This window comes from Eschrichtius robustus, chromosome 4 (genome assembly GCF_028021215.1).
Source record: "Eschrichtius robustus isolate mEscRob2 chromosome 4, mEscRob2.pri, whole genome shotgun sequence".
Classification (NCBI taxonomy): domain Eukaryota; kingdom Metazoa; phylum Chordata; class Mammalia; order Artiodactyla; family Eschrichtiidae; genus Eschrichtius; species Eschrichtius robustus.
Window position 1 is genome coordinate 120,679,944 of NC_090827.1, and position 288,358 is coordinate 120,968,301.

The following is a 288,358-nucleotide window of genomic DNA, read 5'->3' on the forward strand; positions in this document are numbered from 1 at the left end:
GTTTAAAATAAACATGTTTTAAAAACCAAAGTAAGAGTATTGTTACATCAGAAGAGTTATATCAGTGTGGATGCAATTTAAGGAATAGTGGCCAAAAGCATGAACTTTAGGGCCAGAAGACCCTGGTTTTATGCCCCAATGACGCCACTTACTTTTTTTTTTTTTTTTTTTGGTCGCATGGTTTTAGTTCCCTGACCAGGGATTGAACCTGGGCCCTCAGCAGTGAGAGTGCAGAGTCCTAACCACTGGACTGCCAGGGAATTCCCATGATGCTACTTACTTGAATGTGATCTCCAGAAAATGACAATCTCTCTTTTCTTTGGTTACGTTATATGTAGAGAAGGGCATTATGAGTACCTATCTCAGATTGTTGCTGAAATTGTTAAATGAGATAATATAGGTAAAGAAATTTGCACAGTCCCTGGCATTCAATAAGTACTCAATAAATGGTAGGTGTTTGCTCTTTGGATAGGCCTGGCACAGAATAAATATCTGAAACCCCAAATTCAGAGGGTGATCAGCCTTAATCTCTATTGTTCTGGGTGTTATTGTCTCTCCAACTAGACAGTAAGCTTCCTTATGTCATGGACTCGTATTACCGCCTTCTCACTTGTAATATTGCTTGTGTCGTTGTTTTTGATTTCAAAAGTAATATGTCTCATTGAAAAATAGTCCAGAAATACTAGTTTCCCCCTCACATTCGTACCTTCTATACAGTTGCCCTCAGTATCTGCAGGGTATTGGTTCCAGGACCCCGGTGGATACCAAAATCCATGGATGCTCAAATCCCTTATATTAAATGGCAATGATTTTACATATAACTTATGCACACCCTCCTATATACTTTAAATCATCTTTAGATTACTTATAATATCTAATACAATGTAAATGCTATCTAAATAATTGCTGGCACTGCAAATTAAAGTTGTGCTTTTTGGAATTTCCTGGAATTTTTTTCTGAATATTTTCGATCATGGTTGAATCGGAGGCTACAGAACCTGCAGATACAGAGGGCTGACTGTATCTCATTACAAGAGGTAATACATAGTTTGATTCTGGATTTTTTGGGGGGAAGTTTTTTTTTTTTTTTAAACCTGTCTTCCTCCTTTTTTAAAAATGTTTTATTTTTGGCTGCGTTGGGTCTTAGTTGCTGTGTGTGGGCTTTCTTCTAGTTGCGGCCAGAGGGGGCTGCTCTTCGTTGCAGTGTGCGGGCTTCTCATTGCGGTGGCTTTTCTTGTTGCGGAGCATGGGCTTTAGGCGTGCAGGCTTCAGTTGTTGTGGCTCACGGGCTCTAGAGCACAGGCTCAGTAGTTGTGGCGCATGGGCTTAGCTGCTCCACAGCATGTGGGATCTTCCTGGCAGGGCTTGAACCCGTGTCCCCTCCACTGGCAGGCGGATTCTTAACCACTGCACCACAAGGGAAGCCCTGGGAAGTTATGGGGTTTTTTTTGTTTTTTTGTTTTTTATTTTTGGCTGCATTGGGTCTTCGTTGCTGTGCGTGGGCTTTCTCTAGTTGCGGCGAGTGGGGGCTACTATTCGTTGTGGTGCGTGGGCTTCTCATTGCGGTGGTTTCTCTTGTTGCGAAGCTCAGGCTTTAGGTGCGCAGGCTTCAATAGTTGTGGCACGTGGGCTCAGTAGTTGTGGCTTGCGGGCTCTAGAGCACAGGCTCAGTAGTTGTGGCGCACGGTCTTAGTTGCTCTGCGGCATGTGGGATCTTCCTGGTTCAGGGATCGAACCCGTGTCCCCTGCATTGGCAGGAGATTTCTTAACCACTGCGCCACCAGGGAAGTACCCGGAAGTTATGTTTGATTCATAAAAATTGTGTGTGTGTGAATGTATTTCTCATCAGCTCATATTTTTCACTTAACACAGAGTTTTCTAAGAGCTTATGGAACTATTTTATTCTTTTTTTTTTCCATTGCCTATATAGTATCTCATAACATGGGATTACTTCACTATTAGTTTGTTCTTTAAGGCTTGTTCATTCATTTATTTCACTCACTGAATAATTACATGCCAGGCACTGGACCCTGGGAAAATTATAAATAGTACTGCTCTAAACATCCTTAGGTAACTTTTTTTAAAAAGCAATCTTTCCCATTGCTGAGACATATGTTTAAAAGATGTACATGGTGATTCTTAGACAAACAATGCGGTCACAAAGTGGGAACTCAGGGCTTCCCTGGTGGCGCAGTGGTTGAGAATCTGCCTGCCAATGCAGGGGACACGGGTTCGAGCCCTGGTCTGGGAAGATCCCACATGCCGCGGAGCGACTAGGCCCGTGAGCCACAGCTACTGAGCCTGCGCGTCTGGAGCCTGTGCTCCGCAACAAGAGAAGCCGCGATAGTGAGAGGCCCGCGCACCGTGATGAAGAGTGGCCCCCACTTGCTGCAACTAGAGAAAGCCCTCGCACAGAAACGAAGACCCAACACAGCCATAAATAAATAAATAAATAAATAAATAATTTTTTTTAAAAAAGTGGGAACTCAATAAACATTTGTTGCTTGAGTCAATGACTTAGGTACGTCTGGAGTAGGAGTTATTATAAGAGCAGATAAGTACTACAGATATGTATGTTCTCCTAACTTAACCAGTATGTTGTATCATACCAAAGAAATATCTGTAAAACTTGCTTTACAGTACATACTGGTTTAGAAAAAAAAATTGACAGTAACACAACTGTCAGCCCTATCTCTCCTTTAGAACATTCAGCATTATTATTTTCGGAAGGTGATTAATCAGGGACTTAGTAAACTTTGATATGTTGTATGAACAAAAAGTTCAGTTGAAAAAAAAATCACCTCTTTCTGTGAGACGGACAAGTCAATCAATGTTTTTCAAAACATGGAAATTAAGATGAATAATTTGCTTTCTCATATGTTGATAATGAGTAGAATGGAAAAACTTCATGGAACTCAATCACAATTATAATATTCTACATTTACTGGGGTATATTTAAGTGGTATAATAAAATCACGTAATTATTTATTTCACAATATTTAAACTGAGACATAATAGTAGCTGCAAATTTAAAACCACCCATTAAACAGCCTCTCATACAGACAGTAACCTTTGAATGATAGAGCTGCAGGATTTACATCTGCAACAAGACACATGGGATGGGAGGCCTTCTTTTGAGCTTTTTGACTTCACCCATGTACATAGACCCCAAAGCCCACAATATCATTTTCTGAGATCTGTAGAAAATCTTACTTAAACATATCTCCATAATGCCTGAACATCTGGGTCATAAAGTAGGGAGTAGGTGGGATAGTCACTCAAACTTTCCTGTCGCTACACATTTGAATCTAGTCCTTCTGTGTTACCAGTGGACAGGACACCCAAGCCTCTGATTACATCTGTGATGGTCTATAAAAACTGTTGGTTTGAATTTCTATTTACTTTACATCCTAGCAAACCAATCCATTTGCTAGTGCCTTCTGGGCAAAATGCCTGGGTTTTGTAAAAAACGAACTCCTATTGAAAAGGAAACATAAACCCAAGTAAAATAAATTTCAATTGTTGGTGTTGTGGGTTGTTACCTTTCCGTACCTTGATATGTACATTTTCCACAACAATGATGTTGAACCTCTGGTTAACTCAGGAGCATTTTCATTTCAGGGAAACTCCTGTAGTGACATCATACAGTTGTCTGTTTTGGGACTGTCCTGCAAGTTTTTTTGTGTGTGTTTTTTTGTTTGTTTTTCTGTTACCATCCTGTTGAATTATCATAAACAGATGATTGTTTACCGCCATGATTTCTGCACTGGGCACCCAGACATGTCTCTTGATTATTTTTGTTGACTATATGTAATCACCCATAAGCCAGTGCAAATCCTAAGCATAACTACCCTGTCCGAAAGTAGAAATTAACATAAAACATATCTGTCAGTTAAATTCAATAAGGATTTGACCAAATTCCCTCTGATTCATCCTAGTTAGAATCCGAGGCAGCCATCGTTTACTTTGAAAACTGCCCAGCAGGTGTATGAATAGCAACTCCAAAAAGCGTAGAGCCTTGACCATTTAAAGAAGGCAACACCCCTTCTAAAAACATAACTGCTGAGCTCATCAAAGAAATCTCACACGGCCGTCTTGTGCTCTCGAATAGCTGCGGAAAAGCGCAGTGTTCCGCTGAGCAAAGAACTACTCTCTCACTGTTTATTTAGGTTACTGTTTTCTATCCTTAATGAGAAGCAAATCAATTAACAGGACATATGACATGGTGGTTAGTCACCTAAGGGAAAGTATTATTAGCCTCATTAACTTGGAGAACCCTTCCAGCTCTCACCTAGAGACTAACCCTGCCAGGCAATCCTTTGAGGTCTGGAAACCCACTCTTTGACCCAGGCCCAGGCAATACGCAGTGAATAACCGCTGGTGCCCCAAGCCCACTCACACCGACGTCAGGAAGCCGTTCCCGAGAAAGGCGACGTGCGGGGGTGGGGGGATCTCTTCCCGGCCCCACCCTTGAAAGTTGCAGGGAGTGGCACCCAAAGAACTTTCCCAGATTGTTCTCTGTCACCGCTCAGGGAGGTCCGCTCCAGCCTTTCCCCGCTGAGCCAATCTGCCCCGCCTGCCAAGCCCCTCCTTCCCTGCACCTTTAACGGCTAGGAGCAGAGAGCCGCGGCTGGGGTTCACTTCTCAAGAAGTCGCACCGGTTTTTCGAGCTCCGCTCTGCGCCTGGAGAGCCACAGCAGCGGGAGCGGGCGCCGCCGGGTGAGTCACTGTTTGGAAATGGAGTGGGCGGGCAAGGGTGTGAGAGAATGAATGATGTCAGGAGCGCGCAGGGCGGCGGGCGGGGAGAGCGGGCCGCCGGGCCGCGGTAAACACCGAGCGCCGCGCCGCGGGCTGAGCGGGCAGACCCCGCCTCCGCGCGCAGGGAGCCGTCCTCGGCCGCCCGAGCCCGGCCGGTGCTGCAGCGCCGCCGACAGCGGCCTCGGAGGCGGCAGCCGCGGGAGCGACCCGGGAGGTGCTTCCCTGGCAGGGCCGAGGCAGGAGAGGGCGAGACCCCGAGCAAACTTTACAGCGGCTTCGGCCGGGGGCGGCTGCGGCAGCGGGGTCCGTCCCCTAGCAGATCCCGGGCCCGGGAGCTGGTGCGTCCGGCCGGGAAGGTCTGGAGCCCCAGGTGAGAGCGGCTAAGGAGCGCCGGAGGGGCCGGGGAGGAGGATGGGCTGGAAAGCCGTGCGGCGGGCGCAGCGCGGGGAGGGCAGGGGGGACTGCGAACGCGGACGTGGCTCTAATTCGGCTCCCACGCGCCCCCCCCCCGCCCAAGGCATCCTTCCCTGATTTTGCCTGATAGAGAGGATGGACGTGTGGCTTCGTCTCCACGCTCTGAGCATTCATCTCATTCATTTGCAACCATTGCGGGTCACTGGGTCCTGACGTTGAAAGGACACAGATTGAGCCATAGATTGTCCTGAGCCACTCTGGAGGTCAGGACTGAAGTTCAAAGGAGGTGGAGGAGGGACTGTCTTTGAGCTTTTTTGAGAGGCACTTACTGATGATGTGTGAACGGTAAGAACCCAGCTCTGGGCTGCCCACACTGAAACGTTTCCACGTTTGGCATTCCAAAGCTACTGTCCTTAAGGAAAGGGAGGCTTGGTGTTTCAGCGCAAATAGGTGCGAGTGGACCCGTCTACTTCTCTGAGGTGTGGGTAGTTAATAGCCCGCGGCTACTTCTTGAAACAACTCAAACGTTATGTCCTGTAATTTTTATACATCAGTCTTTGCCCTTCTTCTATTTCATCTTGCACGCTCTAATACGGCCTTAAGATCGTTTCGACAAGTATGTTAAATTTTTGAAGAGATTCAATTGTTTAGTGTCTCTAGGTGGGTGTGGATTTTGAACTTAACTTTCCAAATCCTTGGTTTCACTCCTAGTCACGTCTGTTAATGGTGGGTTCTCAGTCGCATTAAACACTCTGAACTAGTAAAATGGAACTTGTAACTGCTTCAGAGGATAATAATGAGAATTAAACCTCAGAAGACCTGTCATAATGTCTGGCACAAAGCAGACCTCAACAGATTTTAACTGTTTATATGTAAATAGTGTGTTCCAGCTGGCTTAGATAATCACCAATTAATTTCCACAGGATTTCCTATTTACAAACCTGGTGGGTTGAGGTTTAGAGTGTGAAATCCTTTGGCAAGTTCCTCAGAGTGTGAAGTAAGTTAAACGCTTCTCTGTGGATACCTGAGAGAGTTCGGGTTCCCACCCCATACCAGGGGAACTGCCATTCGCTAAACAGAGTCAGAGCAGTGGCTGAAAGTGACACATGGAATTCGGAGGAAGAAAGGCTGTATGGATAACTCTCTAACTTTACCCTTAACTTGTTTTTTTCGCCTTTTAAAAAAATATGCAGTACAAAATTATAGCCCTTTCCTTGGTTTGCTGCTGGCCTTACTTCACAGTAGTCTTCTGGTTGAAGTGTTTTTTAACGAGTTAATGTTTAATTTGGTTTCTCTAGTTTCATTTTTCAGCAAAGCTGGTTGACTTCTGAACATGGAGGGAAACACTTGGACACCTTTGGGTTGCTGCCTACTGTCTTTTCACAGAATCTTATAAAAATCCCTAGGAGATAGTTGGAGGGATAGGGAGCATTTGCTCAGGTGTTACTGAAAACATTTGTTCTTACCTTATATCTGCAACAACTTTTAGGGTCAAAGGTTACAGGGAATGTTTTTTTCCACAGTGTGATGCAGAGATCTTGGGCATCAGAATCCAGAAGACCTAAGGCTATCCGGGTGGTAACTTACTGGCTGTGTTTCTCTGAGCAATTTACTTAAACTCTCTGGAATTCTTGTGGGACTTCAAACAAAATATAGGGAAAAACATAGAAATAATCTTACATCTATTAAAATAGACAATGGAATACAAATGAGAACTTTTTAAAAAGTGATAGGTTGAAGTGAGATGTTGTTTGTTTTCTTAGGAAGAATTACTGAGAATTCTAGACAGTTTCAGATAAGAGTAGCCTGTCCACCTTTATCTAATTCCCTTATGAGGGATTTGAAGCCTCCATCGTGAACTACTACTATCAGATATTTATTCCGTTGGTGAATGTTTAGTGAGCAGCTACTATATTCCAGCCACTATGCTAGGTACTAGCAACGCTAACATGAAGGAGGCACCGTAACTGGCTTACAGTCTGGTAGAAAGAGCCCCTAGGCTTTGATTATGGAGAGGAAAAAAGAGTCAAAAAGAAGGAGAGAGGAAGGGACTTGGGAGGAAACCAGAAGTGATTAGGCTATGATAGGCTGCCTCCCACTGATAATTTGAGATCTACTGGCTTTCTAGTGAACTGGTTTCTCATAAGTTTTGAGGCTGAACCATGCAAGTATGCCTTGCTTTACCTAGTAACAATATTATATAGACAAATTTAGTCCTTAAGTCAAGTATTTTAAAAATAAATTTATTTTATTTTATTTTAATTTTTGGCTGTGTTGGGTCTTCATTGCTGCGTGCGGGCTTTCTCTAGTTGTGGCGAGCGGGGGCTACTCTTCGTTGCGGTACAGGGGCTTCCCACTGCGGTAGCTTCTCTTGTTGTGGAGCACCGGCTCTAGGCGTGCGGGCTTTGGTGGTTGTGGCTCACAGGCTTAGCTACTCCGCGGCATGTGGGATCTTCCCAGACAAGGGCTTGAACCTGTGTCCCCTGCATTGGCAGGCGGATTCTTAACCACTGTGCCACCAGGGAAGTCCTTTTTTTTTTTTTTTTTTAATGTGGCCATTTTTTAAAAGTCTTTATTGAATTTTGTTACAATATTGCTTCTGTTTTATGTTTTGGTTTTTTTGGCCGAGAGGCATGTGGGATCTTAGCTCCCCGACAGGTATCGAACCTGCATCCCCTGCATTGGAAGGCGAAGCCTTAACCACTGGACTGCCTGGGAAGTCCCAAGTCAAATAATTTTAAACATATCAGAGCAAACTTGTTTAAATGAAATCTGAAGGGTAAAATCAGTTCAACCAAGATTTATTTACTGTGAGCAAAGACAGCACTGTCGTAGATTTTTAAGAGAATAATCACCGTGTGTGAATAGTATAATATTTCAATTTCTTACTTGTAGAGGTTTAAAAGTACAAGGTAAACAAATCAGCCGCCACCCAGAAAATTACTTAGTGTTATATCCTCAAATGCTTTCTCACCGCTATGAACATACAACATCGAGAGCTAACATGTATAGCACTTACTGTGGGCCGGGCAATATGCCAGTTACTTTGTACAGAGAATCTCATGTTATCCTCACTCTAACCCTATGAGGTAGGTACGATTATGGAGGAAAAAAACTGCTTTAGGGAAATTAAGGAACTTTCCTGAAGTTACACAGCTATAAAATTATTCTCTACAAAACCGGGTTTGTTCTCTACATACTGTTTTCTAACTTTTTATTTTTCACCCAAATATGGATGCCTCTATATCACTAAAATATGCTTAAACAGCGTCTTTTATAGTTTTCTATTGAATGGCTGCATCTCAACTTAACCAATCCCCTACCGTTGGACAGTTAGTTTCCAGTTTTCACTATTTTAAGCAACTCTGCAGTAAATATCCTTCTAACTGTATCTGTGTGCAATCCATGATTATTTTAGTCATTTTAAAAAGTGAATTATGATCTTTAATTTATCTGCCTTTTTTTTTTTCACCATATTCAGAATTAGAAACTTTCTCCTTTCTCTTTAGAATTTGTTATAATTTCTGTGTTCCTTTAGTGTTTCTCATAAGATTTCAGCAATAGGATCAACATTCTCTATGGAGGGACACAATAGGTCAGTAGCTCATTACGCAAGGGATTTATGATGAAAACGGAACACAGAGCCTTTCTTAACAACTATTTGTGTTTGTATTATTGTTATTAGACATAAAGCTGAACTTCTTTTATGGGGAAATATAGCAGAATGGAGCAGTGCTGACCTTGCCAGGCAGAAAAGAAATTTTTAAAAAAAATTTTATTGAAGTATAGTTGATTTACAGTGTTGTGTTAATTTCTGCTATACAGCAAAGTGACTCAGTTATACATATATATTCTTTTTCGTATTGTTTTCCATTATGGTTTATCACAGGATATTGAATATAGTTCCCTGTGCTGTACAGTAGGACTTTGTTGTCTATCCATCCTGTATATAATAGTTCGCATCTGCTAATCCCAAACTCCCAGTCCTTCCCTCCCCCTTGGCAACCACAAGTCTGTTCTCTATGTCTGTGAGTCTGTTTCTGTTTCATAGGTATGTTCACTTGTGTTGTATTTTAGATTCCACATATAAGTGTCTCTCTTTCTGACTTACTTTGCTTAGTATCATAATCTCTAGGTTCATCCATGTTGCTGCAAATGGCATTATTTCATTCTTTTTTTATGGCTGAGTAAGTCTATTGAAAATATGTACCACATCTTCTTTATCCATTCCTCTGCTGATGGACATTTAGGTTGTTTCCATGTCTTGGCTATTGTAAATAGTGCTGCTATGAACATAGTGGGTGCATGAATCTCAGAAAAGAAATTCTACTTCTACAATTTGCCTCCTTGGTACCCAGTAGGATAGACAGTTTGCATTTTGCAGATATTACATATACAGCAGATGTATCATCAGGTTTAGAATAAGCTCATCACTTTTAAATAGATCACCTTTTAAAAAAATCTTAGAAATTTGTTGTTTGATTTCTTGAAAAGTGTATCATTGCTAAGACATTTTCCGTTTGATTTAATGAATGAAAGTGCAAGAAATATCCATTAGCTAGTTTTCATTATAGGTATAAAGCATTTCTTCATTTAAACATTTCTCAAGTTTTATTATAATATCATACCCTCTTTGCTACCCTGAGTCAAACTTTTATTTTTATTATTATTATTTTTTTGGCTGCGTCGGATCTTAGTCACGGCACGCAGGCTACTCTCTAGTTGCGGTGCGCGAGCTCAGTAGTTGCGGCACATGGGTTTAGTTGCCCCGAGGCATGTGGGATCTTAGTTCCCCGACAAGGGATCGAACCCACATCCCCTGCATTGGAAGGCGGATTCTTAACCACCGGACCACCAGGGAAGTCCCAAGTCAAACTTTTAATTTTGCTTTGGGTTTATATTTCCATATCCAATGCTAGTTACTTTATCCTCATGGCTTTGATAAAGGATGTTGGAATATGAGTAGTGTTCAATTCAGCCTCTTCATACAGAAACCCAGATAAGTTCAATTTGTTAATTCCTAACAATGACTTTTAATTCAAAGCAGAATTTAAAAAACAGCTAATAAAATTGCAGTATAAATAGGTTAATCAGTTATTTGCTGATTGGTTTTCCCTACTGTCAAACCCTAATTTGATGATTTGCTTACAGTTTAAAATTCAGCCTTACAATTTTGTGTCTTTAGATTGATAGTGTCACTTAAAACTTTCAAACAAACTTGTTCACGTTCTTAGATCTTTTTTTTAAAAGCAGCATTAACTGGATTGAGTGTTTGTCTTATATTTACATCTTTTCTCCCAGTAAACCCCTTGTACTATTTAAAAAAGAATAAAACCACATACTAAAATTGTTAAAGAGGAGGGAATAAAAGGAGATGAAAGATAATTTTGAAGCCACAGTTGTCAGAAAAGACAGCTAGCTACTAAAAGTCAGATGAAGTGAAAGGCTCTGGAAGGGACCTTCAGTTAAGTGTCATTTCTCCACCTGGTAGTGTCTGTGCTGAGCTTCATTTAGGGTGATACATTTGACTGTGGAAAGAGAAATACCCAAGTGTTATTAGGGCTGGCCTCAGGCAAAATTGAGAAATTGAGCTGAAATACTCACCTTAGGGCATCCTTAACTCTGAGTTTACCGGGCAGGACTTGCCTACACCAAGAAAGTGCTCGATGAGTACCTGTATAAGGGCAAATTGCTATCCAGTTAAAAATGTGGACCTGGAGGCATCATATTTATGGAAAACTAGGGGATGAGTATCCACCTCTGGAATTTATTTTATTTTTGGCCACACCACGCAGTATGCGGGACCTTAGTTCCCTGACCAGGGATCGAACCCGCCCCCTGCAGTGGAAGCTCGGAGTCTTAACTGCTGGACCAGGGAAGTCCCCTACCTCGGGAATTTAATGACCTCTTTTCAATTAAGATGATTAGCAATGCAAAATACATGGTAAGAGTTAAACTTCTGAAAAGCCTTTTCCACAAATGGGAGGGACTCAAGGGAGGAGTAGCCCTGGAGGTGGGGAAACAACTGTAGAAAGATGCAAGTGTACCAAAGGCAGATTCTGTGTCCCTTGGAAGGTAGTACCTAATCCCAAGGCTTGCTGGGAATTGGCTCCTGCTGTTGAAACTGGGGTCACATGTGATCCTGGAGGGTCTGGCCTGCCAGGGGTGAAAATGCATGTTCCGGGCCTCTCTGACCTGCTCTGTTGATGGGAATCACCCTGGGAAGCACCTGTTAACATGCACCCCACCCAGATGGGTTAAGGATACTTTGCCTTACCTGGGAGTACTTTAAGTAGGTAGTCTGATGTAACTAGAGAAAATGTGAAGGAATGAGTTTTCATTTAGGGAACAGGAAAAAGGGTTAAAGAATAAGTGGTTTTGGATTAGGGATCACTTAGCTAATTGGGATGCCAAGGAGGGATACCTCTAGATAGCAGCCCACTTCCAGTGAGAAGTGAAGACCTTTCAGGAAAAGACTGGCAGCTGTAGTTGAAAATGAAGCTAAGCCTTTAAAACAGAGAGCCGCCAAACGCTCGAGTTGGTTCTCCAAGCTTCACCAAACACAGAAGCTGGAGATAGTGCAGTAAAATAGTGATGGTTAGATAATGGTAGATACTCAGATAGGTTCTAGAGAAGACTAAATCAAATTCTCTATCTTCAGACAGCCCTGCAAAATAGAAATTGTGTTATCTCCACTGTGGAAGTAGGGAAACAATTTAGAAAGGTTAATATACTGAAGGCTGCAGAGCTGGTGGGAAAAGGAGCAGGGTTTTGAAGCCAGGGGCAGCTGATTCTCTTGCCCACGCACTGCCCAGTATCCCCCTAGGCTTTCTGTAATCTCTCCGCTAGCTTTGGAGATACAGCAGGTTTGAGGGGGGGGATGTATTTTGATATGGGATTGTATGTCTACCACCCATCTCCTGGAATGCTTCTCTGGTCTGTGCTGCCTGTACTTCAGGCCATGAAGTAATGCCAGAGAGATGGAGGCCCATAGGCTTACTCAGGCCACACTTAGACTTAAGTCCCAGCAACATCCCTCACCACTAGGTGACCTGAGCAACTTCCTCTGATGAACCTCCATTTCCTGGCTGTGAAATGGGAATAAGATAGTATTTACTTCCTAAGGTGACTATGAATTATATTACTTTAAATGTGTAAAACACTGAGGATAATGCTTATTTGGTGGCTCAGCTATTACTTTTTGCATATAGACTATACTTCTAACCTTTAAAACAAAGGGTTCATTCCTATTGTCCCCCAAATCAAATTGTTTCTCATTATTTCTCATGAAGGTAGTGTATTTTTCTTGTAACCTAATAGCCATTTGTTATATCTTGCCTGCATTGGTAGGATCTGGGTCCTATCCCTCTCTCCTCCTCCCTTCAGGGTTAAAATAAAATTATTAAAATTGGTTGTCCACTGCCATTGAATTCAAGAACTTTCGTAAGAAGTATATAACATCAGCTGTGAATGCTGAAAAGCTTTCAGAGCTGCCATCACAATATGCCAGCCGTCTCAGCAGATGCTGGTAGCGCTGGTGAGCATAACCGCCGCTGTCCCTCACAGAGCTCAGCCGTCCGCGGAGTATTGTACCATGAGCGCCACTGTCCCAGAAAATGCCGGGGCCATTAAGAATCACAGACCCTACTGTCCTCCCCGGACAGTATGCTCTACATCTTTCTTTAGGAGGCCCTGAGACAGTCTATCTAACACAGCCTCTACTGTTTTCTGAGATTTGCATTTGATCTGCAAGTTATTTAACCATCCAGTTATTACTGCCCCAGTAGTTGCTACCAAACTTTAGTAGCAACAAAGGGCATTGTTTCTGTTAAATTAACATTTATGTGTGTATATATATGATATCATATCCTCTGTGATGGGTTAGCTAGTGCTGAGAGGGTACACTCCCTTGGTGTATAGTTTGGTTGGCAAGTTATAAGCAGCAAGCAGGAACATTTACAATTTTATTTTCCAAATACTTAAAGCATTCACTATATGCCAGGGTTTGTTCTGAGCACTTAGAACTCTTACTCATCTCTTCCTCCTTAAACACCCTGAGACAGATATTATGATCCCCATTTTAAGAATCCTCTTTTGAGACACAGAGAAGTTAAGTCACTTGCCTAAGGTCACACAGCTAGTATGAGGCAGGCAGAATTGGGTTTTGAAAGCAGACAGATTGGGTGTGAAGTCTAACCACCGCACTGTCGTTTGTAGAATCTAGCATGTATCTCACACTTTGGGCCTCATTTTATCCTTGCACATGCAGTTTTAGCAAAGGGAACATCACACCCATCCGTACATGCCATCACCTCCTTATGATTTACCATGTGGAGGACTACAGCTAGGTCATATATTTCAGTGTTGCTATTGAAATGTATTGATGATACAGTATTGCCAAACATTTCTCTCAAAAAGCTTGTGAGTGCTCAATCAGGCCTGGTGTTGCGTCTGGGAAAGGAGCAGTGCATTCTTTCTCCCAGTCCCCTGATCAGCACACTCAGCTGCAACCTATTCCTGATGCTTTTTTTTTTTTTAAAAACATATTTTTTAAGTTCTCAATTTTAAAAAATATTTATTTATTTATTTATGGCTGCGTTGGGTCTTCATTGCTGTGCACAGGCTTTCTCTAGTTGCGGCGAGCGGAGGCTACTCCTTGTTGCAGTGCGCGGGCTTCTCATTGTGGTGGCTTCTCTTGCTGCAGAGCACAGGCTCTAAAGTGCGCGGACTTCAGTAGTTGTGGCACATGGGCTCAGTAGTTGTGGCTCACAGGCGCTACAGCACAGGCTGAGTAGTTGTGGCACACGGGCTTAGTTGCTTCACGGCATGTGGGATCTTCCCAGACCAGGGATCGAACCCGTGTCCCTTGCCTTGGCAGGCAGATTCTTAACCACTGCGCCACCAGGGAAGTCCTCCTGCTGCTTTAATGTTACTTATTCTTTTAAGTTTTAGGGCTTTCACCTAATTGTAAATTAAAATATTTAAAAGTCCTTATTGGAGGAGAATAGCTTGCACATGTGAGGTTTCTTTGAATGTTTTCTAGTTACTCTTGGAGATGGTGGTAGGCAGAGTAATGGTGCCCCAAAGATGTTTACATCCTAATCCCCAGAAACTATGAACCTGTTATGTTACTTGGCAAGGAGGGATTAAGGTTGCTAATCAGCTGACTTAAGATACGGAGACTATCCTGGGTTATCTGGGTAGACCCAATGTAATCACAAGGATCCTTATAAGTGGAAAAGTGAAAGAGAAGAGTCAGAATCAGAGAGTTGGCACCATTAGAAAAACTCAAACGGCCATTGCCGGCTTAAGATGGAAGGGGGCCACGAGCCAAGGAGTGCCCGCGATCTCTAAGAAGCTGGGAAAGGCTGGGAAATGGATTCTCCCCTGGGCCTCCAGAAAGGAGCACAGCCCTGCTGACATTTCAGTGTTAACCCACTGAGTCCCCTTTTGGACTTCTGATTTCTAGAACTGTAAGAGAAGAAATTTGTGTCGTTTTAATCCATTAACTTTATAGTCACTTATACAGCCGCAACAGGAAACTAATACAGAGAATTACTAGGACAATCAGCGCTTTGATTTGTTACTTTATGCCAGCCCTGTGAAAGAGCTGCTTCATCTCGTATTTTATTGTATGCACATGTCAAGTGTAGCAAGTGTTAACATTTGGGCGGGGCTGTTTTATTTTGCATATAAACTGAACCACTTTGGGGCAGAGGGAGTTAACTTTTGATAATTCTATACATTTGTATACAGATGTATACTGTCTATTTTAAATGACAGTATCAAGGTTTTAGCAAAAAAAGAAAAGTCTTGTTGATTCCAGAGCAAGTGGAGCCAGCCGGGCCTTTCATCAGAGTTGCCTAACAGAAATGTGGCTTTGTACCCCATGTGGCAGTCCTTATAGCCTTGCATTTGTTTGGGGTAAGATGATGGTCCACATGCGGTGGTGCTGATGGTTGTAGGCATATTATCCCTTGAGTTTTGACTCCAGATTCTCTTTATTTTATTTTTATTTTTTATTTATTTTTTATTGTGGTATAGTTGATTTACAATATTATATTAGTTTCAGGTGTATGACATAGTAGTGATTCAAAATTTTTATAGATTATACTCCATTTATAGTTATTATAAGATATTGGCTGTGTTCCCTGTGCTGTACAACATATCCTTGTAGCTTATTTATTTTATATATAATAGTTTGTACCTCTTAATCCCCTACAACTATCTTGCCCCTTCCCCCTTCCTCTCTCCCCACTGGTAACCACTAGTTTGTTCTCTATATCTGTGAGTCTGTTTCTTTTTTGTTATATTTGCTAGTTTGTTATATCTTTTAGATTCCACATATAAGTAATAACATACAGTATTAGTCTTTCTCTGTCCAACTTATTTCACTAAGCATAATATATCCTCCAGGTCCATCCATGTTGTTGCAAATGGCAAAATTTCATTCTTTTTTATGGCTGAGTAGTATTCCATTGTATGTGTATATATCTCACATCTTCTTTATCCACTTGTTTATTGATGGGCACTTAGGTTGCTTCCATATTTTGGCCACTGTAAATAATGCTGCTATGAACATTGGGGTGCCTGTATCTTTTCGAATTAGTGTTTTCATTTTCAGGTATATACCCAGGAGTGGGATTGCTGGATCATATGGTAGTTCTACTTTTAGGTTTTTGAGGAACCTCCATACTGTTTTCCACAGTGGCTGCACCAGTTTACATTCCCACCAACAGTGTCCAAGGGTTCCCTTTTCTCCACATCCTCACCAACATTTGTGTTCTTTTTGATGATAGTCATTCTGACAGATGTGAGGTCAGATTCCCTTTACATTTTAAAAATCTTTTTCTTGCTGTGCTTGCCTAGCAATGTTATTATGAATTCTTTGAGAGCAAGAGCACTTCTATACAGTGGCTTTTCAAATTGTAATGAATTAAACAAATAAAATGCGGTGTCATTCATTGGGTCATCTGTAGTAAGTACCTAGAGGGTTATAGACCCCAGAGTAGACGGTATCTTGAAATCAGCGTGTCAATCATGGAAATTAAAAATAGCAAGAATTATCATAATGGACAGGGCTAGTTTTTGGTTTTTGTTTTCTTAAGGAATCCTCCAGTAACAATCTTAAATTGTCATTTGGAGACAGCTTGCATCAGTTAAGGACCCCTTTGTGCAATGTAGAAATAGCGCCAGTGTATGAACTAAAGTCTTGGGAATTTTCCTGCTTAAGAAATGAAATAAGGGATAATATAAGATTTTTGGTAATTTTAAAGAAATATGGGTGGAACATTAGCTGGATGGTGTAATATATACATATAGCAGTTTCTAGAGGGAAGAGACTATCTTGTGTAGAAGTAGAAAAAAATTGGAGACTCTTAAAACCACAGAGATAGGATATTTGGAGTCATTTTGTTAAGGACATATTTTATTTAAGAACATATTTTATTTAACCAATGTATCAAAGTGTTATCATATTTACTATTATGATTATAATCAATGTAAAAATTCTTGACATTTTAACTTTTTTTCTAAATCTTCAAAATCTGGTGTGTATTCTGCACTTAACTGCACATGTCAGCTTGGATTGGCCACACTTCAAGTGCTCAGTAGCCACATGGGGCTAGTGGCTGCTTTGACAGGCAGTGCAGCTCTGACCAGCCTTATCCTTAAGGAACAATATCCTGCATGAATCTGAGGCTATCCTCAGAACTATCCCTGTATTTTACTTTATAAACTGAATAAAATAATAATATATATACAATAATATAAAAGATTGTATTTTATAAATTATTATATTATAATAATAATTATAATTTATTGTATTTTATAAACTGAATTATATCATGGGGTCACCAGAGAAAACTCGTTCTGGTGCCTTTTGCTAGAATGAGTGGACCGGCTGAATGATACAGTGAAACGTGTCTCTAAGGTTATCTGTAATATAAATTTGTGAATTTCAATGCCAGGAGGTGTGCCTGGGCCTATAAATGAAATATTTAGATTATTAGGTTCATGCTTATAGGAAAGATGGCTGCTCATATGCCTTTGTGAGCTGTGATAAGTGGGATGTGTGTGGCATCTACCCTGGTCTCAGTCCCAGAGCCTCACCACACTTACTTCCTCTCATGTGTCACCTCACTGTCTACCTGTTCATCCATCACCACCTTCACCCTATGCTTGCCCTGTTTATATGCATGATGCTGCTTACTAATTTGTGTTCTTGTTCAGTTGCTTATTGTGACAATTTGAGAAGCAAGGCCACTGTAAAACCTAGATCAGAGAAATCATTACTTGATATCAAATATCAGTCTGCCAGGAATAGATAAGATTAGGCTGTAAGAAAGCACAGGTGCAGTATGAGAGGGAGAGGGGTAGGGGAGAGAGGGGCAGAAGTGGGGGGAGGGAGGGAGGAAGGAAGGAAGGAAGGAAGGGAGAAAAGGAGGACAGGAGAAAGGGAGAAAGAGAGAAAGGAGAGAGTACCATTCTGTGCAGGAAAATCACCTAAATGCAGAGGAAGGAAATCATGGTGGAGGATTTTGTAGCAAAACATTCCCCCAGCCACTGGACAAGCTGCTGTTCTCACCAAGGTCTCAAGGTAGGTTGCTCTGGATTTCATAAATATATTGACTTTATCAAATACCTGTACTACACAGGTGGCTGAGACTAGTCCTAAGCCCTCCTCAGCTCCTTCTGAAATTGATAAATGCATTCAACACAGTTTTTGAGCACTTGCTATGTGCTAGACTTTATTCTTGACTCTAGGGATTCAGTGACCAATAGATAATCAAGGTTTCTACCCTTAATGGAGATTGTATGAGTTTATGTGTTGAGAGAGGAAAAAGTGCTGAAAAGGGAGGTTGAGCAGATGATAAGTGAGTAAAACTAATAAACAAGATCAGTTCAGACTTGGACCAGTTCTTTAAAGGAAACATGTAGAGATGACTGGGGAAGCCTGCCCTAGCACAGTCAGGAAAGTTTGTCAGAGGTTGGACTTGCACTGAGGGGTGAAGGGTGAGAAGGAGCCAGTAGAGGGAACAGGGAAAGTGCTTGGTTACACAAGGGAAGGAAGGGAGACCAGTCTGGCCGCAGTGTCTGCGCAGGAAGGAATAGTGAGAAGAAGAGGTGGCGAGGCAGGCAGGAGACCCGGTGAGGAGGAGCTGGTACTTGCAAACTTTGTAAGGCCTATGGATTTTATTCCAAATGCAATGAGAAGGCATTGTGAAGTGATCTAAGAAGGAGAGACACATGGTCCGATTTACATTTGTAACAGATCTCACTGTCTGCTGGGCAGAGCGGAGTAGAAGAGGTCCAGTGTAGAAGCAAGGAGACCAGTTATGAAGCTATTGGCAGCATTCTACATGAGAAGTGATGCGGGCTGGAGCAGGGTGGCAGTATTAGAGATGGAGAGCAGTGGATGGATTTGAGAGGTTTGGAGATAGAATCGACAAGACTTAATGGATAGGCCTGGATGGGTGACATGACAGAGTAGGAGAAATCAGGCAGGACTCCTTCTGGTGGGTGACGGTGTTGTAGGGAATAGAGTTCTGATTTGGCCGTTCGTTAGTATGAGTTGTCTGTTAGTCGTCCTAACGGAGATAGTTGTCAAACGGCCAGTAGTGATTCTGAGAACTGCATTCAGGGACAAGATCAGGGCCAGTGGGTGTCAGCATAGAAGTGGTATATAAAGAGATGGGAAATCTAGAATCACCTGCGGAGATTTCGTAGGCAGAGAAGAGAGGCAGCAGAGATCAGGCCCCGAGGAATAACGGAGTTAATAAATAGATCAAGTAGGAGACCAGGGAGTAACCAGTGAGGTAGGAGGCGCACGAAAAGAGCAGTGTTCCAGATGCCAGCTAAATCGAGTGTTTAAAGCAGGATGGAGTAATCAGTTCTGTTGTAAGTTCTTGAGGAGTTGAGTAAGATGAGAACACAGTGCTCTTTGGGTTTTACAATGTGGAGGATTCCTTTACATGGTGATCTTGTTGAACCTTTTAGAGGAGTGATTTAAAGCACAAATGACCTCCAGCATCTCCTGCAGGGAGCTTTCCTCACTCTCTTCCTTCTCCAGTTCACCCCCATAGGCTAGGTGTCCCCTCTTTGTTCCAGAATAGTTAGGCTTTCCCTTGTCACTGGACTACCATACTGTAATATGATTTTTCTGCTGAAACTATGTTTCTTCCAGCCTAAGCTCCTCCGGAGCAAAATTTATACTTTTTTGTTGTTGTTGTTATTTCCTAGCATGATGTAGGCACTCAACACATGTTTTCTTTTTTCTTTTAATATATATATATTTTTTAATAAATTTATTTTACTTATTTTTGGCTGCATTGGGTCTTTGTTGCTGCGCACGGGCTTTCTCTAGCTGTGGCGAGCAGGGGCTACTCTTCGTTGTGGTGCGCGGGCTTCTGATTGCGGTGGCTTCTCTTGTTGCGGAGCACGGGCTCTAGGAGAGCAGGCTTCAGTAGTTGTGGCACGCAGCCTCCGTAGTTGTGGCTCACGGGCTCTAGAGCACAGGCTCAGTAGTTGTGGCGCACGGGCTTAGTTGCTCCGCAGCATGTGGGATCTTCCAGGGCCAGGGCTTGAACCCGTGTCCCCTGCCTTAGCAGGTGGATTCTTAACCACTGTACCACCAGGGAAGTCCCTGAACACATGTTTTCTAAATTAATGGGTATTCTTTTTTTTTTTAATCGTGTCTTTTATTTTTAAATTTTATTTATTTATTTTTTTATACAGCAGGTTCTTATTAGTTATCTATTTTATACATATTAGTGTATGCATGTCAATCCCAATCTCCCAATTCATCCCCCCCCCGCCCCCCCCCCCCCCCCCCCCCCCGTGGATATTCTTGAATACTGCTTTTCTGCTTGCATTATTTACCCCTGTGTTGTGTCAGGCAGAAGCCAATGAAGAGCCCAGGTTTCCTGATTCTCAAACTGCTGCCCTCTGCCTTCTGTAGCCACTGTCAGGCCTGGGCTGAGGATATATTTTGCCCAGGATTGCCCTCCCCTCCCTTCCCCCCCCCCACCCCCCCCCACCACACACACACCTCACCAGTTGCCAGGGATTGGTTTGGGAGGCTTGCAAAGCTCTAATGCCCTCTTAGACGTTTTCCCTGTACCTTGTTCCCTGTGCCTTCTTGGGAACTACATGTGAAAACCTGTGGAAATCACTTCTTGTCTATTTCAGCAACCTTATCTCTTCCCCACCTCAGAGGTCTTTGGGTGAAGTCATCTGCGCTTGCTCCATAGGATTCACCGTTTTGGAAACTTTTATTTGCCTCGTTGGATACTTAAGTATCTTAAAGCCCTAGTAGCGACTGCGTAAAGCCACCCCCAAAGGGTTCTCTTTAGCAAGTTTCCTTGTTTCTTTTTGGTAGTTATTTTCCCAGCAAGGCTGTGAGGAAGTGGTTTTTTCTTCTCTGCTCCTTCTATCACTTTGTTTTCCACTTCTTTATCCTCCTGTTGCAACACCCCAATTACACTAGTTGCTGTGGAGATACTAAGTGTATTGCTAATAATGGAGGACTGTTCTTTTAGGTGGAAGAATAAAAGCAAGGAAGGGTATAACTCTTGTTTTTGTGCAAATGTCTCCTAGTAACAGCAATAACTAAGTGGTACTAGAGGCTATGGTGCAGAAATATCTACACGGGGTTGGTTTATGTTTTTTTTAGAAAGGATTGGCTCTCTTAATTAAAGAAAATATTAATTTAAGCTTCTGATCCTATTAGAGATTAACTCCTTATGTTAATACTTTACTATTCATTCTTTAATTCATATCCTTTGTTTTGTAGGGTGTTGCTTCATATGGACAAAATCTTTTGTGGACTTTAGCTTTTACAAATTCATTTCTTAAAAAAACCTTTTTTGTTTCTTTAAAAACTTTACTGAAGGAGACACATTTTAAAACTGTTCATCTGATTTGTGTTTCATGAAATCTTACAATTTTCCATGAACTCTATTATAATTAAGGTGATTATGTGTCCTGATTTGCCCAGGACAGTCCCAGTGTATACATATTGCCCTGGTTTAATTATTACTAAGTCTCTCTTTCACTTGAAACTGGCCTGGTTAGGGTGTTAAGTTATATGGTCACCCTAATTAAAGACCACATTCAATAGAAAACTGAGGGAAGGAAGTACCTTATATATTTTTTTGTTTTAGTCCATATAACTTAGATAGATATAGATATATATGGATATATATGTGGATTATATACATACATGCATACATACACTCACACATAAGTATATCTATGTTTTTTTCTTTTACTTTTTCCAACTAAACTTATAATTGAGAATTTACCAAATATCTTGATACTGTGGAAAGATATATATTTGTTGCTGTTCTAAGCAAATCAAAAGACTTGCTCATCTTCCTGATTTCCTCACGTAATATTTTCACGAAGATAATTTTGACTGTGATAACGCCTGACCTGACTCCTCCTAGGTGGGCAGGATCTATTTTCAGGGGGCGATATCATCCTAACGGCAGCTGTTCTGATTCTTTTTTTTTTTTTATAAATTTATTTATTTATTTTTAAATTTTTGGTGTACTGGGTCTTTGATGTTCCGCGCGGGCTTTCTGTAGTTGCAGCAAGCGGGCTCTTCATTGCGGTGCGCAGGCTTCTCACTGCCGTGGCTTGCTTCTCTTGTGGAGCACGGGCTCTAGGCGTGCGGGCTTCAGTAGTTGTGGCTCACGGGCTCTAGAGCACAGGCTCAGTAGTTGTGCCGCACGGGCTTAGTTGCTCCGCGGCATGTGGGATCTTCCCCGACCAGGGCTCGAACCCGTGTCCCCTGAATTGGCAGGTGGATTCTTAACCACTGCGCCACCAGAGAAGGCCCAGCTGTTCTGATTTGAAATGACTGCCTGTATGTCAAGTTTTGTTTCCGTCTGCCCAATACACGTGTCACCTCTTGTTCACATTAGAATTTCTCCTTCTGCATGTGGAATGGGTGTATGTCCTAGACTGTTCCATTGCCTTGTCTCTCTGTTAGTGGTTCCATTATTGATACACCCGGAAGCAGAACAACAGCTGTGGAGTAAGAAATGAAAGGTCTTTTAAAATTTTGGACACCTTGAAAAATAAAAAGTGCTATTTTGATATTCATTCTTGCATTTAAAAAAATGCACATTCCTTGCCTAATTGTTTTCTCTTAATATCAGGTTTATTATTGTAAAAACTCTGAAAATCATACTAAAGTTTTTGTAATTGATCAAAGATCCTTGGGAAAATTTCTGGCAGGTTATGCTCTGGGGCCAAGGGGACCTTGAAGTGGTTTTAAAAGAAAGTAAGAGTGAATTAGGAGCATTGGAGACCATCTCTTGCAGTTAATATCTGGAAAAGGGTCCTGACACGTCCTTCAGTATGTCAGGAGAATAAAAGTTGGTCAAGGGGAAAGGCTTGGCAAGAACCAGCAAGCACCTGTTTTGTGCCAGGCAGGGTGAACTCCTATAAACAAACAGACGTGGTCCATCACCTCATGAAGCCTATCACCCAGTGTGGGAGACACCCAGGCAAAACAAGGAAACAAGTATATAATTAAAAATTGTGAAAGTGTATCAGCAGTGCTGAGAGAGAATAAGAGGAGAGACTTACTTTAGACAGTGGTTAGGAAAGGACCCCTTTGAGGAAGGAGCATTAAAGTTCTGTCTGGGTTCCTCTCTCAGTGTTTCTCCACCTTTTGCTTTCATTATTGCCTTTTTCGACAGGTTTTTTCTAACCACTCCCTTCCCCCTGAGTAATTTTAATGCCCTTTGGAGGACCACAAACTATTTTTCCACTCTTAGAGCACTAATTTTCACCACTGAGAATGCACACTCAATCAGTTACTGTCTGCGGGCCTCATTTTGGGGGCAGTCAGAAATAAACTTTTATTAGGTTTAACATAGCGTCCTTGGATCCTCAACTGGATTTTAAGTTCCTTGAGGCAGGGAACCATCATCTAGTAATAATAGATGCCACTTAACATGACTTAAAAAAAAAAAATCTTCCATGAGGTTGAGAAAGGTGGAATAAAAATGTTGGAAGTAGAGCATGAAAAAAAATCCTTAAATGGTCTAGTTAGTCTAATTTTTTATTTAGATGAAGAAACTAAGATTACTAGGAAGTTATTAATCAGTCTATCTAAGCCAATTTAGTGCCATTTCCAGGACACTGTTGGTAAGGAGCAGATTCAGGAAGGTAGTGATTGTCAGGAGGAGGAGTTCAGGTTTTATTGTAGAGCCTGAAGATTTGCATGTGCACAAAGTTGAAATCTTATAAAGACTAATTTGGCAGGCTCTTCTAATACTTTTCTGGAACATGATGATGATCGTGACAAGGGTGCTGTTGCTAATAGGGACAAAAAGGAAAAATTTGATTAATCATTGCTTCCGTGTTTCAGAGACAGCACGACACTGGTCTACGAAGAAAACTTAACAGGAATTGAGGAGAAAAGTGAACTAAAAATATAGAATACTAATACCCTTTTTCAGAGAAAGGAATTAAGGGGGTGATATAACTGTTCTTTATCATTGAGATTCTTTTTTTTTTTTAGGGTGAGATTATACATGTCTAAAGGACATGGGTTTATCAAAGATAATTCATGTTATATATATTAGGTTGGGAGGAAGGCAGAGAATATATTTGAAATTAGGAGAAGGAAGCTATATTCTGGATCTTTTTCTGTGTGTCTGTTTCTCTGTGTTAGTGTGTATGTGAGAGAAATTTAGCTCAAGCTAGTTCTACTTATCTGGCAAACAGTCTTGGAAACTGGAGTAAAGTGTACCTGTCTTAATGAACTGTCTTATAATTTCCAGTTGTGCCTCAGTGAATTTTGGAGGTTGGCTCAGTCTGTCAAACAGACATACATTTTGCAGTGATTTCTTCCTTTTACTGTTCCTCCATTGACCACTAGTCACATATAGATGTTAATTTTTTTTAAAGGTTCTTTATTCAGTGGTGTAATCTAAGCCTACTTCCCCCCGACCCCTTTTAATCTTTTTTTGTTTTGTTCTCCTTCTTGACAAGTCAATTGCCTTTAGTAGGTGAGCAAGGAGCAGGAAAATTATGAGACAACAGCCAGAAGGATATAATTTACAAAAGTTCTTTCTAAATGGTTTAGTAGAGAAGACAGAATACTAAAGGTAATATATGGTGTTAGACCCTAAGTTTCATTTCTGTTCTTTTTGCCCCATTTGCCAACCACTTGAGCCCCTGCCCTACTCTACCATCATCATTAAAGAAAATGAGGCTGAATTCTTCTGTTTTAAACGATGTACTTGAACCTAGATTCTAAAGTGCTATTTGTAAAGATAATCTTAAGATTGGGTACATACTCACTTTTTCATACAAGTAATGAATTAGGTATTTTTGAATTCTAAGACTCCTTTGATCCCTTTCAACATGAATCTTAAAAAGAAGGAAATATTGACAAAATGCTTTTTTTGAATCACTTGTCCTCAAACATGTTTTTATTCATTTAAATGAATAAATTTGATTATATTCTAATGAGAATTTGGATTTGACTCTTTAAATACAACCAGTTTAACAAGTATAGTTGTCTTATGAGCCAGCTTTATTATTAAGTGTTTGTTTGTAAACCACAAGTGTTACTAATAGTTTCTAAATATTGTGTCTGAAAAGGGAAGTAGTGGAAGTAGTGTGGTGTCAGCCATGAGTTGCCATGGACACAGTTGTCATCACCTGTGAGTTGCCAGGGACACGGTTGTCAGTGAGAAGCAGAATGAGCAGAGGGTGTGACTGCAACGGGAAATTGGAGGTGGAGCTCTGAGGTCTAGCGTCCTTAGGGTCTACCTCCATCCTAAGGCTGCCTACACAGGAAAAGGTTCAAAGATCCCACACCCTTTGAGGTAGGACTGAAGAGTAAAATTACCACTCAGGGGGTGCTACTTTACAAAAGGTGCTCAGGGTGACCACCTAGGTCACCTGCACATGGTTCCATGTGTAATTCTGAACCGTAATTCACAGAAGACTTAAGAAGGCTGTTTGAAGTTGAAATGTTTTAATTTAAAATCACAGTATAAAAACTTAAATGGAATTTTGCAAATAGCTGAAAAAATATCTTTTGGGACCTGGCTGTTATTTCTGTGGTCAGATTTCTGTCTTATTGCCGGATGTGTCTTACGTTAGCTGCATCTTCCTAGCTGATAGCAAGGCTCTTGGTAGCAAGGTTCCTTCCTTGAGGCAAGCAGTTTGGGAACTCTTCACTTAGGGAGCTCTATTAAAGTGCATCTTTGGCTAGGAGAATGTTCTTAAGGGATGTGGTAAAAATGTCATTTTGGAAGGAGAGTGAGTCTTCTCTTAGGTGTAGTTTCATCAGGGTACTAGTTTGCAAATGGCACATTACATATTTGTGCTGAGCCCCCTCCTTATATGTATGTGCTTATGCTGTGCCCTGAATGAAGCCTTTAATTTCAGCAGGATAAGGTGTGCCCTGCCATGTGGTACACAAAACATCATCTTCATGTCTGTTGGAATGAATATGTACATAGAGTATGAAAACCAGTGGCGGCAGAGTTACGAAATGGAGAGCTGCCCGGACCACAAATGTTGCTTCATCAACATTAAGCAGTATTTAGAAAGTTCTCTGTATTTAAAAGACTTAAGTGCTTTTGAATTACAAGGCAGTTTTAGATTAGTGGTTGGTGTTTGAAGCAAATTGTCATCGTCCTTAAAGGACATAACTGGAGGCTATTTTGCCATTAATTTTCAAGTGTTGCTTTACAGGTTAAATCACAGTATCTGGAGTATTTCTTGTTTTTATTTTTGAAAAAATTATTGCTCTCTTAAAAATATCTTTAAAATGAATGAGTTTATAGCTAATTCTGAGAAGTACTTTTTTGGAAATTAATAAGCTTTATTTTTTGGAGCAGTTTTAGGTTTACAGAAAAATTGAGCAGAAAGTACTGAGTTCTCATATATGTCCCCTCCTCCCCCAGTTTCCCCTATCATTAACATCTTGCATTGATGGGGTACATTTATTACAATTGATGAGCCAGTGTTGATACACTATTATTTTTTTTGAATTTTATTTTCTTTATTTTTTTTTGTACAGCGTGATACACTATTATTAACTAAAGTCCATAGTTCACATTAGGGTTCACTCTTGTTGTACATTCTATAGGGTTTTTTTTTTTAAATTGGGGTATAGTTGCTTTATAATGTTGTGTTAGTTTCTGCTGTACAACAAAGTGAATCAGCTATATCTATACATATATCCCCTCCTTCCTAGACCTCCCCCCCGCCAAGTCGCACCCATTTAGGTCACCAAAGAGCACTGAGCTAAGCATAGCCATCATTTACAGTATCATATAGAATAGTTTCACCACCCTGGGCTTCCCTGGTGGCGCAGTGGTTGAGAATCTGCCTGCCAATGCAGGGGACACGGGTTCGAGCCCTGCTCTGGGAAGATCCCACATGCCGCAGAGCAGCTGGGCCCGTGAGCCACAATTACTGATCCTGCGCATCTGGAGCCTGTGCTCCGCAACAAGAGAGGCCGCGATAGTGAGAGGCCCGCGCACCGCGATGAAGAGTGGCCCCCGCTTGCCGCAACTAGAGAAAGCCCTCGCACAGAAACGAAGACCCAGCACAGCCATATATAAATAAATAAATAAAAATAAATAATTAAAAAAAAAAAAAAGAATAGTTTCACCACCCTAAAAATCCCCTGGCAACCACTGATCTTTTTATTGTCTCTGTAGTTTTGCCTTTTCCAGAATGCCATATAGTTGGAATCATATAGTATGTAGCCTTTTCAGATGGGCTCTTTTACTTAGCAATTTGCACTTAAAGTTCTTCCATGTCTTTTTGTAGCTTGAGATAGCTCATTACTTTTTGTCACTGAATAATATTCCATTGTATGATGTATCACAGTTTATCCATTCTCCCATTGAAGGACATCTTGTTTGCTTCCAATTTTTGGCAATTCTGAATAACCTTGCTATAAATATTTGTATGTGTGCAGGTTTTTGTGTGGACATAAGTTTTTAACTCCTTTGGGTAAATACCAAGGAGCACGATTGCTAAACTGTACGGTAAAAGTGTATTTAGTTTTGTAAGAAACCATCAGACTGTCTTCCAAAGTGGTTGTACCGTTTTGCATTTCGACCATCAGTTAATCAGTGTTCTTGTTGCTCTACATACTCACCATCATTTGGTTTTGTCAGTGTTCCAGATTTTGGGCATTCTGGTAGGTGTAGTGGTATCTCATTGCTGTTTTAATTTGCATTTCCTGTGTGACATGTGATGTGAAGCATCTTTTCATATGCTTATTTGCCATCTCTGTATCTTCTTTGATGAGGTGTGTTCAAGTCTTTGACCCATTTATTTATTGGGTTGTTTGTTTTCTTACTGTTGAGTTTTAAGAGTTTTCGGTATATTTTGGAGAACAGTCCTTTATCATATGTTCTTTTGCAAACATTTTCTCCCAGTCTGTTGCTTGTCTTCTCATTCTCTTGACATTGCCTTTCACAGAGCACAAGGTTTTAATTTTAGTAAAGTCCAGCTTATCAGTTATTTCTTTCAAGGATTGTGATTTTTGCTGTTGTATCAGAAAAGTAATCTCCATATCCAAGGTCAATTGGTTTTCTCCTGTGTTATCTTCTAAGAGTTAGTTTTGTGCTTTACATTTAGGCCTGTGATCCATTTTGAGTTAACTTTTATGAAGGGTGTAAGATCTGTGTCTAGATTCATTTTTTTGCATATGAGTGACCAGCTGTTCCAGTACCATTTATTGAAAAGACTATCTTTGCTCCAAGGTATTGTCTTTGCTCCTTTGTCAAAGATCAGTTGACTTTATTTATGTGGGTCTATTTCTGGGCTCTCTATTCTATTTCATTGACTTCTTTGTCTGTTCTTTCACCAATATGAGACTATCTTGATTACTCTAGCTTTAAATTGTCTTGAAGTCAGGTAGTGTTATTCTCCTTCAAAATTGAGTTGGTTATTCTCCTTCAAAATTGAGTTGGCTGCTCTGTCTCTCCATATAAACTTTATTCATTATTTATTTATTTATTGGCTGAGTTGGGTCTTTGTTGCTGGGTGCGGGCTTTTTCTCTAGCTGTGGTGAGTGGGGGCTACTCTTTGCGGTGCGTGGGTTTCTCATTGCAGTGGCTTCTCTTGTTGCAGAATATGGGCTCTAGGTGCACGGGCTCCAGTAGTTGCAGCACTTGGGCTTAGTAGTTGTGGCTCGCGGGCTCCAGAGCGCAGGCTCAGTAGTTGTGGCGCAAGGGCTTAGTTGCTCTGTGGCATGTGGGATCTTCCCGGACCAGGGATTGAACCCATGTCCCCTGCATTGGCAGGTGGATTCTTAACCACTGTGCCACCAAGGAAGCCCTCCATATAAACTTTAGAATCAGTTTGTCAATATCTGCAAAATAACTTGCTGGGATTTTGATTGGGATTGCATTGAATCTGTGCTTCAATTTGGGAAGAACTGACATCTTAACAACATTGACTCTTCCTATTCATGAACATGGAATAGCTCTCCATTTATTTAGTTTTTCTTTGATATCTTTAATCAGTTTTGTAGTTTTCCTCATGTAGAGCTTATACATATTTTGTTTGACTTATACCTGAGTATTTCAATTTGGGGGGGAGAGCTGCTAATGTAAATAGTATTGTGTTTTAAATTTCAAATTCCAGTTGTTCATTGCTGGTATATAGGAAAGTGGTTGACTTTTGTATGTTAACCTTGTATCCTGCAACCTTGCTATCATTGCTTATTAGTTCTAGGAGTTTTGTTGGTTATTTCTTTCAGATTTTCTACATAGATGATCATGTTGTCTGTGAAACAAAGATAGTTTTATTTCTTCCTTCCCAATCTCTATATTTTTTATTTCCTTTTCTTATCTAATGGTATGAGCTTGGATTTCCAGTTTGATGTTAAAAAGCAGTGGTGAGAGGACACATCCTTACCTTGTTCCTGATCTTAGTGGTGAAGCCTCAAGCTTTCAGCATTTAGTACAATATGATATTAGCTGTAGGCTTTTTGTAGATGTTCTTTATCAAGTTGAGAAAGTTCCTCTCTCTCCCTAGTTGACTGAGAGTTTTTATCCTGAATGTGTGCTGGATTTTGTCAAATGCTTTTTCTACATCTATTGGTATGATCATGTGATTTTTCTTCTTTAGCCTGTTGATGTGATGGATTATATTAATTCATTTTCAGATGTTTAATTAGCCTTGCATACCTTTTATAGATCTCATTTAGTCATGGTGTATAATTCTCTTTTTACATAGTTGGATTCAATTTTTGATATTTTGTTGAGGATTTTGCATCTGTGTTCACGAGAGATAGTGGTCTACAGTTTTCTAGTATTGTTTTTGTCTGGTTTTGGTATCAGGGTAATGCTGGCCTCATAGAATGAATTAGGAAGTATTCCCTCTGCTTCTATCTTCTGAAAGAGATTGGTATGATTTCTTCCTTAAATACTTGGTAGAATTCACTGGTAAACCCATCTGGGCCTGGTGCTTTGTATTTTATAAGGTTATTAATTTTTTTTTTTTTGGCTATGCCTAACCACTGGACTGCCAGGGATTTCCCAAGGTTATTAATTATTGATTCAATTTATTTAATAGATATAGGCTTATGCAGATGGCTTGTTTCTTGTGAGTTTTGGCACATTGCATCTTTGAAGCAATTGGTCCATTTCACCCAGGTTATTAAATTTATGGGCATAGATACATTCATAATATTCCTTTATTATCCTTTTAATGTTTGTGGGGTCTACAATAAAAGTCCTCTCTTTTATTTCTGATATTAGAAGTTTGTGTTCTTTTTTTTTCTTAGTTAGCCTGCCTAGAGACCTGTTGATTTTATTGATCTTTTCAAATAACAAGGTTTTGGTTTCATTAATTTTCTCTTGATTTCCTGTTTTCAATTCCATTGATTTATGCTCTAATTTTGTATTTTTTTTTCTTCTATTTACTTTGGGTTTAATTTGCTCTTCTTTTTCTAGTTTCCTAAGGTATAAGCTTAGATTATTGATTTTAGATCTTCTTTTCTAAAATGTGCATTTATTGCTATAAATTTCCTTCTGCTTTTGCTGCATCCATAATTTTTTTTTTTTTTTTTGCCATACCACGTGGCATGTGGAACTTCCCCGACCAGGGATTGAACCTGTACCCTGCAGTGGAAACGCAGAGTCTTAACCACTGGACTACCAGGGAAGTCCAAAATAATTTTTTTTTTAATTTGGCCACGCCATGTGGCATGTGGGATCTTAGTTCCCTGACCAGGGGTCGAACCCTCGCCCCCTGCATTGGAAGCATGGAGTCTTAACCACTGGACCGCCAGGGAAGTCCCTGCATCCATAAATTCTGATAAGTTATATTTTCATTTTTATTTCAAAATATTTTAAAAATTTCCGTTGGGATCTCTTTATTGGCTCATGTGTTAATTAGAAATGTGTTATTTAATGTCCAAGTATTTTGGGATTTTCCAGCTATCTTTCATTATTGATTTCTAGTTTAATTCCATTTTGATCTGAAAGGAGACATTGTATAATTTCTATTCTTTTAAATTTGTTAAGGTGTGCTTTATGGCCCAGAATGTGGTCTCTCTTGGTGAATGTTCATGTGAGTTTGAGAAGAATGTGTATTCTGCTGTTACAAGAAGAAGTAGTCTAGAGATGTCAATTAGATCCAGTGGATTGATTGTGTTGTTGAGTTCAACTTGATTTTCTGTATGCTGAATCTGTTAAAGTGACTTTTAAAAATCACACTTAGCAATATCAGAATCCAGGTTAAAACCAGGTCTCCTGACTGTAATAAAGTATTCTTTGCTCATGCTCTGTCCCTCAGGAAACCTCTTTACTTTCTTGTTTTCATCATATTTCCCACTGCTCTCAATTAGAGAGCGACTCACCACCTAATACATTATTACAGTTTAAAGTACCATGAAAGAGTGAAAAATGAATGTGTGTATTCTCGGTGGGGAGAATACGCATGCTTGCGTTTCCTTGACATATTTTTGTTTGTTTGTTTGTTTAGAAATGTGATCCACCATTGGGATTATTTACTGTCTGTAAACCTTTCTGTAGGGGTGAATAGGAATTATTCTCTACTTTTCTCTATAGCAAGCTTTAGACACTTCAGGGAGGTTAGGGAGGACCTCAGAGTTTCTTTCTCGATGCGCTAAACCTCATCCTTCTCTTCTCTGAAATCAAGGTGATGTCCAAAGTATTCAAAGCCCATGGGTTGATTTCAATAGCAAGAGAGAGGGTGAGATGGTCATTAATAATGACATTCATAATGTTTACTCAGACTTTTCCTTCGTGTACTCTGAGATATTGCCTCTGACCATGCATGACTCAGAAGCTCAACGTAAAAGTACACAGCTGATTTATTTACTTGGTCAGCATCACCATCCATTTTTATGACAGCCCGTTAGAGCCTGGTTTCTACCAGCAGGAGCTCTGGTTTACATCTTGAGTCTCACCACTGGCCCCTGCCCTCAAAATATGTTCATCATCCCTGGGCTTTGGATGCGTTGCTTCATTTTCCTTTATTTTGCTCAAGGTTCAGTTGCAAAACCTTCTGCTAGTGTGCCCCTCATTTCACTTCCTTCTTCTTCCCCCTTTCCGGTTATTCCTGGTATTTTAATTGTTCTTTTATTTGGACACCAAATAACTCTTTGTGGTCCTGAGAGTTTACTTTCTTGACTCAACATTTTGTTCTCTGAACATTATCCTTCCTCCAAGACTTAAAAAGAAGATCTTGAAAGACGTTGCTTTGTGAAATAGAGGATTATGTAAATATGCCAGTATGTATTTTGCTTTTTTTTTTTTTTTTTTAATTTTATTTATTTATTTATTTTTGGCTGTGTTGGGTCTTCGTTTCTGTGCCAGGGCTTTCTCTAGTTGCGGCGAGCGGGGGCCACTCTTCATCGCGGTGCGCGGACCTCTCACTGTTGCGGCCTCTCTTGTTGCGGAGCACAGGCTCCAGACGCGCAGGCTCAGTAATTGTGGCTCACGGGCCCAGTTGCTCTGCGGCATGTGGGATCTTCCCAGACCAGGGCTCGAACCCGTGTCTCCTGTATTGGCAGGCAGATTCTCAACCACTGCGCCACCAGGGAAGCCCTGTATTTTGCTTTGATATTGCTTAGAAGGAATGTTGGAAACCTGTTGGGTGAGGCTGTCTGTGATGGGTCACGATACACAGGTAGACCAGGTAAACTTTATGAGTTAAATTAAGTACAAATTATTCATTTTCTAAAACAAGAGAAGCAAACTGCTGATAACTAGTGAGGAGGCTGGAGTAATCAATCTCTTAGAAACGTTAAGAGCAAGGACAACAAAAGATTAATAGAGAGAGAAAAATAAGAACTAGAGGAAATGGATTACAGAACCAAGAAACCTGGGAATCTAAAGGAGACTTCCCAAGCAAGAGCTGGAGAGCTAGCGCAAGTTTAGTGCTGGCTGAATTACTCAGGTGTAGCTAGTCTGCTCATTCTGTTAATCTACTCAGGTACCGATACTACAGAATCCTTGCGGTTTTGATTATAATGCTTCTATATCCTGAGGAGTTACTCCGCCTCCCCACAAACGTCCTTTCTCCCTGACCAGAGGTGAATTCTGTCTGGGAGCCTCCTTCTAAGAATACCCCCTCCACCGCCCCCACCTCGCAATTTGTTTCTGTCTTAATTCATATTTATCCATGTCTGGTTTCATTTTTACTTCTAGTTTCATTTTTATGTTCAAAGACAGCATTTTATTTGAGCAAGAGTAGTAATCACAGCAAATATGTACATTTTACTTTAATTTTATGAACCATATAATTATGCTATATTTAACTAGAGGGGCTGATCTCTTTGCTACCTGCTGGCATGTTACCACAAATGGCATCTTGCTAAAAAGAAAACTTTTTAAGTTTCCGAGACAGAATGTTTTTATTTGCCTACCCCACGCATAGTTACCAAAAGGAAAAACGAGGTTTATTATTTTTATCCTTAGTACGTGATATTAAACAGACTCTATGCTTATCGTAGTACTAAACTCCTTTAAGAGACTGTTAATATAATAGCTGATATTTGGAAATTTATTTTAGGAGTTTAAGACTCACCTTTTCTCTTTAACTTTTAAATTATAGTAACAACTCATGTTTATTTTAGAAAATTTTGAACCTTGATACGCAAAGGGAAAACTTAAGTCATCTATAATCTATCACCTGTTAAAATTTTGCGTCATCTTTCCAGCATTTACATTTATGTGTGCAACTTTTTTTTTTTTTTTTTTTGCATTACTGCCTGGCATGTGGCATCTTAGTTCCCCGAGCAGGGATCAAACCCATGCCCCCTGCAATGGAAGCGCAGAATCCTAACCACTGGACTGCCAGGGAATTCCCATGTACAACTTTTAAAAAACAAGATAAATAGGGTCATACGTATATCACTATTTTGCACTCATGGATATATCATGAACCTCTTGTCACTCCCCACTCAACATGGTAGAGAAGTATTTCAGTATTCTGTTGCATTCATCCATCACAGCTTATTTAAGCAACCCCCTGTTGTTGGATACTTAGTTATTTCCAGTTTTTCACTGTTATTAATAATGTCAGAGGCTCAGAGTTAAATCTTGTTCACATTCTTAGGGTGTTTGTAAAATATAAGAAATGTATTTTACAGTAGTCCTGGGGAGCAGCTTGATATTTTTGTGTTTTTTTTTTAACACAAATATTTTGATTTGGGCTTTTTTGCTCACCAGTAAGTTTAAAATACCTTCTCACTTTCAGTGTTAAAGTATAAAAATATTGTTTTCTTTGGTTGCAGTAGGTCTGAAAGCATTTCTTAAAATTAAGTAATTATTGAAGTTTCACTGTTATGATACTATGTGGTACTATTTCTTGTGACTTTTACTCTAAAGAGTTGAGGAATTCGAATGTAACAACAACTTTGTGTCCTGAAGGAAAGAACTAGATTGACGATTGTCTCTTCATGGAAGACCTAACAGAAAAACTGTAGAGGCTGAGAGACACTGGGCTTTTTAATCTGTTCAACTTTTTCTCTCTGGGTTTAAAAAAAAAAAAAAAGGGCTCCTATTTCTGGGATGTTTGAATGCTGCTTGTATTAGGCAGAGGGAAGTACAGAGTGACCTTTCAAGACATTTCAAATTTGAGTCTATAATTAGAAAACACTATTTGAGTTCTCATCATACAGTTTTACTCTTAAAGCAACCGTCTAAATTAGTCTGTCCTCCCTCCCCCCATTTTCTCCCTCCCTCTCTCACTCATACCTGCCATGTGTACATCGAAGGACTCTGCTTCTGAAAATCTTCAAGGCATCAAACTTGTGGGTTTCATGATATGTAATGCTTTCCTCCCTTCCTCCCCCCTTTATAAGATTACTTCAAGGACTTCATTGTCTTACTCTCAAGGGGCTTACATGGGACTCTTTAGGAACACAGCTGGTATCTTATAAAGCGGGGGTCACTCAGTGAACAAATAATATCAACTATGTGCCAGGAACACAGCAGATAAACCTGACAGGTGTGGTCCCTTCCCTCATGGGGTTTACAGTTTGACAGAAAAGAGCCAGTAAATCTTTACCAGTAGTTGACTAGATAGTTATAATTAGCAAACAGTTATGGTGGAGAAAAAGTATAGGGCGATGTGGAAGCAGGTAAAGGGGACCCTAATCCAGTCTGGAAGAGTCAAGAAAAGGCTTCTTTTCAAGGTAGTGATGTTTGTCCAAAGATGCATGGGGATTTATTATACATGCCATCCTCTCCTCTTCTTCCTTGCCAAGTGCTATGTTTAGTGCCTGTAAACTGCAAGTGAATTAATCTATTTCTGCTTTCTTTGGGTGGCTTTAGTAATACCCCCCCAAGAATTAAAATGGAAATACATTGCTATAGTTGATTAACAACTTTAAGATGGAACACTATTTCAATCTGAAGAAACATTCTTAAATAATCAGTCCTAAGAACAACACACTTTGCCTGATGGAATGAAAAAAGCTGACAAATCACTGGAACATTAGCTAATTCACAGGGTTTGTGGAATAGCGTGGGAGTTCAGCTGTGTCATGTCTTCCATGTACAGCAGGGGAATATCTGAAGGAACAAAGGACCTTTGCTTGCTAAGGTTTGCTCTCTAATAACTAGTCTTTAAAATAAAAATTAATCTATTTTCCAACTTACAATAAAATGTGCCTCAAGCACAATGGCTTTTGTAATTTGGAAATGCTCCACGTTTAACTGTTAGGTAGAGCCTGAGATGACTATGACAAATAGGAATATTCTTTGAGCTGTTCAATCCCCTGAGATAATTATGGCTGTTCTTTGGCCAGATGGTGACTCTCAAGTCCATTAGACTTAAAAACAGAGGCTTCTGTGGAAAGTCACTTTCAATGCATCAGGTTACTTAGTGTTTTTTTGTGGCTGTAGCTTGGCCATCTCCTGATGGTAGAGAATTTGTTCCACAAATCTGGAACTGTCTTCTCTTCAGCCCTTATCAGATGCATGGCTGAGGGATATGGAAGTAAAGGATGGATTTCTGGTGCAGTTGTGTCCCTGAAATGAGCCAGACCATCAGAGCTGCTTATTTGTATTGCATTGCCTTGGCTTCCTACCGCAGAAACTCTAGAGAGCTATGCTTCGGAATTTATTGAGGGTCATGATGAAAAACTATCATGTGACATGGTCTCCCTGGTCTGTGCTATTGCTCATTGCCTCTTGTGTACAGACCTGCAGTGAGCATGTTAGAGCTAAGTGTCAAGAAGAGCTTTTTTGCCCCTGGGGAACAAAACATGGTTCCCCATTCCTCATCCTCCCAATACATGCAGATATGGAGATACTCACACTCTGAGTTTGGAAAATTTTGTCTCTTCTCTTTTTTGCTCTAGCTGCAAAGGAACTGAGAGCCAAATATGTATCCCAGTTTTTGCCATGTTGTAAGACTTAACCAGTACACCCAATTCCCCCTGTTCTTTCCTTTCTATTTTAGTTAGTTAACAAATATGGATAATGCATACTATATGCCAGGTGCTGTTTCTAAGGTCTTTATAAATATTAACTCCTTCACCCCTCTTAAGGACCCTATGAAGTTAGTGCTGTTGTTATCCCTATTTATAGATGAGGAAACTGAGGCACAGTGACGTTATGTATCATGTCTGGAGTCCCAGAGGTGCTGAGTGTGGCGATTCCTTTTACTGGGAGTGGGTGAGACGATATTCAGTCACAGGAAACACACCCGCACTCCTCCCACTGCATGTTGTGATCAAGAACCCCTGGTCTCTATTTACCTGGCTTTCTGATCCTACGTTACTCCTTTTACAGGAGTATTTTACTTTGTAAGTTGTATCATTTACTTTATTCCTTTATGAAGTGATACATGGTATATGTACTTCAAATTAAAATAAATGAACTTCCGTGACACTCTTTTAAATGGGTCTTCTCTTAACTACTTCAGGATGTGTACAGAGTGTTTGCGGTAGTCAGCATGAATTTGCAGTCTAACATACACCCCCTTTACCCATCTCCTTTTCAACAAGAGCACACATTTTAAGTTTGACTAGATGAAAAAAACTATAAGCTGACGATGTTATCAGTATCATTAATACCATGTTATAAACAATTATAAATGTCCACAGACTTAAGTTATGGCCCAGGAACCACTATCTGCTCTTCTTTAATTTGACTTACCCCTGCTACCTAAGAAATAAACTGTTGCCGTGTTTTATGAGCTACTTTAAGTTTCAGCTTCTCCCAACTTGACACTCTGGGCTTGTTTCTACATACCGCTGTGTGTAGGTACATGAAAAGCATTGGACCTTCGGGATGTGTGTCTTCTTGAGAAATCTCTCTGTTAGCCCAGTTCTTACCTTATCAGGTATTTATCTAAGCTAACTTAACTCTTGACCTTATAAATAGGCAATTGAATTGATCTTTTTGATAGAGTAGCTCAAGTTGGAGGATGCAAAGATTAGCCCATGAGATTATTGGTGGGTGTTAACGGTGCAACCAGTGTCCCTACAGGCAGGGACAGGCATGGTTTGGGGATACTTTGAGGCCATATTTTTAGGCACCTTTAATATTAAGAGGCACATGTACTACCTGATTGAATATGAATATACATTAATTTCTACTAATAGTACCTCAGTGGTCCAGAAATGGCTTAAATATGGGGAACCTCTGAAGGGTCTCAAGTGAGAGTAAATTTTTAGGAAGATCAGATTTTCCTGTGGAAAATCAGGAGCAGGAGAAGATTAAGGCAATCCAGGGGAAACACTGTGGTGGCTGGAAGTAGGGTCAGGTTAGTGGCAGTGGTGGGTGAAGTCAAGAGAGAGGTAATGGCTGGAACGAGGTCCCAAGCGAAATGAGAAAGACATTCTCTGAGGGTGGGGAGGTCTTTTCAAAGGAGTGAACATGGCCCACTGAGAGTATTGTATGGTATCTGCAATGTAAACTAAGTTGCTTCCTATTATGGGCCTTATTGGAACGTAGCATTGTTGACCAGTTGAAGTTTATTCATCTCTACCCGGCATTTCAGATATACTTACGTTTTTTAATTTTAATTTTTGGCCACGCCGAGCGGCTTGTAGGATGTTAGTTCCCCAGCTAGCGATCGAACCTGGGCCCTGGCAATGAAAGCACCGAGTCCTAACCACTGGACTGCCAGGGAATTCCCTTGTTCTTTAATTTTTATAACAACTTTATTGAGACGTAATTCATACCATAAAATTCACTCTTTTAATGAGTACAATTCAGTGATTTTTAGTGTATTCACAGAGTTGTGAGCCATCACACTATCTAATTTTAGAACATTTACATTATCCCCAAAAGAAACCCCATACACATTTTTTAAAAATTTATTTATTTTTGGCTGCATTGGGTCTTTGTTGCTGCATGTGGGCTTTCTCTAGTAGCGGTGAGCGGGGGCTACTCTTCTTTGCGGTGCCCGGGCTTCTCATTGTGGTGGCTTCTCTTGTTGCGGAGCACGGGCTCTAGGTGTGTGGGCTTCAGTAGTTGTGGCTCGCGGGCTCAGTAGTTGTGGCCTGTGGGCTCTAGAGCGCAGGCTCAGTAGTTGTGGCACACGGGCTTAGTTGCTCCACGGCATGTGGGATCTTCCCCGACCAGGGCTCGAACCCGTGTCCCCTGCATTGGCAGGTGGATTCTTAAACACTGCGCCACAGGGAAGCCCCAGAAACCCCATACACATTGATATTCACTACCAATTCTCTTCTGCCTCCAGCCCCTGGCAATGCTCATCTACTTTCTCCATACCTACTTCTCTCAGAGGTATGGATTTGCCTCTTCTGCACATTTTAAATAAATGGAATCATGCGATATGTGATCTTTTGTAACTGGCTTCTTTTATTTAGTTTAATGTTGTCAAGGTCCATCCATGTTCTAGCATATATCACTCTTTCATTCCTTTTTATTGCCAAATAATATTTTATTATATGGATACACCACATTTTGTTCATCCATTCATCGGCTGATGGACGTTTGGATTGTTTCCATTTTTTGGCTGTTATGAATAATGCAGAATGAACATTTGTGCACAAGTTTTTGTGTGGACTAGGGCTTTCATTTTTCTTGGGTATATAACTAGGAGTGACACATTCGTTCTTGAGTCTCTTCCAACAGTTGAGTATTTTTGGTGAAAGTGGGATCTCAGTTGAAAATCGGTTTCTGGTTGCGGATATGTATGTATGTGCCCTGTAATTGTTAAACATAGATTTTAATGAAATTTGTTAAGCATTTAAAAGGTGTATATACGTCAACTACCAAATATCGTGTGTGTGTCTTTGTGTGTGTGTCTGTGTGTGTGTGTGTGTCTGTGTGTGTATCTCAGTCTGTACTCTTAGGGTATTGATATGGTGGTTCTATGAATTGTAAACCTCTGGAAAATGGTATACATTTTACTTCCACCCACCAGTCAAATTTCAGCTACTTAAAATCCATTGAAAGAGGGGAGGGAGAGATGAATAGGTAGAGCATAGCGGATTTTTAGGGCAGCGAAACTACTCTGATACTTTAATAGTAGATACTTGTCATTATACACGTGTCCAAAGCCATAGAATGTATGCCAGCAAGGGTGAACCTTGCTGTAAACTGTGGACTCTGGGTGATTATGATGAGTCCATGTAGGTTCATTGATGGTAACATATGTACCACCCACTCCGTGGGGGACGTTGATAATGGAGGAGGCTATGCATGTGTGGGGAAGTATGGGAAATCTCTGCACTTTCTGCTCAATTTCACTGTGAATCTAAAACTCCTCTAAAAAATAAAGTCTATTTAAAAACCCATTAAAATATCACAGCAGTTGTGTGTATTTCGAAGAGAATCCTCCATCGTTTTGTTTGAACCTGACAGATTATGCACCGCACAGCAGCCTGGGTTTCGGTGACACTGAGTTTGCCTGTGTAGTGGCAGTTCCTCACCTGCTCTGCAAAGCCCTTGGTGACCTGGCCTCTGGCCTCTGGCCTCCGCTGCACTTCTCTATTCCTGAGTTTCAATGCTCCATTGCCTTTCCATTCTCTAAACCTGCCTGGGTCACTCCTGCCTCAGGGCCTTTGAACCAGCTGCTTCTTTGACCTGGAATGCTCTTCTTCCATGTTCCACCCCCCATTATTATTAAGTCGTAACTCAAATAGCATCCCCTCACTCCCTAAACCACTTGCTGTAAATCAGCCACGCCAGCCTCGCTCTGATTCTGACTGACTTCTCTCAGTGGCATTGATCACAGGCTTCTTTTATCTGCTTGTGAGCATCATGACGGGAATCCACCTACCTTCCTTGCTCCACCTCTGTACAGGTGTGTCAGGTATTAAATTAATGTTGGTGGAATGCATGGCCAAGTTGCTTTTCTCCCCCTGAAATTCTGGTACCTGTTAGAGCCAGTGTTCTCCCCTGACTCTTCCAGGGAGGGCAGTATCGTAGAACTCATCATTTCACCCTCACCCCCAGAAAACCAGCAAAACATAACAAAGCATCATTCTTATTTAACCTCTCACTTTCTCTGCCTTTTAGAGCTATCATCCTCTGCCCCTCCCACTCTTCGCAGAAAGGATCTGCTACAAGACTGAATGTGTTCACTGCTGCAAGGACCAGGGACCACGGTGGGATTTGCTGTGCTGCCATCTGCAAACAGTAGGTTGGGTGCTTCCTGGTGCTAGACCATAAGTGTGATTTGCATCCGCTGAAGGTTGGTTGCCCACCAGTTGTCCTGCAACTTCTCGGCTATCTTCTCTTTTCTAGTTAAGACATTTCGAAAATGCTTTAACTCTGAGAATTTCTATTTTATCCTCAGGAGAGGCTTAGATTTCAAGCTGTTTCAGGTGAGTGGATGTTTCCCTACTTGTTGGATTGTTGTCTTAAATGACAGCAAGAGACATAGAGGTGACACCAAAACTTCCTAATCTCCTTGCATGACTGTCAAAATATGGCACTCAGTAACTGCCTCAACTGTGCATTAAGAAAAATTAGTGGCACTAAAAATCTTCAAAGAAACATTGGTCGGCTGTGCACCTGTTCAACAACATTACTGAAATGATTACTAGCAAAGTTATTCTGTTTCTGCAGTTTTTAAACTAAGGTCAAAGAGATGTGGTAGTTATACCCATTCTCTGCCCACTGAGGAGGAAGGAAGTTTTCACGTTCATGATTCACATTGTGCAACTCAATTCACTGTCTAAACTAATTTGAATTTAATTCCTAGGATAATTTTGCTCTTGAAAATAAAAATAGGAGTTGCATTTTTAATGCACAAGATTTTCTTTTTCTTCTCTATAGCTAGGGCACCTTAGGACCGGGGCTCAGTTGACTCTTATGATAGCCATTCTTCTTCATCATTACTAGTTAGTGTGGTGTTTGCCTAAAAAGTCTTCAGCCCAAAGATGGACCCCAGGGCCATGTAATTCCAAGTTAATTAAAAATAAATTTTTATGAATATTTAAGAGTCACTGTTGAGCCCAGCATTCCATAGGCGGATTTGTTTGTCTTCTGTAAAATTCAAAATAATTCTAAGAATGTTGCTAGGATTAGAATGCCCATATGGGCCGATACTAGGAATGACAGCTATTTCTGAATATTTGACCGCAGTGATATCTCTCCCTTTGTCTGATAGTGTCTGTCCCATGGAAGCTGGGTAAAGAAAAGAATTCATGTATTCAACAAATACTTACTGAACAATTTCTGTGGGCCAGGCTCTCATTTCAGTGTTGCGAATGAGGCAGTGAACAAAGCAAAATTCCTGCTTTCATGGAGCTTTTAAAAAGCCCCCAGATAGGGCTTCCCTGGTGGCACAGTGGTTGAGAATCCGCCTGTCAATGCAGAGGACACGGGTTTGAGCCCTGGTCTGGGAAGATCCCACGTGCCGCAGAGCACCTAAGCCCGTGCGCCACAACTACTGAAGCCCGTGCGCCTAGAGCCCGTGCTCCGCAACAAGAGGAGCCACCGCAATGAGAAGCCCGCGCACCACAACGAGGAGTAGCCCCCGCTCGCCGCAACTAGAGAAAAGCCCGAGCGCAGCAACAAAGACCCAACACAGCCATAAATAAGTAAATAAGTAAATAAATAAATAAATAAGAAAAGCCCCCAAATATCCTCAGCAAACAAATGGGAGAAGGGAGGCGCAGATAACTTGACTGACTCTCAGGTGTCCTGGGAAAAGCTCCTTCTAGACGGCAGACAAGCACAGATGAAAAGGAGAGAGTTGGAACCTGATTTGGGAAATAAGATAAAGCAATCTTAATGCTCTAGTTTAATCACTGCAAAATAGAGAAGTTTATTAAAACAATAAGCAAAAAACAGGTGCCAGGGTGATGTGACCTAGGCTTAGAAAAGAAGGATTACTTTTCAAGGATACCATTTTACTTCATTTTTTTCAGGTTCACAGATTCTGCCCAAATTCTGTCTCCACCACCCCCTCCCAGCCTCAGCTATCAGTGCCTAATGCAGCCTTCCAGAGTATCTCTGTGCACAAGTATGAATTCATATTTGCCCCCTTCATAAAGTAAAAGATAGCAAACTATACTTTTGAGCAATGTATTTTTTTCTCCTGATATACGTAGGAGGGTTTAACAAATCAGTACAAAGAGAGCGTCCTCATTCTTTTTTTTCTTCTCTCAACAGTCACAGAGTAGTCCATTGTATGGATGTACCACAATTTAAATAGTGACCTATTGATGCACATTTGGGTTGTAGCCAATCCTTGCTCTTAAACAATGCCACAATAAATAACTTTGTGTGTAGGTTATTCTGCATGTACACAATTATATGTGTATAAATTTGCAAAGTAGAATTGCCAGTCATAAAGGATGTGTATAATTTTGATAGCTGTCTTGTCAAATTGCCTCCAGAGGGGATTTATCTTATTCTCACCCCCTGCTAGAAACTTGTGAGACTAGCTGTCATTTGGGTCTGGATTTTTCACCAATCTGATAAGTTAAATGGTTTCTCACAGTTTCAGTGTAGGAATACTATTCATTCAGAATTTTCAATGGCATTTTTTAAAAGAAAGTGCCCAGAAAAGTAAACAAGACTAGAATTCAGCTCTTTTTATTATGCAAAAAAAAAGGACACTAAAGGCCATCTTAGCTCTTCTACTATGTAAGTTAAGACAATGTCCACGTTAAAAATGCTGCATTTTAAATACTGAAAATATACAGGGTTAAAGTGCTTCTTAGGCTCATGATGTACCTAGGTGACCTGCTAAGAGTAAGACATTTCTCCTATAGTTTGGTCCTGTATGGTAGCTAATTGAAATAGAACAGTGTACAGAAATGAATTAACACAGCAGGTCTGAGACTGCGCTCCTTAGAAACGCCCACTTGCAAGGTTGGCCCTTGACTGGTGGTGCCTGGTAACTTAGATTGGAGGAGGGTTTCCACCATTTCCTGGTAAGAACGGCGCACTGTGCCTGGACTGTTCATGCAAACAGTATGGTTTCTGTTGAATGCCTGCTTGCATTCTGGGAGTGTAGAATTTAGGTACATGCCTAGCAGAAGGTTCCTATGTGACCAGCCCTAATGAAAACCCCAGACCCAGAGTCACTAATGAGCTTCTCTGGGAGACGATATTTCACAGGTGTTGGCACAACTTCTTGGGGAAATTAAGCACCACCTGTGTGATTCCGCTGGGAAAGGACTCTTGGATGCTTGCTCCTGGTCTCCTCTGGACTTTAGCCCACGTACCTTTTTCCTTTGCTGATTTGCTTTGTATCCCTCTGCTGTAAAAATAGCCATGAGTACAACTGTATACTGGGTCCTATGAGTCCTCCTAGTAAATCATCAAACTGGGAGTGGTCTTAGGGACCCTGACCGAGTCAGCTTGCAAAGACTTTAATATTCTCTCTGTCTATATTGGTATTAGTGGTGAGTGACACAGATATTTTTAGCATGCAGTTAATTGACCTTTGACATTCTATCTTGACTCGTAGTCTGTGTGCTATTGTAAAATGTGCTTCAGAGTTCTAACTGTGATTTAGCATTTACATCTAACAAGTGGAGGCAACAAGAAGGCGGCTGGATATTGGAGAGTTTTTTTTTTTTAATATAAATTTATTTATTTATTTTTGGCTGCGTTGGGTCTTTGTTGCTGTGCACGGGCTTTCTCTAGTTGCGGTGAGCGGTGGCCACTCTTTGTTGCGGTGCACAGGCTTCTCATTGCAGTGGCTTCTCTTGTTGCGGAGCACGGGCTCTAGGCGTGCGGGCTTCACTAGTTGCGGCACGGGGGCTCAGTAGTTGTGGCACACAGGCTTAGTTGCTCCGTGGCATGTGGGATCTTCCCGGACCAGGCCTCGAACCTGTGTCCCCTGCATTGGCAGGCGGATTTTTAACCACTGCGCCACCAGGGAAGCCCCGACATTTATTTATATTCACAGTGGTGTTTTGAGGGTGAACCCCTTCAATTCTGAAGCTACTTGTATTGTGGTATCAATTCTTTCAGGTAAAAAGACAGGTATATGTAAAAGTGTAATAGTTTTTCTGGCCTGAAATATGGCCCACCAAATGAGTCAACCCTCTGGTTGCCTGAAAAAAATTCCTTCTTTGACTATGAGGTCAGAATTAGTGACTCAGGGCTGTTCAGGAATATATAAACTATGAATTCCTGAGAGAATTAATTCTTATAGGGATGGCAAGTAACTTCCATGACAGCATATAATTCCAATTCACTTTTATATGTAAGAATCCTGTAATTGCTTTTTGTGTTAAAGCTCTTCTTCAGAACTCAATAGAAAAAATAATGTAGCCTGTATTTCAGCTACAAGGGATCTGTAGATTCTGTGCACAGCATAGTGGCCTTTGAATTCCCTGACTTGAAAAGAATTGAAGGAGCCTCTGCTCCCAGTGACATGGGAAAGAACAGTGGCAAGATTAAGCATGAAATCAATCGTCTAGTGCTGGGAGGAGTTCGCACCGAATAAAGATCTGTCCTGCGTCTGACTGTACCTGTGCCTGAGTCACCTTCCTCCTGCCAAATACAAACAGGTTACTAGGCAACAGGAGTGATTCAGACACTCTAAACATCTCACCACAGTGAAATGTCCATCTGCAAGATTTCCAGGAAATGCCCTTCTTGTAAGTCACTGGGGAGCTAGATAAACATTCACACAGGCACCGAAGGCATCAGATGACCCAGAGCTAGTAGCTGTGTGTTAAAATGTAGGGCCAGCTAATATCTGGAAGGAAGTCACCTCGCAGGGCAAACACAGACGGTTATCTGCATGGTAACTGTGGGAAGGAAACATGGAGGAGAAAAAGGTGAAATCTCTCCCCAGAAGGACTCACGGGCAAGGAAATCCATTGCTCTTAGGGGGAGGAAAAAAAAGCACATTCCAGATTGTTAAAATAGACCAAGATCTCAGAAAACCTAGCAGAGTGGCTAAGATTGCCTGGGTTCAAATCCCACCTTTGACCACTTGCTGGATTTCTGGGTTTCACTTCCTCATGCCTCACATGGAGGTGATAATGGTACCTACCCTGTAAGGTGGTTGTACATATTAACATGTTGATATTGGGGAAGCTCCAGTGCCTGGTATCATAAGCTCTGGGGAAGTATAATCACGTCCTCCATCCTCCAGGCAACTCCCTAAGTAAGGGGTGGGGGCAGAATTGTGTAGGAATGAAGGAAAACCCAAAAATAGGTGAGAACTTTTCAGGGATTTATCTATTCTTTTTATCATTTTGAGAACTGCAATTATAGAAATTATAGCATCTTTTAAGAAACGTCTCCAAGGGTTTTCAGCATTACATACTTTGAAAATTATTTATATATTGATAAAGTACATCAGGATTATGCAGGGGGAGGAGGATATAATCATGGAGATTGCTTGGGGGTTTCCAGGGTATCAGTAATATTCTGAAACTATGTATGGGTTTTTGCTTTACTATTTTTTATACTTGATGTTTTATCCCCCTCTTTATATAAGATATATTATAATTAAAAATGCAGTCACCCAAAGTAAAGCACTCTAAGTTGGGTGAAATTTTGGGGTCTTGTATCCCATATGGAAATTATAAGTATGCAGATCCATTATTGACTCCTTTAGAAAAAGAAAGGTGCTGGTGGTATTTTGGAAAAGGGTGAGATAGAGCTGGAGTCTTTCAGTGTGTGAACTGACACGTTCATTCACAGCCATTCTAGTGCCTCTGAATGCCAGGCCCTTGACTGGTGGCCACATTGACACAAATCAGACGTGGACTGTCCTTGCACCTTCTAACCCAGCAGAGGAGATACCCTGTGTAGGCTGCAAACTACAAACCGTAGGCTAGACTAAAGAAGTGGGAGGAGCATAGGTAAGGGGAGAAAGGCATGGCATTGAATCCCAGTCTGATCTTTTAAGAGTTCTCACTTCCCTTGAATTTATTTTTTGAAGGGAAAGCAGAACATTAGCAGACTGGATTGAGAATATGTTGCTGCACGTTGGGCTGGGCTAGTGGCACAGCAGTGCCGGGGTGACTTGAGAGAGTTGTGAGATTAGGAACTGTTCCTCTTCCTGAATTTGTAGAGTCTGGTTCTGTCAGGTGGGGATGCATCCCAGGGAGGGATCCACTGTAAAGTCAAGTGAAAGAAGGGGGTTAGAGGAGTGCCTCTCAGGGTTGTCTCAAGAGCTCAACATACTAGTCTATGGTGCAGCACTAGTTCCTGACACCATTTTATTCAATAACCGTACAGATTTCTTTATTACCGAATTAGCAGCCAAATGACTTAAGGTTAACTTTTAACTCTCTATAAAAGGTAAGAGACAAATGCATTTAACTCTAAAACTTCTCACTTTCCCTAACGCCACAATGTATAGTGCTTCATTCACTGAATTTAGCATTGAAGGTAGCATTGTTTTATATTGAGTCTTATACCTTGAATAACTTTCTGAGTGTAGAGTATTGATTTTGGGAAAATGCTTTTTTTTTTTGGCCACGCCGCACAGCATGTGGGATCCTAGTTCCCCAACCAGGGATTGAATCCGTGCCCCTTGCATTGGAAGCATGGAGTCCTAACCACTGGACCGCCAGGGAATTCCCAGGGAATGCTTTTAAGTTTGACTTGTTTTATAAAGAACCTAGAGTTTTCCCATTAATTAATTAATTATTCAATAATTAATTATTGAAGGATAATTGGTATACAGTAATATTATATAAGTTACAAGTGTGCAATATAGTGATTCACAATTTTTTTTTTTTAGCATTTTAAAAAAAAATTAATTAATTAATTTATTTATTTATTTTTGGCTGTGTTGGGTCTTCGTTTCTGTGCGAGGGCTTTCTCTAGTTGTGGCGAGCGGGGGCCACTCTTCATCATGGTGCGCGGGCCTCTCACTATCGCGGCCGCTCTTGTTGCGGAGCACAGGCTCCAGACGCGCAGGCTCAGTAGTTGTGGCTCACGGGCCCAGTTCCTCCGCGGCATGTGGGATCTTCCCAGACCAGGGCTCGAACCCGTGTCCCCTGCATTGGCAGGCGGATTCTCAACCACTGCACCACCAGGGAAGCCCCACAATTTTTAAAGGTTATACAACATTTATAGTTATTATAAAACATTGGCTATAGTCCCTCTGTAGTACAGTATATCCTTGTAGCTTATTTTATAGTTAATAGTTTGTACCTCCCGTTAATTTAGATTCTCAGTCTTTCATCAGGAATCTTTGTTATTTGATGGAAAACTGTATTAACCATTATTCATAAAAGCTTACTGAACAAACATAACTTATTTTCAAAAACACAAGAAGCCATAAATAATGCCTCAAATGATTCAAATGAACTTTGATGGAGTTGACTTACTTTATTTGTTGCAAAAATGTTTGCAGTAGGAATTTGTTATTTTAATTAATGAAGTTCTAACACATGATAGGCTGCTTTTCCAAAGTTATTTGTTCCTCTGCGTGTGTGTGTGTGTGTGTGTGTGCGTGCGCATGTGTGTGTGTGTGTGTGTGAGAGAGAGATGTGTGATGTTAAAACTGGAATAGTCTGCTACCCAGAAAAAAAAATCAATCTAGGATTGCTAATCCTAATTACCAGAGAAATCTAGTCTTATTTGACTCTGTAAATTGTCTGCCTTTAAACATTAATGCTAGTAGAATAGGTAGTTTAACTCTTCAAATCAAGATACACAATTTCCAGTTACTTGGAATATTTTTACTTCTTAATTTTTAATATTTCATAAAAGGCCTTTTAAAATATAGTTTATACTAATTTGTATTATTTCCTAATTTTAAATCTGCATCCACATAGTGGTCAGTTGGTATAATAAAGAATAATACTTGATTCTTTTATATCCTTTGGTGTTGGTCCCTGAGCTGACTCAATAACTATTTACCTTGCATCTAATTAACCACCTCTTATTCTATGGGATAGGACCTTTCACTTCAACCTTATGAAATTATTTTCTTCAGTTTTAATGTCTTATTTCTTCTCTATTAACCTGAGGTCAGAAGCTCTTTGTTAAAATCTTATTTAATTGGCTTCAATCATGGTAGGAAAGGGGTTCTGCATCAGGCCCCCCGCAAAAGTCTTCTTACTCCATACAGATGCCCAAATAGTGGATGGAACCTAATGGGGTGATTCTTCCATGAATTTATTTCCCTTTTCATGTGGTCTGTTCTGACAGGATGACTTCTGACATTGAGAAATAAAGACATAAGCTAACCATTTTCAAATTGTAATATGCCAATGGCCAATCATTTAACATAGTCCCCTATTTGAGAATGTGAGACAGGTAAGGCAGAAGAAACTGAGGACCAAGGGGATTGCTTTAATTCTTATCAAGTATTAGAGTCAGGGTTAGAACCCAGATCTTAGGATTCTAAGATGTTACCATGCACGGTTGACCTGTATTTATTTTTTTTCTGGTATTAGCAAGGGCATGTTTTAGGGGCCATGGTTATTGAGTGAACTTTTGTTGTTCATTGTTTTAATAAACTCATATGGACCTGTTACCCATAAATTACCTGCATCAAGCTAATTAAAATGCCAAAAAATTTTAAACCTTTGAGAGAATCGATTTCTCACCCATAGGACCAATCTCGTGGTGTTCTGAGCACTAAGAGGAAATACCTAGACCCTCTGATGGTTAGTACACCCTTTATCAGTAAGGTACCTTACCCTACTTCTTTTCTTTCTGTGAGAAATGAGATTTTTGTTTGCCTTCTTTAACCATCTTTGGTGGAATCACCAAAAATACAATAATCAATTGACTTCACAATGTGAATTAGATTTGTTAAAGCCCCAGAGAAATTTTCTCGTCTACCTAGTTATTATGCATGGCCTTATTTTAGTAGATAAGGAAAGCTACCAAAGTGGTCAACCAACATTTCCAAGAAAACTTTCTGACAGTTGATCTTCAAATACAGGTTTCTGATTGCACTTTGGTGAAAATCTATGCAGAGAAAGTCTGTTTATTTAGCCAGTTATCTGTTGAAGTACACTAATGTCCTTGATGAGTGCATTTTTGTTTTTAGAGTTGGTGCCACTTTTAGAATAAAATGAAGCAATTATCTGCTCCAGTAACAATAGGATTCTGAGCTTTTTTTAGAGTTAGGGTCCTCTTTTGCCACTAGCTCTTTTGTCCCTGTCGCTACCACACCCAGATATTTGCCAAATATCTAATTCACATTTGAAAGCTTCATGATTATTAAATATAAGTTTAAGTAATTCTGCGGATTTTCTTACAACTGAAATCTTTGCACTGATGTCTGATTTGCCCCTCTAGAACACCATTTATAAGAGGTTTGTATAATAATTGTGCATGAATATATAGTCAAAAGGCAAAGTAACGAATGGTGACCGTACCATGAAAATGTCAGACACAAATCACCCCAGAGGGGAAGGTTGGTTTCTATCTAACAAGCTGGAAGTTATAAATTGGCATTTGTCTTTCAACGGGGACACTAGGTTTTGTAACCTCTCTGGGCAGTGAGTGCTGTGTTTGACAATTCATTTCTGAGTCCAGGAGTTGTAGCAAGAAAGGTTTTTTGGAGGAAGTGACATCTAAGCTGGAACCTGAAGCATGAGAGGCAGGTGGGCAAGCAAGAGGGTAGGGGCGAGAGGAGGTTTGGGGCTGCTGAAAAATTATATGGAAAGGCCTGGTAAGAGGAGATATTGCATGTGAAGGGAACAGAAGTTAAGCAGTTATGTCTGGAAACACAGGATTTAGGGAAAGGAAAAAAAAAAAAAAACGACTCACAAACTGAGCCTGAAAAGGAGGGCAGAGGTCAGATTATGAAGGTCCTTGTAAGCAGTGTCGCCCATCAGAAGGACACACCAGCATCTGAGAAGCAGTCTGGGGAAAAAAGATAATTGGGGAAAGGTGATCTGACCAGATATTTGTCATTAAGGAAATAAAGTTTGTTTACCTATAACGGCATTAGTGTTTTGTTGTTTTTGCTTTTGTTTTTGTTTTTTTAAAGAGAGCCTGAAAGAGGCATACTGAAATATTTACAAGTGAAATGATGTTTGGGATTGTTTCCAAAAAAACCCAGGGTAGAGGATAGATGAAATAGATTTCCCATGATGATCATTGTAGCTGATGAGGTTTGCTGTACTATTCTCTCTACTTTCAATACAACATTTGAAATTTTCTAAGGTGTTTTGTTTTTGTTTGTTTGTTTTTTGTTGTTTTTTAAGTCAAAATAAGCAATGGACTTTTGGCCATAGGGAGCCATTTAAGGGCTTTAAGGAAGCCAGTAAAGCAGGAAATGGACTGGGAACAAAACCAGAGAGGGAGGGAGTGCTGCATTAAGTACTTGCTCAGTCCTTTTCCCACAGTGACTGTGGCGCTTCAGTTTCTCCTTGTGCAAGATTCATAACTTCAGGTCTTCTTAGTGACCTGTTCTCTATTAGCCACTTCTTCTTAATACTTTCACTTTGTATTCAGTAGTCCAAAATACTAGTAGTACCCGATATTCCTAGTACTACATCAGCTTTCTTTTCATTAAAAAAATTTTTTAATGTATCTTTTTGGTGGATGGATTTAATCCATTAAAAATTTGTTGTGGCTATTGATATGTTTGGACTAATTCATGCCCTCTGTAAGGAAGGGTGTTTGTGAGCTGAACTAAGCTAGAGAGAGCAGAGTTAGGTAGATAGATGGAAGATTAAAATGGACAGGATCTGGGGTGGCTGTCAGGAGAGCAAAGGAGGGAGTTTGAAGCCCAGATGATAACTAAGGTTTTATTTACCCTACAAATAACCCCCGCCAATGGAATTCATTCATTTCCTTTAAAGATACCCCCCATCAACCCATCATCCTTTTTGACATTCTGAAGAAGTACCTCTAAAGTATGTAAACATATTAACCAGAATGTCATTTTTGGTCTTGTTCAGTACAAGCCTTGGAAACGGGCTTGCAATCTTCTAATATCTTTATTGCTGTGGATTAAGCTACAGAAGAAAAAAACGAAAACAAAAAACCAGAAAATGAAAAACTTCTAGGCTGTTAACTTTGTTTCAATTTATTTTAAATATAGGTTTTTGATAACATTTTTTTAAAAAAACAATTTCAAGTGAGTATTTATAGTCAAATACTCTTATTTATATAGAGCCATCAATGAAAATTACATTTAATGGAAATAAGATTAAGTATGGAATTACATCTTTTAGCTTCCTGATACTAATTGAGCATTGAGTTTATAGCGTTTCCTGACTACCTCTTGGCATGAGGTTCAGGTTTGGAGACAGTGCTTTTAATCATCCTGTGTTTTTCTAAACCTGCTTCACTCTGTAGAAAAGTCTGACCATAGTTTACTCCCAAGGATAGACCAGTGCTAAACCTAATAGAATGATTTTCTATTCATTACTGATTAGTGGAACTTGGCATTTTAAAAAGCTATTTAAAAAAAAAAAAGACTATTCTAGTTTAAAAAATTTTTGTTTTCAGTTTTCATCTATATACCCTAGACTTTTAAAGTTTCTAAGACATATATATATGTGTCCCTCCCCAACCTCCCCTTTTATGTTCATTATTTGAATTTTCTTTTTACTTTTACTTCTATCAGGTACATGGTTTTACTAAACTTCAAATGTTATTTCAGGCTCTTCTCTAATTTGTAAAAGTTGTTTTTATTGCTCATTGGTCTTTTAAAGTGACTTCTGGGTGGAAGGGGGAGGGTGGGAGTTACTTAATCAAAAACCTCTTGAGGATAGGAGCCAGCCTTCTCTTCTGCTGCCTTCCTGAGCACTTAGAGCCCAATTCCACACAGAACGGAAGGCCAGAAATAGTCCTCTCTTCTGGTTGGTTGGCCATTCATTTGCCTCACCTTCCAGGCTTTCAGCAGTGTCGCAGCATTTGCTATATATTTAACCTTTGAGTATTGCTTATCTTGAGTTTGGTCGCTCTGTTTCATTAAACAGCTTTTTAAGTTTTCTATGTCTGTAGTTTCTATCCTACCTATTTAAGATAAAATTTCTGCATCAAAAGTCAAATTGAGTTCTGAATCCTTTTTAGATATTTGATAGCTTCAGCTCTTCTGTCCCCACATAATATCTTTGTTTTTATTCTTCCCGTGTTTATATAATAATATTGCATCTTTAACCTTTTCGTAAATCCTCATGTGGGTTAAACATTTCTTAGAAGATGCACTGGGGTGATCAATTTTTTTAAAAGTCCATTATGACTTCTAAAAAATAGAATAGAATTAGAATACTGTAAACATGCATACATTATTTCAATCTATTAGAAATGGAAAGGACTCAAAAGCAAAAATCCACAACTGAGTATGGGAGCATTTTCGGTGGAATTCCTTTTTAGTTTTAAAAAGTTGTATTTGTGGGACTTCCCTGGTGGTCCAGGGGCTAGAATTCACTCTCCCAATGCAGGGGGCCTGGGTTTGATCCCTGGTCAGGGAACTAGATCCCACATGTCACAACTAAGAGTTCGCATGCTGCAACTAAAAGGTCCCGCATGCCGCAACTAAGACTGGGAGCAGCCAAATAAATGAATAAATATTTTTTAAAAAGTTATATTTGTGCAGGTTTCTAGAAGCTATTTATTGTAATTGGGTCTCAGCAGGTTGGAACATAGATGTTCTTGATGTTCTTTTGACTTGATGGTGTACTGATTTTTTTTTCTGATAATGAGTATTCATTTAAAAATTTTAAATTGAGTGTTGCCTCATAAGCCTGGTGATCTAACTTTGAATAACCCTCCTGTTTTATTTTTCTTCATAGCACTATATATTTTTTTTTATAAATTTATTTATTTATTTTGGCTGCCTTGGGTCTTCGTTGCTGTACGCGGGCTTTCTCTAGTTGACGACTAGTGGGGGCTACTCTTCGTTGCGGTGCACGGGCTTCTCATTGTGGTGGCTTCTTTTGTTGTGGAGCACAGGCTCTAGGTGCTCCGGCTTCGGTAGTTGTGGCACGCGGGCTCCGTAGTTGTGGCTCGCGGGCTCTAGAGCGCAGGCTCAGTACTTGTGGCTCACAGACCTAGTTGCTCCGCGGCATGTGAGATCTTCCCAGCCCGGACCAGGGCTCAAACCCATGTCCCCTGCATTGGCAGGCGGATTCTTAACCACTGCACCACCAGGGAAGCCCCAAAACGCAACATTCTTAAGCATATACTTTTTATTGCAGTTGATTGAGGCTGAGTGAAGACATGAAATAAAGAGATTTCAGTAAATACATATTTCTGTGAAAACAACAGCAACAACTATATGTGGTTTCCAATACTTTTAGCTATAAAATGACACATTGGTAATGAAAATGTTTTTAAATGTGGCCTCTACACAAATGTAGGAAGGAAAAAAATCTCATACTCCTGCCACTTGGACAACCATTCTTAATATTTTAGTGTACTTGTGCACTGACTTTTCTGTATGTGCATTTTTTACATATTTGAAATTGTATGAACCAAAATTAACTCTGTCAATACTTCTATAGTTAAAATAGCCATTAGCATTTTCCTGATTATAAGAATGATTAATGTGGAAAATTAGAAAATACAATCCAGAATAAAGATAAAAATTAAAATCACCCATACATTCATCAAGCAGTATTAATATTTGGTATATTTTCTTCAGACTTTTAAAAATATATATGTAACATACATGTGTACATTGCTGAAATCATACTGTAATTTCCTCATCATTAAAATCTTAAACATAATTTTAATAAATTATTTGAGAATACAGTTGTATCTGGATATATGGGTGAATACTTTTATCACAGAAAATTTGGAGAAAATAGGAAAGTACCAAATAAAACAAAAATAATTGGTAAATCTCACGACCAGCATTAACACCTTACCTTTGTTTTGGTGTATTTATTATTAACTTGTTTTAAAAATGTCATACATTTACATTTTAAGAAAATAAGTATATGGTGCTGTTTTTTAAACAGTAAGTTTAATGCATTTCATGGATCCTTCAAAATGTCTACTGTAGACATTTAGACTGTTTTAATGTTTCACTGAATGTATTTTTGGATAATGTTTTTTCTGTATTTAAAACTTGTTCCAAAATAAATTGTCAGTAATAGTTATTATAATATGTCAAGAAGTATAAGCATTTTTTAAAACTTATCATGTGTTTAAAAAGAGAGATTTTCAGAAAAATTGTACCGATTTATGATCCTACCAGTAACTCGTATTTTTTATGCTTCTTTCTGATTACAGCTTAAACTACATTTTAATGGGCTTTGTTTCAAGGTAACTTTCCTGTGTTCTTATCCATGGGTTACAGTAGGGTAGAAGCTTGCGTATTTAATCTGTCAACGAGACATTCTATAGGAAGTTTTTGTTTTTAGAAATTGGGAGACATTTAGTCACAGAAATTCTTTTCTTAGGATTTGTCAGAGGAGGTGTAGAAAGTAAGGCAATGAACTCTGGCAATAGTATCCTTTACTTCTGTTTCTTTTCCTGACCATTCTTCACTCACCGCATGGATAAACCAGCAAAAATCATTCTCTGTTCCTCTTGTCTCTTTCCATGTTCTCCCAGTGGCTTTTGAGGGTGGACTTCAGGGCTTGGGTTCATGAAATCACCTGCCCTAACTGCAAAGATTGTGAGAATGAAAAGCTGACTTAATATGCAAATAAAGATGAGAGCCAAGGCCCATGTGAAAGCCTTGATTAAATAAATCATCATACTTAAAGGATTTTACATGTTATTTGTATAGAACCTATCTGTATGTTATAATTATATATTTATTTATTTACATATAATACCTAACCATTTCTGCTAAATAGAATATCTGACTTTTTCATATGCTGAATTAATTTTATTGTGGTTGTGTGTACTATTGCTTGGGTAGAAATGTTTCAGTAAAGGTGGTCCCCAGACTTTCAAAACTATGTTGCTGTGTAACAGTGCCAGCCCCCAATCCCTACCAGTTTTTTGGTATTCTAGCCAAATCCTCTGGGCTCTCCTGGTTTTGATGACAAGGATTAATGCTCACCTCCAGTGCCCCTCTGGACTCCCCAGGCTGTAAGTGCCCTTTTTTTTTTTTTTTTTTTTTTTGAATTAATTAATTAATTTATTTATTTATGGCTGTCTTGGGTCTTCGTTTCTGTGCGAGGGCTTTCTCTGATTGCGGCAAGCGGGGGCCACTCTTCATCGCGGTGCGTGGGCCTCTCACTATCGTGGCCTCTCCTGTTCCGGAGCCCAGGCTCCAGACGCGCAGGCTCAGTAGTTGTGGCTCACGGGCCCAGTTGCTCCGCGGCATGTGGGATCCTCCCAGACCGGGGCTCGAACCCGTGTTCCCTGCATTGGCAGGCAGACTCTCAACCACTGCACCACCAGGGAAGCCCCTGTAAGTGCCCTTTTACGGAACATGTCTTACTAGGAGCCATTTAAGTGCAGCTCTGATGTCTATACTTTTCCATATTGTCTTTCTCTTTTAAGGCTTCCTTGTAAAAACTCTGACTCTTGTTCTGTTATCCCTTTTCTTTCCATACTCTCTTCCCTCTTTTTCTAATTCTCTCCTGGAGGGACAGCTTGGGTGTAAGGGAGCTAAATTCCTCATATTATGGTATTCCTAAAAGAAATACAAAATAAGAACTGTGTATCCTGTTCTAGATTTTTGCTTAAGAGAAACGGGCAGTTGGCTAAGGGTCACTACGAAACCCGTGGTGTGCAAAAACTCACTCTGTGGTCTTTATTGTACCAACAGCCACCTACGCTTTGTGGTGGAGTGCTCAAGCTTCATACAGGGGACATTTCGTAGAGTAGGCAACAAAAGACACATTTGTTTATTAAACTTTGCAACTTTGTGAACCAGCACAGTTGGTCACAAAAGGAAATAAAACTCTTGAGTGAGCTGTTCTCCCTGCTTTGAGAGAGAAATGCCTCAAAACATTTTGACACAGCGGAAGGTTCCTGGATCACTTGCTCTTGCTAAAGACATTGAGATTTAGTTCTGAGCAGCCTCATTTTCCCTAGCAGACCATGTCTGTTGACAGTTATTCTGAATATCCAAATATTCACTAATATTTCGCAAAACAATATTTAAATACTATGGTGTATAAACCAAATTTCTTTATTTCCTTCAAATGAAATTTTTTAAATATGCAAACTTTCTGGTGAAAATTATAGAAAGGGACACTGAGTTTCTTCTTTTCCTTAATTTATTAAGATAAGTTAAAATTTGATAGATAAATATTTTATAGATCTATTTCAAGTCCCAATATAACAGTCACTTGTATTCCTTAAAATTGTTAAAATGGCATTGTTAGACTCAGGAGTTCCATCTTTTTAGTTACTCTTTTGCTGCCTCTTCCCCACGTGTGCCATTCCTTATGTTGGAGTTATATGCAGAAACCAAAGCCTAGGTTGGAAGCGTTGGTCAAATAAGTGCTTTTGAGAAAGAAATAATTTATTTAAATACAACATAGTAGTTTAAGTTCTGGAAGCCAAATATAGTGACCTTAATGGCTTTGGAGAAGGTATGGCTTTTTATAGCCTCATACCATTTGAAAGCAATGGTTTATTCGGCCAGTCATTGCAAAAAAACCTTTTTGTGGTTGGCATAAGAGAATGAGAAATGAGGGCTTTATACAGACCTTTCTGGGTCTTCCATGCTTGCTTTCTTTTCTTACTTTGTCCTTTCCTTATATGAAACCATGCTCTGCCTTGAGGACGCCAAATGGGCTGCAGCACAGGACTTTAAAACCCAAAGAGTTGTCTAGCCTTCCTGCTCCCCACTTGCCTTTGCCCTCTACCAAAGCCTGTAGAACACCACACCTAGATTGCAGCAAGCAGATGGGACTAACCTGCTGAAGGTGCAGATTCTAGAAGCTTCCTTTTCCTTAATTTTTCAGCGTTTAATTCTTGCTAACAGGACGTGTTCCCCTTAATGTCTTAGGCTATTTTAAGCGATTTTTTGCACTTGTTTTGTTGGTACAGAGCACTAAGCAGAAATATAATAACAAGTAACCCATTGTATTTTAAATACATATTGAACTGTCCTAATTCTAGACTTTAGACCTCTACAAGGAAATTGTGTTAAAGTGTACCTAGGTGCAGTTTCTGAAGCAGCACTGGGGATTGAGTAAGCTTCCTGTTCTTAGGCATCTGCCTCTGTTTACAACTACGAAATGTACTAACTGTACTAACCGCAAGCTCTGGGTTAAATGTTTCTGCTGAAATCTCGCCTTTGCCTCCACACTAGAGCAGGATTATTTAACTCCTTTCTATGGATTCTTGCTTAAAGGTGACTGCACTCAAATCTCAAAACAAAGTGTTAATATTGTCTTCTAATGTACTAGTGAACAGCAAGCAAAGTTTCAAGATGTCATTTTTTTGAATACTCATTTAATAGCCTGTTAATATTATTTTATGCAAACTTTTGAAATTGTATAAAATATACACAAAGTTTGGTCACCACGTGGTAGAGGGAGAAATCAATAGGTGTATTTTATAATAATCTGAAAGGCATGTAGTAAAAGAGCTTTATTAAAGGAAAGAATTATGAAATTATTTTTAAGGAACTATCCTTTTTTTTTTTCTTCTCCTGGTTTTCCTATAATATTTAAGATACTATGCTTCCAACAAATCTAGAAAATTTGTTGTTGTTGTTGACAAAGAAATATACTGTTGACTTTGTGATCTATTTATTTATTTAGCATGAGATCTCTAATATAGTTTAGAAAGTGTTGTGTGGTTTGGGAGTGTAGTGTTAAGCTTAGACCTAGCTTCCGCATTTCTCTCTTTCTCAAACCAGCCACTGTTAGGAGAACATGTAAGCTCCACTGTCATTTAAAAATATTAAATGGAGTAGTTTTTTAATGGTTTTCAGAAACCTGTCACTTCAGTAGGTAATCTGTGCAGACTCCTGTTACAGAGTAATAAGTATTAAAACCTACGGGAATCAGTTTCTAGGTATATAAACCTTTGGGGTGTATAAGGAAAGCTAGGAATGCAGAAACAGATAATTACCGCTGTTGTTCAGTTAGGCTGTTAGATTTAACCTTTCTGATAAAGCCCCCAGGGTGTTTCTACTAAACCAGTGCCAGCAGCTTTTGTTTGACCATTAAACATGGAGGCGGTGCTGCCAGTTAGCGCAGAATGATTCTCTGACCAAACATCTCTCTGGCAGGGTTGCTCGGGAATTAACGGAATCACAGTTCAGGTTGTTAAAAGTACAAATGTCTTTGTTTAAATTATTGGGGACTTCTTTTGCTCACCTGCTAAAGTAGTTATAAGCATTTTACCACAAACACAAACCTTCAACCCACCTTACTTATTCTCCGGGGTCACGGGTTTATCATACTGGCTGTAAATTCATAAGGGGGTGGGAAGTAAAAAATGCCTGCCTTGTTCTTTTTTCTCAACACTGAAAACACCCAGGCAAAGGAGGAAGAAACCACCTGGAAAGCCCATCCACCCCTATCCTCCAGAAGTTCTCTAAGCTCCTAGATGTATCAGGAATGGAGGTGGGGAAAGGGGTTTGGGGCAAGCATAATCCAGTATTTGGGGAAAATGTGTGATGTTCCCCCACTCTACCCCTTAACTCTCAAAACCTCTGATTTAGGGTATTTCCCAAAGAAATACAAAGGATTATTTAAAATATTCCCTAGTCTTTCACCTTGTTTTACAGCCCTCTTCTATCTTCAGGGTCCTGTCTGTCTGTCAGTCTGTGTGTTTACTTATCTAATCTAATCTGTTCATCTACCTGCTCATTCCTTTATTTATTCATTTGTTCGTTCATTCTCCTTACCACGTGTTCCACATTGTATCAGGGATTGTTAAATTGTCTTTCCCTGGGTCTCCACCTCTCTTTAAGATTCCTCTCCTGGAATCAGATCTGATCTTCGGAATTCTCCAGCCACAGATAAAAAGATGAACAGGAAATAGAAGCCAAAATTTAAAACATCCTATGAAACATTTTGCATGTCAGATTTTAGTGAAGGTACTTTATTCTATCAAACTTAGTGATGTCAGAAACAGTTGCTCCAGGCCGAGTGCTGTACCGCCCTCTTAGGCTGCCCTGTGGACTGCAGATTATCCCTTCCTGTGAAATACTCCCAGTCCCACAATTTGTTTTCAAATTTGCACAGCTAATATTTGCTCTGTGTAAATAAGTAGTATGCATTTCAACAAGTATTAAATGCTCTACCTTGCCAGTTAAAGTGATCAATTTTTTTTTTTTTTTTTTTTTTTGGTGAGAAAGAAAACAGATTGTCTCTTTTTCCTTGGGATCCAACTCATAGTAAACTTTGATGAATTCTGTTAGAAAATCCTTCTGTTTTTGGTCACTTCATATTATTTAGTTACAAGTTTATTTTTGGAGCAGTTTACACAAATTTTGTAAAACAGTTTGCATTTTATTGGCTGGTTCTTGATCCTGTCTGTAGAAAACTTTAAAATGTGTGTTATTTCCAAGTCACTGCTAAAGAAGTGCTCAGCTGGTAAGTACAGCACTTGAAAGGGATAAGCGAGCCTGGAATATAATAACAGAACATGGGTTAGTCCCTGGTTTCTAATTCTTTAGAAACCATATATCTCGATGGGCCATAGCTTTAAAAAAAAAAAAACTTAATTGAGTTATAACGTTCATCCTATAAAATTCATGTGTTTTAAGGATACAATTAAATGAGTTTTAGTAAATTTACAGAATTGTGCAACCATTGTCACGATCTAATTTTAGAACATTTCCATCATTCCCCCAAAGAAACTTCCAGCCTCTTTGCAGTCACTCTCCATTCCCACCAGCAACCACTATTGATAGGCTGAGTCTTTCTCTTATAACAACTGGATACAGAACTATAGTCGTCCAGTCTACCTTAGCGTGAGATAGTAAATTAGTACCGAAAATCAAAACGTCTATTCTTTACCCGAGCATATCTCTTCCAGAGTTCAGAATTACAGTCATGGGTAGCTGCTTTTTCAATTCTATCTTTTTTTTTTTTTTTTAATTTTACCATTTTAACCATTTTTTTTTTAAATAAATTTATTTATTTATTTATTTTGTATTATTTTTAGCTGTGTTGGGTCTTCATTTCTGTGCGAGGGTTTTCTCTAGTTGCGGCGAGCGGGGGCCACTCTTCATTGCGTTGCGCGGGCCTCTATCGTGGCCTCTCCTGTTGCGGAGCACAGGCTCCAGACGCGCAGGCTCAGTAGTTGTGGCTCACGGGCCCAGTTGCTCTGCGGCATGTGGGATCTTCCCAGACCAGGGCTCGAACCTGTGTCCCCTGCATTGGCAGGCAGATTCTCAACCACTGCGCCACCAGGGAAGCCCTCAATTCTATCTTTTAAATTAAAAAAAAAAAAAAAAAGGTTTTTCCCCCCAGTCCATTCTCAGAATAGTGTCGCAAGCCACCTTACCCACCTGTCCGTTTCCCTAATTTAAATCTATCATACTTGTACAGATGTGGGACCTGTAATGGTATGACAAGGACTCTTTTCCATGTTACTTTTGTTGGGAAAGTATTTCACAAATATACACAATAATTTTTGAATAAACAGTGGATCTTCTTTTCAGTTTTCAAGAACTTGTTAGTAAAAATATTTAACAAATTTTATGGGTTTTTCTGAAATTAGAATGCCATGACTCACAAGGCACCCTTGTTTCTGTAAGCATGTTAATGCCTATCCATTTTAGGCAGGAGGATTTTTACAGGTGAATTAAGCTCTAAGAATGTTAATAAGGAAAAGCTAAGATGTCTTAGTCTCTGCAAAAACTATTATAGGCATAAAACTTTTATAGCTAAACTGGATCCTGTTAACAGCAATGTACCTATATTATAAATGTAATATAGTGGTTTGTTAGTTACAGTAATTATAATTAAATGGCAAGTATGGGTAACAGGGAAATACTTAACAGGCTCCTTCCCTCTCCCCCCCAAGAGAGGTGATTTATATATTAAATTTTTTTCTAAGTTTATATTAATTTTTGCAAAATTATGAAGATTTAAAAATGCCTGTAATGTTATCTGGAGACTTTCCTATGTATTTTATGTATCTCTCTGTTTTAAAAAAGCTTGTCAAAAAAGCTTGTCATTGATGGTCTCAATCTATTTTTTTTTTAAATAAATTTATTTATTTATTTATGGCTGTGTTGGGTCTTTGATGCTCCGCGCGGGCTTTCTCTAGTCGCGGCGAGCGGGGGCTACTCTTCGCTGCGGTGCGCGGGCTTCTCATTGTGGTGGCTTCTCTTGTTGAGGAGCACGGGCTCTAGGCGTGCAGGCTTCAGTAGTTGTGGCATGCAGGCTCAGTAGTTGTGGCTCACGGGCTCTAGAGCACAGGCTCAGTAGTTGTGGCACATGGGCTTAGTTGTTCTGCGGCATGTGGAATCTTCCCAGACCAGGGCTCGAACCCGTGTCCCCTGCGTTGGCAGGTGGATTCTTAACCACTGTGCCACCAGGAAAGTCCTAATCTTTTTCACTGACTATATTGTTGACCTATAATATGTAATGGCACTAGAGGTAGTGATGTGGTATTAAGAACAGGGACTCCTGAGATTGGATTCCTGGTTCAAATCTGAGCTCTGCCACTTTCTACCTGTCTGACCTTGAGCATCTCACTTACCTCAATTTCTTTTCTTTAAAATATTTCCTAACGTTGTTATGAGGAATAATTAGATATTACACAAAGCACAGTACCTGGCACATAGTAACATTTGCTGAGGACTATTATATTGTGGCCATTTTATTATACAACTTGACTTTTTAATGGCTTTAAGGTGACCACTGGGTTTTCTGTTTTAAGGGCTGAGAAAGCTTAGTGTCTGTTACGAAACTCATCAGCTCTTTTGTTTCCATTGATCTTCAACTCTGTTTCAGGACCTTGTTTTTCTTAAGCCTTTAAACAACGCCTAAATCTCTTTCATTCAGAATTGCAGTTTGTAAATGTTAGCACCACATTGTCTTTGGTCAATGTTTAACCTCTATCTTTAACAGATTACATCTTTTTAAACATTGAAACCCACATATAAACTTAGATAAGTTTCCTTAATTTTTAAACTACATTTACATGTTTAATACATCTTATCTTCTTAACCACTGCAAATGCACAACAGGGCAACATACAAATTTAACAAGCAAAGCATTTCTAAGCCCGTCAACTGGAGCTCATGTCTGCATTTAACCTCTTCTGTGGAATGCTGTCTGTGAGCTTCAGATCAGAACTGGGAGTGAGTCACGAGTCTTACACTTGCACCTTTTCTTCGAGCCTTGAACCTCTGTCACTTGGCCCCTTTCCCATTTTTTGGTAAACCATAACCTCTGATATGAATTACTGAGGTCCTACACCTCCTATTCAGATCTAAGTTTGTACTTAATTGGATACTGCATCCTTCTTATAGTATTAGTATACTTGTCTCACAATTCTGTAGTTACTATATCAAAATACAGTATTAAGATGGCTATAATTTATTTAATCCCCTGTTGTTGGATATTAGGCTATTTCCAATTTGCTCTTATAAATAACTGTGTTGAAAGCATATTTGTAGAAATATTTTGTGTACATCCTTATTTCCTTGGGATAAATTCCTAAAATAGAATAACTGGGTACCATTACCCCAATATTGGTTGTATAATGTTGTCTAATATCTACTGGTACAAACCTTCTACTGCTGCCCCCATTTTCACTCCCTGATGAGCCTTAGAATCATTTTTTGTCAAATTACAGGAAAAATACTATTGGGATTATTAAGAGAAAATGACTAATGTTGTATACTAATATGGTAAGATCAAACCCTTTATGGTATAATAGAGGTGAAATAAAACATACAAGCAAAATTATATATTTTTTTGTAATTTGACAGAAAGATCCTGAAGTTCCCTTAGGGGTGAAAAGTGGAGGATTTTTTCCACTAGATATTAGAACACATATTACACAGCTAAAATAGTGATATTGGCATTGAAAGAGCACAGCTATATACATACTTCTGTTCCTACTATTGAGTACTTTCTCTCCCCCAAATCAAGTGGATACTGAATTTTATCAACTGCCTTTTTAAACTTCACTCAAGATGATCATATCTTTTCTGTTTACATTTCTTTTTTGTACTTAATAAAGTACAAATTAGTCATTTCCTAATTTGAAACCTTCCTTGTATTTCTGGAGTAAATCATACTTAGTTCTTAAAAACAAAAACAAAACCTAGTAAAACAGTATCACTGTACTAAAAGTTTCAGAGTTTCACAGTTGCCTTCAAAAGAAAGATTAATCTATAGAGATCTTGAACTTTTAAAATATTATCTAGACTAACTTCTAGTATATTGCAATGTAAGAGAACTTGGAAATCTTTTCATCTGCTTTGTGCTCTGACAGAGTACCCTAAACAAGTGACCTAATGGTATTGCCATCCCTCAAGAGGAACTATTGTGGCTTTTGTCACTTTCCAGATCCTTACTGGTAGGAAGGTCTCACCATAGGAATGAGTATGTTGTAATCATCATCTTGATAAACATTGCATCTCAAGATTGGCTGACACGTGATGAATGTGCTTTGTATACTTAATCCTCTTGATGAAACCCCAAGGAAAATATCAATCCCGCCACTAATGTTGATAAATGGGCTTTGTACTCACAGAGTGCTATTGCTCCCAGGAGCACAAAGCTCTTCAGGATTAATTATTTCAGTCTTTCTCACATTTGTCCTAGGAGGTGGATGGCTGAACGCTTCCTCTTTAAAAAAAAAAAAAAAAAAGGTAGCTGTTTTCTTCTGTTCTACATTCTGTGTTCTAGAACTAGGTAGCTACCTTTTTAAAGATCATCTGTATGTCCGCTGGTGGACTTGGGTTTCAAAATCAACAAGCTTCTTTCCCCTATAGACACCAGGCTCGGAGCAGATGTGTAGTAGTCAAGTTGGACGGAATTTGGATAATAGTCTGGCAAGATGCTATGAGTGGTGTAGCCTGAAGTTGGTAACGAGAGACAGGCAATGGCTGAGTTAGTGCTTTGGTACCTCCATTAGAAGTAGTTGTCCATGGTGTTGAAGGTTTGTTTTTGCAAATGCCTTACTCAGGCACCTCTTCATTATACTTGTCCTACAACGCTGAGCTAGGGCACTATAGAGAATCTCTGTCAGTCTTCTTTTACAGAGAGGGGCCCTGGTCCTTTCTCACCCTGCTCTGATGCATTAGTATCTGGGGGCTTTTCACAGGGACAGAACAGTAGAGAGGTGAGAGGTCCAAACTTTTTGGTACTACCTCTTAGCCAATCTCCATCTCTTAGTGATCCTCTGTTTCCCTGCCAGGCTAACTTTCCTCTTGCTTTCGCTTCCTCGGAAATGTTCAGTGACTTTCTGTGTACACTTCTTTAGGGATACAGCTAAGGCTGCATTTTGATCTAGCGATCCACCTCATCCTTCTTCGTCTTAACAATATGCCAGTCAGTCTTCTCCAAAGTTTTGCTATTTTAGTTCCATCTCTTCAGCTAGACTTCAAGCTCTTTGGGTGAACGTTCAGGTCAGTGTTTTTTTTTCGTCAAACTCCTTTTAATTGCACCCACATATTCCTCAGTGCTGGGACATTTAGGTGCACAATAAACATTTGTGGTTGATCATCTATTTGCCATTCACAACTGTCAAGAAATATTGCCGGTCCATACTGACTGTGCCATTTTAACTTTTTTTTTTTCCTTTTTCTTTCGTTAAACAAAGGCTTAGCTGTCACCACTTTGAGTTTTTCCTCCTCCCTATTTTTCTCCCCTGAAGTTACCCTGAAAGGGAGGTCTTTACAATGCAAAGGATTGTGCTTAAGTTGTGCAGTGTACTCTGGGTGGGGACTAATTACGAGGTTTGAAAACTTCAGGCGGCTGGATTCTGGAGCGGGACGAAAATACTGCTTTCCTAAATTGACAACAGCTGGGGCCGTGTTGCTGGCACATATAAAAGCGGTGGTGCTGGTGCTCTGTGTTGTAGAGAAATCGTCACTCTTTAGAGCCTGTGGCGCTTTAAGCAGAGGACACCTTTCATCACTGGTGTCGTGGTGGGTAAGTGCCCCGAGCTGGTCCTCCGGGTCTGCATTTCTGTTGTTCGGTAGAAATTGTGGTGACTGTATCGAAATGTTGTCAGTTACTAATTTGCCATGTTAGTTGTAGTGAATTATTTTATCCTTCCAGTAATGAGTAGAATTTCTCTCTAAATGGGCATAGCTAATAAGGCTTTGTGTATCTTTTCACTGTGTTATTTTGAAGGCTGTCAGCTTTCCTTCTGTATGGTGTGCATCTCTGAATATAAAAGGATAAACAGAGGTAGTGCCATGTAAAGTATCTTGAATGCATAGTTCTTGAGTATGTTCTGAAAAGTAGTCACTTAAAAAGATTCCAGTTTTTAATATGAAAGTAGAAAGTTGACCATTTTGACAAATGCAGAGAATAACAATTATTCTATGCATGTAAGCAAATCATCACAGTTTTTTATCCTTTAAGGTTCATAGAAAAATCGCAGTCTTAGGAAGGAATGATGTGATCTCTGGGTGGGTTCTAGCTTATTATGACTTCACGGTTTGTAACAAGTGATAGTGTCTGATGAAGTGTTTGCATTGCTGGGTCCTGACTTTTATTTATAGAAATTTAAAAGGAATTGTTTATTAAAATGTTCCTATTTATACTGACATCAGCTCAAAAAGAGAAGAATTCCAAGATGAAACAATTCAGTGTTTTATTTTTATTTATTTACTTTTAAATTTTATTTATTTTTGTCTGCGTTGGGTCTTTGTTGCTGTGCACGGACTTTCTCTAGTTGTGGCGAGCAGGGGCTACTCTTCATTGTGGTGTGCGGGCTTCTCATTGTGGTGGCTTCTCTCATTGCAGAGCACGGGCTCTAGGCACACGGGCTTCAGTAGTTGTGGCACGTGGGCTCAGTAGTTGTGGCTCAGGGGCTCTAGAGCAAAGGCTGAGTAGTTGTGGCACACGGACTTAGTTGCTCCGCGGCATGTGGGATCTTCCCAGACCAGGGCTCGAACCCATGTCCCCTGCATTGGCAGGTGGATTCTTAACCACTGCGCCACAAGGGAAGTCCCTCAATGTTTTATAAATAAACTACATCTCAGCAGCTTTAACTATGTTCGGACGATACATTTATAAAGCAAATGGCTTTGGTATTTGTTTCCTTATTTTGATAATGTTTTTGTTTTGGATGCTTGACAACTGGACAAGCACAGTTTCTGAACATAGTTCTATTTTGTTTTTACAGGTGGGATAGTAACATCTTTGGGAGAAAGAAAATTGGCTTCCTTTCCTGAAAGTGGTGAATGTACAGCAGATGGTTGCCCAGGAGGAACACTAGTCCGATGGAGACCCTCTATGTTTTGTACTAGGAAACAGAATCACTTGTAAGAGTCCATGTTGATCTTGGCAGTAGAAGGATTAAAAAAAGTTGAGTTTCCACAAAGAACAAGAACTTTACCATCTCCTTTTTGATCTGAAGACTGGAGGACAATGGATATCATAGAGACAGCAAAACTTGAAGAACATATGGAAAATCAAACCAACGATCCTGCAAACACTTACACAAGACCTGCTGAACCCGTTGAAGAAGAGAACAAAAATGGCAATGGTAAACCTAAGAGTTTATCCAATGGGCTGCGAAAGGGCACCAAAAAGTACCCAGACTATATCCAAATTGCTATGCCCACGGAATCGAGGAACAAATTTCCCCTAGAGTGGTGGAAAACGGGCATTGCCTTCGTGTACGCTCTTTTCAACCTCGTCCTGACAACCGTCATGATCACGGTTGTGCACGAGAGGGTCCCTCCCAAGGAGCTCAGCCCTCCACTCCCAGACAAGTTTTTTGATTACATAGATCGGGTGAAATGGGCATTTTCTGTATCAGAAATAAATGGAATTATATTAGTTGGATTATGGATCACCCAGTGGCTATTTCTGAGATACAAGTAAGTAAGGTCTAACGTGTTTTGGGGATTTGCCATGAGTTTATATTTTAGTGAGCTGGTGTGTAGTTGAAATGATCTTTCTCGGTTTTATCTGATAAATTCAGTCTTATCCAGGCACTTAATGAAAAGAATCAATAGAAAGATCTACAACCTTGAGTAAATCCAGTCATTATTCCAAAAGCATTTATTGAGCAACTGTAGGAAAGTGGCAACTGTGTGTGAAGGTGCAGAAGTACTGTGGTGGATGATTCAGACTTTGTAAATTTAAGGTGCAGTTCTAATTTCAAGTAACTTGGCACTATGGTATTTGCATGATACATTAAGAGCCTTGGAAAGGAATAACATTCACTTCATCATGCTTGTGTTATTCCAGGCTCTTGACAGGTGGGGAAAGTTGTAGGCTGGGAAGCTTTTTTCTCTATTACTCATAATGTGATGACTATATTGGTTTATAGTCAATCGCAGGCTTTGAGGTTTGCCTCTCTTCAAGAGTTCTCGAATTTTACATGTCTTTTCCTTTTGCCTTTTGGCAATCCAATCACAAGAGTTTGTTTAATAAACTGCATTTAGAACTGGGTCCATGCGGTTTGGGTTTTAGATTTCTAAAGTAAACGTGCCTTCTGGTTTCCTCAAGCCATCACAAAGGAGCATTTAGTTCATTGGTTTCAGTCTTCCCATTTTAGAATAGCAGGAATCAGGAAGTGTAGTAAGCCAGGTACTTTTGCTTTGAAGATACTTAAAAATAGGACACAGCTCTGAGGTGGTTATTTCTGCTTCCCTGTCGAATTCTGATTGCTAATCCATTAAGAAAAAAGGCCCCTCAATTCCCCTTTTCTCCTCAGCCATCATTCAGATGTTTTTTCTCTACTAAGATTCTAATAATTAAATCACAAATATAAGTTTAATTAAAACATTGCCCATAAACGGAGGCTTTTGAAAGTATAATACATGCTAACATAGTCAATACACTTCAGAGTCAAATAGGGTTTCAGTAGTAATGCCACAAGATCATTTTTTTTTTTAATTATTTATTTATTTATTTATTTATTTATTTATGGCTGTGTTGGGTCTTCGCTTCTGTGCGAGGGCCCTCTCTAGTTGCGGCAAGTGGGGGCCACTCTTCATCGCGGTGCACGGGCCTCTCACTATCGCGGCCTCTCTTGTTGCGGAGCACAGGCTCCAGACGCGCAGGCTCAGTAATTGTGGCACACGGGCCTAGTTGCTCCGTGGCATGTGGGATCTTCCCAGACCAGGGCTCGAACCCGTGTCCCCTGCATTGGCAGGCAGACTCTCAACCGCTGCGCCACCAGGGAAGCCCACAAGATCATTTTTTGAAGAAGGAATTTACGCTATATTGTTCTTTCAATTGGTTGTTGCTTTGAGATTTGAAGAGTTCAGTCTATCTTTGCTAAAGAGTTCCCCACATGCAGGTGTGCAGTTTCGAAAACTTATTCCACGAACTGAAGTCATTCCTAAGCATTTTCTTTAAAATATTTCTCTTAATAATGTATAAGTAAAAGACATAGCTGTCAATTGTCTTTTACTTAGTAGGGGAACTTTACGCTAAAGTTGTTAGTTATGACGTGCTTTATGCTAAAAGCAAACAGTGTAGCTGTTGAACTTTAGCGTTTTCCTTTTTAGTGTCTGGAATTGACACTGAATATAAGAGAGACTGCTCAGGACAAAGATATTTGCTCTCTCCTTTGTTTTAGAGCAAAGTTTTATTTGTATATGTGTGTGAAAGAGAAATTTCTCAGGGTCGGGTAAGTAGCCGGCTTCCAGCCTGCAGTACAGTCTCCGTGTATTTGCATCTTCACGTAGAGGACAGTTGTTACCTCTCTCTCCAGTGCCAACTTCGGTTTTACCATGTCAAAACTTGTTTTCACACAGGCCAGCCGCATGTTTTAATGATAGCCACTGTTTGGGTCACAATCCACCAGCAAAAACTTGGGGAAATCACAACTAATTTTCCTTTTTCCTTTTCATATAGAATTGGATCTTATATTTTAGTAACTGGTAGAGTAATTTTTATAACCCGTTTTGAACATTCCAGCTGAATAAGAAATTCTAGTTGTTCTCTCTCTCTCACTCTCCCTCTCTCACTTAAAACATCTTTAAAGCTATGGGGGGAAAAAAAAATCACTGGCAGTAGTTCTTTAAATAAGGCTGCGGAGTGCGTTTCACCTCTAAGTTAATTTTCTGTTCTGAGTACAGCTGAACTCTGAATACTGGAATGAATATAATTGACCCATAATAATTCCTGCTTATTACTTCACCATGTCTAACAGCATGGAGCACAATTCAGCACTCTTTTTGAACCTGGGTTTGAATCAAAGGGAGAATAGTTTTTCACTTAACCAGATGGAAGCCCTCAGCAATGTTCATTACCTGTTCCTTTTCAGTAGTAGAAAAGGCAGGGCTAGAATAGCAGGCCTTTGAAAGAAATGCCTTGCAAGAAATAGATACTTTCATCAACTAGTCAAGGTGTTTCTCTCTATATTTTGACCCCAGAAACCCTGGAATCTCCTTAAAATAGCTCTTGGAGACAGGCAGCTAAAATTATATTTGTACATGATTCTTTAGAAGTCCCAGCAGTTACCTGAATTAGACCTTGATCCATGGCAGACCACAGTCTTGGAGAAAACTTAAAATATTCCACATGCCTAAAATTGCCTGTTTTTCCAGAGGTTTTTGATCACTGGTTTTGGAAGTTTGAGAGCTCTGAAAATGGGAGACCTGGAGTAACATATTTTATGTACTAGGGAAGTTACAACCAGTAATTCTAGGGGCTTTGTGGATCCCAGCCATCTTTATAGAGCCCAGAGTTTATAGGTCCACCTCTAACTACACAACAGAATCATCTTCAGAATTCGTGATGCCCATTCAGGTATGCAAGAGACAGTGGTGCAGGTGGGCAGAGCCCTTCCCTTTGGAGAGCGGTGTGCTCAAAGCCAGCCTCTGGGAACCACTGCCTTAGAGTGACGACTTAGGGGGCGAAGAGCAGGGACTAATGTTAGTCAAGACAACTGTCTTCACCGAAACATATAAAGTGAAAAAGGACTTGTGGGATTCTTTTTTTTTTTTTTTTTACCTCTTTTGATCAAGATTGCATAAAATCAGGGTAAACTAATCAGTTTACAGCTTCACTCTTAAATGTCCTTAAATGCACGAGGACACTTTGAACATCTTCAAAATATAATTCTCTGAAAATCTCTATAGTCATAGACAAAATAGTTCACGCCCAAGTTGTCAGAATATTTTTGGATAGTCCCCAAATAAACCTTGCTTATATAACTTAGGTTAAAAGAGTTGTCCCATTTCCCTATGTGCCCAATGATGTCGTATCACCTTAGCTCATTAGTTAATTCCTCTGTGACTGTGGCTCGCTTATACCTCTGCTGTGTTCTCAAGAGAGGGTTTATTAATGCAGTGAGTTGACTGACAACGTAGAGAGATTCATTGAATTCTCTGGCAAAGAGGGCCTTTTTTAGGAGTGGTAGTTGTGTAAAACCCTTAATCTATTTTAACACTCTCTCTCCGCAGAGACTCATTCCTTTGGGGCCCAACCCACCTAGATTAATTGCAGTATGTGAATCTTCAGTTCTGAAAACTGCAATTATTCTTTATTCTGTTAAACATTATTTTATGTTGCCTTAGGAGCAAAAAACCCCAGTAAACCTATTTTTCCCCATCCTTATTTTTCCTTTAGGTCAATAGTGGGGCGCAGATTCTTTTTTATCATTGGAACTTTGTACCTGTATCGCTGTATCACAATGTACGTTACTACTCTCCCTGTGCCTGGAATGCATTTCCAGTGTGCTCCAAAGGTAAGCCCCTCTGGATTACCATTTAGAGGACATTAAGCAAACAGTGATTGAACACCTGCTCTCTGTTATACATTCTCCTAGACACGTTCATATATGTTAATTGAAATCTAGCATATTTTGTTTTGCTTTAGATTTTGGGGGGAAACATTAGAATGTGTTCATAAAATTTATATGTTTGTGCATAAAAAATTCATCTTCTGCTAACTGGAAGTTACTATTGGGTCTTTGACTCTGCATTTTTGCCTTCTCATTTACTCATTCATGAATTCATTTTGAAAGTATTAAGTTCCTGTTATATACCAGGCACCGTGTAACAGCAATGACCAAAACAAAGTTCTCCTCCTCCGAGAACGTATATTCTTATTGCAGGATGGCGACAGTTAAATGAAGCCATAACTTGTTACATGGTGGTAAGTCAGGTGGCTATCAGTTGGAGAACAGTAAAGCTGAGTAAGGGTGAAAGGAACTATGAGGGTAGGTACTAATTTATAGAGTGGTCGGGAAAAACTTCTTCAATGAGAAAGCTTTTGGGCAGCCAAGATGAGGGAGTGAGCCATGTGAATGGGGTGAGAACTCCAGGACAAGGAAATAGCTTAATCACAGGGCGTTCAGGGAAGAGCAGGGAGACACGTGTGGCTGCATAGAGTTATGAAGAGTTGAAATGATGCAGCCACAGATCTCACAGGGCCTCTGTGCCCATTGTAGGAACTTGAACCTTGGTGGTGGCAGTGGAAATGAGGAGAAGTCATTCGACTCGGGATATATTTTGAAGGTAGAGCCAACAGGATGTGCTAATAAGTTGGATATGGGTTTAAGAGAAAGAAGTCAAGGATGACCTCAAAGTTTTTAGTAACTGGATCGAGTGGCCTTTCACTGAGAGTGTGAGAATGGATACTGAAAGTGTTGTAAACAGGATTTATAGTTTCTCCAGGTAGAGTCATTTCTCAAGAGAGCTGTTAATCATCTTAGACCCCAGTGTGCCCTGGTTTAAAAAGGAAACTTACAAATCATGTGCTTTCTGGGCAAGGGAATGAAGTCTATCATATTTAACTGTGAACACTAAGCAGATGTCCAAGGTGGAAGGAAAAATAGAGTTGTTCTGAAGAAGTCAACAGTCTCCTTCACCAAATATAGGTGTGGTTTGGAGAAGCTATAATTTTCCAAAGCCATCAAAGCAGAAAGTGTCTGTAATTAAAGCAGCGTACATATTGAATTTAAACATTGACTGATTTTTAGTGAAACTAATTTAAGTCATGGTAGAAGTTCAGAAGCATAATAAACACTTCTAAGGGGTTATTGCAATGGGTTAACTGAAGAAATGGCCACAGGAAAGAAAGCAAGCCCATCCTAGTAACGGGTGAGGTTTGCAGGGATGAATTGCTATGATTACAGAAAGCATGTAAAGATTATCTTCTGTGGAAAAGTTGCAATTTTCAGAAGCCGCAAGAGCAAATGTACTGCTGGATAACCAAGCTACAGATGTTCACAGTGGAAGCTCTGGGAACAGCTCCTGTGTTCAGATGTCAAGACCTAAGACCTTTTCCTGAAGCATCAGCAGGCTATTGGTGCCTGGATCATGGTTCAGTAAAACAAACACAGATCAATTTGTTTCAATAGAGGTGATGTGGTCTTACAGAACAAGAGGCAGAATTGCATTCTAAATGTGGTTCAGCCGCTGGCTTTGAGTGCTCCTGAGATCTTTGTGGTTACAAAGCTATTAGATAATCTACCTGTCTCCTTTGTTGCTGACTCTATAGAATGCCCTTAGTGACTGAGAGCAATGACAGAACTGTGCATACTGAAGCCACTTGCTATGGAAGGTTATCTGACTAGTCACTGATGCCTCACATCACTTGTTACTTAGTGGATGTGATCACAGAAGCCATCACAGTGATAGGCCCTTAGTCAAATCCTTGGCTCTCACAGTTTTCCAGTTGTCTTCCCCCTTCTCTATCCTATGGTTTACTTTAAGTCCTTGGCTTAACGATTTACTTCATCCCACACACCCAAGTTTTAGTTTGCAGTTGCAAAATTTGAGTTCTGAAAATTGTGTTTAAATAGATATTGACCTAGTTATTAGCACTCACATGAAATGATTTAGCTTCTCAAACCCCTTTTGCCACAGGAATGTTGGGCTGGCACAGCTACATTCCTTTCCCTGAGAAAGCTTCCCTCTCATCCTGGGCATAGAGGTCCAAAAGACTTCTCTTCTAAATTGAAGGGATGGTGTGGATGGTAAGGTTTCTGGTTTGGCAGCAGCCAAGTTGGGCTCTCTTGTACCTAATTTATTTTTGCGGGAAATGTTGTGTGGAGGTCATAGTTTGAGGAACCCTTGAGAACACTGAGCTCTGTCTGTTTTGGCTATTATGATCAATGCTTCTCCTCCTGGTTTTCTACATCTTCAGTTTCATATCCAGGAATGGCATAGAATGGGTCTGAAAAATGAGGAAATTAAGAGGAACTAGAGTCTTTAGTGGTGTGTGATAGAGGGCCTCAATGAAGTAGAACAGAACTAGAAAATAATCTGTTAATCCCAACTCTCACTATTACCCTCCCCCTTCCCAGTTTTCTTTCCACCCTCTTTTAAAATTTCCTTTCTTGAAGTTCTGTTTAGCGTTTATGCTGAGCATGATCTGACATCTTAAGATAGTAGTGACAGGACTGAGGAATTAAGAACTGAGAAAGTACAGAAAAAGCAAGAAGAGAGTCCTTCCTCTGTTCTGTGAAGGCGTATGGAATCAAATGCTATCGGAAATCTCAATACACCAACACTGCTGAAAGAAAGGGGGGAGAAGAGAATGTGTGGCAGTATTTTAGCTCCTGGTTTAATTATGCCTTTTGATCCATCTAAATTTCTTTCTAGTAAAGAAATTTAAGTGTTTCTGCCCTTAGAAAATTTGAGTATTGAGTTGGGGTGGGTCAGTGGATAAAAAAATATTATTATAGTTTTGAAATGAATGACGTGTTCTTTAAACTGGGAACACAATGGTCAGGCGGAGTGTATGTACCTTTCTATTTGATCTCATTGTTGACAGTTGTTTGTACCAACCGCACAACCAGAAATTCCTGAAGGTCTGTGGCTGATCTGATAAAGCACATGCTAGATTCTATCCTCCACATCAAGGGCTTTCACGTCATTTTATGTGGTTTGCAGTACGCCTTTCCTGAGGGGCACCTGAAGTGAGTCCTGCAACTCTGTCAACAGTCCTTATCTTCTCCGGGTATGGATCCTTTACTGCCTTCTAGACCCTGTCTTTTCAAGGCAGGGTCACCTGTTACTTGGCATGTTTGGTTTAAGGACTGTCAATTCTTGGTAAAATGCACATGTTCTCTTGGTTTTGCCAGCTGGGCTCGGCCTAAGCAAACTCTTGAAGAAAAGTTGAGTTTCTTCGAAACCTCCAGTTTCTCACGCTGCCCTCTAATCCTGTTTCATGTCATTTTCTGCTGCAGAGCCTTATTCTCAACTATCACCCCATCACGGTGTGTTTGCCTTTTTACAAGGATCACCTGAATACCAGAAAGCTTTCCAGATCCATACAATATTTTTAATCAGGAAAGTTTTAGGCAAGGAATCCTGCCCTAATTCCCATTTTACCGTATAGGATGGTTTCCCACCTGCTTTGGAGACTCAGTTTCTCTCCTCCTAGACTGTCTTCTCCTCCATCTGTACGCATCTTACCGTCCTTCACCACTACACGTCTACTTGGACTAGACACTACCTGTCTACACCACCAAACAGTCTGCCACCATCATGACTGGCCTGGCCACGCTTCAGGGGCCAGTTGCCCAGAAGGATCATCGCTGAGTATGAAAAGCACTGTATCTTACAACTGTGCCCCCGGTCCCAAGTGGAAATAGTCATTAATGGTCTTTCTATATTCCTCTTCTTGTGTATACTCTGACTCCATTTTATTTCTGAGTGTCATTCTTTGATTTTCTAAACCTATTCACTTGATATTAGACTGATGGGAAACCCTCCATCCGGCCCTACAGCGTTTCAGTATTCCATTTTCCTGTGTGTTCCATCTCAGTGCACTACTCCTTCCTGTATGCTTAAGGTTTGGGTTTCGGGGGGCGGTTTTTTTAAATACAATTTTTAAAGGTTACACTCCATTTACAGTTATTACCAAATCATTGGCTCTATTCCCCGTGTTGTGCAATGCATCCTTGAGCCGATCTTACACCCAGTAGTTTGTACCTCCCACTCCCTCACCCCTATATTACCCCTCTCCCTTCCCTCTCGACTGGTAACCACTAGTTTGTTCCCTATATCTGTGAGTCTGCTTCCTTTTTTGTTATTTTACTAGTTTGTTGTATTTTTCAGATTCCACATGTAAGGGATACCTGTATGCTTAAGTTTTAACGGGATATGAACTTTTGACTGTTGCCTCAAACTCCTGCCCTAACCCATCATTGTTCCCCATGTCATCATGACAGCTTCTCGGGGCTTCTCCACCCTTGCCCAGGGAGCTCTCTCCTGACCTCCTGCCACAGCACGCAGGTTATTGCTTTGGAGGATGTTTTTCCTGATCGAGCTACTCATTTTAAAGCTGCCAGTACATCCCTAATCCATCATTTTCAAGCCTGTTTAAATTAGTTAACGTATTGCAGCTCTTTTTAACTGTAAATGTGTTGATCAGATGTTAATACAGCTATATGCACACTTTAGGTTGCCCACCTAACACAAGGTATGAATACACTGTAGAATATTAGTAATGTGGAGTGCAGCCGAATCATGTATTGGCCATCTGAAACCCCGACCTCCCCCTGCAAAGAGGAAAGAAAGGAGCTTTGATCTTTTTGGTCCGTAACTGTGGTGAAGTCATTGGTTATTAGTATTTTTAAAAGCTTTGCCCACGGACACACCACCACTAAAATGTATTATTAGTAACATATTGAATAATTTAAAACGTATCACTAAAACTGGCCAATACAATGAATAAAATCCAGTTTGAGGAGCTTCCCCCTTGGATTCTTTTTGACTGAAGTTAAAAAGAAAAAAATCACAACCTGGTGGCCTTTCTAAATATCACATAAATTAGGCTAAAACATGATTTTATCAGCTTATAAATTTTTTTCCTGATCTTCTTGTGTCATTCAGCTCAACGGAGACTCTCAGGCAAAAGTACAACGGATTCTACGGTTGATTTCTGGTGGCGGATTGTCCATAACTGGGTCGCATATCTTGTGTGGAGACTTCCTCTTCAGCGGTCACACAGTTGTGCTGACACTTACTTATTTGTTCATCAAAGAATGTAAGTAATAACTCATTCCTGCTTTATTGATTGTTGTAGTGGGCGGGATCCCTAAGCCCTGAAACTGATAAGTCTTTATTCTATTGGAATCGACAGCTATGGAAAGTGGGATATGTGTGTGTGTGTGTGTGTGTGTGTGTGTGTGTGTGTGTGTGTGTGTGTGTTTAAATCATTTCAACCAGTCGTATGTGATTTGAGCACTGAAGGAAGGCTTAAAGCTTGGCCCTGGCTTCTTGCTAACATTTAGCATGCCTCCAAAATGTCTCCCTCCTTGGTTAGTACTTCTTAAGGTATGAAAAGCTATTTTAATGTTGAAACAAAGAAGAATCATTGTTAAGGTTACTGCAAAAAAAGAATCAGTGTGCTCCAGAGCCAAATGGAAAGGACTTTTGAATGAAATTTCCATTGTATGGAATATCCATTCCATCATCCCAAATACTTTGGTTAATATTTTCTCCTTTTTAAACCTTTTTTAACGTTTCCTTATCCCACTTTATTCTAATTTCATCACTTCCAGTAGCTTTCTGTGCTTTAATATGCATCTTCATGAAACAGTTTGCCAATACTGACCACTTTCTTCTTAGAAAGCAACATGGAGATGAGAATGTGAAATATCTCCCCATATTTATGTACTTAATTCCCATTATACAAAATTCATGTGTATTCCAGTGGCTTTTTTTTTTTTGGCCAGAATAACGTCTTGTTCATTGTGAAGGAGGTTGTGTTTGGTTTTAGCTGCCTAGCAGATTTCTGAGGCTTTGTATATTTGGGCCCATTATCTCAAAATCCTTTTGAAGTAGTGATGCTTCTCCCTCCATTTTTACCAAGCTGGTCGGTATTAACCTTCATCTTTAGTTCCAAGATACCCTATCCCCATGCCATTGTTCTTTTAGAGGCTTATCTCAATTCTCTTCACTTGCAGAGCATATCATGGAGGTCTTTGGGCAGAGACCAGGGGAAGGAGGCCCTTCCCCTCTGTCCTCCTTGGTTAGTCCCCTTCTCTCCCTTCTTCTCTTAGCCTGTCATTAGTCCAAACAGGTTTAGACCCATCAAGGTTTATCTTCCAGTGGTGCAGAAGTGAATTCTTGCCCCATAGACTGCCCGGGGTTATTGGTTTTAATTCTGCTTTGAGGGCAATATGACAAAGAGAGGAGAGTCTCTGTAGTAGATGAAGTCTTTTTTTTTTTTTTTTGGTGACAATTGTATATCTTCTGAATTGTTTTCTTTCTAAATGCTACACACAAGCTTTGAGTTAGGAGAGCAGCATGTTAAGTGTTCGGCCTTTGTCATACTGTCTGACTTGAAGGCAGAGGACCTTCTGCACCTTTCCCCATAGTTCTATTCTTACACAGTTGGAGAGGTGGTGGAGGGGAGGAACCTAGCTCTGTCTGTGCGCCAATAACTCCCCCTTAAATTTCAATCTTCTGAAATTTCTAATTTCTAATACCTAGTTACAGGTTCTGGGTGGTGGGCAGAGCGATTTATGTTGTTTATAGCTCTCACTCTGACTTTTGCTGTGGAAAGTTCAGCAAAAACTGATCTGTGTAAGATCAGTCATTTTCCAGTCGAGAGGTTCATTTGGGTTGTAGGATCTTCTCTCTAATCTGCAGATCGTACAAGCTTATAGAAGAAGATGAGGATGAGGGCCGGGAGGAGTTACATGTTAGAGTGAAGCTACTGTGGGTGGAAAACATAAGGTAATGAAGAGAAAACATCCCAGGAAACCGAGAGTCAGTTTTATAAAATAATTGAAGACCAAGTGATATTACCAATAACAGCAAATAGACATAGTACTTTTTCTGTGCCAGGCACTATTCCAAGGCCTTGAAGCAAACTAACTTGTTTAATCCTTGTAGCTATCTCATGAGGGAAACACTGTTTTTCCCCATTTTTCAGAGGAAACTTAAGCATAAAGAAAGTGAATGAATTAAGCCACAGTCCACAGTTAGTAATTGGAGGATGCAGTATTCAAACTCAAGCAGGCTGACTCCAGAGGTTACACTACCAATTTCTTGGCTCTGTTTAGAATTTTTGGAAACCCAAGCTGTCTGATCTTATAGAATTGCTAAGAAATAGCCTGGATGTATTGCTCATTGTTGTACTTTCACCTCAGAGAAATAGCAGGGCAACTTTTTGTTTATTTCTATGCTTTAATAAAGGCTGATGCAGTATGTAGAGACATTTTCTTTCCCACGTATGATTTGAGCTTGAGGTTTTTTAAATTGTATAAGTTTACATACAGCAAGGAAAGAATTACTTTCTGCTTTTTCCTTTTTATTTTTTTTTAAATAGATCTTTATTGGAGTATAATTGCTTCACAATACTGTGTTAGCCTCTGTTGTACAACAAAGTGAATCAGCCATATGCATACATATGTCCCCATATCCCGTCTCTCTTGCGTCTCCCTCCCACCCTCCCTATCCCATCCCGCTAGGTGGTCACAAAGCACCAAGCTGATCTCCCTGTGCTATGCAGCTGCTTCCCACTAGCTATCTATTTTACATTTGGTAGTGTATATATGTCGATGCTACTCTCACTTTTCCCAAGTTTTGGTGAGAAACAAAAGGGCAAATCTGTAATGCTTGATACAAACCCAACTTTAGAATCAGTTCTGTACATAAACTGGGCATTCCATGTTTACGCCCATTTCCTATGCAATTAGGAAAAACAGACCTTCTAAATTATACTATGTGTTGTTGTTCTGAGTAAGCATTGGTTCCAGTGGTTTCTTTGAACATTCTGCTTCTAGAATTAGATGCATCATTTGTATATTTTTTGCTTTCCTGCCTTTTGATCATTTTGGACTCTCCCTGTTTACTCCGTTGTTACAAGCAGATTTGAATTTAGTCATGAGAGTAGTTGAAAACGTGGGACCAGAATCATTTTGTGGATTAGCAAGAGAGGGTCTTACACAGGTGTGCAAATATTATCTTTGGGACTTAGGTTCCTCATAAAATTAGCCTGGAGAAATCAATGTAGCTCTTAGAACCAAATGTCTTGCTAGTCGAGAAAACTACTTTTTTTTTTTTACCTTGCTACTACACAAAGTCTATTGTCTCTATTATTCATTGACAACTAGGGCTAGGATCCCACGCAGACAGTGAAGTTCATTAGTAATTGTATCATCATCTCTCAGCTCAGGGTTATCCCTGTGGGTAGAATGAGAGAACAGAGAGGATTACCATTTTGCCATTTCTATTTCAAAATAGTTTATATTAAATCTTTTCTTTGGGCCAGCCAGTGTTCTCTGTTAATGAGCAGTGATCCCAGTGTGGTAGCTCATAGAGAATACATTTTTATGTGCTAGGAGAGCAGTGCTAGGGCATCTAGCCATTCCTGAAACCTCATTTTCAATTCCACGAGTAGTAAAATGGGCCACCTCTTTACTCCCTACCTACTTCAGCTTTGCTTCTTGTGGATAAACAAATACAAAATAGTTCTGCTTTGCTCAGACATTTTGGACTTTTAAGGTAAATACCAGATGACCTGTTAGGAAGGGAAGCAGGGCTGATGTGAGGCTTCAGGGAGGGGTGAGGTCTATGGTGCTGAAGAATGCATATTTAGTGAAATCTCCAGATTTTTAACATTCAGATCCTAACAGAACAGTTATGGGGACTGTTGATCTGGCCCCCCAGGCTACAGAAGTAAGGCCTCTCCTAGCTATAAAATTCTCGGATTTCATGAGTTATCTGCCAGAACCTTGTGGCAGGATGAACCAAGCAAGAGTTGGAAATAATGAGCTGCACATTCAGAAGTAGGAAATCAGACTTTCAAATGCAAATACAGGTTTATCATCTTACTGTTCCACGTAGGACTAAAAGAGCAACAGCTATTTAATTTTTATTTGAACCATGTTTGATTTGATGTGTCATGTAAAGTTCTGGAAATGGATCTTTTTGCTATTCAACCATTCTTCCACACTTGAAAGTAAATATCACTATAAATATAAACACAGTTAAATATGAAATAAATTTTAGTTTATTCGATTATTATCTTTGTGAGCTAATAAAGCTTTAAAATAGAAAAAAGGAAACAGTTATTCAAAGAAAAGAAAAGTTATTAGAGATGAGCACTGGTTCCAGTTACACCTGTGTCATTACCACCTGTGTGGGAAGGCTGGGGGGCGTGCGATCATGTTTAACCTGCCGAGCGCTTTAGTTCTCTCTTGTAGCTGATCGGTGTCATGAACTTAGTGCCCTCTCTAGGTAAGGCTCAAACCCATAAGTGAATAGGCAAGAATCCCAAGCTTTACGTAGGGAGTGTCTTATAGTTGCTATTGGCAATAACAGTATAAAATTGCTGAGAATCAAAATATTGCTAGCCACAAATACCATTTTTCTCCCCCTGCAGAAATCAAAGTAAGTTTATATATAAGACCTAAAATCACTCTTGCTTTCTCATTCCCTCCTCCACCCCACCACCCCTTTTTCATAGACAACGACCCTTTCTTTTTCTTTTATTGGTCACACAGCGCGGCTCATGGGATCTGAGTTCCCTGACCAGGGATTAAACCCAGCCATGGCAGAGCAAGTGCTGGGTCCTAACCACTGGACCATCAGGGAGTTCCCGACAACTATCCTTTCTTTTCACTCTGCTGTTTCTCTTTCCAGTGGGGTCCCTACAGGAGCCAGTATGAGCCAATTCCAACCTAATGTGACATATTTCTGTTCTCTTCCTAATTATTAAACACTATGGGTAAGACCTAGAGTATCTAGTGTTACCAACCGCCCCAGGGAATTACTATTAGACCTGCTACCAACAGCACCCCGTCTCCCCCCGGCAACCGGAGCAAATCCCGGCCAGTTCACAGGGACTCATTTTGGGTTATCCATTTTCTCCTTCAGTGACTTCCTGGCCTTAGACTTTTCTCAGGTCATTAGGATAGACTGTCATCATTCAGTCCACCTCTGGGAATCCTATTAACTATTAATTTTTCTGCTGTCCAGATTCGCCTCGTCACTTCTGGTGGTATCATTTAATCTGCTGGCTGCTGAGCGCCGCTGGGATCATCTGCATTCTTGTAGCACACGAACACTATACTGTCGATGTGATCGTTGCTTATTATATCACAACACGGCTCTTTTGGTGGTACCATTCCATGGCCAATGAAAAGGTGAGAGCAGTGAAATTATCCTTGGATAATTTCTTTTCTTTAAATGCAGTGGACCTCTTTTCACACAGCGGAGTTTCCAGTAGCTTAATGGGAATAATTGCTGTTGCCGCCTAAACGTGTGGTTTAGGTCAGGTCACTTAAACTTATAGTAATAACTGCCTCTTAAAATAAAGAATGTCACAAATATAAATGATGTTTAAGGGTAAAAATGCTGTATAATTATAAAGCACGGTGTTTTACTAATTTCAGCTAATTTATAGGAGAATTAAAATTGAATAAAAGTTTAGGAACCTTCTCTGTGGAAGCATTGTTGTGCAGCTAGGTGAAACATGCCCTGCCCTTTTGAGGAAAAGACAGCAGCTATTTTAAAAGTCAGGCAAAATGAGTAACTGATGAAGAAGTGGACTTTGTACATCTTTTGGTGATACTGTGCTCTCTGGCTTCCCTTCTTATCCTTCCTTATTTGTTTCTGCAGCCTCCTGTTCCTAGATGACTTTTTTTTTCTTCTCCCATTCATTCTGAAAGAGCTGGCTCAGATGCCATCTCTTGTGAGAAGCCTTTCCTACCTACTGGTCTCTGCCTCCAGTCCCAAGATGGAATGATCCCTTCTCTCTGTCTTCCTAGCCTTAGTGTATGTCCTCGGTGTTAATAGAGTTAGTCTGCGTGCCATGACTTACTTATCTTGGGATAGTCCTGCCATATTGTCGGATGCATATAATGTTGGGAGAATTTGTGAGCAACTGAAATATGTAGTTCCCCAAGGATCTAAATTCAGTTCTCAGTTAGTGGTGTCCACTAATAAATGCCCCTCCTATGGATTACTTTACTTGTCTCTGTGGCTCTGTTTCCTATTTTGTCGTCTCCTATTTCCATCTTCCTTCTTCCACTTCCATCTAGATGTCTACTGACACCTAATGAACCAAAATCTTCATCTTTCCCCTTAAATATGCTCAACCTTATGAGCTCTCCTTTCACTCTTCCATCTTCCTTGACCCACAGATCTGACCACTGACATATCCTGAAAAATTTTCCTCCTGGAGAGCTCTCCCTCCCATTCTTGAGTCTCCATTCTTACTGGAATTGCAGGCAGAAGATTTGCCTGAGAATTTCTCTGGTGGTCCAGTGGTTAAGACTCTGTGCTTCCAATGCAGGGGGCACAGGCTCGATCTCTGGTTGGGGAACTAAGATCGCACATGCCACAGGGCACAGCCAAAAACTAAAAAAAAAAAAAAAAAAAAAAAGATTCGCCTGAGCCACAGAGAGGGAAAGAGTGGAGGGGGTTGGAAGTGTGGCCAGAGTCCTGTCAGAGTTAGGGGAAAGGAGCAAAGACAAGCATTGCCTTGCGATCCGGATTCTGCTGCTTTCCCTGTTCAGTTACAGCAAATGACAGTTTAATTAAGTAACAAATTAGGATGCAAGTTGTGAAAAATATGTCTCATTTTACTTTTTTTCTACCTTTTACAGAACTTGAAGGTCTCTTCACAGACTAATTTCTTGTCTCGAGCATGGTGGTTCCCCATCTTTTATTTTTTTGAGAAAAACGTACAAGGCTCAATTCCTTGCTGCTTCTCCTGGCCACTGTCCTGGCCTCCTGGCTGCTTTAAATCGTCTTGCAAGAAGTATTCACGGGTTCAGAAGATCGGTGAAGATAATGAAAAATCTACCTGAGGAGCAAAACAAAGGCATCAGCTCTTAGACCAAAAGAGTTATCGCTGTAACCAAAGGTATAGTTTTGTTTTTGTTTTTATTTTAGGAGAACTGATTGCTAAATGAAGCAGACCAAATTTTGTGCAAATGATTAGAAAGATGAAGGAAGTATTACCCTTTGACTGGTTTTTTATTCATCCTGAGAAAGTTACATTCTCCTGCAGTTCTTCATTCATTGGTGACAAGCCCTCAAACTGGGATTTTACTAATGAGCTTGTTAAAGAGGTGCCAAAGAACATACTACTTCTTCCCTCATTCTTTCTCCTCTAAAGCTCTCTACTTCAGAATTTTTTCAGGAATTTTTTTCCCTCCGAGGTCAAAAGAATTTGTTAATGTTTTAAATAAAAATCTGGATATATACGGCTACTGTGTAAATAGAATCACCTAATGTTGAGAGTGATTTTTAGCGTTAGGCTTCTCAGCGAGGGGGAGATCCATGGGTTGTGAGTGAACTTCGGGTGAACTTTGTTTCTGCTCTGTCAAGGGGAAGGTCAGGGTCAGGTCTGGGAATACGTGCTGCTGCTACCACCCAATGTACTATATCACTTTCACTTTATTTTTTTTTTTAACTGATAATTTTATAACTTAAAAAAAAAAGATGAACTAAGTAAATATAAAAGTATTTGACACACCCCACAGATTTTACATGTGTGTAAATATTTCATTTTAAGACCTCTATGACAGATATACAGGAGACATGGGGCGGCTTATGCTAACGAGGAGTCCTTCTGCTGTCCACCTGGTAACTTTGCACCTGTACCCCCAGAGCAGTCAACAGTGTAGCACAGGCTGAACACACATAGCTGTATGAACTGATGCTCATGCCCTGTGGGGAACAAGCCTGTGTTTCTCTCCCAGGTCACGCCCTGTGTGAGATCTGCTTTAGAGCTGCAAATTGGAACTCAGAAATACAGTTGGTCACATTTCACTGAAAACCATTTCTTCCTAGTGACATTGTGCTTTATGGAAAAACCAAGATGGAATCCAAAAGTTTAATGCATCCTTGCCTTTTAGCAAGAGACTCCGTTTCTTATGTACTGGTCCTAAGGACACATACCACAATTGAGTAATTTTACTTTGACCCTAAAATTATACCACGGTGCTGCACTATAATCTATGGTTGGAATTGGTGTGTTAGTCAGTTACAGCTACTCAATAAAGGGGGATAATAGTTTCTAAAGTTCTTACAGGTGATGCAAAAAAAAAAGATGGATTTTTAAATATCTGACCAGATGTAGTGCATTATTTAATGCTGTTAAATCTTTTGGATAATTCTTGGCTTAATTTCTTTAGACTTCTAGTAACCCTAGAAAAAACTTTAAGGTCACAAAGTCATCAACACAGTCAGAGAGTGGAGAGGCCAGGGGGCCTGGTAGGAGGCAGTTATATTTATAGTGAAGGTGAAAATTTCTCCCCACTTAGAATGAAAAACATCCCTAAATTTGTCATTGTAAATAAGTCGGCCTTGATTCGGTACACAAAATTGACCTTTAAATTGTTGGAGAGGAGCACAGTACAGATCTGTTCAGAAGGGTCATCATCCTTTGGTGCTAAAATTCTGTATATGTTTTCAGTATGGCTCTTTCTCTGTGTAAAAAAGAAACACTAAAGGTTGAATTCAAAGGCAGAAAGACAGACTAATCTGGTTATTTACAACAAGAATTGAAACGCTAAACATCCTTGGCAGGCTTTGAAATGCAACAAGTTTTCCTGGTATTTATTATTAAGTAAGTCAGTAAGAAACATATGTGTAGCTTACCTGCTGGGTTTAGCTATAATTCTACATAATTTTCACTTATTTTCATTTGTTAAATATTGACATCTGCGATAAGACAATGTGTTCTACTTGAAAACACTGATTTTAAATTTCTGCTGTCTAATTGTGAGGAAAAGTATCTGATACGGAAGCCTGGGTTTTGCTCTCCTAACATTGGTATATTCCTTGAGCCTCGAATTCAAATAAAACAACCTAATATACCTTAGAGCCTTATTCAGCTGCATCTTAGATAACCCACTCTTCTTCAAATTAAGTAAGGAAAGGTGTTTAAGCTTTAAAAATCATGGAGATCCTTGATTGTTGGAGATCCTTGAAAACAGTATAAACCTTGCATTTTAGTCAAATAATCATGTTTTGTTTTTTTTCACATAATACCATCACCTTTTAAAGAACTTTAAAAACATCTATGACCCCATTTGTGGACACTACTGCTTCTGTGTTCTTTACATGTATATGTCATAGCTCTCTAATAAATGCTGTGGAAGCATGTGCTATGAAAATAAGGGGGGTGGGGAATATCAAAGTTTCAAGATGGGAAAATAAGAGAAATAACAAAACCCATTTACACTTAGGAAAGCAAACTTCAGTTTCAATCCAACATGCCACTTTGGGATATAAAACATAAACAATTACTAGACTTACTGTGGTGATCATTTCACAATATATACAAGTAAATCATTATGTTGTATACCTAAAATTAATATAATGTTATATGTCAATTATACCTTGATTAAAAAATCATAATTATGAGCTTGCCTTTTGAAACAATAAATTTTTGGAACTCCTTTTCCTTGCTAATCAATCTATAAGATCTTATTTGTTATCCTTGTTTTTGTAAGCCAGTGCTCCTGTTTGAAGCTTTTTCTGTGATTAAGTCCTCGGTGCAATATTTCTATAATATATAATTTCTGTAAATGATGCCACATTTTTTTCTAAATTCTTTCAGATGAAAATAAATTCCTTTCAGATTCTGTTTTTTTGATCTCCTCCACTAGCTCTGAAAATAAAGCCTTCTTACCTACTCGGTTCCACCCAAAGTAATTTAGAATTTGTTATTTAATTTACTGGCATCTTGGGAAACAAGGTTTGCTGTGGAAGGAAGGTGTTTGTGAGTGAGCCCGAGTTTCTAGTCTTGGTTGATGGATGACATTGCAAAGGTTCTTTGCTGTATAGCAGTGCCCCCTTGTGGAAATACCTTATATGACTTGGAACACAAACGCCACTTTTTAAAGTGTATTTTCGAGTTTTGAAAGGCATTTTTAAAATTATTTTTGTCAATAATCTGAAAACATCATGCAAAAGGATAATTATTTTAAAGGCATTTTAAACCTTTCCCGAAGGGAAAATGTGCTTAGATCATAGGGGTTTGCAATTCTAATCTTTTATACGTTTGATCAAAGAAAACTTGCAGACCGTTTTTACCTCTCACCATCACAATCATTAATGTCTCCCTTTATAACTGCCTATACTTTGTTTACTTTGAAACACCAGGTTGGCTGTCTTTCTTATGTGTTTTTTTTTTTTTTTTTTACGTGCTAGAACTCATGCAGTTTCTTTTTCAGTTGAGAGTTCACATCTTGTTCCTGGAATATTTTGAACATTTCTTTTAAAATTCTTTTATAAATTTTTTTCGTTTTGCACTGTAAAACTGATTAAAAGTTTAAGCTGGTCTTAACACACTCACTTCTGTAGTATAAGGAAGTATGAGAAGGAATTTCTTAATAACTGAGTTTACATGGTTAAATCAAGCATATTATAGTTAATATGCCCTTTAAAAAGTTAAAGGCTTTTCTATTTGTATGTATAAAGAGTCCTTTTTTTAATGTCATTGTGTTGCAATAATTTAACTCCTTTGACTTACTTGCTAAAAATATTTCTTCTATTAAGAAGTGCTCTTGACTTCAATACCTAAACACTGAAAATCATGTCAAAAGGTACCCAAAGATAAGTTTTTATACAGATACACACCTTATAAGTTGTGATTTATTTTATGATTCATTAATCTAACTATGCTGTGTTCTGAATGAATCATGAATGAGAATAGTTCTTTATTGTGGAATTATTTAAAACTGTCCTTTAAAAGAAAAAGAAGAAACTATAAACATATAAGTTAATCTAGTTGCCAAGTTGGAATTCATTATTTAATTTACCTCCTATGCAATGATTAATGCTGCAAAATGTATGGTTATGTTAGAGTATATTCACAAAAGAAATATTATTACAAGGTTTGAGAGGTAGCCAATTGCATCTTTTGGAAATTTACTGTACTGTTTCACTGTGTTAAGTGCCTTGTTGTAAAGTAAAATTTTACGTCTAGAATTCATTATTTTCCTGACATATATTTTTCATTATCATATATACTGTATATTATTGTAATAGTTTTATTAAATGCTTAAGTTTTAATTAAATATGTAAATTTCAGAAGCTCTTTTCCCCTACCCACCAGTACCTTAATCATTGGTCTATCATATGGGATTTGAATTCAGGTTCTTTTTTCAAAAAGGGGAAATTATCTTAGTTTAGAAATATGTTTTCCATGCTTGTGCATTTGTGTTTATAAAAACATTTCAGGAGGAATTTAAGAGTGTAACTGTAGTTTGTACTTCAAAATGCCATTTTACATTTACATTTTAAGTGCCTAATTGTTAGTTAAAACTAATTTATGTTTCTATTCTAAAGAGAATATGTCTACTTGGTTTCTAATCTCTTTGGCTTTGCTTAAAAAAATGAAAGAGCAAGGGCCTATACTTTGTATTTACGCAATAAACCACCATGACATCAACAGTCTTTTCAAAATTAGTATTACTGTTTTTTTTAATTAATAAAATTGTTTTCTTTAAAGATTTGTAAAAAATATTTAGTTTTAAGTAGTTATTAAAACGACAAGAGGGTTACTTTCTTCAAGCACTGTTTATTAAATAAGCTGATAACCTTCAATTAATGGCACACTAAATAAACTGGAATGTGTTATTTTACCCACCCTTGGATTTAAGGTGAGAAATAATTCACAACAATATAAGGTCATTCATGGAGAAGGATAAAGTCAGTTACGAGTTCCAGGATTCTCATTCTCATTGTTCACAGAGGGGCAAATATCATTAATTCTTCAAGGAAAGCATTCTCTCTGTCACTCAATTGTGAAAGAAATGTCATCCTCTTCCTTCACAAAGGGGCACCAGGGTATGTCCTCAACCAGACTTTAGTAGTCATTGCAGCAGTAGATCGCTGTAAGTTGTTTTTGGACACCCTGAGAAAAAATGAAAGCATGACCCTCAAAGACAAATTTAGTAAAAGAAACTCAGTGGGATGAGGGGACAAGGATAAGATAATATGGTTCAAAGATCAAGTTGTTGGATAATCCAAGTTTCTTTGGATTATCTGGAAATGATAGAGGATAAATCACAATAGTCTTTCTGCCACCTTCACCCAGGTCTTGGATGAAAAACTTGTCCCATCCTCCTGTTTGAAACAATGGCTTGCTGATTTTTCTGGCCAGAGCCTCAAAGACTGCCCTTATTATCTCGAATGCATTATACAAGGAACTAATGTGATGCCTCACAAACCTTGACACCTAACATTTCATTTCTTCTAATAAAATATGTAAGAATATCAGAAGCATAAACTAGATTACTCGCTGACATGTTAGAACAATAGTGGATTATGTACTACTGTGTGTCTATACAATGCATATTCAATTCATACGTGGCGGGTTGTAATGAGGCATCGCATTTTACTGTTTTTATGCTTGACATACATTCTTGAATCTTCACAAAACCCCACGAGGTAGGCAAGGAAAGAGTTGGTGACCCCATTTTGTGAGATGAAAGAACTCGGAAGTATTAGGGCTGGAACCTGAATTTTGTTTTCTCTGGTTTTTTTTTTTTTCTTTTTAAAGGAATTCCTTTATTTTTATTTATTTATTTATTTATTTATTTATTTATTTATTTATTTATTTATTTATTTATTTATTTATTTATTTATGGCTGTGTTGGGTCTTCGTTTCTGTGCGAGGGCTTTCTCTAGTTGTGGCAAGCGGGGGCCACTCTTCATTGCGGTGCGCGGGCCTCTCACTATCGCGGCCTCTCTTGTTGCGGAGCACAAGCTCCAGACGCTCAGGCTCAGTAGTTGTGGCTCACGGGCCTAGTTGCTCCGCGGCATGTGGGATCTTCCCAGACCAGGGCTCGAACCCGTGTCCCCTGCATTGGCAGGCAGATTCTCAACCACTGCGCCAGCAGGGAAGCCCCTGTTTTCTCTGTTTTGCTACCTTCCTGTGATAATTACTATGGTCACCATCACTGTTCAGAGGTTTTGTTGTTGCTTGCTTTTTAGGGGAGTTTATTCCCTTATCAGCCAGTTAGTTTGTTGAGAGGGCAGCTGGTCCTTGGAACAGGTTCTTTGTCAAATGCTACCGATTTTTCCTGTAGTTGGAATTTACTACATTTCAGAGGCGAGAAAAGTCAATTCTTCTAGTGCAAAATGGCCTTGAAAGCAAAAGAATCCCCAAGTGTTTGAGCTTTCAAATTTGTTAGAATAAAGCTAACTCTCTGCAAATATCACTTATAGGATAGTAGGTAATCATGTACCTTAGCCTTACACAAGTTGTGGGGGGGGGGGCACCAAAGTGCATAAGGTTTTATCTCTAAATGTGACTCTCTCAGGGATTATTCCCAAGGGAATGTCAAAAGGCGGGAGAGATACAATGACCTGTTTTCAAAGGATAGCAAAGCTCTGAGGAAATGGAATGGAGTCTTGGGACACACTGTAGTCTGGATTGATTCTGGGCTCCCCAAGGGACCAAAGTGAAGCTATAGGATTGTTTGGTCCTGGTGTGAGCTGGTGAGTTCTCTCTGCTAAAAATCTGTCCAACGTGTGCCCTTGCTTCTGATCAAGTTTCTGGGCACGTTTTACTTCAGTTCTTATATCCAAGAAGTTATCTCTTTTTCTTCCTAAGTTCCTTAAATCATGTGTTTATTTGGATAAAGAAAAAAGAAGCCACTACTTTTGAGAAGCTTCCATGGATCAGGCACTGCTCGTTGGTTTCCTCTTGTTTAAAGCCAGGTGAATCTCATTATGCTCTTTTTACACTTGAGGGAACTCCAGACTCAGAGAGCTAAATATAGTACAAGGAGCCCCACTGGCTGACTGGCACACAATTGCCCATAGCCCATAATTTTCCCACCGAACTAATGGGATGGAAGAATCACCTGCCGTGGGAGGAATGCAGGAGAGGAAGAATTGCCTCTTCCAGAAATCTTTTGACAACCAAGTTTTGTGCTGTTGAGAGCAAAGTTATGGAGGGCTTGAGCTTGAGCCCTGTAAGATTCTTTGACCCACATTCATCAGATTTCCTGTCTCCACATTAACTCTAGTCCTTTCATCTATAAATATGCTCTTTCCTCTTTGTATCCTCATGCCCTATTACTGACGTGTGATGAAGGGGGCAAAACCCAGTTGCCCCGTCATTCCTGTCCTGTCATCACACACCTGCCTCTGGCCGATGGCAGAGGCTCTGGGTCTGCGAGGAGACTGAGCCCCCAGAGCACACACCCCAGGTCCCCAGGCACACAGGGTTTTGCAGGGAGGAAGTGATACTTTTGAACATATTTTGTATTACATCTGGTCAGTTTCCCAGTCCATGGGTTGAAGGGAATGTTTACATTTGACACCAGGGGAGAGACATTTCCCTGATGTCTGCGTGGGTTTAAGCCGTTTTAACAAAATACCATAAACTGGGTGGCTGAAACGACAAACGTTTAATTTCTCACAGTTCTGGAGGTCGGGAAGTCCGAGGCCAGGGTGCCAGCATGGTCGGGTTCTGGTGAGGGCCCTCTTCCTGGTTTCCTCCCCTGTGGGACCCGTGGAGGAGTGAGAGCTCTAGTGTCTTTCTCTTCTTCTAAGGACACTAATCTCATCACCCTCCTGACCTCCTCTAAACCCAATTACCTCCCAAAGACAACTTCCGAATACAATCCCCTGGGGGTTAGGGTTTCAGCGTAATGGATTTTCACGGGGACACTAACATCATGTAGTCCACAACACCTGGGTTTCTTGATTTTATACAAATACATCTTTTAAAAGCAAAGTGCACTTTTTTGTGCAAGATCTTAAGCTCTTTGGGTCCCATGGCTTTTGGTGATCTGTGAGCCTGTCTCTGCAAGGCACTTTCCCACTACTTCAATGAGCAGCGCCCTCTGTCCTGGTGAGGCTGTTCTCATCCCGGTCCTCTGCGCTGCCACGCCCAGTCCAACCACGTGAGGTGCTTCCCCCAACCAGACCGTCACCTGTGTACCCAGGAAGGCAGTGTGACATGGTGGCCCCGTGCTCTCTGGGTCTGGATCTCGGTTCTTCCAGTGCTGGCTGGATGTGGAAGACGTCAAACAAGTTGCCTAACCTCTGTGCCTCGGTTTCTTTATCAGTGGGATGGAAATAATAATAGTCCATGTCTCACAGAATTGTTGGGGAGACTAAAGATGTTGTTTCAAGATACACATTCGGTTAAGTGTTAGCCAAATTCAGTTAAATATTTTAGGTACCATAGTTCTAGCTCTGAAGTTATTCACGTATCAATCAATATATCCAGATCTTGCTTGTCCTGAAAGTTCAGCTGAAGTCTCATCTCCTGAAAACTTTACCTTACTTCTCTGAATCTGAGTTCCTCCCTAAAAGGTACATACAAACTAGTTGTCAAAATGTGAGATACACTCACTGATATAAGATTTCAAAAAATATGTCCTGTTAACATACCAAATTTCCTTAAGAGAAGGAATTGTCTTAGTATTCATTCCAGTGTCTAATAAAGTTCTTATCACATACAGCAAATATTTGTTGAATGAGTTTTTTTAAATATCATCTTTTGTGTTTGGAATATTAACAGAATTTATGAGGCTTCGATGAAAAGGAAATTGCCCGTCATGCCTCTAAATAATTTGCTTTAAAATAATTGAAGCACTTATCAAATCATCAGATGTTTATAACTTAAATGTTTCAGTAGCCATCATATTATATGTATTTTGTGAGATTTTAGCCAAAAATATGGATTGAAAAATAAAGGCTGAAGTGGAAAATCCAAAGACTTTGGACTCAGCCCCTAGGTTTAATTCCTAAGCAAGTTACTTTACCTTTCTGAATCATCATGTCCGTCCCTTCTGTAAAATGAGAGTGAAGAAACCTACCTCCCAATGTCATGGTGAGGATTGGAGATAATGTTTAGTAAAGCACTTGATACTACCTGACTCATTAATATATATTCAAGTCTAATCAGAAAATAAATTCATGGGATTTTAAAACTTTTAAATTTTATTGGAAGGAATTTTAGAATTTTTAAATTGCAAGGATTTAGAATTTTCTACTTAATACAAGACACATATGTTACAAGCTTTTGGATTTCAGTTGAGAACAATGTCAGGTGTTTAAGCTTATGTTTCCAAAGCCTCCACTCTGCCTCTTCCCCACATTTTGTACACTAATCAGACGCATGAATTGTTTTGCTGTATCTCTCCAGAAACATCCAGAAAAATGAGTGATGAATTGCTAGTGTGAAAACAGTTTTTTCTAATGCAAAAGGACAGTTCATTCTAAGAGGTAAACTGCGGCTTGCCCTTGACCATTGAATTAAGGGTGATTATCCCGGTCATAAGTAGCTACAGCTGGTCCATCACAGTGGAGTTATATGTCTGGTGCAATGTTGAACTACCAACAAAGTTACTAAATTTCACCAGAAACTAATCTAGTGAGCAGACTTTTGAATGACCTGCCTATATATTGGGGTAACACCAGAGTTTGGGCAAGTGCCAAAAGGTCTTAAGATTAAAGAGAGTTAAGCTCAAAAGCAGAAAAAGTTATTAAAGGCTGTTTTGCTATACGACAGCCTTTCCAAGAGAAGAGAAATCTGCTGCTGGAGCTATTTAAAATGAATTGTCCAAACAGAAAAATTCACAAAAATATGAGAATTAGCCAATATACTCTTTCTTAAAAAATTAATTTAATTTATTTATTTTTGGCTGCATTGGGTCTTCGTTGCTGCGCGGGCTTTCTCTAGTTGCGGCGAACGGGGGCTACTCTTTGCTGCGGTACGTGGGCTTCTCATCACGGTGGCTTCTCTTGTTGTGGAACACGGCCTCTAGTCGCTTGGGCTTCAGTAGCTGTGGCACGCAGGCTCTAGAGCGGAGGCTCAGTAGTTGTGGTGCATGGGCTCCAGAGTGCAGGCTCAGTAGTTGTGGTGCACAGGCTTAGTTGCTCCGCGGCATGTGGGATCTTCCTGGACCAGGGCTGGAACCCGTGTTCCCTGCATTAGCAGGCAGATTCTTAACCACTGCGCCACCAGGGAAGCCCAACACCACTCTTGATAACAAAATAATAGTACAGATATTTTGGATATACTGTTACCAACAATTCTGGCTGAAATCCATGTACAGCAAAAAGGATTCCAGTGAGAAAGCGAGTGGTTTAAAATTATTTTGGGGGATTCAATTTTAAAATGTTTTCCTTAATGCCCTTCTTGTCTTCCTTTCCCTCTCTCCCCAGCCCAAAGATCTTTTAGTATTCTCTTCCTTTACTGCTACTCATTATTATATTATTCATCTATTTAAAATAGGAAGGATGGAGCAGAAAGTACTCCTTTTTCTGGCAAGAAAGCCCTGAATATCATTTGGGGAAATTCATCCCTAAGAAGCACTGGATGAGCTATGTGGTTTCATGTTTAAAATAGTTTGTCCATAGTATGTATTATGAACAATGTAGCTTCCTCTATTAGTTTGCAAGGGCTGCCATAACAAAGTACTACAGACTTATTTCCTCACAGTTCTGGAGGCTAGAACTCTTAAGATCAAGGTGTTGGTAGGGCTGATCTCTTCTGAGGACTCTCTCCCTGTCTTGTAGATGGCCATCTTCTCCCTGTGTTTTCATGTTGGCTTCCCTCTGTCTGTCCATGTCCTAATCTCTTTTTGTTAAAAAGACACCAGTGATATTGGATTACAGTCCACTTATATGACCTCATTTTACTTTACCTCTTTAAAGACCCTATCTCCAAACAGTCTCATTCTGAGGTACTGGGGGTTAGGACTTCAACATATGAATTTTGGGGGAACACAACTCAGCCCATAATACTTCCTATCTGCATTACAGAGCTGTTAGCCTAAATAATAGAATTACTTAGGAAAACAATGTGAATGTAATTATATCCTGTATAAGAGGGTGTCTTTTAGGGTCGTTAAATTAGTCACATGGTCAAGTATTTTAAAATCATTTGTGAATTTAAGTTGCTTGTAAGGAAAGATGTTAGTGGCTACTATTTTGGAGAACAGGGTATGAAGAGAATCAGATGACAGACATATTGAAGATCATCTGTGCAAACAAGTGGTAAAATTTTTTAAATTCTCTAAATTGAAAAAAAATGAGAAAAGTAATCTAACAATGGTTACTTACAGAAGATAAGAGGTGTGTTTTTTGGGGAAGCTTAAAATAATTTATGAAGAGCATGGCAAAAATAGTATTAGAACAGTAATGTGAAATAAAGAATAAAAGGGATCAGAAAACGGGAAACATTTGTTCATTATCATCAGTTAAGTTGATTTATATGAGACTGGCCTTTTAGCAGACAGAAAATGGTCTAATATCGACAATTCTATGTGTCAACCTAACATAAGAGAAACCAGAGGATTTAGCCTGTAGAAGACAGAAAAGGGAAGTGCCTAGGAGCCATAATTACGGAAAATTAAAGGACTTTGTATTGAAAGCATTACACAATTCTCACTTAAAATCTCAACCTCAGCATAGTTATAATGATATTGTGACCCACTCCTCACCCTATTGATTTTCTTTTTATATCATTAGCTACTTAAATCCTCCAAGTAAATTTCTGGATTAGGTCTTCGGCTTTACCCAGGCCACAAGCTGAAACGGACGCTGAACTTTCACTCGCCACGTAAAAGGGATATTCCCGTGTATGGCAAGTTATAAGAGCTTTACTCCATCACCCCACCCAACCCACTATTCCCCACCCATCCTTTCTCCGGAGCGTTGGCCACCTACATCTACTAATTCTACACATTGCATTTCCATCATCCTGCTGTCAGTGGGTGGAGGAAAGGGTCATTTCTTCCTCCGAATCCCGATATGGATAAAGCAGTAACCCTGTCTTTTTGCTACCAGGAGATGGGGCGGGGACCCCTCTCGCCCAGCTCAGGGTAGAACTGCTGGTGTTGAGGCTGAGTCATACGAGGGGCCTGTTGACCTGGCACGGTTTAAGCACTCAACTGACAAATAACACAGGAAATCCGGTAACCAATCAGAGCGTAAGGATGTGGTGCGAGCATCCTTTTTCTCAGGGGCGGTCACAGCCAAGTCCGACCCAGGGGAGGGGCGCGACCCGGATTGGGCGGCCGACTTCCAGACAGCTTGCCCATAGTCTGCGGACCGCCACAGCCTGGTTGCGAGTGCGTCCCCGTTTCTTCTCGGGCGTCGCTGATTGGAGGGGCTGGGGAGGAAGCGGTGGGCGCAGCCAATCCGGAGCGGCCTCCGCCGCTCTCGCTCCTCCCCGCCCCCGGACTTCCAGGGCAGTTGGTCTTGGGGCTGAGTATCGGTGTCTGCGTGTCCTTTCCTGGGGTTAGCGGTAGGAGACCGGGGCTGAGGACACGGGCGCACAGGCCATGGCCTCTGCCGGGCTGCCCCAGGCCCCCGTCGAGGACTCCCCTTGGCCTCTGCGCCTCCTGCACGCGCCGCCGGGGCTGCTGCGGCTGGACCCCACGGGCGGCGCGCTGCTGCTCCTCGTTCTCGCCGCGCTGCTGGGCTGGAGCTGGCTGTGGCGGCTCCCGAAGCGGGGCATCCCCCCCGGGCCCACGCCCTGGCCCGTGGTGGGCAACTTCGGCTTCGTGCTGCTGCCGCCTTTCCTCCGACGGAAGAGCTGGCCGTACCGGCGGGCAAGGACCGGAGAATTGAATACCTCGGGCCTGGGCGTGCAGTTGCTCCTGGCAGACCTGGCCCGTGTGTACGGCAACATCTACAGCTTCTTCATCGGCCACTACCTGGTGGTGGTCCTCAACGACTTCCACAGCGTGCGCGAGGCGCTGGTGCAGCAGGCCGAGGTCTTCAGCGACCGCCCGCGGATGCCGCTCAACTACATCCTGACCAAGGGGAAGGGTGAGCTGGGCCGCGGCCGCGGGAGCCTTGGGGGTCACGGGCCATGTGAGCGCGCGGATGGGGCTGCAGGTGCGCCGGGGCTGGGAGTTCTGTGCCCCCTGCGGCCGCGCGCACCCAGCCTGCCTCACACCTGCACCCAGCGCCGGAGGGGGAGGGCGGCGCTGCCTCCCACTCCCGGTGCCTTTGAGATCCCCTGCAGCTGTGATAGGTTCCATCTTTCCAGTATTCGCTCCTTCCCAGAACAAGGCCTCTTCAGGCTGTGTTCCCGACGAGAAGCTTCGGCCGTGTTAGAAAGAGAGAGGGATATTTATACCTTTTGCGTTTTGGGTGCAAGAGTTTAAGAAGATTATTTCCCCATAAGATAGTAAGTCCAGAAAACACGATTAAGAGCCAATTGGCAAACCTAATATACAATAGGTTTATAGTTTCTGTGATTCCTGCTTATGGAAGTCTATGTTGGGCAGTCTTGAGCGTTGGTAAACATGTTATCCGCTGCAATAGAATATCACATTTGCCCTTTTTGTTTATCAGTGTTCCCCTTTGTCTTATTGGCCGGCACGGGTCCCAGACGGTGTTTCCGTCTGTGTCAATCCTACCCTTCGGTCAGGTGTTAATTTAAATGTCTTTCCCTCAGGGAGTTTTTTCCTCACTTCCGTTCCAGGTAAGTTAGTCTCCCTTGTTAGAACCAGTTTCATTGCACGAGTACTTTTCCTTCACTGCACTTATCAATACTGAGGCTTCATAATTTTGTAACCTTGGCCTGAATGTGAGTCTTCACCACTAGACTGACATCTAGGAAGACAGAGTTATTCCTTGTCCTGCCTGGCACATATAGGAGTCAATAGCTATTTATTAAGTGAATGAACTGCTTCTTCCTCTTCCTGGCATGTGGTATAAAGAGATCCAGGCTTTTCAGAATCTGATTAAGCCAGAATTTTGCATCAGGATGTTAAATGAATTGTAATGATGGTCTTAATATTCTAAATGTCCCACTGAAAAACAAATCATACGTGTCACAGTTCATACCTCACCCTCTCCATGTCTTCACACATGCTGCTTCTTCTACCTGGAATTCTTTTCCATTCTCATGGCTGCCTGGAGAACTCCCACCTGCTTTTCTTTTCCTCTCTCTTTTTAAAAAAATTGTGGTGAAATACAGGTAACATAAAATTTACCATCTTAACCATTTTTAAGTGTACAGTTTAGTGGCATTAAGTCATTCACGTTGTTGTGAAACCATCACCACTATCTCCAGAACTCTTTTCATCTTGCAGAACTGAAACTTTATACCATGAAACAAACACTAAAAACCCATTGAACATTTAAAAACTCTCTAACCCCTGGCAACCACCATTCTGTTTTCCGTCTCTGTGAATTTGACTCTCCTAGGTCCTTTATACAAGTGAAATCATACAATATTTATCCTTTTGTGACTGACATATTTCACTTAGTATAATGTTTTAAGGTTCATCCATATTGTAGCATGTGTGAGAATTGCTTTCCTTTTTAAGACTGAATACTATTCCATTGAATGTATGTACCACATTTCGTTCATCCATTCGTCCCCTGATGGATACTTGCATGCTTCCATCTTTAGACTATTGTGAAAAATGCTGCTGTGAACATGGTATGTCTACAAATATCTGTTTAAGTCCTTGCTTTCAGTTCTTTTGGGTGTAAATCCAGAAGTGGAATTGCTTGATCATCTCATAATTATATGTTTAATATTTTTGAGTAACTGCCATACCATTTTCCATAGCAGCTGCACCATTTTACATTCCTACCAGCAACAACCAATGTTTCAGTTTCTCCATATCCTCACCAACACTTGTGTTGTATTTTTTCATACCTGCTTAAATGTCACCTCTCTGAGAATGTGTTCTGTGACATATTTCTCTATCCTCCCAGGTAGAGGTGAGCTACTGTTTTCTCTGTGATACTACTGTTTTCGGTTAAACCCTCATCCCATTCCCTACCAGTCAATAAGTCTTGTCAGCCTACTGCAGATATATCCATGTTCTGTATCCATTCACTTCTCTCCATCTCCATCTCATCCAAGCTACCATCATTTTTCGTTTCTTACTCCAGAAGCCTTTTAACTAGCCTGCTTGCTTCTGCTCCGATCTTTTATCCATACAGCAGCCAAAGGGATTTCTTTAAAAAAAAAAAAAAATATGAATCAGAACAAATCATTTCGCTCCCCCCACTGAAACCAGTTGTTTCCAACTCCATACTAGACCTACTGTGCCCCAAAGGATCTGGCCTCTGCCTGCCTTTCTGACTTTATCTCTTTCCACTCTCCCTTTATTGTACATTTCAAGTACAGTGTCTGCTCTGGACACACAAAGCTGATTCCTGGCAAGTTGGTGACTGCCTCAGGCTACTGGGTTTTGTCGTCCTTAGGCCTGGGATAACTTAAAAAAATTTTTTTAAATATTTATTTATTTGGTTGCACTGGGTCTTAGTTGCAACATGTGGGCTCCTTAGTTGTGGCACGCATGTAGGATCTAGTTCCCTGACCAGGGATCGAACCCAGGCCCCCTGCGTTGGGAGCTCGGAGTCCTATCCACTGCGCCACCAGGGAAGTCCCCTGGGATAATTTTTTACTTGGTTTATTCCTTATCATCTCTCAGGCCAGTTGTCACCTTTCACTACTATTTTAGACACTGCCTAATATCACAACTTACTTTATCTCATTTATATTTCACTAACCTCATTCATTAAAAACTTTGAAAGCATTTAGCCTATTACCAACCCCACCTACCATTGGAATGTGAACTCTGTGAGGGCAAAGATTTGGCTCATCTTGTTAACCACGGTATGCCTACTAATTGTCGCAGAGCAGGTAATCAAGAAATGAATGAATGCGTGCATACATCTATTGATACATACATACATCTATTGATGCACTTACCACATTATATTGTCACTTTTGTTGCTCATCTGTCTTTTCCTCCTGATTTTTAAAGGTAGGAATTAGATTTTCTTCTTCGAGGTCCTTCTTGGTGGATGTATAGTTTGGTTAAGAATCTATAATAAGGCAGTTTCTAAGTATTAGTTGGATCACAGCTTATTATTGGATCCCTCCTTATTTTGGAAAGTCCTGGGAGCCTGGGGTAATTTGGTGCTTCAGCATCTCAACTAAAGCATGAATTCCTCCAAGAGACAGTTAGGACTTTTTAGGTGATGCTGCTCTGGTATTCTGGTGGATATGTGTTGGGCGAATGTGCTGTAAGAAATTTATGTTGCTGGTGAAAGTGATTGACAGGAGAAAGTAAAGCAAGAACCATATGTCACAAGGAAAATGCTTGTCGATTTAACTTGGAATAAAGAACAGGCCATCTGAATAGGAAAATGTAGATAGTCAAGGCATCTTTTAATGGAATTGTTTCAAGAGTGAAAAATAAAAGGGAAGAATGTGAGTTTATTTCAAGATGCCCATCGAAGGATGAAGAAGCAGAAGAGTTCTGGGTAGCCGTCATAGATCAAGAATTGGATGGCATGGTCATCCTGAAGAAGATAGGGCACGGGAGTGAAAGGCTGAGCAGCTCAGCTCAGCAAGATTTGAGGAGTGCCCGAGCCACCTTTAGTGCTGTTTCCAGTGACAAAATTGTAAAATGTGAAGTTGTCCAGAAGCAGGATGCCTAGACTCTAAGAGAAAGAAAAGTGGTATTAGGAATTAGAGGCCAATAACGTTATTAAATGTTTATATTTTTATAAGATATTTTAAAAAGAGTTTTGCTGCTAAAGTTGGTGAGACTGGAAGAGAAGGAATATTTCATGAACAGTGATGTGCTGGAAATAGTTCACTAACACATTGCCAGCAAGTTCTAGAATGTAGGGAGGTTATTTATTATATTTGAGTTTTTCAAATTACCATGCTTAGACAAGTTGATGTTCTTTTTAAGCATAAAAATTATAGTAAGGTAGATAGGCCAGAAAGATGTTCTACATCAGGTATGCCCATCATACTTATTCATCCATCTGATTTTGTTCCTGAGCAGGAATAGTTAATAAAGTTACAAAGTCAGATTAAGAGGTACAAACTACTATGTATAAAATAAATAAGCTACAAGGGTATATTGTACATCACAAGGAATATAGCCAATGTTTTATAATAACATTAAATGGAGTATAATCTAAAAATTTTGAAACACTGTCTTATATGCCTGAAACTAATATAATATTGTAAATTAACTATACTTCAATAAAAAAACTTACAAAGTCAGAGCCAAGGCTACCAAAAGAGTACTTTAAGTGTGGTCTGTTTCTTCTCAAAGGTTTATGCACATCACATTTTTATTTTAAAATATTTCAAATATAAAGTTCAGAGAGTAATATAAACTCATTCATCACTGTTCACATTTGCTTCAGATTCATAAACAGTACATAGCTTTATTTGGTATGTTTTTTAAAACCTTACATATGTCATATATTTATAAAGTATCTTTCTACCTCTAGCTTTTGTAATTTATCTGTTTCCCTGTTGATAGAAATTAGATTACTTCTAATTTTGAGAGATTTCTAGAGACTTGGAGCAAGAGTCAAAGGAAATTGCAAAGACATGAAAATGGGAGGCAAAAGGAAATTTTGAAGAACTTTAGAAGTACAGGATAGACCAGTCAGGATTGACTACCTCGAAGGGGTACAAGATACAAATGAAATTAGGAAATAAAGATAGAAAGTGAAAGTTCGTTTGAGCTATTTGAAAATGAATGAGGAAAACAAGATAACTGAATCTTGTAGTAAATGCAGTAAAGTACATATTTTAAATAGTTACGTGCTCATTTCAAGAAGGCCTGAATTCCCACTAAGAGGGACACTTATATGACCCTATGGAAGGGAAGGGCAAATATAATCAGTGGATAACACTTTCTCTGCTTCAAGAGAAAGAAAACGTATGTGTGATCAACATAGAATTGCATCAAATTTAATGTATTTTAACTATTTTTATTTTAGTAATATATGTTGCTTATTGTAAAACATAAAACATGGAACAGGAGTAAAAGAATTCCTTTTAATTATTTTAAAAAATAATTGAAAATCATCTGTGACCAGTGTTATTTTGAGATAGCCACTATTAACATTTTTATGTATCACCTTTGTTTTAGTCTATTTGAGCTGCTGTAACAGAGTTCCATGTGCTAGGTGGCTTATAAACAACAGAATTTATTTCTGGAGTCTGAGAATTCAAGATCAAGGTGCCAGCTGATTGGTGTCTGTTGGGGGCCAGCTTCCTGACTCACAGACAACTGTCTGTAACCTCACATGGTGAAGGGAGCAAGGGAGATCTCTGGGGCCTCTTTTATAAAGGCACTAATCCCATTCATGAGGGCTCCATCCTCATGACCTAATCACATCCCAAAGATTACTTTCAAATACCATCACACCAGGCATTAGGATTTAACATATGAACTCTGAAGGGACACATTCAATCTGTGGCAGGCTTCTAGTATTTTTTTTTCTATATGTACAGGTATTTTAAAAAATATATTTGCTTCCTTGAAATGGAAATATATTCTTCACACTCTTTAAAATTATTTTTATCACTTAAAATATTATGAATATTTTTCCATATTATTGAATTTTCTACAAAGTTCTTAAGAACTGACAATATTCCTTTGTGAGAATGTATCATAGTTAATTTAGCCTATCCTTTGTTTGGTTTGAGGTAGATTTTTGTTTCAACTGTCTAGCACCTAGTCCTCTGACAAGAGCAACCCCTTCTTCTGAGGAACTCTGGCTCCACCACCCTTTTGTATCCATTAACTGTGGTTGGAACGGGAGATGCCATATCTTTACATGAATTCCCCTCTCTGGCCACAGTGATTAGTCAGGGGATAGACCCCTGATCAAAGGTGATTTGATCAGAATATCTCACCTTTTTGTGATGGTAGTGAGTCTGTGGGCTGGACACAGAACTCAAGAGTTCATAGCTACAGATCGATCCACACATAGTTTTGGGGTAAGAATTGATACTTGTGGCATAGTTTGGAAACCTCAAGCCAAATAATAAATGTAAAGTATTCCAAATTGGTATCACCATGGAATACCTGACGGAAACATCTGAGTCCTTCCCCAGAATTTTTCAGGTTAGAACTAGAGAATAGAGGGCTTTAGAGGGCTTTTGTCTCCGGTGGTGAAAATGGGAGAATGGGCATCTCAAGATAGCTCCCAGTTCTTGGAAAAGCTGGTTCACAGTAGGAAAGAATGAAGTCAGTCAGGAAGAAAGAAGTGAAAAATAGGTGCAGAGAGGAGTTCTGTGGCATTTAATCTTCTCCGAGGTGGTAACACCCAGCTCTTCCTGCTTTTTGGTTCCATCCACAGCCTAACTGGCCTTTTTGCCAGACTAGCTTGAGAGTATGTTTTTGTCATTCCCAAACAATAGTCCTGGTTTTTGCTTTGGAGCCATGTTTATTTTTCAGTGTTATTATCCTCCTTGAGATGAAGTCTTTGTGTACATCCATTGTATACATTCAGGGCTAAGAATGGAGATGTCAGCAACTACAGGGTGTGCCTGAACCTCTTCCAAACACTCTTAAGACTCTAAGCCAGTGGTCCCCAACCTTTTTGGCACCAAGGACCAGTTTCGTGGAAGACAATTTTTCCACAGATGGAGGGAGTGGTATGGTTTCGGGATGATTCAAGCGCATTACATTTACTGTGCACTTTATTTCTATTATTATTACATTGTAATATGTAATGAAATAATTATACAACTCACCAGGAGGCAGAGCTCAGGTGGTAATGCGAGCGATGGGGAATGGCTGTAAATACAAATGAAGCTTTGCTTGTTCACCCACCACTCACCTCCTGCTGTTTGGCCCACTTCCTAACAGGCCACGGACCGATACCGGTCCATGGCCCGGGGGTTGGGGACCCCTGCTTTAAGCCATTCTGGCTTCATGACATGGGTATTTTGTAATGTTTGAAACCCTGAGGCCGTTCATTCTGTCCCTGCCTCTCATCCCTGGCATTCTCCGGCACTGTCTCCTTGGTCACCTCTTATCTTGCACTTCATACCTGTCAGATTGTTGTCAAATACCTAATGCCCAGATATTAGTCTCTTTTGAGAAGGTTCCCTCCATTTCCTTGCCTTATCTAAACCTGAATTTTTCCCTGAAGATAATTCAGCCCTCTTGAAATACTGTACCCTCTTTAACATCCCCCAAGTTCTTTATTTTTCTAAAATGTGCCTTCATACACATCCTTATTTACAAACGAAGTATCGCTCAGATGTCCTCTCTGAGAAGTACTGCTTTCCCTCAGCTGACATGGTGCATTTTCCTTTGTCTACATTGCAACTTCAATACACCTCCAACATACAACATTTAATACAGTGCATTCCAACAATGCAGCATTCAATACCATGCATTCCAACTGTGTAACTTTAGTGCAATCCACCATACAACATTCAGTACAATATGCAACTTCAATACAGTCTAACATACAACAGTGTATTAGAGTTGTTGGTTTATCCAGTTCCTCACAAAACTGGAAGCATCTTGAGAACAAAGACTGTGTCTTTTAAATCTGTATGCCCTTAGTATCTGACATGTAGGGGACTGTAAATAAATATTGGAAAAACTAATAGAGGGCATTTATTTCTAAATTTGAATGTACCTAACAATGTTGTCTAGCATACATATGTACCTAACAATGTAGGTATATACAATTTTTTAATACATTTTAATTTTATATATTTATATATCTTAATTTTAAAATATTTTATATATTATATATAAATATATAGCCATGATATATATCTACAAGTAGCAAGAACTTACAGAACTGAAAAAAGGAATTGACAAATGCACCATTAGTGCAAATTATTTTAACATAAGTATTTGAATAGTTGATAGATCAGGCAGATAAAACTTTGGCAGGGATAAAGAAGATTTGAGTCTGACAGTTATGTAGCTTTCTCTGTTGGAAAGAGGACCCTATACCCAACAATTGCTTGTATAAAAATTCTTCTCAACTTTATTTGGAAATTTTATTAAAATCACATGCTAGACTAAAAACCTAGCCTCATCAATGTCAAAAATCATCATAAGCCAAATTAATCTAGGTGGCAAAAGAGAATAATTATAGAAAAAAAGTTTATACTTTTTTTAAAAAGTTATTTTATTATTTACTTATTTTATTTATTTTTGGCCGGGTCGGGTCTTAGTTGCGGCATGTAGGCTCTGTTGTGGTATGCGGGCTCTTCGTTGCGGCGTGTGGGCTTCCCTCTAGTCGTGGCACGCAGGTTTTCTCTCTCTAGTTGTGGTGCACAGGCTCCAGGGCACATGGGCTCTGTAGTTGTGGTGCGAGGGTTCCAGAGCGCGTGGGCTCTGTAGTTTGCAAAACGCAGGCTCTCTGAGGTGCGCGAGCTCAGTAGTCATGGCGCGCGGCATGTGGGATCTTAGTTCCCTAACCAGGAATCGAACCAGCGTCCCCTGCATTGTAAGGCGGATTCTTTACCACTGGACCACGAGGGAAGTCCCCAAATTTTTATACTTAAAATGCATTGAAAAGACATGCACACAATACTGGTGGACTGCAGCTAAAGTGGCACCCAAAGGCAATTGTACAGCCTTAACTATCCTTTATTAGGGTAAAGATCTGAAAATTAGTTAGATAGCTAATTTTATATATCTGAAAAACAACAAAAGAATAAACGTAAGGAAAAAAGAACATGCCATTATAATTATAGACAAATTCTTCCAGAGAGAAAGAATACACCATGGCTCATTTTAGGAGGTGAGTATATCCAGACAAATACATTATGAGAAAGGAAATTTATAGTCCATTTTCATGTATGGATATGAATTTTTAAAAACAACCTATTAGGAAACCAAATCCAACAATATCTTTAAAAAAACATGAAAGTAACATAACCAAAGTTGGATTTATTCTGGATTGCAGGTAAGTCCAATTATCATAAAGAAGGCAATTTTCAAATTAATCTGTAAATTATATGCAATTCCCATCAAAATCTCAAAGGTGTTTTTTTAAAAATAGAACTTGACAAGCTGATTAAAGTTTGATAAATATGAGTAAAGAGCCAAGAGTAATCAAAAAACAATTTTGAAAAAGAACAAGATGGTGGTGGTGGGAACTTCCCTATTAGATGTTAAGACTTATTATAAAGTCTATTTAGATCTTATTATAGAGTAACAGTAGTTAAGACAGTGTGCTTTAAGCACAGTCATAAATAAATAGACCAATATACAATATAGCAGACTAGAAAACCTATAAACTGAGCTGCCTGTGTACAGCAAAGGTTGTAGATCAGTAGGGAAAAGGAGAGGCTGTTTCATAAATGGTGCTTGAACAATAGGTTATCAAAATAAGGGGAAAAGTGGATTCCTTCTTCACAATAAGTAGGAACACCTAACATAAATATAAATTCCAGGTAGGTTATAGAGGCCTAAATGTGAGAAAGCCAAATGTTTAAATTTTACAAGAAAGTAGAGAATAGATTTATAAACCTGTGGTAGGAAAAGATTTCTAACGTAAGACATGCAGCACAAATCACTAAGAAAAAGATTGAGCAATGGAACTACCTTCAAAACATGTTTATCAAGTAATAGCATTAAAACATGAAAAAGCAATTCACATGATGGGAGACAATGTCTGCTATGCATGTAGAATATATAAGAAGAAGAAAATTGCACAGGTATTAAGTACAAATCACAGAATAGGAAACCTGGCCAATAACCATACGAGAAGCTGCCCCAACTCACTGTAACAATCAGGGAAATGCACATAAAAATCAGATGAGGTGCATTTCAGCCCTCTGATTGGCAAAAATAAAAGGTTGAGGACTACGAAGTGATGGCAGCTATTTGACAAGAGATCGTTCATTTACTTCTGGTGTACTCTCCACTTTGGAGAAGAAGTCGATAATGTCTAGTCACATTGAAGCTGTACACGTTTTATGACCCATCAGTGCACTCTTAGCAATGTCTTCAAAATTCTGATGGAGGGGGGGAAAGGTACAATAAATACATTTTCTAAAAATGTTTAGAAATTTGCCTCTGATGTGTCCTGTCCCAGGAAACCATTAGAGGATGGGCTTCAGCAAAATACAGGAGTGAAATAAGGTAAAGACAGAGAATCCAGGGAATGAGTTCAACACAGGAGGGTCAAAAAAATTTTCTAAATGATGTCAAATGGAAGTCACAAAACACCTGAACAAAAGGCCTAGAAAGCAACATCAGATTTGAGCAGATGTGTGGAATATTCCAGGCAGGAAAATGGAAGTGACAAGTAATCCAATACACTTGACCATGTGGATATTTCTATTGAGAGTCATTTTATATAGGTATAAAAGATTGTGAGAAGACTTAACCACTGAGAGAGGTCTTTATTTCATTCTCAGCTGTATTCACAGCATCCCAGTGTCTAGCACATAGTAGGCATTCAGAAATATTTGTTAAATGAATGAAGCATGTCCTTGAAGGTAGCAGGAATGAAGTGGATGAAAAAATGGAAGGAGAAGAGCTCGCTGAAACAATAAAGCACACCATGGAAAAGAGAATGGAGTAAGTGACAGGAAACAAGGAAAATTTGAGAACAATCTGATACAACATCTGGGAGTAATTCTTTTGGGTTTGATGGTGGAAGATGTATAACATAAGTGAGAATCAAATAAGATGTAGTTGTGAATGCCCTTGAGTTCAGATGTTTTTAAATTAGGGCTGTTTGCAACTACAGACATTTTAGATTACCTGCCAGTTATTTGATCCAAACTTTGATGGCCAATGGGCTGTTGATTTATTCAGCTTATATTTAACAATCTCCTCCTTTGTATACAGCACTATGCCAGAAGTTTGGATTTTAATGATGAGCAAAATCAGATATTGTCCCTGCCCTCATGTGCAATCTGTTAACCATGCTTATCCTTCTGTTCACATTTATCTAGCCTGAAATATTTTCTTAGTCTGTATTCACTCTTATGAAAATAAGATTTTGTAATTTACACTAACTCTAGACATTGAAACTCATTTCATTTCACCAGGAGTTAGTATATATAATAATAAGCTTAATAGCAAATTTTCCTAATCAAATTGGATATGACTTTTGTTATTATAAACATACACTATCTTGATAACTAAATTTTGCTAGTCATTCTTCTTGGCTGGTGATCTTTATCTGTTCGTATATGAACTTTGCACAAGTGACTTGAGAAATACAAATACCCTTCATGGTTGGTCCTGTTCAGTATTAATCATCAAGCATTGCTCTTTCTTACCTTCTTTTCTTGGTGTCCTTTTGCAGGGATTGTATTCGCACATTATGGTCCCGTCTGGAGACAACAGAGGAAGTTCTCTCATTCAACTCTTCGTCATTTTGGCTTGGGAAAGCTTAGCTTGGAGCCCAAGATTATTGAGGAGTTCAAATACGTGAAAGAGGAAATGCAGAAGAATGGAGAAGTCCTCTTCAATCCTTTCCCCATTGTCAACAACGCTGTCTCTAACATAATTTGCTCTTTGTGCTTTGGCCAGCGTTTTGATTACACCAATAGTGAGTTTAAGAAAATGCTTAATTTTATGTCACGAGCGTTAGAAATCTGTCTGAACACCCAGCTCCTCTTGGTCAACATATGCTCCTGGCTTTATTACCTTCCCTTTGGACCATTTAAGGAATTAAGACAGATTGAAAAGGATTTAACTATTTTCCTTAAAAAAATCATCAAAGACCATCGAGAGTCTCTGGATGTAGAGAACCCTCAGGACTTCATAGACATGTATCTTCTCCATGTGGAGGAGGAGAGGAAAAATAATAGCAATAGTAGTTTTGATGAAGATTACTTATTTTATATCATTGGCGATCTCTTCATTGCTGGCACTGATACCACAACTAACTCTTTGCTTTGGTGCCTCCTGTATATGTCACTGAACCCCGACATACAAGGTAATAAACAGATGTTTCCTTTATTCATGGCAAAACCAGGATATATATTTTTTCATTTCCATTTAAATCAGCAACCTTTGTGATCCTGTTGCTCCTGTCAGTAAGCAATGTCTTCAGGCTGGAAAGCAAAACGGAAATACTTGCATCTCATAGGGAATTGGTAAGGTGTTAACAACGAAGCTCCAAGTTTCTAGACAGTGGCACTAAGGTCACAGCTTGCTTGAATCTGCTTTAAATCTCTACAGGTCTGATTCTGCGTGAAATCTATGATGAAGAAAGAACTTTAGAGAAGACTGTTTTAGAGTTGAAGAGAATCATAGTGATCATCTGAACCCATTCATCTTTTTTGAAGATGAGACCAGAGGCCCAGAGAACTTCTGTGATTTTCACAAGGTCACAGAGCTAGTTCCGCCACATCAGTACCAATAGGTAGTGAATTTCAGTGGAAGTTCATAGTGGAAGGATACAGGGGAGAACAGTGTATTTGTTTTCCGTTGCTCCTACAACAAATAACCACACAGTTAGTGACAACACAAATTTGTTATGTTACAGTTCTATACATTAGAAGCCCGATACATGTCTCAGTGAACCAAAATCAAGATGTTGACAGGGCTGCGTTCTTTTCTGGAGGCTCTGGAGGAGAATCCATCTCCTTGCCATTTCCAGCTTCCTTGGCTTGTGGCCCCCTTGCTCCATCTTTGAAGCCAGCAATGTTGCATCTCTCTGACCATTCTTTCATAGTCATATCTCCCTCTGACTCTAAACTCAACTGGGAAAAGTTTCCAATTTTTTTTTTTTTTTTTTGTCTGCATCGGGTCTTCGTTGCTGTGCGCGGGCTTTCTCTAGGTGCGGTGAGCGGGGGCTACCCTTCATTGCGGTGCGCGGGCTTCTCATTGCAGTGGCTTCTCTTGTTGCGGAGCCCGGGCTCTAGGCGCGTGGGCTTCAGTAGTTGCAGCACGCTGGCTCGGCAGTTGCTGCACACAGGCTCTAAGGCGCGTGGGCTTCAGTAGTTGTGGCTCGCGGGCTCTAGAGCGCAGGCTCAGTAGTTGTGGTGCACGGGCTTAGTTGGTCTGCAGCATATGGAATCTTCCCAGACCAGGGCTCGAACCCATGTCCCCTGCATTGGCAGGTGGATTCTTAACCACTGTGCCACCAGGGAAGTCCCAGTTCTCCAATTTTAAAACCCATGTAATTAGGCTGGACACACCCAGAAAATCCAGCATAACCTCCCCATCACAAGGTCCTTAATTTAATCACATCTGCAAAGTCCCTTTTTCCCATATAAGGTAGCATATTCATAGGTTCCAGGGGATTATGGCGTGGACATCTTTGAGGGACCATTTCCTGCCTACTATACGTGGGATTGTGCCTACCTATATTCATTAACTATTGATGAGTAACAAATTATCCCAAAATTTAGCATCTTAAAACAACAACCATTTATTATTTCACATAGTTTCTGAGGATCAGGAGTCTAGGAGCAGCTTAGCCTGGATGGTCTGGCTTAGGATTTCTCATGAAGTTGTAATCAAGATGTTGGCCTGGGGCTACAAACATCTATAGACTTGACTGGGACTGAAGGATCCACCTGCAAGATGACTCATCCACATGGCGGCTGGCTGCAGGCCTTGCCACTTGGAACTTTCCATAGGGCTGCTTTACTGGCAGCTGCCTTCCCCCACAGTGAATGACCCTAGAGAGTAAGTGGCCAAGACAAAAGCCATAGTGTCTTTTATAACCTAAGCTCAGAATGGTCATGCCATCGCTTCTCCTTTATTCTGTTGGTCACATAGACCAATTTGGAACAAAGTGGGAGGGGATGGCACAAAGTTGTGAACACCAAGAAGTGGGGTCACTGGGGGTCATGTTGGGCTACCACACGTTGTCACAGGTAAAAGCTTAAGAGTCAATCAGATGTTGATATGAGAGAATAATTCAGAGTGCTCCTGAATCCAGAGTGCTTTCCCCCTTGCTGCTCTGTTTGTTCTGCCATCCTCCTTCAGAGTCCCAGGCTGGTACAGGGTCCCTGGGACCAGCTGCCTCTGCTGGAATATCTGACCAGCGCTTCACTTCACTGAGGCCAAGTCAGGCCTGTGCTGCCGACTTATCAGCTGTGTGGATATGGTGATGGGAAGAGTGTATGGGAGGGCAGTCTCTCCCGGCTTATCTTTTGGATTATGCTTTCCTTTTTTTTTCTGTATAGAAAAGGTTCATGAAGAAATTGAAAGGGTCATTGGTGGTGACCGTGCCCCTTCCCTCACTGACAAGGCCCGGATGCCCTACACAGAAGCCACCATCATGGAGGTTCAGAGGCTGAGCGTGGTGGTGCCACTCTCCATCCCTCACATGACCTCAGAGAAAACAGGCAAGTCCAGGGCCTTCCTCCTTGGAACGCCCTTGAGGGAAGCCCGTCCCCTTCATCCAGAGGACTTGAGGTGAGGGCATGGCAAGGGTTTGTTGTCATGGATAATCAAATGTCCAGAGGATGCTTCCGCCTCAGCTGTCCCTTATTTGCTGTACCGGCTGGCGTTCCAGCCCCGCCTGTTTGGTAAATAGCTCTCTAGCCGTCAGAGCGTGCACACTTACACTGGTCAAATTATGCCGCCGTTTAAGGTGGCTGTACTGGCAGAAAAAAACTCCAGAATTAACAAAGGCCCCTCTCAGTCCTCCTGTTCTTGGAGGTCCGAAGAGCTAGCCTAATTATGAAATTAAGGAGTTTAACTGGGAATTATTCTACTTCATTTTTTATGGTTCTGCAACTGAAGCACAAGTATTAAAGAATTAGAAGAGCCCATCTGATTCTGAAGGCACATGTTTCATCCTTTCACCTACAGTGTCCTTGACATTCAGGCACTCAGACTCACTGTAAGCATCCCTCATAGCAAGGAGTTTTCGTCCTCTGGAGATAGCCCGTGATGAAATGGGCCTAAATCTAGTTATAAGACAGTTGTAGGAGGCAATCACGTATAAATGACATTGGATCACTTAACAGTTTCTTCGGTGTAAATTAGATACAAGGTGTGTGCAGTATCCTTGGGGCGTTGTTTAAAGTGCATATGAACTTGTCAGCTGGTATGAACCAGCATTGACTTCCCTGTACATCCCTTTACTTCAGTTTACCTTCTTCATTGTATTGTGTGATATAAAAGACTGGGAACTGTAAAATTGTATACAAGTATTAGGAATATGTAATTCTTTGGGAAAGTTCACCTGAAATGCCCTATGATTTCTGTTTTAATGTTTTCTCTTAATTGTAATGTTTTTATCATTTGATTTAATTGATGAACTCAACATCCATCAGAGCAACTCCTGTGCCCTGTCTCAGGCTGGGTCCTGGGAGGGTATGGAGAGGATGCCAGTTGATAAGGTTTTGCCTCTGCCCTCAAGTACCTCAAAGTTTACTCTCAGCAAATTAAGAAGCTAGAAATGTAACTGGCTTTTTTTTTTGTTTTCTTGTGTTTTTTTTTTGAGAGAGTGATTTATACCAAGAGTTATTAGTAAAAGCATTTTGAATGATACTGTGGTTTTGTTTTGTTTCGTTTTAGTGCTCCAAGGGTATACCATTCCTAAAGGCACGATAATATTACCCAACTTGTGGTCAATACACAGAGACCCAGCCATTTGGGAGAAACCAAATGATTTCTACCCTAATCGATTTCTGGATGATCAAGGACAACTTATTAAAAAGGAAACATTTATTCCTTTTGGGATAGGTCAGTTAAACTTTTATTTTCTTAATGGTATAATTTAAAAAAGAAATAGAACCAAAAGAATCTTTTATTATTTCATGATACTCTTTTAAAAATGTTTCTTTTTTGGCAAGCTAATATAAGAGAGAAATAATTTAGATAATGCATCTCCACTATGTTTATTTCAGATTTTAAAAACAAAGTGAAAGCAATTGGTTTTAAATCTTTAAATATGACTAGATATCTTCCTTTTTGAGTTGTCCAGGTGATTGTTTGAGTCCCAGGGAACTGCTGGAGTTAAGAGCAGCTTTTGACCTGCCTGAATGGTGGGTGAAAGGGTGGGCTCTCTAATCTCACCATTCCCTCTTTTAGGTTCCTAGATTAGGGCATATAGGCTTCTTTCTATAGAAAAGGAATGCTCTAGAGCTTCTTATTTGATGTCTTTTCTCCTTAATCTTCCAGGTAAGAGCAAGGAAAGAAATAAGTAAGTATGGAGGAGACAAGGTAGCCCGCCTCATTGGCTCCGTCTCTAGTTCCTATCTAGGATCTGGATAGATTTTTATGAGTAGGAGTTAAAATGTGAACTTGGTATGCAAAAATTCTGATCAGCATAGACTGTGGGAAGCCATGGGGTATATGTGGCAATTTTATTTCAAAACTCTCTATGTCTGCCTTTAAAACACTCAATTTAGAAATTTCATAAATTTATCCCTTTTGAGGTAGGAAAAGGGATGGTATTATAATCCTTACCTTTTTTCCTCGTCTAACTTTTAGGGAAGCGGGTATGTATGGGAGAGCAGCTGGCAAAGATGGAATTATTCCTGATGTTCGTGAGCCTAATGCAAAGTTTCACATTTGCTTTGCCTAAGGACTCGAAGCCGATCCTGACTGGGAAATATGGTCTAACTTTAGCCCCACATCCGTTTAATATAATCATTTCAAAGAGATAAAGAACACCTCCATGAAGAGATGGTGCAGAGACTGTAAATACATGTCCTTCTAAACAGATTCTTCCTTCTGTAATTGACAGCGGATCCAGCAACTCTGCAGGTCTAGGTTAGGCTTGGATTAGAGAGATTGGAAAGAGGGTAGAGCATGTGGGACCTTTCATCTTGGAGGGTTCCTCAGAAGGAAACTTCAGCCGTTTTAGTAATGCACGTGACTTGGGGGATGGCGACGAAAGTACTGGATTCGGAAGCAGGGGATCCGGATTTTATTCCCAGCAGCCTCCACCAATGAGCATTTCTTCTCATCCCTCAGTGCCTCAGTCATTCCACGTGGAAAATGACGGTAACAAAATTTGACTTCTCTTTCTATCTTGGCATGAATGATGGTCAAATGCTCCATCTTTTCTGACATCACCAAAGCACTGTTAAGCTCTGGAGAACAAATTCAGGAGGAGAAGGAAGATCTACCTGTTTAAGACCCATGACAACATGAAAGTGGTGTTCAGACTTGAATACTTCATCAGAGAAGGATGTGGGTTTAGGGGACAATGAATTAGAGCTTTTCTTCTTCTTATTATTTTTTTACTTAATTTCTTTTTGGCTGCGTTGCGTCTTCGTCGCTGCGTGGGCTTTCTCTAGTTGCGGTGAGCAGGGGCTACTCTTCATTGCCGTGCGTGGGCTCTCATTGCGGTGACTTCTCTTGTTGCGGGGCACAGGCTCTAGGGCACACGCGGGCTCAGTAGTTGTGGCGCACAGGCTTAGTTGCTCCGCAACATGTGGGATCTTCCTGGACCAGGGCTCGAACCCGTGTCCCCTGCATTGGCAGGCAGATTCTTTTTTTTTTTTTTTTTTTAATTAAAAAAAAAAATTTATTCATTTATTTTTGGCTGCGTTGGGTACTCGTTGCTACACGCGGGCTTTCTCTAGTTGCGGCGACCGGGGGCTACTCTTTGTTGCGGTGCACAGGCTTCTCGCTGCGGTGGCTTCTCTTGTTGCGGAGCATGGGCTTTAGGCGCGCGGGCTTCAGTAGTTGTGGCATGTGGGCTCAGTAGTTGTGGCTTGCGGGCTCTAGAGTTCAGGCTCAGTAGTTGTGGCGCACGGGCTTAGTTGCTCCGCGGCATGTAGGATCTTCCCGGACCAGGGCTCGAACCCGTGTCCCCTGCATTGGCAGGCGGATTCTTAACCACCGCACCGCCACCAGGGAAGCCCTAGAGCTTTTCTTGACACAGATCTTATGTCGGTTTTGGAGGACTTGTTTTGTTATTATCTTTTTGTTTATGATTTTAGTTTTTACTTTTTGTAGACATGGGATGAAGTGGACCCTTGTTTAGTATGTTGAGGAAAGGTTATTGTCTGAATGTATACGTCCGCCTTCTATTTCAACTACATGAAGAGTGAGCCTAGCTGAAGAAGTGGCTTCATGGCAGAATTCCTTTCTGCTGTGTTTACTCACAAGAATGTAGCTCTAGCTTTTGACTTGAGCCCTCAGTAGTGAGCTCTGGAATTTTAATACTGGGATTTATGAGAAAAGGATTCAAACTGTACTGAACGTTCCTTAACTGTTCTTCCTGCCACCAGGCCTAATGTATCTCATCCTTGAAGACTTGCAAAGACAGGAAGGCATTCTTATTCTTTTTAAGATAACTAAGTTGTTTCTTGACAAATAAACTCCCTCTAAAAGAACGGTTCTCAAAAAAGGTGATGACTTCTCTCAGGGGCTATTTGGAGATATGTGGGTGTGTCTTCAGTTATCACCGTGATGGGGATGCTAATGGCTTTTTTGTTGCCATGAGGCCGGGATGCTAAATGTCTGAGCAGTCCTAGACGATGAAGAGCTGGCCTGGCCAAAGAGAACATGCTTCAAAAGTGGCTAGCCCTTTCCTTTATTCTCCCGTTATACTCCTTATATAGAAAGGATCGTGATAATAACATAAGCAACCATACTTTTGAGCCTTTCCTCATGCTGGCACCGTACTTTATGCTTTACTGGTATGCTTACATAATTCTTGAAGAATGTTTAGTAAGAGGATGCCATTCTGTAGCTGATGAAGCTCAGGCTTAGAGAGTTACGGCCTACATGTAGTGAAAAAGTACCACTGTGCATTTCAGACCTACCAGTCTTCGTAACTGGAGAGTTCTTCCTGTACCACTTCTCTATACTGCCCCTCTGCGTTGATCTCGTTGATCTCATACCAGTCTGCCCCTCTGCATTTTCAAAATGGGTTAATGAAATACAGGCCAATCTTTAGGTGCCTTGAGGATTTTTGTTAACTAAAAAAGAAAAACTAAGAAACGAAATGCATAGGCACTGTGAGTGAATGGAGAGGTTGTTATAGAGACTTTATTTATTCATTTTTTATTAATTAATTAATTAATTTTTATTTTTGGCTGCGTTGGGTCTTCGTTGCTGCGCGCAGGCTTTCTCTAGTTGTGGCGAGCGGGGGCTACTCCTCATGGCAGTGCGTGGGCTTCTCATTGCGGTGGCTTCTCTTGTTGCAGAGCACGGGCTTCAGTAGTTGTGGCACGTGGGCTCAGTAGTTGTGGCTCACGGGCTCTAGGGCACAGGCTCAGTAGTTGTGGCGCACGGGCTTAGTTGCTCCATGGCATGTGGGATCTTCCTGGACCAGGGCTTGAACCCGTGTCCCCTGCATTGGCAGGCGGATTCTTAACCACTGTGCCACCAGGGAAGCCCCTAGAGACTTCAGATGGATGATGCATGTGTGAATTACCCTGTACCATGAGCAGGGCAGTTTGTTCTGATCTGGAATTTCATATACTTCGGAATTGCACTAGTAACTTTGCATTAGCAAGTTTATTACTCTTCGATTTATACATGCATTTTCAGTACCCCCTAACCAAACAGTTTGTAGCTAACTTGAGAAAAAAAACTCTTCTGTGAGATTATGTTGAAATCAGATGTTTATTATACTTTAAAATATAATGCCTTAAACTGTAGCACTTTTAAAACATCTGTTTGTGGCAAATCACTGAAAGGACTGTTAATGCCTCCCTTGCACATGTTGATATTTTACAATTTCTTACTTTATGATTTATTTGAAGTGTAAAAATAATAGTACTTTGTTTTATAAGTTTGCCTAATACCTACTTTTTAGTCCTCATCATTAGCATGATTTTTGATGCTATATTAACTTACATTAAACTTTTACTTTTAACTGAGATAGTGTCATGTCTGGTTTTGGGGGTTTTGTTTTCTTTAAATTGCTAAACAAAATTCTCTTTTATCAGATGTCAAGTTAAGAAAAGGAAGAGGGAATAGACTTCCAAAAAGAGGGAGATGGCCACAGATAATATAAGCATGATCTCTAGACAGGAGGATAATTCTTTTAAAATATCCTCTCAGAGCACACTTACTCTCAGGACTGTAGCACAGCCCAAGCTTCTTATTTCCCATGTCAAAGTCCAGCATTATTTGAGAGAGGGACGAATCTACATAAGCCCACTGTGGCGAAATATCGAGTGCTTGTCTCTGTTACACTCCTTAGCTCAGGAAGAAGAGTTTTTTAAAATACCCGAACCTATGGATTTTTCCTATAGATGAATCCAGCGCCGGCTTTTTCCACGGCCCAGTCTTCCTCCTGCAGGTCACAGTGCAGAGGTCACCTCCTGAGGGACGGCTTCCGCTAAAGCCCTATCTAAAGTGGCCTTGCCTGAGAACACCCTGCTGTAGGCTGAAAGTGTGTGTGCCCCAAGAATTCATTAATTGAAACCTGATCCCAGTGTGATAGTATTTGGAGGTGGGACCTTTGGGAAGTGATTGTGTCATGAGAGTGGAGCCCTCATGCATGGGATTAGGATCCTTATAAGAGCCCAGAGAGCTCCCTGTCCCCTTCTGCCATATGAGAATGCAGTGCAAAGACAGCCATCCATGAACCAGGAAGCAGGCTCTCACCAGACACTGAATCTGCGGATGCCTTGATTTTGGACTTCTAGTCTCCAGACCTGTGAGTAGTAAACTTCTGTTATTTGTAAGATACTCAGTCTATGGTATTTTTGTTATAACAGCCTAAATGGACTAAAATATGCCCTGATTCATCACCCAGCTTATTTCCTTCAGAGCCCTCCTCACTATCTACAGTTACCCTGTTTATTTAAATCCTCAGTTTCCACCATTTCTTCCACCTCTGGCCAGAGGTGCCCTTTGTTGCACAAGTTTTCAATTTTGATGAAGTCCAATTTGTTTTATTTTTTCTTTTGTTGCCTGTGTCTTTGTTGTCATATCCAAGAAATTATTGCCAAATCCAATGTCATGAAGCTTTTTCCCTGTTCTCTTCTAAGAGTTTTATAGTCTTAGCTTTTATGTGTAGGTCTCTGATCCATTTTGAATTAATTGTTGTATATGGTGTAAGGTAAGGGTCTAACTGTACTTCTGTGCATGTGGATAACAATTTTCCCAACACTGTTTGTTGAAAAGACTGTCTTTTTCCCATTGAATGGTCTTGGTACTCTTGTCGAAATTTGTGGATACTGTCTTTTAAAGTAATGTATCACTAAACAGTTTTGTAGTAACACTGGGATATTCAGACGAATCAATGAAACAAAATAGCATATCCTCTAGTGTATAAAAGTGGCATCACATTATGAAAGAACAGGAATAATATATTTTAAAAAGTGCTAGGACAGTTGGTTAATTACTTAGAAAACTAAAGTAACATCTTTTCTCCAATTAACTTCTTTTTCCAAGTTAATCCCAAAAGGATGAATTTCCCAAATTAATCCAAGTTAATCCGAAAAGGTCTAAAAAGTAAAAATAATACATCTGTATGTGTCTCTGAAACATTTGATATTTTCTAAGCGTAAAAAAGTTACGGACATTTTGAAACACATAACAGAAGTTATGGGCAAATCTTGTTTCTTCTACATTATCCTACTTCCCACTAGCCCCATTCTGCACTGATTTATGGTGAAGCAAATATTAGACATATCACATGAACGTATTCATACTGTAGAATATGACTTGCAAGGATGGCTAATCTCTAGTTGTAGTTACATTTCAAAGAAATATTGACAAGGGGTACAAATATATTGACAAAATAGCCTAAGAAAATATTTCAGAATGTCAAATCAAACAGACCAGAAGAACATGGTTAAGCTATTTTTCTCAAACATGTTTACAATTAAATTACTAATGGAACAACTGATAAGAATGCTACTAAATGACCTATATCTTATAGTTCCTTCTTAGTCAGGTTTACAACTCAGAGTTTTCTTTCTTTAGGTTGTGCCTCATTTAAAAGAAAATTTTCCACAAGGAATCTACCAATTTGGCATTTCTAATTCTAAAACATGACACTAAAGAGGGAAATTCCACCAGTGAAAACTCTTTTCTCCCATAGTACTCTGCTCGGCAGCATTTGTCCTCATTGTATTTTTTTTTTTCAATCTGAGCTTGTTTAGCAACCCTCTTCCCATCTGGTATGCAAAGGCATGTAGTGAATTGTCAATTATTGTAGTTTTGAAAGATATCTTCTAAGGATATTTAAGTCCTTTATATGGTTTCCTTGTATACAAACTAATGTTCATGAAAAAGCCGGTGCCTAAAGATAAAAATAAAAACAAATTAACTAAAACCTCAGTAAAGCTGTTATTTTAAAAAGGGAGAGAGAGAGACAGAGAGAGATGGCAACTAAATGCCATACCTGACTCTAGACTGGATTTAGTACTAGAAGGAAAAAAAAAAAAAACTATAAAGGACATTATTAGGTCAATTAACTAAGTTGGAATACAGGCGATCAGTTGGATAGAAATGTTGTATCAATGTTAAATTTATTAAAGTTGATTACTATCGTTATGTCAGAGAATCACCCTATTCCTAGGAAATATGCATCGAAATATCATAAAGGACCGTGATGTGTGTAACTTACTCTCAGATGGTTGAGATTATTCATAATGTATATAATATCTGCCTTATCTATTATAGATAAATAGATCTAGACAATTGATAAGATAAAGCAAATGTGATACAATGTTAGCAATAGGTAAATATAGGTAAGAGATAATATGGGTTCCTTTGTACTATTTTTACAATTTTTCTATATGTGCAATTCTAAATAAATTGAAAAAAATTAAATATGATTGAGATCATGATTCTCATAAAAAGGTCCACCCTCATCTGGCCCCTGCCTACCTTTGCAGTCTCATCTTCATTCACCCAAAAGTACCCTGTGCTCTTGTTATCCTATGTTAATGTATTTCCAGACCACTCTCTATTCTCGGTTCCTTCACAGACTACATATACATTTTTCTCTCTGTCTGGAATGTCCTCAAAACACTTTCTCTGCCCGAAAACCTTCTAATCATCCTCACTTCTCTGCTGTAATATATCCATCATGATGAAGTAGGTTAGGACACTGGTTATGAGCAACAACTTTGCACTCAGGTAAACTGGGGCTCAAGACCTGCCTCTCTTCTTCCCGCCTATCACACCTCAGGCAAGTTATTTTCCTCTCTAAGCTTCCAGTTTTCCCATATGCAAAAAGAATAAAAATAGTGACATCAGACTGATGGGAGTGGATGAGAAGTTACATATTACATGCTTAGCACAGAGCATGGCAAATTAAGCATTCATTAAATGCTAGTCTTACCCTTGCTTCCCCCTGCCCCCCTCACTAACCACCTCCCACAGCCCCTTGCATTCCATTCTGGAAAGCACAACATTTTGTTCCATATTTATTTCTCCTACTACATTATGAGCCCTTGAAGGGCAAAGACTACATTCTAGTCACCCCTGATTTTTCCAGCATCTAGAGTGATGTTTCTTGCTCACATAGAGCAATGAAGAACTTGCTATTTCCAAAATCAATGATTTTACTTTGAAAACTAACACAAGGAGTCACTATCAGCTTTCTTTAAATACCTGGCTCTGTAAGACATGGAGACAACCTAAATGTCCATCGACAGATGAATGGATAAAGAAGATGTGGTACATATATACAGTGGAATACTACTCAGCCATAAAAAGAACGAAATAATGTCATGCAGCAACATGGATGCAACTAGAGATGATCATACTAAGTGAAGTAAGTCAGAAAAGAGAAAGACAAATACCATATGATATCACTTATATGTGGAATCTGAAATATGGCACAAATGAACCTATCTACAAAACAGATTCACGGACATAGAGAACCGACTGGTGGTTGCCAAGGGGAAGGGGGTTGGGGGAGGGATGGAGTGGGAGGTTGGGGTGAGCAGATGTGAGCTATTATATACGGAATGCATAAACAACAAGGTCCTACTGTATAGCACAGGAGCTATATTCAGTATCCTATGATAAACCATCATGGAAAAGAATATTTTAAAAAAAATGTGTGTATATATATATATATATATATATATATGTATAACTGAATCACTTCGCTGTATAGCAGTAATTAACACAACGCTGTAAATCAACTATACTTCAATAAAAAAATAATAAATAGATAAATACCTGGCTCTGAAAATGTCTGAGAATTACAGTTAGTCAAAATATATTTTAGCCTTCAACTAATTTATAAATACTAGGATCTTTTTTTTTTTTTTTTAATTAATTAATTTATATATATTTTTTGCTGTGTTGGGTCTTCGTTTCTGTGCGAGGGCTTTCTCCAGTTGCAGCGAGCAGGGGCCACTCTTCATTCGTGGTGCGCGGGCCTCTCACCGTCGCGGCCTCTCCCGTTGCGGAGCACAGGCTCCAGACGCGAAGGCTCAGTAGTTGTGGCTCACGGGCTTGGTCGCTCCGCGGCATGTGGGATCCTCCCAGACCAGGGCTCGAACCCGTGTCCCCTGCATTGGCAGGCAGATTCTTAACCACTGTGCCACCAGGGAAGCCCTAGGATCTTTATAAAAGATAATTTCTAATTTATAAGTTAAGAAATCAACTTGGTTCTTTGTGGCTAGGATTTAAGGTACTTGAGAAGGAGTAGAAGGAAATAGGTGAGTTTAAAGTTGGCACCAGGACTTAGAAGTTTGGTCTTTATCCTGTGAACAAAATTTTTAAAAGGAGAGTGCAGTGACCCAGTTTATAACTTGAGAAATCAGTCTGAGAAGAATGTGAAGTATGAACTGGGTCAAAGAGACATTAGTTACAGTAAGGCACTTCAGGAATGGGCCCAGTCTCTACACAGGAGACAAGGGCTTGGATAAAATGCCGATAAATAGGGATAGAGATAAGAGGGGGAAATGAGGGAGGAAGCCTGTATGCTCCTAAGGTGGAATCAATGACATCTGACCAACTGAATGGGGATATGGTGGTGAGGGGGAAGGAAAACGCCCTTGGTTGTGTGTCATCGTGAACTGACAATGCGAGAGGAGGTGAAAGGTATTGTGGGAAGTGAGAAATAATAGGTTCAGATTTTGATAAGTTACATTTGAAGTAGCTGAGGGATTTCCAAATAGAGGTGATCAGTAGACAATTATAAATGGATGTTTGTGTTTGAGAAGCATGAGTCCACATGCTAGAAATCAGGAAGGAATAAAACACATGGTTCTATAAAGTCTTCAGGTGTAAATATTGGGACTCACTGTGTGAAACTTACAGTTCTGGGGCTTACTGGTAGGAATGTCTAAATACATTTATCTGCTTAACCTTAATGATAACCTTAGTAGGACAGTTAAAGCTCCAAATCTAGACATGTATGTTTACTGGAGACCACTCCCCAATTTTTTTTTTTTCCCTCTAGCAACAGCAGCACTTTCTAAAGAGTATGAAATTATGAAAGGAATGGGAGCCTTGAGGTCAGAATGGATTCAAATGTGAGCTTGGTCAGTTATTGGGTGAGTTACATTTAATAAATGACTTAATCGCTCAGAGCCTCAGTTTCTTCACCTTTAGAGGAAGATAGCAGTGGTAACCTTAGGGTTGCTATGAAGAGAAGCAAAACAGCATAGTGGCCAAGAACATGAGCCCTGAAAACAGACTGTCCTGAGTTTGAATTCTGCCTATGCTATTCATTAGCTGTGTGACCTTGGCTAAGTTTCTGAACTTCTCTGGGTCTCCGTTTCCTTACCTGTAAAAAAGGGTTTCCTTTGCTGTTTTTGAGTTGGTCAGTGACCAGTGTCATGCTTCCCAGTGCACCACTCCTTCTGCAGAGAGAAACAAAGCACCTTTCCAAGAACAGGGTGAAGGTGCAAGTCGGGGACCACAGAAATTGTTACTGGGTGCCTGAAAGTTCAAGGCCATACTTGGGAAAAGACTTACAGTTCTGGCAAAAGAAGAATGATTCTATTGTAACTGTCATCTGATCAGGACTGGGCAGGAATAGAGGCCAGGGTGGCCTTCCTGGTTCAGAAGAGTGTAAATGAGGGTTAGACTCTCAGTATGAAACAGCTGGAAAGGTACCTGTCCAGCCCTTTCTTTTTTTTTCTTTTAAACATCTTTATTGGAGTATAATTGCTTTACAATGGTGTGTTAGTTTCTGCTGTATAACAAAGTGAATCAGCTATATGTATACATACATCCCCATATCTCCTCCCTCTTGCGTCTCCCTCCCACTCTCCCTATCCTCACCCCTCTAGGTGGACACAAAGCACGGAGCTGATCTCCCTGTGTTATGCGGCTGCTTCCCACTAGCTATCTGTTTTACATTTGGTAGTGTATATATGTCCATGCCACTCTCTCACTTCGTCCCAGCTTACCCTTCCCAGCCCTTTCTTTTGAAAGACAAGGACCCTGGAGCCCAGGGAGGTTGTCTGCAGACCATCATACTGCACACCAGTGACTGAGACAGGACTCCTGACTCTCACCCCAGTGCTCCTTTCTTCACATCACACCTTTACATAATACAGATGGCCTCAGATCTGAGAATTGCTAAAAAATACTGCAGTGGTTATTCTTTCTTTTCTGAGGAAAACAAATCAGAGATCTGAAAACATACCAAATACTCAGGCGTTATGTTTTACATTACACACATTAAAAAAATACATATTGTGATGACACTATAATCAGAATACGTTTGGCCTTGCATTAAACACAACTTTTAAATGAGAATGAAAAGTTAAAATCCACGGAAAGAATCATCTGTGCATCTTCCTAATCTACTATCCTAGCTTCACCTCTAACAATACCTAATTCCTCACCCTTTTCCTGTGGCAATATTTTTTTACGTTTCTACCTTGCATGTGCTGCTTCCTGTGCCTAGAAGCCTCTTTTCTTCATAAATTAACTCATTTGTTCAAGTTACTAGGTTCTCCGTGTAATCTTCCTATTCCAATTCTAGTCCTATTGGTTTTTGCATTTGCTACATTCTAGCACTTAATGGACTTTAATTATTTGGATGTGACAGTGTCTTCAGCCAGTAACGATCTCCTTAGAAACGTCGCAAGCCTTAAAGAGTGCTCAACACCAGCACTTCTCCCACACTTTTACAGAATTAGAAACAAAAATGAGATCTAAGCAAAGTAACGGTGAACACGGGATTCACTATGTAAGTTACTTGCAATAGGAGGCGGACTTTGGATGGTTAGTCTGTGGGTCCTTATTACATATTTTAAAATAAATAATAAAAATTCTATATTACCAAGGTACTAAGTAAGTAACTAGAAATTATTTACACGAGGGAGAGGATTGGCCTTTCTATTATTACCGGTTACTCCACAAAGGTTCCTCTTTGACTTTAAATTGTCCACACGTTCCCTGCATTAATAAACATGTAATGTCGAAGTGGGCAATTAAAGGTTAAAACTCTGTTTCCCTTAGTGGGCCTGATTTTTGCATTAGAACCCACGGGTCACTATAGACATTTGCTTTGGGTGTGAGCAGTTTGTTTCCTTCCGTTTTTAGCAGGAAAAATATGCACCGGGTTAAAATAATCCCTAGACTTGGTTTTTGGTGACACGAACGGAAGGTGCTCATTTTGGGCTCCCTCATCGCCACAGCCAAATAACACGTATATATTCGGCGCCGAGTTATGCACAAGGATCAAAAGCGAGGAGTTAACAAGGCAACACCACGGACTTCCCCTTACAAGGGGCCCGTGGCTTTTGCGAGGAAAGGCTTGCACTGGGTCCGGTACCGGAGCGCTAACCGCTCATCCACACACGACCGGCTGCGGCGACGGCCTGGGTCTACCGGCTCTGCAGAGGGCTGCGGCCCGCCCCAGTCCACGTGGGCTTGGACGCCGCGCTCGGACGTTCGAACGCCGTCCCTACGGCCTCCGCCAATGGGGAAAGCGGGCCTCGAGGCTCCGCCCCGCCGTCGAAGACGTCACGGCGTCGCCCAGGGCGCGCGGGCGGTGGGGCTCTTGGGTTTCCGCCCCCAGACGTCTGCTCGCTGCTCTGTCTGTGTCGCGTGCGGGTGTCTTCTCTGCCAGGTCTTGTCGCTGTCGCCGCCTTCGCCGTCTGCACCATGGCTTTCGTAACCAGGCAGTTCGTGCGTTCCATGTCCTCCTCGTCCACCGCCGCGGCCTCAGCGAAGAAAATCCTCGTCAAGCACGTGACGGTCATCGGCGGCGGGCTGATGGGCGCCGGCATCGCCCAGGTGGGCAGTCCTCGGGCAGCGCTCCCCACTCGCTTTGCTGCCCGCCCTGACAGGAAAGCGCTGGCGGGCCGCGACCCGGCGGGGGTTGTCCGGCCCGGAGGCCAGCGTTCACGCGAGCCCCGGGGAATTTCCACCCCGACCCTCCCCCGTGTAGTTGAAATGTCTGGGCCTGTTAGTCTGCAGTCCCCCGAAGATCTAGTGTTCTTGGGCCGAGACTCAGTTTCCGGGGGTTGGCTTCCAGAGACCCGCACTGCGATCAGTTTTAATTGTATTTTTTATAATTCTGCAGTCGTTGTCAGAGCAGTTTTCTGCTCTCTAAATGGTCTTCTCTCCTCTCCCAGTGTTTGCTTGCGGAGTTACAAAGAATAATAGTAGTCAGCACTTTTGTAGCATTTGGTAACGTTACCTAATCGGCGCTTGTGAGGCCCTGGGACTCCACGCTAGTGCTGCGCCAGAAGTCTTTGACCTAGTGCCCTCTGGCGCTGGGTAGAGTAGGAGGGGGAGGCAGAGCGGTTGAGGGCTCTGAAGGAGTCGCTAATCTCAGTGTGCATCTTCAGGACTCTGCCCGGTTCCAACTAAGCTGTGATTCTGGGTCAGTTGTGCAGTTGTTACCTAGGTCCTGTGATCCTTGTGTTTTTACTGATTGAGTTTTAGCGGTTACATTCCAGCTCGTATTGGGGAACCGTGATTTTCATAGCCTAGCTGATTATATTCTTAGCATGTCGGCCCTTTGTTACTTGTACTGTTGGACGGGGGAGGCATTTATCTAAGTTTTCTTAGGGGAGAACTCAAGTTCAGTGGCTATGATCATGAAGGAATTTAATTTTTGTGGTGTCTGTTTCCAGCCAAGTCCGTGCTTCTATGCTTGCTTTGTAGAAAAATCTTTTCTTTATTATATATCTTAAAACTTCCCAGACTGCAAGTTTTTTTTTGCAACATATTAATTTGATTGCATTTTCTTCTAAAATCTGTATTTCATTGATGTTTTATCCTTCTGACTCCCATTTCTTCTCAGATCATGTTTTTGGACATAATATTTCCCTTTTTATTGTGTACATGCCCTGGCTGCTGGGTTATGGTGTCCCCATACTCTTTATTATGCGTGAGATGGGAGGAGTAAGTCCCTTTAACATGAAAGTTTATTATACTACGTGATAATTAAAGTTTAGGTTGAGTGCATTTGTATCTCCCTGCTCCACCCAAATCTCCCTATGCTGTGAGAATGAGATTTGTTGTGGGCAGGGTATAAAATAATGTATTTGTTTAAAAACATCTAAACAACATCTTAGCGACAAGATATTAGGGCCTTAAGCCCCCAATAACAATATAGGAAATGGGTCCAGAAACTATTGTTGATGGTCCCTTGAAGACATCAGTGGAAGAGGATTAGAAACTAAGTAGAAAGCATCACTTCAGCTTTTGTACAAATTCAGGTTGCTCAGTTCTTGGAGTACCGTATCCACTACTGGCCAAAAAAGTGTTATGTTGCACAAAAAGTCACATACGTAACACCTAAAATTATGGGTATGGTGTTGGAGCTTTCATCTGAGGAAGGAGGGAGGAGATTGGCAATGATGGGACTTGTGGATCAAATCCTTGAGGAGTTGGACCAGGGCGGCGTGCCTTTTGAAACCTAAGGGGTAAAAAAGAAAGCTATTTATCCCACACGTTGGAAATATAATGGAATTGTCATTCAAGAATGACAATTTGATAAGGACCAAAGATTTAAATAGTGGACAATCCTAGGGAACCGTAGTTCTGTCCTTACATAACAAGGTTTAAAAGAGCCTCAGTCACTGTAGGTGACAGCTTTAATCCTGTGGAGGGGAACCGCACTTTCCTGCATTATATCTCTGTGTGCCACTTTCAGCCAGTTGGTTGGTTTCGGCCGTTTAGCTGATCCATTTTTGCACTCTATCCTGCAGCATGCTGTTCGAGGCAGTATTGCCTCATTCTTCATGCTCCTTGACCTACAGCTTTTGTCACAGGGTAAATCTGTTTTGCTTATTTAGTGCCACAGCTATTAGCTGGTGTGGTTTGACTGTAGATTGGATCCAGTTCACTGTGGGGAATTGGGATGGTCTATGCTGGCTCTGTGCTAACATGGAAAAGTTACTTCTGTGTCTTGCTTTACTAATCTCTGAGGTAGGACTAGCCTCCTAGGAGTATGGAGAGGATTGAATGAAGTAGCACACGTCAAGCACTTAGCGCAGTGGCATCTAGTAAGAGCTCACAGAATGTTAGCTGCCTTCAGGGTTATGACCATCATGGTGTTACCCTTGTCCTTTTGTCATTGTCCCCTCGTGCCACGCCCATCTCTGATCCTTGCTGCTGTGGTAGGCCTGTAATGTTAAGATGGAGAGCACTGGTTGTGATTCTGTTCTGTCTTGCTTAGTCTTGAAGGCAAATGCCAGTTGTTGACTGCAGTTTGTTCAGGGACCTCTGAAAAGAGGAAAGGCACTTTTTATCCTCCTCAGTAAAGCTTTAAAAACACAAGCACAAACTAACATCTGAGTTTATGCTACGAATTCACATTTAGCTTCACTCTCCAGAACTCTTTCTGAGGTGGTTTTTTTTTTTAATTAAAAAAAAATAATTTTTGGTGGCACCAGGTCTTAGTTGTGGCAGGCGGGCTCCTTAGTTGTGGCTCGTGGGCTCCTTAGTTGTGGTACATGTGCTCCTTAGTTGCAGCCAGCAGGTTCCTTAGTTGCAGCTCACGGGCTCCTTAGTTGTGGCATGCATGTGGGATCTAGTTCCCTGACCAGGGATCAGACCCGTGTCCCCTGCACTGGAAGGTGGATTCTTAACCACTGCACCACCAGGGAAGTCCCATGAAGTAGTTTTAATTTTAATCAAGGTGTAGTTCTGTTTACATTTTTAATTTCTTAAAAAAATTTATCATTTTTGCCATATGTTCCAGTTCATGCTGAGTAGGATAAAAAAAAAAACAACTGAGTAGATTTTGTGGGAGCCTGACACATTTCTCAAGCAATTAAGCAATTTAAGACGAGTGAGGTCTGTGTTTAATTGTACATAGTTGATCAGAGCACAGGCCATTTGTATATTTGTATTCTCTAAGAGTATCTACTTCGCCTGTCATTACTTTTGCTTGTTTTAAATTAAAAACAAAAAAACAGAAACTGTGGGTTAATATTTAAGTAAGGTTAACTTGTTTTGTGTGTTTGCCCATTATTCTGACTTGGGTCTGGTTGCCAGTTTATCTTCAGCTGGATACTTAGGCTAGCAAAGAAGCTTCCAGCAGTAATTGACCCTTGAGTGGGGGACAGGTTGCTTTTTGCTTTGTAAAGGGAAAAAAAGAAGAAAGTTATTAGCTGTGCATGTCTTCAATTTATAGAATGAGTCAAAGCTTTGCTTCCTGCATAGCCTTTTTTTCATATGAGGAGCCCAGAGAGCTTATAGCTTTTGTTAATTTACTAGTGAGAAACCAGTGGGCTTTCTGGGAATGGCATTTTAGGGGCTGGATTTCTTGCCTCTCTGGTACAACCTTCCTTTTAGTGCACTACACTTCTTTGAGGAAGTGAGAGTTTGCATCTTGAAGGAGGTTGGAGCTGAGTTCACACCCAAAGCTTTTTTTTTGTTCCTCTTAAAGAGCAAAAAGTGCACATTTTTCTGGGGAGAGCTCCTTAGTCTATTAAAACAAGGGGAGGGGTATTCTAAACTACAAGTACACGTTTCCCTGACATTTGTAGTACTCTGCGATGCTTGATGAGGACTCAAGTGGATTGGAAGTCTTCTCCCCAGCCTCTGCATTTGTTTGCCCATCTCCTTTTTCCTGTCCCCAACTCTGAACTTTCTGATGCTGAGCAGAAGAATGATCAGAGTTGCTTTGTGTTGTTCAGCTTTATTCTTTTCTGTCGCTACAGTGAGTATGCCTCTGTTGACGTTTGTTTGAAAACAGTGCAGTGGCCTAGGAGAAGTTTTAGGAGCACAGGAGGCTGGCACAGTCACCTGGCTGTAAGCTCTCATTTTGACTCAAAGTTCTTTGTGGAGGGAATAGTTGTTTTTTGTTTTGTTTTGTTTTGTTTTGTTTCTTTTATTTTTGGCTGCGTTGGGTCTTCATTGCTGCGTGCAGGCTTTCTCTAGTTGCAGCACGCAGGCTTTCTCTAGTTGCGGCGAGCAGGGGCTTCTCTTGTTGACGAGCACAGGCTCTAGGCGTCTGGGCTTCAGTAGTTGTGGCTTGCGGACTCTAGAGCTCAGGCTCAGTAGTTATGGTGCACGAGCTTAGTTGCTCCACAGCATGTGGGATCTTCAGGGACCAGGGGTCGAACCTGTGTCCCCTGAATTGGCAGGCGGATTCTTAACCACTGCGCCACAAGGGAAGTCCCATGTAGGGAATAGTTTTTTTTTTTTTTTTTTTTTGGCTGTGTTGGGTCTCCGTTTCTGTGCGAGGGCTTTCTCTAGTTGCGGCAAGCGGGAGCCACTCTTTATCGCAGTGGGCGGGCCTCTCACTGTCGTGGCCTCTCTTGTTGCGGAGCACAGGCTCCAGACGCGCAGGCTCAGTAGTAGTGGCTCACGGGCCTAGGTGCTCCGCGGCATGTGGGATCTTCCCAGACCAGGGCTCGAACCCGTGTCCCCTGCCTTAGCAGGCAGATTCTCAACCACTGAGCCACCAGGGAAGCCTGAGGGAATAGTTGTATTCCCAGGTGTTAACTTTGTCCTCAAGGGTATGGGGTGTGTGTTTGTCATGAAATTCTTCCCTCATTTACTGTGTTGTTGCTCATTTCTTTACTGGGCTGTTCTCTGATATCCATGATGTACTGGGACAGTAAAATCAGCTTCTGTCAGCATGTTAGTCTTTGGACTTGGGGTGTGGAGATACTGTAGAAGAGGTAGGGCTGACAGGCAGAAAAATGAACACCGTAGAATATGTTTGGATATTGTAGAGCAGAAATGGTACCTCAGTCAGGTTTTGGGTTTTCTCTGCCGTGTCCTAGATCCACCTCACTGTTATCTGCCCCTTTCTTGAGTTTCTCATTTCCTTTCCTCCTCCTTCTCTCTTCTCCCCATATCTGCCTTAGGCACATACCTCACTGCCTAGCTCTCCTGGGACCACAGGAAGATAATGCTGCTGCTTTCTGTTCTATATCTCCCTCTAGGTTATGCTGACTGTGTGATAGTTTCCGCTCAGTGGTGGTCTAATGCTTGGAAGTGAGCAGGCTGTGAGGTGCCTGCTGGAGTTTGGATCCCAGCCCTTCGTCTCCTGGCTGTGGGAATCTTGGGCGAGTCTCTTAACCCCTCTCTGCTTCTTCCCTTATCTACGAATAATGATACTTGTCTCAGTGTTCTGAGAGTTCTATGAGCTAAGTGCTTAGACTGTACTAGTGTTTTCAATGGTAACTGTTCAGTAAATGTTAGCTGCTTTTATGTAGATCCATCAGGTCTAATCTGGTGATGACTTCTCTTATTTTAGATTCTCTTAACTGTCTTTGAAGATATGATAGGGAGCTCTGGAGAGTTCAAACAATTCTAAAGATTTTAAGACTAATTGTGTGGGCTGTTGAGAGAGATAATCTTAGTGCTTTGTTCACTTGTATTTGGGTATTACAGTAAGTTCATAGTCATAAAGCATTTGCAACAGAGCCTGGCACTTAAAAAACACTCTACAGATGTGACATTTTTTTTCTGTTCCAAGTACTTTAATGTCTCTGTCATTTCATATGACCATTATGATATTCATCCCTGCAGAGATGGCACTTGGGGTTAAGGGTCAGAGGCAGAGCAGGGGCTGGAACTCGGGTCTCTCAACTACTGCTCTGCTTGCTGGAGATCCCTGTGGCTGCAGTGACCACAGTTCTACCTGCACCTTTGGCCTCTGCTGTCTTGTGGGGAGAAGTATGGCTTCCATGGGCAGGGGCATTTTTTTGTGGGTATCTGGAATCAACAGTTATCAGCTTGACCTCTCTTCAGCTCTAGATTCAAAGTTAGAGTCACCTGCTGGTCATCTCCATCCTCTGCTACTATCTTTCTGCCCATAATAGACTCAAATTCACGTGGCAAGACTTCTTTGTTCTCTCCAGCTTTCCCAAAGAGTTTCCTCCCTCTGTGATTGCCATTGTTGATCTTCTAGCCACTTCATGCACTCCAAAGACAGGGTTGCTGTCAGAGCGTCCACCATACTGCAGAAGGCTCTGAGGCTTTCCTCCGAGGAGAGCTGTTTCCCCTGTTCTTTGCTTTGTAATTCCTAGACCAGGCATTGATACCTGAATTGTTGAGGAAACATCTTAATTGGTTCATTTCAGCAGAATCTAATAGGAAAGAAACACTCATCCTAATAACCATTGCCATATTAATCTTCTGAGAGAGCAGTTTGGAATTGCAGCTCTCTCCTCTACTCAGAAAGTGTGCATCCTGGCAACATCTTTCAGAGATTCTTAAATATAACTAAGAGTTGGTTGATGCCACTGACATGTCCAGTTATCCCATCTCCTTTCCAGAATTTGTGGGAGATGGGAGTGGAGGGTCCAGGGAGAGAATTTATTTTCTCTACATTACCAAACCCAGATGCTTACTGAATTTTAAAAAAAAATTGTGTATTTAACAGGCTCGCTTAAAAATGGAGGCATATTTCCTTGGCTTTTTAGAAATGCTATTTAAAATATAAAAATCTAAGTTAAAAAAAGAGGCCAGCCAATGAACTTAACTGTTTTAAGTACAAACCAGCTATCTGTGGTGGTGGTCGAAAGTCTCAACGGAATGCCTTTTTCTGATTGTTGAAGTTTGTGAAGACAGCTTGTGTTGATGGCAGAGTTCACAGCATTGCACAATCAGAGACAATCATAAACCCAGACTTGCCAGCTGTGAGAGATGCAACTGATTTATGACTTTTTTCCTCCCTGGATCAAATCATGAGAACCCAAGGGCAGGCCTGGATGCAAAGGCACAGCAGCCTCCGGGGCGCAGCAGCCTCATGGGGAGCAGTGACTCCATGTACTTATTCTGGGCCAAACACTTACTCTGGGGATCGAGAAGTCAGAATTTGCGTTTGGCAGATGGTACATACAACTTTGCTGTTTCTCGGAGAGAATGTAATGTTGATGAAATGCAGCCCTCCTGTAGTATAGGGGCACATGGAACATCTCACTGGACCAGTTGATGTAATTCTCACAAATTCTCCACTCAAATTATACTTCAGAGAAGGGGCTTCAAATCTGGTGGTATGTTTGCAAAAATAGAGAAATCCAGCAAGCTTCTGCCTGGCATGTTTCCTTGGCCCTGTGGCTGGAGTACTCAGGGGCTTTGACAAGTGTGCTGTTCACTGGACCTATTTTTACAGCTCTGAGCACCCTTGTCCAAAAATATTTCTCTCTGGCTAAGCCTACTCTCCACCAAGGCTAGAGAAGTCATAGAGCTGAGGACATAGCCTTCAAATAAATTTTTTTCCATTGCAGACTGCTTGTCCTCAAGGTCTTACAGTGTAGGTCACTATCACATAAAACAGGAGTTCTCAGTGGGCTCATTCAGATTATTGGCACTCAGATTAAAGTGCCAGGAAGAGTCCTCCTTAGTTATTGAAAAAATAACATTTTTTTCTGTCTATGGGAGGAAGGAAAAAGACCTCTTTATTTTTGTGATCCACTCTTCCACTACCATCTCCTCAGAAAGCTGGGGATAATTTATCACTGAATAATTTGAGAAGAATGAGTGTGATTGATTTCCTTGCATCCAAGACACATGAAGTTCTTTTCTAAGTAAGAGAAAATTCAATAATGTAATTTAAAAAATCAAATCAGGTGTGAATCATCAATATCACTCTTATCAACAAACAATGCTGATAAGCTGGTACAAACCACCCCAAAACTTTAGACTTAAGGTTACAAAGCAACACTATAAATCAGTAGGTTTCATGCCTTGACCAGGGGTCATTGTAATGCAGGAACTTTAGCAAAACAACTCAGGCTAATTCTAGACCTGCTGGAATTAACCCTCACATCACTGTTGCTGTGAACAGTCATGGTCCTGTCTTTTGACATACATGTGTGCACATACCTCTTGGGTGAAATTACAATTTCAATTTCAATTACAATCTTGCTAGATTACGAGATACGAATATATTCGACTTCAGTGGATAATGCCAAACGTTTTTCTAAAGTGGTTATACCAGTTTACAGTTCTGCCTTCAGGGTATGAAGATTCTCTTTGCTCTATAGGATTATATTGTTGTTCCTTTAAAGTTTAGTCATTCTGGTGGGTGTAGTGACATTTTATTGTATTTTTATTAGAATTTCCCCGCTTACAATACTAGTGAGGTAAACCCCTTTTTACGTGTTTATTGGCCATATAGATATATTCTTGTGTAATATGCTGTTAAATTTCATTCCTGTTTAGCTCTCATGTTGTCCTTTTTTTCCCTAATTGATTTGTAGGAAATGTTTATAGATTCTGATTATGAATTCTTATATTCATATTTCAAATATCTTCAGTTCCCTGCATTGATTTTTAATTTTCTTTGTGGTTACCTTGAGACTTAACATACAGCAACTTGTACAGTCTATTTTAATTTAATAACGACTTAAGTTTGATCCCATTCTAAAGCGCAACATTAATACCCTCCCCGCCATTTAATGTTTTTGATGTCTCATTTTACACCTTTTTATCTTGTATATCCCTTGACTAATTATTATAATCAGTTATTTTTACGACTTTTGTCTTTTAACATTCATGCGAGCTTTATAAATGATTAATCTACTTTTATTATATATTTACCTTTCCAGTGAGATTTATTCTTTCATATGTGTTTTTGTTACTAATTAGCGCCCTTTGTTTTCAGCTTAAAGCCCGTTTAACATTTCTTGTAAGGCTGGTTTAGTAGTGATGAACTCTTTCACTCTGAGCAGTAACTTTGCCAGGCAGAGTATTCTTGGTTGGAAGTTTTTTTCTTTCAGCACTCTGAATGTATTGTGTCACTCCCTTCTGACCTACAGAGTTTCTGCTGTTGGTCTTACTGGGGGTTCCCTTGTGTGTAGCAAGTTGTTTTTCTCTTGATGCTTTTAATATTTTCTCCTTGTCTTTTTTTTTTTTTTTTTTATTCAACACCTATTTATTCTCTAGTTCTGCCCGCATGGAGACACCCTCCTTGAAAAGGTGTTAAATCTTTCGTTCACTTTAGCACCTTGTGCTGAAAACACGTGTTCCAAGGTTTCAGCTATGAGATCCACATTCTTAAAGCATTAATCCTTAAACCTCATCTAGATTTCTCCCCTTGGTTGGGGGGAGATGACCCAAACACAGCGAAGAACAGCTCAGGACTGTGGGCTCTGCTCGCCCAGAAGACTTTGCAGTTCCCCTGACCACCCGGCTGGAGCCAGGATTAGGACACTGAGACGAGGGGCACCTGCTGGGCTGCCGCCACTGCCACCGGCCCCCTAACTCCTGTCCTCTTCACTGGCTTGCTGTCACCTTTAGTTTCCCTGGAGTCTGGGGATTCCAGACGGTCTCTGCTCACACTTCTGTATCATGCCTGCTGCCTCAGAACTGCTGATTCACCCTAGGGGGGAACAGCACACAGAACTGCTTTTCAACACACCAACGTTCCACACAAAAGTTATTTGATAAGCCTGCAGGTTCTTTTTCATCAGAGGACATTCCCAAGGCCATGACTTCCCCGACTCCCCACTGCCCTTGCCGGCAGACTGGATGTGCGTGGCCGCCATGCTGTGAGTCGGGCACACCCCCCCGGCTCCACTCCGCCGCACTTTCCTGCGGAACTGAGGGCAGTGCCCTGGTCTCATCAGCAGGATCTGTCCTGAAGCCAGTCCTAGAGTGACAAGAGCCACACCTGCAGGTCTGTTTCACTGACCAGCCGCACAGGACCGAGCTGGGCCCACGGACCTGAGAAATGGAATCCAATCCATGAATCCCTCCCAAACTATATTTTCTGTAGCAGGGTTTGTCAGCCTTGGCCCTATCAGCATTTGGGGCCCTGTAGCTTTACTGTGGAGCTGTCCTGGGCACCACAGGACATGTAGCCACAGCCCTGGCCCCCACCAACTAGATGCCAGCAGCACCGCTACCCCTTTCCTGCCCTGTGCATTGCCACGTGCCCTGGGAGGGGGGCAAACTGCCCCTAGTCAAGAGCAACTGACCTACAGCTTTTGTTCAGCCCTCCAACTTAAACATTTCGGGAAATAGCAAAATGCACTCTCCACCTGCAAGGAGACCAGGACGCCCCTGGTTTGGATGATCATTTTATAGGGTTACATTTGGCCCATCGAGGGGCTCCACACAGGGGCCCGACTTCTGCTTCATCAACAGGACAAATGCCAGGAGCGAACCTCTGGCCTTCCTTCCAGAGTGACACGTCTCAAGGTCCTCAGAGCACAAGTGCTTGTGGACCAGGTGGCTCTGGGGCCCCCTCGTCCCCACCTAGGACCCTGCCCTGAACAGGGCCTTGATACCAGCTCAGCGGCCCTCAGCCAGGGATGCATGTCACACTAGCCCAAGGATTCCTAAAAAGTCCTCACCAGACAGACCAACAGAGCAATCATTTCCAGTAAGGAGACCCTCTCCTGGTCAATCCCATTGTGCCCAAAGCTTGCCATGTGGTTGTACACATATCTCATTTAATTCTCACAACGAGCCTTATAAAGAAAAAGAATATCAAAGTGTTCAAGGGCCTGCGCACAGCTCCCACTGCAAGTGCACGTGGAAACAAGGTGCTTCCTCACGCAGCTTTTAGTGTTGTCCGGCTACAAACCATCCTAAGCGCCCACTGTTCTGAGCACTGAGCATAGAAGTAGCCACTTCCTCTCTGCCCCAGCGTCACAGGTGCAGCAGGGCAGCCGCACCCGCACCCGTGGTGCCTGCAAGTCCCGCATCTGCAGGGCAGCTCTCCTTGTCTTTCACTTTCGACATTTTAATTATAATGTGTCTTGGTGTGGGTCTCTTGGGTTCTTCTTATTTGAAACTCTTTGGGCTTACTGGATCTGGATGTCTGTTTCTTTCCCCAGGTTAGGGAATTTTTCTGCCATTATTTCTTCGAATAAGTTTTCTGCTCCTTTCTCCCTCTCTTCTCCTTCTAGAACACAGTAAGTAACGTGAATGTTAGTATACTTGATGTTGTACAATGTCTCTTAAGCTATCTTTACTTTTTTTCATTCTTTTTTCTTTCTGCTGCTCTGATTGGTTGAGTTTTATGCTTTGTCTTTTAGTTGACTGATTCTTACTTCTGCTTCATCTAGTCTGCTGTTTAACCTCTATAGCTTTTTTTTTTCAGTTCAGTTATTGTATTCTTTAGCTCTGTGACTTCTGTTTGGTACTTTCTTTATTTTCCATGTCTTTGTCGAAGTTCTCCCTGTGTTCATCTATTCTCCTACTCAATTTGGTGAACATCTTTATGACCACTACTTTGAACTCTATCAGGTACATTACTTATCTCTGCTTTGTTATGTTTTTTTCCTGAGGTTTTATCTTGTTCTTTCATTTGGAACCTATTCCTCTTGTTTCTTCAGTTTGCTTGACTCTAAACGGTAGATGAAGCAATCACCTCTCCCAGCCCTGAAGGAGTGACCTCATGTAGAAGGTGAACCCTGTTGTTCATCCCTGCCTCAGCTCCTGGTTGTCTCAAACCTCTATGCTTATCCAAGTACCCTGTTATGTTTTTAACAGCTCTTAGTAGTTGAGGATGTGCCAGGTCCTGTTAATGTCCCAAAGGGAAGAATCTCAGCATCTAGATTCAGGCCACCTGGAAGCCAGGCCCTCAGGCATCAGCTTTTAAAAGTAATTAGGTATATACAGTCCTGTGGAACCTTAGGCATAAGCCCCTCTGGCCACCAGGGCCAGGTGATCTGGAAGTGTTCCCTGCGTGGCAGCCACAGAAATTAGGGCACCAGATGAGTGTATAAGCTCTTTTCTGGTGGCCCTTTAAGAACTCTTTCTCTGTAGGTTACAGTCCTGTGGGAACCACGAACATGAACCCCACTGACCACCAGAGCCAGGCGATGTAGAGGTGTCCCCTGGCAGCAGTAGCAAAAATCCGGGTGCCAGACGGGTATGAGCTCCTTTCTGGGTGACACCAATTATTACCGTCCTGTGGGGCCAGGAATGCAAACTCACCTAGCCTCCAGAGGCAGGCGGTCAAGAGGCACTGCTTAGCAGCAACCACAAAAATCGGGGCACCAGACACGGGCAAAAGCTTCCCACCAGAAGACACTGGTGCTCTGGAGAATGGCACAGGGAGACTGCAGAGATGGTGCCTACCGGTCTCCGTACCTGGAGAGTGTTACAGCCGGCTTCTAGATGTGTGTGTGAAATTAGATGCCTGCCCTTTAGGCTGACACTTTAATATAAGCAGGTCAGCTTCCTTTATTTTAAGTCTGGTGTGATCAGCTGCCTCTGAGCGTTGCCCTGGGGTGTGTGAACCTGAGCGTGTGAGCCCTTTAAGAGTGGCTTCTCAGATTGCTAGAGTCTTGTGAGTCTTGGGACATGAGCCTTGTTGGTTTTCAAAGCCAGAAGTTTTGGAGGGTCATCCCAAGTGTATGACCCAAAAGTTGGGATGCCTGTTGTGGGTGCAAGCCCCTTGCTCTTCAGGGAGAAGCTCCAGGTTCCAAGGTCCCTCCCTGCATGGGGTTTATGATGAGATTGTACCCCAGCCTCTCCTACCCACCTTGTGGTTTTCTTGTCTTTTGCCTGATGTGTAGTCATCACTCAGCCCCTCTTTAGATTTTTTTAAAGAGGAAATTGTTCCATATGTAGCTGTAGACTCAGTGTGTCTATGGGAGGACGTGAGTTCAGGATCTTCCTACTGTACTGTCTTGAACTGGAACTCCAGTATAGTTATTTTCACATTATGAGGGGAGGCCCTAAGCAACCCTATGAAGAGAGCCTTGGACCTTCAGGAGACCTAATCTCATCCTGGCTTTTCCCACCAGATGTATTTGTTCAGTCAGCATTTCCTGAGGGCCCACCCCAGCCAGGCAGGGTCTATTCAGCCGACAAAGATAGAATGACGTTTAGTCAGAATCCAGGAGTAGGGGAGACAGCACTTAAACGGATGATCATCACACGACGTGGTGGGTGGAGTGTTAAGGGTATGCAGGGGTATTACTGGAACACGGAGACACCTTGCCTGGGACGAAGAGGATCCTGGGGTGGGGATGCTTAGTATCTGGAAGTGATACTCAGGCTTAGTTAATGAGGGGAAGCTGGGGAGAAGGCATGGGCAGTACAAAGTCCTGGAGGTGAGAGGCAGTAGCATATGTGGGCAACTACGAGCCTTGTGGTGGTATTAGAGTCTCAGGTGACGGTGAACAGCGTGTCTGGAGAGGAGGTGGATCCCTTTCCTGGAGGGCCTTGCATGCCATGTGTAAGAACTTTTTTTTTTTTTCTCCCTTTTCTTCTTTAAATATTTATTTATTTATTTATTTATGGCTCTGTTGGGTCTTCGTTTCTGTGCGAGGGCTTTCTCCAGTTGCGGCAAGTGGGGGCCACTCCTCATCGCGGTGCGCGGGCCCCTCACCATCGCGGCCCCTCCCGCCGCGAAGCACAGGCTCCAGACGCGCAGGCCCAGCAACCGTGGCTCACGGGCCCAATCGCTCCGCGGCATGTGGGATCTTCCCAGACCAGGACTCGAACCCATGTCCCCTGCATTCGCAGGCAGATTCTCAACCACTGCGCCACCAGGGAAGCCCCCGTGTGTAAGAAGTTTTATTCTGTGGTCATGGGAGCCACTGAAAAGTTTAATGGAGTTAGTAATGTAGACAGAAATGCCTTTTACAGAATTATGTTTTGGATAGAACACTTTAGTGCCTGTATGTGATCTTAGGCGAATAATTTTTTTTGCTTTAGTTAATGTTTCTTTTCTCAGTAAAGTGAAGGTGTTGTGTTGGATTAAAGGTTTTGTGTGTGTGTGGTAAAAAATACATAAAGTAAGACAGCATTTTGACCATTTAAAAATGTACAGTTCAGTGGCATTTAGGTGCATGCCTGTTAAGTAATAACTCCCCATCTCCCCTTCCCCCAGCCCCCAGCAGCCATTGCTTTATTTTCGGTCTCTGAATTTGACTGTTCTAGATACTACTTACAGGAGGAATCATACAGTATTTGTCCTTTTGTGACTGCCTTATTTCACCTAAAAATCTGAAAGGTTCATTTGTGTTGTAGCATGTGTCAGAATTTCTTTCCTTTTTAAGGAATAATATTGCATTGGAATGTTTTTAATGGCATCACATTCCATTGCATGTCCACACTACATTGTGTTTGTCCGTTCCTCCATTGATGGACACTTGGGCTGCTTCCACCTTTTGGTTATTGTGAATAATGCTGCTGTGAACATGGTCTACAACTGTGTTACGGTTGTAACTGTGTTACAGTCTTGCTTCAGTTCTTTTGGGTATATACCCAGAAGTGGAATTGCTGGATAATATGGTAATTATTTTTAATTTTTTGAGGAACTGCCATACCATATTCTACAGTGGCTGTACTGTTTTACCCATCAGCAGTGTGCAAGGGTTCCAATTTCTCCATATCCTTGCTAACACTTATTTTATGGGTTTTGTTTTTGTTTTTGTTTTTTTAATAATAGCCATCCTAACATGTGAATAGATCAGAGGTTTTTACACTATGCTCTGATAGACTTTAGGGTTAGGAGTTCAGTGAATCTCCTTGGTGGTCCCCAAACCCCTCTTCCCTGACCCATGCTTTATGTATTGTTCTTCTGTATACATTCTTATGAGGAAGGATTTCATGGCTGAAAATTGTGAAAGCCACCACACTGATCGTCCTGCTCTAAAAATAGAAGATCTTGATCATCTGTAGCTAATAAAGCTGAACAGTAAATACTTTTGCCAATCTCTGACCTTGCAGTAGTTGAGAAATTAAGGTGCCTCACTTTCTCTCTACTATGATAGAGAAGAAACATACGTTGAAGAGAAACCTATGTCACATGTCTGTGGTCATCCTTGACCTGGCTCACGCACGTGTCCCTCACAGGATGGACGGACACATCCTGTCCGTCAAAGGGGCTGTGTGTGTCTTTGCCCACAGCCCCTTTCATAAATGGTACAGGACACATTGACATGCTGGAGGAAATTAAACATAAATCCAGTTTTGAAATTACAGAGGTGGTCATATTACACGGCGGTTGCCCTCCAGTTCCCCTTTTGCCTGGCATCTCCACCAGTGCCAGAAAACGATTGGACTGCTCACAAAATAACAGGCATTTTTGTGGCATTTTTTTCACTTGGTAATTGACTAAAGGCTCCAGTTATTAACTCTTTTTTTTTCTTCCTATCCTTTTCAAACTAAGAGTGTGATTTTTCATAATTCTAAAATAACTTGGTTTGTAAAATTTGTTATAGTTTCTAGTAGCAAAACCAGTCATGATTTCTTGAGAACTTATTCCTAAGATAATTTACAAAGTGATGCTTTTAAAAAATGGAGCTATTATTCATGCCTTCTTTTCATGAATATTGTGTCCCTTTGTGCCAGGCATTGGGGCGGGTGAAGGTGACAGTGGTTGCTGCTCTTGAATTGCTTGCTGTCCAGAGGAGGAAGTACAAGTATGAACAGTTAATTGTCATAAAGGCACAGATCGCCTGCTTATCATGTCTGGGATGTCACCTGACACAGATGAAAGTTTTAGTGGTTTAAATACCTTAAGATATGATATTACATATAAGATATATCTTCTTAGAGTGAGGGAAAAGGAACATTAAAAAAGTACATGTTAAAAAAAGGCATATGTATACATTGCACCACATGTATGTATATGAAATTTATATTTACTGGAAATTTTGGTTGGATTGCAGTTAAGAGTGTGCCAGAACTACCCTATGTTGGGATTTGTGGTAACAGCTACTTCAGATTCTGAAGAAGTGGATGATACGGCAGCCCTTTTGAAAAGGTCTTTAGGTATTATTTTGAGTTCATCATCAAGAGTTGGTGTTGGTCAGCTTTTTCATGTCTAATTTATCTTTCACATCTGGAATTTCTCCTACATACTCATTGGTTTATGACCTTTATTCTGAAATTTGTGAGATTTTTACAACATGAAATCGTTTATGACCATTTGTTTTTGATTTCTCTGTTGTATTCACATCCTGGGGTTCTGGCTACCGTTACATAACTGAGTGGCCATTGGTAGCTGGTGGCTCTCACCAGCTCCGCACTCTGTTTTCTTTCTGTATTTGGAGTCCTGCAGGAAAGACCTGCTGTATCTGGAAATCAGTAGAGGCACAAAGGAGTGACCACCTCTGCTAGAGGTTGGGAGAGCTTTCACTAAAGGAGAGAGGGCCTCTCTTGGATCATGAAGGGTGAGTTGGAGTCCCCCAGGCAACAGTGAGGGAGAGGTGCTTTCTGGTGGAGGGAACCTAAGGGCAGGGTCGTGGAGCTGTGAAGCAGCGTGAGGGAGAAGTGTCTGGCCAGAGGAGAGCACGGGCTCAGGTCACTGCGCTCTAGGCACCTGGTATTGAGCAGTTATTTATTGGACAACCACCGTGTGCAAGTGATGAGTGCTAGGGGACACAGGGACCAGATCAGTGTCTGCTATCAAGGGATTCAGATCTAAGAGCAGACAGAGATCGTTAGACAAAGATCCACATGACACAGCTGACTTTGGTGTGAAGCAGCATAATAACAGCAGTAAAAGTCTAGGTCTAAGGTTTCAAAACAGAGGAAGGAAGACATTCATTTGGAAAAAGGCTTCATGGAGAGGATAGCTTTTGAAATGGGCCTTGAATAGTGGATATAATTTCTTTGGATGTAATTAAGGGTTGAGGTTAAGAAAAAAGTGTTGTCCAGCAAATTGTGACCCTCAGGATAGTGGTAGTATTAATGAAGGTCAAGGAGAATTGGTTTTTAGGGTCAAGGTGTTGACTGTAGCTTAGGACAGAATATGCTGGTTTCATACATAACTGCAATTATGCAAATGATTAAGATTCCAGAAAGAAAGGATATAAAGACAGAGAAAAAGAATACTGGCAGCAGAACCTTGAAGGATACCTTTGTTTAAAGGCTGAGAAGATGGAGAGAATTAATATGGCTAAAAGGAACAGATAGGAAATACAGATAAGAAATTGGAGAGTTTCAAAAAGGATGGTTTAACTGGCAGTGTAGGGCTGTGGAAAAGTAGAACGTGGAGCCAAAGAACCGGCATTGGCTTTAGCACTTAGAAGACCATTGATAAGTTATCTGTACATTCATACCACAGTAGTGGTGGAGGAGGCCTCATCGCTAGGGTTTAGGAATTGCATGGCTCAGGGGGAAAGTGAGAGTGCAAAGTGTAGTGACGAGAGTGACATCTAACAAGCATTGCGCACCTTCTTTGTGCTTGGCATTGGTCTATACACTTTAAACGCTTTAACTTCTTTAATTTTCACAACAATCTTATGAAATGGGCACTGTTGTTTTCCTTATACAGATCAGGAAATCATAGATAAAGAGGCTGTATAACTTGTCCAAAGTTATGCAGTAAGTGGCTAAGCCAGGGTTTAAACCTAGGAAGTCCAGTTCTAGAACTCGTGCTCCACATACCACTGTGCCCCCCCAGTAATTGAAAGATTTCTGTGGTGAAGCGAAGGCCAGCTTCAGGTGGCTAAGGAAGCTTGTGGGTGTCCCCCCCTGCTTTTTAAACATTCTTTTTATTTTTTTAAATTAATTAATTAATTAATTTGGTTGTGTTGGGTCTTCATTGCTGCACACGGGCTTTCTCTAGTTGCATCGAGCGGGGGCTACTCTTCGTTGCGGTGCTCAGGTTTCTCATTGCAGTGGTTTCTCTTGTTGCGGAGCTCGGGCTTTAGGCACGTGGGCTTCAGTAGTTGTGGCACATGGGCTCAGTAGTTGTGGCTCGCGGGCTCTAGAGTACAGGCTCAGTAGTGGTGGCGCATGGGCTTAGTTGCTCCGCGGCATGTGGGATCTTCCCAGACCAGGGATCGAACCCGTGTCCCCTGCATTGGCAGGCGGATTCCTAACCACTGTGCCACCAGGGAAGTCCCTAAACATTCTTTTTAAATGAAGAGAGATCCTAGCCTGTTTGTAAAAATGGAAGGACACAGAAGAGAAAACCTGAAAATGAAAACCAAAAAGGGAACAAGTCGTGAGATCAGAAGATGTAATTTTAAAAGCAAAATAAAGCAATTTACCTTTGGAGTCTGTACCTGGATCCAGCATTAGGCCTTGGACCCTTGCAGAAGAAGGAAGGGGGCTGCCTAGAGTAAAATCGTTAAGCTGTTGTGATATGCTAGGCACAGTGCCTAGTGTATATGAACTCTTTTAATCCTCTCAACAGCTCTGCTGCTCATTTTTATGGGTGAGGAGACAGCCTCTGGAGGTTAAGGAACTTTTCTCTCTCACAATTGGCAGACGGGCTCCGGAGTGTGGCCCTTGCCCAGTCTCAGACTGTTCCTGTCAGATCCAGCCATGCCTTTCAGGGTCAGGAGCAGCCAGCACGTGAGCTCTGGATACAGGCGGCCCTAGCGTCAAAGCCCCATCACATCCAGACTTTGCTTACTGTTACATTGCCTCCCCCAAAGGCTGTTGTGCAGACCAAACGGGGTAATTTATGAGCAGTGAAACCTCTCTGAGAGCAGGGGATTTGTTTTGTTCCTCACCTTGTCCCGGGGCCTGGAGCAGCCGCGACACGGTGTTGAGCCACCAGGAGGCAGTAGTAGTAAAGGGAACGCACGTGGAGCCGTGGGGACTCTAAATGGTGCTTGCCCTCCACCCCAGGGGAGTGCGGGTGTTGGCGCAGGGGAGCAAAAGTGCTCACCTCTGAAAGGCCAAAGCTCTCGTCTGTGACCTCTGGTCATTTGGTGGAAAGCATTTCCTAATAATCTGCATTTTTTCATCCAAACTATTTGACGGCTTCCCCGCTGTCCAGATTGTTTGTATACCCCAGTACAGTTATTTGGCTTCCAAGAAAAACACAGCACTTCTTGTTCTGTTTTTTCTGGTTTTTGCCTTCAAACCCATGTGTAGCTGAAGCCATGAATGAAGATCTGACTGCTGGCCATGCTTAAGGTTGCATCAGCGTATTGAGCCAGTCTGGGATGAGAGTCATGCAGCTTTCAGATTGGACATGGATTGCATGGGGGCAAGGGATAGGCTGTCTGCATCCTGACTCTATCCCGGTGGTAGCCCGTTTAGACACACAGCAGTAGGAGAGGAATATCAACCCTACTTGGAGTAAATGAATAGAATCAAAGAACATTGGACTCATCCTGTGGAAATGTTATCAGGCATCTAATACATACCAGGCAGTGGGCTAGATGTAGTTTGATCATTTACTTATTCAACAAATATACATTGAGTGCCCACCATGGACCAGGCACTGGGGTTTGCAAAGATGAATAGGACAGGAAGTTGCCCTCAAGATACTGCCAACCTTGTGTCTCTTGGGTATGTTTGCAAGAAATGATTGCAAGGAATTGAGCATTAGGTTGGGTTACTCTCTGAAAGTGGGTAGGATGAAAATAACTGCTTTCTTTGAAATCAGTTGAAGTTGTGCTGTAACGGTAGTTTACTGCTATGCAACCAAGAGCTGCACCATGAGATGGAAAATATTTCAAGAATCCACTTTGGGGTTTTTTTTTTGTTTGTTTTTTGTTTTTGGCTGTGCCTCGCAGCTTGCGGGATCTTAGTTCCCTGACCAGGGATTGAACCCAGGCTACGGCAGTGAAAGTGTCAAGTCCTAACCACTGGACAGCCAGGGAACTCCCCACTAACCATATCCACTTTGGGTTTAAACCAGAATGTCCTTCTCTAACTATATTTGTGGAATGACTCTACCATAAGATTTCCTTTGTATTTTCTTAAAGCTTTATGAGTTAACCAAGGTAAGAAAAGCTGAAGTAGAAATTGTTTAAAGGGATAACCATTTACAGTATACAATTGTTGCTTTCTTACTACACCAGAAATACCAGTTTAGGCATTTTGGAGAGTCCAAAATTGTAGAAAATTCTCCAGTCAGTTGAGGTAGGGAAAAAAATTGAGCTAAGTTTCTACAAGAGCAGCCTCTTTGAGACCATTGAGGCACGTGGGGCTGAGGGAAGTTTTGCAGAGTGAGGATGTGATCAGGGACACCGGGAAGATCTGTCTTCTTTCTCTCTGAGGTTCGGTCCCTCCTTGCACATCCTGTATCTTCTGGTTGAGATGAGAAAGTAAACAGAAATTTTACACCCTCAGTAACTTTGACATGGGTCATTTGACACGTGCACTTTGCTCTTCTGGAACATTGCCTAGAGAGCCTTGATTTAATAGCTGGTTTTGGCTGGTGTCTACATACTGTATCATCTCTAGTGTGCTCATTTAGACGCCAGGATGAGCAAGGCAGTGACTGAATTGCCCAGTGTCTCCTTATGGCCGGGGCGGGGGATTGGTGGGGGGAGTGTGGGTGGGCAGCTGGAGGTGTTTATCAGAGGACTTTGGATAGGAGTGGAAAGTCAGCATTTAGGCTGAAAATGCTTTTTGGCCAGGGTTTTTCCCAGTTGAATTTTAGTGTTTTTGTAAGTCTGTCTTGGTTCACTTGAATTTTTGAGGGTTGCTTCCTCTCTAGGTTTGGTTCTGCTTGCAATTTAAAAAAAGTAATCACAAGGATAGCGTTATGGCTTATCTGCCACATAACCAGAAATGCCCTGTGACTGTCACAAACACGATGATGATAACTCTGAAAGAGGCTTGCTGGAGAGATGGCGTGACACCACCTCCTTCACTTACTCTGCTCCACCTCTTTAAGGTTAATACCTTGTTCCTTGGGAAGGTGGCTCATTCCAGGTGTGCTCTTCTTACCCAGCTTTCCGAGATCTGTTGCCTGACAGAATTCTTCACCATGTGGTTTTTATTTTCTTTGACATCCCACATATGGAGCTTTGTATTGTTGAGTGGTTTTCTTTTCCTTCATGTTTTCTCAGTGGGATTATAAAGTTTTGAAGCAGAAAGACACTGCCTTCGCTGTCTGTCTTTTTTTTTTTTTTGACCGCCAGCTGAAGCTTCCGGGGTGTTAGTTCCCCGACCAGGGATCAAACCAGTGTCCCCTGCAGTGGAAGCACGGAGTCCTAACCACTGAACCACTAGGGAAGTCCCTTGCTGTCTTTCTTTGTCTCTCTTCCCTTCAGCTTTGGCACTGTCTTGTTCCAAATGTACTTGAATTTTCCTCCCCAACCCCTTGAGGAGCAAAAAAGCCCAAGTGATGCTGGAGCTGAATTGCGGGAGAGTGGATTGGGACCTGGGCAGAAGGGGGAACCTGAGGAATTCTGTCTGGCCTGTTGAAAGGATGACCTAGGTCAGAGGTTAAGAGGAACAAGGTGAAAACCACGTGTGTTATTCCAGAGGGACTGTCAGACAGAGGAGCAAGACGAAAAGGGAAGGTCCCCAAGCCAGCACCTCTGCTTGCCCCGCCTTGCAGACGAGGTGCCCGACCAGTGGTCATCACACCTCCCTTCACCTGTTGCTCCCCAGGGCTGCCTGCCTCAAAGCAGTTCAGTTTCATCACCAGCTGCGTCTGGAATTTCAGATTTATTTTCTTAGTTTTCTGTGTCAGGGTTCCTCACCAAATTCCCCCCACTTCTCCAGGTTTGGTGATTTACTCACAGGACCAGCGTAGAGTCATCATCATGGCTATAACTTATTACAGCAAAAGGATATAGAACAGAATCAGCAAAGGGAAAAGGCACGTGGGGCAAAGTCTAGAGGAGATCAGGTGCCAGCTTCTCAAGTCCTCTCCCAGTGAAGTCACACAGGACACACTTAATTCCTCTAGCAGCAAGTTGTGACAGCACACGTGAAATGTTGTCTACTAGGGATGCTCATTAGAGACCCAGAGCCCAGGATTTTTATTGGGGCTGGTCACATAGGCACCCTCTTCCTGGCAAGCACCAAAATTTCAGACTCTCAGAAGGAAAGCAGTTGTGAGTGTAAACCATATCGCACAGTTTAGATACCGCGAGCAGGAACCCTCTCCAGATGTACGTTTCCAGACACCAGCCAAGAGCCTTTCTAAAGATAACAGTCTCACAGTGTGGTCTTTTCTGCACAGTTTCTAAATTTGCTCTTGCTTTTTTACTTTGAATTTATTGAATTGGAGCTTCAGATCTGTGTGCAGTGATTTGAGGTGTTGGCAAGATGGGCCTTGGTCTGTTGTTACTTAGGGAGAAACCTGGTCTGGACTGATGGGTGTTTAGCTTTCGGGGTGTTATTTTACTTTGACCTGCTGCTGCCTGCAGCCTGTGTTTTTGCCGACAGGGCAAGTTTGCTTCTTTCCTCTGTTTTTATATCAAGATAACTCATTCCGTTACCCCCATTGCCCTGCTGTGGTTGTCAGACCTTCCGGTCCTGGCAGTGTTTCCTTTTCTTGGTTCCAGGCTCTGGGGCGTTGGCGGTGCTTATGCGGCCTACAGGCCCCACAGGCTCAGACTCGCAGCCCTAAGTGCAGTGTTCTCAGGGAGACAGTGTTGTAATTAACTTCCATCTAAAACCTGTCTTATCGTTTTTAGAAGTGTTCCTTGGAAATCTTTCTTTGGGATATGAACATTTTTTCCTTTGCGTTTTGCTCTTCTGTTTCTGTTTCTTTTCCTCTTTGGTTTTCAACTTTGAGTTTTTAGTTGCCTGGTTTCCAGAATCACATCACGATGGTGGTTTAGAACTACTCTTTACTGTCATCTCTGGGCAGGTTTGTTTCTGCTAACCTGCCCCTCTTTTACGTACCACTGGTCCACAGACGTTCTAAAGCCAGTGGTTCTGTGGGGTGTCCAGACCCTGAGAGGCATCTCAGTTGTGCTGTTATCTTGCATCATTGATGTTTGTTTTAGGCCATATGTGTCCTGTTACTTCTTACGGCTTGAACTGAGTATAACGCCTGCATGTAATATGAAATAAAAAATTTATCTACCTTTTCCACAGTTTTTGCCAAAGCTACCAGCAAACTGTGATGAAGTAGGTAGGGCTTGACTTGTCATTGATTGTGGCTAAACTAGGCTGGCTCCATTCGAACTTGGGGCAGCTTCACTAAACGTACCCTCAGGATTTAACCAAGATGGGCAAGGGGACGGGAGGGGAGTTTTCCTTTCAGATCGGTTGACGACAACACCTACTTTCATGGGAGTCTTGTCACTAATTAGCCCTTGGGGACATGAGTCTTTTTGCCACCACTGTTAAAGTCTTACCCATTGCTGACTTAAGGACTGCAGCGGAGCTGAGCCACGGGTCAATCTGCACAAGCTGGGCCAGCTCTAAGGAAGAAAGGTGGTTGGGGAGGGAGCAGGTGCTCTGTGAATGGGCTGTTGAACACTTGGGATAGGAGTAATGCAACCGAGGAGCTGAGTTTTTGATTTTACTTGGTTTCAGTAAATTTAAATAGTCCTGTGTGGCTAGTGGCTTCTGTGTTGGACAGCGCAGCCCAGGGTAGTGGTTACAGTGTGGCCTTCAGAACCTTGATTCAGATCCCAGCTCTGCGGCCTACCTATTTATTGTGTGACCGTGGGCACATTTCTTAACCTTGTAAGGTTGTTTTGAGAATTGTCATCGTGTTAAGGGTTTAGAGCAGTGCCTGGGAAGAAGTAAGAAGTGTGTGTTTAATTACTGTTGGCTTATTATGTTTACTCGGTATTTTGAGTAGAAGGGTGTTAGAGTTCATGTAGAATATGAAACTTTACTGTTTCTTTGTTTTTGTTTTGAGCCACGCCCTCACGGCTTGCAGGATCTTAGTTCCCCAACCAGGGATTGAACCTGCACCCCAGTGGTGAAAGCGCCGTGTCCTAACCACTGGACCACCAGGGAATTCCCATCTACTGTTTTCTTTTTTAACTTTTATGTTTTCTTGCTTTTTTTTTTTTTTTTTTTGCTCCAGGTTGCTGCAGCAACTGGCCACACAGTAGTGTTGGTGGACCAAACAGAGGACATCCTGGCAAAATCTAGAAAGGGAATTGAGGAAAGCCTTCGGAAAGTGGCCAAGAAGAAGTTTGCAGAAAACCCCAAGGTAATTTCTTGTCATCAGTGTCCTCAAGACCAGTCCTCTGACCACTTCACATTTGTGAGGGGGTTCTGGCCTTTGCTTGCTTTTTCAATTTGTTTGAATTGAAACTTTAGGCCAGTATAATAGGCCTAACTGTAGGCCAATATAATAACATAATCACTAAATATTCCATGGGAAATATTGAGGTTAAATAAAATTAATTTTACCTGTTTCTTTTCGCTTGTTAAAATGCAACCAGTAGAAATTTTAAATCACCTATCGTCTTGCATTATATTTCTGTTGAACAGCTCTGATAGTTGCTTACTTCTTGATGGCTTTGGATGCCTTTAGCTGATTGTGACCATTTTGAATCCTCATGGGCAAATTACATTTTGAAGTAAAATGGCAGCTGATAGGGGCACTGTCTGTTTCTGCCCTAACGGAGGTCTCTTTGCGGAAACGTGGAGGCACAAATGAGGAAAAGACAGGACTGTGAGCTCTTTTAGAGCAGAGACTGTGTCCGGCGTGCTTTTGAACCACCCGTTGCCGGCACATGACGGGCGATCATTATTTGACGAGCGGCTGCTGAGTTCAGCTTTCTGACTCCTCGCTCCTGCCCTTACTCAGCTCTCCCCTGCCTCCTACTAGAGGGAGATAGTCAGCACCACCTCTCAGACTCATGGATGGGGCTGAGCTCAGCCTTTGCCCTTTTCTGGAAGACAAATTACAGGCTTCCAAGAAGCCCGTCATGGAACAGTACATGGCTGGCTGGCTCTTCACTCAGAACACATAGAACAGGCCAAGCCAGGTGCTGTGAACAAACAGTTTAGTTGCTGGAGCAGAGCTGACTACGAGCTTGAAAGATTATGACTGACACACGACAGTGTGCTGACCAGCAGTTGGGATTGTTCACAGGCTGATTCTTGCCCTGGTGTCCAGAAGTATATTGAGATGCTGTCTGCCCTAAGAAGAAATGTAGGGAGTTTTATTTCTCAGAATTTCAGGACACATTCAAGTTGTGTCTGGGGTATCCTCGCCCTCCTCTTTCCTCTCGCCTTAGCAGCAAATCACACACCATTTTCCAGTGAGCCCAGTGACTGTTCCCTTCTCACTCCACTGCATTAGGCTGGCGATGAGTTCATGGAGAAGACCCTGAGCAGCATACTGACCAGCATGGATGCAGCGTCCGTGGTCCACAGCACAGACCTGGTGGTGGAGGCCATCGTAGAGAATCTGACGGTGAAGAGCGAGCTCTTCAAGAGGCTGGACAAGTTTGCTGCCGAGTACGTGATCTCTGGGAGATCTGGTTGGGTCTGGGGGCTTCCTCCTGGGCGCCTGGGCTTTTCTCCTGGGAAGGAGTCTTCTGACACTAAGACTTTTTATTGCCCTACAGCTGCTTCCAGAAGAGCTGACACTGCTTCCCTTTTTCTCCATCCCCCACCCCCAGTTTGCTTCCCGAGGCTCGGGCTGCCCTGATCTGATCCTTGTCCCCAGATGAGGGTGGAGTTTCCCATGTGAAATGGAGGGTCCTTCCAGGGACAGGCCTTCATCTCTTGCAGCGTCTTTGTCATGGGCCCTCCCAGGCCAGAGGATGGAGGCACTCGGACATGTCCTTAAATGTCTGCTGAGCAACCTCAGAGCAATTTGGTGTGTCCCCTCTTGTGGGTGGAACCAACAGCATGATGTAATTGAAGGGAATGCTTCTCTGTCTGCACAGTTTTCTAGGACCCTCCTGCTTTGAGCTTTCTGTGGGTTAAATCAAAACACTCTTGGGAGCCATTAAGGAGCACTGAGTTCTTACCCAGCTTCCTGGCAAAGGGTGGGAGAGGGGAGCCAGCCTCATGCGAGTCATGCACAGGGCCGCTGGGCTCAGGACTGTCTGTGCGGTGTCAGCAAGCTGTGCACATGTGCAGCTCTAGTTCTGCGTGTGGCTCTTGGTGATACTGACACCTGATGCATTCATTCATGCTCTTCTTGTGGTTTGCTTGGCCACGCTTCACCCTCCTTGGTTGGGACTCAAAGTCAAATAAGATTATATGACAACAGTAATTCTTAGGCAGCCACCAGTGAGCACTGGCTAAAGAGAAACACTTGCATACCAGCCTGCTGGATTGTCAGCTCTTAGAGCTCTATGGTCTGGTGGCCGGAGAGGCCCTGCCCTGACAAAGAGAAGAGGCCTGTCTTTCTGTCACCTGTGTGTCACTCTGCTGACCAGCATGCTCATGTGCTTTACACGGGCATTTAGGGGCTGCAGCACCATCTGACAGAAACAGAAGGTTGTCTTGGTAGGGGTGTTGACTCCCAAGTCAGCGGGGAACCCTCTGAGTCAGTAAAACACCCACTCCCAGAAAAGGGAGTATTGTCAGGCAGGTTGGTCTTTATTGGAATGTTGGTCATTCCCTCGTGACAGTGACGGGTCTGACTACCCTCTTTTGTCAGCGTCGAGTAAGGGAAGGACTGTTAGGGGAAAGTCAGGTGGCCTGGGGCCTGGTGCCAGGCCCCCCCACCCCTACTTCCCTCTCTGACCTTGGACAGTCATGAACCCTCTCTGACCCTCAGTTTTTTTTGTTTGTTTTTTTTTACTTTTGACTGTGTTGGGTCTTCGTTTCTGTGCGAGGGCTTTCTCTGGTTGCGGCAAGCGGGGGCCATTCTTCATCGCGGTGCGCGGGCCTCTCACTCTCGCGGCCTCGCGGCCTCTCTTGAGGAGCACAGGCTCCAGACGCGCAGGCTCAGTAATTGTGGCTCACGGGCGTAGTTGCTCCGCGGCATGTGGGATCCTCCCAGACCAGGGCTTGAACCCGTGTCCCCTGCATTAGCAGGCAGACCCCCAACCACTGCGCCACCAGGGAAGCCCGACCCTCAGTTTTATCATCTGTAATTTGAGTTCAGGAGTTAGGGGTAAATAATTTCCAAGACCTTCCCAGTTCTAACTCTAAGACTAGTTGCCCTGTCCGTGAAATGGGGGTAGTGGTACCTATTGCACAGTGTTGTTTAGGAAACTCGTGTAACTCAGCTCACATTTCCGGAGAGCTACTGTATGTCAGGCACTATACTAGCCTCTTTCACCTAAGTTTATATCATAAAACAGATGTGACACGTGACAGGACCCGTAGTAGGCACGCCATAGATGTGACTTTGCTTCTGGCCCCAGCCATCCTCCTCCACACTCTTGTTTTCATTTTAGATCACCGCCTCTATTGAATGTTTGCTGAATTGTTGTTGTTGTGTTTTTTTATTGATAAAACAGCTTGATTGAGATACTTTACTGCTTAGTTTTGCAGTTAGATCCTATAATGGGAGACGAAAATGTATTCTAGTGATAAAGTTCCACTTGGAAGCCCTGATAAAACAGTTGCATCCTGGAAGAGAGCACAAATTCCCTAGCTGCAGTATAAGACGTGCAGATGAAAAGCTTCCCTAAGGCCCATGGCCCATCCCAGCTGAGTCCTGGCTCCCCACTTTTGACAAAGCATGGGCTCTCCTCCACCACAGTCCACCATCCCCTCTAGTCTTCTTACCTGGGGGTGTTTCCAGTGACCATCATGCTTGTGCTGTTGATTTTCTATTGGTGCATTTAAGAGGAAAGTTTTTTGGTAGGTGAATGTCAGAAAGGGAAAAACAAAAGATGGTCCTAGAGAGTCAAGTGTTTCAAGGAAAATGTGAGAGTGTGCTTTTTTGTGGAAGATAACATGTACATACATTGTGTTTGTGTTGAAGGAAGGCAGTGTGAGACACTGTTAGTAGCCAAGCCAGCCTGGCCGATTAGGAGAGGTGGCAGTGGAGGTCTGTCGGCAGGAGACATCTTTCTCCTTCTGGTAATATGTGTGCTGGGTGTGTCCTGGGTTGGAGACACTCGGCACTGGGCCCTGATGTACAGTCTTCCTTCTATATCTGTCAGGGTTGGTTCCAGGACCCCCTGTGAATACCAAAATCTGAGGATGCTCGAGTCCCTTACATAAAGTGGTGTAGTATTTGCATGTAACCTGCGTAATCCCCCATATACTTTAAATCATCTCTAGATTACTTATAATGTCTGATACAATGTAAATGCCATGTAGACTTCCCTGGTGGTCCAGTGGTTAAGACTTTGCCTTCCAGTGCAGGGGGTGCAGGTTCGATCCCTGGTCGGGGAGCCAAGATCCCACATGCCTCGCGGACCAAAAACAACCCCAAAAAACATGAACAACAGAAGCAATATTGTAATGAATTCAGTAAAGACTTTTTAAAAAATGGTCCACATCACTGTAAATGCTATGTAAATCACACAGCAAGTCCAAGTTTTGCTTTTTGGAACTTTTTGGAATTTTTTTTTTGGAATATTTTTGATCCAGGTTGGCAGAACCTGTGGATCCTGAGGGCCGACTGTAACTTCATTGTTTGACGAAACGTGCTCTCCAGTCAGTGTGCCTTTGTTTCCCCTTTTTGCAGATGAGTTGCCCTTCAAATGTCCTATAAAAAGATGCCACACTCATCAAAGATGAGTGTGTAACCCTCGCCTTTGGGATAGCCCTTTCTTAAGGGGGGTGTGGAACCCCTGCTAGCACAGCCTTGGGTTGTGGAGACCCTGCTGCTGTGCTTCAGGACACGTCAGCCACTCCTTGTTACTGCACAGGGTCTCCTTGCCTTCTCTGATGGGGGATGGTTTATAGTATGTGACGGGATAAATTATATTATTTTCCCCAGACCAAAAAGCAAGAAACTTTGAAAACTAGAATTTTAAACCTTAAAAAAAGTCTTTTTTTTTTTTTTTAAAGGAGAAGCCCTTCTAGCTGGCCTTTAAGTTGGCCAACTGAGAAGTTGTTTGAGAAAGGTCAGTGTTCTTGTGCTGTAAAAGTGAAATGCTGTTTATGTCAGAGACTGTTCTGCCTATGCTTTCCTCTAAGAGTTTTATAGTGTCCAGTCTTACATTTAGGTCTTTAATCCATTTGGAGTTTATTTTTGTGTGTGGTGTTAGGGTGTGTTCTAATTTCATTGGTTTTTTTTTTGCAGTCATTTTTCTGTGCTTTTATTTTATTTTTTTTAATGGACTAGATTGAGAATCTGCTTTATTTTTTTGTGGTTTTTTTTTTTTTTTTTTATACAGCAGGTTCTTATTAGTTATCTGGTTTTTTTAATAGCATCTTGCTTTATATTGATTTTCTTTATAATTTTCTTTTTTTTGAATTTTATTTATTTTTATACAGCAGGTTCTTATTAGTTATCTATTTTATACATATTAGTGTATACATGTCAATCCCAATCTCCCAATTCATCCCACTGCCCCCTCGCCACTCCTGCTTTCCCCCCTTGGTGTCCATATGTTTGTTCTCTACATCTGTGTCTCTATTTCTGCCTTGCACACTGGTTCATCTGTACCATTTTTCTAGATTCCACATATATGTGTTAATATATGATATTTGTTTTTCTCTTTCTGACTTACTTCACTCTGTATGACAGTCTCTAGGTCCATCCACATCTCTACAGATGACCCCGTTTCATTCCTTTTTATGGCTGAGTAATATTCCATTGTCTGTATGTACCACATCTTCTTTATCCATTCATCTGTTGATGGACATTTAGGTTGCTTCCATGACTTGGCTATTGTAAATAGTGCTGCAGTGAACATTGGGGTGCATGCCATTTTGAATTGTGGTTTTCTCTGGGTATATATATGCCCAGTAGTGGGATTGCTGGGGTGTGTTCTAATTTCATTCTTTTACATGTAGCTGTCCAGTTTTCCCAGCACCACTTATTAAAGAGACTGTCTTTTCTCCATTGTATATCCTTGCCTCCTTTGTCATAGATTAGTTGACCATAGGTGCGTGGGTTTATCTCTGGGCTTTCTATCTTGTTCCATTGATCTATAAATCACAGCAAGATCTTTTTCAATCCACCTACTAGAGTAATGAAAATAAAAATGAAAATAAACAAATAGGACCTGGTTAAACTTAACAGCTTTCGCACAACAAAGGAAACCGTAAACAAAACGAAAAGACAACACTTAGAATGGGAAAAAATATTTGCAAATGAAGCAACCGACAAGGGATTAATCTCCAAAATATACAAACAGTTCATGCAGCTCAATATCAAAAAAAACCCAACCCAGTCAAAAAATGGGTGGAAGATCTAAGTAGACATTTCTCCAAAGAAGACATACAGATGGTTAAAAAGCACATGAAAAGATGCTCAACATCACTGATTATTAGAGAATTGCAAATGAAAACTACAATGAGGTATCACCTCACACGGGTCAGAATGACCATCATCAAAAAAATCCACAAACAATAAATGCTCAAGAGGGTGTGGGGAAAAGGGAACCCTCCTACATTGTTGGTGGGAATGTACACTGGTACAGCCACTATGGAGAACAGTATGGAGGTTCCTTAAAAAACTAAAAATAGAGCTACCATATGATCCAGCAATCCCACTCCTGGGCATATATCCAGAGGAAACCTTAATTCAAAAAGATACATGCACCCCAATGTTCATTGCAGCACTATTCACAATAGCCAGCACATGGAAGCAACCTAAATGCCCATCAACAGAGGAATGGATAAAGATGATGTGGTACATATATACCATGGAATATTACTCAGCCATAAAAAGGATGAGATAATGCCATTTGCAGCAACATGGATGGACCTAGAGATTGTCATACTGAGTGAAGTCAGACAGAGGAAGACAAATATGATATCACTTATATATGGAATCTAAAAAAAGGCTACAAATGAACTTATCTACAAAACAGAAATAGAGTTACAGATGTAAAAAATACACTTATGGTTATGGGGTGGGGGAGTAAGGGGCAGGGAGGGATAAATTGGAAGATTGGGACTGACACATACACACTGCTATATATAAAGTAGATAACTAATAAGGACCTACTGTATAGCACAGGGAACTCTACTCAATACTCTGTAATGGCCTATATGGGAAAAGAATCTAAAAAAGAGTGGGTATACATATATGTATGACTGATTTACTTTGCTGTGCACCTGAAACTAACAAAACATTGTAAATCAACTATACCCCAACAAAAATTAAAAAAAAAAAAAAAAAAAAAAGTGAACTGCTTTCCTGGGCTGAGCACACGAAGGGTCTTCCTTCAGCCTCTGGTAGCCACCACCTAGCACACGAGCTGCTTTCACCTCACTCTCCTCTCCTCTTCCCAAATTACTAGTTTCTTCTCCCTTCCCTTCTCCTTTCTTCCCACTTGCCCCTGATTTCAGGCAGATTGTAGTATTGCCTTTTGAGCAAGCAGGATCCCCCCAATCTGGTCGTAAGGAACCACTCCCCTCCCTGCGCTGTTACCAGGCCCTTGTGGTTGTAGTTAGCATTAGGCCGTTTTGTGTACATTTATCCACGAGGTGGTGCTGTAGGAAAGCCGGTAAGTCTTGCCTGTCTCTTTAAATATTTGCCTGTCATGCCTTTGGCACCCCACTTTACTGAGGTCTTAAAAAATTAAATTGGGTTTAAGTCAGTATGGATTTTTTAAATTAATAATTTAATATTTTATATACTCAAAAGAAGATGGTACTGCTTTTTTAAGGAGATTTTATCATAATAAGAATGCCTTGAACTACATTTATCATGTGTATACATGTATCCTGCCTTCCCCAAGTCTACTAGTGTAACCTTAAAACTTCTTTTGGATCATGTTGGTTTTCTTCTGTTTTCATTTTAATTCCCAGTCAATGGAAAAGTAAAGCTTTTCACTTGAAGGGAAAAGATTGTGGTTCATGTTTATGTCAGATGTTTCTTGTTAAGGATTCAGGTGTTTCTTCACAGTTTTTTGCTTCTTTTGAGTGTCTGTGATGCATCCTGTTTTTCCTTAGTCTTTGTTCACTTGGAGTTTCATCTTGTGACCGACGTTGTTGCCTCCTTTTGTTTCTCACATACCGTGTGAGTTAAATAATGCAAGTAGCCAGGAGAAATTTTGCTCCCTAAAATTAAGGAAGGATCGGTAAAGACTGCTTAGGCTTTTGGAACAGGTAACTTTTGAATTTAAAATTTCAAAATTTAAATGAAACAGGTCACTTGATTTCAGCCTCTTGTGTGAAGCTGTGTCTTTTCCCTGACCTCCTCTAGGGCCAGGAAAGGACAGGATCTGGGCGGTAAGCAGTCACCTTGTGTGTTGCACCTGAGAGGAGTCCTGACTGCTTCCAAAGATGGGACTCATTCCAATACTCCACTGTCTTTCTCTCCACAGACACACAATCTTTGCCAGCAACACTTCCTCTTTGCAGATCACAAGCATAGCCAATGCCACCACCAGACAGGACCGATTTGCCGGGCTCCATTTCTTCAACCCAGTGCCCCTGATGAAACTTGTGGAGGTCAGTGGGTGTCTGCTTGTGTGTGCGTGCTTTTGCTCTGCCAGCTCTCAGCCCTGCTTCTGTGAGTTGCACCCTCCCTGCCACTGGGGATTGCACTGGATAGATTTTAGTGGCAGGGTGGAGGGTTGTCCTTGTGCTTGGATTTCTCTGGCCAGACTCTCCTTTCAGAGCCAAAGGAAGAAACAGCACCTAATATCTAGGAAGGCCCCTGTGCTTGGTTTTTTTGCAGCCCTGTGTTCTGACCAGTGATGTCCAGGAGGGCTGTTAACTTTGTGGAATGTCACTTACTTGTCTGTGCCATAGCTGATGGGCAGTGCAGAGAGGCATCAGACTGGGAAGGCCGCACTAAAGACCACTAGCTTGATGAGACCACAGAGGGGAGAGCCACCCATGTTCATATTGTCTTGTCCAGGTCAGTTTGTCTAGGCTGGATGTGGAATTCTATTAGAAGCCTGGTTTCCCACAGGAGCCGCTGTAATATACCCTGACCGCTGTTCCCGGGGTGAATTCAGCCCCAGGTAACAGGGGCTTGATATTGTCACCAGGGGAGGCACAGCTCCCGTGTGTTGTGATCAGAGCTATTAAAGCAGCTAGTGGGAAGCAGCCGCATAGCACAGGGAGATCAGCTCAGTGCTTTGTGATCACCTAGAGGGGTGGGATAGGGAGGGTGAGAGGGAGACGCAAGAGGGAGGGGATATGGGGATATATGTATATGTATAGCTGATTCACTTTGTTATACAGCAGAAACTAGCACACCATTGTAAAGCAATTATACTCAATAAAGGTGTTGAAAAAAAAAATAAAAAAGCAGCTTCCAGTAGCCTTGAACCTCCCAACCTCAAACCTGGGAGGTGGAGGAAAGTGGCCAGGGAGGGCTGCCAGCGATCCTGTTTGGGCTGCTTCTGCTTGCTTGCTTGGAGTCTTAGGTACCAGGGAGATGGAGTCACTGTAGATAATTTGCACCTGGAATGTGGCAACTTGCCTTTAATAGGGGGGCTAATTACAGGGTCTGAGGAGCAGCTGCTATTAAAGTAGCATTTGTGCTGAGGCTGAGGAGTTACTGCCATGCGCGAAGCGTGGGGCTGTGGATCCAGGCAGGCCTCCGGAGACCGGCCGGGGCTCCCTGGGCACGCGTCGGGGTCTTTTTCTCCACTGCTGCCTTCTCCTCCAGGCCCCTTCCCCTCCCATGTCCCCTCCCCCCACAACATAAGCATCAGCATCTAGTTTAAGGGTGACTACGTTTTCTTACAGTTCTCTTTCAAGGACAGCTCTGACCCATCTTGGCGATAGGAATTATCTGTTCCACTAACATTGCTTCTTAGTTTCTTCCAATTTACTGCCAATCCCTAAGGCTGTTTTTGAAGAAGTTAAGGAATGAAAGGGAGGGGCACAGGGAATAGAAGAAACAGCATTTCTCCTTATGCAGAAAAGAACAAGGACGTGGAGTGGAATTTTCAGCATTTCAGTACTTAGGGACTAGTTACTTTTTTGGTTACCATATCATGCACATAATGTGTTTCAAAGATAAAGACACATTTTGTAGATTTACTTCAAACTCTTAATACTGTTTTCAACTGCATTTATCTCATAATGTCCATCTGTGTCTTTAGAAATATGGCATGTTGATTGTTAACAGTTAATGCTTGGCAAGTGTTAACATTTTCTAGAAAGTGTTTTCCAAAAGTGCTCTTCTTTATGCAACTTTCATTTTTAACTTGAGCATTCATGTATGTGTTGCTGGTGGTAAGCACCACAATGAACCATAAGTTGAGTGGCTCTTCTTTACTTGGAGCTGGGCTCAATTTATATGTGTATATGTATGTTTTTTCAGACCCTGTGTTGGAACAGAATATATGTAGCACATTGCTACTTGTTGAACGAATGAGTAAATATGCATCCCTCCTGTTAAAAAAAAAAACCTATAGTATTGACTCCTTTAAGCCAACAAATTATTTTTTTAAAACTTCATAATTAGCAGCCCTTGTCCTAGCTCAATCTATACGGTTCTGATGGAGGTGATTTTATACTTCCTCTTGAATAATTCTCGTATTGCTGTTTGAATTGTGATACCTGCAGAGCAGTTTCTGGCCCATCTCATCCCATTCCTCAGCCCCATCTTCATGGTGCTTTTTTCTCTTTCCACTCATTTACTTCCCTTAGTGCCATAACGTAGCCCCACACCCCAAGCTGTGATCACATTAAAACATGAATGATAATGATTCTCTTCATTTATATAGAGTTTTTCATCCTGCACAGACACTAGCTCATTACACCATATAGCCCTCTTAAAAGAGGGAGGATGTGTCAGATATCACCATCCCAATTTCATATAAGAAAGGTGAGGCACGGAGGGTTGATTTGACTTGCCTAGGCTCATATAAAGGGTCTGACGTAGAAGCCAAGCCTGTTTGCTTTGACTCTGGTTGAAGTTCCTTAACTGGCATTTAAATTATATATTTAATTTCTATATTTTTTTAAGTTTAAATTCATCTGGGTCTCTCTCCATTTGCTGAAATCTAATTGCTGACAACGCCTGAGAGTGGACTGCCAGGTGTGGCCCTTGGTGCTGACTTCCGTAGAGCCCAGCAGCCCACTGTGAGCGGGGTAGCAGTCATACTCTGGCAGTGCACCTCATAGAGAAGGTCAGCAGGACGGCCAGGAGCCTTCTTGAGGCGCCTGGCAGCTGGCAGGCCCCAGCCATTGGCTGGTGTTCGCTGGTTATGGAAGCCTTCCTCTGGGATGAACCTGTCCTGAGGCAAAGGGAGCTGTTGGGCTTTGGGGCATCTGTGTGGGAGCGGGCAGAGAAATGGGGGGGGGTTACTCGTCGCAGAATCCACAGGACCTGGGCGACCTGAGTGCACCTGTTCCTGAGGCTCCTTCTCATCCGTACGCTAAGAGAAGGTGTGACTTCATGCAGAGTACCGTAAGGGCAGTTGTTACACTCTAGTAGACTTCCAGTTACCTCCCTGAAATACTGAACAGTAGCAAGTAAAACCCTAATAAAAGCCAGCATTTACTGAGCACTTCAGCCCTCGTAGGAGCTGCCCTTAATGCTTTACTTCCTAATCTACTTCCATTCTCACCTTAACTCCTTGAGGTAGGTAGAGTGATTTCAATGTCATTTCAGTTTCAAGAAACATTCCCAGGGTCACAGAACCAGTAAGTGGTGTGATTGGTATTTGAACCCAGGTCTGTCTCAGTGACAAAACCCGTAGAACTCTCCTGCGCGCGCGCGTGTGCACACACACACACACACACACACACTTATATATATTTTTTTAATTTATTTATTTTGTTTATTTATTTATTATTTTTGGCTGTGTTGGGTCTTCATTGCTGTGCGCGGGCTTTCTATAGTTGCGGCGAGCAGGGGCTACTCTTCGTTGCGGTGCACGGGCTTCTCATTGCGGTGGCTTCTCTTGTTGCGGAGCACGAGCTCTAGGCCTGTGGGCTTCAGCAGTTGCAGCACGTGGGCTCAGTCGTTGTGGCTCACGGGCTCTAGAGCACAGGCTCAGCAGTTGTGTGGCACACGGGCTCAGTTGCTCCGTGGCATGTGGGATCTTCCCGGACCAGGGCTCGAACCCGTGTCCCCTGCCTTGGCCAGGCGGATTCTTAACCACTGCGCCACTAGGGAAGTCCCCACATTTATATTTTAAGCCTTGATTTTGTGTGTTCTGCAGTAGTCCACTATCTTAAAGTGGATGTTTTGTTTCTGGCCTGAAATCCTTCTAATCTGAAACTAAAATTATTTTTGCCACCTGTGTGGCAATATTTGATCAGTGTTTCCTTGAACTGTTCTATTGAGATTGTTTGCTGACTTTCTGGTTATAATTCTTCTCTGCTTTGCGTTTCCAGGTCATTAAAACACCAATGACCAGCCAGAAGACCTTTGAATCTCTGGTAGACTTCAGCAAAACCCTGGGAAAGCATCCTGTTGCTTGCAAGGTAGAGTATGGATAGCTTGGTAAGGGGGTGATTTTTCTCAGAATCTGATTTATTCCAGGTAGGATTCTTCCATAGTAGGATGATGTGGGACGTGGGCCACTTTTGCTGCAGGCCTGTCCGCAGGCTGTAACAAGCAAGTTGCATCCAGCAGGGAAACCAGACTCCTAAGCCGTGCTCAAGGCCATCAGGTGGATAGTCTGCAATCCAAATGGAGCCACGGCTTCAGCTAAATTGAAAACTCAGATTTCTCTCTGGGTCTTGACTTTTGTCTCTTGATGAGTGATTGTGTTTCCATCAGTGGTTTTTGTTACCCCATCAGCTTCAGCTTCTTCTGGGCCCTGAGGAACCAGAACCCTGTGTGTCAGGCACAGCCTGGTGGCACATGAATCCCGAACAGAAAACTGGGGCTTCCCTTTTGGAAAGAACACTGCAGGTGATTAGGGAAACGGTGTGAGAGAGGTAGAGCCCACCTCAACCAAGGTAGCAAAAAAACGAAGCTGTTTCTCAGTGGAATGTTGCTTATGATTTTGTTTGTGTTGTTTTGTTTTTCAGTAAGAAGTGTGGTGGGTGGAAAGCTTGCCTCCGGCCTTTTTCCCCTGTCTTGAGATACCTGGTATTATATGTAAAATTATCCCCAGCTGCTGTCACCTACTTTGTTTTGATTACCTTCAGTCTCTACATTTGCTGTAGTTCCTCTTCAGTTCCCCCCAAATTTAGGGACTGCACTTCTGCATGACTTGGCTGTTTTTCTGAAAGGACAATTGTGTCACAGAATTCCATTACAAATTTTTATAAATATGTTATCTACTTTTTTTACCGTAATCTTTTTTTAAAAAAAAATTTCTTATACAATTTTAAAAGGTTACTTTCCATTTACAGTTACTACAAAATATTGGCTATATTCCCCATATTGTACAATACATCCTTGAGCCTACCTGATACCCAGTAGTTTGTATCTCCCATTCTCCCACCCCTGTATTTCCCTGTCCCCACCCCATGGTAACCACTAGTTTGTTCCCTATTCCTATGAGTCTGCTTCTTTTTTGTTCTATTTACTGGTTTGTTGTATTTTTTAGATTCCACATATAAGTGATATCATACAGTATTTGTCTTTCTCTGTCTGACTTCACGTAGCATAATGCCCTCCAAGTCCATCCATGTTGCTGCAAATGGCAAAATTTCATTCTTTTTTATGGCTGAGCCGTATTCCATTGTATATATATCATGTCTGCTTAAGCCAGTTGTCTGTTATGGGCACTTGGGTTGTTTCCATGTCATGGTTATTGTAAATAGTGCTGCTCTGAATATTGGGGTGCATGTATGTTTTCAAATTAGTGTTTTTGCTTTTTTGGATATACATCCAGGGGTGGAATTGCTGGTTGACCATAATCTTTTAAATACCACTGTGGTTCTTCTCATACCATAGTTTTGCTTTCTAAAATAGTCTCAAGTCTGAACTCACAGTATTGTATTAACCCATGAAAACTCAGATTGTTCATGAATCATCTGAATCAGTCATCTGTCGATGTGGGCCCCAATAGTCTTCCACATGCCAGTCCCCCCGGTGGAGGTCTGTAGTGTTATATTAGGGAATCTCATTTTTTAACACTCATTTTTTTTGGTCTAGTCTTATGGTTTTAAATATTTTGGATTAAAAAAAAAAATCACATTAATACCCAGAGGGTATGGTTGCACTTTTTCTTACCAGTTGATGCTTTGTTTGTGGCAGAAAGTAGTCATAGTGTTAGAAAGGACATCAGCCTGCAGCAGATCAAAAGCCAGGTATGAAAATGGAGGTGCGGGAACAAGCCAGGGATGGTCTTCAGCAGCACAGTCATTAATTCATGCAGAGTGATGATTCGTTCTTCCATCAGACTGGCCATGGCAGATGCAGGCCTGGGAACTCTGGTCTCATAAAATTGCCCTTGTTACATCATTGCAGAACTCTCTTCTTAGGTGATACCTTAGGGCTTTGGGGGAGTCTTTCAGGGTCAGTTATTCAAGCTCTTGCTGAGGCACCCAGACGACAGAAGGCAATCACATAGAACAAGGGTCAGCAAACTTTTCTGTCAAGGGCCAGGTAGTAATATTTTAGGGCTTATGGTCTCTGTTGCCACTACTCGATTCTGCTGCATGGACCATACCAGCAGAGAAGTGTGGCTGTGTTCCACTAAAACTTTATTTACAACTGAATTTGGCCTGCAGGATTGTAGCTTACCAACACCCGACACAGAAGAATGGCATGAACGTGCCTGAAATGTGTCTTTCTTCCTAGTAAGACTTCACAGGGAAAGTGTGGTATGAAAAGGTTAAGGCCACGGAGTCTGGAGCCAGCCTGCCTGGGTTCACATCCTGGCTTTGGCACTGATTAGTTGTGTAACCTTGGGCAAGTCACTTAACCTCTCTGTGCCTCAGTATCCTCTACCTCACGTAGAGGTAATAATAGTACTTACTTGTCTCACAGGGTTATTATGAGGAATAAATGAATTAATATTTGTAACGTACTTAGAACAAACAATACCTGGTATATAATAAATACAGTAAATAAAGTATATTTAATAAATATATGTGTATGAAAAATGTAAGGTGTATGATTACATAAAATTAAATTGCTTAATTAAAGGGCTGTGTCTCTTTACATTCTACCAATATTATGAGAGTATCACTCTGCATCCTCAACAGCATTGAATATTATAATGGGGAAAAAACCTCTTGCCAATAATCTTACTGGCAACATGCTATTTTGTTCTAATGAATATTTCTTTAAATATTTTGTGAGTTTTAGCATGTTTTCCTTATTGAGTTCTATGAGCTCTTTATGTAAATGATTTTAAAACTCCATGTATTATATATGGAGAAAATATTTTTCCCAGGCTTTTTTCTGATTTCTAACCTTGTATATGGTGTGCTTCATGTATTCAGATACCCTACCCCATCCTGAATTTCTACAATAAACCTTTTGAAGTTGAAAAGCATGTTCGCCCTAGTTAGTTTTTTAAAAAGTTTTTATTACAGTATAGTTGATTTACAGTGTTGCATTAGCTTCCGCTGTACAGCAAAGTGTATCAGTTATACCTATATCCACTTTTTTAGATTCTTTTCCCATATAGGTCATTACAGAGTATTGAGAAGAGTTCCCTGTGCTACACAGTAGGTCCTTATTAATTACCTCTTTTATATATAGTAGTATGTATTTGTCAATCCCAGTCTCCCAATTTATCACCCCCCCCAACTTTCCCCCGGTAACCATAAGTTTGTTTTCTACACTTGTGACTCAATTTCTGTTTTATAAATAAGTTCATTTGTACCACTTTTTTAGATTTCACATATAAGCGATATCATGATATTTGTCTTTCTCTGTCTGACTTATTTCACTCGGTATGAGATTCTCTAGGTCCCTCCATGTTGCTGCAAATGGCATTATTCCTTTCTTTTTTTCTAACAGTAATATTCCATTGTATATATGTACCACATCTTCTTTATCCATTCATCCGTCGATGGACATTTAAGTTGCTTCCATGCCCTAGTTATTAAATCAACATTGTTATATTAATATAGTCTTGGTTAAACTGATAAGGCTCTTTTGTGCATCTCTGTATTCCTGGGAGATGGGGTAGGGGTGCTGTCAGCTTGTCCAGAGTGAAAGGAGGTACAAATCCTGTGGCTATGGTGTGCAGTCAGGTGAGTTGAAAGAGTAATGCAGGAGGCTGGGCGTCTTTAATTCAGATGTTTATGGAGTGCCCAGTGTGTGCTTGAAACGGGACACAAGGCCTGGGGCCAGGGTGCAGATTTCTTCCTGCAGGAGGATCACAGCCTTTTTTTAAAAGAGTGGGCTCCATTTACTTAGTGGAAATCAACTTCACATAAATACCACCAAAAAGTCAACCAACCCAGCCTGCCCCACAGGCTTCCAAAAGAGATCAGTAGGTAGAATCCAGATCCCATACTAGGCCTCCAGGAGAGATGGTTAAGCATTTTAATGAGGGGGGAAATGAAGAAAGGATGTGCAGTACAAGGAGTCATCAGGGTAAAGAGTCTTCGGTAGTGAGCTGTGAAAGGCCATCGATCTGTTAGGATCTGCTTGTTTGCCCCGGCGCCTGTCCTCAGCTCCACCATCCTGTGCTGTGCGCTGGAGCCTGAGAAAATCCTGAGCAGCCGGGAGGTCGTGCTCCTACGAGGAGTGTTCAAGATGGAGTGTTACTTTTTCTAGACTCCTGAAAGGGATGTGGGAGAGAAGAGGAGTAAAAAGACTACCATTTGAGGGGAGGGCTATATGCACAGCATTTTATGTGTTCTGATTTATCTTCACAGCCTGTGAGGTGGAAGTTACTGTTCCCATTTCACAGATGATGAAACTGAGATTCAGAATGATGCAAGGTCAGAGAATATTAGAATTCGAGCCCAGATCTGCCTGCCCCCAAAGCCATGCTCTTTCTAGTGACCCCTCTGTCTTATCTGCCTTTATTTCAGGGTCCGTGCAGTAGGGGCTTCTGGGGTACTATAATTGTTGGATAAATTGTCATGTGAGATAGAAGTGAGACTGTCTTGGTACCTTAAAACATTTTGAAAATGTATAGCTTCATAAATGTGGGTAACAGTCCAGGGTGAGAAGGAGTGATCTGGTGACTTTACAAAAGATAAAGTTCATGGAAAATTCATTTGTCTACTGTTTTTCTCTCTCCTCTGACAGGATACTCCCGGGTTTATTGTGAACCGTCTCCTGGTGCCATACCTCATGGAAGCAGTCAGGCTGTATGAACGAGGTAGCTGTCCCGACCCAGGCTGGGTGCAGCGAGTCTGGGAGTTCTCCCGCAGGGTCTGTGGGAAGGGATGGGCCATGGGGAGTAGGGGAGGAGCTTCTGTTTTCTGGCTCTGTGGATCAGCCTGACCCTGGGCCCCCGTGCCTCTGTCACTGTGTTCCCAGGCCCACCTGGATTCCCTCTGAGGTGGCCCTGGGACAGCACCCCCACTACAGTCCCAGCCAGAGCAATCATAGGCCAACACGGATTTATATCCTGGATCTCTGGTTAAAGGGTTTATTGTTTAAAATAATAATAATCACGATGATGATGATGATGTAGATGTAAAAATCACAGGGCTAGGAAACCTTTAAAATTCCCTAAGGTTCTAAAATTGTGACAGGAGAAGGGAACTGAGTAACAGGGCTGTTGCGTGACAAGGAATGTTTCTAACAGCCTTGTCCATCCTTGCTGAGTGATGTTATGATGCATTTTTTTTTTTAACCTTAAGAATGGTCTGAAATGGTTTTTTCTCAATACTTTGTTGATTGACAAAGAATGATTCTCCCTGTTGCAGAAGTAGACTTGGGACATGGTCCAAGGTTATAAAATGTCATGTATCCTCCTGCCTACCTTACCTACCACATTTCTGGAAAGGTAACTATCATGTCTGCTTCAAAGGCAAACAGGCCTTAATAGGACTGGATGAAAAGCAAGTGTAATTGTTTTCAATTACTTCATTCACAAACGCTTGCTCCTGAGAATGTCATTTTTGAAACAAAACATTTATACTAGCTCTTCCAGAGAGATGAAAGCATATTTGCTTCCTCAAAATCTGCTTTAAATATTAAAACTTTTCTCTGTGTTTTATGGAGGCATTTGCCTCACTTTTGCTCCAAGATCAAACCAACACTTCTGTGTTTATCTATCAACAAATATGCCGAATTACACCTCAAAGACAGCATGAAGCATTTTGCCCTACTTTGAAAGGCAGAGTTTTTTTTGTAATGTAATGTTTTAGAATGTAGCATGCGGGTGATCCACCTCGTAATGGTGTCTTTCTCACTGAAACATGCTGTCACTTTGATATATTTTCAACTGAACCATGTATCTGGTTGTAAGTTGAAAGTCATTTTCTTATCTTCTACTTTCCTCTTACCAGCAGTGGTCCTTTTCTAAACAGATGGAGTCCCTTTAACCTTCACCATCACTAGCCACCTGGGAGGTGAAATTCGGAGGGGAATCTGACCCCGCAGGGGAAGTACTCTTACTTTGCTCTTGGCGGTGCCCTCAGTACCCTGGAGGTGCTGGGGGTCATGTCTGGGTGCTGTTTCCCAGGAAGCCACACTGTGGTCTGGACTCCTCACACCTCAGCTTCTTACCATGTCCCTTCTGCCACCTCAAGGTTCTGCCCTCACTCAGCCAGCACAGGGGGTGCTCACGTGCACGCCTGCCACCCCGCCTCTGTGAGCCTGCTCTGAGTGGCTGGCGGAGCTGCATCCGTTCTTCTTTGAAACCTGAAGGCATTTAGGATTATCCCCTCTCGCTGCCGTGTCTTTTCGTTTGTCACTTTGGGTTCCTCCCTGGCATCCCAGTCTCCCTGTGCCAGTCAGCCTGCCTTCAGTGAGGCTCCCCCAGGCAGCAAAGGATTTCCCGTTACCTCGTGCCTTTTCCAAACTGGTCTCCTCAGGTATTGTGTTGTCCAGGAGGGTGAGGGCACAGTGCATGCAGTACTGCCCTCGGGCAGCAGAGTCAAGCCGTGAAGGCAGTTTAGCCCAGCCTTTCCCGAACTCATTGTGGAGAATTTCTCTGGATGACACTGTCTTGGTCAGCTTGGGCTGCTATAAAAAATACAGCAATATAGATTGGGTGGCATATAAATGACAGAAATTTAATTCTCACAGTTCTGGAGGCTAAAGTCCAAATTTAGGGTGCCAGCATGATTGGGTATCTGGTGCGAGCCCTCTTCTGGTTGTAGACTGCCTCCCATGGCGGAGAGCAGAGGGAGGAAACAGGCTCTCTTATGACTCTGAGAAGAGCTCTGATCCCATTCATGGGAGCTCCACCCTTGACTCTGCTAATCCTAATTCCTACAAGACCCCACCTCCTTATACCATCGCATTGGGGGGTAGTATTTCAACATGAATTTTGGGTCCGTTACAACACTTTTGGTATTCCCAAGGTATGTGTGCCACTCAGGTTGGCAGAATGCTGCTTTGGGCGGTAGAGGTTCATCAGAAGGACGTGTGGGGCATTAGAACAGAGAATCAGCTCCGTCGTTGTCCACTCGGGCCTCCTGGGCAGCTGAGCAGCTTTCAGAGCGCACAGGCCCCCAGCAGCGCTTCCGTCAACTGCCTGTGGAGTCTAGCGGCGCTTCACCGCCCCCATCACTGCTCTCTGGCGCTGTGAGCCTCCTTGCCTCTGGGTCGTGCCTTCCTCCCCAGTGCCCTGCAGCTTCTGTCCTCTCTCCTTCCGTTGCTCTCATCCTTCCCACTGTAACCGAGGCCTGATTGGTGGGCTCGGTCACCCTCATCCCTGGGGGTCCGGGCTCTCTCTGCAGACCTTTGAGCAGGCTGGTGCCTGTAGCAGACAGCTGCCCCTGTCAGATGCCACTGTGACAGGTCAGGGTCCGCTCTGGCAGCGTGGTGGGGCTCTCGGGTGACACCCTGGGAGCGTCGTGAGCCTGTTCCCCAGGCACTGTGCGACATCCTGCGCACACTGTCCCTCCCCCGCCCAAGACGTGTTCAGCGGTTCCACCGTAGCCTACCAGATACGGTGCCCTCGCCGGGGGGCCTTCTTTCTCCTCACCCTCTGCCTTCCTGTCCTCGCCCACACCTTACTCCCACCTTCTCACAAGGCCCCACTGGGCTGTCCCCAGCGCTCCAGCCTGGGTGTGATCTGTGTTGTCGTGACTCTCTGTACACTTTGCTTCTCCTTCGGGGCGTGTGCTGCTCTCGTCCCTGCCGCACGGCATGTGTCTCTCTTCTCCTACTGTACTCTTGTTTTCTGCGGCAGTATTTGGGTCCCCATCTTCATGCCCCGCAAAGTGCTTGTGTAGGACAGGCTTTAGGTAGCTGTTGATGAATGAAGGAATGGTGGCTGCACTGCGGTTCTGATCTCTTTGCTGTGACTCTGGTTTGTTGTTAATGCCAAGAATGGTAGGTAGGTGGTGCTGATGAGCCGGCAAAAGAAGCCTGTTGGGGCAGGTCTCAGGTTCTCAGGCCTGCAGAAGAGCTGGGAGTTCACTGAGGACGCCCTTCTTTGTTGTTCAGAGTTGGGGGCTTTTAGCTGGGGGTGGGGGTGGGTCCCATGAGCCTCCTAAGGTTGATGCAGAATTTTGTGTATATGTGCATTTTCTTTGGAGAAGGTGTCAGGTCCTGAGTGAAGTGCTTGATTCTAAAGAGTAGGAATTACTGGTCTAAAACGCGATACCACGTGTTGTTAACTCCCACTTGGCACACCGGTGTGTATTTTATTTCTCTCTCTTTTCTTTTTGCCTCTTTCGCCCTGTGTTACTGAGAACAGAATTTTTAGAATTGTACTGACTTTGTAAAGCTTTTTAGATTTTTTTTACATAATGTGCTGTGTCTTCATATTATTTTAGTCAAGTGAGTCTCTGAATCTGGAATAACAGTTTTGACTCTAGGGTTTATTGTCTGCCTTGAATATTGATTTGATTAAATGGCTTTAGGTAAGTTGGAACCATTATGCTATGAGATTTCTATCCCCAGGGAGCCTAGATTCTAATGAGGGGAGACAGCCTGTAGCGAATGAACCGATAGATAACATGTTAGGTTGTGACCAGTAATCCCCGAGAAAGATAAAGTCTAGGGGATGGCCAGAGCCCTAGCCTGGAGTCCTGACAGTTGCTAGTTTATATGCAGGGAGGAGGGGGAGGCTCTGATGAGGTGACGCCTGAGCAGAGGTCTGCGCTGTTGAGGACAGGGTACCAGTCCAGGGAGGGACAGCAGGAGCTGAGCCAGAGGAGCGTCCTGGGCTGTCGCTCCGGCATTCGGGCCCTGACGCCACAGAAACCTCGACGTCTCATGAAATCCTCTCAGCATAATCCACTCATCAGCTGCCGTGTTCCTTCTCACTCCTGCCTTTGCACGTGCTGTTCCTGCTCCCTGGAATGCCCTTCCCTGCCCCTCCCTGGGATTCTCTTCAGGACCGCCAGGGCCCGGGCCTGGCTGGCAGTTGTGGTGGAGTCGTGGCAGTATGAGTAAATCTCTCCGTGTTTGCCCACGCAGCCGTGTGAGTCTTCATGACTCCTCAGCACTTGTCATGATGAAATTTGTGGTTTACACATCTGAATCCTCCCATTATACTGTGAACACTGGAGTGCTTGTCTTGTTTTTCTTTGTCTCATTCCAAGTCTCTGGTGCCTGATACATAACAGATATAAACAAAAGTTGAATGAATGAATGAGGCTGCCTGATAAGGCTAATGTGTATGTGATCATTTTTGCTCTCTTATGGCCTGAAGCTCAAATCATGGTTCTCAGGATCCTCTGGTTGACTAATCAGTGGAGTACTGATAATGTCTCCCGTAAGAAATCATTGGTTGGTATTTTAATCATCTTGAACTGCCTTGAAATCCTTTGGCATTACCTCAGTACTTCATATGCTTTTAAAAATAGAGTCTTTATGCATGTTTAAGTAGTTCTTGTTCCTCATGCCTAAAAATCTGAAATATTTAGGTTGTGAAATCTCTCAAGTATTTTATAACTTTTTAATTTTATTTAGCTTTGGTATAATTGACCATTTCTTTATGCTTTGGAACAAAATTCTAGATAGACACTTGTTACAGGCTAGTCCTGATTTTGGAGAAAGGGACCAGCTTGTTCTCTGTAAAGACTTCTGTGACCCAAGGACATTATGTGAAGGATAAAAATTCCAAGAAAAAAGCACCTTGGTCCTTGACTCCTCAACACACTTTCAAACTTGCATGGCAGTTCTAAATCAGGTTTGGGCTTTCCTGTAAACATTATCTTGACTGAAGAGTTTGTGTGCATGTGATTCCAGAGGAATACTCATTGCTTATAAAACCAGGAAAGCTGGAAAGGAAAAATATACATGCAATACATAGAAAAACAAAAAAAAGGCCATTTATCAATCAAAAACATGTCCTCGCTTTAAAGGATATTTTAGTAAGTTATTCCAGAGAAGGTGATTCCCAATCCATTAGAAAGTAACTAATGTTTCCAGGCCACTGGGGCCTTCTCTCTCCATGAACAAGGTTGCAGTGCTCTAGAATTCACCTCACAGAGTAACTTTGTGGAGTAGCTTTGAAAATCTTGTGACCTGTTTGGCATTTATCTCTGAGAAAAATCTTACCTAAGCCAGAGTTCCTGACTCCAGATGTTTTTTGAATGTGCAAATATGTAAAATGCTGGTAATTCAGGGACTCAGCACGTGACCAGGAGGATTGTGGGAAGGATGGTGGGGACTCAGCACTGCCCTCTTCTGCTTAGGTGACGCATCCAAGGAAGACATCGATACTGCTATGAAGCTGGGTGCTGGGTACCCCATGGGCCCATTCGAGCTTCTCGATTATGTTGGGCTGGATACTACGAAGTTCATCATGGACGGTAAGAATTGGAATTCTCTGTTGTCTGTCCTCATTTGAGTTGAGGTAGTCTCTCTCAACTATGAATAAGTATAATGCCTATTTAAACAGATAAGGAGTCTTAGTAGACCTTCCAAAGTCCTGCCCCACCAGCTTAAAGATTAAAGTGAAATGGCAGAAGGAAAAATGTGATTGCCTATTCTCCTCATAAGGCAACTTTTTTAAAAAAACTTTTCATTTTGAAATAATTATAGATTCACAAGAAGTCTCAAATACAGCACAAACAGGGCCTGTGTACCCCTTTATATAGTTTCCCCCTGTGGTTCCATCTTATATCGTAACCATAGTACAGTATCAAAGCCAGGAAATTGACATTGGTACACAGTCATTCTATCACATATGCTGATATGTGTAACCACTGCATTCAAGATGCACAACCATTTAAAAAAGTGTATTCATTTTACTGTAGTGGCTCTGAAGACAGGTTTAAAATAGTAACCAAAATTGGGCTACTGAAGTTGAATGTACCTCATAATACCAAGTTGCACAAAGAATACTTATAGGAGGAGCAAGGAGGGCTCTGGTTTAAGCATGAACTTTTGAATTTTATGAGGGTACAAGATACCAGTGGCAGCAAATTCAGATTTGCTGAAAAGTCAGTGAAAAGTCATTTCACTGTGTCACTGAGGGGTCCAGCCACCAGGTGAATGGGTTCTGTTTGTGACCCTGGACCTTTGGCATTAGCGATTCCCAGGAAGGGGTTGGATGAACAGGACGGCCGTTGGTAGAGCTGGGCCTCGAGCGGCGTGGCCTGGTGGCAGCACACCCGCTTTAGGGCTCATGCTCAGCCTTCCTTCTGCCTCTGCCGTTTGGGCCCGAGTGGCGTCAGGCCCGTGGGGCTCTCCCACATCAGAGTAGGGGCCCTTCTCCCCACGCTCTGCCTCCAGACTTGCCCTGGAATGCCAAGACCTAAACCCAGCACTTCATCCGAAGCTCTCTTCCCTCCTCTCAATAGGATGGCATGAAATGGATACAAAGAACCCCTTGTTCCAGTCCAGCCCATCCATGAATAAGCTGGTAGCAGAGAATAAGCTTGGCAAGAAGACTGGAGAAGGATATTACAAATACAAGTGATGCGCAGCTTCTCTGGCTCTGGGAAGAAGCCCCGTAAGCACATACCAACAGCTCCCCAAGTGCCCAGGGGAATGCTCTTTGGTCAGACGTTCCCTCACACAGCACAGTCTGTTCGATGTGTATTTTGATTGTAATCTATCTGAACTAATTATTTACAGTAGTTACAGTAATAGCCGATTCTTCCATTGAGAACTAATTCCCTTTCTTAGTCTGTTTGTTCATTTCTGTGTATTTTCTAAAAAGCTTTACACCTTAGGTGCCTTGGAGTAAACATTTATTTTGAACCTTGTCGTTTTTGTAAAGAGTGTCCTGAACCTGAACTCATTCACTTGTAACGAGAGCACCCTGTGTCGGTCGTTGCCACGCGGGAGAGCCGCGAGCCGTTGACTCGTCGTGGTGTGTCTGTGGAGGGCTGCGTGAGCAGCCCCTGCATCTCGCCTTTACCAGAACGTTTGCCGCCTGCAGCTTCAAGCCTTACCCTACTTTGGGCATGACGTCAGGTGTCATGTCTTGTTGATTCAACTCATCATCGAGATGCTGCTTCTGGATTGGTGGGAATACCTCCACGTGTTTTGTTTTTGCAGGAAGAGGTTTCATTCACCTCTGAAATCTGAGTGATTATTGTCTTTTTTTTTTTTTATGAGAAATAATTGCTGCAGATTGACTCTAATGAAATGCAGTCTTTTATTCTGTGAAAATTTGAATTGAAATAAACATGTATAATTTAAAATCATAATATGCTTAAATGGTTATAAAAGTAAAGGTTTAGGCAGAAGCTGTGCCATCTTCTTTGGCCTGTAGTCACTTTTTTGAGTGGTAATGGAGGGGAAGGAGTGGCAGGAGAAGGTGTTCATGTACAACCTGCCTGCAGCTGTCACTCCAGATTTCTTACCCGGAGAGCAATAATAAGGGCACAGAAAACACTTTTTAAGGAACATCTGTTTCTTCTTTGCCAACAAAAAGAAACAGTGTAACATAAGCTTCTTTTAATCATTGGCTTGAGAAAGTGTCTTCCAAGATAGAATTTTGAAGCTGGAAAGACATCAGAAACCCTGAGGTCCAGTGGCCTCATTAACAGAGAGCTGAAGTGATGTGCCCAAGGTCACCAGAAATTTTGTGGCAGAGCCAGGATTAGAACTAGGTTTCAGTGATAAAAAAAAAAATACAAAATAGCAAATTTGAAAATTTCAAATCCTTTCAAACAGGACTGTCCCCAAAATGGGCATCCTTGTTTGGTATCCTGGGTCACAGTGCCAATGGTTGAGAGATTTCCGCCCCGCCTCCATTTCATGGTGGATAAAGGGGAGCTTATTCGTTTTTTTTTTACTTGAATCTAACTATAGCATAATGGAAAAATTGATATGTACATACATTTCTACCACACATAGAACCTGGTTTAGGAAACTTGTAGGTTATTCTTATAAAACATTTCATAACGATAAAAGGAAGCACCTGTGACACCATCACCATTTCCATTACTTAAGGTTACCCTGTGGTCAGACAGCCCCCTGCTCACTCTCATCCTGGCTCCTGACCTTTGTTTGACAGGAGCCCCGGGCTTAGGAGGGGCCTTTCTTTCTTTCTATTCTCTGACTGGAGTGCCTGCAGGATGTGGGCCCTTGTCTTGGAAGTGGCAGGGCCCTTTCTTGACCACTGAATTCCAGGAAAGAGAGAACTCAGGGGTGTGACGGTCAGCCTGCCGGGGTGAGGGTGGAGATCACAGCCACCTTTCTCTGGTTGAGGGTTTTCAGCTCACTCAGCCTGCCAGAAAGTCAGAACACCTGGCCTCTGAAGATGCTTTTATCATTTTCAAAAATCCTGTTCCACGTGCCATGTTTGAGTCCGGGAAGGAATTTTGAACATCTTCTTACACACAGGAGCAGAGAGCGGCTTTCGCAGCCCCGTCTCTGCATTCTTGGGTGAGCCCAGCTGCTGCCCGCCGAGGGCTCCGTGGGGAGAAGGGTCTCCGTGGTCAGTCAGGTCCTCCGCTTTCAAATCAGGACGGCTGCTGCTGTTTGCCGCGGTATGTGTTGCAAACTGAGCCTCAGCAGGAACCGTAGGGGCTTGGGTTGGCCTCCGCTGTGTTTGGCTGCCCTTGTTCGGGAGGGAGGGCAAGTCCAGGAGGGGCTGTGGGCCTGGCTTCCCCGATGCTGTTCCTCCTCTCTTCCCTGAACTCTCCTCCAGTCAGCGACCAGGGATGTTTGGTCACATCTTGAACGTAATTACTAGATTTTTAGATCAAGAGGCTACTCTCCCCCCTTCTCTCCTGTATTCCCTTCTTAGTGATATTTTTATTCCTATAATAGAAATGAAAATTTGAGATTAAAAAGAAAGCTGTACGATGGATGAAATAGCTTGTCGAAAAAGACTTGAGCCTCTGAGCATAGCCATCACCTGGACTTCAATTATGTTTAGCCAGATGGTGTTCTCTGAAGGATAGTTTTAGTGCTTCTGAAGATGTCTTTGTAAACTAAAAATTGTGGCCCTTTAATGTCCATAAGCTTCACTGTTAGTAGTTTCTCAGGGGGCAATGGTTGGCTAATTCTCTTTAAAAAAAAAAAAAATTAATTTATGGCTGCGTTGGGTCTTCGTCGCTGCACGCGGGCTTTCTCTAGTTGTGGCGAGCGGGGGCTACTCTTCGTTGCGGTGCGCGGGCTTCTCATTGTGGTGGCTTCTCTTGTTGCAGAGCATGGGCTCTAGGCGCGCGGGCTTCAGTAGTTGTGGCTCACAGGCTTAGTTGCTCCGCGGCATGTGGGATCTAACCGGACCAGGGCTCGAACCCGTGTCCCCTGCATTAGCAGGCGGATTCTTAACCACTGTGCCACCAGGGAAGTCTTGGCTAACTTCTCTTGGCATCAGTTGTAAGGTCTGTTTCCAGTTTGGGGACTGTTAACTGATGCAGCATGGGGGTAAGGCAGGAACAGATCTTGAAACTACAGTATAAAATCTGGCGGTACAAAGTGATTCCCCACTGGGTTCTGTTCTATGGTAAGTTTTCTGACTCTTTAACATGTCAGCTTTTAAAAGCTCATTTGAGACCCAGCCATTAAGTGTTGGAGGAGGTAAAACTAATATGTTAGTCACTGCTTATACAACATACACAAATTACACTTTCTCTCATAGTTTTCAAGTTATAGTTGTCACGCATTTGAAACAAGCTTTTGTCTTGATTTTAATCCCTTTAACATTTCAACCTAAGTAACTAATTGATTCTTAGCAGAAATACAAGGTGTGGCTGTAATTTTGTGGAACTATTTTTCCTGTAAACAGGCATTGATGGTACATAAATAGTAATCAAAAAATGCTTTGAACAATGGAAGCATTGCTGCATTTTCAACCAATTTGATTGTGTAAATTCTATTTTTAAAATCACTCGATTTCATAATCACAGTTTTTATTTCTATGGCAGAACAAATTTTAACTCCTGAAAGACAGAAAAATCCCCTCATTGATACTAATTCTATTCAATGTTTTATTTAAAATGACCAAATGTAGCTGTTCCAGAATTAATCGGTATAAATGATTAATACTGTGGGCTTTGGAATTAAACGGACTTGGGTTCTAGTGCTCAGCTGCACTCTCTTTACCTATGTAGCCTAACCTCGGGCGGGGCGGGGGGCGGCGGGCGGTTACTTGTCTTCTGGAGAAATCTAGCAGAATGGGCACAATGATGGGGCCTACCCCACAGGGTTTCTGAGGACCAAATGAGATGATGGACGTCCGGTGTTGAGCTCATTGCCTGGCTCAATAGGCTGATTGTGACTGCCTCCCTCCTGTGCCCCATCGGAAGGAAGCCACGGTTCCCCAGAACCTACAGGCTTACAGAACCTTTTACACCTGGGGGAGGGAGCTGAGTAAAAGAGAGTCTTAGAGGTGAAGCTGCGGGGATAACTGGGTAAAAAGATAAGTGCGGGCGCTCCATTCTCCACCCCTCAGCTGCTCCAGGAGGGCCTCCCAAGCCTTGGGAGGGCCGCTGTCAGGGCTGATCCGGAGGGAGAAGCACGCAGGAATCAGCGAGCGGGCCAGGCGGCCGTCACCCAGGTGAGTGACGTTTTATGTGTGGGCAGTAGACTGTGGATGATTCAGGACCCCAGAAAGAAAGCAAGTGAGTAGGAGAGAGGGCCCCAAGACTCGCCGAACACATGCAGAAGTCAGGGAAGGGGGCGGTGTAGGAACAGAAGCAGCGGCGAACTTCGTGCTCTCCTAGTGAGTTTGTCAAGGCAGAGCCAGGAGACAGGCCTTCAGGCGCAAGGGCTGTGGCCGCTGCCGGCCTGCAGGCCTCGAGTCCGCCAGAAACATGTAGCCTGTCCTCAGGCGGCCGAGCACATGTCATAAGGGAAAACTTAGACTAAGAACTCCCCGTAAACGGTCACTTGGCTCTACCACGTTTGGAAATCCTAGGTTTAGAAAACAGGAAACTGAGAAACCACCCAAACAGGCCTGGGGAGGAAGGCGCGTTTGAGGGAGGTTTTCTGGTTGAGGCGTCTGAAGGACCGAGCCCTGAAAGCCTCACTCTGGAGCCCGTGGAGGTTTTGCCACCTACTCCTGGAGAGGGGGATTTGCAGAGCTCTTCCACCTCAGTGTTACAGCTGCAGGGCAGCGTGAGGGCACAGAGGCAGCCCCTCCCCCACATGGATTCGTGGCGGGGCCAGGCGGGCAGAGCGGGAGCGCCCTGGTTGGGCCCGGGGCTGTGATCGGCCCTCTGAGTCCAGAGGGGAGGCTGTCTGCCCTCAGGCCCGCAGGTGACACCTGCTTAACTGGCATCAGATGAAGAGGTGACGCATGAGGGAGGGAAGCGGTACCGGGCTGCCATCCCCCCCGCCAGGCCTGCACGGCTGGCAGAGCTTAAGCGAACACACAGGCCTCCTCGGCTGGGAACCAGCCGCGTGCGCATGGGGATGTTTAGAGAGTCTGCTGCCCTTTCAGCACTGGCTTTCTTGGGGGATTCTGCCAGTAGCTGGCTCGATGCTCTTAGGTCAGGGGCCTGTGTGAGGTCAGGAACGCTCAAGTCTTGATTTTCTCTGTTGTCCTCCCTTGCTGGTTAAGGCTCGCACGTGTTAGGGGCTGACTCGTGCTAGCTTCGTTTTGTTAAAGTCACGCTAGTCTGCAGTGCCAGGGGGTCTGGGGACAACACATCTCTGTCTCGCTTCTTGCTGTTTGTGGTCCCCGCCCCATCCCTGTGCGACTCTGTGCTCCAGGGCCTATCATCACCACTTGCAATTCCCCATCCCTGCTGCTCCGGGGGAAAGGACTGGAGGGGAGAATAGACACAGTGCTCCTAACATTTCAGAATAAGAGTTGTGGTGGCCACAATACTGAGTGTTGCATTCAGGTTGAAAGTGCATGAAAATGGGCCAGTTTTTTTTTTTTTTTTCTTTCTATCAATATTTTTTTTAATTAAAGTATATTTGATTTACAGTGTTGTAACTTCTGCTGTACAGCAAATGATACAGTTATACATATTTATGCATTCCTTTTTCACATTCATTTCCATGATGGTTTATCATAGGATACTGAATATAGTTCTCTGGGCTATACAGTAGGACCTTGTTGTTTATGCATTCCGTATATAATAGCTCACATCTGCTAACCCCAACCTCCCACTCCATCCCTCCCCCAACCCCCTTCCCCTTGGCAACCACCAGTCTGTTCTCTATGTCCGTGATTCTGTTTCTGTTTCATAGGCAGGTTCATTTGTGTCATGTTTTAGATTTCACGTGTGATATCATATGGTATTTGTCTTTCTCTTTCTGACTTACTTCACTTAGTATGATAATCTCTAGGTCCATCCATGTTGCTGCGAATGGTGTTATTTCATTCTTCTTTATGGCTCAGTAATATTCCATTGTATGTATGTACCACATCTTCTTTATCCATTCATCTGTTGATGGACATTTAGGTTGCTTCCATGTCTTGACTATTGTGAATAGTACAGCTATGAACGTAGCGGGGGTGCGTATATCTTTTTGAATTATACTTTTGTCCGGATACATGCCCAGGAGTGGGATGGCTGGGTCATATGGTAGTTCTATTTTTAGTTTTTTAAGGAACCTCCATACTGTTCTCCCTAGTGGCTGTACCAATTTACATTCCCACCAACAGTGCAGGAGGGTTCCCTTTTCTCCACACCCTCTCCAGCATTTGTTCTTTGTAGAGTTTTTTTTTTAATTTAATTGTTTTATACAGCAGGTTCTTATTAGTTATCTCTTTTATACACATCAGTGTATACATGTCAATCCCAATCTCCCAGTTCATCCCACCACCACCACCCACCCCCGCCGCTTTCCCCCCATGGTGTCCATACGTTTGTTCTCTACATCTGTGTCTCTATTTCTGCCTTGCAAGCCGGTTCATCTGTACCATTTTTCTAGGTTCCACATATATGCATTAATATACGATATTTGTTTTTCTCTTTCTGACTTACTTCACTCTGTGTGACAGTCTCTAGGTCCATCCACGTCTCTACAATGTTAGTTGTAGAGTTTTTGATGATGACCATTCTGACCGGTGTGAGGTGATACCTCACTGTAGTTTTGATTTGCATTTCTCTAATAATTAGTGATGCTGAGCATCTTTTCACGTGCCTCTTGGCCATCTGTATGTCTTCTTTAGAGAAATGTCTATTTAGGTCTTCTGAAAATGGGCCAGTTGTTGTAAGGGGTGCCTGGATGGGTTGGAGTTCTGAGACCAGGCACTGAGGAAAGAAGAGTCCCAGCTAGTTGGATCCTAGGAATCGGAGCAGGCACAGCCTGTGCCAGATGCTGGCATGCGGGGAACAGATGAAGTGGTTCAGCAGGCACCGCTGGGCTTCTTAAGCCCCCAGCAAGCACCGCACAGGCCTTGCTTTGTACACTGCATGGTGGCTAGAGCCGGGCATGGAGGGCGAGCTAGATTTTGAAACCGTGGGTTGCCTTTCTCCAGCTGAGCAACGTTGATAGGACCTGTAAGAACAACAGGCCAATTTGTGGGGCTCCGTTTTACTTTGGTTGTCTTGCACCTTCTTCCTGGTGGGAGAAAATATTACTACAGTGTAGAACATAATTTAGTGATTCTACTGAGTTCAAATTCTGAGACAAGTTACGAACAGAGAAGAGAATGACTAATCTACTAATCTCACTGTGACTCCAAAGAGAAACAGTTGTGTGATTAAGTCTGTTTGTAGGCAGTGTTCTCATTCCATCCGGCAAATAATACATGTTCGAACAACTTCTCCGTGTATTTAATGGAGATCAAAATTTAACTGAGCTGGTAACATCTCAAGATATTAGAGATGAGATAAAGAAAAATATTTAGTAAACACATCAGTGTAAATTACCCAGTACAATCCAGACTGTGCCCCCTTAGTGTAACCATTTCCTCACTCTTTGGTCCAAAACAGAGTGGTTACGCCTGGTTACCAACTGCTTCCACGGGCAGAAGAAAAATGCTCATATGTTCTATGGCTGCAGGCATTACAAAAACAAAGTAGTATTTTTTTACATTGGGGAAAAAAGAAACTGTTTAATAACAAATTCTAAAACAATTCAAAGGGAACTTCATTTGCTAGTTATTTTGTATGTGTGGGGTGTCTCTCATTTTCCACTCGCCGTACCTTTGCGGAGGTCAGTGAGATCTTCTTCAGCCCGCGAGGGGGTGTGCGCAGAGGGATGAAGTGCGCAGCTCCTGACAGCGGGCACGGCCAACACTGTCTGGCTCCGTGCGACTCTAAACCTGGGCTTTCCCCACCGTGTACCTCCTTCCGTTATAAGCGACTGATTTTTAAAGTTTAAATTACTATTCAGGGAGAAGGATGCCTGTATATTATAACAAATGCAGGTGGTGAACAAGCTTACAAACATCAGAAACATTTTCCTAGTGGACAGTTATTTCAGCAGAGCCCATGGGCAGGTGCTCACTCAGTAAATAGGTATTGAATGAGTGCGTTGGCCAATTCTGTTTAACGCCGCTTTACTGGCCTGCAACACTCGACGGTAAACAACAAGAGCATTTTTCTTCAGCTCGGCAAGTTCTAATTTAGGTTGATTCATGCTAGTGACGTTTATTTTAACTGGCTGTCTCGGTATACCAGATATGTTCTCCTATCTCCCTCAAAACCACTCTTAGCTGCAGAGTAAGACAATGCAGGTTTTCCGCATTAGAGAGCTGGAGAAGTTTTGGAAGTTTGCAGCTGCCAGAATGGTATCCACTAAGTAATAGCCAACAAAACCAATCATCTTATTTTTTCCCATAATACATACCTAAGCATTTAGAATCCCATTCTTCTATTAATATTAAGATGCTTAACTTCAGACTATTCAGTGTCTATTAAAAAGTGGTTCAGATTTTGTGCGCGTATACATGTACGTATCCCTGGAGGTCAGGCTTCACAGGGCAGCTCTTAAAACTTCTGTGTATGAAAGATAACATCCTGTGGCAGATGTAGCAACCTGTACAACTAGTACGTCGTGCGGAATTTAAGTTTCTCCTTTCTGTCGGGACCATGCGTCGCTCCCTCGTGACTTTTCTCCTTTAAAAAGAAAGCCACGCAGACGTCTTGTTCTTGCTCGCGGGCCCCTGACCAGAAGTTTCCATATTGTTTCAACCTTCTAGAGGAAAAGACATAGTTTCCTAAAGTATAGAGGAAAAAATTGTTGTATTTAGGACAGCCATAGTTGCGAAGGTGTTCCAAGGCTCCTTCCAGCCGAACAGGTAGTTGCCAGCAACCAAACAAACTAAAGCCACAAGGAAAGCGCCCCTTGCTTGGTAAGGACCGGCGCGTCAGCTGTGACCTCCGAGAGAGGCTGGCCATCCTCTTCTCGCAACGCGCTCCAGCCTCGAGCTCGCTGCGGGGAAGGAAGCCGAAGAGGAATCGCTGCAAGAGCAAAACGGAAGCAGTGGCCGGAGGGGAGTCCCTCTGCCCCGTCGCCCCAGGAGAGTGTCCCTTGGTCTGTGTGTGCCTCTCAGGGGACTCTGGACTCTCCTTTCCCCAAAACTGCTGCCTGCAGAAAGCAGGATTTGGGAAGAATGGGCCAGGAGTGAGCACCGTGCCATGACATCCAGGTTATCTAGGAAGAGTTATTCTGGAGGAAATATGAATAGAAAACTAGGAGGGACCAAGTTGTGGCCCGGAGGATTCAAACAACCCATTTCTTTCAATACTGTTTACCCATTTTTTGCGTCATATAAACGTAGAGGAGGAGGAACCCAGGGAGAGGAGACTTGAGTAGGCTTTGGCTGAGGCTCAAGTCTCACAACTATCCTTGCTCTGTTCACTTGACGGACAGACTTTTATCACTAATCAGTTTCTTTCTAAGACTCAGAAGAACCAATGTGTTGCTATGACCTGTTCTTCCCCCCAAAAGTAACACCCTAGATTTTTCCTACACTTCCTTGGATCTCCTAGTTAACTTCTGGAGAGACCACGGTGGCAGCTTTAAACAGTTATAACTTCTTGGTTCATGTATGTTAAGAAAACAGAGAGAGAGAGAGTTTCAAATGAATATGAAACCTTTAACAAGTAGGTCCCCTGAACGTAATAGACATTTTTCCCTGCTTCAAGTTTAGGACTAAATGAAGAGGAATTGGAGAGGTTCCAGAGGATAGTAATGAAAATGATTAAAGGACCAATGATGAAAGGTTCAAGGAATTGGGATTACTTAGCCTGGAGAAGAGAAATTTGAGGGGTGATTTAATGGCAATCTTCAAGTACAGTATGTGGAGGGTTATTACAAGTATGGTAGCCAGCTGTTCTCCAGCTGTAGTGAAGGTTGAAAAAAGGAAACAGAACTAGAATTTCAGCAAGACATTGAAGTTAGATCACTGGTGTCGGTGGTTTTCAGACTAGCTCAATGGACTGTGGAAGCTTTGTGGAAGACCATGAAATGCTGATGTTTTAAACTTAAAATATGGAGGTTCTACTAAATCCGATACCAACCTATATATAGTATAACAAACGCTTAAGGGAGAATTATGGAGTTCAAACTCAAAATTGGGAAAATGTCGACTTTGGGGAGATGAATGGGAGTTAAAGCACGGGCACACCTTGATTCGGGGAGCCCAGTTTTGAGAAACCATGGGCTCTGACCACGGGCTGCACCAGCACACCTGCAGAGGTGCCGGCTGGAGCCTGTGAGGATGTCTGGGTTCTCAGGAAGGGAGAGAATCATTCCCATCTGAATCCTGTGGCCCTGATTTCCATCTACCCGTGGGAGAGGAGGAGGTGGGGTTCCAGGCTGCAGGAGGACCCCTACGGACTGCATAGCCTGGGGGGGGGGGAGGGTGTGGGCCTGTCCCTGAGGCAGCCTCACGGGCAGTGCCCCCGTCATGCGGACACACCAGCTCCGGCCTGGCCTATGGATTTAGGTCACCATTACCAACTGCAGGTTATCAGGAACTTCACTCTTAAAAAAAAAAAAAAAAAAAAGACTTGTTTTTAAATGTTTTATTACAAAGCTTTTTAAAAAAAATGCTCCAGCACGTTAACTCAAACTGGAATGACAAACGTTAGATGACAGTTTTGGGCAAAGGCTGTGCCTTGCTGTTTAAAAAAAAATGGGTACATCAATGCTCATTTTAACAACTGGCTTAAAATTCCACTAATTGGCTAATAAAAACAGATACAAATACAGAACATTTAAAGTAATAACAATTCAAGTGCTGGGCTTTTTACAAGAGGGTGAGAAGGAAAGAAATGAAAATTCACTGCAAACTGGTCTGCTGAAAGGTATCTGTTAAGGTTTACCATTTAAAAAAAAGAGAAGAGATCATAAGAAAAATAAAATGACAGAGGACTGCCAACTGCCACCCACACAGTGGACTGTTAGGTTTACTTAGCTCTATGGGACACCTGACAAAGACAGGCCACTATTATGACAGGCAATTCACGGAGAAGCCCCTTAGCGGACAAGATAGCCCTCAAAAGAAGAAGGCTTCTTTTCGTTTCGTTTTTATTTCAAACTCTTCCAGATCTTTCGATTTTACTTAAAAAGCTCATCGCTAGCAAAATATACATGAAGATTAAAACTAAAAAGTGTAAATTAAAAAAATTCAAGTTTAAAAAAAAAAAAGAAGCAAACAAGATCGATCCTTTTGCACTGTTAAATAAAAGCTTGAGGAAAAGAGAAACAAACATGAAGCCAGAAACAAAGAGGGAACTCTTCCACAAGTTCCCCCCCGGGACGCTGACGGCTGTGCCGCGGCCGCTCCCGGTGCTCGGGGCAGGCAAGAGCGGCCCAAGTTACTGTCCTTGCCAGGAGGTTACAGGTATGGAGGCGGGATGCTCTGGGAAGTGCACGGCGGAGACGGGGGAGGAAAGCTGCTCAGCTGACCCAGGGCCCGCTAGCATTCTCATGTGCTTTTTTTTCTTTTGAAAAACCTTGTATGCTTTTTATTGTGGAACTTGGCTCTCGCAGTAGATGAAAGGGGGTTCGGCAGTGATTGTCTTTATGGATCAGCGTCTCTAGCAGTGACCTCAGGGTGAAGTTGGTGTCATTTCTCCTTTGGGGTCGACTGGGCAAGCCATGGAGACAGTCTGGGTGGTCAACAAGCTTCCATCTCCAGGAGAGGTCCCGGGGTCGCTGCCTTGGCTTTGCACGTTGGGAAGGAGCTTCGTTTTCCACCTCAAGAAGGAACAAATAAAGTACTGTGAATGTGAATTTGCCACAGACCTTTACAGATTTTAACCTCTATTTCATACAGCACATGTCTTAAGATCTCTGCATTTAATTAATCCACGTTGTTGATCTGGTGATGGCTAAAAGAGGTTGCCCTATGGTAGCCCTAAATCCTCAGACTATGTTAGAGAATAAGTGTACTTTACTGAAATGTTTACCCTGGTTCCATGTATTTGTACATAAATGTACAGGGTTACGATGTGAAATACACGTAATACTTTAGATCATGGTGAAAAAAGAAAAAAAAAAATCTGTTGGAAAAACATCAGGAGGGAATGGCCAAACATGAATCGTAATGGCAGGCAATGGCCAGATCAGGGAAAGACTTGTCATTCTAAAGTGTTTGTTTGGTCTTTTTAGTCCACTGTGGGGAGCCACTGTAGGATTTTACACGAGACTAAACCACACGCAAGTTAGTCAATGCCCCTCACACTCCTGCAACAAGCCCCCTTGTGACCGGGATGGTCTATGTCCGCTCATATTCAGTCTTGAGGTGCATACGCTTCTCCCATCTTAGACTTTTCAATTCTCAAGAGTTTTTTCCTTCATAACAACCAGGATCTCTAACGTTAGCCTTGGAATGTACGCTCAACAAGTATTTAAAGATATTGCTGATAAGAGCGTTCAGAAAGGAGAATCCCTAAATCCCCAAAGCTTTAATAATCTGAGATTTAAAAAGTGATTAAAAATAAAACATTGCAACAAGATGAGACAAAGACAAAAGGAAAGTGAAAGCATCCCCAAGGTCACCTCCTCTCTGGAGAGCATCCGCCTCGCCTGCCTGCTTTGCACCTGGGGAGACGGCCTCGTCCAGCTGCAGGGAAGCACCTATTCTACCTGGGTCTTTGGCAGCTCAGACACATCTCAACTTTTTGTGCTTGCAGTGTCCTTGTTATTAGCAGACATTTCCTTTAAAAAAAATTAATTCTAAAAAGTGGAGTGCATTCCTTTATGCTTTTTATTTGAGTGGAAAGACATATTAGAGGAGAAATAAAAGGAAGCTTTGAGATAGTTTAATAATGAAAACTCAACTCTGGGTAGCGAGTTACGGTCTACACCGTGCTGTTCAGAGAAGATGGATCTGTAGCCCGGGAGCCGTGAGGACGGGCTCGGCCAATGCCTCCAAGGGGCTCAGAGAGTGCGGGGCGCAGAGTGAGCCCCACTCTTAGGGCTCTTACCAGCCACGTGTTAGCATCGTCAGAATCACGGCAACCACCACCGCTGCTGTCCCTCAAAATGACTTACCAGAGCTGAGAAGAAACTGTTTACCCGGGTGGCTAGTGAACAAACAAATCAAGCAAAAGCAAAATGGGAGGAAATCAGCCACAGAATGTTGCCTTCAACAGAATGAGGTCTTCAATGACGATTTCAATTCCTATTCTCCTGGAAAATTAACCTTCCCCCATTTAACGGGAAAACCACACTACAGCTTTGTGATTTTTAAACTTGAAGCAGGGTAGAGATGCTTCACACAGGAGGATGGAAGAGCTGCGAAGGGCCCTGGCTTTCCAAGAAGACAGGAGCAGAGCCCGGGCGGGGGTGAAGGCAGCGCCCGCAGACTCCTATTCACAGCGTGCTTGGGCTCCCGGACTCTCAAAGGCCCGGACCCGGTTGCTCTTGCTGGTGAGGAATGGCGGGCAGCCCCGGGCCAGGAGCGCACAGCAGCTGGAGACCAGCGCTGTGGTTCAGAACAGACTGGCCTCAGCCGCCAGGGGCGTCTGTCTGCTCACGGAGACAAACTGTCCCTCTGCTGGGACCCGTGCCCACCCCAGCCTCAGGCTGACTCCGAAGCCAGACGGTCAGCGGCCTGCGTGGCCCTGCGGCGGCCTCCACGCTCCTGCACTGACCACTCATCGAGTCGTCCTCTCTCCTCACGGCACCCAAAGTGCCTCCTCCTGCCCGCTTCTTGAGAGCATAACAACATAATTACTAACCCGATTCCGGCTGGCCAGAGTGGCCATTTGTCACAAGGATAATACGCGCTTCCCTGGCAAGAATTTCGACATCTCCTAATAAAGCCAGTGCTTTCTACAGTCTCACGTTTCCCCACTGTTGTTTCATTATCTTAGTATCCTCTTATAAATCCTCCTGAAAAGTTGGTTTCAGAGCTGCTCTGTACAACTGCCAACCAAAAAGCGACTCTTCCCCACCGGGGATGCTCTCCTTATAGTGTAGCTGGTATTTAAATAAATGGGCAAGGAAGCTGTCAATCAAATGAGGCACCTTATTTGAACCTTGTTGCTCCTTTAAAATACAGGGTCACCAGGGCAGACCAGTCTTACCCCCAGATGGGAGAACTGGGGGTAAAAAGCCTTGCGGTGTTGCTTTACAGACATAAAACAGGTCAAATCAAGATTCTTTTCAAGAAACCACAGGCATGAGGCTCGGGAGACTGGAGACTTCCCACATCTAAGTCTTCACGGGGGGCTGCAGCTGAAGCTGGGCGGGCCAGGCGAGCCCCGCGCAGCCCAGCCCAGCGGTGGAGTCAGCGTAATCAAAGCCGCAATTACCGCGCCCGCTTCAAAGGGACCTCGGAGCCCCGTCTTACACATCAGGCTTGGGCTCCCTCCGCCAGCGCTCACCACGTGGGCCATTTGCTGAGTGGGTGTGAAGGAGGCACAGGAAAACGCCCTCCCCCCACCGTCCAGCTGAAACCCAGGAAGCTCCTCTCCTGGACCAGACTCTAATCCGGACAAAATATCCCACTAAGCAAATGGAAGCTGGAACCCAAACAGGCAGAGTCGCGTATTAAGAGCCCAAGCAGTAAAGGGACATCTCAAGATTTCAAGAGGGACCTGCGTCTGGAAGACAACCAGCACTGACTGAGGCATTAGGGGCTTCTAGGCCTTGGCTCAAAAGATTTGAAGAGAGGGAGAGGGGAAATTCCTTCTTCTTACGTGCAAACGTGAGCCTCCACTGGGAGCCAAGCGCGTGGCCAGCCCATATCCTTGAGGTTCTGCGGCCCAGCCCCCTTCCCAGGCTGTCCCCCCCAACAGGAGGGGCTGCGGAAACGAGCCCATTAGAGAGGCCGAGGTGGGGGTGGGAGGAGGGGCGATGCGTGACCAGGACCCACCGGCTCAGCTGGAGCCGTGCCTGTAACCTCCCTTCCTCGTCCAGAAATGGTGAGTAACCCAAAAGGAAGGTGGTTGGAGTAAGAGCTCCTCCCTCCCCTTCCCAAATGTTACTAGCAAGGAGTGGGAAACTCTAAAATGTTTTTAGTTACGCTGTGAAATTTGAGGGGAGAGTATCAGAGATCGGTCTGTGAGAGATGAACAGAGGCAGAGGCTTTTCAAAGATCGCCCTCCTCACAGTGGCACACACCACCTCATGCCTACTGCCTAAGTTCTTCTGCCCCACCTCGGGGCAGACGGATGGAAGCCTGCCATTCAGGGCGTGAACTCCCGTGCCGCACAAAGCCGCCTGTGTACGCAGGGAGCGGACTTCCAGAGCAGGCAGCGAGCGCGGCAGAGCTGGTCTGGCCCTGTTGTCCTAGAGGGAACTGAGGCATCTGGTTGTGAGCGGCTGGTGCGAGGGGCCCCTAGAGATTCCCCAGGCCTCCTGGTTCCCCATGGGTCACAGGAGCTGGTGAGGAGGAAAGAAGAAGACCAACGTGCGCTGAGTGCTGCTGTGCCAGGCGCTGGGGCACGACGTCATGCGATCACGACAGCTCTGCCGACTTCAGCGCGTTTACACAGAAGGATCCCGCTGCGGGAGGGGCGAAAGGCCTTGCCTAAGGTCACCCAACCTACAGGTGGCAGGATTCGCTTTTGAGCCCTAAACCTAAGTTCTCTCCACCACACCTCGGGGCTAAATTATCACTCATTTGCTTCTCCTTGCCCGCCTGCCTTCTGTGCCCATCACGAGTCAGCATCACTGCGGAGGTGGAGGTGGTCTCCATCTGGACCACTGCCCACCCCAAGAGGCTATGCTCTGCTTGAAAGCAGGGTGAGAGAACAAAGGGCCTAAGAAAGTAACTTTGAAACTTAAATCTCTAAGATTGAAAGTATAACCTACAAAGGCCACCTTCAGGTCTTTGAAAGTAAGTACTACCCAGTATTGGAGAAAAAGAAGAAATGACAACGCGTGGTGAGGAAGGTTAGCGCTGACTCTTCTCTCTGCAGCTGAGCTAGTCCTGAAGTCCCAGCATCAAGCTCGTCAGTCCCCCAGTCGCCAGCCACAGCTCTGACACCAGATGATTCCCAGAACGTGGAGGAGGGAGGGAGGGCGGGAGGGGTCAGTGAGACAAGGGGGTCACTGGCCCCGGGGTTGGATCCAGGTTATACAGACCGAGGCAGGGTCAGTGAATCTGTGCGGTTCCTTCCCGTGCGGTTATTCAAAGCGTAACTGTGACCAATGAAAGCAGACTTCGGCAATGCCGAGATGACGCTGAAGCAGGCCTGGAACTATTGATAAATTGCTCGAGGGGGAGATGCTGGTTTCCATCTGCAGCTAATGGTTTCTCTTCCTGATCAGCCCTTTGTGTCTCCCTGTGAGGACGTACACCACCATTGGTTGGCTGGGCCTCCCAGTGTAGGTCTCATCCACTAGACCTTCACCTCCGCTGGGAACACTACCGAAACATTCTCGAGGAAAGTTTTGAATAAGAGACCCTCAAAACCCATCTTAATTCTGTATATTAAAGTGCTTCAGGAGGATAGCTACTATGGAGACTCATTTACCCACCTCCAAATTCTTTATCCAGTTCACCTTTCTCTCTACAAGTTCTCCTGCCCTAAAAATGCTAAAACTTCACCTTCTAAAAAGGAGGCAACAGAATGAGCACACACTTCTGTGTGTTTTTCCTTTCCACCGTCATGTAGTACGAGTCTACGTGTCTAAGTATATGGGGCCTAGGGAGGTGACAATGCGTTGTGGGTTCTGAGCATGAGCTCTGAAGACAGACTTATCCTGAGCAAGTTACTTGAACATGCCACAGCCGTTTCCCCGTCTGTGAAATGGAAATAGTTAAGTTGCTCCACCTCATAACGTGTGTTGAGGGGATGAAAGGAGATAATACACGTGGCAGGCTTGGCAAGTACCTGGCATCTGAAAGGGCGCAATGAATGTTGGTTACTGCAGTGGGTGGAGACTTGAGTGACAGAGAGACAGAGCCAGGTGTGAACCTGCCCCTGCTGCACACCAGCCACGTGGCCCTGGACAAGTTACTGACGTCTCCTCATCCCTCTAACAGGGCAGAGAGCCCTCCCCGTACAGGGCTGCCTCAAGGACGGGATGGAGAGGCTTCGATTAGAGCACCCAGGACAGAATACGTGGTCCAGAAATGTTAGTTCCATTTCTGTTGTTCCAATCTCACACAGCATGTTCAGGGGGTAAAAGCAAGATTTATACTATTTACAGAACTTCCCGGTGGAAAATTACGACCAATAGAGAATTCTGGAAAATCCCTCATGAAATATTACAAAATATCTTATAAAATAGAATGTCTGCAGAAACACACTGATAACTGGGAAAAGTAATCCCAAGAGGGCAGCAAAAAATTTGTCATTATATTCACGGAGACTATATCTAAAAATTTAGAAAACTTCAGGTTAGATTTGACTTAGGACTTAAGCAAAAAAGCGGGCACTACTGTTCGACTGAGGTGCTTTCATTTTTTTTTTTCTCCTCATTCTGTCGAAAAGAATAGAGTGACTTTGCTAAGGCTCACAGATAGTTCTAGGCAGGATCATCCCGCTCCTCTGGATCTGTTGACGGGCAGCTTCAGACCCAAAGGACACAGCTGAGGAAAAGGAAGTGAAAAGGCCTCAAGGTCTCACTGCAGTTAGCAAGAAATTCAAGCAAAAAAAAAAAAAAAAAAGCATTATTTACCCTTCCTAATAAGAGCACCCCCCCATACGCCAACTCAGGCCCCGTTTACTTTTAATGTATATATTATTCAAATAAGCTGTGTTTTCTGGTTCCCAATTCTACAAAGTGGATCAGAAGGAAAACTACTTTAGGGGAGGGGGTACACAGTCCTAGACAGAACAAGAAGACACAATAAATAAAGAGCAGATTTTTTAAAAACCCCCATTATTTGGGGTCATCTAGAAGGGTCAAATAGCATCCATTCCTTGTTACCATTTACCATATGGTACACTACACTGTAGAATAATGGCATGAGGTATTAAGAAATATTTAATTTTCATGTACTCTGGTGAAGAAAGAGGTGCACTCACAAGAGTGAAAATTAAAAATTACATGTGTTGATACTTAAAGAGGTTAACCTAGAGTTCTCTGGGAAACTCCGTTATCCAGAAGGATGATTTCCCTCAAGTTCTGGATGGCTCAGTGAGAAAACATTCTATCAAACTAAATTTGTCCAAAATAATTGTTTTATTCTATGAAGTATTAGAATAATAGCATGGATCTTAATTTCATAGGGCTTTCATGAACAATACTAAATATTACGTATCTCAAGAGGGTTGTATTAATGAGCCTCATTCTTCTCTCCGTCTACTATTATTTTTTAATGGCACGTGACCACTCTTGCTAGCCAAGGGTCCAGTTTCCTGTTTGTTTCCCAAGGCAACTTAAACACAATCCTAGCTCTTCTGACCATTAAAGAAAGAGGGGAGAAGAACTGATGGGAAGGACACTGCAGTACAACAGATTTTAAAAGCTTTCACTGTTATGTATGATCCTCTCCCGGTTCCTTCACGAATGCACAGTTGCCTAGATAAAATCACCCTGTCTGCTGATCTAACAGGCCCAGCCACCAGCTTACTAGTGAGCTGTGGTGGACGTCTGCTGGGTTGCAGCCTGCCTCCCTCTTGATTATCCCAATGCCAACACAGCCCCGGTGGGAGCGGTGAGCCCCCGACAGCTGTCTTGTACTGTGTGACCATCTGCTGTGGCCACAGTTGATTGCAGATGGGGGGTAGAAGTTTGACCCAAGCTGGGCTAGCCAGAGTCCCTTCTCTGGAGTTTGACTTTGTATTGGTTTATTTTTTGGCCGCGCGGAATGTGGGATCTTAGTTCCCCGACCAGGGATCAAAAACCTGTGTCCCCTGCAGTGGAAGCACAGAGTCCTAACCGCTGGACTGCCAGGGAAGTCCCCCTTCTCTGGAATTTGAAAGAGTTTTCTCTTTTGGAGACTGGTACTGTAAGAAAGAACATGTGAGCTTGAGGGGTTCTGGACACGTGGATCAAAGAACTGAGGAGGCCAATCTGCAGAAGGGGAGGATGTGATTTGGGGGAGGGGCAGATATAAGAGACAGCAAAAGCGTCTGGACAGTTTTCCAAGACCACCTGCTAGTACTCTCCTCGGCTTCCACACGATGGTCCTGTATCCTTAAATAGAGGTCCTTAGCCCAGCAGGGGTTGTTGCTGCTCCTTGTGATCAAAAGGCTCTCATCATATGAGCAAGCATAAGGCATTCCGGAGAATGGTTAGAACCTGAAAACCTGCGGTCCACGCACAACTTAGTCTAGCTACACAGTGCCGTGAGGCAGCCATCTCTGTCTCAGACAGCGTGACCAAGGCTGCCCTTGCTATCAGTGTCTGAATTTTCCTGCTGAACCGTCTTACTAGGGAGTCCCTAGTAAGAACACTGCAGTCAAGTGTCATTGCCGTGTGAATTCTCTACAAGTCTTCCGCTAACTCATGACACGTTTCGCAGGGGTTTGCAGCCAGACGTAAGAGGAGGGGAACGCGGGTAGGCTACCACCCCAGGCAGGGACAGACCTCCGTGTCCTAGGCACAGCACACCTGCGATCCTGACAAGACAAATGGCACGCCCGCAGTCGTTTCCATCAGGATCCAGACGCTTGGCCAACTGGCAGGCGAGGTCCTGCACTGTCCGGGCCACCGCTCAGAGGACGCTCAGGAGGAACCTGGGGACAGCACTGAGCCGGGTGCAGGCGGCCGTGCTGGTCTCCCGCCTCCAGATGTGCAGCTCCCTTCCCGAGAGCTCCTGACTCTGCCGTCTCCTGTGTGCTTAGTGGCAATTCTAGGCTAAGTGCCCGACACACTTAGTGCCTAATCGTGTGACAAAAAGATGAAGGATGGAAAACAGGGCGTAGTTTTTTCACTTTCTCATTATCAAAGCCTTAATTTTTACTCTGAGACTTTGGACAAGCCTTACCATTTCTCTAGCTGCTTCCAACTTTACTACTTTGTAAGCACTTGGCTTTGCCTTCTAACTAGACATGCCAACCTAGGAACAAATACCCAGAGGCTCACTGATACTTAATGGGGGTGACTATATACGTACTTAGGGAACAGAGTTCAGAGCAAAGATTAGGCAACAGCATCAAGTTCCCCAGGGTGAGCTTCAAAAACTATATGAAATAAATGTTTTTCTCAAGGAGACCGCTGAAAATATTTAGACCTCTCCCTGAGTCTTAAGAGGACAGGGCTAAGTCCCGAGCTTCAGACAAGGCTCCTAGAAGACCTTCAGGGTCACAGTCTTCTCGCTAGTCCTGCACATGACTCCAGTCTATAATGGAAAGCTGGAGACAAGTTTTTTAAAGATGTAAATCCAAGCACTGCACAATTAACTATTGCATTCTATACTGTACTAGAAATTACTTCTCCCACACACCTCTTGGCGCCAGGGAAATAAAGGCGAATGTTTTTATTTAGTAAAAAATATATATTAATTTCTCAGTTCAGCAAGTGTGCAAGCTAAAGATTATGCCAAGGCTAAAATCACAGTGTACAGAAGAAGTATGTCTGTATGTGAGTGCCTACATGTATCTCTGGGTGCATTTAACCAGAGATTTTTTGCTTTTTAAAAAAAGATAGCTTGTTTCTACTTTTAAACTAGACCTTTGACGTTATATAATCAAATGAAATACACTGAAATATCACAAGAATATCTTTTCAATCTATATAACTTTAAGATAGTGGACTTTTTATGTTTTGCTAAAGTAAATATTAGTAAACCAACCTGTAAAGTTTTTAAGTTAGTAAACTCAGAATGATAATTCTCTCCAGCTTTTCAAAAATTCTAATTCTTTGCTTCTTTAATTCTTTATGAATCTTGATTAAGTCAGGAAGAAAGGGAAGTTCAGTATTTGATGATAATCTCTGACTTCTGACAAACTCTTGACGTTACATATTCCAAATGAAACGTGCACCAAAATACTGGAAACTCAAAGCAACTCGATCATTGTTCTGTCCAACTCAAGAATTCCCCCATGACTGGACACGCAAGTGTTACCTACTGCAGGAGGCCTTCCTTGATCTTGCTCTGATTTCCGTCGTCTTTGTTTTTACACACTGCGCTGTATGCACTTCCTTGGTAGCATAAAACATATTATTTTATAATTATCCATTTGTACGTCTGCATCTTCTTAAACAGGGAGTGCCTCTGGTAACGGACAGGGTCCGTTTAGCAAGTAACCCCACTGCCTAAAGTAGTTCTTGACTTGCAGGAGTAGGCCTCACTGGATGTTGGCAGAGTGAATAAACAAACAATTGGCATTTTGTGATACTGGCCTTCACAGGAGAACGTGTGTAAGTCTCACTGCCTGAGGCCCTGGGCTCCCAGCTCCCACAAGTGGCAAGTAAGTTAGTTAAAAAAGCTAAGGATGAATCTGGATTTCTTGAATGATCCCACAGCTTGGGGATCACCTCCAACTTGGAGGAATGTCTTTTAAGGATCCCATTTCCAATAACCCTAAAGTCTGCTGCAAGGTGTTGAGACTGGGTTAATGCTAATTTCTTTGTTTCAACTTGATTTCACCAGAGTGACTATTCTTATAGGATACACAAAAGTAGAAGCTCACAGGGAGATGGGGACACAGCTGGGTATATGAAGCAACTGCAATGGCATTTCCCACCAATGAAATGAGAAAGTATTAAGTGAAACTCATGTCTTTCAAGGAACAGAAACAAGTTTTCAGAGGGCTTTTTGGTTCACAGAGGAGTCTTTTCCTGATGGGTGGGGTCTTTTCCTTATAGTCCACTGTCCCACTCTAGTTCAGAGTAATGAGAGTTCCCTAGCATTTGAGCTACATCATGGCTGTCTAAGCTCAGTGATCTACTAGGAATTTCCTTTAAGGGCAGCAGGATAACATTAAGTTGCGCTGTGCGGAAAGAAACCCTCTCAAAAATCTCTTCACGTTGGAGTCACGGCATCCTCCCTGTCTGGGCACTGTGCTCCGGTAGCTTTACCTTCCTGCAGGGAGGGCCGTGACTTCAGAACTTCCCTTCAGAACTGAAAGCAAGTCCTGTGAGCTTTCACAGACACTACGTGCAGGATCAAGTCTAATCAAACATTTCATCTGTCTGCGGCTTTTTTCTAAGGTGGAGCCAGCAATAGCAGGACCGAAGTCTGGCAAACAAGGAGCCACACGATGGCATCGGTGGGGAAGCAAAGCCCCAGACTAGAGGCAGTGCTTGTGGGCACTCGTCCTGTGGAGGAGGAGGGCAGGCAGGAAATGACCTATACAGGACTTGAAGAGCAAGCACATCGTGGGCAAGTCGTTTTCAAGATCATACAGGTGCCTTATAGTTATACAGCGCCACCCAGACCTAGAATGAGGACGACAAATTAGTAAACAAAAAAGAGACCCGAGTCCCTTTACTAACACTGGGAGGCAGTGCAGCCCGCGGAAGCACAAAGCAGACCAGGACGCTGGGACCTGATGCAGCCAGGAGCTTAGAGGCCAGCAAAGCGCCCCTTTCACTTGTGCCGAGGAACCAGTCTCTGGCTTAAACCTACTGCCCCAGGCCATACAGCACAGGGAGGGCTAATGTGAGAGCCCGCGTGGCCTCACTCCTCTAAGCTCTTTCTACAACAGGGTGCCCTGTTGGCCTGGTCTTTCATTCACAGCAATACACACAATACCCTCCAGGGAAAACAACTGGTTATTACTGAGTGTCACCTCCTCAGAAGGGCCTTTCATGATCTTCAAGCCAAAGCCGACCCTCAAGTCACTCCCTGTTTTATTTTTATTATAGCACTTACACTTTCCTGTTTGTTTTAAATCAACTGCTCTCCCCGAGGTGTAAGCAGTACAGAGCGGGGACCTTCTGAGCCTTGTTCGATGCTGTATTTCCAGGTATTATGGAGCTAACTGGCATTTATAAAGTGCTCAATAAATGCGGAATAATGACTAAACAAGTCAACTACTACGCAGATAGAAGTTTCTGAATTCCTAAAACAAAGAAGGGGATGGGGAAACAGTAGGGATAGTATCATTCCTAATTTGCGGAAATCTTTACGAATGCAAATCTGACCTTCTCTCCGCTTAGTAATTCTTATCAGATGACTGCCAGTGCCGCTCTCTCTACGACAGGATAGTGGGGAGGACAGAACTTCAAAGGCTGCATGACTGATCCAGCAACGAGAGGGGAGCGGGACACTGGAGACTCTGATTAAGTGCAGCCCAGCCGACGGGAGCCTCACTGGTCGCTGGTGAAAATTTTTTTCTTGGGGGGAGGGGGGGAGACTTTGTTGTGTTTTTCTGGGGCAGGGCAGAGGGGACACACCTTGACCTTTAGAAAAACAAGTAAGTGACAAGAAAACACCACGATCACTGTAACATGATTTTAAAAAGAGATATTTGGGATACATTCTAGGACAAAAATGCATTCAGCCTAATCGTCTACTCTAAAATACTATATAATGTTAATCATTAAGGACACTAAAACCAAATATCAAAGTATGAAGCAGAGAAATACATTTTTGCGTGACTTTTAATAGAAACAGCATTGAAGATTTTGGTGCAAACAGAGGACAGAGTAAAATCAGCGCATGTTGGTCCTTAGCACGGTATGCTTATAAGGGTTTTCTGTTTCGAGGCAGAGCATAAAAAGGGCTGCCGTCCATACCTAAGTGTTTAGTCATTAAAAGGACAATAGTCTTCTAAAAAAACGCAAAGAAGAAGTACAAGAGCATGTGCTTGCTACTAAAATTACTTCTGAACTATGATGCCGTGAGCACCTGGGGGCAGAGCCTGTGCTCCTATAACCAAGCTGGGGGGCCAGCTCAGAAGAGGTCCTCAATTAATAGCCATTAAGTTGAATTAAATATGAACATCATCTGTGATATTATCTTTCTGATACCTTGTTTGGTCACCTGTATGAAGGGCTGATCTTTTTACCTGGAGAAAAGCCTACCACTCAGCGCTAGTTTAGAAGACTTTTGATATCATAAAACAACAATGATGACATTTTGAAGAACCTGGGGAACGTGAATAAAGATGAGGCAAGTTTCACAGAGGAGAAGGCAGCTGCATCAGGTCTTGGGGGTGGCGTCTAGGGAGGGAGGGAGGGAGGCCACATACGAGAAACAAAGAGCCCTAGCGGGTGGCGGTTACTGTTCCCATTGTACAGTGGAGGAAAATGAAGATTAAAGAGCGCAAGCAGATTGCCGGGGCAAACAGCTGATGCAAAATTCGTATCTATTTGGTACCAAATTCTCTGCAGATTCCCCTGGGAAAGTCCGCTGAAATTTGAGCACCAAAATTAAGTTCTGAAAGATTAAGCGGTCATCTGGTTCTAGTCAAGAATGAAGTGACCCACAGGCTAATGCTCTTCTCCTAAGAAACACCACCCTCAGGCAGAGGAAACAGGCTTTCCAAGCACAGGGACAGCACGTGCAGCAACCTCCATCTGCCTCAGGGACGGCAAATAGTTTTGTTTGGACTGAGCCCAAGACGCATGGTTGGAGGTGAGGCGGGTCAGAGAGTGGAACCCCCAGGACAGGGTAGACGCAGATCCACACTGACGTGGTCTGCACTGCGTCCCTCAGACAGTGGGCTGACCGTTTTTAAGTCGGGAAGTGACACAATCCGTTTGTGTTTCAGCAGATCCCTCTGGGAGCAACACAGAGGATGAACTGGCAGAAAGGAAGTCTGGGAGCAGGAAAATTATCCAAAGGCTTATTGCAATAATCCAGATGGAAAGTCTGAGCACCTGATCTGGGGCTATGAAACTGCTGAGTGTGAGAGGAAAGACTCGAGACAGACCCAAAAGATAGAGCTGACGGGACTGGGAGGCGGGTTCCTAGAGAGAATAGAATCAAAGCGAGCGCCTCTGAGAAGAACTGTCACAGTGTAGACACACTGTGAATTCAAAGCCTAGCAAAGACTGAGGCAATTTAAAAAGCCAGGTTCCTGCCAGGGATGGTGGTCAAGTGGTCAAAAATCAAATAACTACAATAAAAAGAAATGAAATAAATATCACCTATAAAGATGAGAGTGAGATCTAGCAATGGTTACCAATAAAGAACTTGATAGAATACAGTTCATAAGTAAGTCCCCATGCCACATTTTTAAATAACAGAAAAAATGAAGCATCCCTCTCTTTCTCACTAGAAACAAATATATTACTTTTAAGCCTCTATATGTCATCTCAACTGAGAAAAAGTCTCTATACCACAAAACCTTCCAGGTCCTGGGCCAGCCTGAGCTCCTCCAATGCAGCCCTGGGTTTGCAGAGTAAGATGGCATTTTGCCGGTTTTTGTTACTTGTTTGTTTCTGAAGCAGGCAGATTTGCCACTGGTCAGTAAGGAATGGCTGACAAGAGTTAGGGGAAAGGGAATGGAGGAAGATTAAAGGGGCAAAAAGGGGAAGAAGAGAAGAGAGAGACACATACTATATTACAAATCCATAGCCGGTATAAAAACCATCAGATGTTTTAAAGCACTAATTTGATTTTGGTGGCCTTTCCTCTTTAAAGGAGCAATGCTGAATGGCATCAGTATGAGCAAGAAGATTCACAAGCAAGTGCCTCTGTTTATAACTAATGTCAGCAGTAGGACCAGAGAGTCGTTCTTACCATGTTTCAGATGTAGGCAGCTGTCATTCTTGGACCTGTACCTGCAGAAAATTGTGTCTTTAACAAATTTTTATTGAAGAGGTTTTTGTACATTCCAAATACGTAGTAGCTACAATATAATGTGGACCTGTCTGCTTTACTTTTTATGGTTCTTATACCAGCCATTTTTATTTGTGCAGTACAAGTAGAGGCCTTATCTTTTATGAAGGAAAAGGGGAAATAAACTGGACCTCACTGATTGATGCCTTGAATTAATGTACACGAAAGATAAACCCTATCACCATGTTTTATATTTTTAAATAACCCCAAACCACAGAAAAGATTCTCAAGGGGATATAAGGTAGCATATCACAGAGTCATCATAAAAAACTGTATTGTAAGGAGTTTTGCAAATAGAAGAACAGAAGTGTTAAAGCAAAGAGAACACAGACAACAAAAGCAAAAACAAAACCTTAAAAACAACCACAGTTAACAACCAGGAATCCAGGTGACAGGGTTTGCAAGAGCTTTTTAGGTGTACCTTCACATAGTCACATTTAAAAGAAAGGTCTTTCAAACATTTTTAAAGAATGTCAGGAAGAAAAGCAGAGTCCAACAATCATATGTTATAGCTGAAGAATAAAGCAGCGTGTAGAAAGATGCAGGCTACTTTAAAAGGTGCTTGTCAGAAGCATGAGAATTGGCTGGAAAGTCACATGGTGCCTACCTGATGTAGATTCCTGTAGTTTCTCTCTCTTCCTCTTCTTTTTCTTACCCTGGAAGAAGACAGGCACATGTTCATGTTATAGACTGTACTGTGAACACATGGATGAACGTGATACAAAAGGACCAGCAGGCGGTCAACCAAGAGATCAAGATGCCTCATTATATGTCTCTCTTTACCATCTGTACCTAGAAACAGGGCAAGAGAAAGAAATTCTTATCTGTGACCTCTGTCTCTATAGCTTTGCATTTAATGTCATCAGTACTGTACTGACATTGGCGGTGGCCATACACACACACACACACACACACACACACACACACACACACACACACACACACACAGGATGATGATGTCCTAGGGCTGTGGCCACAGACCACCCCCCACCCACCCACCTTCAAGGAAAGCCCGCTTAATAAGGAGGCACTCCTTTTACTGCTAACCACCACACTTAGGACCCACTTCTGGTAGTATTGATGATAAATCTTCCTTACTGTGAATTCCACCATCTAATTAAAAATCCACAATGTTAACTGAGGCCCCTCAGCTCCCATGGCACAGACAAGACGTAACTGAAGACAGTAGTAGAAGAAGTAAGTAGTAGTAGAAGTAAGCTAGAACCTGAGAAAACTTAGAAGGTAACTTTAAAGACTTATTTATGGCAGTTAAGGACCCTGCTTCCTAAAAATAAACACAATAACGTGAATATGCTTGCAATTTAAAATACATTTCAAAATCATCTTAATCACAAATTTATAATTTTAGGTCCCATTGATAGTAGTTTAATTTTCTATTTTTCTTCATAATTACTTTCCCCTCAAAAAATAATTGTAATAGGGCATAGACACAGTATATATTTGATTTATATGAATAGTAAATGACCAACCTGGATTAGGATGGTCTTTTCATATAAGTGTCATAGGACACGTATCACATCCAGTATCTCTATCTTACGTCTGCTGTAATAGTCACATTCACAAAAAGTAAAACCATAAAGATTATATTGAGTATATTGTATGAATATGTAAAAGTATCTATTTTTATGCACCTCAAGATAGTTTTTCTTCATGTCACATGACCCGACCATTGAGGCTTTATATCTTTGGAAAGTTGACTGAAACTATCCTCACAAACACTAAGGCAAACAACAGATATTAGTGACCTGGGGAAATGGCATATCAAAAATAATGGAGTCTTCTTTCAGAAGATTAAGGTGCTCCAGGAGGAGGGGAGCAGACAAAGGAAGGGCATGCTTCTCAGGGGTATCTGCTATCTCCCTTTCAAATGCAACGACTGTGGTTTCCAGAAGGTGCAATAAGCTTGTTTCCTGTGTCTGGAGCCTTCTTCCTCACCTTTTCCTAGCTGCCATTTGCCCTTTAAGACTCACCTCAGGTGTCATCTTGTCCAGGACCCTTCTCTCCCCACCACCTCCACCCCCCCACCCCCGTCCCCCAGTGTCAGCCCCAGGCAGAGCTCACCACCATAACGTAACTCCGCACAGGTGTCATGATGGGCTGTGGCCCTGGACCCCTACAGCCACATGGCTATCGGCTCACATGAGCACTGCCCGAGTCTCAGCACATCTCTGCCACCCAGCACATGCCTAGCACGTGCCTACAACATGCGACCGTGCCCTGACATGTCGGACTGATGTTGCTTTGTGAAATAACCTGTACTATATTTTAGGTATACATCAGTGCTTCAAGAGAACTTACATTTATGGTAGACAAAAGGACCTAAGGAGTTTGGATGTATTCATGTCAGCTTAACACAAAAACAAAATTCATGTGTAGTAAACACATATAAAATTTTCATTAAAATCATATATAGTACTTGGGTTTTAAGCACTACATTTAAAAGCTCTAATAATATAAATATAATAATACACCTAAGAAAATATGTGCACTGATTTACGAAAACCAGTTATAAAAAATGAAAGTTAGAAAAACGAAGTTATAAAATCTATGATGCCATAGAATAGGACAACTTAATACTAAATCATTGAGATATATATTTAATATGATCGCAGTGAGCATCAGGATAGCATTCTGACAATGAAATGCTAAGACACAGGGCATGCATCTTATTTAGACTGTATTCCTGTACTCTTATTTTAAGAATACTGGGGCTTCCCTGGTGGCGCAATGGTTGAGAATCTGCCTGCTAATGCAGGGGACACGGGTTCGAGCCCTGGTCTGGGAATATCCCACATGCCGCGGAGCAACTGGGCCCGTGAGCCACAACTACTGAGCCTGCGCGTCTGGAGCCTGTGCTCCGCAACAAGAGAAGCCACGATAGTGAGAGGCCTGCGCACCGTGATGAAGAGTGGCCCCCGCTTGCCGCAACTAGAGAATCTCGCACAGAAACGAAGACCCAACACAGCCATAAATAAATAAATAAATAAATAAATAAATAAATAAATAAATAAATAAATAAATAAAAAGAATACTGTAATATCTTTAGCTAAAGTGATACCACTTGATTGACTTCTGTTTGCCTTAGTAATTAATAGGCTTATTTTGATTGTTATAAACATTTTAAGTAACAAAGCTGGGCTTCCCCTTCATTCAAAGAGATCCTAAAATCAAGTTACGCAAAACAATTTCCTTTAAAAGTTGCGCAGAGGAAAATCTTTAAAGGTAAGTTCACATAACACTGGTTTTCTTTAAAACTACTCTCTTCCCGTCTCTCCACATGGAGAAAAGGGGAGAGAGCAAGAGGGAGAGAACATGTGTTTCTTTTATCTCTTCTTAAAAGTGGAAACTCACTCCTTAAGGATCAGAAACAGAAACTTCACTCAAAGACATGATATCTATCATCCATATATGTGGAATCTAAAATACAACACACATAAATTAGGAGGTTGGGATTAACAATATACACACTACTATATATAAAATAGATAAGCAACAAGGACCTACTGTATAGCACAAGGAACTCTACTCAGTACTGTGCAATAACCTATATGGGAAAAGAATCTGAAAAAGAATAGATATATGTATACATATAAGTGAATCACTTTGCTGTACACCTGAAACTAACACAACATTGTAAATCAACTATACTCCAATATAAAACATAAATAAATAAATAAAAAGAAGGATGAGTTTGAAAAAAAAAATACAACACAAATGAACATATCTATGAAACGGAAACAGACTCACAGACATAGACAACAGACTTGGTTGCCAAGGGGGAGGGGGTGATGGGGAAGGGAAGGATTGGGAGTTTGAGATTAGCAGATACAAACTATTATATATAGGATGGATAAGCAACAAGGTCCTACTGTATAGCACAGGGAACTATATTCAATATCCTGTGATAAACCGTAATGGAAAAGAATATGAAAAAGAATATATATATATATGTATAACTGAATCACTTTGCTGTACAGCAGAAATTAACACTGTAAGTCGACTATACTTCAAAAAAAAAAAAAAAAAAAGACAGTCAACATGCAACACTAAATCTATGCAAAGTCACAGCACAGCAAAGCTCTCCCAGAGGTCAAAGAAGGAAGGCCACTCTCCCCTATAAGGCCAACCACATCCAAAAGAGATCCAGGACAGGGTTAGAGGAAGACACTTCTGAAACCCTTTAGGTGGGGGACTGATCTTCCCACTTAAAGGGCATCACGAAGGCTCTATCCAGAAAATACTAATTACGGCCCAGAGGATGGAAGCCCAGTTCAGGGAGGAAAGTCTTCAACTAAAGCAGACTTCCTAAAAAGGCCCTGGAAGACTGAGCTGGTCCACCTGGAGGAGGAGGGAAATGGCATAGACTGTGAAGTCTGGGGGACCTGGGTTTCCCTTGTAGCTCAGCCACTACGTGGCCCTGGACCAATAAGCTAACCTCCTGACAATTTAATTTCCCTCATCTGTAAAATACAATAATACTGTTGATGCCACAGGATTATTAGAAGGACTAGAAAATAACACAAAAAGCATTTAAGACAGCTCTTGACCACTGGCATATAGTACTGCACTGGCCAAAAAGTTCATTAGGGTTTTTCCATAGCATCTTACAGTACAACCCAAATGAACTTTTTGGCCAACCCAAGTAGTTATTTAAAACAATCAAGACAATGGTTCAGGAGAGTTGATGAAGCTGCTGCTCCCAAGTCACAAACAGGAGGACTCTGACTTCCTACGCCATAGTTGTATCAATGTTTAAGCTCCAAATCCAGACCAGTAGTGACTTCTTCTCTGGAGCAGGTCACAGGAAACAAATGTGTTCCGAAAGTCTTGGTGCCTCGTGATATGGGATGTAAGACCTCAGACGTGCGTCCGCACAGGACCATCTCCAGCAATGGCCACACACTGATTTACATATTGATTCATGGCTTCACCCTCGCCCTTTTTTTAATTACTTATTTATTTATTTAACATCTTTATTGGAGTATAATTGCTTTACAATGGTGTGTTTCTGCTTTATAACAAAGTGAATCAGCTATACATATACATATGTCCCCATATCTCCTCCCTCTTGTGTCTCCCTCCCACCCTCCCTATCCCACCCCTCTAGGTGGACACAAGGCACCGAGCTGATCTCCCTGTGCTATGCGGCTACTTCCCACTAGCTATCTGTTTTACATTTGGTAGTGTATATATGTCCATGCCACTCTCTCACTTCGTCCCAGCTTACCCTTCCCCCTCCCCCTGTCCTCAAGTCCATTCTCTACATCTGTGTCTTTATTCCTGTCCTGCCCCTAGGTTCTTCAGAACCATTTTTTTTTTTTAGATTCCATGTATATGTGTTAGCATACGGTATTTGTTTTTCTCTTTCTGACTTACTTCACTCTTTATGACAGTCTCTAGGTCCATCCACCTCACTACAAATAACTCAGTTTCGTTTCTTTTTATGGCTGAGTAATATTCCACTGTATATATGTGCCACATCTTCTTTATCCATTCATCTGTCCAGGGACACTTAGGTTGCTTCCATGTCCTGGCTATTGTAAATAGCGCTGCAGTGAACATTGTGGTACATGACTCTTTATGAATTATGGTTCTCTCAGGGTATATGCCCAGTAGTGGGATTGCTGGGTCGTATGGTAGTTCTGTTTCTAGTTTTTTAAGGAACCTCCATACTGTTCTCCATAGTGCCTCGCCCTTTTTAAAAAGGCATTTCCACAAAGGCCCTGGAAGACTGAGCTGGTCCACCTGGAGGAGGAGGGAAATGGCATAGACTGTGAAGTCTATGCCTTCCACAAAGGCATTCCACAAAGGCATTGTGAAAGGCATTTCACAATTCCATTTAATGTGAAGTCTGTCCTAGCTGGCACTCTGAATGCTAGTCTCACAAGAAACATGAAAATGATCTTCAAGTTTTTAAATTAAGAGCTTAAGTGATCAAAATCATTCCCCTCTATAAAATATGATACAACTAATATCACTTATAATATTCTTTCTCAGTAGTTTTTGCTGTATCAAGACTACATGAGTAAGGTATTCAAACTCTGAAGTAATAAAATAATTGGCAATATAAATGAGATTTTTTTTTCCAATAAAATTAGTACAGCTTAAAAATATAATACCTACTCCATCTGAATAAAATATATAATAGGCATCAGGGTACGTTAATATGAAACAAACAAAAAAATGCTTTTTTTACCCAGTTTTAATTAGTCTGTGCAAAACAGTCACTGGAATACATTGTTTGTAAGAAGTGTAAAATAACACAATCCATTTTGGAAAGAAATCTGACAATATGTATCAAGAGGCTTTAAAATATTTATAATCTGTACTCAGCAATTTCACTACTGTTTCACTACAATTTCACTACTGTGAGTCTGTCCTGTAGAAATAAGTCCTAAAAACTGTTATGCACCATCCACTGCAGGATAATTTCCAATTATTAAAAAAAAAATAGCAAATGTCTAAAAAGCAGGGAAAAAATGGTTAAGTAAATTGCGACATTCACTCAGTGAAATACTGTATACCTGTTAAAACTGATATACAGAAACACTATGCCATAACAGAAAAATGCTTATTATATGTAAGAGCAAAAAGCAGCATGATACAGAAGTGTGTGTATATACACAGCCACCCACCCACACATATCCAAGTAAAAGATAAAAAGATATGCACAACACACCACTGTAAAAAGCAATTACACTCCAATAAAGATGCTAAAAAAAAAGATAGGCACAGAAAAGATACTGGAAGGTAGCGTAACTAGTTATTACTAATGCTCCCTTTACATGATGAGATTATATGCTTTTAAAAAAATCTTTTTCACCAACATTTTAATGATAAGGTTTTCTTCGATTTAAAAAATTTTACTGAAAGATTTCATTAGCATATAGCCAAAAAATATTGACAGCACAAAGCTTCCAGAATGGAATATATCCATGAAATCTTTATTATAAAGTTCATTAACTTTCAAAACTAGAGAACGGCGCCAGCATTAGATACACTCTACAACACATTTCCTTCATGAGAGCAACAGAGAGAGAGAATGAGTGAGAGGAGAGAGCCGTTGGTGTGCATAAAGTGCTTACATAATTGTCTCTTGCAGACCAGCCTGGATAGAGCTGCATATGTAGCTGTCTTTCCTTCCGCGCTAATTCATAATATTTAGCCTGCTCTTCGCGAGAGAGGGCATGCCACTGAAAAAGAAAGGGGAAGGAGGAAAAAATCAAGTAAAAGCAAAATAGCGACAGTATTATATGTTTCATATTTCAAACACTGAAGAATGAAAATATTAAGCATTTAAACTTTGATTTATTTTTAAATGGCAGAAGACCACGTGTTGCAGAAATCCATCTAGAGTTCGGTGGCTGGAGTGAGACTCAAACTTTGATTTCTCTATTCTGTTCTCACGTTACATGAAACCTGTCAAAGTATCCAAAGTGAAATGGCCTGTCACCCAGCCTTTCTCTTCTCCAATACAAATTAAAGAGAACATTCACTGGTGAACCTCAACACCCACCTTAGCCCTTTTCATAGTTTGCAGCATATTCTGACATCTGAGCCCAAGCACCATTTATTTATGCAAAATGAAGTAATTTCCACAGATATATCCTCACCTCCCATGCACTCTCCCACTCTGTCATGTGAGGAATCTGAAACCTTCATCATATGATCCTATCTATAAAGCAAGACATCAAAAGTCAGTCTGTCTCAGTCTCTTCACCCTCCCCTCACACTTATTTAAACACTAATTGTCCATAGGGAGAATACAGATAACACTGTATAATCAAACATGCACACTTTATGGCTATGTTTTTTAGCTTCCTTCGGATGGAAAACAAGGAGCATGACCTAAGTTTATTTTGCCATCTAGACTTTGAGACTGTAGGATCTAATCTGGAGAACGTAGCAGCTGACACCCTGCAAATTTTCCTTTTCCCTTTAGGTAACATATATTTATTTATCATACAGAGCAAAACAGTTTATGCAGGCAAGGTGCTGTTTGGGATTTTTAGCAGCCTGTACTGGCACTTTGTGTGTGTTTGCACACAACTTACCCCAGGCCCCCAGGGAGCAGTTTCCAAGTTCGCGTCCCCCTACTCTCCAAATGCCAGGATCTGTTGTCAGAAAATCCCAGGAGAACTGGCTTCACTTTGGGGAACCCACTGGCTGGAGGTGACGGCACAGAGGCGGTGGACCCGACGCCACACCACTGCGCAGCTACATACACGTGCACACGCACGCGCACACGCTCTGAGTGAGCCCGGCTCCCACTTCAGGGCTCCCAGCTCTAGGGTGTGTCGCTTCCCATTTCGCTAACTTCCCCTTAAAGGCTGGGCGATTCTTTCTCATTCACCTCTACCCTGCATATTGATTTTAATTACCCTGTTCTTGTTTTTTAAAATGGTAAGACAAAAAGAAAAGAAAGGTGTGACTGGATTGGGGGAAAGGAAGGAGGAGCGAGGGAGAGGGACTGGTGAACAAGAAAAGGCTGCCCTCCAGGACAGCGACCCAGTGGTTAGGACGCAGCCCCCAGAGCATGGCAGGGATGCTCTCCTCAAGAAAACGAACACCTGCTGCTCTTGGCTGTTAGAAGAACGAGAACCTGATCTCAAGGAGAGCACTAAAGCACCTTCGGCCTCATCCCAACCTCCCCTCCCTCCTCCCGTCCAGAGGCGGTGGGGCTTACAGGCAAGGCAACCAATTCCATTTCCTTTGAAAAGCCCCTTGAAGGCCAGGGCCTCTGCTGGATAGGGCAGATGATTTCATTTTTAATTGCTTTATACGTGCAGAGTGTAAAGTTAAGATGCATGACACACAGCGGGACTTGGCCTGAGTCTAAAGGCAAATCAGGTAATATGCTTTTCTTTTAAAAAAAAAAAGAAAAAAAAAGGTGGGGGGACGGAGGGGGGAGAGGAGATGGGGAGGTGGCAGGAAAAACAAAAAAAAAAACAAAAAAAACCCCAAACACCTGGAAAAAGTTACCTGAGACACAATTCTTTGTACTAACAGAGTAATCACAATTAGTCAAGTGGAGCCTAGGAAGGCACGTCTGGGGAGCAGTGGAAGTTTAGGCAGGAAAAGTCACACTGCCTCTGTCAACTGACAGCTTTTCTAAACCTGAGGTACTAACCTAGAGACCTTCACAGGGAGAAAAAGCCGAACTGGGCACAGTGGAAAAGATCAGCCTACACTTTTTTTAAAAAAGACTGATCATGGGCTTCCCTGGTGGCGCAGTGGTTGAGAATCTGCCTGCCAATGCAGGGGACACGGGTTCGAGCCCTGGTCTGGGAAGATCCCACATGCCGCGGAGGAACTGGGCCCGTGAGCCACAACTACTGAGCCTGCGTGTCTGGAGCCTGTGCTCCGCAACAAGAGAGGCCACGATAGTGAGAGGCCCGCGCACCGCGATGAAGAGTGGCCCCCGCTTGCCGCAACTAGAGAAAGCCCTCGCACAGAAACGAAGACCCAACACAGCCATAAATAAATAAATGAATAAATAAATTGAAAAAAAAAAAAAGACTGATCATTAGTGTTTAGACAGTTCTGGTGCTAACATGATCAGCAAGAGGCAAAGCATTATCAAAAAGGAACAAAAAAAAAGACACTAAGGAAAAAAGATAAGGATAGAAGTCTTACTTTGTAAATCTGTTTATTCATTTGATAAATAATCTCATCCTACTGCAGTATGTCAGTATAAAGATATCTTTTTTATAAATATAATTACCTGTAAATATATTTTTATAGTATAAAAGAGCTTAAGTAATTTAAAGTATAATTTTATGTAATTTATGGCAGCTTTATAACTTGCTGAGAAAATCTGGCATTGTAAATAGAACTTGTCTCCCAGATATGTATGGAGGTTGGGTCTTCTTCTACCCAAAACAACCAGTTAATAAACAAGCACGAATTTTTCAGTTACAGTAGGAAACTTATGTTGACAAGACCCCAGCTAACAAAACAGCAAAATTCAAGGAGAAAAAAAGCAGACCACATACTAAACTGTTTACTTGCTTACTTTCGATTGCTTTTAGTTCCTTGATGTTATTTCTAATTCACAAACTTTACTCACAAATGAAACATCATTTACCAGAGTAAAACAGTAGGTAAAACTATGTATTAAAGTTTTGCACTGAAAACAAGAATAAAGTCTGATGCAGACTAGAAAGATGATCTTTCTTTACAGGAATTTCTGAAACACAATTGACTAAAAATGCTTTTCCATCTCTTCTGCTTACTGAAAGATTCACCAAGTTTTTGGGAAAATACCCATTTAATTTGAAGAGACATTCTGACAATAAATATGCAGTAAATGGACTTCCTTTAGTAGCCTGGAAGGTCTGAAAACGAAAAGCTTATTTTAAAGTAATATTTGTGTTATTATTATTTAGAATACGAAGTAGAAAACTTTGATTCATTCATATGAATGAACATTTCTATGCTAGAAATACAGTAGAAGTGAATAAAAATCAAAAGATCAAATGTTCTAGGATGAATTTCAGGCCCACTATTAAGAATTCTAATTATCCCAATGTAAAACTTCATGATTTTAAAGCTGGGAACTTTAAAGAACTAGCAAGGACTACCCTGCCGGAGGCGGAGTTATGAAAGGATAGAAAACCTGATCTTAATCAAAGATCTCAGAGACCTATAAATAGAAACAGGTGTCCAAATTAAAAACAGAGAGAGACCTTAAATGAGAACCATCCTTTAGGACACATGCTCTGATCTGGGGATTGTTAAGGGAGCTGAGAAAGTAGCAACTGTTGGAAATGTGCATTAAAAATAGGAAGCATACATTCATATATTCTTAACTCTCTAGAGCAGGAAAATAACTCCCACTGGAGGACCATGGACCTTTAACTCAAAAAACAAACAAACAAACAAACAAACAAATCTAAGAGTTTTACACAAGCTGAAATAAGAACCCTTCTTTTCCTCTGATTTCTTCTTTTAAAGGGTCAGGGAAAATGGTCATCAGCCTTTAAGCTTTCAAGGCGGAGTTCTTCAAAAAATGATGGGAATCACTCATCTGCTATGATCTGGCTTTGGAAATCATTGTAATTATTGTTATTAAGTGTTTAAGAATCCACAGGGAGATAGAGTACTGTACACAGGGCACCAAAAGAGCTATAATCTACCACTGCATCCCACCCCTGAAACCCTGGTGTCTTGCAGATTGGAAATCGCTGCATTTTTATGCTCTCCAACAGGAATCGATAACACAAGAACGCCTGCTTTCCTCCAGCTGCCTCCTCACGTGGACTGTAAATCTCCTGAATGTTTTCTGTTATGAATGCTGAAATGTATTAGGTTTGTAACAAACATGACAAAAATTATCAACAACAGCTAAAACATGATCTCTAGGTCTCACAAAGGTTGTCAAAACCCTCCTTCTCCTGAATGTTCATTTGCAAATCATGAATTTCTTGAGAGGTTGCAAAAGCAAATACACAGGGCCATATTTTAAGAAGCTACCGGGACTTCCCTGGTGGCTCAGTGGTCAAGAATCCACCTGCCAACGCAGGAGACACGGGTTCGATCCCAGATCCGGGAAGATCCCACATGCCACGGAGCAACTAAGCACCGCGCACCACAGCTAAAGAGCCTGCGCTCTAGAGCCCACGAGCCACAACTACTGAGCCCTCGTGCCACAACTACTGAAGCCCGCGCGCCTAGAGCCCGTGCTCCGCAACAAGAGAAGCCACGGCAATGAGAAGCCCGCACACCGCAACGAAGAGTAGCCCCCGCTCGCCGCAACTAGAGAAAGCCCGCACGCAGCAACGAAGACCCAACGCAGCCAAAAATAAATAAATTAAAAAAAAAAAAGAAGCTAACACACATATACAAAGAGCATCAACAAGTTAAGATGAAGCATTTCTAAAATTACAATGTAATTACAGAAAAATGCAATTTGAATTAGAAAAATTCAAATGTTCTCCACCACCCGTCAGATACCCAACTAAACCCATTTCAATCCTGAGAAACGTACTGGGAAGGACTTGACTGGCCTCTGGGGTGGTGGCTGGACAAAGAAATCTAAGAGTGTCTGTCCTAGCTGTCAGTCCAGTTCCTGGTACATGACAGGTGCTCAGAAAAATATCTTAGCATAGGTGAAAGAAGCAACAACAAAAAGAGGGGCAGTCGAGAAACCTGGCCCATGTACACGTTAAGAATCAGAGAGCAATTTTCTAGAAAGAAGACTTCTCAGGCCTGTACCAATTCTTCTATTTAAAGCTTCAAGGTGGAACGATCTGCTTACATCTTGCAAGGAGCAGCCGGCCACATGTGCTTGCCAGGGTTCACCCAGAAGCGTGGCTGGTCCCGCAGGCCTTTCTGTAGCCCCCGGGGTGGGTTAAGTGGTTTCCTGCTTCACAGTGTGCGTGCACACACACACGCACACGCACGCATGCACACACACACTGCTTCACCTCACCCCGTTCATCACGTGGCTAACCCCACGCAGCTCTCAGGCCTCAACTACGTTCTCACTGGGCCCTTCCCCAGCCCCCCTGTGGTCCTTTCTCAGATCCTTGCCCTTCATACTCACAATATTTATCACAGTTTTAATTATATATATACTGGGTAATTATTTATCTAATATCTGTATCCTGTCACAAAACTTCAAGCTCTACGAGGGCAAGGACTACATCTATTTTATTCAGCAATAATTATCTAATGCCTACCACAGTGCCTGGTACCTAAAAGACACTCAAGATATATTCGTTTAAAGAATGATAATAGGAAAATTAGTTATCATTTTCAGGAAGTTTTCTATGTGCCAGGTACAACCTAAGTTGCCTGCAAGGCATTATATCACTTACTCCTCCTAAAGGCTGTCGTGCTCTCTTTGCTACTCCCCAAATGGCTGGTGACTATACTATGATTCTATGACTACCTGATATGTAAGTGCATTTGGGCAGATGTTAATGAAGGACTTCCATGGTTACCATAAACATTTACATACCATCCCACTACTTACCCTTCTGCCTAGAATCTGGTTGATAGCTGCGCTTTCCTTGAGAGTACACTCGGCTACGACATTCGCTCTCATTTCTTTCATGTATAACATGAACGCATTCAGAGGCTTCTTAATGTGAGGTCTTTTCGGCTCCTGCTCCTTTCTCTGTTCATGCTGAGGCTTCCTAAAAGGTGGCGGTGGGGAAGAGGTTAGCCGAATAAGGAAGAGGTGGCAGGAGAGAAGCAGAGCATCTGCTTGTATCACAAGCCCAGCTCAGGCTGGGACCACGTCCTGGGCTCTCTGTAAGCCCCCAGAACACCAGCAACTTAGAAGAGCACCTCATCAACTCCTTGCGGATAAGGATCCTTGGGTTTGAGGAAGTTTACCTACAGCTATAGACGGGTTTAGCACAACATGGAAACGGGCTCGTGAAGATGTTCCATCTAAGCTTTTCGATGCTCCTTGGTCACCTCAGGAAACGCTGAACATACAGTGCGGGTGGTCAGTCCTCCTCCAGAACTGAGGTTCTCGACTTTTGTGGGTCAACGGCCCCTCTGAGAAGCTAATGAAACCTTAGACTCTCTCCCCCAAACACACGCACGCTGGTTTTGCCTGTGTGTGCAGGGGTTTTATGGCTGATCACGTGCTCCCTGCCACCCCATCCATCCTCCCATCCCAGTACAAACCCTAGGTTAAGAAACTCAATTACTAATCTCTTTGGATAATTTAGCCCGGCTGTAACAGCCTGGGATAACCCTGGCCCGACAGGAAATCCTGGGCTTGGTTTGCCCCTTTCCCTTGAACTCTGTGCTCCTGAAGCCTCGATGCAGGGTGACTGCCTTTCCAGAAGGAAAGGCACTGAACCCTCCAATCTACTTTAACTCCTGTGCTCAAGAATTGGAACCCAATTAAAGCCTCGTAGTAAATGGCTCTACAGCTCAAGTGATTCAGTCGCTATGCTCTGAAGATCACTCCTCCTTTGGTGAGTTTCCCTTGATCTTTTGAGCTCTGTGCTCCTTTTCAATCTCAGACCCAAAATCAGAGCAGTGAGAATCAAGCTGCTCAGTGTCCTCGGGGACAGAGCTTTTGAGGCGGAGCTACACTGACTTCCGTAATAACAGAGAGGGGGCAGATTCAACAACAGCGAAGGAGAAGAAATTGTGTGGTTTAAGTCCTTAGCACTGTAAGGCACTCGCGGGTGAAGACAGAGGCACACTTACACATGCATTAGGTCGCTGTCAGTGTGCGGGTGTTCCTGTTTGACCTGAGGCGTTACGATAGCTGGATGTGGGATGCCAGTTGTGTGGGGACCAGGAGGACCGGGAATCATATGATGAGAAAACCTAAAAGAAGGAAAGACAAGAAAACAAAATGTACTGCTGTAGCAAAAGCTAGACAGAATTTCCAAACAACCCACTAACTGCTATCGGCTGAGAGTGAAAACACACCTTCATACGCAGAAGTATTAACTATAAGTTAGAGCAGGCTGATGATTAATTTCTTTCCTTTCTGTATTCAGGTGGAAAATATTTATAATTACGTGCCACCTAACAGATTTTTTTTCAAGCTAAATGGTAGAATCGGGCATTTCTCCTGGGAAAGCTCTAGGCCACAGGATTAAAAAAAAAAAAAAAGTGAGTCACTTTTCTTGCAAAGCAGTTTTCAGAGAAGAATTTCAAGAACAATTACTGGAAATATAACACTATATTAAGATTTAGCTTTTTAAATGATTTAAAAATCTAAAGACATCACATTTTAACCTCTCTGTCTACATTCCTAAGCAAACCTTCACATTAAGAGTCTTCTTCTGTTGGCTTTTTTCCTAATACTAGGAGAGAACAATTGAGAAGACAGGGGACAGGAAGATTTGTTCAGTCCCCAATTTAATAAGGTCACCATCAACATCACCCCAAATAATTTTCTACACATAAAGAAAGTAGTGTTTGAGAGATCTGGCCTAATGGAAAACTGATAACAAAATTAAGGGGAAGGATTTAATTAAAGGGAAGGATACAGTTCTGCTTCAAGGTAAAAACTACGTATGCTAAAATAAAGGCTTTTTCCCAGAGTATACTAGTAGAGCATTAAACAAATCTTAAAATATCCACTACCATTCAACACAAAGGAGGGAAACTGCCATGCAAGAAAAATAAAACAAATAAAGACAGTAGTTTCAACAAGCTCTTTTGATAAATTTGGATATGCTTTAGAAATTTTTTTTTTCAAGCTCTTTTAAAGTCAACAATTTAATTCAACAAAAACAACTTTCTCAGGTCTTTTCATCACCGCCTGTACAGTTAATTCCTTCTTCTGGGAGGGAAAGAAGGGACTCTGCTTGGATATGTAATATTTCAGAAACAAATTTTTAAAAATTAAGGAGGCATGGGAAAAATACAAATACTTGATCAAATCATAATGCTCTGCTAAATGTACCATTTGCAAAAATGCATGATGCTGGTTATTTGCCCCTGAGAAAATCCTGTCATCACACAATTCTTGCAATGTTAAAAAAAAATTTGTACAGATATATTTTGGGGGAAGGATATTAATTTCATCCTCTCTCAATCAGCTAGATTTACAATCTACTGAAAAAATAACGTTTCTTAAAAAGCTGAAATTCGCCACAGAAAACTGCGAATTTCATACCGACGTAAAAAAGTAAAGATTCACAACCAGTTACTAACCCAACAGTTTGACTTCTAGCATGTTAATGCTAGCTCCCTTGAAAAAGCCACATTGAACACGCAGATGATACACCACAAATGTGTGTGTACATCAAGCACAGGGCATAGAAGCCATCCTTTCCAGAGGCAAAAGCATTACACACAGCGGTGTGGCACAGCAGACCTCACAGAGCTTCGCTTGCACCAACGTGTCCACACGGGGCCTGATTCACACACTAGGACACGCAGCCCCTCACGGCCGGACAGCCTGTGAGCACCGTCCCTTCTCTTCCGACGGCCTTGGTCCCGAAGGCTCTAGACTATCTGGGCGTTTTCAAACACTGGCACGTGAAACTGATACAACTTTCCTCATAGAAAGCAAATTAGAAAACTCAGATCAAACCAGTCTTTATTCTCCCCCCCCGACCCCACCCCCATCATATTTTGAATCGAACAAGCTCTTCTGATAATGTCCCCTCTGGGGACGTTTCCCGTCCCACAGGCGCGGGTCAGCGAGGTCTTCGGGAGACACGGGTTCCCGGGGCGGCCGAGTCCATCCCCCTGGTGGGCGCGGCTGGCGCTGCTGGGGGAGGGCCCTCCGGGACGCCTAGTGTGGGAGCCAGGCACCCTGCGCAGACAGACGCGGGCCGAGCCGCGCACCCGCCCGGCCGGGACCGAGAGGCAAGCAGAGGCGCGCGAGCTGCAAGCGCAGGAAGAGCAGCCTGTCCTGGAGCGCCCGGTTCCACCTCCACCTACCTGGACATGGAAGTGTCGACTGACAGGGAGGATGGGTAGGGTTGCCTGAAGCCTCCCGTGACGGGATATACAGGCTGACCTTGCCTGAGGTCACAGAAGAAAGGAACCCATCAATGACAAAACATGACTTACCAACCAGCAGTAAGAGTTTGACGAGGGGAGGAACTCAACCAGAATTTTGGGGGAGTGTTACCAGGGCATTGCTTCAGTCACCCGGCTCCTTCCCTTCCTCACCCTCCACCCAACCAAAGCATCGTCTGCCTTGAAGGAAATCTCCCACCGCAGTCCGTGAACGGCCTGTCGTCTATCCCTTCCCCTCTCCCATCCCCACGAATGCTTTGAACAAAGCAGGCAGGTAAACAATGTTTACTGAATATAACAGAACCTGAGAATGGTGAAATACTCCTTTTAGGTTAGTGGATTCTTTATAAGAATCTTTGAGGATTTCAGGGAAGGGAAGAAAGAAGGAAATAAAAGTTTATATTTATATAAAAATGAACAAATTTTTAAAACACTGCACTTCCCCCCCCCACTTATATATCCATACTATAGGGAAGAAATAAAAGATCGATTCATTGGAGTTATTTTTCTCTCTGCTCTGAGAATTCCATCTCTCCCTCTGTTTTTCCTACATCTCACACTTTTCATTTACACAGTCTTTATTTCCAGATGCCACTGATGCAACTCGGCCCAGGATTATTGCCCCTGAGTAGCTGAGTTCAGAGAGAATAATTGATGTAGGTTTGAAAGCATCTGCATAATCAATTAAATTCAGACAGAGTTATTGACTGAGAGATTTAATGCAAAGAGAAGAGAGAAAGCTGGAATTTCCATGGCAGGATGAGCCCTCCTTATGAAGAAGAGATAATATAAGGATGTCAAGGTAGGGAAACCGGGGCCTTGACATGGGAGCTGTGGGGACAGAGAGCCAGATAAAGAGAGGAGAGAAAATATTTGCTGAAGTTGCAGCACTCTGTCCATGGAGTGAGCAGTGGGGAGAGGAGAGGAATGGAAGTGGGAGCGGGGAAAGCTGCACGCTAACAATAACATGATAAAAATAGGCTACATTATATGTAGTGATTCTTTCTTCCCTAAATACATTTCTTTTCCTTTACCTTTACAATTAAAAAAATTTGAAAGGAATGTTACGGATTTTTCAGAAATAACAAAATAGAGAGCATTTGGATTCTGATAAAAGAAGTCCAAACATCAGTTTTTCACGCCTCTGAACTCAAACTGGTGCTTATTTTATTAAAATTCAAAAGATGCTTTTGCACTTGCATTTCTCCCTAGTTATTTGTCATTTATCTCACTTGCCCATTTATAAGCAAAGATCGATATTCAATATATCTAAGGTTATGTTTCAAAAATATAAGTTGTTCATAAAGAACTAGAAAAGAAAAATCCACACTAAACACTTTGTACAAGCATAGCAAATGCCCAAAGCCACAAATTGAATCCATAAAACTATAAGCTTCAAAGCAAATGCTGCACGGCCATTTTCTACACATATTAGCAAACGAATTCAATCCATTTCAAAGTCTGTATGTTTTTTAATCTTTTAAATTGAAATGAAATAAAGTCAGCACCTTGCTTGTTGATGTGAAGTTTCTTCAACTCAAGTGTTATCATTCATAAAGCTAATTTCCATGAATGGGAAGTAGAAGAATACGTGTTCAAATGCCTGGCTAAATGTTGCAGGAAGGATCTTACCAGCCAAGAGGTGGGGTAATCTGTCCAACACCACCCGGAGACAGGGGATAAAAGGTAGGGATCTCGGGAGCTGGAGGATGTCTGGACATGCCTATTAAAAAGAACAACAGAGAGGCAGAGTTTTCAGATTCACAGGACATTCGACTTTAAGAGAAATAGAAAGGCAAGAAAATGCATGATGTCATTAATACTTAAGTTCTAGAATGAAACAATATTTATTTTTCAGATCCATTTAACAGAAGTCAGTTTGTTAGCTTTTCTCAAGATTTCAGCATCTGAGAAAACAGGCATTAAGGTAGTACATCTTGAGGAGCTCCTGAAAGAGTGAGTAAATATGCTGCTAGTAAAACAGGCATCAAAATAAGACTTCAAAATTATTTAGTTTGCCCTCATTATAATATCACTTTGGTCAGGAAAATGGTAGAGAATTGTTTTTGTGTAGAATGGAAAATGACAGCCCTTCCTAAGTAGAAGGCCTGCCACGGTGTTCAAGGATTAGGTAAATTGCTACTTGCAGATTTTCACTGGCTCCCTTATGGACACATAGATTTGGGAAATGTGATACCTCAAAGGATCAAAGATTAATTAGAAATCATCTTCAGCCCCATAATGGTCGTACTTGATATGATTCATTTGGTCTCTGCCACTTCAGCTCCAACTGAGCTCTTCATCAAGTTGAGTCCTCTGGGCTCCAAGGTCAAGCTGTCCTGGATTAGTTGTATTCCACAGAAAATGAGAGTGCCACCAAACTGTTTCTTGAGCTCACACTCCCTGGAGCACACTGCCCTATAACTGTGAAAACCACCTGAAGATTGTACCTAATCCTAGTCCCAGATGACACCTCTTTGTTTATATCTTACCTTGGGTACAGAAAAGAAGGGCTAAGACGCACACATAAAAATGCAAAATAAAAACTTGAGATTTAGATTTGGGGGAAAGTGCTTCTGAACAGAAAAAAACCACATGAGCTTCTTTACATAGCTAATCTGGCTTTAAAAGGCCATTACCATGTGCAAACACACATTCCCAGGTTTAACACGCAGAATACGCATTCAGTGGCTGTAATTATATTGGCCAGTATGCAAATTAGGTGAGTATACAGAAGATGCTCTTTAAGTATGCTGCTTTTTTTTACTATTCAAAATGTTTATGTTTATTTCATTTGGATCTTAAAAGATACTGAAGGCCTTGAGCATATGGGAATGGCTTAAGAAGTGTTGCCTTCAAAGTGGATGTTAATTTGACTTTGAAGTTAGGACAAACTATTTCTCAACTCTCAGAGAAAGGTCTTTAATCTTTCTCTTAACAGAGAGTTTCCAGGAGATCATCTGAGGTTTTACTGTTTTTAAAAGGATAGTCTAAAATCTCCTTTTTTGATCTCTTATCACTTTCAAATGTAATGAGTATTCTTTTAATTCCTTTATATCATCAACTCACCAAAAGCATTGCATACAATGGGACCTAGGGCATTCTGTGGATCCACTCTCTCCCACTGAAGCAGGGCCACTGGCAGCTGCTTTTTGGAAGCTGGAAGTTCACCTTAGCAGAGTTACCATCAAATCTCCCTTTTTTTTAAAGCTAGAAATACTGCTTCTTTTGGTCACAGTAGACCCCGAATTTCATACTCTGGGATTTTTTTCTTGGGTCTGGGGAGGTAGGGGCAGCAGGGGTGCCTACGGTGGTGATCCTTGACGTATCAGAGTCACAGGGAAGTTTCTCCAACTCGCTGCCTCCCTCACCCTGACACTCTGATACCTCTCCAAACCTCAGGTTCTGCAGGGGGGCTGCTCAGTTTTGAAAAGAAAAGCCAGGCCAACTCAGAAGAAAATGGAAAACCTTGTGGAAATTTGAACTTGAAGATCATAATTAGAGATGGAATTGTCTGAATTGTCTACTTTAATCCCTTTGTTGGAGAGGTGAAGTGACTGTTCAGGTACCAAAAAAATGCGATGTGTCCTGGGATCTTATCTCTGGGATGCAGAGAAGTAGCCTGCTTCCAATCACATGTCTCTAAGCAGAGAAGCTTGAAACCTTGCTCTCCACTCTAGTCCATGTTCTGAGTACACTGAGGAGGCTGCATTAGTGATTCTGTGTGGGAGTAATTGGACAGAACAAAAAATACAAACTAGCTGGATTTGGTTTTACTGCTTAAGAAGAAAGGAGGGAACCACCATTTACTTAGCACCTGCTACATGCTAGTTCCTATGCTGAGTATTTAATTTGACTCTTTCTATTAAAATTCTACTCGTATTTCAGATACCTCTCTCTCATGGAATAGTCTCTAACTTTTATTGCTCTGAGAAATCTTTCTTCTTTGAATTTACAACATTTCATTTGTACTTTTAACATGGTACTTAAGATATTCTTCACTTTGTTTTATAGTGAGGTTGTACAAATGATTTCCTGCCTGAGCCTTATACACTGCTTGGAAAAAAGAGACCATGTTTTCCCCATCTGTGTATCAAACCATGGCTGTCTCTGGAGGAGGCTCTGAATATACTTCTGAGTGACTAAACAAACGAACAGGTGAAATAAATGGACCCATTCCCCATGCTGGGTCAGTACTATAACCATTTTGCACGTACATACATGATGTGGCTTAGGTCATTACATGAGTAGAAGAAAGTGGATCTGTGTTTCTAAATAGCTTACTGCTGTTTTAAGATCCCGTTTCCAAAGATTCCTAGAAGTGTGTGCCTCTCTACCAACTCCTGTGCTACTGAAGACACATTTCACATCATTCATTTAATGAGTATTTACTGAACACTTAACTATATTCTGGAGGCTCTATGCAGTATATCCTTAAAAATTTTTAAACTTTTATAAATAACTTTTATAAATACAGCTAAAATGATTCTGGTGTCAGACTGTACGGATACAGTAATTCTGCCACTCACTAGCTATATGTCCTTGAGGAAGTTATTTAATTATTATTCTGTAAAATCAGAATGAAAATGAAATAAGTGTTGTAGTCAGGAATAAATGCATTCGTATATAATACTGAGAAGTGCTTGGTATATAGTATAAGCGCTATGTTGAGTGTTTGTTGTTATTTATAAGGATACAAACATATAAACAGGTACACAAACCCAGTATTTCTTAAAAGCTCTTTCCTTTTCACATTTTTATCAGACACAATGAGTGGAACAAAATGATGGGTATCAGCTTCCCTTGCTTTTCCTACAACTAACTACACCTACACACCTGCACCCCGCACCCCATCCCGAAACACATACTGAGGGAAACGTAAAACCTAATATGCTTCCTAATAGGAAATTAACCTAAAGTTATTTTCCTACAAATGAGAATGGGTTCTGCTGACAAGCAGTTTATATTTATCGGATAATTCCATCTAGGGTTAGAGTATGAACACGATATTCTTATTTTGTTTTTTTTTTGGATTTGGGGGGGATAAAGCTAGCCAGCTTCCCAAGGAACTTTGAAATCAGCAACTCAGTACCACCATGTTATAACCAGCTGTATGTGATATAACCAAAAGGCAGGCAGAAGGAGAGAAAAGAGAGTAAATGCAAGAGATCCAGTAAGCCTTAGACTTTTTTTTCCCTTATACTTATTTTTTGGTGATCAATGTACCTAAGTATAATGATATAAACTCAAAATCATGTAAATTAGTACTTTTAAAAAAATTAGTTCTTTTTAAACCAAGGTTTTATATCCCCCTAACTACACGGTGATGAGGTACATGAAGTCTAGGACAAAAAAAGTAATTAAAAACAGGATTTTTATATTAAAACAAATGTAAACAGTGTATGGAGTAGAATGCAAAAATCACACAAATTTTTAGGACAAAATACTTCAAAGAAACTGCAAGCAGACAATTTCTGTTCATGCCCACTAGTCCCTTCTCTAGTTCTAAAAAGTTTGTTTTAAAAAAAAAAAAAGTTTGAGGAGTAATGATATAAATTACAATTAGCAAGGTAAAACAAGGTAGGGTAGCCGTAAATATGGAAACAGAAGAGAAAGTGTAATTGTAATTGGTAGCTAGTCAGAAAATTGTCTGTTTCAAAAAACTGAACTCTCCTAGCGACTTCCCTGGTGGCCCAGTGGGTAAGACCCCGCGCTGCCAATGCAGGGGGCCCAGGTTCCATCCCTGGTCGGGGAACTAGATTCCGCACGCATCCCACAACTAAAGCCCGGCACAGCCAAAATAAATAAATAAATAAATATTTTAAAATACCAAAACAAAACAAAAAATTGAACTCTCCTAGAATTCCTGAAAGAACAACTTCTGAACCATCACGTGTTACTCCTTTAAAAACTTGTATAATGTTATTCTTTTAAACAAGTCCGTTTCAAAGTGCTCAGAACAGGGACTGGGATATAGTAAGTACTATGTAATTGTTAAGTAAATAAACGGTTTAAAACTAAATAAAACATGCTGTTGGATTATTTTTGCTAATAGCTTGTTCGGGGCTTTTTTTTTTTTTTTTTTTTTTTGTTCGGGGCTTTTATATCTATCTTTAACTGTCATCCGCATCTTTATGGTCCTCAGAGGCCAAGGTCATATTGGTCATATGGTCCCCCTTGGCCACGGCCAAGGTCATATTCTTGAGCTTCCCTCTCAAACTCAGCCTTCTTCCTAAGACGCCTGTCTTAACTCCCTTTCTCACTACATATTCACAGACCTGTCTCTGATGTTTCTTATTCTTTGGAGGTCCTTGACAACAGGAAGTAGAGGAGAGGAAGGACTGGAAATGAGCAATAAAACAGAGACAAACCCAGAAACATCGGCCTTGATGATTTCTGCCTTCTCTAAGTAAAGGTACCTGGGCTCCACTCAAGCAAAGTCCAACAGTAACTAAGTCCTCAAACAGTCGTCTTTTTAATAAAGGTGGGAAATGAACATGATACGTATTTAACCTAGAAGTGTTCACAGCAGTGGGAAAAACACCCAGCTTCTGAACTCCACTCTTTTTTTTTTTTTACATACTTACTATATTTTATTGCTCACTATCGATCAAAGATAGGGCTGGACAAACGGGTGAAGTGCTGGAGATGGCACATTTGACCCCTATATACATTCTCTGCCTTCATGTGGTTTTACAGGACCTTTTATTTTGAATGTCTAAAGATCCCGTTGAGGTCCAAGTATGTATGTACGTGGAAAGAATAAGGGCTATCCTGTGAACAAACTCCCCCTCAAAGTCTGCTCTAAGCTGACAGGACCGGAAGGCTTGGAGAACCCGAGCTTTGTGTCCGACAACGAACCCACACCCACACCCATCAGGTTAGAAAACAGGCGTCTTGATTTTTCAGACCGCTTATGATGTGTGTTTCTCTGTAAATGATACAGAAGCAGAACTTGGTAATAATGTAGAGAAGCAAAATAAGACTCACGTTGCTTTGACTTTATAGACAGAGATGGTTTTGTATTTTAACTGTATTTATATCTAAATTGGTGCTGGGAAACAACAGAGAGAGGAGAAAACACAGCAGGGATATAAAGACCAAAAGAAATCACAAAAGGCTCAAAAAGGTAACATTTGAGGAAAAAAAATCTCCTACTTTGTCCCTTTTCTACCTTTTTTTTCTTTTTTAACACTATCATCAACACCTAGTACATGCTAAAATAAACAAATATGGCAGGGGGCACTGAGGACTGAACTCGTAATGTATTTTCACAACATATTGGTTTACACTGTGATCGTAGATCATCAGAGCTGTCACTTTGAAATGACCCTTCAATATTTTTGTTCTGTTTTTTTTTTTTTTAATCCTGAAAAGAAGCCAACAACAAATTCTTGTATGCTTATTAAAAAAATTGCTATCAAATAAATTCCCCTCGTCTCCTACAAATGTATTACGACCCACCCAGTGGCATGGGCGGAGGCACTTGTGAGGTCACTCAGACTGATGACATGAGGCTCCTTGCTTATCCAAAGCGGGCTGGGGAGGGAGGCAGGGCTCTCACCTTGTTTGGAGCTGACATCCGATGGGAGGTGTGACGGGTGTGATCCTGGAGAAAAGTGCTCGTCGCTGTAAGTGATGAGGGGGGTAAGAGGATGGACGGCGTGGGATGGCTGCACCACGGGCACTTTATTTGACTGCAAAGTAACCACAAGGACAGCCGTTAATATGGACGCCCAGCTCCTGTCTCCTCTCCCCGCAGAAGTCACACAATAGCAGTCACTGGGCACCAGCGCAACCCGAGAATCATCTCCAGACCTGGACAGCTGAATCATCTGCTCTGCTCACTTAGATCTGCAGGATTTTCTCATGTTCCATTACATGAATATCCCACCAAGAAACAATCAGTTATTTAACCAAGGCGCCTTTGGAGATTTAGGTTGGTCACTATTATTCCATATGACATGAATTCTAAACATACATATTTACACTCCCCTTTTGGATTATCTCCTCAGGTTAAAGTCAACAAAGAGCTACTGGAGCAAAAGTTGTGAATGTTTTATAAACTCTTTATTCATTATATATGTTTGGCATAAAAAAGGCACTCAATAAATATTGTTCAAAGAATACATAAATGAATAAATATTGTCAATTTGAAGGGCAACTTTTTAAACAACCCAGTATATATAAATCTGTTGTATCGATATCACCTTAGTTTATAAAATTCATAATTCTAGAGTTGTACATCTTTAAGAACCACATTATACCATATAGTTTTATAGTTTTATAGTTTTGTCAATCAAACATGAGCATCATTCATTATGCTTTAGAGCTGCTCAGTTCATCTTCAGGTTCTTTAGTTTCTAGAAGTCTTAATTGATAAGAGCGAATTCCCAATCTTGAGTTTAACTGCATAATGTGAAATATGGCTTGTCAGAACACTCTAAATTGTTAACATTTATATTTTAACATATTTTATATGTCTTATATTTGTTTAAAAGTAAACTTTATTATTTAATTTGGAATTCTAAAACTGTATAACAATAACACGTTTTAGAGATTCAGGTTATTTATCTGGACTTCATCAATTTGAAATCTGGAATTCTTTCATTTGGCTAAAGTTGACCCCACCCCCAAGAAAGTGCTTACAAAGCAAATCAGTAATATAAACAAGATTCAGGCAGTTTAACCTAATCAAGGGGTTCTTTTAAAAGAAACTCGACCCACCCCCCTCCCCCCAAGAGAGTAAACCCAACACAATTATATACATGCAAAATACGTTTCTGATTTTAAATTCATCTCCTAATTAAAGCAGTCTCAGGAAGATCTCTGTTTAGAAACACTACAGTAATAAGTAACTTGTGAATTTAAGAGGAATAGACTATAATGAATTGTAAATATTCTCTCATTTACTAGTTCAGACATGCCTTCACCACAGCCAGTTTGAAATAGTGACTGTTACTGTACTACAGACTAAAATGCACACGAAATCACTTTCTCCGGAAACAAATATCTGTATTAAAAAAATTTAAGTGCCTGAAAACTGCACAGTGTAAACTGCTTAAAATGTAGGGACATATGTGAACGGCTGAGGGCCCATAACACACTCGTGTATGCTGGCTGCACCTATGATGTACGCTGATTATCTCACGTTTTTTTACAAATTAGGTATAAACAGTACGTGGCTCCAACAGGAAAAACCATCCCCTCAGGAAAATTAGGAATAATCATACTAGTAACACTTAATTCTCTTTACAGTTAGTAATAGTAATTCTCTATACCCTATCATTACAACCTGCACCCAAAAGAAACTTATGAAAAAAAAAAAGCAAGGGGAAAAAAAAAGATCACACTTTTTTAGACAATGACATAATATCCATACTAGACTTTCCCCTATTTTATAATTATCGGCTTCCCTCTAATGGCAGAACTTGCGTAGCTCATATAGCCCTTGGCATTTATTAAATAGAGCACCATTATCAAAGCCACACGCCTTTTCTCCCTACACTTCTGCACAGACATCTATGCATATAAATGTGTACAAGGTTAAAAAAAAAAATGTTTCAATGCTTTTCAAGGGTTAATGATGCAGTTTGTCAAATACACAGAATGAGCTTCTTAAATACTTAGAATGCTAAATGAATGCTTCTTAAATATTTAGAATGCTAGAGGAATGGGGGGTGGGTGGGTGTGAGAATATTACCATTATAAACCCTTTTAAATACAGCAAAAATCGCAACACCCAAATGCTAAAACGAATATATTTCAACTATAGTTTAGAATAACTGCTTTGAGTTTCATTTTTCAGAAGTTTCATAAGAAGCATAATTGCCAAACAATCTACTTAGATATTTTCTTGGGGTAGTTAAAAAGCATTGCAGAAATCTTCTGGGAAAAAAAAAAAAAAATTTATTTTGCATGCCTTTCTCATTTCCAGAGCACCACCTTAAGGAACCTGCTTTAGCAGGCAGCATCTTCTTAATGTCTGACCTATCCCTCCAGTCATATAGCTCCGAATCCGGTGCCATGAATTTTTTGTTAAATTATGCTATCCTTGCTCTCCTCTTAATTTTACGGTTTTCAAGACAGATTTGCTTTCCTGTGGGAAGGAGATAAGAAGCTGAGGATTTTCATTTAAGCTCTGGCCTTGTCTTATACTTTGCAAGATGGATAGCGGAAGCAGTACTAGTAGGTGTGTTAAAGCCAACAAGGATTATGTCTATTTTTGTGGCCAAATAATAAAAGCAATATGAAATCTCAATAATATGAGCGAGCCCACTTCCAGGGTTTGTATCTTGCCTCCAGCTGATCACCTCTGCTACATATACAAAAGAGTCCAACCGACACCACGGATGCTTGGCACGTCGCCCTCACAGTCAAGCGTCCTCAGCCCTAAACGGTGGGCTTCCTCTGACATCAGGAGCTGCTGCCCTCTGATGCTACACGCACACACAAGGCGAGAAGCCTGGCACTGCGACTTTGTGTAAGTTTTAAGACAGACAATATAACCATTCTTTTTTATCGCCCACCTTAGGGTTTTTTCTTTTTTTGAACCTTTTATTTTATATTGGAGTACAGTTGATTAACAATGTTGTGTTAGTCTCAGGTGTACAGCAAAGTGATTCAGTTATACATATACATGTATCTTTTTCAAATTCTTTTCCCATTTAGGTTGTTACATAATATTGAGCAGAGTTCCCTGTGCTCTACAGTAGGTCCTTGTTGGTTCTCTCTTTTAAATACAGCAGTGTGTGCATGTCAGTCCCAAACTCCCAATATAACCATTCTTAATTCTAGTCTTCTAATCTCCAAATAACAATGTGCTGTATATTGGGGAGGGGAGTGTGTGAGGAGAGAAATAACTAATCGACTACTTAGCTTCTATAGACAAACTTATGTAACTACATTCTAATGCCTAGTTACAGGTATACATGTGGGCACATGTGTATATTCACTAAGCACCTAAAATGTGCCAAGCACTATTCTAGTGCGGATGGCCAATACAGACAAGGTCCCTGTTCTCACGCAGCTTCCTTTCTAGGGGCCTGGAAATGGGGATGCGGGTATTGGAGACAATAAATAAATAAATAAATGTGTAAAAAACAAAACAAAAACCCCAAGCAAAATCTGAAAAGACGACATCAAGTGCTATGAAGAAGAGGAACCAGGTGATAGAAGAGACAGTGTATATCTAATCATATGCCTTCGTATCACATTAAAGCTGTAAGAAACCGAAAGTTCATTTAGTCCAAGATCCTCATTTTCTAAGACAGGAAGCTGAAAAACAGAGGTCACCAGGAAATGGGTGATCAAGCCATGACTACTGTCAACACCTGCAGTAAGACAGCCTTGCTCACTACACAACTCCGGTAACGCAGGGCCACTGTGAGGAAAATGGGAATGGAGACCCCAGGGGCACTTAAGAGAGTGGAACCAAGCAGTAGAGAAATACCATCTTTTCGGCTCCTACTCTGTGCTGGGAACTGTGCGCCTAGTACTGTACCTAATGGGACCCCAGTCTCCTGACTCCCCCTCTGGTGCTTTTCCCAGCACACAGCTCCCTGTAAGGGAGGGAGGAAGGGCAAAAACCACTTCGATCCTTTTTCACTCACAGGGACAGTCAGGTTAAGTCTTAGCTTCCAGAGGAGAGCCAACATGTACTCCCAGCATGTGTCCTTTCCTTGATCATCTCAGGAGAGCAGCATGCACGATTCCTCCACCTTTACAAGATACCTGGCAGCCTTAAGTCGTCCCAAATTCTCCACGCCTGCTCAGAGAGAAGTTCAGCAACTTGTCTACGCTCATACGTCAGCAAGCGGCTGAGCCAGGCCACAGACCTTCATCTTCTGATTCCAGCTATACAGCTCAGGCAGGTGATCAGTCAGGTGAGCAAAGGAAAAAGATGGAAAGAGCAGGTACTGGAAAAGGGGTAGAAAATATCAAGGGTGGACTCGAGAACACAGCTCTCCTGCCTACGCCCAGCACCCTTAAGTGGCCATTCAGGAGGAATCCCGCATCTTTTCCCAAGATGGTGGAAAAACCACCATCAGGCCACCCGACCCGCGAAGCGCATAATGATTACAGTAACTAACACACAGCCAAGTACTTCCTATGTACTAAGCACTTTATGAGTATCTTTGAGGCAGATACGATCATTATCCTCCTTTTCCAGATGGGGGAGGCTGAGGCACAGAGAAGGTAAGTAACTTTCCTGAGGACCCAGAGCTAGTAAGTGGCAAAGCCAGGTTCAAATGCAGGAAGTCTGGCTCTAGAGGCCACGTTCATTACCAGTAGACCATGCGGCCTCCCTGAAGAGCCCAGCTCATAAAATCTTGGACACTGAGTTGACCATCTGGACCGTAGCTGACAGTATGTGACATCCATGAAATGCCCGTGTGGTCTCTGTCCCCCGCACAGGAATCACATCCGACAAAGAGGCACCTTAGTAGAAGCGGTCAGAGCTGGAGACTCAACTGCCACCTTTCTCTCCAGGACTGGAAAACATTCCAAGGAAGCTAGCTTGGCTGCCACCCAGGCTGGCCCCTGCAGGTAAGGACTTTTTCGGCATCACGGCCAATAAAACCCACACCTCCTGTGGACACGAAGTGGGTGCCACTTAGGGATCCTGAGAGTCACCCCCAAAGCAGCATTCCCAGAAACGACCCATTCACCGCTGGCAATAACTCGAGCTGTCGTGAGTGTCGTCAGCCTCTGAGGATGTGGTCTGGGAAGGACTAAAAAGTGGTTCAGCTCCCTCCTGGCTAAGGCCGTGGGCCTGCTGGTAAGTGGAGTAACCTGGGGGTGGGGGGAACCTGCTGGCCTGCTGGCTGGTGCCCGCTGTGTACATCTCCACACCTCCACTAAACCCACAGTGCAGGATCTGGCTGTGCATAAAGGTCCTGAGTTCCATTTCAATTGGCTGTGCATTTTATCAATAGTCCTCCTGGTAATAACCGAATCCAGGGGAATTTTGACACTCCACCAACTCACTGAGATGAGGAATTTCACCTGGCCTAAATCGTTATGGTGGCATTTTACTTTTTATAAAACTCTTAAGAAGTCTGGTGTTCGTGAAGTAGAAGCCGTGTAATTTCGTATCGTGCCTTCCCGTCCTCTTCTGAGATTCTGAGCTTCTCAAGCCTTCCCACAAAGAGGAGCAGATTTAATTTGCCCAAAAAGGATACAGTGATTCTTGAGTTCACTAGAACTCAGAAGTAACACTTGGTACTGGAAATCTTTCCTAAGATCCACCAAAGCTAAACACCTGACTCAGATCTGACGTGGCTGTCAAATGTAAGATGACTACCGGCTGTGGTGCAGCAGCTTTTTTCAGACAATGATGAGGTCCCAGACTTTGCAGACTTCCTGAGCAGGAACTGATAAAACTCTAAGGTTCGCAAAGGACAAATATTCCACGAGCCCACCTCTGGAGGCAAAGGGATGGTCTCTACTGGACACCTGGAATATTTTCCCTAAGAGAGGAAGGAACATGTTGTAGGGAAAGGAATTAATATGCACTGGACACCCACTGAGTGCCCGTCATTATGGCCATGCCTTTATATCTCTGGCTGGCACTCATGCACAGAGGTGGGCGGTATCATCTCTATATTTATAGATGAGAAGGCTGAGTCCTTTTGGACACAGCTAAGTAATAATCAGAGGAGAGAGAACCTGTGCTGGCACAACTGGGCACCCGTGTCCCTGACTGTCCTGCCCCACACTGCCCACTACTCAGCTCCTCTCTCCACCGCTGCTCCAAACCACCCTGCCAGCAGAGCATGGCCTGCCCTGGGCTCAACTGTAATGAAGGGTCTGGACAGGACAACGGGCCACTTGGAAAAGACTGATGTCACCAGCAGGACTCCAAACAGACTGATGGAATTGCTGATAAAATGAAAAGGTGTGACGCGCCCTCTGTGTTCCCACTTCTCTATAAGGTGATGATTTCTATAGGTTTCCTCACTTAAACCTAAAGTCACCCCTAAGTTAGGTGTTACAGTTTACGTTACACAGTGAAGAAAGCCAAGGTTCTGAGAGGGTAAGCAGTTTATACAAGATCACACAGGATGTTAAGCGGCAGAGACAGGATTTGGACCCAAGTTGGAGACTCTGAGGTCCACAGCTTGTATCCCAAGGAACCAAAACCAAACGGTGCCGGCATCCTCTGGTTGCCAAGTGGATGAGATGCGTAATAATACAGTTTAATATTCACGTACGTGGGAACTGGAGGCAGAGCGTTCAAACATTCAAATACCAGTTAGCTGCTATGCTTAGGTAACTCAATTTTTCAGAATCTCGGTTTTCCCATATGTAAAGTGGGTAGACTAATACCTCACAGAATGAAGGTGAGGATTAATGAACAATGCAAACAAAATATCTATCAAGTCCTGGCATAAAATATATGCTCAATAAATATTTGTGGAATGGATAAAGGGAAGAGGAAAGGGAAAAGAGGGCCAATAAGTGAATTACTCTGCTCCCCAAAGTTCAAATCACTCATCTCTAAGACACGGTACATTTTAGAATTTAGAACTGTGCTTTCTTTCAGAAGAATTACCCGCCAACTCTCCCTTCTGCAACTGGTTTAATAGGAAGACAACTGGATTCTCCTATCTGCTTTCACATTCAAATCTCCAATTTGATATGTTATTTTGGTTGAAATATAGGAAGAAAATCTGACCTCACATAGATAACATTGCTGAAAAGGGAAGGATTATTTTAATAATTTTTTCAGATAATTGTGGATCTTCGTCTTTGATACTAAACCAAAACTCAACAAGTGGTAGTTTAAAGGCTTGCTGCAATGTAGAATCAAAAGGCTTATCAATATATTTTTCCTACTCTTACATTAAAATCGATTGCTCTGTCTTGCACTTTGAATTCACCCCGGTATCATTTTGCATTGGGTCATTTGGAAAATAGCGTTCACTGAGTTGACATATTTTGTGACACAATATAAAAATCACATTCATTAATGTCATCTCTCATCTCATCAGAAAAGCTTTAAGGATTTGGGAAGTTATCAGGCCTACAGTAGTGGTTAACAAGTTTTCTAAAATTCTAATTTTTGCTTGAAAGCTCCAGTTTAATCACTGGCAACAAATGCTATCAAGTGTTTTCACTGAAGAGAGAGACTCACCTTACTCATTTGTGAGAAAGTATCTGCCAAATACCAAAGTCCAAAGAACCACAGTTTGTCTGTCACTTATGCAGTCAAGGGATCAAGATTTAATAAAATTAAAACATTTTCTACTGCTTCCTCAAGGATATTCTAAATGACACTGGCATTTTTTTCTCCCCTGGGAGGGTGTTGTGGTGCAGAATTCAGTGACTATTAGTACCATTTGGTGCCAAGGCACCAACAGTTTTACACACTGTTGCTCTTGGACCAATGATGCAAATGCCAACACACAGTGGAAAAGACAAATAATGTGTTGCCGTTATCACGACAGTAGTGCTGACCTCGTGGACACCCTATCTCAGGGAGCCCTTTGAAAACTGCTGCCTGTAGTAAAGTAATGGTACAGAAATAGTTGTTGACTGTGGATGATCCAAGCCAATAAGGTGAAAAGTATTATTTTTGTTAAGCTGAATTCAGAGAGAAATTGATTAATGGGTTACAAAGGTAGAATGCTTTCATGATGTGCTAAGTTACCATTTTTTCCTTCCTATTTGCTAGTATTATAAATCTGTAAATCAAGAGAAATTTGAAAAGCAAACAATCAAAACTAATATATACCACATCCTTTTAAATAACATTAAAATTTTTTTACACTCCTTCAACTCTTTTAACTCAGTATAGAACCCCAGAGACTTGTGTTCATTCATTCAATTTGAATTATTTTCTTCAAAGGAATTCTTGACACATAATAGCTGGGAATACGGATTTGCACCCTTTGGTGCTAAGAAGCCTTCTTCAACTTCCTCAGGTACACCAGTCATCTCTGGCTCTATGCTTGCAGCCCCAGGACATGACGCCATGCATTTACCACACTGCATTGTTACTACTTGTTTGTGCATCTGTTTCCTAGATAGAGATCAGGTCTTGGTAACTTATCGCCAGTGTCTAGCATGGGTCCCGGTAAAGTGGAGACAATCAGTACCTACTTCTTGTGACTAAAGGTCCGAATGAGGCTTTCAACACTAAGAAGTCAGCTCCGTTCAAGAAAGAATTCCTACCCTTAAATTAAAAACAGGGATTGATCCTTGTATTTTCTATTGCTGCCTAAAATATTATCGCAAATTTATCAGCGGCCTTAACACATCACAATGTATTGTCCCTCAGTTTCGGTGGGCAGGATCCTGGCATGGTGTGACCTGTTTCTTAGCTCAGGGTATCACAAGGGTTGGCCGGGCTGAGTTCCTGTCTGGAGACTCTGCCAGCTCACTCTTGCTGTTAGTAGGATTCATTTCCTTGTGGTGATCCCCATTTCCCTGCTGCTTGTCACGGGGGTGGGGGGGCACTCACATTCCTTGACAAGCAGCCCCTACGTTGAACATCAAATGTTTCTTGCTTTGAGTCTCTGATTTCCTCTTCTATGACCTCTGGAGAAACCTGCTTTCCAAGGGCCCCCCATGTCAGGGGTATGTCAGGCCTACCCCATAACCACTCTTTCCTAAAGCCAACAGTGAGAGTAAGACAGCAGAAGGGGGGGGTCAGCTCTGATCAGTTCAGGATGCTACAAGACCTGATGCCATCTGTTAAGACACAGATCACCCCCTTCACTTTCTCAGTTTTTCTCTGTTTGCAAAATGTTATCACCAATTAATCTTCAGCAGATAAAAATGAAGTACCATTACAAACGTTATTATCTGGTGTTATAGTTCTTCTGGCTACACTATAAAGTCCTGAGGTTTAGTTTTGTGTTTCCCTCCTCTCTTTTTCGCTCTTTTAAATCCAGGGACTACATCGTCAACAGCGTGTCACTCACACGCATCAGAGTTGACGGCAGTGGCGGCTCAGAGGGGAAGGGATAAGAGAGGATTCAGACATCTTCCCCTCCCCTCCTCCCAACGTCAGGGAAATCAGGGAGAGCTACGTGCAAGGAAAGTTCCAAGGTAACTACAGGGTCATGGCTTAAAGAACGGAAAAGGGCAATCACTAAACAGAGTTGAGGCTCCAAATAGATTTATTTTGAAGAAAACGTTAACAACCAACATATCAGATTTCGGCCAATTATCTGCCTTTTAAGAAAATTTTTAGAAAAATCATTATTTTATATTTAAGTGTAACTCTCTTATTACAAGGGTCTATCTAACCTGAAGCTTTTGGCTTAATTACCTGACCCTAAAGAGTCATATAATTGTCTTACCATTTATTAATCACTAATAATGCACTAAATGCTATATGAAATAAACATGGTAGAAGGGAAGTAAATCAAAGTTGTAGGTTAAAACCTGGATGCTTGAGTGAGAAAGACAAGAGAAGGGACATTCACGGAATATTTACTATATTCTAGGAACTACGAATGATACTTACACACTTGTGATCAAATTTATTTCCTCATTTTCAAATAAGGAAACAAACTGAGGCTCAGAAAGGTTAAGTTCTGCCCAATGTCACATAGGTTAGCTTGTAAATGTTTGAACCTGGATTAAATACAGATCTGTTCTATCCCAAACAGGTGAACTGTTCACTGTGAGCTGCTGAAAAGCATGGCAACAAGGGGAATAACTCATTCTGGGAGCCTAAAGGGGACCCACACATTTCAGTCACTGGAGTCTATAACTCAACAGACTGGGGTTAAGCCGAGAAAAGATCAGAGTAAAAGGGAAAATGACTTATAATTAGGTAAAGTTGCAACATCCTATTATTTGATTGATTTCACAGCGCTTTCACCACACCCCTAATCCTCTGAGTGCTGCATTTATTTTTCATGTTAAAGACTGTTCTTTGAAAATTAAGAGAAAGAACTGGAATCGTTCGAGATAAACAAACAAAGAACAAAACAAACAGGTTTGAGATTTACTGTGCTAGTGGTAAGACATTACGAGATGAGGCCAGACAGTGGCTAATTCAGAAGTTGAATAAAGGGATGAGGCGTGGGTGAAAGGAAGGATCACTAGATTCTAAGGAAGCAGGATAAGGAGGAGGAGGGAGACTGCCTGGGCTCCTAGCTGTAGGAGCGTGGGGTTCCGTGGGGTGCAGACGTATATGTAAAATTTTACAGTGGAAGGACACGGGGTAGAACAAGATGCCAATGGTTCGTAGCATTTTCTGGATCATAGACATCGTGATCTGATGAAAGCTGTGTGTAAACGTTTTTGTATACAAACACAATCACACGTTAATGGACTGGGGTGGGAGGTTTCAGTGTGTACAGGGGAGGACAGGGAACGGAGTAGCCCCTGGACCCTAGATTAAAAACTGCTGCCCTATTCTAAGAGAGAAGTGCTTTAGCAGTCACTAAATCATAAAAATTTATTATTATTAATAAGCTGGAGTTTAATTAGCATGTTGAAAGTAGTATTTGTGTGGGTCATTGGCAAATAATGAAAGGCAAACAAGTCAGTGAAGGTGGGTGAGAAGTCAGGGCCAGGGCCTTCTCTGTCTACCCCAGAGAGCACCGAGTAGAAGCAGCAGGCGATAGTTTCCTCTGTAGCCCAGTGACAAGGCTGTATAACGACAACAGGCAACAGGAAAGGGCAGAATGAGGCAACTCCAGGAGCTCTGGAACCAGAGAGGGAGGGTACTGCTTTGGGGTGAGTGGATCCCCAGAAGTTCTCCTCTGAATCTCATCAGCCATCAATCCCGAATGGAGTCGGTCAGGTTTTCTGGTGCTGGTCTGAGCACAGCCTGGTTAAAAAAGACTCTCTCCACCCACTGCCCAGGGATAGATATTCAAAGGGAAGGTTAAGTCTTCCTACTGCCACCACAGCAGAATCTGTCTATCATCCAGTTTCAGAGGGTTGGAAGATTTCCCCACGGCACTCACAACATCCAGTCCGAGAACCGGATGACCCTAGATCTCCTTGGGGGAGAGGGGAAGCGGGGAGCCTGCATGGGGTTGAGGGCAAGGAAGTCCCACAGCTACCCAGGAGAGCGGGTGAGTTGTTTTTATGTTCGGGCTGCAAACGGATGGTACAAAATTCCACAGGAGCAAAGGCCAACAGGCTTAAACCTGGTATTTTCATATTGAAAAGGGATCCTTCACACTTAAAGTAACTATGAAAAGCATGTGCCTTCTTTTAGTTTAGATAAAATTGATTTCTGTTTTAAGATCAGGTGTGAAGCATTTACAGAACAGTAATAAGAAGGCTTATGTGCCAATTTTGTCCCATCAAGCTGTCTCCGATTTTAATAAGTGCCATACGTGTAAAATATTCTCTGCTTAAAACTGGGTGTTTTGAAAAGTGAAAAGAGTAACATTTCAGTCTGTGGGGGACCCTCATTTTTTTACAGCATTTGCTAAAGAGTCTTTCAGAAATCAAAGAAAGAAATACAAATTATTTTGGGTTCAGCTACTAACAATAACACTCTAATTGAGAGCTACAGCTTATTAGGAAAAGCAAATCCTTTTCTATGAATGTGTAAATGTGATATTTACATTGTAAGATAAGCATTAAAGCTATTCTACAGAGCTACGCTGTCCTATATGGTAGCCACTGGTCACCAGCTTTTGAGGGCTTGAAATGTGGCTAGTCCAAATGTAGACAGGCTCTAAGTATAAAACGCACACTGGATTTCACACATTTAATGTGGAAAAAAGAATGTAAAATATCTCAGTAATTCTTCACATTGATTACATGTTGAAATAACATTTTGGTTATACTGTGTTACATAAGTTATTACTAAAATTGATTTTACCTGTTTCTCTTTACTTTTTTGATGGGGCTACTAGAAAACTTTAAATTACATGTATGACTTGCAGTTGTGGACTCCCATTATATTTCTAACAGACAGCTCTGCTTTACAGTTTGAAAATCTATAGGTAAGAATGCACCTTTCCCTATTATCCTCCAATTTGACTTAAAACAAATGAACAAAAAAAAAGACATATTAACAAAAGTTCGTTTTATGGAAAAGGAAACTTATGGATAAAGAAACTGAAAATCAGAAAAGTTTAGTGGTAGAGCTGGAAATTAAACATTGGATTCCAATATCCCATACTGAGGGCCAAGTCAGTAAGTTTAAAACCAAATATTTATATGACAAGTAGTATAAAACTATACATTTCATATTATAGCATGAAAGGAATTACTAAATGATATCTATCTTTTATAGGTCAGTGAGCCTTTTGAATAAATGGTGTGGCGCACAGCGATTATATGTAACTTCTTCAACTTGTCAGCGCAGATTACTTTTAAAAACACCTAATACACATTTTTAGATTCATTACAAGTTAATGGTTAACTCATTCCTTGATGGGTAACCATCTTTCCATCTCACATCAGAATACATTGTCTGAAAAAAAACAAAACCCAACACACTAGAGTTTATCTTGAGAGAAAATGATGCTGCAGACGTCACTACTTATAGGATATACTTTTATGAGTCAAGGAAAAAAACCTTTTGCTTGGGATTTGAAACCAAATTCTTAAATGAGTTGAAACTGAGGCATAAAACCTGAGTGACAAATGAAGTAGATTACATAAACAGGATTTTATGTAATTTACTACATTTTGATTCATCTTAAAGCCCACAAATAAGTCAAACTAGAACAGCAAACTTTCCTTGAAGATGTTTGTCTCAATGGTATAAAAAGAGGAAGCAAAATGTAAAGACCCTTTAAAAACTCAGTTCTATTCATATATTATAACAGAGAAATGCCCTATGGCCAGCGGAAAAGTATAGCAGCAAAAACGACAATAGCTATTCTCTGCTGGTGAAAAAGGATACTTCCACGAATATAAAATCAAAGATAAACTCTATTTTGTAGCATTTATTGTGAATAGGAAATTTCCTTTTTGGATTTTATTTTGCATCCTTTTTGGGAAAACTTGCTGATGAACTCAAGGCAGATACCGAATGCCTGATCTACAAACCTTTCCCAAGAGCAACCTAGGTTACTGTTTATTTACAGCAGTGTATTGGAGTTGGCTTCTACTAGCTCTCCAGAGCCGACTGCTAAATTTTCAGGAATTTTGAGAACCTGTTAATATTATGTTGGTAGCCTGAAATTGGCCATGGTGGGATTATTTATACCATGAAAATTGGCAAATATGAAAAGTCACTGCCACTTCCCCCCAAACTGGTTGTTAAACATGAAACAGCACACCACTGGCAAACACTGAATCCCTTCCTAAATTACCGGGTGAAACAAACTTTTTTTTCCCTCTTTCTCTTTGACAAGCAACAGGAACATGTTCTCGATCTTTGTCTGAAACCGTTCCAGAATAAGAAGTTTCAAAGATCGTCATTTGATGCGATCTAGGATGACCTGAGCCATGTCCCCAGGCCCTGCTAACGCTGGGAAAACGTGTGGCGGCTGGGCATTAACTACTCTGCCTGGTTCCCTGCCACTGGGCTTCAGCAGCACCGGGTCTCAGTCAGCAGACAGGAGGAGCTCCACCACGTGGCACTGACAAGAGTGTTGTAGAAGATTTGCGGGCATTTTCTTCCCTCCTCTCATGGAAATAGTTCATGCAGCCCAAAAAAAGGATAAAATACTTAATGGAATTACTTTTGAAAGTTATCCGTAACAAATGAATTTTACACAGAAAAGCAAATAATTGAAACTATGTCATACATGCATTAAAGAATGCAGCTTCCAACATGAGGGCGGTATATCAAAGAGCAATCGTCCAGACAAACTGCACAGAACCTGGTACTGGACTAAATATTAAAAAAGAGGGAGAGGAGAGGCTGTTGTCTTTACAGCACTTTTACTCAAGAAATAGGACATAAACACTCCGTAGAGAATATGAGGATCAACTTAGGGATCTCTGAAAGCAATTATGAATTTTAGGGAGAAGTGTAAAGGAGCAAAAATAATTTAAGGGCTAATTAAGGAATATTCTTAAGACACTATACTCTTTGCTTTAACAAAGCTTTTGCCTGGGTTTCTATACGAAGGCTGGGGGTAGTGGTCAGTTCGTGGGCAGATATTAATAGCATACTGGATTTGAAGTCGAAACACCTGGATACTATTCCTGGTCCTACTTGTTGTGTGAACTTCAGGCAAATGACATACCCTTTTTGTGTTTCAGATTGCTCATTAAATGAGGCTACTATTTTCCCCGGCTAAGTGTGTATAAGGATCAAGTGAGATCATGCAAGGAAACACTTTGCAAATGGTAAAACACTATGTAAATACAATAGTTAATTCCACTTTGGAAAAAAAGAAGTCATTAATCTCATTTCCTACATTGAGAAAGTTACTACCTGAGTCCACATGCATGAGTTTGGCGAATACCAGATAAAGCTAACTTAGAAATTTGCTGAAACAGTTAATAATGGCCTCAAAGAATCCTCTCAATCACTGCTTCACGGCTGATTTGCAGCCTTAAAGAAATCTCTACTCCCTATTAAGATAACTTCTTTGTGTAAGAATGTTTCTCTTCCGATGCAAATGTGCTACAATATGGTCTATCTAAATGCATGAAGAATATTTCAATTTACCTCTTTAATGTGTGTCACCTGCTCCATCTGAATACCAATATTTCAACGACGTTTGAAGGTAGTGGTTGACTTGCTAATACAGAAAGTGGAAATATATATGTACTGGGGGCCAAGAAAGCCTGAAGATGATCCTTAAACATAAGAGGGAGCAAGAAAGGTAAAGGCACGTGAGGAGCGGTAAGGCAAGGCTCTTAGGTGCAACGACTTGAAGTTTTTGAGTCTGAAGTTTTGGGATTGGATTCCTGCCATCAACAAATGATAAAAGTGTCGGCCTGAGTATCTTCAGTGCCCTCTCCAGTACCAACGACCCTGTGATCCCAAGGGTTTCTAAAGCTTTGAATTCCAACATTTTAATATTCTGTAGTTCTGACTCTTCTAGTAGTAGCTAGGAGGAAGGAAGAAGAAGGTCAGGAAGGCGAAAGAAAGAACTGCATATAATCAGAGATGACTTACTTACCTGAACATTTAAAAAATCAGTTTGAAGAGGCATCAGTGTCACACTGCTGATGGGGCACTGGCTTGGTGGCAGCATGTATTGGTAATCTGAAGGAACATCCATAAAGCTTACAGAACAGATGTAAGACAGAGGGCGGGAGCATTTTAATTGTCATGAAACCCGATTTCTCCCAGTGCAAGGACCTGTAAGATTGTGCTAATGATGACAAGGGTCAGGACTTCCAGATGAGATGAGTCATCCTGCCAAAATTCCACTGAGGGCTTCTCCCTTTCTGCAGCAAAGACGGGAACCACTGTGTACTCCTGCACCCCAAGTCTACCGTGAATCTCCGCCACTAAATTAACCTTCAAAGACAAACCCAGTTGGACCAGTCTGTGACTAAGAAGTGGCAATCCCCTGTCAGAAGGGCAGGGAGACGGTAGCCCCCTGAGTTAGGTGCACTTGCGCCAAAAGGCCAGTCCAGAGTCTGCACTGACAGAGTGAGCTAATGTTCAGTACTTGTAAGTGCTATGAATTGTATGGCTACAGAGTTATGGTCCTACAAAATAACAAACATCGAAGAAGAGTCCTGCTTTATTTCAGGAGTCTAGATTCCTGGTTTCCCCTAAGTACTTTACTGCAAAGAGGATTCAGCGTTGGCAGTTTGGTTTAGCTATGAACAAGCCACTCCAAGGAAAGGCTGATGTCTTGTGGGGAAAAGCCAGAACTGAACTATGACAAAACAACCAATTTACATTAGTTTACAGAGTGTCTTCATGTCCCTTGTCTCATTTGGATCTTGGCATTGCCCTGGAAGAAAAGTATTATTAATTTCCCCATTTTTCAGACAAGGACAAGAAAGCTCAGGGAAGTCCAACACCACAAAGTAATAAGTAAGAAAGGCTGGACTAAATCCTATTTTCTTTCACCTAACCATGATGCAGCCCATTTTCTGATTATCCAGTGGCCAACAGCCTCTCTCACTAGGTTGGAAAAGTTGATCTGGAACAGGTCACAGGGCCTCAGAGGCAGGCGTGAGAAACGTCAAGCTGTAAATGCGTAGCCAAATAAGAAGTCACCACAGACACCCCCCCCCAACCCCCAAATGCTATCATCATCTGTGTTTATGCTTTAGAAATGGTTATGCAACATACTAATGTATAGTATAATCAATCAATACATTACCCACAAGCCTTGCAATTCCCAAGCCAAGCTGATGAATGGAATGTCAAGAAAGAATATAAGCTATCATTCTATTTAGAAAATTCCTGCCTGTAAAACAAATAATCGTTTTAAGGAACCTACGGGCCTCTGTTTTTCACCTTGCCTTTAACTTCCAGTTTATGTTAACAACGGCCATTTCTTCAGGCTCTCAAGTCTTTCAGCTAATTAGCAATGTTCAGGACACCTTCCCAGCCTTGATTACTACCGCTAATTCTTGAAAATAATTAAACTTTATTTCACCAGAGTTTGAATATGTCTATTAAAAACTCCAAGGGAATTCATTTTCTCCACCAACCCTATTTAAGCCAGCTTAATGTGGCGATAACATAAATCACTGTAAGTAATCCGTTTTCTTATATTTAACAGAACCTGAAATTTTCCAACTCAGATTATTATTGCAATGCTAACTCAGTTATGTTTTCTCTAACCAAATATATTGACTTGTTTAACTCCTGCCTCCCTTAAAAGTGTTTTAACTAGGTGATATTTAGGCCTTTAAAAATATTTCAAAGAAATAGATAGGAAAATAGTTTTTCCGTTCCTCAGAAAGTAAACATAGAATTACCATATGAACTAGCAATTCCACTTCTAGGAATGTACCCAAGAGAACTGAATGCATGTGTTCATAGAAATGCGTGTACACAAATGTTCACAGCAGCATTGTTCATTAATAGCCAAAATGTGGAACAATCCAAATGTCCATCAACTGATGAATGGATAAACAAACCGTAGTATATCCATAGAGTGGAATATTATGCAGCTATAAAAAAGAATGAAGTTCTGATATATGCTAGAATATAGATGAACCTTAAAAACTATATGAAGTGAAATGAACCAGACACAAAAGGCCACATATTATATAATTCCATTTCTATGAAATGTTCAGAATAAGCAAATCCATAGAGACAGAAAGAAGAGTCGTTGCCAGGGGCTGAGGGGAGGGAAAAATAATTGGGAGTGACTGCTAATAGATAGGGATTTCTTTTTAAAGTGATATAAATATTCTGGAATTAGACAGTGGTAATAGTTCCACAACTTAGAGAATATACTAAAAACCACTAAACTGTACAATTTAAATGGTAAATTTTATGTTATGTGAATTATATCTCAATTTAAAAAAATAAACTAGAGGCGCAATAACTGATTTGGACTGAATGAAGGCTAATTTTACTGTATATGTAAGGCAAAACCAAGCGATATTTTACTGTGTATGTGAATTATATCTCTGAACCTTGTAATTTTACATACAGTGATGACAGGGCAATCTCAGAAGGCTAAACTTGGGATTATATATAACCAAAGCACAGCCCACAGCAAAAGCATGACACACTGTGTGTGTTTAGGGACACAGATGACACCCACATAATCATACTGAGGACACATCTAGGAGCAAGCCTCCCCTTCCCTCACAGACACATTCCTGGGCCTTGCTCACATGCTGGCAGGAAGGCTGTTATTGGCCCTGTGGTGCCCCTGCCCTTCCAGGAGCTCTCTCTGGAGTCGTTCCATAAATGGCATCAGTCTGACTGTGGGCACTGCCGCAAATGGACAGAAGGGAACCGGAAAATTTTCCAGGTGTTCTCCAACCTGCCAGAGGATGATTAGGGTGTTTGCAAGCCTCCTGGGAAATGGCACTGACTTCTCAGCTTGCTCTCAGCTGCCAGGTAGACAGACGGGCATGCTTCACGGGAGCTGAAGGGAGCACACCTTGTAGACTCGGAATCTGGGCACACACGGAAGGAAGGGCTCCAAGGGCTTTCTGCTGGCCTGGTCAGCAGGCCACGTTTACAGGCAGCAGAAACCTGGAAAGTCTATATTTGTAACCTGGAGTTCTAAGTACTAAGGTTGATATTTTATCCTATTCTTAAAAAGGCAGTGAGTTTTTAAAGTTACAAGTGTGTAAAGAATCCACTGCCATGTAATATCCACTTCTTAAGAGGACTACTGGGGTTGGAATAAAAAGTTTAAAGGCCACGCTCTGATTTTAAAACACTGTTTTCACTTCAAGTATCTCCATTTTCCCGAGTGGTTTCAAAAGTAACTTCAATCATATTCAAATCATGACTTTTACCATTATATGTGAAAATTTTAAGTTTTCTACCTATTTCTTTACAGAGGATTTGGCCAAAAATCTTACAATAGAACAACGGAAATGATCCCATCTCTTCCACCATGGAGTCTCTGGCAGGGCTCTCATTAGCCCGCCGTCACAGCATACGAGCAGAATGACTCCTGGGCTTGAGATGAAATATTTTATCTCATACGAGACGGGGAAAGTTGCTACTTCAAAGTGATCAGGAGCAAAGCAGTTTACTGAAGGGGGATTCGAGAGCTGGAAGGAGCCTAAGGGCTCACACAAATCTGACCGCCCTCAGTTGGCCAGTCCGGAGAGCGCCGCCGCCTGGGGACGTGGTCGTCTGCAGCCAGGCTCCAGATCCCCCCCACTCCAGATCCAGCGCTGCCCTGCAACAGCATGCCGCTACCAGATCAGCCAAAAAAAGGGGAGCCCAAATCTGGCTCAGAGATTAAACAGTCCAATCAATTCAGTTCACTTCTACCCAATTCAATCAACTTTAAATCAGGCACCTGCCACGTTAAGGTGCAGGGCCAGACAAGGAAGGGTGGCAAAGGGGCCAAAAATAAGAAAAATCTCTGTTCTCAAGGAACTTGGTATCTGCTCAAAGAGGTAAGACACATATGCCAGGAACCATAATGTGGACTGTTCGAAGCAAAGCTAGGCCAGCTGGGAGAGGAGCGAGTCCGGCAGGAGGTAACAGGATGGAGGGATGGCAGCGACCGAGGAATGGTCACAAACGCGAGCAGCAGAGACAAGGAGCTGACCGTGACGGCAGACTGGGTGTGGTGGTGAGGGGAATGGCCAGGGGAAAGAGCCTTCTAGGTTTCCAAACTAGAAGCCTCAGAGAATGGAGAGGCTGCCTTTGGGGACTAGGTTGCGGGCAGGCAGGCGGGTGAGAGATGATAATGGGCTTTGTTATCTCACACGCGTTCTGAGAACATTTAAGGTCCACTGAGGGGGAAAAAATTGGGTGTTACGGCCTTTGACTATCGTGAAGTCCAACAGACCACTTTCACTCCCCCCTCCCCAACTCTGCTGCCTCTCACGGCCACGTCCCCTGTTATACATGACCGCACACTCATAGACCAGTTAGGGTATTCATGTTGTTTTCCTTTCATGAAACGAAATTAACAAAGTGACTTTCATGAGGTCACTGGGCTAGGAAGAGGTAGAGCTGACACCAGACTCCAGGGAAGGCCCACTATCTGAGTTCTGGCCCCGGGCCATCCTGTACCTCCATAATGCTACCTCTATTGTGGATGAGTTTTCAAAGATCAGTTGCAGAAATACAAATTATTTTTTCCAAACCCACTCATGTTAGTAAAAAATATATTAGAAAAAGCAACCTCACACGATCATCATAAAACACTTGATAATGAATGGCAGTTTACATATTTAGAGTCCCTTTTAACTTCCATTGAGTGCTCAGAGAGAGGAAACCCATCTGACTGAGGAGGTAGACAGGTTGAAAAATAAGCAACAACAGAGGGACGAGTAGAAATGAGACAGCAGGCTAGACACAGACAGTGTGTCAGCCGGAGTCCAACTTGAGCCTGATTGAAAAATATTAAAAAACCCCACACCTCACATGCCTCTTATTATAAAAAGGCCCACCCATTGGTCTTGGTGGAAAGGCTGACTGGGCTTTTAAACAGTTCACTCTCTCTGTCCTCATTATGCCCCTCGTCATTTTTATCCGCATGAATGTACAGAATGGAAGAGGGGCTGAGGTCAGTGACCTCTGCAGGCAAACGTGATGGTGCTTATGGGCACAGAGAGGGAAAAGGGTTTTTTGAAAATGTCTCCCATACTTGGCAGCCTTTTTTCTGGGAAAAGTGAAATTTCATATAGTATCTATGGACAGAAAAAAGACTGGAAATACATGCACTGAAATGTTAACCACAATGTTAACTTGTCAGACTAGAGGTGATCTTGTCTCTGGTGCTTTTCTGTATGCTCCAAAATTTCCACCAAGAATATTATGCATTAGCCTTATAATCAAAGAAAAAGAGTTTCACAACAAAGTGAAATTTTAGTGTTACTCGAGCTTTCTTGTATAAAAAAACTGTATACTATGAACTGTATTTTGGATAGCCACTGAAGTCAGCCTCACGTGTAAATTTTTCGGTTTTTCACAAAATTTTGCCCTTTCTGTCAAGTAAGTGATGATCTTCACACAAACACACTGAGAACACTGAAAGAAAAAAAAAAACCAGGGTGTTATGTCCTTTGCCTATCATGGAATCCAACAGCCCACTTCCACTCCTCCCCCCCAGCCCCCGCTGTCTCCCACTGCCATGTCCCCTTTTATTGACAGGAGAAAGAACAAGATATAGAAAACCTAATACAGGCACACAAACTCGTGCGGACAGTTACCACGTGAAGGTCTTATAAACGGGAGCCAGGATACCCTCAGAAAGCACAACTCTGATGACTCAGAGCCAGACATCTACATACAGCACGAAGCTGGCTAGAAAGGGACAGCTCCCTGGGCAGGGACGGGGTGAGACAGAGAGCCATGAAGGGAAACTCAACTGCACGGAACTCGGAACTCGAGAGAGAGGCGGAAGTATCGAGGAGACCCAGTCATCTATCTATTCAATCACTCTGCAAAGTGTACAGCTGCAGGGACCTCAACCTGGATACGTGGCTTTACAATAGTGTGCTTCAACTTTGACGTTTCCTCTCCAAACGGCTCAGATGTTCCACATCAACCTTCAGGCGCTTTGCCAGAGATGACAGTTGTGCAACAAGCCATAACATCGTGCTGGTAATGAAAAGATATCAGTTTATCATCTTATCTGTGATCAGTTTGTCACAGCACCTCTTACTTTCTACTTCTTCTAGATTTGACTCACTCGTAGTACACCCTTTCCTCCTTGCAACCTTATCTGGTTAAGAGGTGCTGCACTAATGTTTTACTGGGCTCGGTTTTTCCTACCCAAATTAAGGCAACAACACGCACAACAATTGGTATCTGCCTTCTGAATGTGTACAATAACTCGTATTACAGCACGGGGGATGTCTTCACAGCCTCGGCACTGGGAACGGTTCCACCAAAATAAGAGCAGTCACATGGTCAGGAGAAAGGCCTCCCACCTCATCTTACCAGCTCTTTCCCATGAGGTAAACAGGATCAGCCATGAAACCCATACAAATCACTACCTTCTCAATTTATTTATAAGGCACACTTGCACGAGGTTAGGATTAACTGTTAAATATGAGGTTTAAAAATAAACAGAAAACAAGCAAACTAGTCCTTCCTGTTGAGCTGCAAGTTCCTCTCTCCTCTCTCGCACTCCTACCCCTATTAACCCTCTTAATTACATTAAAAGGATCTGGAGCAAAGATCTTACTAGTAATTAGGGGTGACTTACGTGTGTTTTTCATTCTCTATCTGTGAACCAGGAATATAGGATTGGATCCAGACCAAGTATGAAATTCAACAGGTCCCTCCTGTCCCCAGCTTAGCATGCAAACTTTGATGTGTAAAAACTTACATTTCGGGCTTCCCTGGTGGCGCAGTGGTTGAGAATCCGCCTGCCAATGCAGGGGACACGGGTTCGAGCCCTGGCTTGGGAAGATCCCACATGCCACGGAGCAGCTGGGCCTGTGAGCCGCAACTACTGAGCCTGTGCGCCTGGAGCCTGTGCTCCACAAGAGAGGCCGCGATAGTGAGAGGCCCGCGCCCCGCGATGAAGAGTGGCCCCCGCTTTCCGCAACTAGAGGAAGCCCTCACACAGAAACGAAGACCCAACACAGCCAAAATAAATTAATTAATTAAAAAAAAAAAAAAGAACTATATTATAAAAAAAAAAAAAAACAAAAAAACTTACATTTCTACCTAGGGATATAGTTTTGATAACAAAGGAGCTTGGCAGACAAAGGATAATTTGTTAAATCTGCTAGAAGCTACTTATCTGCTGTGGGCATGCGATCTTCACGCATATTTGAGTTAGCACCTGTGTGGAAGAACTATTTAAATTGGAAGAAAGAAGAGAAAGCCACTCCCTGTATGGCCATCAACTATTCCTCCTTAGTGTTTTTTAGCCTGAGCACTTCCTCAGTGCTCAATCTGTTTCAATGATTAACAGACGAAAGCTAAATGCTGTTCCCCTGCTGGAGGCTGTCATCTAGAAACGCCCCTGAGAAAGAAGAGGAATGAGCTGCCTTCCAGTATAGTAAGGGGCTGAGCTGTGGACTCTGGAGCCAGACTGCCTGAGTGTGAATGTCACTTCTGCCCCTTAACAGCTGGACGATCTTTGGCAAGTCACTCCATCTCCATGTGCCCAGTTTCTTCACGTGGAAAGCGGGGAACAAGAACAGGAGCGCTCCTGAAGGACTGCATGAGGAACACATGTGTTAATATCTGCAAGCCCCTTAGAACAGTGCCTGGCCCATGGTAAGTACTCTGTCAATGCTGAACAAAAATAAAGGTATGCGAAGTGCTTGGAATGGTGGCCAATGAGCATTAGATATTACCATTCCCGTCTAATGTAAATTTTAAACTAGAAAACAGAAGACAAAACATTCAGGGTCCTGAATACAAGACATTCCCTGAGGTTCTCAACTATGGCCTCCCGCTGTATTAATACAGATTCTTAAAAATCCAGACAAGTTATTTTCCATCAAGTCCCAAGCTCTTGGGGTCGGGGTGGAGGGCAGGAACAGCATGTCCACAGAAATACCCATCTGCCCTGCCCCGTAATTAAAAACAAGTCACCGTTACAGAACGCAGATGTGTTTGAAGTTCACCGGAGCTTTACAATACAGTACAAATTACTTTCTCCCAGTATTTCAAGCAATTATCACTTTTAAAGTCTATTGGGGGAGGGGTGTGAAAGGGAAAGTAATGAGATTTGTATCAGAATTGCTTTTCCCTTCAATTGTTTATATTCAGCATGGGCGAGTCGCCTCCGGTGGGGAGGGGAGATGGGGAAGAAAGGCAGGTGGTAATAATGTTGGCTGAACAGTTTTCCGGGTAGAAAATTAACATCCTCCAAACAGTATGTAATTGTTAAATTTTTCTGTCTGCTTATTTTGAGTACAATAACAGGGGTCACTAAGTATTATAATCATTTCCTTATGGGACATGTTTTCACTCTCTAAAATTAACACGTTTTCGTATTTTATACTCATTTCTCTGAAGTCAGAATTTCTCACAAGCATCATACAGTATGGGTATTTACTATCTCTACAATGTAATAGCTTCAATCTGCCCCTGGTGATACAGCCATTTGTCTGTTGTCTAGAAGGTTCCTAATAGGATGATTATAATTGTCTTTGAGATTGACACTTGTGTTACTGGCATTTAATAATAAAAAAAAAAAAAACCCCACAAAGGGGGTTATTTTCCAATAAGGAAACAGACACATCAGCGTTCTTTATTTCTTCACCCTCCCAAGAATGCTCCCCTCTCCACTTCTCTCAGGAAATCATCCCAGCTAATCTATGCCCCTCCCCTCTCATGGGCACTCCATGCAGGTCTCCTGGCGTGGTGTGAAGCTGACAGATCTGGGTTCAAATCTTGACTCTGCACCGTTGGTAATCCTTGTCTAAATACACCTCTCTGTTTCTTCCATTGTAAAATGGAAATGTTAACATCCAACATCAGTGTTAATGTTAACACTAGATGTTAATGTTATGAAAAGGATTAAGGAAAATGTAGAGAGAATTCACAGTCCTTAGTAGCTGTTCAGTAGTACATAGCAATCCTTCATGTTATTTGAAAACTTGGATGGGTCCTACAACCATAAGGTCTCTGAAACCTGTCCGTATTGAGCATTTATTAAATTGGAAGAAAGATGGATCTTCTTTCTATATGCTGAATTTCCTAAAAATTGGGCAAATTTCCACTAAGTTCTTCTTAAGCAGAATATAGGGCTAATCAACAACTTACCTCCTCCTCACCCAATATTTCCATAGGATACACCAAAGAACACATGAGTCACAAAAGGAAGAAGAAAAGATCATTCATGTTGATGATCTGAGAACACGCCTACGAAGGTAAATGAAGGATGCCCATCTGTGAGATACACCCCTGCAGACTCAACTCTACTTTCTTTCCATTCCCATTGTTTTTTCCAAATGTAGCTAAAGCTTTGATGACTGCACAAGAGCTGTGTTTTTATCTTGATTCCCAGCACACTGGCCTGTAGCTATTTTTTGAAAGCACCACCTGCTGAGTGTACCTGGGGATCCAGCTAATGGACTGCATTGTTGGCTAAGTCACCTTTCAGCAACCAGGCCATGCTACAGAGTCCCCACAAACTCCTGCTTGAGGGGAGGACAGGAGAGAAAAACAAGAGATGGCTACAAAAAAGAGATCCTTTACCTTTTGCAGCTACCATATACATTCCCAGCCCTGATTCTGACATTTATCTCCACCACTTAATAAGAGGGAGAGTTAAAAAAGAACGAGCTAGAGAAAGACAAGATGAGCAAGAAACGTGCTGGCATATGAAAGAGTGGCAGACGGATTTAGGTTCTATGCTTAAGGTAGATTATGGGCACTATACCTTCTTACCCATGATAGCAGTACCTAGTTCACAGGGTTGTTAAGGATTAAGTGAGCTACTATTAGTCAAGTTTCTGGATCAGTTCCTGGCTCATAATAATGACATACATAGATGTTTGTTAAATAGGTAAAATGTAAAAATAATTCAACATCTGCTGCACAGTAGCCAAACGTGACTCATACCTAGTACAAATGGCTTAACAGGAATGTGATTAGTACACATGCCTCATTTTAAACCCGAACCCTTTTACAGATACAGCCCTCTCAGAGAAGGCAGAATCAAGCCAAGGTCTACCTCCACATAGTAAAGCATTATCTGTCCCTAAGACGTCCCCCAGAGATCCCAAAAGTACACCGTTAGGCAAAGTCAAAAAAAGCACTGTCAGAAACTGCCCCGGTGGAGTGGAAACCCCACTAGAAGAGGCAGCAGCCCAGGAATGGAAGCCGCATGCTGCCACGAGTCCACAAGCTGGAAGCCGGAGATTGCTCCGCGAAGGTGAGACGTTACCGAAGTGAAAAACATGCCAAGTGTTTAATTAACAATGCTGATGGAAACCACTCTCTTTGTTTAAGGTCATACGTGACCAGAGTGAGGAAGAAATACAGTAAGCCAGTAAATCCACCAACCCCTAACTTTTAATTTGGAAATCAGAGAGTGCGCATGGGACAGAAACTTTCTGATGAAGACAGAAAGGAGGCAGGTGGGAGGGGTCCACCCCACCCCCGAGCGTAACGGGGGACCTGGGGAGCGCCAACTGAGCGACTGTCCCTTGACAAGTCCTGAAACTAACCTGCACACAAAGAGACAGAATTGTTGTGGGTGTGGAAGGGGAAATGGGGACCGAAGTCAGGGAGCACCCACCCTGCCACAAGCCTACCGCCTGTACAGTCGGCTCACCTAAAACATCCTGTTTTTGCCGCAGATCACAAGCACCTTAACCCAAGTCTGCACCTCATGCTGTCAAAATGCTAAAACAAAAGACACATCTACAGATCTGCTCTTCGAAGAATTCAACAAGATTCCCCTGGCACTCTTGCACAACAGCAAGCGCAGGGTGGGGAGGTTGGGGCCCTGAACACATGACAGGAATGTGCACCGAGCGAGGAGGGGGACGTAGGGCGGATGAAGCAGCAAGTGGCTACCTCTGCCCTTGGGCCACCCGTTGTCACTACTGCTCAGAATAAGCATTTTGAATAAAAGACAAGGCAGATTCAAGTTGAAAGTTGGTTTGTTCTACTTTCAGCTGTAAAAGGTTTAGCTCTGGACACAAAGCACATTTAAAAACCACTGTGTGAAGACAAAGAATAAAAGAAAGGCAACAGAAGAGTTCCAAGCAATCTGGGCTTCCTTCTCTTTTTGTCTTAAAAGGCAAGTATGTTAGGAAAACTTCAGGAAGTTTGAAATACTCAAAACTTCTTAACCTATTTTATTAAAAGTTTTCAAAAATCCATTTTTTCATTGTAGAAATTCAGCATATTCAAGCCAACAGTTGCAAGTATTCAAACTTGCCCAGAGTATTTAGCATTCAAACAAAACAAGAAACATAAAGCAAAACTGTCCTTCAGAGATCTTCTTTCTCCTTTAGAGTTAACTTATTTGGTAAAAGAACCAACCTTAAAAATATTTTCAGAGTCAAGTAAAGGAATGTATAAGGACAAGCAGGGAGGAGGACCAAGCTTGCCTAAATGATAGACGTAGAAAAAGCCATACAAACAGTGGTATCACCATCGTCATCGTTGTTGTCGACATAGCAGGATAATTAAGAAATATAGGGCCTCCCTGGTGGCGCAGTGGTTGAGAGTCTGCCTGCTAATGCAGGGGACACGGGTTCGAGCCCTGGTCTGGGAAGATCCCACATGCCGCGGAGCAACTAGGCCCGTGAGCCACAACTACTGAGCCTGCGCGTCTGGAGCCTGTGCTCTGCAACAAGAGAGGCCGCGATAGTGAGAGGCCCGCGCACCGCGATGAAGAGTGGCCCCCGCTTGCCGCAACTAGAGAAAGCCCTCGCACAGAAACGAAGACCCAACACAGCCAAAAATAAATAAATTAATTTAAAAAAAAGAAAAAAGAGAAAAGAAATATAAACTGGGCCGTTCCAGAAAACGGTTTTTGCAGAAAGCAAGTTTTCATCACCCCTACCGTTCCAAAGGTCCTGTGTTAAAGGGGAAAGGTTAAAATGAGGAAAACACCAAAAGCACAGAGGTGAAAAGGTACACAGTTAGGGGAAATAGCTCAAATTAATATGAAAACAAGTGTTCTCTAGGAAACGTGGAGACAAATTTGGTGCATATGAGCAGACAAACTCCATGAGCTGAAGATACGAGATTATGCTGTTTAGGGAGAGACACTGAATAGGAATGAGCAGCTGCTACAGGGCAAGGAAAACAGCCTGTGCCCTGGAAAAGGGTTTACAGAGGGCAGTTAGGACCACTGTCAGAGGCACATGTCATATGTGACACATCATTTGCCCTTATCCGTGGACGTGTCAGCTTCCTCTGTGAACACTACCCCTCAGCGGCCCAGGACTGTGTTACCCCAGGCAGCAGCCCTGGGCATGGTGACGGCGGGGGCTGCCTGCCTGGGGAGAAAGGGATGTGGGAGAACGGCATTTGGACTGGGTTCCCTCTGGCCTGCTATGGACAACCTATGTCCAAGAGGCTGCATTTAAAGCAATGGATTTATTATCCACTTTAGATTATAAGCTGTCAACTAAAGGTCCCCTTCCCTTTATATATACACTGGTATAACTGATATATTCCTCTGTTGAAGACAGAAAATTCTCTCCTGGCCGTGCAAATACCCAACTTTATATATTGAAAATGAGCTGTCCAAATAAATCAGACCAACAGGCACAGCTTAACATATGAGGCAACCTGAGGGTGAGAACGGGAGTAAGTAGAAACCGTACAAAGACCTGATGAAGAGAAGTTAGATGTAATTTGGTATAATGCTGGGAAGCTGCCTCCTCTCTCAGTGGCTATGGTGAGCCCAGGTCATTCCTCTGCTTTATAAACTTGAGAAAATTTCTACTTAAATGTTATTTTAACGTGGTTCACTTTGAGAGATAATGGTCTATCCAGAAACAATTTTGCTAATAACCCCAAAGCTAACTCCGAGCTCTCCATCAAAAATAAATTAGTAACTGATGCTACAGTAAGAAAATTGCCATCAGAACAATAGGACACAGCTGAGGTACTTATCAGCCCTGAGGAGGTTAAAGGAAGGAAGTTTTGCAGCTGTTGTAGAAATATACAATAAGACTCCAACCTCTTTCTGCTTCTGGAATATACTAGAAAAAAACAATATGTAACAGAAAATGTTGAAAGACTGCACCGAAACTTTTTCAAAGAATCAGAGCAGTGAGAGACCTTGAAATTCATTTAATCCTGTCCTTGAATTTTTCCAATGAGGAAACTGAGGCCCAGAGAGGTTAAGAGGTCTGCCTGTAACACACACAGAGATGGCTTAGGTACACCTGTGGTTTGAAGCCCTCAGGCCAGGGGTACCCTTTCTCGTTACCTTGCTTTCCCTCCCTCTATGAGAAGCAGTTATGGAAGAGTTATTTTTTACAGGGAGGATTGAAGCCACTGACTATGACAGAAGGAAAAGAATTGGTGGTTTTAATTTTGAGTGAAGCTATCGACTCATTGATATGCTCACACCCAGGTAAGATTTTTGAGCCTCAGGTAAAATAAATAGTAGGCCTTGGTAGCCGAGGCTGTTGTGTGGGATTAGGACTGGGGTCCAAACAGTGACGAGATCGGAGGACCACGGGCTGGACTCGGCTAACAGGACAGAGAATCAACAGGTTAAGAGAAAGGATCCAAGCAGCCCTTTGCATCCACTTGTTACTGCACTTGGCCACGGCACCCCAGTTCACCTTGCCATGGCTACACGTACAAAATCCACCTTGGAAATAGCTTGCCAGGAGCGCTGCCAGAGCTCAAGGCAACCCGGGACAGCGTGGTTGAAGCGCGGGCTCTGGGTTTGGGTCTCGGTTCTCCTGCTCATGTCTGTGTGAGCCTGGCTGCGATAACCTCCCTGTGCCCTGGTTTCCCATAAGGTACAGACAACAGGCTCTCCTCCACGAAGTTAACAGATCCAGAGCGCTGAGAAGAGTGCTGAGCATGCGACGTGCACAAGGGACTGGCTCCTTCCACCGCTTTAAGGCCACAAGCCTCCCAGGGTGACGACAGGTCACTTCCAGGCACTGCGGCACACAATTCACACTCACACATCCTCTTTTCTCTGAAAGGTTAACCTTTTTGTCTGAAAGACAATTTGGTTTCTTTCTTTAAAAAAACAAAAATCAGCTTTTGTTTCTCCTTACTAGAATTCTCAACTCATGTAAAACATTTAGAAAATCCAAATAACAGTTAACAAAAACTACCTGATATTGCCACCCAGAAAAAACACTTCAACACAGAGATAAACTTCTTTCCAATCCTTTTTCTCTATTAGTTTCACACACATACATTCATTTAAAAAACAAGAACTGTGATGTTGTTTTTTAATCTGGTTTTTTTACTGAATACATTGTGAATATATCCCCTTATTGATTATGTTTTATGACACCATGTTTTAATGGTGGCACTGTGTGTGCCATAATTTACCACTTTTAACATCTTCGACAAGACTTGACCTCCACCGTCCTAGTCTCACCTTTTATATATCCCAAAAGAAAACAGAAACATAACAATGAAAGCTTTTTGATGGTGACCTCCGTACAAGAATTCTCCCTTTTGTTTCTCCCCAGCTCAGTTGAGCCCCAGTGCTCAGAAAGTGGCTTCCAGAAAAGCTTCTCCATGTAGAGGCTGGAGCTTCTGCATTACTAGACTAGGGAAGGGCAGCTATTATAGCCAGCTGAGTGTCGCAGTGCCAGGAATGCCTGACCTTTCCCAGGGCTTTGATCTAGCAACCTCCTGCTGGGAGCTAACTGGCCAGGGCTGCTGGGGGGGAGGGAAGTAAGATGGGGGGGAGGGGAGAGTGAAGGACCCTCCACTGGGCAGCGAGCCAACCTCCTGAACCAGACTCAAATGTCCAGCTGGAAGAATTACTTAGAGCTCACCTACCAACCCCACATTTTAGAGATAAGAGAACCAAGTCTCTGGAAGATAACAGGACTTAATTAGTACTTGAGAAATACAGCTTAATATTAGCAAGGATAACAGCCACAATTATTATTACTACTATTTGGAGCATTTACTTTGTACCAAGTACTGTGCCGAACAAATGTTTAATCCCAACGACAATCCCGTGAGATTGTATAATTATCCCCATTTTAGGAGGGGGGAGTGATGAGTCTTGGAAAGATGAAATGAGTTCCCTAAGATCCCACAGCTGGTACACAGTAGAGGTAGGAGTCAAATCCAGGTCTGACACCACAGTACGGGTTCTCTCCAAGCATACTGTAAGAGTGATTATTTTTATTTCCATTGCATTGTTTTTTTAAAAGATGAGCTTATTAGTACTCACTGTTAATTTAGAAGTTGGCAAAGAATCCATGCTTTCATCTCTCTAGTCATCTTTTTACAAATCCATCTTTCTGCATTTGCTAAACAGTGACATAAAAATATTCAACAGATCAATTTGCTGGCAGTCAACCTCCATATATCATATAATGGTTCTGGTAACAGCTTGACTGTAAAGTTTAGGCTAAATGTGAACTACCAGCTGCAATGATATAGCTGAACTAGCAAAGAAGGTGACAGACTTGATAAAACACTATGTCTCCAATGAATGACAAATACAAAGACATTTCTTCTAAATTTCTCCTAGGCCACTTCAGGTTTGGAAAGGCCTCAGGCCAGGGACTCTCCCAAGTACATAATTACCGAGCTTCTCTTAGATGATTATCAGGTAGAAGACAAAGATTTCAAATAGTTTGTTTACTTAGTTTTTTAAAGGCAGAGTCTCTTCTCAGAATGACTCACGTGAGCAATTTAAACAAACAGCTGTGGCAGGAGCTGGACAGCCACTGCCACCTGGTTTAGTGGGTAAATGTGCTCAATCTGTGTGCATTAATTTGATCAATCTTGACTCATTTTCTTTCATGAGACTGTATAACACAACATCCACCCAACCTGTTTTCTGGATTTTGTTTTACATACATTTGTTGTTATGGTCAAATCTCTTCTTGAGCTTCTTGTTGGTTGAAGCAAAAGCTTTACAACTATTTTTTTTTCCAAACACGTATTTTTGGTGTGCGTATATGACAGCTATGCTCCCTTGTGAGGGAGCTGTACTTCACCGCATGTGGTCTGTGATCAAATAGATTCAAATAACTTACACCAAAGAAAGAAACATAAAAATAAAATTTAAAAAGGAGGATTTTATTCAATTTCTTTGCCTTCTCATTAGATCAGCTCTGTAGACTACTGATGCAAATTCTGCAGGAAGGTGGGCTTCTCAGTCTTGATATTTTTTTCATTTTCTAGAATATCATATGGATACATGGGAAGATGATTGTTCTTTCTCACTCTCATCTCTCTTAACTGTGCTTGTGGAATTCTGAGGTTTAAAGGCCAAGAGGAAAGGTTGTGATCACGGCCCTGTCTGTAGAAGTGAAGGCCAACGCCCACATTCACGATGAAAGCTCAAACACCAGGTTACCGAAAACCATGTGCTGAGGAAAAGAGCAAGTCTTTGGGTTCTGAATCATTTGTTTTTGTTTTCTGTTAAATGAGGAAATCTTCTTTTTTACTTTCATTTAGAAAAGATCATTTCTATTCTTGATCTTTGAGTGAACACACTGAAATTTTATTTTAAGTAAGAAAGGACATGATAGATTCTCATAAATTTTCACTCAAGAAATTTCTGAGCCTACTTTAAATACATAATAGGCTTCAGATTTATGGGGTTCAAAATGTCATTTAATAATATTACAGTCATGTACAAAATGACAGTGAGAATTACCCACACTTAAAAAAATGCAAAAAAAATAGCTCAAAACACTCAATAAAATGTCTTAGGTCTTGCCAATATGGCCTATTTGGGATTATTTTGAATGGTGTGGTTCATCACTAACAGCATTAATTACAAAAAACCAAAAAAAACCCCTTGTATGTATCTGTGCACTTGGCAGCCTACAATCTTTCCCATGAAAAAGCTTAAAAGTCTGACTCACTAAACTAGTAGTTCTCAAACTTTTTGCTTTTAGGAGCCCTTTACTCGTAAAAATTATTGAGGACCCCAAACAGCTTTTGTTTATGTGGATTATATCTATCAATATTTACCATACAGAAATTAAAACTGAGAACATTTAAAAGTATTTACTTATTTATTTATTAAAAACAATAGTAATAAATTCATTACATGTGACTATAAATGACATCTTTGTGGAAAATAAGTGGCACTGTTTTACATTTTTGAAAATCCCTTTAACATCTGGCTTAATAGAAAACAGCTGCATTTTCATATCTGCTTCAGCACAAAATCTGTGGTGATATGTTGTTTTGGTTAAAATATATGCAGAAAATCTGGCCTCACACAGATATGTAGTTGGAAAAGAGAATTATTCTAATAGCCTTTTCAGATAATTTTGAATATTCTCCTTATACATGCAGTATAATGGAGATATTATACTACATTGGACATATGATGGTTTCTTAAAGGTTAGGTGCAAAATGAAATTTGAAACCATACCAGTGAACTTTTCCTACCCTGTCACATCAAAATCCATTAGTCTACATTGAATGAATCTTTCATCCATGTATGATTTTGTAAGAAGTACTGATCATTTTGAATATGTTGGTTTCCGGAGTTATTGCAGATCTTCCAAATATTGACACATTTCATTATACAATATCAAAATCACATTTGTCAACACCCCCAATGAGATTAGAAGAGTCTAAGGATTCAGCCTTCAAGCTTATGGAGAGGGATACAAGACTTCCAAAATTCTAATTTTTGCTTGAAAGTCTGAATTTTATCGTTGGTAACAAATATAATTGTTTTCCTTGAAGTGACAGGCTTAGTTCTCATAAAAGGTCTACCACAGGGGTCCCCAACCTGCGGGCTGTGAACTGGTACCGGTCCATGGCCTGTTAGGAACCAGCCGCACGGCAGGAGGAAGCAGCAGGCAAGTGTGTGAAGCTTCATCTGCCGCTCCCCATCGCTCGCATTACTGCCTGAACCATCCCCACCCACTCCCCGCCGGTCCGTGGAAAACTGTCTTCCACGAAACTGGTCCCTGGTGCCAAAAAGGTTGGGGACCGCTGGTCTACCAAATAGCCAAGTCTAAATAGCCATATTTGATCATCAGTCATTCTGTAAAGTAAAAACTCAATCACACAGGTGTTTTCTTGAGACAGCCATGGCACTTCACTACACACCAAAAGTACCTTATGTGTACTTCTCATTCATCACCAGACTATATTAAAAAAAAAAAAGACTGAAAGGGTTTAGGTTTAATAAAGTAACCTTTACTGTTTTATCAAGGGGCACCAGCATTTTTAAATTGAATTCATGATAGGAAAGAATATAATCACTATTAATAGAGTTGGTGCTACTGCCTTGATCTGTGCTGTTGCCACCAGTTTTACTCATTGTTACTTTCATATTACTAGTGCAAATGTTAACACGGTGAAACAGCAAAAAAAGAAAGAAAGAAAAAAAAAGGACAATTTATATGTTATCATGAAAACAGTTTAGATCTCATGGACCCCCTCAGAAGTGTCTCAGGGACCCAGGGGTTCAGAGACTACACTTTGGGAACCTATCTAACTAACCCAAACCTGCTGATACTGATCCACTCTACTAAGGAAGTTGGTTTTATTTTTGCTCTGAGCAAAGAATAGAGATACCAAAGCACAAGCCAAGCGTGCCCTCGTATTTTGAGTACTACAGTGTAACCACTTTCCTTTCCTTACCCTCTGGACCAGCTGTTCCCAATAACTTGGACAACATATTCTGGCCAAGACTTTGAAAGACTGATTTCTCAGAGTCATGAGTGACTGCTAGCAGCAAAGGAGGATAGTCCCTGGCCTGCACTGTGCTGCAATCGCCCCTCATGCCTCAATCATTCTCTTTGATTCATCACATATTCACCACACCTTTAATCTTTCTTGTTTTGCTCTTATGAGCATTTAAGGCTATAAATTTCCCTCTAAGTATCACTTTGGCTGCATACCACTGGTTTGATATGCCAACTTTTAATTACCTTTCAGTCCTAAATATTTTCTTTGACCTTTGAGGCATTTAGAAGAGTTTTCCTTATTAATAAAAAAAAGTTTTTCTGGTTTTCTTCTAAATTAATAGCTTTATGATAAGAGAATACAGTTGTATAATAACTAATCCTTTGAAGTCTGGTAACACTTGATTCCTGGCCTAATATTTTATATCCCAAAGCAGCTGGATACAGCAATCCACATAATCCATTTGATCAAGCTTGTGTTGTTCAAATATTTTATAGCTTAATTATTTTGAGGAGGAGGAGGAACATCTGGTGATTTATCAATTATTGAGATATGCTGAAATCCCTTATTGGAAGGTAGATTTGTCCATATTTCCTTATGTTTCTGTCAATTTTTCCTTTATAGATTTTGAAGTTGTATTATTATAAGCATGACAGTTTAGCATTTTATTTTCCTTTGTTTGATATTATCATAGTTCTATCAGCTTATTCTGGGTTGGTCTTTGCATGTAATACCTTTTACCTTAACTTTCATAATTTTCCTTTTTTTTTTGGTCTCTCCATATGAATTCTGGAAAATTTCTTCAGCTCTCCCTTCCATTTCATTAATTCTCCCTTCAGCTAAGTCCAATCTGCTCTTAAACCCATCCATTTTAGTTTTTAGCTTTAAATACTCAATTATTTCCTTTCTAAAAATTCTTTTTCTTTCTTAAAACTGTATCATCATATTTCTATAGTCTCTTGATCTTTACTCATATTTTTCAATTCCCTTTTCTATTTATCAAGCATATTAAACTAAGTGTATAATAATTCTACTTTCTAAAGCTGTACTGTCCCATACAGTAGTCACAAGCTATATGGCTACCTAAATTAAAAATTCAGTTTCTCAGTTGTACTAGCGAAGTGCTCAAGAGCCACATACATTATGACTACCATATTGGATAATACATATGACAAGACTGATTTAAAGACTCTGGTGTTTGACTCAACTGAATCTGTTGAGTATGGGGCCATGTTTTCTTGTGTGCTGTGACTTTCTTTCTTTCTTTTTTTCTTTACTATAAGTGCCTATTTCTTGTAAGTTTATCTATGGAAAGTCTTTGAGACCTATTTTAAAGGTAGGACTTCCAGAGGGAACTTGTCTCTGCTTCTGCTATGTACTGGGAAACATTACCAAACTAGGATTCCTTTAAAGAAAATTCTCAGTTTGAGGTCTTTAGTCCACCTGGGTAATGTGAACTTGGGTTGCAAACCTCAGTGAAAGCCAGCTGTGTTTACAATTCTCATGAGAGTATTTTTCCAACCTTCTAGTCAGTGCCAATATTTGAGACAAGAAATTTTCCTTGCATTTTCCTGGGAAGGTGGGTTTATTGCTAGCTCACCTTTATACTGAAGATACAGCTTTTGGCATCCAGCTTTCTGCTGGGATTGGTGTTTTTCTTTTGTTAGACTCTATCAACTTTTTTTCCTGTGTACTCTGCAAGATGTAAACTGAAGCTTGAATCACTACATTCAACAAAAGCCAGCTTCTGTGGGCCACTTACATCACTGGGTTCCTACTTTTACTTGTTCATGGGCCTCTGAGTATCCCTTACTTTCTAGTTAGCTGACAGATGCATTCAAAATGTATATTTTGACAATAAGTTTTTTATAGATTGGGTATGTGTATGCATGTTTGTGTATGCATCATGAATGTGCATATATTTGTGCATATATGAGTGTGTGTGTAAGTAAAATAGATCTCCATAATATTGGCTCATTTCAGCAGAAGGGTTGGTGAGAGTATCTCATTTACCATGATGCCAGAATTAGAAGACCACATCAATTTTCAAGATGCCTGTTGCCAATTTTAAATCTAAAGTTAATAATCAAAGCTACTACTTAGGGAGTATTTTGACTTATCACCTATCAAACATGGTATTTTAGAAACTTCCAAAACAAATAACCCTATAATCTAAGAATTATTCTTTCAGAGGTTAAACAACCTGTCCCTGGTCTCAAAGTAAAAAGGCAAAGGCAGATTTAAATCCAGATCTGTCTGACATCAAAAACTTTTCTCTTGCAAAATGGTATGGTATTATTAATCTAATTTACATGAAATAACTAAGGTTCTGGTCTACAACATACGTGTTACGTGAAACCTGAGGGGACGTGTTTTTCAGTTTTCAGAATTTTCATATGTATGTAAAGTAATACAGGATGTAGACTGTATAATATGTAATACCCCCAGCAGAGTCGGGGGCAGCACCCCTTAATCAGTTAGATGAACATTCCTTCAGCAAAATTCAACAAGAGTCACACTAAGTGGGTTAGATATAGGCTATAAAAAGTCTCACATCAATTTTGGTCAGCTCGGGTGACCAATCAACTTATGAAAACACTTTCAGATTTCAGAGTGTTTTTGGATTTCTGCACTCTTTCATCCACAAGCAATCTGTCCAAAGTTCATCTTGGACCTAGGATTAAAGCTTAGCTTTTCTAACACTACCTTCTAGGTATCACCAGACTTGTTTCATATATTTTAATGTAGCAATATTGGTACCAAGCTGTGGGAGAAACATTATTTTTGACTCATTAAATCTGAAATGAATTCTCTGCTGAAAGGCTAATCATATAGAATTTATCTCCTTCCAACTTAGAATTTTAACTTACCAACATCTTTTCCCATTATAGACTAGCAATTATTTTTCTCTGGACTAATGCACTGAGCTTACTAGTATTCATTGCACTTACTAATTCAATATAATTTAGTTATTATTATATCAATATTACTTACGGTGGTAGGATTCCAGCTCTTTTAAATATATCCCACTATCATTTTTTAAATTTCCCATTGCTACAGATGAAATGTTTAGTGTTTTAGAATTTACTTGATGCACTAGTGAAAATCTGTGAAAGTCCAGCAGATATGTACATATTATTGATAGCTTATATGGTATTAGTGGGATTTTGCAACTTTGAGGTCTCCCAGAAAAATCATTTGTTTGCTAAGCAACACTACCTTAGAATCTTTTTTTAAATACATTTTTAAAGCACGTGAGTTTGAAAGATACTTCAGTAATCAGACTTTGGAAACAGTTAACCCTCAACAGATGGTTTAAGCACAGTAGTGTGAATGTACAGTCTTACCACCAGAGAAGAGAGGTCAAGGCTTGCCTGAGACTTCAATTCAATGTAATCCATAAATGCTGATTAAATCCACTATTATACTCATACGAGGTAATCCTAAATGTATTATGTTGTATTATTTAGAACTCTAAGTTCAGAAAGTTACTAATCGTAACAGTGTGAACACTAATCATATCTTTTACCATCAAAACCCACAAAACTACCCAAAATCTCCAGTTCTAATATTTAAGTTCTTAGATGGACATGAGACAACTTTACTGGAGTCGGGTAGTTTCTTGTTGTTTGTTTCTGGAAATGGTCCTATTCCAGAGTCCCGTGCTCTTAATTATGTTCTGAAGTGCTCTTTTTCCACTAAGGACTTAAAGCTCCAATTATAAGTCCCTTAAATTGCAAAAAGTTTCACATACACATGCATAAAAAAGCCAATTCTAGATTTCTGATAATAATGAAAACAGATATCATGGATAGTTTTAGTTAATGTTCAGTAGTTTTTTTAGTCAATTATGTCAACTTTCCCAATCAAATTTTTTCATCTAATCAGGACTTAAACTGATTCGTTTGAATTTGACCTTTTTGTGCCTTTTGATATAGGTGCGATAGGGACAAAAGAAAAATGGGTAAAAAAATCAGTCAGGATAAATGACAATTGGAATACTTAATCAAGACTGTAATTTAATAGTTTCTCAACATATTCATCTCCTTATTTTTATTCTTAGAAAAAAAAATGAAGTGGAAAGTTCCATTCATTTACTTCATCATTCGTTGATTTATGTATATGTGGCTCTATTTTAGGGGCTAATCATATAAAGGTGGTCCATGTCCTGAAGAATCTGTGTACAGTCTAGTGAGAGGAATGGGATGTAAATTAATAACCTTCAATACAATGTGGAAAATGCTGTAAGTGAGGCATGAATAAAAAAAAATATTCTACAGGAGTGATTAAAGCCAACTAGGGCTCAAGAAGAGCTTCTCAGGAGAGGTGACATGTGAGCCGGTAGGAGTTTTCCCTGCGGAGGGAGCACTCAGGCAGAAAGAAGAGCACACTGAAACCTGGGAGAGGCCTGAGATGGTACCTGGGACTTCCCATCTGACACGTCAATTCTTTGGATTATTCTTCAGGAGGACTCCTAAGGTTGTTTCAGAGCCCTCCAAATTTGGGGGACTAATAAAGGAATGAAAGACATCTAAAAGTTACTTATTTCATTTATAAAGTTGCATACCTAAGGAAATGCTGAGGACGTGATGACTGCTATATAAAACGCTGAAGCCGAATCTCGTGACCCTCCAGAGAGAGGCTGAAGACAGCTGGAGGGAGTGGGGGCAGAAAGAAGCAAGCACAGGGATTCACTGACGTAAATAATTATTTACGATTACCACTGTGTTGTCATCAATTTTATGTTCTCTCTTTTCTCCATGCATTTGAAAACCATCCATCATCAAACCACCTCAGGGACTACAGGCAGTCTCCTGAACTTGTCTACAGTACATCTCACTTACAGAGCATGCACTGTAGCTGCTTCTCACTTATTTAAGCAGAAAATGTACTGTAGCATTCTTGCCACTGTGAGGAATCAGAGATTTTAGGAATGTAAATACATAGTGGGAAAAAGGAAGTCACAGAGAACTTATGGATGTAGGGAGTATAACATGTCAAGATAGTAAAGGCTGAACTGTGGGAAACAGGAATTTAAGGTCTCAAATTGTTTAGGGCCAGGCAAAGAGAATGAGATCAAGGGCTGGGTCTCTGTCCTTGCGTCCTCTTTTATGGGGCTTTTGACCATGGCCCTGAATCTTCTCCGTAGGGTCTGGTGCTGGACAATTCAATCCCACAAGTCCTATTTCTTTATCTTTCCAGCCACTGGAGGTTTGCTAATGCAACACATGCAGAGTATATTTTCGTAATATATGATTGCTGGGGAAAAAACAGCAAATGAATTATGTACGGTTCTTAAGAGGGAGTAGTACTCTCAAAAAGAAATATACACGCAAACCCCAGTATAAAAGTGACAATATTCACCTGTTGTGCAGTTCCCGTTCCCACAAAAGGACCTCTTACTAATGGAGGGAGTCTAGCAGTGAGGACCTTCACAAGGACCTTCAGTCTTGCCCTCCAAAGACAAGTTAGGCATTCAAGAAAAACAACAAGAAAGATGAATAAAACTGCAACAAGAGCTCCTAAACATCAATGTTTACAACATAAGAAAAATTATTTCGCTGTCATTAAAAAAACCTGTATCCGGGGCTTCCCTGGTGGCGCAGTGGTTGAGAATCTGCCTGCTAATGCAGGGGACACGGGTTCGAGCCCTGGTCTGGGAAGATCCCACATGCCGCGGAGCAACTAGGCCCGTGAGCCACAACTACTGAGCCTGCGCGTCTGGAGCCTGTGCTCCGCAACAAGAGAGGCCGCGATAGTGAGAGGCTCGCGCACCGTGATGAAGAGTGGCCCCCGCTTGCCGCAACTAGAGAAAGCCCTCACACGAAAACTAAGAGACCCAACACAGCCGTAAATAAATAAATAAATAAAGTATTTAATAAAAAAAAAAAAAAAAAACCTGTATCCGTAAAAGCTTGACAAGAAATCAGTCACTGGTAGAAAAGATGGGATTAAAATCTCAAGGGAAAAAAAAAAAAAAGAGGATGTATTTTTCTTTAAGGATAAATTGATTACTGAAAGTAAGGAGTTAGGGCTTTTTTTTTGCCCTTTGGAAAGACATTACTTATTTTATTTTTAAAAATTGAAGTATAGTTGACTTACAATATTGTGTTAGTTTCAGGTGTACAGCATAAAGACTCAGTCTTTTTGCAGATTATATTCCATTATGGGTTATTACAAGATACTGTGTGTAATCCTCTGTGCTATATAGTAAATCCTTATTGCTTATCTATTTTATGTAGAGTAGTTTGTATTTGTAAATTCCATATTCCTAATTCGTCCCCTTTAGTAACCACGAATTTATTTTCTAAGGATATATCTTATTTTAAAGTTGACTTTAAACTGTTCCTTTCTAAATTGTGAAATATATTCATTTTAACTAGAAAATAAATATATAGTTAAGATACAGCACCCATTCTTATTGAAAGGATATAAATATCTAAACAGATAAGATTACAAAAATGCCAAAAATACATATGTGTATGGGAAAGGACTAGAAAATAGAAAAGATCATGAATAATGAAAAGAGTTATTTATTAGGGTAGTAAGGCTGTGTATGGATTAGCTCATTTGATTTCCTTTGTTGTTGCCTTAAGACAGATTAAAAATAAGAGGAAAAGAACTCCTAAAAATGCCTATTATAAATGGATGTTTGTAGCAATCAAATAAATATCACAGATAAAATAAATGAACACTTCCCACACTATTAAGTCATAGGCACCACTTTCACTTCAGAAAAGAAGGCCAGGTAAAATCCCAGAGAGCGTCCACTGGGCACCATCTTCACCACGCCCTGTGCCCCACCCCCCATGCTGAATCAGGACATCTCTTCTGTTTTTGTTCTTTCTCTGATTCCTGACAGAACTAAACCTGCTGCTCCCAAGGGAAGAAGAAAGAACTCAGAAAACCAAGTTTCTCTGAACATCTTGCAGGATTTGTGCCACTTCACAGTCTTTCTGATTATATGGAACTCTGGTCAGTTCCAACCAGCTCACTAGAGAGACAGAAAAACACAAACCCCTTCCATTCCCAAGAACCAGTGGTCAAGTAGAATGCTCCCTTTGCCTCTAGCATTACAAGAGCACTAGAATTCCAAAGAAAATTATAATTTTGGAGGAAAAAATATCTCTGAATCATAGATTCTCTAAGCTTCAAGTCATAATTTTTTTTTTTTTTTTTTTGGTAAGGAGTAAGTTAGAAGCTCAAACCATGTCTAGATTGCACGAATTTTGACTGCTTTGTTCTCAAAAACATGGTCATTCATGAATAATGGAGAGGCAGAAGGAGAGAGAACAATCCAAGTAAAATAACACTTTTCAGATTCTGAGAAAATCCCAGATACAGAACAAAAAAATCCTGCCCTGGGTATTCCACTTAAAAATATATATGGAATCTAAACAAAAAAAAAAAGGTTCTGAAGAACCTAGGGGCAGGACAGGAATAAAGACGCAGATGTAGTGAATGGACTTGAGGACACGGGGAGGGGGAAGGGTAAGCTGGGACGAAGTGAGAGAGTGGCACTGACATATATACACTACCAAATGTAAAATAGATAGCTAGTGGGAAGCAGCCGCATAGCACAGGGAGATCAGCTTGGTGCTTTGTGACCACCTAGAGGGGTGGGATAGGGAGGGTGGGAGGGAGACGCAAGAGGGAGGGGATATGGGGATATACGTATGCATATAGCTGATTCACTCTGCTATACAGCAGAAACTAACACAACACTGTAAAGCAATTATACTCCAATAAAGATGTTAAAAACAAACAAACAACAAAACTATCTTCGGTTGTTCTCCTCATTCTTCATAAGTCTATCCAACAACAAAATGTTCCCAGTTAATTCATATCTTGGCATTCAAATTGTTTAATAAAGTTAGAAATATACTTAGTTTATCTTATGTTAGTCATAGCTAGTTGCAAATCCTAGGTACAAAAACGTGATATCAATATTGGGTACTTACTAGGGTATAACCCTAGGAAGCACGCTGTATATTCTTTGAACAATTTTCTTAGCCTGTCTGAAGTACCAGTAATAAATGGTATCAACTTAGGAGAGAAACGCTGTCCTCTTAAACCATGTTAGGGTAGCAGCGCCATTCACAGAGTGAATAGTCATTGGGGCAGTTGGTAGTGATTCCAATTTTCATTTCCTTTTTCCATAACATCATCAGTCCCAAGATCACTTTAAAAAAGTACTTGATCCACTTCCCTTTGAGTTTCAGGATGAGTTGAAACAGTCCTTCAAATCTCTCCCTTCATACAAGAACTTTTAGAGCAGCAGCTGGAATTTAGGTTAAAAAAAGAGGAATGACAGCCTGTTACACAGGTGACCAGAACCGATTATTAAGTCTGCTTATATGATTCTCTTTAAATGAAGCCATTAAGAGCTTGACAGATAACTATCTACCTGGATAATAATGTTGATGAGATCCTTAAAGACACAGGAAGGCTCTCTTATGTTGACAGTCCTATGATGCAGTGTTATCAGCCTATGATTACATTATTAACTGTTTACAGTTCATCAAAAGGCTTTCTAGTTAATTTGCTATGAAGTGAAAATAACATGTTCTCTTCCTTGCCTTCCCAAGTTGCTTCCTGGAGCTTAGGCTTGTCCTTAACCAACAAAGAAAGAAAATGAATAAGCGCACTTTTTTTTTTTTTTTTTTTTGTCTTAAACAGCATCAAACTATCACATGGCGGCGGGGGTGCCACATAGAAATCGTTTTTTCTAACGTAAACCACTCGAAAGTGCCTCGGCAATGCCCACACCACTATGCAAGAGGCCCTCACAGAAACACGCTTCCATGTGTTATTAGAATTTTGGTCAAAAGAAAGACATCTGGAAACACTGTCAACTCTTGAGCAACAGGATCAAAGTCAGTCTCCGCAAACCGCCTAAGTGGTCTAAGGGGAGGCTGCAGAAGACCAACTCGTGAGCCTCTGCTTTGGGGAGTATTCTGCACAAGCCAATATATGCTGCTAGTCACCAGTATGGCTTCCGTGAGGCATGGGCTCTTTGGGAACATACAATAAAAATTTTAAGTTTCTGGCAGGCTGAAAATCAGATAAAATTCTGCCCTTGGGCAGCTTACCATATAGTATAAAGCATATCTTATAATAAAAAGCTTAAAATGTAAAAAGTTCCCAGTAAAAAATTTAGTGGTATGTTGTATAGGGTATGTGAGAAAACAGAGAGACTTTTTTTTGTCTGTTTTGCAAACCACACAAGAAATCAAGGTTATTTCTTTGTAGTTCAGCAAGTTCACTGACACGATGTTAGGATTTAGGTCAACCTGGAGGGAGATTTCAAACGCAAGTTCAAAGTGTCTATTGATGACTTGGATGAGGATCTAATTAGGCAATGCGGTTGAGAGATTCAGGAATCCAAAACATTATAGGACTCAACTGATGCGCCTATTTGAGCAAGATGAAATTTAACAAGGATAAATAAGGTAAGGCACTTGGGTCCAAAGAGAATTGATTTCACATCCAAAAGTATGTGAAAAATGTAATCCAGTAGTCTGGTTGATATACTGCTTTAGCCCTCTCTTGTTATTGCTATATCCCCACTGACATTCTAGAGACAACAGACTTCCCAGTGCGGAGAGAACTGTTCTTTCTCCTGAGCCAGGAATACTATTCCATCTGTGGCCCGAAGTCTTACCTGTCTTAAAGCACACTCTTCCCAATGAGCCTCTTCTCATTGTCCCAGCTAGAATTCCTTTACTCCTCCCCTATTCTCCTTCTGTATTTTGAGTTTCATTTACAGCCCTTTCAAAATAGTAACTTGGCACAGAATAACCTGGGCCTAGACTGCAGGCACCATGGGCCCCTCCAGGTGTTTTCTTCATGGCAAGTACTCAGTACTGCTTACTGAATTAGCATGCCTCAGAATCACCTGGAGGACTTAATCAAACACAGGTTTCAGGACCTCGCCTTATAGAGTTCTCAGTAGATCTGAGATGGGAACAGAAATATGCTTTTCTAAGAAATCCCCAGGTGATGCTAATTCTGCTGACCCCGGACCACACTTTGAGAACCTCTGACCTATGGTCAGATCAACCTCATGAAACAGAAGTTTATCACACAACTTTTATTTATAATTTAAACTTTACAATGACTATAGCATTCTGTGTAATCATGAGACATAAGTAATAAATGTAAAGCAAGTACGGGCTTCTCCGTTGGTAGGTGCCTGCACTCTGGCATGTAGGGTTGGAAGAGACTTCATAGGTCCAGTTTCCTACTCAAGGAACTCCTTGACAACATCTTAAAGAGATGGTTGCATGGCACCTCTCCACCTCCCCTCACCCCAAAGAGTGATCTGAGTGTTAGAGATGTCATCATGATGGCAAATAATCCCACTTTATCGCCAAGTATGTGAGAAAGTCTTCCCGAAACTAGGCTGGTATTTGTCTTTCTGAGATTTCTATTTACCCACAGGTACAGGCCCACAATCTAATCTCTTATCTAAAGCCCTTGGGATCATATGCTTCATAACTTAATTTTTCAGATTTTAGAAAAGTAATATGGTATATATACTACATACCATATACTGTCCTCAGTGGAGTCCAGAGTAGTACTCTATAATCAAACATGTTTTTATTTTTGCAGTGAGGCATCTGAATATTCACACTTAGTGGAATAAAGATTATAAATAACTTCACATTAATTAGAGTCAGATTTTGCCACCAAATTTACCAAAACACTCAATTTTCAGGTATTTTTCAATTCCAAATTCATAAATAAAGGACTGTGGACCTGTATCATTTTGTCCTTTGTGATTACACGAGGTAAGTTTACTTCCTCTTCCACCCTAGCTAGCAGTCCTTCAACTATCTGGAGACTGCTATCACGCCCCTCCCTCTTACCCACTGTGTCTCCTCCTCCATGTCACCATTCTTCCAAATTATCAACTGATAGATTAATCCAGTGTAATGAAAGAGGACTAGGTAAAAGGTCAACTACTCATCCTAAGCAACCTTAGTTCTTTACTTAAAGTTCAAATGTGCAGTAATGTAGAGCACAGGAGAACAGTCAAAAGTGGCGCTCAGTCCTCGAAAAGAGAAGACTTGTGAAGCTGATGAGGAGATAGTGATTCAGTTAATCCAAGACACATGGATGAAGTATTAAACTTTATCTCCACGATTCCAAAGCACAGGAAAAAAAAAAGAATTAATCTTTGTTGACAACTACTATGTGCCAAGCACTGTTTGATGACTGACATACATGATCTCCGATCTTTACAACTGCTCTATGAAGTAGCTGGTATCGTCATTTTATATATGAGGAAATGAACACTTTGAGAAGTTAATTGCTCAAGGTCATACTGCAAGCCAAAGGCAAAACGAGGATTCTTATTACCTAATTCCAAAGCCTAAGCAAGATCCTTCCAAAATACCCAAAGGGTACTGATGAATGGCTCAGTAAGTCTGTTCTTAGTCCTGCCTCTATACGCATTTTAATCAATGACTTTAAAGAGAATGAAGATGCCTGCCTTGCAAATTCTGACAGGACAAGAAAATGGCAAGAATAAAAATCACTATCACTGGATCCAAAATGACCCCACATGGCTAAAAATGACAAAGTACCATTGAGAAGGGGGGTTTTAATATGGCTTAATATGAAATTTTACAAGTTGTTGGGTCCATACACCAACATGTTGGAGGAAGACAGGAATTTTAGTTGCCCCAAATTAACTTTGAGCCCACATGCCAAGAAGTGATTAAGACTTTAAAACCTATGGTTGCATTAATAGAATTCTAATGCTTAGAATGAGGGACCCCACAGACCAGGCCTATGCTGCAGTGGCCAGACCCAATATGAAGTACTGAGGAGTTCAAACCTCAAGCCTTTACTGAACCAAAACAAATGTAATGGGGGGGGCGGTGCGGGGGGAACCAGAAGAGCAAAATTTCTGAAAGCAGAGGCTTGGAAGAACTAAGAATGTTTAGCCTGAAACAGGGGGAAAGAGTGAGAGGAAGGCAAATGATAGCAGTCTCAAAAACACATGAAAGAGTGATTCCATTTATTTTCAGTGATGGCCCTGAAAGGCAGCTACCTCTCCCCATGGGGGTGGGAGATGGTGGGAGAGTGAGAGATGAGGGAGTTACTCTTGCAGAGGGCTGGCCTCACCTGGGGAGAGGTGCAGTGCTGTGTCTACCAGCCAGAATGTTAGACCAGCCCACCTCTAAGGCACTCCCCATCCCCAGCATCAGTGTTAAGGGCACTGAACAGGGGCCTTAGGCAGCAACGCCCCTGCTTTGTCTGTAGAGAACCTCTAACAGTGGGAATTGGGAGCAAGTAGGCCAGCTGAGTGACATTTCAATGGACTGCCAGCAGGGAAGAGATTTTTAGGCAAGCAGAGACTTGTAGGCCTCCTCAAACCCTACAGTGTAGGTATAATTATCCACTCTGAATCCTTCAGGGGCTAACCCCACTTGGAGCCTGCAATCCCTTCTCCCCTCCTCCCACTCACCCCATGGGCTGGCTCCAAGGAAACTCTTCTTTTTGGCTTCATCACTCCCCTCTACCCCCCACCCAAATGTACATCAAACAGTATGTGTGATTAAGTATATCCTTCTAAAATTCCTTAGGTTGACTTCTTCCTTACCCATTCATAAAGAAAATCAGTTACAAAGTTATTAGACAAACAGGCCAACTGAACAAAAACCGGTCTCATTTTACCGGAAGCAGTGTAACCACTCATAGGAAGGTGGTGATGTGGAGTGAAAAGCAAATCTTTCAAAGGTTAAAATTCAGGTAGAAAAACAAAACAAAACATGGCAGACAAGAAAAAGAAAACCTCTGAACTTAAATGCAAAATGATTTCCAGAAGATTATATTAAAAGCTTTAAAATTATAAGGCGTGGTTCATCTTTTCTAAGACGCACAAGCAAACACTATGTGCTTGAGTTCTATGAAGAACTCTCACCTTTAAAATTTCCATGTGGTGTTGGTTGAGCATTTTATACAATTTATATCTTTCTATCATGTCTGCTTTGTCCTTCTACTATATATATTCCCCCAAACCTTCAACACGTCAGTTGCACTGGCTATTCAACCAAATATTCCAAAATCAAAGCATTAATCTTCATAGAAATGTGTGTGTTAAATTGCCAGTTCAAATACTTCTAAAGAAATAATGTTTCTAATGAAACATCTCCTTAATTTCCTTTTTTTGTTTGTTTAAAAAAAACTTTAGATGCTTATGCTGCATAGTAACATTCCGGTTTGGAAAACCCACTCAAATCTGGAAAGCAACACACAGGATCAAATACCAGAAGTTTGCCTTTTAAGAGTCTTATAACTGCAAAGCTAGAGGAAACATTTACATGTTTTACAAAGCATGCTATTTAATTCTTAGTGTGCCTGAAGAGTTAAATAAAATCATTTAGGGTCATGTGCCCTCCAATAAGATTTGCATTTTTTTTTTCAAAAGCATAAATGGTTGAGATTGTTTACCCTGTTATGCTTGTAAGATTTTGAAAGCATGTTCTAACTCCAAATAGCCAAGAGTAAAATGGGAGATACCGGCCAATAACTTTTATGAAGTTACTATATAGGTTATGTAATCACTGAAATTTTTTTTTTAAATAAATTTATTTATTTATTTTTGGCTGCATTGGGTCTTCGCTGCTGTGCGTGGGCTTCCTCTAGTTGCGGTGAGCGGGGGCTACCCTGCATTGCGGTGCGCAGGCTTCTCATTGCGGTGGCTTCTCTTGTTGCAGAGCACGGGCTCTAGGCGCACAGGCTTCAGTAGCTGTGGCTCACGGGCTTAGTTGCTCCGCGGCACGTGGGATCTTCCCGGACCAGGGCTCGAACCTGAGTCTCCTGCATTGGCAGGCGGATTCTTAACCACTGTGCTACCAGGGAAGCCCTGTAATCACTGAAAATTAAATAGCTACAATTAAGAGCTCTGAGTGTTCCTTTAAAATTCTGAGAAGTTGATCAAAACATCATTTTTTGTACACCTTTAGTATGTACAATTTTTATCTGTCAATTATGCCTCAAAAAAGTTGGAAAAAAATCTGAGAGATTGTCTGGTCCTTTCTGCTAAGGATATAGCTATTTACTCAGACTAAGTTTCTTTTGGCTTGTCAGAAATTCAGAGGTTTTATTTTAAATATTTTTAAATTGATGTTAATTAACATCAATTAAAATATACATTGGTGCTCCTCTCCTAAATAATTCTTCTTCAAACAGTACAGAATTTTGAAGTTAAGAGGAGTAAAATTGTTAAATAAGTTATCTTCAGTAGTTTTTACAAAAACAACACAAATCACCAGAATTGGAGATTTCCTATTAAAACAGAAGGTCCAAGTACTATTTTAAATACCACATGGTTATCTTCCCACTGCAACTTAGATTTTAAATTTTGGAGTTCGTATGTGATAAAACTGCCCTCAAAGGCCTGAGAAGAGGAAGGTAAAGCAGCACTGATGATTGTCCGCATGACGCTGAGAGGCCGTGAGGGCTGGTAGGCAAGAGGAGCAGTCTGAAGGACTGATATTAGTTACCGTGCTGCCCAGAGTCTGCTTTTATCCTGGAGGATTTACAATAATCCAGTAACCTGAATCTTGTTTGTCTCATCCACCCTGAATATTATATTATTATATTATAAATTTTAGATCCTTAACCAATTTTTTATTTGTAACTCAAAATATCTGAATATGGCTCTCCTTTTCACCTTTCCAAATGCTAGTGAATTACACATGGATAGACTCTGTAAAAAGAACTTAATACTGTCCTGTGGAATGTATCCAACTAACAAATACAATATGCGAAAATATAACATTCATGTAATTAAAATTTTTTCCTTTGAAAGAGATAAGCTATTTCCTTTCGTATATTAAAAAGGCTAGAAAAAAATGTGAATTATGGTTGTTTTCCTCAATTCCAAATTATGAAACCTAAGAGTTAAACAAATTATTGACCATGTATTTTCTCCCATGATTATGCAGCCCTTAGGATCATTACAACAAAACCCCTTATTATTGCATCTTCAATAGACATTCAGGCTTAGATGAGACATGCTGGACTCAACATTTCCCTCCAGAGCCTGGGCTCTACTCTGGGAATGGGTCATGAAGAAATTCAAATACCAAAAATGCATAAACAGATAATACATCTCAAAAAATTAGTAGCAAAATGCAAATAATGTTTTGAGTGCAGAACAGATGTGTTCTTTTCTAACATGAACCCAAGAACATCTAACATTAGTACCTGAATGTCACCTATGTGTTGCATTTGCATTACCTTTACACAGAGTCCCCACAGTAGTTACTACTATTACTTCCATTATACAGATAAGGAAATGAAGGATTAAAGTACTTAAAGTGGCTTGCTTAAGGTCCCACAGCCATTAAGTGGTGGAGCTGAGATTCAAGTACAGGCAATCTAATTGATCAGCTTTAACACTGTATTATATGTACATGTATATCCATATATATACACTCACACACACACAGGGGAATATGCCTGACAATTTACCTAGCATGTACATTTCTACATAAAAGGAGCTTAGGGACAGCAATCTAGTTGGAAGAAGGGATTAGAGGTTCCATCTTGAAGCATGCTTTCACTTGGCATAGGTGTTTATTCGGGGCAGTTGAGGATATTGCTGGAGATTATGGAGGCTAGCCCACCCTCACACCTCCGTCCCCCAAACCCTTGGAGCTTCTACTGCCTGTGTGACAGTAAACGCCCTGAGCTCAGAATTTAGGGCTGGGATGACAGGTTCTTCCACCTGAGCCAGAGCAGAGCTTGCTTGCTAGGGCACGGTACCTATGTGCTGCAGGTACACCCTGCCCCATTTTCCTCCTCTGTCTTCTTTCCTTCCTTGCATGTAAATGTGAAGACACTTATAACAACATCTGCTAAGTAGCCTGGAAGGATGACAAAACGGGATTAAGGATAGGAAGTGGAAGAGAGAGACTGGAGTAGAAATGCAAGCCGAACCCAGCCTGAAGGAGAGTCAGAGGACAAAGGCCTAAAAATACTGACTGCAATTTTCGACCATAGCTTAATTATAAGAAACTAGAAAGAATCTTCACTCCACTTCTTGTCTCAAGGCCTACCGCACACAACTTGTAAGCTTCAACGTATAATAAAGTACATTCATTAAATAGTTCAAAAAAAATGCAAGTCTTAGATCTGTGGAAATGGCTCTGCTATTTTTCTGCTCATTAACTCTGTACTAGGAAATAAAAGTTGCAACCCGCAGTGTGGTTGTTTTCCATTTGAGTTTATTTAATTTTCAAAACAGTGAGTCATCTGAACTATGCAAATGAAAGCTATGATGATTTTACTCAAGTGATTAACTACAGTTTATACGTAGAACAAGTTTCTTGAAATAGCAGGGCATCCAGTTCTATAAAGCCAAACTATCTTTTTCTCCCTTAAAATCTGGAGACTTATTACCCAGCAAGGGGCAAATCAGGCTCCACAGTGGTTAAGGAGATGGATACGGGTGGCTCCCTGGGCAGAAGCTCAGGTACACTACTCTGTCAGCGAGGAAGATAAAAAGAAACCAAGGGAAGGGTAAAAGTATAATCTGTGCTGCCATTTTATGAAAGACCTTTAGGGAAGCTAATGAAGGAATTGTATCTTGGGTAATTTCAGAAATGTTTACAGCTGTAAAATCAGTGAGCAAACAGGTTCACTTTTCTATAAGAATATCTAAAAATACAAGCCTTTTAAACTCTAACTTGGGTTCATAAAAATACATACTGGCTCATATATCAAAATGCTGGCCAAACTGCTTCAGATAGATAGTTAATCTCCAAAAATATCTGATGTTACCCACAAGAAACAGAGGAAAAACGCAGATTTCTTACCTCAAAAAGAATTCATGGGGGCTTTCCAGCTCTCCTTAATAAGTTGGCTTGAGGAAAGAATACACACTGTAGAGATTTGCCTTACTTTTCATATAAATCAATGGTTTTCAATAAACATTAAAAAAAACCTCTCCTCAATTTATATTCAAAATATCAAGGGATTATTGAAACCCCTAATTTGCTGTTAAAGTCTGTGGCAAGTTTTATACCTTGAGTGAAATGCAATTTAATTCCTATGTGGTTATATTTAAAAAGGGTCGGGGGCGGGTGGCGGGGAGAAGCAACGTTATTAAAGCCAATGCTCCAGGCAGCCCTGGAGCAGACTGGATCCAGTTTGAAAAGAACTGGCAACCCCAAAACTTTTTGATAAGATAAAAATTCATTGATGTTGGCTCACACAAGGCCCACTTCAACCCTGCACTTGTCCTCCGAGTTTCCTTGGCATATCTGCTCCTTTCCTCTATCTGCTTTAGCATAACTTTATTTTTCTCTTTTATCTTTCGATAACTGCACCCAGGGACCGGAGGGGATTGATTTTTTGTTTTGACTTATTGTTTGAAGATCTGTAACTCAAAGCAGCTCTCACGCCTCTGATGTCTAAGCTGGAGCGGCATAAAAGGTAAACCCGGGCCTGGGTAGCAAGCTGAGCAGCAGCAATACCATTTTATAATCAGCCATCTAGGTTTTCATCTTATTTTGCCTTCCCTCCCACCCCCTTTAGCTGGGCTAGCTGGCAAAGTGTGAGGTTACTCCTACGCCTTTGTTAGGTGACAAGAGCAAGTTAAAATAAAAATAAATGCCTCGACATCTTTGCGTGCCAGAGCTCTGAGACTAAATATACTTCTACTTAAAGCAAAAAGTTATTTCCTACCTAGAAAAAAGGCCCTGCTTTTATTCACAATGAAAGGAAACTTCAACGCATTTCAGAAGGTTGCTTTAGAAAAATAACATGTGAAAACAAGGGACGACAGAACAACTGACAAAATCATTTTCCCAAAGGGCTTAAGTTAAGATGAAAAAACATAAGGCTTTTTTGAGGCAGAGTAACAAATTCAAAACAAAAATGTTACTCTTGAACCGGAAGATGTTTAAAGACAGACTCACATTATGTCAGGTTAGAAACTTAGTTGTGTTTTCAGAGTTTGGTGTCAGCAGTATAAATTCCAAATTAGCAAATGTAATAACCCAAAGTTCTCTTTCTCTCTTCCAGTCTAATTCTCAAATTATTAGGATTATTTTTGCCTTAATTAAGCTAACTTGGCATTCACACCCTAGTATACATACACATAAATACCCACAAGAGTATCTAAGGGTCTGTTCCCTGAAGTTGTTCAGCTTGCTGAAATATGGTTACATATGCAAACATTATCTCCCAATTGTAACCTCATTTTCTGCTCTGCTGGACAGCGTGACCAGCATTTGTCATCGTGCCTCCCCCGCCCGCCACGTCACTCGTATGTCTGTAATTGTCATCGAGATGTGGCATGTCAGCAGGACTCCAGTGTTCTCTGCACCCTGTCTCCACACAGTCACTCAGGTAACAAACCCGTAATCTCGTCCTGTTTTCATGATGGTTGAATTACACATAATTGTTTCTGCACAGTGATTGATTTCTGCCTGAATAGAGACCTCTGCCTTTTTTCAATGCAAGCGAGTGGCAGCCAAGTCTCTCCATCTAGGAGGAGGCAGCAGCCTTTGAAGAGATCAAAGCCAAGGCCGCAAGCAGTTGTGCGCCCTGGGAATATGGAAAGCCTTTATGCTCTCAACCCCATTTCCAGCATCATGTTGGACTGCAGCTGCATTACATTCTGCCAGCATTCTTAATGCTTTTAGTATTGACTCTGACATCACCAATAGCTGTTTTAAAGTAACAAAAGCCGAAAGATGACTTATTTTCACAACTCTGTAATTGGAACATGCAAAGATGGGGGTGGGGAATCAAGAATGAAGGGGAGGGAAGTACATTTGCTTTTAATTTAAAGCAGCACAAAAGAAAGCCCAGCCAAAGAAAAAAAATTATATAAGTTTTCACAAATGAAAAACATGTTTTTCATATGGAAAAACCAGCAGGGGCATTTTTATAACTCAGACCACACAAAATGAACCGATGGCTAAATACACGCTTTTTCAAGCCTGAAGGGTAAGATGAAAACGATGGGGTAAGTGACTCCAATTGGGAAAGGGACTTGCACATGCACTGGGTCTGAAGACACCTGATGCAAGGTGAACCTTGCAGCTCAAGAACTGCCCCCTCCCCACTCCTTTTTCTATTACGGAGAGCTGAAATTTGCATCTGTAATACATCACAGGTTCACTCGGGAAATTGTAAATGCATAATTCCTTACTAATAAGAGAAGAAAAACAGGAAAGTCAGAGGAGCTTTTCAGTTCTGGCTCCAGATACACAGACACACAGTCTGCCATGATTACACCTTGGCATCTGAATCAAAACCGGAAGCCACCAAACAGCAGAAAAATTCTTAAGGATATGATAACCAAAACATATCAACATCAGTATCCTACTCTTTCTTAAAATCGCAAATAAGAGTGAAGGTATTTCTGATTTTTTAAAAATTAAGGCATTTTGGACACTTTCATTAAGCACACTGTGTAAATAATCCATTACTGCATGTAAAATCAACACAGAAAACAAGCAGGTCAACCATAAATCATTATACTGTATCTCCAGGGTTACGTATAGTGCTATGTATGTCCAGTAATCTCCACTTCCTAGCTACCAGAAAACCCTCTCATATTCCAGTTCCAATACTTAAATTTCTGCTTTTGAAAATATCTGCCCCAATTAATATATGTAGCTTTATAAAGAAGCTCCAAATGTAATACAGGACAAGACTTCAGGACAGAAAAAGTGGAAAAGCAGAACTTTTTAAGAACTTACAGAATTGAATGCATCTCACTTATTAAAGTCCCCTTTTCAAAAAGATTTAATATCGTTTATGTAGCTATTAATCAATGAACCATAAGTCTTTTACTTTTTCAAGTCTACGAAGTTCTAAAACTTACTGACATCGAAGAAATGCATCCTTTCATTCTGTACAAAATCTCTTAGTTCTGAAACACCAAGTAACTGGTGAACAAAAGCTGCCTTTGTGTTTCTGACAGGGTTTTGAATCAACAGGCCTGGTTGTAAGGTCCCCAACTGTAAATTTTCTCTGAAAAATTTGTCTGAAACTCTGCTGAACTGGAAAGTTCTACCTCAGTTTACTGGGTTACAGTTTTGATGCTTGTTCTATTTGGGGTTTATTTTTTGGTTTTGTTTTGGAAAAAGGAGTGCAAACTACATGAATTTAGAATTGCAACAACAAAATTCAGCAAGAAAATAGGAATAACAACATTTCAAAGTCTAGATCTTCTCTTGGAAAAACGCTGTCTTTCCTGAATTTCACCATTTTCAGAAATTGCCAGAAATAAGTTCCAGTTATTTTCTCTATGTTGCATTCCTAATAAGCTTATCACATTTTCTGTACCCCAAGGCTCCAATCTAATTTCAGATTATCAGGCAAAACCCATTTCCTTATGATTCTATCATTAGCGCTCTCCAGCAAAATAACAAGCAAAACAGCCACTGGAAGCATCCCCTGCTTCTCATGCACACCTGAGGGACAGTCAGTACAGGCTAACTGAACCCAGGCCCCCCGCTCACAACCAAGCATCCCACTCTTCCTAGACTCTTTCTGTTGAGTCCAGTACTCTTCAAGGCTCTCTTCAGAGAAAGCTGAATTTAGAATTTTAGTCACCGGGACAGGACGTGAGGTGATACAGCATGCTTTGCTCAACCACCAGCCTTGAGAGCAACACCACGGCGGCTAAGCAGAGACACGCTGAAAGCACAGGGAATGTCAGGAGCCGCGGGCTCACAGACTCCTAGGACTGCCCCTCAGCAAAACTTGCCATCATTGAGAATTGAGGTGACAACACTGTAATCATACACAGGAGACTCGTTATATAGCATAATCTATACGCTGGCCTATTTATTTTCCCCTTCAGGAAGGACTATAATCTCTTGGAGGACCTGGAGGGCTTGCATGCTGCTGACTGAAAAGAAAATACAATTGCCTCCGAGGTGAAGACACAGGAGGCGCAGGCACAGCCCACGCCTGGGGTCCCTCCAGGTGAGGCATTTTCATCCCTTCATACAAGCCTTTATTCTTAAACCCTTTAAAGAATCAGATTCCATGCTTCTCCTTTGGTAAACCATTCTAATGTTTCTTAATCCCTCCCTCTGAAGTAATTCTTCCAACCTCAATTCTTTCAACAGTTTAAGCCCGTTTTCTTTGGATATTCCTTCAGCGAAGAACAAAGCTGGTCACAAACTCATTTCTGAAGAAACAGTCTTACACTTAGGGATGATTTCAAACTGCTCTTCTGCCTTGTCCAAGTCAGCTGACCAGCTTCTTATCAGGCAGGTCCCTCTGGGGGCTAGCAGAGAGCTCTGCCATCCACAGCCACAAGAATATGTCAAGATTTGGATGGTGCCCAATTCCCAATGTGCTCGTGGAAGACTGAGAACTGTCTCAGATAGCAGAGGGGTTTCTTTTCAAGCGGTTTCATCACTTGCACACACACTGTACAGTTTCGGTTGAAAATAGCAAACACCCCAGCGCAGACATCTAATCTAGGGGAAGGAAGGCAGCCGAATTCCCACACAGCTGCTGGAGGGCAGGGCCACAAGAAGGGCACACAGGAGATAGCGCAAGGTCAGCATGAAGCGCAACCTTCAATGATGTAACTTAGCTGGGCCATAGCAGGGTCACACATGGCCTCAGCCAACAGCCCAGCGTGCAGCAAACCCAGGTGATTCTGAGCCATCTGCAAGTAACCTACACAGCAAAGAACCTACTTAACTGGACAAAAAGAGGAGTATTTTCACGAGTGTTGCAGAATCTGCCGGTCTCATAAAAAGCCCTCACAGGGAACACATAGCAGCCAGCTTGTCAGAAGTATCTTATTGGATCAAATAGGAATACAGCTTCCCTTTACTTTCTCCATCAATCTAGAGCAGTGGGCTACAATGTAGTACAGGAAGAGTACATAGCACCATCCGTTGGGGTGCAGGAAGAAAACGTTACAATGTCAATACTTATTTTTATATTAAATCACTTAAGCTTTGCAAAATATTTTTAATATACAGATTGTCACTGGGCAAACGCCCCCATTTACTCTGCATGTCAGATGGGCAAGAAGGCAAGTGGATTGAAGACAATACTAACGATGAAAACACAAGTAAACTCAAGAAAATGGCAAAGTTAACAGTTGTCCTACTTCTAATAACAACTCTTTAAGAGCCTGTCTTAGAGCTCAAATCTATGATGAGGTCTGACAAGAAGCTAACTGAAATAATTAGAAATTATTTATTTTATTTGAAATAAGAATTTGCAGCTTCCATCAATGACCATAAACAGTGCCCTAAGTGTATACTCTCATCTGAGTTACTAGATAAATGTGTAATTCAGCTATATAATTCATAAATAATTACACAATGGTCAAATGTTTTAGCTGGTAGGGATCTGCAATCAAAAATATTCTCATCACTGAGTTATAGATCTGAAATATCAACTGACTTTAACTTCCCCCCCCTCCCAAAATAGACTAAATCAACTCATTTTCTCACTGTACTAACGCTCATACCTACATCAGAGAGAGTATCCGACTTCTGGAAAGTGAGATTCAGCCATGAAGAGCCAGAGGAAAAAATGAATGAAGTAGTGATAACATGCTACAACATGAATGAACCTTAAAAATACTATGCTAAGTCAAAGAAGCAAGTCACAAAGGACCACCTATTATGATTCCATTCTTACAAAATGTCCCAAACAGGGAAATCTATTGAGACAAAAAAAAAAAAAAAAAAAAGATTAGTGGTCGCTTAGACCTGGGGTGGGGTGGTGAGGGAACAGGGAGATGGCGGGGTGACAGCTGAAGGGTACAGGGTTACTTTCTGAGGTGATGAAAATGTTCTAAAACTGACTGTGGCGATGATTCCTCACATCTATGAACACGTTAAAAACCATTAAACTATACCCTTTAAATGAGTGAACCGTATGGCACGTGAATTACATCTCAATAAAGCTATTTAAAAATAAGTAATCACTGAATAAATGCTAAATAAATGAATAAATTCCTCCTCCCCAATTAAAAAAAAAGACAAAGGAGAAAACCCTCCCGGACATGATCTCCCTGAGTCAAACTACCGTGTGACTTAATCCTTGTCCACAGGGCTACCCTGTGAATTTAAAACGACAAAATGCTTGCTTGTGAAAATGCAGCATCTGGATGACAACTGTGGGCAAGGAATTCTAGGAACATATCGGGGTGTGCGAAAAGGAGGAAAAGCAGAAATAGTTATGGGTTGGTTCCCTGAAGGCAGACCTTTATTGGTCAGCAAGTCCACCGCATGGAACTATTCAAATTAGATGTCCAGATCTCACTTGGATGGGTTAGTCTGCAATTGGGGCGCCCCCAGAGGTTACTAATGGGCAACGAGATGCCCTCCCAAAGCCAGGCAGAAGCAGTACTGGGTCCATTTTCTTTGCTTCTCAAACCATCAGACCTTGCTCTGCTCTTAGAGCAGAAACACTCCTTTGCCAAAGCACCGAGGTCAATTCTGATGCTTTGAGTGCCGATAAAACAGCTCAAGGGAAATGCAGATCTCACGCAGCTCAGCAGTCTGGCGCCCAAAAGCCCAGCGACTGTGCTTCTCAGGCCACGCAGCCACTTGTTCCCACTGTGAGACAAGAAAACCAAGGCTCGGGGGTTAGGAACCCCTTCAGAGACAAACAGCCAGTCAATGACTTGACTAACTTCTTGTCAGTATTTTTTCGCCACCACGAAATTAGCAACAACAGAACTTAAAGAAAAAATTAAAAGCCTTTTAAAATTTATTCTTCCAATCCTAAGGAAAAAAAATTAATTTTTCTGCAGGTAGCCAACTATTTTCAGACTTCACATTGCATACACATCATTGAATTCATTCATTAACTATTTAGACAACCAACAAACATAAAATAAACACCTCAGATGTCCCTGAATTACAAACTGTTTTCTCAATTGTAGACTAAATGTCAATTTTCTCTTGCTCTTTCCATCTTGGGAGGAAATATTTCTTTTTGAAAAATTTAATCTCTGACTAATTTCCCCAATTAGATACATGAGAACCCCTCAAAAATCTAGTTAATATGATCTTACATTATTTAAATTTGGCTTTAGCTTAGAATTATTCAATAAATGGTATAGAAGACATGAAAGCAAACATCCTCAGGCCTGTAATTCACAGATCTATCTTGATACCTATTCCAAGCAGGTAGTCATTCCCTGCCATGGATTTTGACCAAATATTTCCTATATGCCGTAACTAAGTAACATCATTTTCAAAGCAGTCGTTTCCTGCTGTGTTTCCAACTATCAGGAAAATTTTCATACTGTGAGTAAAGAAACAGAAACAGAGGTAAAAGTAATTTTCCCATTAGACAGCTACCAAGTGGCTGATCCTGCATTTGGGCTCAGCCATTCAAGATCCAGGGCATGTGTTCTCAGCCCTACACGACATAAGCAAATGGAAACTTGTCTACCTTCCTGAGATTCTGTTTGCCTAATTCTAATTGTGGTCAAGTCTGACAATAACTCTTAATGTGGTTACAGAGTACACAGAGCAAATGTCTCACAAGTTAAGGTTTCTGGTGGTGGTGCTAATGAAAGTGACATAGTACCAACAACTAAGCAGAGGAGGGTCTGACGCCTAGCCTTCATTCTTACCATCAATCAACTTGGCAGCGATGTTGATAAACTCGCCCCTTTAAAATGCTTTATGATGGATGTGTTAACTTACTTTAAAAATAAATAAATACAACAAAATGCTCTATAAATTATTGAGTTCTTTTCTTAAATAGTCTTAGGTTACTTACTATGCATAACTTTTCATTTTAAAAAGTATTTATTTATTAAAACAACTTTCCTGGCCCAAGCCAAACAGAACTATCTACACAAGCATTTTAGAATAACTAAACCAAATACTCTCTATCATACTTCAAATGGTCCATACTGAACTGAAAGCAGGTAAAGAAAGGCTGGCACATATAAAAACTACAGCCCTCAGGAACTGCTCAACAGGCTGCACCACTGCAGGAAGACCTGCCCACTCCTGTTCCCCGGGTCCTGCTCACTCTGTGTTCAGCCGTGGGTGTCTGCACAAGTATCCCTCCCTTCCTAAACCGTAAGCTCCTTGAGGGTGGTGACCCTGTCTTCACTGTCATGTATGTTAACAATGGGGCTCAGCACAATGACTTTCAAAATAAGTACTTTCAATGAATGTTTATGAGATGCATGATAAATCACACCTGAAATAAACATTCTTTGGTGTTTGCCTTCATTCTACCAGGAAACCTGTTTTAACCCTAAACTTGAGGGTTAATTCAGAAACTGCTACAACAACAGGTATCTTCCTCTGATAGTGAAATGAAATAAAATGTTTTTTCCTGGTTACTGTACCATCCTACAAGAGTCAAAAGAGTATCTTCTCTTCTGAAATAAATCATAAAAAATGAGCCAAGCTAATGCTGGAAAGCATTTTCTTGTCATCAAAATGGTTACTATGCTTTATATATAAAAACCTCTTATAAATCAAGAAAGGTATGATCAAGTGATTCACATAAACATAAATATGTAAAAACACATATTTAATCTGAAAGCTGCATAGACTTATTTCTATAAACTATTTAATTCTACATAACCTAAAAAAATAGATTATAAATAAATACACATTTTTAACAGGCTTTCATTTTAGCATTGTTTAAAACAGGCAAAAACAAAAAAAAAAACACCCACAATTGAGGATAAAATCAATAAACTGAAATATTCTTATAACTGGACGGTATCCAGCCATGACAATTGATGATACAGACCTTTACTTATTCACATGGAAAGATGGGCAACAACATCCTTTTAATGAAAAAGTTATAATAAAATAGTAACCTTATGAACCAACTTATAAAAGTACTTGTATTATAGGTACAGTGGAGAAAGAACATCTTAAAAAAATATATAAATGAAACCATTATATCTGAGTGATAGAAATACAGGCAGTTTTATTTTTTTCTATTCTTTAATGAGTTTTCCCCTGACTTTTTAAAAACAGTATTACTTTAAAACAACAACAAAAATTTCCTTTTGAGAGAAAGAAGATTGTTTCTAGTAATTATTTTCTTAACAAAAAAAAGTTTCTTCATTTTTTTAAGGAAACCCACTGTTGCAACTTCTCAGGAATGATCACAATTCCAGTTAATCCTAAACTAATTTCTTTTACTTAACCTAACATCATGATACCACAAAAATCACCACAAACAGCTCCTAGAAACGAAGCACAAACCACATTTTAATTGCTTATTGTGCAAAGAACACTCTTTGGCAGCAGATTTTTGCCTGTAAATACTCAGTTCTTACGGAAGGAGGAAGCAACGTCATTCACCAAAGTGATTCCAAGATTTACAAAACCTTTGGCCACACAGCTGTTTGATTAAGCTATTTAGTCCTTAAGACTTGAGGACACTGGGACCCTAGAAGTGAGCAATAGGAATTCCTATACAAATCAGACATTTATCAAAATGCGGCTGATACACCTAAGAAACAAATATTTCCTGGGAATTTTCAAGAACACATTGAGCAATCACATGGTTATGTGCTGAATGAACCAGAAGACAAATTTCAAGTATTCTTAGAGCTTGCTAATCAAGCCACCACTAAAGCTGAACCGTTTACATTGTTTAATAAAACACAAGCATAACAGACACTTTTAATCCTCAAAGTAATTTATCGACATTGACTCAGGATTATTCTTTAGGGGGTGAACCAGTTTATAAAACGGGTCCCAGTTCCTAAATTAAGGCTATCTGGCTTTGAATCCAAGTTCTACCACTTACTAAGCTTTGGAACTATAGTAATCAATATAACCTCTCTGTGCCTCAGTTTCTGGAATGGAAAGACGGGAAGACTAGGTAGTGTTCACTTCATAGTGTTACACTGAGTATTTAATAAGAAAAATGCAGGTAAAGTGAATTCATTAAATATTACATGCTAGTATATTAATACTATTCCTCTCCTCACCTATAGGCAATATGCAGTTCTGTTTTTCATAATCACACAGAGGCTTCTAATCAAGGTCCAGGCAGCTCCAGAGGTAAGTGAAGTGATTTTGTGAGGCACAAAAAATTAAATAAATTAGATAAATTATGGACCAAAATGATGTCCATAATGTAAAATGTTTGGTTGCAGATACTGGATAATTTTCTGTTTTCTTAACATAAAAGAGAAAACACAGGATAGTCCTTAAGCCAAACTCATGTATGTCTGTCCTAAAACTTGCTCCTCTTTCTAAATTCATTATTTCCACTAATACTGCCCCTTCATCATCAGGCTAGAACTTTCACCATCTTTTTTGCATCTCCCCTAATTTCCCCTCCCTTTGCTGCATCTAACTTGTAATTTGCTCTTTCTAAATTCATTATTTCCACTAATACTGCCCCCTCATCATCAGGCTAGTACTTTCACCATCTTTTTTGCATCTCCCCCGATTTCCCCTCACTTCGCTGCATCTAACTTGTTGCCTTTGAACTCTGTGTTCTCTATTAGCACCATAGCTATTACTACCAAACATAATGTTAAAGACATTTATAATTCCATGTACTATTTTATTTTATGCTTGCAAATACCATATAGATTAAGAATCATTTACATCTTCCTGATGAGAAATTCACTGATTCAACAATCATCTAGCATCTTCTGAGTACCAGTGGCAGTGACGGCAATGAAAACTGAAGTTGCAGAAAGCACCCTGCAGTGAGAGTCAAGGCCTGGTCCAAGCATGGTACCACTACTTTCTAGCTGTATATCCTGGCAAATTAACTACTTTATCTGACCAAGCATTTCTTGGTCTGGTTTTACGGTGGTCCTTAACCACTTCCACGGCCCCTATGCCTCAGTTTCTCAACCCTCCTTATGCCTCAGTCTTCTCATCTGTAAAATGGGGATACTGGGGATATCACTGGGTTATTGTGAGGATTAAATGAGCTAATATATATAAAGTGCTCAGAACAGGCCTGGCACTTACTAAATACTCAAAACTAATAGCTAATGTCTATCCCATGGATTATACTTAATGTTCAGATAATTTCTAAGCTCAATTTCAGGCCTGTGATTCTGTATTAGCTTATATTTTATTAAAGTGTCTCCATTTAAATAGATTGATATCTGGTGTTACTGCCCTAGATTAATGAATTTTTAAAATTTCTGCTCTATTTATTCCACAAATATCCGTGGAGTAACCTGCTCTATGCCAGGTAGTATAACAGGTTGTGAGCAATAGAGATGAGTAAGACAAGCTCCTTATCCTAAAGGAACTAACAGTTAGTGAGACAGACAGACACGGAGACAACCAATGATTATAAGATGTGGTAACAATTATGAAGAAGGTCCTGTGGGAACCCACAGGAGAGAGCACTTAGTCTTAACTGGTGGTGCAATCAGGAGAGCTTCATGAGGTACCATTTAGCCTGGATCTTTCAGGATGAACAAGACTGTGCTGGCAGGGAAGAGGGAGCAGGGCATTTCAGGAAGACCAAGCTATAATAACCTGAAGACAGGGATTTGGGAAAGCGTTTAGGATGCAGGCCTGGAAATGTCACTGAATTGTAAGCTGCAGGGTATGGTGGCAAGGAGGCAAGGCTTGCAAGGTGGATGATTCCAGATTGCATAAAGCTTTGAAAATAATGCCAAAGAATGTGGGTTTCATTCTGTAGTCAGTGGAGGAGGAAAACCCCTGAGGTCTGACTAGAAGTGAACAGAGTGCCAGTGGTCTCCACGAGGCATATGTTTGGTAGTAATAGCTATGGTGCTAATAGAGAACACAGAGTTCAAAGGCAACAAGTGCCAGTGGTCTCCATGAGGCATATGGAGTGCTCTCCATATTAGGCATAGCGCTGAACTGGGCTGAGTGGAGAGAAAGTAAGCTTTGGGGCCAAAGTGCCTGAGTGCTTTCTAGGTGTGCGAGTCACTTGGGATATCTAAGCTCAAGTGAGTTAAATTATTGAATGTCTACTTGATCAGTATTTTTTCAAACCTTACTGTAGGTAAGAACCGCTAAAGTACCTGGTTAAAAGTGCACATGTATGTCCTGCTTGTCGCTTCTGGTTCAGGACATCTGCAGAAGGGCCTACATATTTGCCTTTTTAATAAGAACACCAGTAAATTCAGATGCAGTTGGTCCGCCTTCCACAAACACTACTAACTAATGCAGAGTGCCGGGTACTTTCGTAAGTAGACGAGGTGGCAGTCTGTGTTGCAGGTGAAGAAATCAAGGTCCAGAGAGGAGGCAGCCGGCTGCAGCCGGTCACTGGCAGACCCCGACATCTAGATCTTCAGACCCCAAACGCAGTGCTCTGCTGCAGCTCCCGTCGTGTACGCACGCGTCTCGCCACCGCCGTCCCCGGCTCGCGGTCTGATCAGGGATTATGACTAAGGAGATAACCACGCTCTCCTTCGCCCCTCCTCCCTAGCCTGGCCAATAAAGTAGGAACTTCTGCTCTCTTGGCAGCGGCTGCAGCCTTTGTCTCTCCCACCCCCTCACTCACTTTCCACAAAGGAAAGCGACTCATCTCTGGTGATCTGGAGAAAGAACTGAGCAAGGGCGGACTGACCCTTTGTTCTCCCTCTTGGGGCCAGCTTGCCCGAGCGTGGGTTTGTTCTCGTCTCCAGTTCTATAGGAGGTAAGCTCCCTGCCCCTGTTAGGGAGGCCTGTGACTTAGTGGTGTGTTTCATCTGGGGAAGTCAAAGGAAGTCCAAATTCGTGTCACGGTTCAAGCCATGTTCTCCAATCCAGCCTTATTAATAATGAAGCTGATATTCTGCTCCCCATCTGTCCAGCTTCTTGTCTGTCGCTGGACTGATTCTTGACTGGGAGAAGGCATGAAAGTGATCAGCCTCCAAACACCAACCATAACCAAATATGAATGTAGTCAAGTGATACTTTTAAATACTGACTTCAAATAAATGTTTTTTTAAGGTTAAACTGCAATGTTGGGTTAACCCCAAATTAAAAAGGTGCATTGCCTTTGACTCTACAATTCCACTTCTAGCAATTCATTCCAAAGAAATAGAATTTGTGCAAAGACGTAGTTAGAAAATATGCATTGCATCACAATGTTGCTTAAGATAGAGGGAAAAAAAGTGACACCACCTAAATGTCTTACCAACAAAACTGATTAAATAAATTAGGCAATAAATCAGGCATCATTAAAAATGATGTTACAGAAGATATCCACTGTATATTGGTGGGGAAAAAAGCAAGTACAAAATGGCGTATTATGTTTCCATTACCATGAATGTATAACATATACTTACGTATGTTTATGTGTATTTCTAAATGGGCACAGGAAGAGGTCTAAAATGCTGCATGGTGAGTTTTGAGAGTGATCACCTCTGACGGCAGGATCCTAGGAATTTAATATTTGTTATTCCTTTTGCTCATCTGAGTTTTCTAGTGTACTGCTTTTTAAATGAAAGTATCTTCTTTTTATTTTCATAAAAAATAGCTAAGCATTGCTGAAAAGAAGTTGCCAACAAAATCTTCAAAATAATAATTTTTTGCTTTACATTTAATCAACATTATGATTCATGTAATAAGTGTTTTATGTTCTGAAAGGCAAATATGGTTATTTTTTATGAAAATAAACAAGTCTTCAGACCTTAAGAAGGGAAGGGCAGTGACTCTATCACTTACTAAATTGAAGCAGGTTACTGCTGCCCCTGAGGATGGGCCCTTATCTTCAGCATGGAGATGACTACACCCAACCACAGTTTCCATTCGGGTAAATTGCCTAGCACAGTACCTGGCACATGATAGTAGTTAAAAAAGAAAAATAAAAAAGTTAATCGTTTTCCCTTTCAAAAGAATTTCTTGAGTTTTAATTTTAAACTTTTAACATATACCAAAAAAAAAAAAAAAGAAAAAGAGTAAAAACCAATTCAAGCAATGTCTGGGAGACTTGATTCTTTTCCTAACCCTGCCAGATACTTAACTGATTAACCCATTTGTAGTAAACGGTAAACATTTTTTACTTTGGTACTCCTGGTTTTGTTTCAGACTTTAAAAAAATCGAAGTGTTGGGGTCTAAGACAATGTTTAACACACTTGAGATAAGACCACAATACCTTTTTCCTTTGGTCCAAGTCATATGAACTAGTGTGCCAAGATGATACGTGTTCATAATTATTACAAGGTATAAATACATGATGTTTAAAACTGAAGAAGTCTACCAAGAAAGCTAACTCCACACTGAAATATATTTAACATTCACTGAGTTTTACTGAAAGAAAAAGATAAGCCTTGAAAGGATGAAAGCTGTAATTTTCCAACGAGACTAGAAAAACACTGATTTCTCCTTGCTGCCTGGCCAACATATATATCCCCTTGGACCTGAGTTTTTTTAGGTGCCACGAAAGCTCGAAAGACTTAAGTCAGAAGAAAATTCGAAGGGGGAAAAAAATAACTCTCCTGTCATCCTCTACATTCACGAGGCTCTTAAATCTCCTCTCTATATAATGTTTGCAGTGGGGAAAAGAAACCCAGCTCCTAAAGGATTAAGGAAAAAAAAAGTTTCCTAAATAAAAATCAATTATTACCCCCATCCAAGGAGTTAGGAGTTATCTGGCAATTTCATATCAAATATTAGAAGGATATGAGATTTTTAAACAAATCTTAAACTTAGAAATCCGTTCCCTCACACATCTCATTCCCTTAGTAGAAGAAAATCAGGTGCTCTCCTAACAACTGCGAGAGAGAGAAGAGCCCAAGAGAAGAAAGCTGTCTCTGTAAAGAATATAATGACAGTTCCCAAAACTTTTATTTATGCTAATATTTTCTAAAGGTTAATGTAAGGCCTTGACCCAGAGTCCAATTTCCAGGCCTGTGTGGTGCCATGGTAAGAACCAAAAATTTCTCCCCTTTCTCAGGAGCTTCCTGGATACAGCCAAACACCTCTTGTGGCAGAATTCCTACCAGGTGGGGATGAGGGCTTATACCATCTGAGACTTGTGCTTTGCTCCCATAGCTAAAAAACTGAATGCTTTCACAGGCTTTGTGCCATCTGAATTGTACATCACCATATAAGGTAGGCAACCAGATATTAATATGCCTCATAATGAACAAGGAAACAAACTCTGATAGAGGTTAAATACCTTCCCAAGGCTTTGGGGGAGAGTGATGGACGTGGGTCTAGACCCCAGACCTTTTGCTATCTTGCCTAGGACTTCCCTCCTCCACAGGCGCAGCCTTCACAGCAGACTCTACCTCTGCCTGATACAGACTCAAAAGTTTTGCTCTCCACATTGCTGAAGAATATAATCAATTTACAACACACACTGGCCTAGAAGAGTCAGCGCTGATGCTACCATACGTATTTAAAAAGAACATGCAGAGTTTTTTAATATCTCAAAATACCTCAAGTGTTACTGAAAAAAGAAATGTCCTTTCTATCTGGGAAAGAATAAAAATGAATTGAGAAGCATTAACCGCACGATACAGAAACAGAATTGAAGATGGTTTTCTTCTTTATTACTTTATTTCCATCTCAAGCACCCTTCTGAAAAAAGCGTTTCTATCACCTCTTCTTCTTCAATCAGGTTTCTAGGACATAAGTAAAAGATAAGTACTTCTTATGATCAGTCCTCAAATGAGGACCAAGTCCCATTCTTTTTCACTCTAGCAGCAAGCTCTCCAGCTGACTGTTTTCAGCTGTTACTTGGAAACAACATTCTGAAGGAGTGACTCTGACTTCCTCATTAAAGACAATGGTCTAATGCTCTTTTTTTTTTTTCCACTGAAGCAACAAATCAGAGAAAAAGTAAAATAATAAAATACTAAGGATTTATTTAGCAGACACTTTCAGATTTTGCTTTTCATATAGCATTTGGTTGAATAAAGACAGATCCTTTGGAAATATCCCCCAAAATACATGAAAAATTTCTGGTACATTATTTATTCAGCAAATCTACTTAAGTGTCTATCCCGTGCCAGGCTACTCATAACATATAACTCTCTCATAATTCATCAGTCGTCCCTGATCAACTGATCAGATGATCAACTATCATTCACAGTTAATATAGGCTTTATTGCAAAAGTTTTCAGGATTTAAAAAAAAAATAAAAGGATTTATAAAAATATCTTTGTGTGTCAGCTTTTAACAGTTTTGGTAACTGTTTCATTCAGAAGCTGACAATAATAAAAGAAAATTAAAACTACACTAGAGCCATTCCCCTTTTTATATTATCGTACCTTCCCTTTGTCCACCCCTCATTCCACCTTTCTCTATATTGAGTAAAGTAGTAACAGGCTTCCTTTTTAAAGCGAACATAACATCAACAATAAATTGCTATGACTAAGATCAAAACTTGATTCTGCAGAACTGTCACCAAGTTCCATACAGTATTATTCGTGGGCATA

General features: G+C 41.5%; 4 protein-coding genes and 1 non-coding gene across 16 annotated transcripts in view; 3 read left to right on the top strand and 2 right to left on the bottom strand.

The window, feature by feature from the left end:
• Nucleotides 1-4,539: 4,539 nt before the first annotated feature.
• SGMS2 (sphingomyelin synthase 2) lies at nt 4,540-107,143 on the top strand. Of its 5 annotated transcripts, none has more exons than XR_011073944.1 (8): nt 4,876-5,128; nt 40,152-40,271; nt 66,189-66,888; nt 70,598-70,715; nt 75,817-75,970; nt 80,917-81,083; nt 82,548-82,807; nt 106,972-107,143. XR_011073944.1 is itself a non-coding variant. In XM_068543284.1 (8 exons), the coding sequence occupies exons 4-8, from the start codon at nt 66,434-66,436 to the stop codon at nt 82,749-82,751; spliced, it is 1,098 nt and encodes a 365-aa protein (XP_068399385.1). In that variant the 5' UTR covers nt 40,294-40,326; nt 54,225-54,257; nt 54,957-55,034; nt 66,189-66,433; the 3' UTR covers nt 82,752-86,150. The 5 variants fall into 5 exon arrangements, 4 of the variants coding, with proteins under 4 accessions (XP_068399383.1, XP_068399384.1, XP_068399382.1 ...); XM_068543284.1 differs by lacking the exons at nt 4,876-5,128; nt 40,152-40,271; nt 106,972-107,143 and adding exons at nt 40,294-40,326; nt 54,225-54,257; nt 54,957-55,034 and having other exon boundaries at nt 82,548-86,150; XM_068543282.1 differs by lacking the exons at nt 4,876-5,128; nt 106,972-107,143 and adding an exon at nt 4,540-4,719 and having other exon boundaries at nt 82,548-86,150.
• On the top strand, nt 95,130-115,420 carry CYP2U1 (cytochrome P450 family 2 subfamily U member 1). 3 transcript variants are annotated; one of them, XM_068543278.1, is made up of 5 exons: nt 95,130-95,703; nt 106,972-107,607; nt 109,811-109,972; nt 111,153-111,320; nt 112,071-115,420. In XM_068543278.1, the coding sequence occupies exons 1-5, from the start codon at nt 95,214-95,216 to the stop codon at nt 112,244-112,246; spliced, it is 1,632 nt and encodes a 543-aa protein (XP_068399379.1). In that variant the 5' UTR covers nt 95,130-95,213; the 3' UTR covers nt 112,247-115,420. The 3 variants fall into 3 exon arrangements, with proteins under 3 accessions (XP_068399379.1, XP_068399380.1, XP_068399381.1); XM_068543279.1 differs by having other exon boundaries at nt 112,166-115,420; XM_068543280.1 differs by lacking the exon at nt 112,071-115,420 and having other exon boundaries at nt 109,811-110,042; nt 111,153-111,271.
• Nucleotides 115,421-123,465: 8,045 nt separating this feature from the next.
• On the top strand, nt 123,466-172,055 carry HADH (hydroxyacyl-CoA dehydrogenase). Of its 2 annotated transcripts, XM_068543286.1 has the most exons (9): nt 123,466-123,719; nt 147,514-147,642; nt 148,744-148,901; nt 155,807-155,933; nt 159,789-159,878; nt 164,569-164,641; nt 170,091-170,207; nt 171,201-171,352; nt 171,623-172,055. In XM_068543286.1, exons 1-8 carry the CDS (start codon nt 123,588-123,590, stop codon nt 171,317-171,319), a joined length of 945 nt encoding a protein of 314 aa, XP_068399387.1. In that variant the 5' UTR covers nt 123,466-123,587; the 3' UTR covers nt 171,320-171,352; nt 171,623-172,055. The 2 variants fall into 2 exon arrangements, with proteins under 2 accessions (XP_068399387.1, XP_068399386.1); XM_068543285.1 differs by having other exon boundaries at nt 171,201-172,055.
• LOC137764483 (small nucleolar RNA SNORA43) lies at nt 134,416-134,555 on the bottom strand. Its single transcript, XR_011073988.1, has one exon. It is a non-coding gene; the product is annotated as a small nucleolar RNA SNORA43 (small nucleolar RNA).
• Nucleotides 172,056-182,836: 10,781 nt separating the features above from the next.
• The window catches only part of LEF1 (lymphoid enhancer binding factor 1), a 115,912-nt gene continuing 10,390 nt past the window's right edge, over nt 182,837-288,358 (bottom strand). For 2 of the 5 annotated variants that reach the window (XM_068542308.1, XM_068542309.1), the window contains exons 4-11: nt 220,848-220,980; nt 214,916-215,006; nt 213,203-213,286; nt 211,004-211,126; nt 209,805-209,967; nt 203,911-204,018; nt 197,412-197,460; nt 196,704-196,746 (exon numbers count right to left, since the gene is read on the bottom strand). In XM_068542308.1, the coding sequence (XP_068398409.1) occupies nt 196,712-196,746; nt 197,412-197,460; nt 203,911-204,018; nt 209,805-209,967; nt 211,004-211,126; nt 213,203-213,286; nt 214,916-215,006; nt 220,848-220,980 (786 nt within the window). In that variant the 3' untranslated portion in view covers nt 196,704-196,711. Of the gene's footprint in view, nt 182,917-196,703; nt 196,747-197,411; nt 197,461-203,910; nt 204,019-209,804; nt 209,968-211,003; nt 211,127-213,202; nt 213,287-214,915; nt 215,007-220,847; nt 220,981-288,358 lie in introns of those variants that run through there. The other 3 variants (XM_068542307.1, XM_068542310.1, XM_068542311.1) reach the window with 3 other exon arrangements.

Coding starts and splice junctions, on each gene's coding strand:
- SGMS2 (XM_068543282.1), top strand. CDS start 66,434: ATGGATATCATAGAGACAGCAAAACTTGAAGAACATATGGAAAATCAA. Junction 66,889..70,597: donor TGGCTATTTCTGAGATACAA/GTAAGTAAGGTC, acceptor TTTTTCCTTTAG/GTCAATAGTGGGGCGCAGAT. Junction 75,971..80,916: donor TTATTTGTTCATCAAAGAAT/GTAAGTAATAAC, acceptor TCTGCTGTCCAG/ATTCGCCTCGTCACTTCTGG.
- CYP2U1 (XM_068543278.1), top strand. CDS start 95,214: ATGGCCTCTGCCGGGCTGCCCCAGGCCCCCGTCGAGGACTCCCCTTGG. Junction 95,704..106,971: donor CATCCTGACCAAGGGGAAGG/GTGAGCTGGGCC, acceptor GTCCTTTTGCAG/GGATTGTATTCGCACATTAT. Junction 109,973..111,152: donor CATGACCTCAGAGAAAACAG/GCAAGTCCAGGG, acceptor GTTTCGTTTTAG/TGCTCCAAGGGTATACCATT.
- HADH (XM_068543285.1), top strand. CDS start 123,588: ATGGCTTTCGTAACCAGGCAGTTCGTGCGTTCCATGTCCTCCTCGTCC. Junction 123,720..147,513: donor TGGGCGCCGGCATCGCCCAG/GTGGGCAGTCCT, acceptor TTTTTGCTCCAG/GTTGCTGCAGCAACTGGCCA. Junction 147,643..148,743: donor AGTTTGCAGAAAACCCCAAG/GTAATTTCTTGT, acceptor CCACTGCATTAG/GCTGGCGATGAGTTCATGGA.